General features: G+C 40.5%; 1 protein-coding gene, 3 long non-coding RNA genes and 1 other non-coding gene across 17 annotated transcripts; all 5 read right to left on the bottom strand.

The window, feature by feature from the left end:
- Positions 1–3,339: 3,339 nt before the first annotated feature.
- LOC119262372 lies at positions 3,340–6,752 on the bottom strand. The gene is made up of 2 exons (XR_005129572.1): positions 6,713–6,752; positions 3,340–4,855 (listed from the first exon to the last, which is right to left on the bottom strand). It is a non-coding gene; the product is annotated as an uncharacterized LOC119262372 (long non-coding RNA).
- Positions 6,753–12,100: 5,348 nt separating this feature from the next.
- On the bottom strand, positions 12,101–239,252 carry LOC108411423 (nebulette-like). Of its 13 annotated transcripts, none has more exons than XM_037533854.1 (33): positions 239,080–239,252; positions 238,891–238,956; positions 238,207–238,332; positions 232,520–232,630; positions 231,840–231,950; positions 228,913–229,023; positions 228,644–228,754; positions 225,736–225,846; positions 225,056–225,166; positions 222,133–222,243; positions 221,864–221,974; positions 169,081–169,191; positions 168,841–168,951; positions 159,393–159,503; positions 159,061–159,171; positions 151,382–151,492; positions 150,054–150,164; positions 123,098–123,208; positions 119,881–119,979; positions 117,448–117,546; positions 88,904–88,999; positions 82,024–82,128; positions 81,066–81,173; positions 80,614–80,724; positions 65,300–65,410; positions 61,624–61,728; positions 61,353–61,457; positions 60,931–61,023; positions 41,502–41,604; positions 39,968–40,060; positions 39,664–39,801; positions 28,903–28,985; positions 12,101–14,567 (listed from the first exon to the last, which is right to left on the bottom strand). In XM_037533854.1, the coding sequence occupies exons 1-33, from the start codon at positions 239,152–239,154 to the stop codon at positions 14,391–14,393; spliced, it is 3,558 nt and encodes a 1,185-aa protein (XP_037389751.1). In that variant the 5' UTR covers positions 239,155–239,252; the 3' UTR covers positions 12,101–14,390. The 13 variants fall into 13 exon arrangements, with proteins under 13 accessions (XP_037389751.1, XP_037389752.1, XP_037389750.1 ...); XM_037533855.1 differs by having other exon boundaries at positions 28,903–28,970; positions 88,895–88,999; XM_037533853.1 differs by having other exon boundaries at positions 88,895–88,999.
- On the bottom strand, positions 64,316–64,446 carry LOC119262412. The gene has a single exon (XR_005129617.1). It is a non-coding gene; the product is annotated as a U6atac minor spliceosomal RNA (small nuclear RNA).
- LOC119262355 lies at positions 125,652–133,807 on the bottom strand. Its single transcript, XR_005129564.1, has 2 exons — positions 133,306–133,807; positions 125,652–126,211 (listed from the first exon to the last, which is right to left on the bottom strand). It is a non-coding gene; the product is annotated as an uncharacterized LOC119262355 (long non-coding RNA).
- On the bottom strand, positions 156,669–158,602 carry LOC108413187. Its single transcript, XR_001856742.2, has 2 exons — positions 157,940–158,602; positions 156,669–157,782 (listed from the first exon to the last, which is right to left on the bottom strand). It is a non-coding gene; the product is annotated as an uncharacterized LOC108413187 (long non-coding RNA).
- Positions 239,253–269,759: the final 30,507 nt, after the last annotated feature.

Here is a 269,759-nt window from a genome sequence, read left to right on the forward strand (position 1 = left end):
GGGTGGCTTCATTTAAAGCTGAATATTCATCAGGTCTAACCCATGTTTTCAGTGAGACAGAAAATGTAAAATTTATGATTGCTTATAATTTCATTTACGATGACTGCTTTTGAGTTTATTGATCTTGTATTGAGTAGCCCAAATTTTAGATCTAAGATGTTATCTAAGGTGCTATCATCTGAATACGGATATATATTGATTAGGTTGTTTAAATGGGCTGATTGAGTTTTTCTATGATTCAATTTAGTTTTAATTCAGGGCAAAGACACCGTCTCAAAGTTGAACCTGGGTGACGCCTCAAGGCGGTTCACAGACGGTCAGTTTAGCCTGTCTGTCTGCGGCCTGGTCCCGGCTCTGGACTGTCAGCAGCTATTTACACTACTCTGCCGACTAACTAAAAGACTATGAGCTATGCTGCAAGAAAGTAAGGCAGCACCCTCCCGCATGGGGTGGACACCATCCCTACCTATAAGACCAGGCTTGCCCTCGAAACGCAACCAATTATCTATAAAGCCCACTTGATTTTGGGATGGGGCCAGAGCAAATTTTGGCATCAGACATCGTCTGGGCCTGTTTAATCACCTCTCTAATATTACCGTTAGTTATCTCAGACAGCCGCAGATGAATATCGTTGGCCCCTACATGAATGACTATCCTCGATTATCTCTTAATAGCTAAAAGTCTAAGGTTGGCACTAATGTCCGGCACTCTGGCTCCCGATAAACATCTAACTGTAACTGCTGGCACCCCTAAAGGAGTAGCTAATTTCACGTGTCGGACAATCGAGTCTCCTATAACCAGAGCACTTTTAACAGGCTCCACAGTGGGTGTTTCACTGAGTGGGGCAAACCTGTTTGACTCCCTAGGGCACCCGGAGCTGCTAACACTGAATCTTGCAGTCTGTCCTTTAATAACCACCGGATGCACACCTCTAGCTGGTCCACCTTCTGCACCAGAGAGCTAACTAGCTGGCGGAAAAGGGGGTTAAACTAAACATGCCGCACTCTGAGCAGACAAAACAACCAGCGGAAGCCGTGATATTTCAGGTACTTACTCCGAAACTACATGAGCTTTTATCAGGTACGAGAGGCATCTGCAACTAAAGCCACGGCTCTTGGTGCCTCATATCTTTTATCCTGTATACAGGCATTGTGTGTTGGGTGGCAATTACTGTCAACCTTCTGAGAACAGAAGACCCTAGTTTGTCTATTAATGTCCCTTTCTTAGTGAGTCCCCTACCACTTGAGAGTCCGTTGTTGGAGTTCAATGTGCTGGAAGATCTAATTCAATGTGTTTTGATACCAACACTAGCCAACTTACTTAGTGGAGCTGTTTCAGTCACCAGTAGTGAAGGACTTTGGTGAATTTCATGCAGACCAGAAGGCCTGTCACCCCACACGCATACCTAAGTGTTGGTCAGCAGGATTTGTTTGTTCCGGTGGGACAAATGGCATGGGTGAAATGCAGTGTCCCACCAAGCATATACTCTACTGACTCCAAAGTGTTGTTTGAACCAGATGAGAGTAATGTGCAGCTGGACTCTCTGGATGTAGGAGAGGGTCTTTAGAGATCCAGAACCAGAAAAACCCACATGTAGTACTCCCATTGGGCAATCTCACTAAGCATGACATCACTTGAACACGGAAGTACATTATTGGTATTGTTCAGCCAATTGACAAGATTATCCAGACTAATTTACTGAAAGAGCAAGTGCCCAAAGTGGAGATTGTGTTAAAAATACACCTACGGCAGCCGAGAGAATCTTTAGTGATTTCATCCGTCAGTTTGGATACCCCTTCAAGTTACACCATGACCAAGGCCAGGAGTTTGAAAATCAGTTCTTTAAAAACCTGCGGTGGTTGTCAGGAATAGGTCACTCCAGAACATCCCCTTACCACTCCCAAAGTAATCCTGTCGAGAGATTCAACCAAACTCTACTACAGATGCTGTGCACACTGGGAGAAAAAGAGAAAGAATGATGTAAAGAACACCTGCCCCAGGGATTCATGCATATAATTGTACCTAACAGGAAGCCACCGGGTACTCCCCATACCTTTTACTGTACGGCCACCATCCTCGTCTACCTGTAGACTTGCTGTTCAGGCTAATTGGAGAGGAAGATGCTGTCACACCCAAGGGATATGCAGAGCAATGGTCTCGGAGGATGACTGAAGCATACAAAATTGCTGAAGAAAACAGCAAACAATCCAGTGTCCGAGGCAAGTCCTAGAGGACAAAGTGTGTCCTGCAAACAGGAGACTGGGTTCTGGTGAGAAACCTTGGTGAGCATGGAGGTCCTGGCTAACTAAGATCCTACTGGGAAAAATAACATGTGGTAAAAAGAACAAGTAGCAGACAGTCCAGTTTATGTGGTAGTCCCGGAGACAGGTGATTGGCACAGGACGAGGACCCTGCATCGCAATTTGTTGCTGCTTGGTAATGACCTGCCTGTCCTCACAACTGCAGGTCCTGACAAACCACCACCTAAGATGCCACCAAGACAGAGACAGTAGGAATTTGTAGGAACCCAAAAGAACAGGTTCCCACCAGTGATGCAACTGAATAACAGGAGGAACAAGGCTCAGCAGGTTACTGGTTGAGAATGCCAGTTAGGCAGGAATTAAGAGGGAAACATACCTACGATGAAATACCTACCTTGGTCCAGAGAAATCCAGCACAGAAAGATGAGAGTCCCACTTATGGGGAAGGCAGAAGAGTAGAACAGAGACAACACAAAATGTATATGGTGCATTATAAACCTCTGCTGAATCACCTCGAATCTTCTAGCTTGCTGTTACATAGAGTGGCCAGTAAGCAGCGTTGTGGCACTGGGCTCACGTTAGCTTCTGCAACTAGTGATGTTCGATACCAGCGATTTCCTTTCCGATCCAATACTGAGTAAAACTCAGGCTGGTATCGCCGATACCGATCCGATACCGATACCTTGTGCAACTACACTTAATGTGTCTCGTAAATCTAAAAAAAGTAGTGTATTTCAAGTCATAGCATCATAAAAAAAAAAAAAACAAGATGTAAGAGTTATTTATTTATTTTAAATAAAGTATATTGAGGTAGCAGCCTCATTTACAATATAACAGAACTAATTCAACAGAAAAAACAGAGAACCTTCACACAAATTGTTTTCAAACATGCAAAAAAAGATTAAATAAGTAAAATAATAAAACAATTAAAATAAATTAGTGTTTAATTATCTAGAACTCCTGAAATATTGCATTAACATGAACATACTGAATATCTAAATAACACTTAATTTACAGGTTTTTGTTGAGGAACAATATCATATTTACTGTTTTCCCCTTTAGTCTGTTCCGTTTTTTGCTCAGAACCTCTCCTGCCTTTGAAAAGACTCTCTCTGCTGGGACAGAAGTGGCAGTAATTCCCATGTATCTCACTGCTAGTTTGCTCAAGGCTGGGAAGGTTGGTTCATGTTCTTTCCACCAAACCAGTGCATCACTATTTCGGGGAATCACTTTCTCTTCTGAGTACCAACGTATTTCAATGAGTACATCACTGGCAGCTGACCTGTGATGTTGTCCTGACAAAACCTGCATGTCAAAATCAGTCCATATGCCTCCTTTTGATACAGCTGAACCTGAGGGGGCAGGACTCTGGTTTGGCTCTGAAGTAGAAGGCCCTGAAGTGGAAGTATATGGGGAAGAGCTAACAGTAGCTGTTGAGCTTGGGGCTAGAGTGAGAGCTGCCTGTCTTGTCTGATACACTTCCTGCATTGCTGAGAGGAGACGTTTTTTCATGACTTCCACATTGTCCTTGTCTCGAAATCCAAGATGTTTAAATCTAACATCCAGAAATGTACTGGCAGCTAGACAGTAAATGCTCTCAATACCCCTGAATCTGCGCTGACATTGCTGTGCCAGTTGTGCAGCAAGTGAGCTACCTTGACACTCACAGGCTGCTACAGCCCTGTGAATGAGTGATACAAGTGGAATAACTTTGGAGACTTAAATATACTTATCAGCCGAAACTTCCCGTGTCACTTCCTCAAATGGTCTTAATGCATCAACTGTTTGCTTGATGAGGGATAGTTCTCCCTGATTTAAGCACAGTGCATTCCTCCCTAAAAGGCAGAGGGCAGTGGTCACAGCTTCATTTTGTTCACATATCCTCTCCAGCATGTAAAAAACCCAGCGGGTATCTACTGACTGGATTAGCTTGTGCTCTGCCACTTTCAACTGTTGTTGAATACCCCTGAGCTTTTGTGTGGCCTGTGTGCTGTGGTGAAAAAAGGACACGATTGCACTGCATTTCTCCAGCACTTTCACCACTTCTGGGACAGTTTTTATACTGTCCTTTACAACTAAATTTAGTGTATGTGCAAAACATGGATGATGCCTCCATCCAGCCTTGTGCACTGCAGCTACCATATTTGCACCATTGTCTGTCACAACTGCAACAACCTTGTCAGTTATGCCCCATTCATCTGTGATTCGTTTAAGTGTTAAACAGATATTATCTGCTGTATGCTGCCCTTGGAAAGTGTGGGTTTCCAAAACAAATTCCCTCATTTGCCAGTTTTCAATTAGATGACATGTTACAGTTAAATATGCCTCTGTGGAAACTGAAGTCCACATATCAGTGGTTATTACAACACTAGAAGCATTTTGCAAAGACGCCCTTACTTTGCCTTTGCATTCATCGAACATATTAAGAAGATGAGTCTCTGTCAGTTTTTTTCTTCCTGGGAGATTATATTTAGGGTCAAGAGCTCTCACAAATGCTTGGAAACCTTGGTCTTCCACTATGGACAGAGGCTGGAGATCCTTCACAATCATCTGTCCCAGGCATCTTGTGAGTGTTGCTGCTCTTGGGGAATCATCTTCAAACAATATAAAATCACAGGGCAAAACAAATTAAATACTTGCTGTTTTATAATACTGGGTAACTGAAATTGAAATTGGCAGTAAAATATTTAGTTAAATAAATAAATGCCACAATAATTGCAGAAGGTTGACAATACCTACATTTTTATATGTTCATTTAACAGCAAATTAGCCTGACTGTACATAATAATAGATACATTTTATGAAATGTTCACTGAAAGTTCACCATGGCTGTTTTATCACAATTACTATAACTTAGTGACACCTAGTATATGTAATCTACTTTAAATAATTTACAGTTATCAATTATAAATACTTATCAATTCGTTAGCAAAACTTACCTGAATAAATCACCCAGTGATGCACATATTTTTTACTCTAAGCTTAACTTATGCAGCTTTTTGTTGAATCATGTATTTATTTCGTTATTTACTTCATAACCATATTTATGGTATTGATTTGAACAACTCTTAACAGTAACAGCGCTTAGTGCTGCTTAAGGCTTCACATTTTCTCCCTCTGTACCTGGGTAGTGTCTGCCTGCGGCACCGAAGCCGAAGGACTCCGCTAGAGATGTCTGTCTTGCCCTAGCATTAGCAGCATCTGACACAGTGCTCTCCTCTTCTGTCCGCCTAAGCATGAAAGCCTCATATTTGGTTTACCCTAAGGTGTTTAACAAGGTTTGTTGTGTTGCCACAACTCCTTATAGTTTTTTTACACAAATCACAAACAGCATCTTGGCTGTTTGTGGAGCTGAAATAGCTCCACACATGACTTCTCTTGCGTTCCGCCATAGCGTACGTACAGCGCCGTAGACTGAGTGAGCATCTGTGTGAGCGTGCCGCAGTACTTACGCATTATGCACTGACCCAGGCGGAAGAAAAAGTAGTTCCCACCAACCGCATATCATTTAGACAAGATCTCAATATTTTAGTTACTTCCACAGTGTTCCTGTTAGTGCTTTGCATTACCTCAAATGACTGAAGTATCAAAAGTATCGATATTTTGATTTGAAAATCGATTTTAGGACATAAAGACCTGGTATCGATGGAATCGATATTTCAGTTTCGATCCGCGCATCACTATCTGCAACCTTTTGCTCTGCCTCTCAACTAAAGCCCCGGCTCTTTGTGTCTCATATTTTTATCCTGTTTACAGATGAGAAATGTGATAAGAGAGCACAAATACTTATACTAACCTAGCTAGTAAATGGTATGGATGCATATTTTAATGTGTATGTTTCGGGTTGATTCAGCAGAAGTTTGTAATTACCGTTAAGAACGCACACATGTAGAAGCTGAGTCACAAAATGGCGGCTGTACTGATGTACATGTACAAGCAATGGCATTACTGAGCATGAACAGAACCCCCTTGGCATTGCATTTTCATGACATTGTTCATTCCAGCATTTCCTACATTTCAGTCCTTCAAGATTATTGTGTAGTAGATTGTATTTTTCACATGATGACTGTTTTAAAGAGAGGTTAAGTATCAGTTGAACTGTTAGTCAAGTTAAATTCTATCATGAAAATACTGTCCTCTAATGCATTTCTTTGCGCTTATATGGTGGCAAAACGTAAAAGGGTGGTTGTTTTGGAAGTGGATATTCTTCCCTCTATACAAAAAAAAAAAAGCTACCTGTAATTGAATGCAACATGAGACAAGAATGAGTACTGGAGAAAGTGTGCGCATATTTCTGTGTGAGTGGTTAAAGGGATTATTTATATAGTGCGTGTGTGTGTGTATGTGTGTGGGTGTGTATGTATGTATATATATATATATATATATATATATATATATATATATATATAAAAAATATGGCGGCACGGTGGCGTGGTGGGTAGCGCTGTCACCTCACAGCAAAGAGGGCCTGGGTGACCGGTGTCCTCTCTGTGTGGACTTTGCATGTTCTCCCCGTGGGTTTCCTCCGGTTTCCTCCCACAGTCCAAAGCCAGGTCAGGTCGATTGGACATGCTAAATTACCCCTGGGTGGGTGAGTGACTGTCTGTCTGTCTGCCCTGCGATGGACTGCCGACCTGTCCAGGGTGTATCCTGCCTTCTGCCCGAAGACTGCTGTGATAGGCTCCAGCACCCCCCCGTGACCCTGACGGAGAAGCGGATTAGAGGATGGATGGATATATATATATATATATATATATATATATATATATATATATATATATATATATATATGCATGCTTGTGTGCTAAATAATATTGTATATTATACATTCAGTTGTCAGTACATAGCTATGTCAACAAAGAATGAGACCGAGATTCTGTTAAGAGGATGGTTTAATATAGCAGATTCGAGAGGCATCTGCAACTAAAGCCACGGCACTTCATGTCTCATATATTTCATCCCGTTTACAGGTAAGATAATCTGGATGCACTGGCCCTGAGCTCTGGGGGAGTAACACCTGTTTTCACTGGGGGAAAAAAATTGACTAAAAACACCAGGAAAAAAAAATATTTTGCACCCTTCATTTGTGGGCATGCACAGGTGATAGATTTAAAAGGCACAAGCAACAGCACTTATACTTAAATCAGGGTTAACAGTTAAACAAAAGACAATTGGAAAAAATGCTCCTCTTGAAAACATAAGGATCACATCCAACATATGTTGTAATTTTCTCATGTAATAAAGTTGGAACTAGATTGGAACTAGTATGGGCTTGCCTCCATCTTGTTTTATTTTTTTTTCTAATTGAATGGAAAATTAATAAATACAAGGTACTGTGTGTGTGTGTGTGTAAAAAAACTAATCACAATGTTGTACTGCACATTTCAGTTTTGTGTGTATTTTCTTTAACACACTGACTTTCATTTTATCTGTGTTATAGGCAAGTACTGTGTATTTATGTAAGACAATTTAAACAATTGTTGTCTAATGATTTCTAGTGTTGTCATTGAAATTCATGCCTGCATACAGATGAAAACAGGTGAGCTTTAAAAATTTGTTACTTTACAAGGCATGATACGATGCATACTAGCTGATGAACAGATGATGATACACATTAAAACTGTAGCAGACTATTGACTGTTCAGTTGTGTTCACCTCTGCTGTATTGTATTCACTGGGGATTGGGGCAAATTTGTTTTCTTTTTATTGTTGGCCTGTTATGCTATTTTGGAAGAAATATGAATTTTAGTCTAGATCTGAGCAAATGCTATGCTTTTGACTGAGGTACATAGAAGTAAATTAATTGTGTATATTTTGCTAGCTGGGAGTGTTAATATTAAGGTGTACCTGGATGTAAGCCGAGTATTTATGCCAGAACTGGGCCAAGATTCAAACCAAATCTTGGCGTGCAAATCTTGGGCCTAGATGTGTCCCAACAGATTTTTTGCTATCTGGGAGATTCATTGTTGAAAGGTAAGACATTGAAACAACATTGCAGTATCAACATTGAGCCACCTTTCATAATTGAAACATAATTCAACATTGATATATGACATTGATTCAACTGTGAATTAACGTTGAAATGCCTGCTGGGAAAGTTATAATGCAGAATTGGACTAATATTATAATATAATAACAGGGACAACAATTAGTCAACATAATCAAAAGTGAGACCGAACCTTTCAAAAGTATGGAACACTTCAGCAAAAATAAACAAATGAAACAAGTCGAATGCAGACATTGTAAAGCAGAACTGTCATTTCACAGCAGCATAAACAAATATACCGTGCACTTTCATATTTATATTTTTGTTGAGCAGGGTGACTGATGTGGCCATTTACCTATCTGGAAACAGGGACATCTGTATACCCAGCAAACACACAATGTTGTCACAACTTTGTCTACTTTCTTACAACGTTGTTACAATTGGCAACTTGGCAAAAGTCCATGGAGTTCCATTCACAAGAAAGCCCCTTTTTTCACAGTTGCTCCTGTGATTTTATTTCCATCGGAAGCAACCCTGTCTGTGCTTTTCTTCCTTATCTTCTGATAAAATTACAGGCCGAATTGTCTACTGTTTTTCAATTAACTCAGCGTTGCTCTGATCATTTTAGGCCCATCTGCGTTTTTACAGGCAGACATCAGTGGTTTTTAGAAGTGTTTCTGAGCCCATGCAGTGATTTTCACTACAGAATCATGTCTGTTTTTAATGCAGTACCACCTGAGGGCCCAAAGATCACAGTCAGTAAATACTGGTTTTTGGCCTTGGCCCTTACATACGGAGATTTCTCCAGATTCTCTGAATACTTTAATGTTTTTATGTACCGTAGATGTTGAAAAGCATACGTTTTTGCTATTTTATGTTGAGAAATATTATTCTTGAATTGTTGCACTATTTGATTGTGCAGTCTTTCACAGAGTGGTGAACCCCTCCTCATATTTATTTCTAAAAGACTCAGCCTTTCTGAGATGCTGTTTTTATACCCAATCATGTTACTGACCTGTTGCCAACAAGCCACTACGTGCTTTTTTAGCATTACACAACTTTACCAGCCTTTTGTTGCATTTGTCCCAACTTTTTTGGAATGTGCCGTGGCATAAAATTCAAAATGGGCATACAGTGAGGAAAATAAGTATGTGAACACCCTGTGACTTTGCAAGTTCTCCCACTTAGAAATAATGGAGGGGTCTGAAATGTTCATCTTGGGTGCATGTCCACTGTGAGAGACATAATCTAAAAAAAGAAATCCGGAAATCACAATGTATGATTTTTAAATAATTTATTTGTGTGTTACTGCTGCAAATAAGTATTTGAACACCTGTCAATCAGCAAAAATTCTGGCCTTCAAAGACCTGTTAGTCTGCCTCTAAAAAGTCCACCTCCACTCCACTTATTGTTTTAAATTAGAAGCACCTGTTTGAGGTCGTTAGCTGCATAAAGACACCTGTCCACCCCACACAATCAGTAAGACTCCAACTACTAACATGGCTGAGACCAAAGAGCTGCCCAAAGACACCAGAGACAAAATTGTAGACCTCCACAAGGCTGGAAAGGGCTACGTGGCAATTGCCAAGCAGCTTGGTGAAAAAAGATCAACTGTTGGAGCAATTATTAGAAAATGGAAGAAGCTAAACATGACTGTCAATCTCCCTCGGACTGGGGCTCCATGCAAGATCTCACCTCGTGGCGTATCAATGATCCTAAGAAAGGTGAGGAATCAGCCCAAAACTACACGGGAGGAGCTGGTTAATGACCTGAAGAGAGCTGGCACCACTGTTTCCAAGGTTACTGTGGGTAATACACTAAGACGTCATAGTTTAAAGTCATGCATGGCACAGAAGGTTCATCTGCTTAAATCAGCACACATCCAGGCCCGTCTTAAGATTGCCCATGACCATTTTGATGATCCAGAGGAGTCATGGGAGAAAGTTCTGTGGTCAGATAAGACCAAAATAGAACTTTTTGGTCTTAATTCCACTGGCCATGATTGGAGGACGAAGAATGATGAGTACCAACCCAAAAACACCATCCCTACTGTGAATCATGGGGGTGGAAGCATCATGCTTTGGGGGTGACAGGACGAATGCACTGTATTAAGGAGAGGATGACCGGGGCCATGTATTGCGAGATTTTGGGGAACAACCTCCTTCCCTCAGTTAGAGCATTGAAGATGGGTCGTGGCTGGGTCTTCCAACATGACAATGACCCAAAGCACACAGCCAGGATAACCAAGGAGTGGCTCTGTAAGAAGCATATCACGGTTCTGGAGTGGCCTAGCCAGTCTCCAGACCTAAACCCTATAGAAAATCTTTGGAGGGAGCTCAAACTCTGTGTTTCTCAGCGACAGCCCAGAAACCTGGCTGATCTGAGAAGATCTGTGTGGAGGAATGGGCCAAAATCCCTGCTGCAGTGTGTGCAAACCTGGTGAAAAACTACAGGAAACATTTGACCTCTGTAATTGCAAACAAAGGCTACTGTAATATAAATATTAACATTGATTTTCACAGGTGTTCAAATACTTATTTGCAGCAGTAACACACAAATAAATTATTAAAAAATCATGCAGAGCTGCAGTAACTACAGAGGTATACAGTTGATGAGCCACACCATGAAGGTATGGGAAAGAGTTGTTGAAGCAAGGCTAAGGCGAGAGGTCCAGCTCCGTGAGCAGCAGTTTGGTTTCATGCCCAGAAAGAGTACCACATGCAATTTTTGCATTGAGAGTGTTGGTAGAGAACTACAGAGAAGGGCAGATTGAACTGCCCACTAGCCTAGCTTAGACTAGCCGCCAGTCTCGTATGATAACTAGCTAATATTGGACTTCTGCTCAACCAAGCCTTCTACTGTCCAACCAAGTTAATTGTAGACCTCGCTCGACGCTGAGCCAGAATGTAATGTGATGCAGAAGGAGACACCAGAACGTGCAGATTTACCACTTTCTACCTAGACATGGTTCGGCACAGAAAGCTTACAACTTGTCCTCAGTAGTTCCCTCAGCTTGTATATACCTGTATATATATCAGTGTATATACCTGTATATATATATCAGTGTATATAGCTGTGGTCCAGCTAGGCGACCGTCTGCCATGATACCAGTAAACCGAATTGCCGTGCTGTGTAACGGTGGCTCCAACGTTCACGGCACGCCTTTCGATCTTGGCCACGCCTCTTTCCCCGCCCCCACACAGATGGTAAAACCGGAGCAAAGAAAAGAGAGAAGGGCGAAAAAAACATGAGGAACGTAAAATGCGAGACGCAAAGAAAAGCAGTGTGACGCGCAAACAAAAGAAATAAACGCAAAAGGGAGAAAGTATTGCAAAAAAAAAGCAGCAACATAAAATGTGAAACGCAAACAAAAGAAAGAAACGCAAAAGAGGGAAAGTATTGCAAAAACAAAACAGGAACGTAAAATGCAAAATGCTAATCTTATATTTGCGATATATTTTTTTTCTCGTCACCATTAAAGACCCTAATTTGACTCCATAAGCCATCACCAGTTAGTGGTTTGGGTAACCGGAAAGCCAAACGTCCACTGGTACCGTGGGAGTCTGCACTGTTAGCCGACTAGCCTAGCCTACTCCGAGCCCTGCGAGCCCCTGCCAGGGAGAGAGAGACGGAGGGAGTTTGTTGGTTCTCTCTCAGCAACGCAGTGAGTTACTATTTAACTATCTTGTTGGCTTGTTTTTTGTGAATTTACCCTTTCATTTTCTTGCAAGTGTTTATATTGCTTTTTGTTGCGGTCTATGCAATATTAATTTATTATTGCTCAAACCTTTAGATGAGGGAGTGAGGTAACCTGGATTTAGAGTAAGAGGGAGAGAGACGCTCGCACCAAGGATGCTTTGATAAAAGTTTATTGGCTAAATATTAAACTACCTTGGACTACATTCAGTGATGGATGAAAGAAAATAGAACAAAGCACAACAAAAAGGACAAAGGTTAAAAGGACAACATAGCTCGCGTGAAGTGGTTCAGTTAAATGATATGAGGCAGGGTGGTTCTCGGGAAGACGCGGGAAATTTAAACTTGAAAGAGTCTCTGTAAAGAGCTAACCTAAGTATGGACAGGAGTAACTACCTATGCCTGAGTTAGATGTACCTGTCAAACTGACTGTCAATTGATGGAACGTGGGAATCAGCTGACTTCCAAAGGGCCGTCTTTGAGGCTGGAGCTCACGCGTTGCTTTGTCTCCTCGCTGGTTGCAGATGCTGTGTCGCCGTGCGGGCACACGCCTTACCGTCAGTGATTGGTGAAGGCGTCTCGTGGCCGTCTCAGGGTGGCGTCTTGTGGCTGTCTGAGGGTGGCGTCTTGCAGCCTTTCGCTGGTTAATCTGCTCACAAATTAGTGCGTGGCTCTCGGTGTGCTGCTGGGTCTCCGTGGCGTCCGAACCGCTTGTTCTTTTCCTGTGTTTGGTTTGATTGCAGTCAAATTTCCGAGGCCCGAGTTCCGAACTTAACTAACTACCTCTCTTTAGCAGACAAGAAACATCTATCTTCCTTCTCTGAGGGTGATCTAAACTGAAGGTCTGTCGATGGACTATCTAAGCAGATCTGATCTTGGAGCGTTCTGGCCTGTCTCTCTGACTGAGGCCGGCACAAACTTAGGAGTTCAGCTATCTTCTGGTTGACAAAGCTGACTCCTGCTCACTCTGTCTCTCTGTTCTGTCTCGTCTCTTTCTCCCTTTCTCCCCCAAAAGTTCTGTAACCTGGGGTTTTGCTCCAACTGCTGACCCTTCCCCTTGGGGTGGAACCAGAGTGCTGATAGGTTTTCCTGACCCAACACTTAATTAACTTCATTGTTTCCAACCCTGATTGGTTGTGCATAATTTTAGGAACACCTTCCCCAGAATCGCTGCCTTCTTTGTTTGAGTTAGTTTAAACAAAGGAACATTCTTATATCATCAACTTGGTTAAACTTTCAGAATCAATGGATGAACAGAATATTCAGATATGTTTATAAGGGACAGTTTAACCCTCGGTACCTGATACACAACACATGCTAAAGAACATGGGTAATGCTTTTCCTATACTATAGACTGTATAAATGTTGAAGAACTAAAATTGACCACAAAAGGAAAGGACCAAAGGAAATAAAAGAAAACCACATTCACGATACATATTGGTCACTCCGTATTTCTAGACATAATACTAAAAACAAAATCTCTGGACTTCTTGAATGGTGGAAATTGGAAAAGGGGGTTGTAGGTCTCCCACTGTGTCCGTATTTTCAAGATAACCTCCTTTGAGTCATAAAACTTGTAGGCACCCTAATCCTGTTTGGATGACATCTGCTTGACCTTTGAAAAAGTCCTGAGCTCAGGAATGTGAAGTCCTCCCTAGCAGTGTGATTCTGGTTTGCCTAGATTGGGGTGTCCGCTACACTTTTTTGTGGTAAATTAAATCCAACAACTATATACATCCTACATTTAAGTATTTTAAGTGCTGTTTATTTTATCAGAGGAGGGTACTAGCATAGTTCCTGTCCCCTTAATTTACTGGAGGCACCGCCAACGTATACTTTTTGCAGTCATTAAGCTGGAAACAATCCTCAAATAAGCAATAAATTAGTTCAAAGCTACTAAACCAAGTTAATAGAACCCAGGGCGCCCTAACACTTTGCCAAGTTCATATATTTACTATGACCCGGTTTTTTATTTGTGTTTGGCTTTGGAACTGGATGTGCCTTAAGCAGTGAATGGACAGCTTGCAAATATGATTGCAGATATACAATTTTGATTGGCTACAATATAATGACTACTCACTAAATACCACTGTAAAAATGCAGCTTAATTCAGAGAACCTGGAGAAATCTCTGCATGCAATGGACAAGGCCATGGGCTCAGAAAAAAATTCTGAGAAACACTGACTATGAAAAGTTTGGCGCTTCATCCACAAAGGCTAATTAAACCTTTTTGAAAAAGGTGCTATACACAGTAGCAAAAAGAATTCTGCCATTGTTATGTAACAGTAGAAGAACCCTTTCTATTGCTATGTAGAACCTTGCACAAAATGTGTTGTCCTTAACTAGGCATATATGTGTTGTGTTGTTTTTAAAATAATAGTTAGAGTATAATTTAAGCACTAATGCTGAAACAGGCTTGCTGATGTGAAGTACTCTGAGAGTCAACTTTAGCTGAAACACTCCACGTAATTAGCAGGGAGCATGCCAGACTTCCTTGTTCTCCGGACAGTGCCATACATCCAACCCTCATCGATTAGCTGTACGTTGATGATGACATCACCACCCCGAAAGGAGACTTCGTCATGATCTTGGGCTGCATAATCATACACAGCGCGATAAATACTCTGTTGTACAAACAGACAAAAATGACATGTTAATTCTCTCTATGTATACTATAGACTCATCATAAGGTATTCTTCAGAATAAAATGTAGAGGCTAAAACACAAGCTCTATTTTACAAATTTAATTGTAAAACTGTTATAACACATTATGTGGTGCATTTACTACACTAATAATGTTAAGATACTTAATACATTGTCACAAAAGTATTATTGCAACACCAAGAAGTCCTGATAAATGGTAATAACAAAAACCATTCTCTGAAAAAACACTTTGGAAGTATGCAGATGTTTGATGACAGTTCTGTTTTGAATGGCTTATACATTAAAAAAAACATTTTAAGAATATATACTTTATAGTTTGGAAAGCCTTATACCAGTGGTCTTAAAATCTCAACCTTGAACCTAATTTCTGATCCAGGATTTTGTAATTACCTGTAATTAACTGTTGATGTAACTGATTGGCCACCTGTCATACCAGTTTGGATTTAAAGACCTGTACTTTTGTCTGAATGTTTAACTACCAAAAGTATTAAAAGAAGATTGGAAAAATATTAAATAGCTGAAATTAAATGATCCTTATTTATCATTCTCTCTCTGGGTAAACAATGCTAGAGCTGAATAACAGATAGTTTCTGCTGTACTTTTCTGCTGTTATTATGTTACTGACACAATTAGCATAATTCTTCTGTTAGATTATTATCATTTTATACATATCTATATGATATCAGCGCTTAATTTTTTGTTGGATCCTGCCAGAACAATATCCTCTCTATTTGCACCTTACTATTTATTGTTACTTTTGCGAGTTAACTGGGACCTTGAGTACACCGTTTCGTTCCACCTCATGTACCATGTGTGATGTGAATGACAATAAAGCCTTATCTTATCTACTTAAAATCTTATTACCCAAAATAATTTCCTAGTACTTTGGAGTTTCTACCTCACACTAACCTTGGTAATACCTAGAACCTGAGAGACATTTCATAGAAATTATTTTACACTATCCTGTTACTTACCATCTTATTACTTAAAATAGTACCCAATACTACGGAATTTATACCTTACCTTTAGCTGGGTAATACCTAGAAGAGACATTTCAGTATAATTAGTTTTGACTATCCTAGTACTAACCATCTTGTCACCTAAAATAATTACCTAATACTTTTGAGTTTGTACCCCACACCTACCTGGTTAATACCTAGAACTTAGGGGACTGTAAAAGAAAGGGTTATCATTTACCATATAGAGCATTCTGTTGTTCAGAGTCCAGTTATTTTTTTATGCTGTGTTGTGAATGTCCTAGAGCCTTGTCAGACTAAGTCAGTTAAGCTGTGTCAATTTATTTTAAAGGTTTTTTTAATGTAAATAAAATGCATTACATGGCACAATAATTAGTCTTTGTTATTATTTTAGACTACTTATCTAAGTACACCCAGGATTTTATTTTCCACTGTAGATAATAATGTCTGGTTAAGCCAAAGTCCCTCTTGTTTACAAGAACTCCCCATAAAAACATAATTGCTTTGGCTCCACATAAAAACATAATTGCTTTGGCTCCACAAAGTTTCAGCTAAAAGCCATAAACAGAGATTAGAATGTCCAGAGATTTTATAGCTTTAAGTAACAGCTGTCCTGGTACTAAGCTAGACAATAAAAAGCTCTTGCTGGAGACCACAGAATAACTTGATTAAAAACACTCTAAGCAACAGAAAACCACATTTCTAAAGTGTGTATCAAATCCAAAATGCTTCAAGAAGACTGTTTCAAGAATACTGGAGACACTAAAAACGAAGTGGTTATGAGAATTTATAATACAGTTAGCACTTTTTGGAGTTTATTTATAATTTAGATATGGAGCCACAGCACCACCAAGTGGTGAGAATGAGACACACCTCACTACTGTAAAGTCATTTGCTTACAAAAGGAAAAGGACCAAAGAAACTTGTTGACGTTGTCCACGCGACATCCAATGCTCATGTGGTTTGTAAGCAATATTACTTTTAAATGTTTTGTAATCAATTACCTAAAATATGTATCTTCTTCGATTTTTATGTTAGGCATATCACTTTGGTAATTTACAGATGTGGCGATTTGAATGTAGTGGATTTAGAACACTGATAAATATATATCCAGAATGTGTTTCTTTTTTTCTTGTTTTTCTTTTACTTGGTTTCATTCTTTTAGTTGACAACCATATTGTGTTAAAATTTACTCCTAACAAAACAATCCCAAGAGATTACATACAGTGTTTACTTATGTCTTTTTAACGTGTTGCTTTTCAGGTAACGTGGGTTAGAATAGTCTATTATAAAACACAGATGTTCTTTTCTTTTTGGATTTTGAAGGTTTAAAGGAATAACCTAAACCATTTTATATTAGAATTATTTTTGTCATTTTTCCTTTGTTTTAAGATTTAATTAAAACAAAAGAGGCACTCAAATTATACCCCAATCAGAATTGGAAACAACGAATAGCTAATTAACCCTGACTGCAACCCAAGCCTTCGCAGTGGAGTCAGCAGGTCTGACACCACAAAAGACTTTTCATTCGCTACAGACCTCCAAACTTCATGTGGCCTTCAGATTACATCAGGAACAGTATAGAGAGCTTCATGGAATGGGTTTCCATGGCTGAGCAGCTGCATCCAAGCCTTACATCACCAAGCACAATGCAAAGCGTTGAATGCAGTGGTGTAAAACGCCAACACCGGACTCTAGAGCAGTGGAGACAAGTTCTCTGGAGTGACAAATCATGCTTCTCTGCCTGGCAGTCTGATGGACGAATCTGGATTTGGCAATTGCCAGGGGAACAGTACTTGTCTGAATGCATCATTTCAATTCATTCCATCCTCATCCACCTTAAAGACTCTGCTTTATTTCTAACACACAAAGGATAAACAGTAATGTTACGCATAATTTTGTACAAAATGCACTCAGAAAAAGGGATCCCACGCAATTTGTTAAGCAGCTAATATGCATTTTATTTTATGCGTTCTCATATATGAGCTCCTAGTCTGAAATTGAGCTGTCAACAATCAGTGCTGGTGCTTTCCCCCAAAATACGCTATGCAAGTCAGCTGCTTTCGGTCATTCAGCACAGTTTTCTCCAGGACAGCGCCTCTCCTTCGCTGTAATGTTAGTTCCTAAAGACAGAAAAAAATCCCTAAGCACTGACTCTAAACGAAACTAAACACTACTTAACAGTGAACAGCCAGTATTTTAGACCGGATTCTCTCGTTTTGAAGAGCCAGCGCATTTACACAGTTAGCCTGCTAGCTAAGCTAACTAAGGCTGGTTTTATCTAGTTAGTGAACGAGTTACAAACGCAGCCTGTCAGTTTGCCTTAGGCTGCCAGAATTTGACGAGAGGAACAATTTCTAGAGATCTACAAACACAAATATGTTCAATACTTTACACAAATACAACAATTAATCGCAACAGTAAAGACAGAACTGAAGAAATAACTTACATTTGTAAACCCCTTAGCTGCAAAAAACGGCCGCTTCGTCCGCCATGTTTATCAGACTGGATATATATGGATATATAGACTAATATACTTAACCCAATACATATATAATGTATTCAGCATTTATAATAACCCGTGTGTGTGTGTGTGTGTGCATATATATATATATATATATATATATATATATATATATATATGTATATATATATATATATATATATACACAGTAAATGAAACTTTACAATGATACATTTTGCATTGTTTAAAAAAAACATCACAAGCATCACAACCTGACATAAAATAGCACGTTTTTCAAAGACCAGCATCTTCTTCTTTCGGGTGCTCCCTTTAGGGGTCGCCACAGCGGATCATCTGCCTCCATCTTGCCCTATCCATTGCCTCCTCTACACTTTCACACCAACCATCTTCATGTCCACCTTCACTACATCCATAAACCTTCTCTGAGGTCTACCTCTTCTTCTACCCGGCAGCTCCATCTCCAACATTCTTTGCCCAATATATCCACTATTCCTCCTCAACACATGTCCAAACCATCTCAACCTGGCCTCTCTGGCTTTATCTCCAAACTGCTCCACCTTCACTGTCCCTCTGATCTGCTCATTTCTAATCTTGTCAATCATTGTCACTCCCAACGAAAATCTCAGCATCTTCATCACCACCACCTCCAGCTCAGCCTCCTGTCTTTTAGACAGAGCCACAGGCTCCAAAAAATACATCATAGCAGGACGCACTACTATCTTGTAAACCTTCCCTTTCACTCTTGCTGCTATCCTTCTGTCACACATCAGCCCTGACATCCGTGTCCACCCACTCCATCCTGCCTGCACCCTATTCCTCACCTCTTTTTTGCACTGTCCATTGCTCTGGATGGTTGACCCAAGATATTTGAAGTCATCCACCTTTATGACCTCTACTCCTTGCATCTTCACCTTTCCACCTGCCTCCCTCTCATTCACACACATGTTTTCCGTTTTATCTCTACTGACCTTCATTCCTCTCCTCTCCAGTGCAAACCTCCACCTCTCCAGATTCTCTTCCACCTGCTCTCTACTCTCACCACAGATTACAATGTCATCTGCAAACATCATGGTCCATGGAGCCTCCTGCCTGACCTCATCTGTCAACCTGTCCATCACCATTGCAAACAAGAAGGGGCTCAAAGCTGATCACTGATGTAGCCCTACCTTCACCTTGAAACCATTTGTCACTCCAACTGCACACCTCACCACTGTCTCACTATCCTCATACATGTCCTGCACCACCCTAACATACGTTTCAGCTACACCTGACATCCTCATACAGTACCACAGTTCCTGTCTTGGCACCCTATCATATGCCTTCTCTAGATCCACAAAGACACAATGTAGCTCCTTCTGACCTTCTCTGTACTTCTCTACCAACACTCTCAATGCAAAAATCACTGATCTGGACCTCTCACCTTAGCCCTGCTTCAACTCTTTCCCATACCTTCATGGTGTGGCTCATCAACTTTATACCTCTGTAGTTACTGCAGCTCTGCACATCACCCTTGTTCTTAAAAATGGGTACCAGTACACTGCTTCTCCACTCATCAGGCATCCTCTCACTCTCCAGGATTTTGTTAAACAACCTGGTTAAAAAGTCCACTGCCTTCTCTCCTAAACATCTCCATACCTCCACAGGTATGTCATCTGGACAAACTGCCTTTCCATTCTTCATCCTTTTTAAAGCTGCCCTCACTTCCACCTTACTAATTCTCTGCACTTCCTGATCCACTATCTCTCCCCCTGTTGTCCTTCTCTCTCTCTTGTTTTCCTCATTCATTAGTTCTTCAAAGTACTCCTTCCATCTACTCAACATTCTATTCACTCACTAGTACATTCCCCTCTCTATCCTTTATCAGCCTAACCTGCTGTACATCCTTTCCAGCTCTATCTCTCTGTTTAGCCAAACGATACAAGTCCTTTGCTCCTTCTTTACTGTCCAGCCTCTCATACAGCTCATCATACGCCTGAGCCTTTGCCACCATTCTTTTTGCTATGCGACTAGCCTCACAGTACTCCTGCCTAGTTCCTTCATCTCTCTGGTTATCCCACTTTCTTAGCTGCCTTCTTCTTCTGAATACTCTCCTGGACTTCCTCATTCCACCACCAACTTTCCTTGTCTTCTTTCCTCTGACCAGACGAAACACCCAACACATTTTTGCCAGTTTCTCTCACCACCTTAGCTGTATTTTCCCAGTCCTCAGGTAGCTCCTCACTGCCCCCAAGGGCCTGTTGCAATTTTTCCCTGAACTGCCTGCAACCATCCTCCTCCTTCAGCTTCCACCATCTAATCTTTGGCTCTGTCTTCACTCTCTTCCTCTTCTTTGTTTCTAATCTCATTCTACAGACAACCACCCTATGCTGCCTTGGTACACTTTCCCCTGGCACCACTTTACAATCTCCAATCTCCTTTAGGTGGCATGTCCTGCTAAGAATATAATCCACCTGTGTGCACTTCCCTCCACTCTTGTATGTCACCCTGTGTTCTTCCCTCTTCTGAAAATACGTGTTCACCACAGCCATTTCCATTCTCTTTGCAAAATCTACAACCATCTGACCTTCCGCATTTCTGTCTTTCACGCCATACATACCCAGCACCTTTTCATCCCCTCTGTTCCCTTCACCAACATGTCCATTGAAGTCTGCACCAATCTCTCCTCTCTAGGGACACCATCTACCACTTCATCCAACTTACTCCAAAATTCCTCTTTCTCCTCTAACTGACAACCAACCTGTGGTGCATATGAACTGACCACATTCAAAATCACACCAACTTCAGGCTCATGATCCTGTCTGACACTCTCTTTACATCCAGAACACTTTTCACAAGCTGTTCCTTTAGGATTATCCCTACTCCATTTCTCTTCCTCTCTACACTATGATAGAACAGTTTGAATCCACCTCCAATGTTCCTGGCCTTGCTTCCTTTCCATCTGGTCTCCTGAACACACAGAATATCTACCTTCCTTCTCTCCATCATGTCTGCAAGCTCTCTGCCTTTACCAGTCATTGTCCCTATGTTCAGAGTCCCTACTCTAGGGATGCCCTTCCTGACGCAACCCTCACCATTTATCCGGGCTTGGGACCGGCACCAGAAGTACACTTCAGTTCTGTCTTTTTCAAAGACCAGCATCACTTTAACTTAAATGGCTTACTGTTTCTTGCAATTTTGTGCGATATTTCTAGGCTGGTCCTGACTGCTGCTGCCCTGGATGAGTGGAGCTTTGTAAAAAAACCTTGCTGCCTTGCAGTTTCGCTAGCAGATCTTCAGATGGCCGTGCCCGCTCTGCATCAGCCGAAGTCTTGCGTTTCTCCGCAGGCTTACTCTCGTAATGGCGATTCAGTCTGTAATCCTTAAACACATCTGTTCCTCACAAACCAAGCACAAAGCTTTACGTTTGACTTCAGTAAATAAATATTTAGAAGTCCATGTCTTGTTAAAAACTCTGCATTCAGCGTCAATATTTTTTTTTAACGTTGGTCGACATATTTAAGGGCTAAGAGTGAGCGTTAAAGCTGTCCAACACATTTTCTGACACATTTGAGTGAAGCGCACTGACTGTGCAGACGCAAAAAAAACAAAAGAAAACCAAAAGGATAGCGTTCAAAATAAAAGTGTTGTAGTTGCCTTTCATGCACCTATCACAGTGTAATAGGTGTCGTTGTTACAAATTTACTTTTCACTTCTAATTTACCAACGATCTCACGCGGGCCAGTCAGAGATGGTCAGAGAGCCGGTTATGGCCTGCGGGCCGTACAATGCCCAGGTCTGGGTCAAAGTAAGGCACCTTAGAAGGAAGCTGCCTTATGCTGCCTTCCGGATGGGATAGCACTAATTGTCTCACCTGTACATACCCGTTAGCCTGTGTGTTGACCTTACCCAAGTTTGTCCCTTTATTAAACATTTTAACCAACAGTCAACTCTTCTTACATCTGATCCATCCAGATATCTCACAGAACCCTTGAAAAACATCTTTTCTGTAAGTGTACATTTGTATCCATGTGTGGTGGTGGAGAGATCGAGTTGCCGTGACCACTCCCCACACAGGTGCGAGCTGCTTCTCAGCATGCACACCTTTTAAAAACGAGTTCTCTCTGGTGAGTAGCAGAGAGAGGACATTGGCCCCTACCCCGGCGGAGCTACGCTATGCTATAGCAAACCAAATACATTAGATGCCAGTGTGCGAAGTAGCATGCCTTGAGAGCATCAACTCGTTTGAGACATCATGCCAAATTAACATGCAAACTGCATTGCAGTTTTTTTTTTTTTTGTTTTTTTTTAAATTGAAAGTGTTCTTTGTGTGGTGGGGGGCTCAATAATTGTATTTGCACTGGGCCCAGAAGAACCTAGTTATGCCACTGGTCCATAATAGTCTTTTTGTCACTTCAAACGGACGGGGGGGGGTGGGGGGGGGGGCACTGGAGCCTATCCCAGCAGTCTTCGGGCGGAAGGCAGGATACACCCTGGACAGGTCGCCAGTCCATCGCAGGGCAGACAGACAGACACAGACAGTCACTCACACCCAGGGGCAATTTAGCATGTCCAATTGGCCTGACTGCATGTCTTAGGACTGTGGGAGGAAACCGATGCAGACACGGGGAGAACATGCAAACTCCACACAGAGAGGACCCTGGTCGCCCAGCCGGGGAATCGAACCCAGGCCCTCCTTTCTGTGAGGCGACAGCGTTACCCACCACGTCACCGTGCCGCCTATTACAAATATTTTTCAAATTCAAATGCAAATTCAAATTGGACTTCCCATACAGATGTGCATTATTTAAGACGCAATTCAAGTTCAAATGCATATGAAAATGGAGTAACATTCCCTGATTTGCAATTGCATTTCCTCACATGTGTTCTACAATCAGAGTGTATTTGTATTTGCAACCCTGTTTGCAATTGCATTTTCACTGTCAATGAGGCACTCCTTTCAATTAAATGCTGTAGAAGGTATATGGGGAGGGACTTTAGGTGCAGGTGTGTTTTAGTAGGAACACCAATGTTAGTAATATTGTGGTTGGCTTCAGGCAGAAGCTTGCAGGACTGTACAGTCCCTGACAGAAGTTCTGTTGCTTATCCATGTTGTGGAAACAAAACTTATAACCTGACTTTAAATTCATCCATTGGTTTTAGAAATGACTCCTATGAAAGCTGAAACCCTCCCAAATGAGGTTTCTTCTTCTTTTTTCGGCTGCTCCCTTTAGGGGTCGCCACAGTGGATCATCTGCCTCCATCTTGCCCTATCCATTGCCTCCTCTACTTTCACACCAACCATCTCCATGTCCACCTTAACTACATCCATAAACCTTCTCTGAGGTCTACCTCTTCTCCTTCTACCCAGCAGCTCCATCTCCAACATTCTTTGCCCAATATATCCACTATTCCTCCTCAACACATGTCCAAACCATCTCAACCTGGCCTCTCTGGCTTTATCTCCATGAGATTTAATTTACAAAAATAAATTTGCTTCACTGCAGAAATATTGATCATTTAATGAACACAGAAAGGTCAGATGTTGGCAAGACAAAAGTTTTGTCGCCAACAGAAAGTAATGTGAAAATCAAACAAATAATGTACCTCAAAGGAGCACCTTGATCTTCTTTGCCTTGAGGAACTTTGATGTAGAGATGGATGTATGAGATGGAGCACCATCCTGCTGCAAAATTGACCCCTTTTATGATTGGGAATGTAAGAGGTAGCTAATAATTCTTGATATTTTAGGCTATTGATATTGCCTTCCACCTTGCAAATGTTTCACACACACCCATACTGAATGTAACCCTAGACCATGATCTTTCCACCACCAAACTTAACTGTTTTCTGGGTGAATCTTGGATCCATACGGGCTCCAGTAGGTCTCCTGCAGTATTTGCAGTGGCTGTGGTGCCACTTTTCCAGCGTCCATCCGTTTAGCAGGCTGTGGGCCTTGGCAAATGCCACACGGTTTTTTAATTGCCTTTTGTTTAGTGCTGGCTTCTGGGCACTGATTTGACCATGGAGGCCATTTCGAGAGAGAATCCTACAAACTGTTCTAGTTGACACAGGGACTTGAGGTGACCAGGCTGAGAGGGGCTGGCTTTGGATTTTCTAACCAACAAACGTTCCTCCTGAGCAGTTGTCTTGTGGGGTCTGCCGGACCTGGGCTTGTCAAAAACATCTCCAGTCTCTTCAAATATTTTTTTCATTCTTTGTACTTGGCGCTGAGACACATTAAAGGTGCAAGCCACCTCTGCAGTGGATCTGGTCTTCAGCCTCTTATAATCAATGCTTTGGTCGCAGGGTGGATTTTTGGCATGTTGTCAGAGGTCAAGCTGCAGTTCAAGTAAAGGTCTGGGGTGCTGGGGTTCTTTTTATACACACCCACTAATTAACCGATCAATTAGTGAGCACAGATGAGGCTGTAAGCTAGGATTGGATGCATTATATGACAAGGCGACAACTTTTGTCTTGCCAAAATCTGACCTTTCTGTGTTCATTAAATGATCAGTATTTCTGCAGTGAGGCAAATTTATTTTCGTAAATGAAACCTCATTTGGGAGGGCTTCAGCTTTCATGGGAGTCATTTCTAAAACCAATGAATGAATTTAAAGTCAGGTTATAAGCTTTTGTTTCCACAACATGGATAAGCGACAGAACTTCTGTCAGGGACTGTAGTAGGAACACTGATCCTGGAGGAAAACTGCCATACATTTTAGTGCTTTCCATGCTTTAACATGCTCATTACAAATAGTCAGTGAACAAGGTGCTGTTTTGGGTGGTACTGATTCTTGACCGACTATGATAGCGTATAGCTGTCACAGGCAGCAATGTTAGTGACATTGTGAGCATGGGCTCACAGGGTGATGCACTGCCCTGATTTTGATGTTTTCACTGCTTTAACATGCCTGTTACAGTCAGAGTTGGCTTGCCTGGTTATCCAAAATCATCTTACTGTTAATTTTCCAGGACCAGGTTTGGGAAACACTGTGCTTACTCACAGTGACCCTGCACTGAAACAACTAAGTTTATGGCTCCAGAATTCACTGAGGTCTCTCTTTCCCGCTTTTATCTGCATACACAAATCTAACATTTCTCACTACTCACAGCATCATTGTGTAAGAAAAAGAGGCCTCAAAGACACAGATAGAATACAACATTGACTGCATAGACTGAGTTAGAATGTTAATGCACCACCTCAAAAAATTCCTTTTCAAACATTCTACGAAGCCATCCATCTCTTTCCCTCTCTCTCCACGACCTACCCCCCACCCCCCCATTTGCATGACAAGTTCATTCCCAGAGGTCATACAATCTTTCAAGATCTGTCAGACACTGACTCTTAAAAATCCTGTAAGTTTCACTGCACTTCTGTAAACTCCATTATTCCACATACATACAGACTGAAGAAGTGCTGCACCTTCTAAATTCCTTGAATCACTCACTCTTAAATGTCCTTCATATATGCCACCAACAATGTTTGCTGAGAGATGGAGTTCATATGACTCATGAATTTACATTCACTAAAAATTGTTAAAATGTCTAGTCCGTATACATTATATATATATATATATATATATATATATATATATATATATATATAAAATTTCTTTTTTTGTTAATTTTGTGATTTCATTTGGTGAATCACAAAGTTCATATTTCTATTGTTCAATTATGTTGTAACCTCATATATTTTCTTTTCTTTTAAAGGAAATTAATGTTATTAAATAATTGAGTAAGTAAATGGGTATTGAACTATGTGTAACTACTCTCATGAAAATACAATGTCATGCTTAATAGAGGTACTGCCATACATTTTCACTGGAAACATTAATATTAATTAGATAAATTTATACTTGGTGTTTCTTTTACTCTACTCTACATAACCGTGCTCAGAAATCATAATGTATGTGAAGTTACATTGTGGTGAATTTGAGCAGATACTGTGACCAAACAAATAATTTGAAAATTTGTTAGGAAACTGGGTATGAACACCTTTTCCCAAACCTTTCACCTTTTACATAACACACAGACGGAGAAGTGGAAAGAGGAACAAACATAACAGAAGTCCAAAATAGGAGCTCATACGTGGCACTTCCTGGCCTTGCCATAGCAGAAGGGCCTGTGTGGTCTAGCGAGGCTTCTGGCATGTCAGGCTCCATTTCCCTGATGGAGATCACTGAGGTAGTTGGCAAGCTCCTTATTGCCAAGGCACCAGTGGTGGATGATATTCACCCAGAAATGTTTAAGACTCTGGATGTTGTGGGGCTGTCATGGCTGACATGCCTCTGCAATATTGCATGGACTTTGGGAACAGTACCCTTGGACTGGCAGACCAGGGTGGTGGTCCCTATATTTAAGAAAAGGTACTAGGGGGTGTGTGCCAAATACCAGGGTATCACATTGCTCAGCCTCTCGAACATTTATGCCAAGGTGCTGCAATGGAGACTCTAGCTAATAGTCGAACCTCAGATTGAGGAGGAACATTGCGGATTCCATCCTGGACGAAAACAATGGACCATCTTTTCACACTCTCACAGCTTGTTGAGGGGGCATAGGACTTTGCCAACCCAGTCTACATGTGTTTCGTGGATTTGGAGAAGGCTTACGACCATGTTTCCTGAGATATTTTGTGGCTGGTCCTCTGGGGGTATGGGGTGCCAGGGCCACTACTCTGGGCCAATCAATCTCTGTGCTCCTGGAGTGAGAACTGTCTGTATACTCTGCACTAAGTCAATCTCATTCAGTGGTAGTGTTGGAATTCGCCAGGGTTGATTCCTATTTGTGATATTCATGGACAGGGTGTCAAGGCATAGTCAAGGTCAGGAGGGCATTATGTGTGAATGCCGAAGGGTGGCCTTTCTGCTATTTGCAAATGATTGTTGCAAATGTTGGATGTGTGTGTGTGTAGTGGTTGGTATGTGGATCAGCACCTCCAAGTCCATGGCCCTAGCCTGGAGAAGGATGGCATGCCCAGTCTAGGTAAGGGGAAAGGACCTGGCCCAGGTGGAGGAGTTCAGGGTCTTGTTCTCAAGTCATGGGAAAAGGGATCGTGAGATCGGCTGCAGGCGGCAGCAGTAATGTAGTCACTGTACTGGACTGTAGTGGTGAAGAGGGAGCTGAGCCATAAGGCAAAGCTCTCTGTTTACTTGTCAGTCTATGTCCTGACTCTCACCAATGGTCATGAGCTGTGGATTGATTGCAAATACAAGTGGTGAACTACATTCTACTTGATAGGGTGAGGAGCTCAGTCATCCAGGATGAACTCAGAGTAGGGCCACTACTTCTCCTCATTGACAGGAGCAAGTTGAGGTGGTTCGGGTATCTGATCAGCATGCCCCCTGGACTCCTCTTAGTGGGGATTTACCAGGCCTGCTAAGATGAGACCCCGGGGTAGTTCTAGGACCTGCTGGAGGGATTATATCTCCAAGTTGGCCTGGAAGTGGCCCAGGGTCCACCCAGAATAATAAATCTGCAGATTTAATTTTTATTTTTGTGTTTCAGTTTATTGTTCAGTTTTGTTTCATTCTTTATGTTAACAGTAACATGAAAGACAGAGTGGTGTAAATTATTCAACCTTATGTTGCTCCCTGCACTTAAACAGCCTAGCTGAACTGCATCTGTTTTCAAGTTTCATCAATTCAATGTGTAGTTTTTAATGGCCAGTGACAGTTCATTGCAAGATGTCCTAAGAGCATATTCTTGGAATTATGGACAGAAATAAGCCAACACATAACACATAAGTTTGCTTCAGTAGCCATTGTTATACCATGGCTTGCTGTCCCCAGCCACTGCAGTAGAATCTTCAAGAGAGACTGACCAACTAGCAAGCACATTCAGGCCCTAAGCTGACGTGCATTTGGGTTTAATTCTCTGAAGGCCCCGCTGTAAGCAGGGACCCAGGTCATCAGCATACAGAGATCAGCAGCTCTCCCTCTAAGCTTCAAGACAGTAGGGTACCATCACGTACCATCACTTATCATTACACTACCTTCTATATTGATATTGATATCTATTGATACTGCTCAATTTCCCACAGTATTTTCATTAGGTGAATGTTGTGTCTGATTTCTCTATGCACACTTATTAATCTTTTCCATTATCTAATGTCATATTAACCTTATCATTTGCTCATTCATACTGCTGACAAGAAAGAAGGGCCTATATCATCTACATATGAAAGAGAAAAATCAATACTGTTAGACTGCAGCTTGTTTGTGTGTATGTAGAGAACAACAGAGGGGGCAAAATATAGACTTGAGGTAAAACAGTATTCAGAACAAACCAACCACAAAAGACACTGTTAATGCAAACTGTCTGGGACTTCCTTCAAAAACTCTTTAATCCAAAAGACCAAAGGACCACTAACATTCATGCTAAATAACCACTCTAAAATTGGCATTTGAATATGAAAAAAGTAGAGATGCAAGGATTAATTGGGCGTGTATCATATCAAATTTCATCCCAAATATGCGAGCAGCCAGTATCTCTCTAACTTAACCTATCCTGAGAGCCAATCAGTGACTTAAAAGATATAAGCCATATTGCACCTGAGGCGAAACTGAGAAAACCTTGTCTTATCTATTTCACTAAAGAAATTTTTCCTGAAGAATATTTCATATTTGGCACCTATTTTGCTGTAAACTCACTGCGTGACCATACAGAGCTGTAATTAATGCAGTGTGTTGTTAAAACTGCTAGGATTCGTTTCTGTTACCATGTTAGCACCCAAGCACTAATTTTTGCTTTTACTGTACGGAATATGCTGCCATAATCTAAAGTAATCAGAATTTAGCTGACTGACGGTATGTGAGTCTTGTTAGGGAAAGACATTTAAAAATGAGAACTTACCATAGTGGCACAGTGAGGAGAAGCCTTTATGTTGGTCTGGTGAATGTGGACACTTGGCTGGTTATCACCTGAAGAAGCAGAAGCTAGAGTCCAAATTCACATGAAAGGACCAAAAGACATGAAAAATTAAATGTGCATAACTATTAGATACTGCACAAATGTGTTTTTCCTGCTGTCTGCTGCAACCCTGGCAAATTCATACCTAGAGCCACAGTGCTGTCTGGTAAATTTTAGTTTTATGAAGTATTTCTACACTTCTGTCAAAATAATGAATTATTTTTTGCTGTATGGCCTTACCACTTGCCATGTGTTCAAAAATATTTCTGACAAATTACATCTTCCAGTGAATTGATCTAATGTTACTCTAAAGCTGTGTTTCGAATAGTTCACTATTCACCTTGTAGAATTTGCTATGAAATGACCTGAACACAGAACACTAGGGGCGACTTGGAACGGTTGCAACACTTATTCATTTCTCTAGTTCAGTTTATTGGAGACTTGGATTAGGCCAACCAGATTTTTATATGTTTATATATATATATATTTATTTATAAACATACATCTGTCTAATAAGCATCTGTTAAATCTACAATTCACAATATTTATTATATATTATATGCTATGTTTATTTATTATATATGTTGCAACATAGATTAGGCACAATTTTCAAAATATGTTACATTTCATTAATTAACGTTTGCTTTTTGTTTCAATAAGTACAATATTCTGAAAATATACATTGTTTTACAGTCATATTTTTTGTACACAAATATTAGTGTTATTTATTTATTTGGTAATATTTATCACTGCCCTGACAGTTCTGCCCTCATACCTGCTTATACAGAAAGCAAACAAAATACAACTTCTACTTTTAGACAATTTATTCGAAGTATTACACACACACACACACACACACAAGAAAATACAAGCAAGTTATTTTGAGAATTATTTATTATTAATTATTTATTAATTATTTATTTGACCATCAGCCTCTCGTGGTCCTTTAATATATTTGCCTGTTCTGTTCATTATAACAACTAAAATAGAAAGATTGTACCTATGTTGAAATAAAATGTTGAAAAATACAGTTGTGTGAACTTGCAATCATCATCTCCATCCTGTCACCCATGACAAAACATCATAAGCCAGCTAGAGATACAGACCCAGAGGCATGCAAAGCATGCCACTTACAAGTCAACAAAACAATGGCCCTCACAAACATCTTCCTTTCAGTTTCAGTTTTTTCTTAAATTTGTTCAAAAGAAGTGCCCTCCTCTTATTTGGAAACTCCACCAAGAGGGCATTGCAGTAATCTAACTGTGAGGTCACAAATGCATGTATCAGCTTCTCAGCATCACCATGTGTCACTAAGTCCCTGAGTTTGGAAATATTCCGTAGGTGGTAAAAACAGGTTTTGGTAAAAGAAGCAATATATTAATCAAATGATAATGTAGGGTCAAACACAACCTCAATATTCCCCACACATGATGACAATGATAATAAGTGACCTTTTTACAACACTGTCAATTACAGCCATACATACTTCCAACTGTGAATATCCTCCAAACACCTAGTTGCCTGAGATGAGGCAGACTGTGAGCTTGGTTGTGTTTGAAAGTAAACTTGTGTTTCATCAGCAAAGCAGTGAAAAGAAATATGCTTACTCTTGAATGACCCCTGGGAGACACCTGAAGTAATAACCTTAAAAGGTGAGGAATGCCCATCTCAAGGTTACACATTCCTGTGTACCATATATTTTTAACTACACAGGTAAATCATCTGCAAACACTAGCCTAGTCTGCTAACTAGCTGGTTAGCTAGTAATAAACTTACTAACGCTAGTTATAGCCGGTAACGTTATGTTAGCTGTTGACTGCAAACTATATATTATTGAAACCAATTTTGATGCAGTACAACTAGAACCTATTATTTAGTTTTAACCTGGAAAAGAGCATATCTGTCTTCAGCATTTGTTTGATCCGTGAGAAAGCTATGTCTGTAAAAAGCCAGTTCAACTTTGTGTGTGTAAACGTCAGACCTTGTTTTAATGTATAAATGTCCACAGTGTGGGGTCACTGTTTAGAGAGTAGGGTACAGTTGCGAACCTCTGCCAGTATAATATATTTTTAAGCTATTTTAATTTTATTCACTTCTGTTTCTTGGTCATACATTTTCCAATGTTAAAAGAATGTTTTAGCAAAATACACACACACACACACACACACTTTCTAAGCCACTTCTCCCTCAGTTTCTCTGGGGAGGTGCTGCAGCCTATCCCAGCAGTCATCGGGTGAAGGTTTAGCAAAATAAACAAAAATAATTTTAATGGCCAGATTTATATCTTCCAAAATATGTTTGTTGTCTAGATTTTCCTTCTTTAGCTGTAAACTGGAGCAGAGAGATTGGAAGTCAATAATCATGCAAATCCATTCTGTAATACATCGCTAAAACATCATCAAACCATATCCAACTCATTAAATGAGACCTATTAATGAGTTTAGGGTAAGTAGAAATTGTGATAATTATATTTGTTGCTGAACCATTCCTTCAAGAGAATGTATTCTTATTGTGTAGCCTACACTTATTTTAATGTTCATGTTTTTTGTAGGTGGTACTGCAAGCAGTTAGAAAGCCTGTGGGGCTAAAAGGCTTCTGCTGTTAATGTGCTGCTGGAAAGGCTTTGTGTAACCATGTATTTGCACTGCTTTTTCAAACTGCACAGTACACTGCAATTGGATTAAAGACAGTGGCACCACCAGTGTTCTTCAAACATGGCACAGACCAAAGGACCCATCTAAGATATTTCACCAAATTTTGCATGATAGTTTAAAATTTGTAGGTTCACATTTTTGATATACACTTAATATACAGCTCTGACCACTGTATCAATACTCCTCCACACTCTATTCATACTAATACTCACATAGTACTGTGTGTGAATCTGGCATGATTGATTCAGGCATAGCTTACTGTCCACCTTTTTACAGGAACAGCATTATATCTAATACACCGATTTTTACGTTCCTAAATATTCTTCGTAAATCAAGCCCTCGGGCATGCATGTACACGGAACAGAAATCAACACCAAGCAACACTGGAACTGCAGAAAGTGAAAAAAAGTTCAAGAAAGGCTGCAAAGACAAAAGGTTGACACAATCAATAACAGTAATCAATAATAACAATGGCCATTTCACGTTAACCTTTAATGAAACTTTGTGGCATGCCGTTGATTTCTGTTCAGTGAGTGTGCACGCCTGAGCGTTTGATTTATGAAGGGAAATGTGAATTGAATGCAACACCAGCAGCTATATGGAATACTTGAAAGACTGGTCCTTCAGGTTACCCACTCATATGTTGAATATTATCAACAAATGTGCTAATCATAACATCTTACAAAGTACAAATTACAAAGTAAGCTTAGATCAACTGGATTATATACAATTGTTAAAGACATCTGGCATATCACAACTTTGTGAGGTGATGCTGGGGGTATTTTGTGTGGTTATCTCCTTGCTCTAGGCTCCTGTGTTTTCATATTTATGAGTGCAGCAGGAGTAGGCCGTCATCAGGGGCCAGTAACGTTGGTTAAATGATTTGCTTACGTATGATAACACGTTATCCACGCCTATAGTAGAGTTGAACCAGAGGGGCTCTGCAGAGTCAGACCTGACCATGATAAAAATGTTATTTTTACAGTTTGAAAAGATGTGTTCACATTTCAAGAAAGGCTTGTATATTTTATTATTACTGAACAAAATATTTCAGATGTTAATGGAAAAAAGGTCTTCGGGTGTAGTTACTCTTTAAGGGGGTGCAGCAAACATCTTCCACAAAGAGGGGTAGTGACCTTGAGTCAGATGTGTTTCAGGAATACAGTGACCTGTAAAATGTCACCTTCTGTTTTTTTTTTGCTTTTTTTTTGTTATACACCCTGATGCGCTTTACCTTGGTGCCAGCCCTGATGCTAAGGTACACGATCCTGGTCAAATCCTCCCTTTGGGCTGTTGTTGAACATGTAACAGAGGCTGCGCACATCAAGTGGTCAGGCTAAACTACAAGTAAACACAAGTACTTTTGGCAAGTCCAAGACCAGATGGCCAAAACTGGTTTCCCTTGTGGGATTGATCATGAAATTTACAGAGAATGTAAAGGACAACAAACATTTTAAAATTATGTCAGAAACTGAAAAACTACAAAAATGGAGAAACAAGGTTTTGTTCTGACAGCAGTGAGATATGGATATGTACCTGAATATGAAATAATTAGTGCTACTTTTTTACTTAATAAAGTTCTACAGGTTTCTGCTATTGTGATGTTGCAATTGAAGAAAGCTTTTTGGTGCTATGTAGAACTCTTCTTCTTCTTTCAGCTGCTCCCTTTAGGGGTCGCCACAGCCGATCATCTGCCTCCATTTTGCCCTATCCACTGCCTCCGCTACTTTTACACCAACCATCTCCATGTCCACCTTCACTACATCCATAAACCTTCTCTGAGGTCTACCTCTTCTCCTTCTACCCGGCAGCTCCATCTCCAACATTCTTTGACCAATATATCCACTATTCCTCCTCAACACATGTCCAAACCATCTCAACCTGGCCTCTCTGGCTTTATCTCCAAACTGCTCAGCATCTTCATCTCCGCCACCTCCAGCTCAGCCTCTGGTCTTTTAGACAGAGCCACAGTCTCCAAACCATACATCATAGCAGGACACACTACTGTCTTGTAAACCTTCCCTTTCACTCTTGCTGCTATCCTTCTGTCACACATCAGCCCTGACACCCGTCTCCTCCCACTCCATCCTGCCTGCACCATCTTCTTCACCTCTTTTCTACACTGTCCATTGCTTTGGATGGTTGACCCAAGATATTTGAAGTCATCCACCTTTACGACCTCTACTCCTTGCATCTTCACCTTTCCACCTGCCGCCCTCTCATTCACACACATGTATTCTGTCTTGTCTCTATTGACCTTCATTCCTCTCCTCTCCAGTGCAAACAATGTCATCTGCAAACATCATGGTCCATGGAGCCTCCTGCCTGACCTCATCTGTCAACCTGTCCATCACCATTGCAAACAAGAAGGGGCTCAAAGCTGATCCCTGATCCTTGAAACAATTTGTCACTCCAGCTGCACACCTCACCACACCTGTCTCACTATCTTCATACATGTCCTGCACCACCCTAACATACTTTTCAGCTACACCTGACTTCCTCATACAGTACCACAGTTCCTGTCTTGGCACCCTATCATATGCCTTCTCTAGATCCACAAAGACACAATGTAGCTCCTTCTGACCTTCTCTGTACTTCTCTACCAACACTCTCAATGCAAAAATTGCATCTGTGGTACTCTTTCTGGGCATGAAACCAAACTGCTGCTCACTGATCTGGACCTCTCACCTTAGCCCTGCTTCAACAACTCTTTCCCATACCTTCATGGTGTGGCTCATCAACCTTATACCTCTGTAGTTACTGCAGCTCTGCACATCACCCTTGTTCTTAAAAATGGGGACCAGTACACTGCTTCTCCACTCATCAGGCATCCTCTCACTCTCCAGGATTTTGTTAAACAACCTTGTTAAAAAGTCCACTGCCTTCTCTCCTAAACATCTCCATACCTCCACAGGTATGTCATCTGGACCAACTGCCTTTCCATTCTTCATCCTTTTTAAAGCAGCCCTCACTTCCACCTTACTAATTCTCTGCACTTCCTGATCCACTATCTCTCCCTCTTTGGTGCTATGTAGAACCATTTTCAAAAAAGGTTCTATATAGAACCATATGACATACTCCATCCATCTAAAGAACTATTTTACAATGCAAAGAAGTATTTACTCATGCAAACGGATCCTTGAGTTTTAGTCCTATACAGAACCACTGTCTTTATTAAAGAACACTTGAAGAACTATCTTTAAGAGTGTATCTATAGAGCCATTTTGCTTCTTTTGCATGGTAAAATGGTTGTTCAGATGGCCTGAGAATGTAATGTATATGGTTCTATATAGAGCCTTTTTGGAAATGGGTCTATATAGCACCAAAAGGGTTCAGCTATTGTTATGATATCAAGCTTGTTACAACAGAACTCTTTTTGGTGCTATATAGAACAATTTTCAAAAAGGTTCGATACAGAACCATAAACATATTCTCCATCAGTCTGAAAAAACATTTCCCCATGCAAAGAATAATTTATGCATGAAATAGTTCTATATAGAACTCATGTTTCTAAACAGAACTATTCCCTTTAATAAAGAACCCTTTGAAGCACCATCTTTAAGTGTGAGTTTTGGTCCATTGTATTATGAAATTTCTAGACAATGTAACAGGGCAGCTTGCTATTATAGAGATGACTCCTCAGACCCTGATAACAAAACTCTCCTCACTTGGACTGAGCTCTTCCATGTGCAACTGGGTCCTAGACTTCCTGACCAACAGGCCGCAGTCTGTGAGGATCCACAACATCTCCTCCTCCACCATAACCCTCAGCACTGGCTCCCCTCAGGTCTGTGTGTTGAGCCCCCTCCTGTTTACACTGCTTACATATGACTGCTCACCTATCCATCCAGGCTGTCATATTGTGAAGTTTGCGGACGACACAGCAGTGGTTGGATGCATCACAAACAGGGATGAGTCCAACTACAGGCAGGAGGTGGAACACCTGGAGGGTTGGTGCAGAGAAAACAACCTCTGCATCAACGTAAAGAAGACGAAGGAGATGATTGTGGACTTCAGAAGGGGCCATCATGACCACCTCCCTCTGCACATTGGAGGTTCTGAGGTGGAAGTGGTCGACAGCTACAGGTACTTGGGTGTGCACCTGAGCAGCAACCTCACCTGGAGCAACAACACTTCCACTCTGGTCAGGAAGGCACATCAGCGGCTCTACTTCCTCAGTAGGCTGAGACGAGCTGGACTCGGGAGGGCAGTCCTCACCTCCTTCTACAGATGTGTGGTGGAGAGCGTTGTGTGCTCCAGCATCAACGTGTGGCCTGGAAGCTGCTCTGCTGCAGATAAGAAAGCACTGCAGAGGGTGGTGAAGGCTGCACAGAGGATTGTTGGAGTCAGCCTCCCCAGCACCACGGACATTTACACCTCCAGATGCAGGAAAAGGGCTACCTGCATCAGGAAGGATCCCACCCACCCAGCACACGCACTTTTTGTCCCGCTCCCCTCAGGCAGGAGGCTGCGGAGCATCAAGTGCAAAACAACCAGACTCAGAAACAGCTTCATACCAGAAGCTGTAAGGCTCTTAAATTCCAACTGAACACACTGCACTGACACTTACAAGAACAAGTACTGTTACAAACACTGTCACTTTAAACCGCACTGAGACACTTTATCTAGACACTTTATCCACTGCTCTAATTCAATATCATGCTGCTATAGCAACTTGCACTCTGGACTTCATATTGCTGCTAACTGCCTACTCTCCTACTCTCCCTCTCTTGTGTACTTTTCTATTTTGTGTTTTTTTGTATCTATTGCTCATATTTATCTATTTTAATAACAGCTCTTGGGTGTAAACTGGACCATGAGATCTAAATTTCGTTCCACCTCATGTACCATGTGATGCGAATGACAATAAAATCTCCTTGAATCCTTGAATCCTTGAATATAAGTGTCCTACAGTATGCTCTTAAGTTCCCTAATGGTGGTTCTCAAACCTGGTCCTGGGTGCCTCCATCTTGCACATTGTAGTGTGTCCTCTGCTCCCAACACACCTGGTCTGAATCCGTTTATTAACAAGCACTTTCTTGGATGAAATGTTGTTGTGTTACAGTAGGATAGACACTAAAATGTGCAGACCAAGAAGTACTCCATATGTTTGGAACATGTGATCTTATGTATTATCAGTAGTTCTGTTAACTTTGGTACCTATGTTATTGTACTATGTATATGTATTGCTCCTCTTTCTTTAAAATATGCTGTCTTAGGAATTACATGTTTTACTTAATGAAATAAATAAATAAAATAAATTTAAATAACACTCAGTATTAAAAGTAAAAACAATGAAGTGTGTCTGTTTCTTTCAGTGTTACAAGAATAATTCAAACAGGTACGTCAGAGAAATGGTTGTATCCAAGATGTTGTATTCCTTGACCCTGCTGATAGCTCTCTCCACCAGGATTCTGAGACATGCTATGGCTTGTGTTTGCTCTGTTTCCTCTTTGCTTAAGTGGGTACCTTAATTAAAGGGGGGATGATTCAAGATTCAAGAGTTTTATTGTCATGTGCACAGCAGAACAGACAGTTGCACAGTACAATGAAATTCTTACTTTGCTGTTCCTCCATTCACCATATATACTCTTAAGAGAATAAAAAAGAAAATATAAGAATAACTCTAAAAAACTGTAGTAAAAGGTAAGAGCAAAAAAGTGTACAGTATGTGCAAAGTTGAAATAAAATTAAAGTTACACGTGCGTATGTACAAATAAGTGGAGCAGCTGTTCCTAAAGTGCATCAAGTGACAGATGAAAACAGATGTAAACAGTAAACAATATTACTCTGTGCAAGTAATAGATGTAAACAGTATTGTTCTAACAGCAGCAGTATAGGTGCAGTTGTTGAGTGGAAGGTTAAATCGGTTTAGATTGGGAGGGGGGAAGAGGTAGTTAGTGAGGTGTTCACCAGCCTGATGGCCTGTGAATAGAAACTGTTGGTCAGTCTAGTTGTCCTGGACTTTACACTCCTGTAACATCTGCCTGAAGGTAGGAGTGTGAAGAGTCTGTACTGGGGGTGTGTACTGTCCCTGATGATGTTTTGTGCCCTTCTGATGACCCTGGTGTGATAAATGTCCTGTAGTGAGGGGAAGGCTGCTCCTGTGATGGACTGGGCAGTTTTAATTACATGCTGGAGAGCCTTCCTGTCCTGAGCAGTGCAGTTTCCATACCAGACTGTGATGGAGCTGGTAAGAACACTCTCGATCGTACTCCTGCAGAAGGTGCTGAGAATTTTGGCTGGCATGCCTCAGCCTTCTCAGAAACTACAGTCACTGCTGGGACTTCCTGATGATGAGGTGTGTATTGTGAGACCAGGTGAGATCCTCACTGATGTGGATGCCGAGGAATTTGAAGGTTTGTCAATCATTTCCTTGGTCTTGTCTGCATTCATGGAGAGATTGTTGTTATTGATGTTGTCTCGTCCCCACCAGTGATCAGTCCAATGACTGTAGTATCATCAGCGAACTTGATGATGCTGGTGTTGTTCTGGGACGACACGCAGTCATACGTGAAGAGTGTGTGCAGAAGGGGGCTCAGCACACAGCACTGTGGGACCCCTGTGCTGACTGTTCTTGTGCTTGATGTGCGGCTGCCGACTCTGACTGACTGGGGTCTATCTGATAGAAAGCTCAGCACCCAGTTGCAGAGGGCAGGTGTCAGTCCGAGGGTGAGGAGCTTTTCTGAGAGTTTGTGTGGGATGACCGTGTTAAATGCTGAGCTGTAGTCAATGAAGAGCATTCTGACATACGTGTCCTTGCCCTCCAGGTGTGTGAGGGCTGTGTGAAGGGCTGTGTTCACTGCGTCGTCTATGGACCTGTTCCGTCGGTATGCAAACTGAAGAGGGTCTGTAGTGTTTGGAATGGTCTCTTGGATGTGACTCACATGATCTGACTGCTGGGCTTATTACCCAGAATGCTCTTGAGTTTGCTTTAAAAAGGGGATGTTATTGGATGGCTGTTTCTTTGGTTCGCATCCTTGGTTTCTTTAAACTTTGCTTTCTGACATCTGACCTATGTTTTTCGTTTCAGTTTCCTTCTAAATCTCTTCAAACACGAAGTAGTTACATGAAGTGCCCTCTAATTTTGATTGTATGGAAACATAACTCCAAATGTTTATGAGTTCTTTACCTATCTTCTCTTCCATCTTTTCTTCTTTACAGCATGGAATTATTGACGTTCGATTAACATAATAGTTGCATGAATTCTGACCTGGCTCTTCAGACTGAGTCCCATTGCTGCATATCTGATTTCAGTACCACATATAAAAGTGTTCCAAATCAGAATTGAAAATGTCAGATTCAGGGCATTTTTTGCTGTTCATACTGCCTCACAGAGAGCACATCTATGTCACATAAGGAGAAAAAGTTTGGTGTGTACTTGTATCTGTATCTCCCTCTTTCAATCACGTAATGTAAATAGGAAGCACAAATATCATCAAGCCAACTATTGGATATCATGATTAATTTCCAACAATATTTTATTAATTACTATTGTTGTTAATAATATCGATTAGTTGTTGCAGCCCTAATATGCATACACAGTTTAGTGTAACTGGTGCACTGAGAATAGTCCACCAACCAAAAACATCCAGCCAACAGCACCATGTGACCACTGATGACAGACTATAGGATGACCAACACAAACTGTGCAGCAAGCTACCATTTATAAATTTAAATCTACAAGGTGGACCAGCAAGGCAGGATTGTCTAATAGAGTGGACAGTGAGTGGACAAGGTGTTTAAAAACTTAACATACCACTTACATCATGTGTCACTGCCGTTCTGAGAATGGTCCACTAAATAGTACCTGCTCTATGGTGGGGCTATAAAGTATACAGTGTAACACATATTACAGTTGGTATTTGTAGAACTACAAAGTGCACCTCTGTGGTAAGTGGAGCTAATAAAATGCAAAGTGAGTGTAAAATAAGGTAGATGTTCCTAATAAAGTGGTCAGTAAGTGTATGTTTTACCATGTCTTCATCTTGAAATCAAATACATTTACACATGCATGCTAGCAGAAGCGTCCACACACGCATTTTCTTACCTGCACTAGCTGTATCCTGTGTGCTGCTGTAGACACTTTCATCACCCAATGGCTCAGACATCAAAGAGGTGCACACAGACTGCATACAGGAAGGTATGAAATGCGCAGACTGCTGCCAAATCACATAGGCACCTTGCTCTAATGCAGACAAAATATAAATATACACACACACACACACACACACACACACACACACACACACACACACACACATATATATATATATATATATATATATATATATATATATATATATTGTGTGTGTGAGATGGTTGGAAATGTGTGAAGAAGGGTGCAGCAGTACCACACATTCTGTGCAGGCTTTTAGACTGAATATTGTCCTCCACAGGGTCAAAATCAAATATGGAGTCTGGATCCATCCGCCACACCTTTTGGCCTTTGACAAAAATATTTAAAAATTTTCAGTTAGTTACTTTATACAAACAGCACTGACAACAAAAATTATAGAATTAAATTCCTAATTTGCTAATTTTACAGTGCATTAGATGATCACTGAGCAATTATTAATTAATCCTAAATGACAAACCAATTCAAACAATTACACACTAGGTTTTTTAAGACACTTTTTATGGGCTCAGTTATATACAGTGCCCTGCAAAAATAATTCTACCCCTGGTAAAAATGAGCAAAACAGGCTGCAAGAAACATTCTGATCCTTTTGATTTTTCATTCAAAATATTAACAAAAATCTGAAATACAATGATTAAACAAAAACATCTTAACAGGAAAGAATTTTTTTTTTTCAAATCTGTGTGTGACACAATTATGGCATCCCTGAATGCTCAGCATGTTAAACCATAAAACACGATTAAATTAACAATTCTGTTAGACTTTTAATTACTCTGTATAGATTTTATGATGTAATATACATTAGGAATGTACTATAAATGTTTATTAGACCAAAAAACTGTACATTTTGTGGGAATTCATATTACTGAATATGAACTGAATATGTTCGTTTTAAGTGCTAGGTCTGTTTACCTACTAGTGCACATGCGCAGTGTTCCCCTCAAGACGGATTTGCATAAGTTTGTGCAGCCTCCCGCTTCAAAGAACACAAACAATTACAAACAATCTGAGACCATTCCTCCATAGAGAACCTCTCCAGATGCTTCAGATTCTACACTATAGGCTTTCCACTTTAGCACATCCCACAGGTTTTCTAAAGGGTTTAGGTCAAGGCTGATTATAGCAAAATCTTACAACCCCATTTCTAAAAAATCTTAATTACTGTGAATTTTCTATAGAATTTTCAAATATTTTGCTATTTTATGTAGCCATTTCCTTATTTGTGCAGCTCAACAACCTTTTGCTGAGCATAAGTGCTATTTTCTCTGGCCTTTCTCATATGGTGGATGCATTTCTAAGGGTGCCAATAATTGTGACACTCATAGATTTAAGAAAAATATTTTCTAGATAGACAAGATTACTATAACTTAAACAAAGGTTATATGTTTGCTAACAGTTTAATTAAAGTACTTTTTATTTATTTTTATTTATAAAATTATTTATTTTAATTTAAATATTTTTAAAGCTCATTTTGCTCATGAATACCAGGTTGTAAACGTTTTTAGAAGGCACTGTATGCACAAATTCTTGAACACAATTATTCTGGGTGCCTTAAGAGTAACTCTGAGTCCATACTGAACATACTGAACATACATGTGTCATGTGTCACTCTGTTCAATATGCAGTGCCTGTGTTATACTTCCAGATCCAGGTGCAACATAAGTATGTCTAAAAGGATAAACTGAGCCGAGTTTGTTTTAATACTGCAGTTAACAAACATAAAATGATTTACTGAGTGACACCAATACCTGCTTTTCCATCTATTTCCAATGCATGTCCCATGTTTTGGTTTTCTAGTGCAGCAGTACAGTCCCTCCCACGCATCCGATCTAAGTCCTCATGGTACTTTGCCTGAAGGAAGAGAATTTTTAAATTTCAAAATGACAATCGTTTTAGTATACAACCCCAATTCCAATGAAGTTGGGACATTGTGTAAAACATAAATAAAAACAGAATATGATGATTTGCAAATCTTTTTTCAACCTATATTCAATTGAATACACTACAAAGACAAGATATTTAATGTTCAAACGATACACTTTATTGTTTTTTGCAAATATTCACTCATTTTGAATTTGATGCCTGCAACACATTCCAAAGAAGTTGGGACAGGGGCATGTTTACCACTGTGTATGCGACAAATACATTATTCAACACCCAATAAAATGTCCACAAACCCAATAGATCATCGACTAAAGATCATTAAATTCAGCTGCAGAATTATGGAGATAATCTGGTTTTATTTTGTACTTCACTGTACACACTTAGTATACATAGCAGACACCACTTTATACTTCACTTTCACTTTTAAAGTGGCCAAGAGACACAATATCTTAACACAAAAAACAAAGGGTACGAGACACAGAAATAAGGGTACCTTTTATCAAAATGTTTTGACAGATCCACCTGACAAATCAGTAAATGTTGTGTCATCAACCCATGCCCCAAAATGTTCCATAATGCCTGCCCTTTTATCAGATCAGAAATGTGCGATTACAGGAAGTCCTGCTCCTTTAAACAGTCTGAAGTGTGTGGTAGTTGAAAGTCCTGCCCTGGATGTCCCACCCCAGGATGTACAACCTTCCCACTCCTCAACCATTTTTCCTGGAATCCCTGTCAGCCATTTTCATTAAACTCGCAAATGTTCAACGGCTTATTATCCTCAAGTTTTAAATGGATAACCACCTACTCAACCACATTCTCAATTTCAATCAATCAATCAATTAACCAATCAGCCTTTATTTAATCTCTGAGAATATTGAGGATGACCCTCATTTACAATGTTGCTGACATACAGAGCAAGAGATTGACAATCTGTAAAAACATATCAAATAATACAAGTAAATTTAATAAATAAAAAAAATCAGACAAAAACAGCAAAACATAATAAATATGTTTATAAATAAATTAAAAATACATAAAAATACAATACAGATATAAAACAATAATTAAAACATAGCTAAAATGTAAAGATTGATCAAATCAGATCAAATCAAAATAAAAAAGTATATAAGTAATAAAATTAAAAAGACAAATAATAACATAATCATAATTAAAATAAGAATGTTAATAATAATAAATAACCTAACAAATAAATAATAAAATGAAAATAAGATAATAAGGGTAAAAAAATCAGGTAAAACAGTTGCAGGCAGAGTGTAGGTGGTTAGTAAGAGTTTAAAATGACTGAGTGACACCAGCTGAGCTTTAATGTTTTCTGTAGTGAGTTCCAGCTCACTGGTGCACTGTAACTAAAAGAAGATTTTCCCAGTTTAGTAAAAACCCTCGGTACTTGGCATATGATCTAGCCACTGGACTAAGTCTGATAATTACCATTATTTACAGACATCATTTAAGTAATATATTCTGGCATATGGCTGGAGAGTGTTTTATGAATAAAAATAAACCAATGTGTTTCCCATCATGCTGCTAGTGATGGCCAACCAACTTTTTCATGCAGTGATAAGTGTTATAAGGGGCTCCCATAATGAATCTCAGTGCAGAGTGATGGACTGAGTCCAGTGGTTTGAGGGAACTGGCAGATGCATGTTTGTAAATTACATCACTGTAGTCCATGACAGACAGCAAGATTGCGATTCTTTTTCTAGCATACATGGGGAAACAGGATTTATTTCTATATAGTTAACCAAGCTTATGTCTACACTTGCCAACCAATTTATTAATATGGGGTTTAAAAGTGAGTTTATGATCCAGCCATATGTCAAGGTATTTATACTCTGTGACTCTTTCGAGCTTGGTTCCCATCAGGGTAGTGATATTTACAGTATTAAAATCAATTTTAGTAGATCTGGAAAACAACATGAACTTAAAAAAAACCAGAGCATTAAATGAGAATTGTAGTTTTCTTATTGCAGCTGAACAGTATAAAACCTTTTCATCAGCATACAGTTGTACTTTGCAGTCTGACGCAGAGGCAGCAAGTTCATTAATATATATACATTGAATAAACCTGGGCACAAAATTGAACCTTGTGCTACTCATTTGGATGTAGTCAAAAAATCTGACTTGTAGTTACTCAGTGCTTCACATTGTCTGTCTGAAAGGTAATTTTGGGTCCATTTTAGTGCTTTTATATCAAAGCCTATCTTTTGTTAGTTCCTTAAAAGAAGCGTGTGATCAACTATAAAAAGCTTTTGAAAAATCAATAAAAATGGCAGCACAATGGTTCTTCCTGTCTATCACCATATAGAACATTTAAAACTATTTAATTATTTAAGCTGACTGTTTACAAGAAGTCCTAAAAATTTTAGCTAAACAGGACAATTTTGAGATTGCTCTGTAGTTATTTACATCTGCTGCTTCACTTTATTTATGCAGCAGAGTTAGATGAGCTATTTTCCAGATCCTGGGAATTCTGCACAATAAAACAGAGATTAAAAATATATGTTACGTATTCTAAAATAATTGGGGCTGCTAGACACAGGAAGTAAGGGTCCAGCCCATCCTCACCAGTAGTTTTTTGTGGATTAATAGTAGTAAGAGATTTAGCTACTATGATTGGAGAGACACAAGGATGTTCATAAGTGTACATGGTACCAGAGCTCCTTGGGTCAAAGGTCAGTGATCGACTTTGTTGTCATTTCATCTGACTTGGGACCATATGTTCTGGACACTAGGGTGAAGAGAGGTGCTGAGCTGTCAACTGATCACCATCTGGTGGTGAGTTAGATCAGATGGCAGGGAAGACTGATGGTCAGACCCGGTAGGCCCAAGCGAATAGTGAGGGTGTGCTGGGAACGACTTTCAGAGGCCCCTGTTCGGAATGATTTCAACTCCCACCTCCGGGAGAGCTTTTCTCACGTCACGGAGGAGGTAGGGGACATGGAGTCTGAATGGACCCTGTTCAAAACCTCCATTGTGGAAGCTGCCAGGCGTAGCTGTGGCCAAAAGCTTGTGGGTGCCTGTCGGGGCGGTAACCCAAGAACCTCCTGGTGGACACCGGTGGTGAGGGAGGCCGTCAAGCTGAAGAAAGAGGCCTTTAGGGACTGGTTTGCCCGAAGGACTCCCGATTCAGCAGATAGGTACCGACCAAAAAAGGTGGCAGCTGCAACGGTGGCAGAAGCAAAATCCAGGGCATGGGAGGAGTTTGGTGAGGCCTTGGAAAAAGACTTTCATTCGGCCTCAAAGAGGTTCTGGACAACTGTCCGGCGACTCAGGAGGGGTCGGGGTGGCTGCGCCCAAGCTGTATTCGGCAAGGGTGGAGAAACTCTGAGTTCAAATGAGGATATTGTCGGTCGGTGGAAGGAGCACTTTGAGGAACTTCTTAATCCGGGAGACATGCCTCCCTCACGGGAGTCAGGGCTAGAGGCTTCTGGGGTGTCAAGTTCCATTTCCCTGGTGGAGGTCACTGAGGTAGTTGGTAAGCTCCTCAGTGGTAAGGCACCGGGGGTGGATGAGATTCGTCCAGAAATGCTTAAGGCTCTGGATATTGTGGGGCTGTCATGGCTAACACGCCTTTGCAATATTGCATGGACCTCAGGAACAGTACCCTTGGACTGGCAGACTGGGGTGGTGGTCCCTATTTTTAAAAAGGGGGTGTGCCAAAGAGGGTGTGTGCCAATTATCGGGGTATCACACTGCTCAGCCTCCCTGGGAAAGTCTATGCAAAGGTGCTGGAAAGGAGACTCCGACCGATAGTTGAACCTCAGATTGAGGAGGAACAATGTGGATTCCGTCCCGGCTGTGGAACAATGGATCAGCTTTTCACCCTCTCACAGATTGTTGAGGGGGCATGGGAGTTTGCCAACCCAGTCTACATGTGTTTTGTGGACTTGGAGAAGGCTTATGACCGTGTTCCTCGAGATATCTTGTGGGAGGTCCTCCGGGAGTATGGGGTGCCGGGGCTACTACTCTGGGCTATCCAATCTCTGTACTCCAGGAGTGAGAGCTGTGTCTGTATACTCGGCATTAAGTCAGACTCCTTCAGGGTTAGCGTTGGACTTCGCCAGGGTTGGGCTCTGTCTCCACTCTTGTTCGTGATATTCATGGACAGAGTGTCCGGGCGTAGCCGGGGTCAGGAGGGCATTATGTGTGGAAGCCGGATGGTGGCGTCTCTGCTATTTGCAGATGATGTTGTTCTTTTGGCAGAATCACATGGATGCCTCCAACGCTCGCTGGAGCGGTTTGCAGCTGAGTGTGAAGCGGTTGGTATGCGGATCAGCACCTCCAAGTCTGAGTCCATGGTCTTGGCCCGGAAAAGGATGGCATGCCCACTCCAGGTAAGGGGAAAGGACCTGCCCCAGGTGGAGGAGTTTAAGTACCTTGTGGACTTGTTCACGAGTGATGGGAAGAGGGATCGTGAGATCGGCCGTAGGCTGGGACAGGCGGCAGCAGTAATGCGGTCACTGTACCAGACTGTAGTGGTGAAGAGGGAGTTGAGCCAAAAGGCGAAGCTCACTGTTTACCGGTCGATCTAGATCCCAACCCTCACCTATGGTCATGAGCTGTGGGTAATGACCGAAAGAACGAGATCGCGAATACAAGCGGCGGAAATGAGCTTTCTTCGTCGGGTGGCGGGCTACACGCTCTGCGATAGAGTGAGGAGCTCGGTCATCCGGAAGGAGCTCAGAGTAGAGCCGCTACTCCACCGCATTGAGAGGAGCCAGCTGAGGTGGTTCGGGCATCTGATCCGGATGCTCCCTGGACGCCTCGCGGTGGGGGTGTTCCAGGCACGGCCTACCGGGACAAGACCCTGGGGTCGCCGTAGGACACGCTGGAGGGATTATGTCTCCAAGTTGGCCTGGGAGCGGCTTGGGGTCCCCGGGAATGAGCTGGAGGAAGTTGCGGGGGACAGGGTCATCTGGGATTCTCTGCTCTCCCAACTGCTACCTGTTTGGACTAGCAGGCAACGATGATGGATGATTGGAGAGAAGAGCTGGAGTGTAAAGAGACCATGGATCTGGGTAGGAGTAGAGTTGTTGTCAATTTCACCTAACAGCAGATTTGAGTCTGTATTTTCAAAAATGTGCCCAGTTGCAGCAAAATGTGTGGTAAAAGCTCTACAAATTTTCTTCTGATCAGATATCAGCTGATCATCAACTATAATGCTGGTTAGAAGGCTAGAGGAATTGTTTTTAAGATATTTTACAGTTTTCCAAAACTTTTGAGTGCTTGTAGAGCTGGTAAACAGGCTAAGATAATAATCTGATTTGGCCTTTCTAACTGCAGTGGTACATCTATTTCTCAATTGTCTGAACTTAAGCTAGTGGTCTCTCTCCCCCATGGGTCTGGCAGTGGACCATGCTTTATTTCTGGCTTTAAACAATGATGAAACTTCACTAATGAACCAGGGACTTGATCTGTCTCTTATTCTTTGCTTTTTCTTACTAATGTAAGAAATGATTTGCTAAAGTGGTTTAGTGCCAAGTCAACATCTGGAATTTTTAATGTAAGGTGGATTTCACTCAAGTCAGATAGAAAATTCTTCATTAAAGTTGTTCATTAAAATGCTTAAAATTTCTTCTAACCACCATCCGAGAGCCTGTTTTGTTCTTGCAACTGTTTCTAATGCATCCAGTGGGGCAGTGGTCACTAATTCCAAGGTCAAAGACTGCTGAGGCAGTAATTCTGTCAATTTTATTGGACAGGATTAAGTCTAGCAGGGTAGATTTGGTGGGATCCTTTAAATTTGGATGTGTTGGTTCCATGGCAAATTGGATGAGGGTAATTTTCACATAATTTCTTTTAAGTAATCGGATGCATTAGAAAGCCAGTTAAGATTAAAATCCCAGAGGACCAGCATTTCAGAAGCGGTATATTGTGATTAAAGAGTATCAATTTCATCAGGAGTTATTTTTCCCAAGAAACACTTTCAGAGCTATGAACTCGACATATTTTTCTTTGGAGACTGCAGTTAATAAGGTGGCTTGTAAAGTTACTCTTACTACTGTTATTAAAATATATGTATCTGCAATCAGGATATTAAGTTGATCCATTTTATCCTTCTGAAGTAGGCTTCTAATGTTAAGATGCCTAAATCTTTTCTGTTTTTAAAACTCAAGATCTGTTATAGCATTTACTGCAGAGTGTTTTTGTGAGTAATTGGAGATGGACCAATAAAAATCAGATTATCTGGATTAATAAAACCATTAAAATCTTTTGCTTCTTTGTTATTTCTTTTTGATGAAGAGCTGGTCCTAGGTCTTCTACCCAAAACTACAGAAATACTTGAGTTTGAGGTATGTAATAGTCATCTGGAGTTAAAAAAAGAGTAAAATCCACTATATTGCCAAAAGTATTCACTCATCTGCCTTCACATGCATATGAATTTGAGTGACATCCCATTTCTAATCCATAGGGTTTAATATGATGTTGGCCCACCCTTTGCAGCTATAACAGCTTCAACTCTTCTGGGAAGGCTTTACACAAGGGTTAGGAGTGTGTTTATGGGAATTTTTGACCATTCTTCCAGAAGCGCATTTGTGAGGTCACATACTGATGTTGGACAAGAAGGCCTGGCTCTCAGTCTCCACTCTAATTCATCCCAAAGGTGTTCTATCGGGTTGAGGTCAGGACTCTGCGCAGGGCAGTCAAGTTCTTCCACACCTGACTCGCTCAACTTGACTGGACCTTCCTTTGTGGACTGGTGCGCAGTCATGTTGGAACAGGAAGGGGCCAAGGGGCCATCCCCAAACTGTTCCCACAAAGTTGGGAGCCTGAAACTGTCCAAAATCTCTTGGTCTGCTGAAGCATTAAGAGTCCCTTTCACTGGAACTAAGGAGCTGAGCCCAACTCCTGAAAAACAACCCCACACCGTAACCCCCCCTCCACCAAACTTTACACTTGGAACAATGCAGTCAGACAAGTCCATCGGATTACCAGAAGGACAAGCGTGATTAGTCACTCCAGAGAACAAGTCTCCACTGTTCTGGAGCCCAGACAAGTCCATTGGTGCTTTACACCACTGCATTCGATGCTTTGCATTGTGCTTTGTGATGTAAGGATTGGATGCAGCTGCTTGGCCATGAAAACCCATTCCATGAAGTTATCTATGCACTGTTCTTGAGCTAATCTGAAGGTCATATGAAGTTGGGAGGTCTCAATCCCAATCCCCACTTTGTTATAATACCACTGACAGTTGACTGTGGAATAATTACTAATGAGGAAATTTCATGACTGGACTTGTTGCACAGGTGGCATCCTATCACAGTACCATGCTGGAATTCACTGAGCTCCTGAGAGCAACCCATTCTTTCACAAATGTTTGTAGAAGCAGCCTGCATGCCTAGGTGCTTGGTTTTATACACCTGTGGCCATGGAAGTGATTGGAACACCTGAATTCAATGATTTGGATGGATGAGTGAAAACTTTTGGCAATATAGTGTATATTGTGGCCTAAAATCTGTGAACCCAGCCTATTGGAATGAATTCCATCAACTCTGCAAAAAGAAGGGCGGTTCCAGAAAAGGTTCAAATTGTCAATAAAAGTTAAGTCTTTGCAGAGGCAGTTTTTTTGGAGCCAGGTGTAAAAGTATAAAATGCGGCTAAAATGTCCTGAACCTCTTCCCAGTGACAGAATTGGTCCAGCCGTAGCAGCTGATTAAGGAAGCCCGATGCTGATCGTCTGCGTTGTAGCCAGCAAGGATTCGAGGAGATCCTCATTGTCTTTGATCTGGTAGAGCAAAGAGATTTTTCCTTTGAGTTCACTAATCATCTGGCTCAGCTGCACACAGCCATCACATCCAGCTGGAGAGCTGAGGGGAAGTATGGCCTCAAAACAACTCATAGATTTAAACTAAATAAAACAAGCAATCTGTAGTCAATGCAGGGGCTCAGACAGATAAAATGTGGCAGTTAAAACAAGGCTTAAAAAGGTATAAAAAAAAGAAAAAGAATAAAAAGGAATAAGAAAAAGATTTAAAAAAAAAAGGCTGGGTTGCCCAGTTGGGCTAAAAAAGCTAAAAGCTAGGCTAAAAACAAGACAGCTTAGCAGTTTTTTCTAACTGTGCCTGACGCTCTGCGCTGACACTGTGTTAACTGCACAGATTGTATATGAAGCATTTGCACAGTGACAATTTTGGTATATTTGTACTCTGTACTCTGTACTGTAGTTACTCAGATGCAACATACTGAAAGACAACATACATGCTTTGACTAAAGAACTTGAGTTCTCCCACAGAACTGTACAAAATAACACAGCTAGATTTGAATCACAGCAAGCCATGGAGTAATAAATAATAGGTTAATGATCTTCAACATCGGTTTGACAAATTTCATGCTAAAACAATCCAAATAGAGGACTGCAGCAAGAAAATCTCATTTTCGGCCTGAAGGAAGGCACAGAAGGCTCTGACGCTATCAGATTCCTCAGAATAATGCTGCCAAAATGGATTCCCTTACTGGGAGAACAGACCAATCAAATCAAGAGGTCAGACTGACTCTATGTGGGAAAAGAAAGGAACGCCAAACACCCACACGGTCTCATCTTCAAACTGCTGGATTACTCTGACTGCCACAGCGTTCTAAATGTAGACAGAGCCCAGACAACACGATGGCCAACATTTACTTTTCTTTCCAGAGTACAGCAAAAGCAACAATCAAAAGAATGGATTTTGCTGTAGTTTGCAAAAGGAGGACTTCTCTTGGGCTCCAAAAATTTTTGATCCATCCAGCTCAGTTCAAAGTCACATACCAAGGCGCCATACCATTAGCCCTTCACTTAAAAGAAAGTCTAAAACATCATATGGTGATGTTTAGCATATGGTGAAGTTGCTACTAAATCTGCTATAATCAATAATGTTTATGTAAAATCTTTTTATGGTAGCCTTTACTCCTCAGAATGCTCTGTAGAAAGAACAAAGTGCATGTCTTTTATTCAAGCCTACACTGGACCAAACAGAAATAGTTAATTTAGAGAGCCCCATATCATTAAAGGAGCATTATGAAAAAATCATCTTGTTTACTACTTGAATTCTATATGTCATTTTGGGATCAGGTCTTTAATAATAGAGTCTATAAACTTTGCAATTAGATATAAGTAATTTTATAGAGATCAAAGAAAAGGACTTGTAAGCATTTTACTTAAAAAAACTCACTACAATGTTCCAACAACTGTCCAATATCACTAATTTGTGGATACCTCAATTTTTGCCAAGGTACAGGCAAGGTACAGTCATAGGAAAACTTGGACATTTTAATTGAACAGAATTGATCAAAGGTAGAATCGTATCTGTCAATGTCAGAAAGATTTTACATATTATTGAGCTTGCCAGTACGCTTCCATATGGCTGCACTGTCCTTTCTAAAGTTGCTGAAAACATACCAACATTTGACAGGTTGGAATGGAGTTATTTATAGCTGGTTTTGAAAAGATTTGGATTTGGGCATAAATTCATGTCATTGATAAAAACACTGTATGGCAATGCTACATAAAAATACATCCAGAGCTCCACAAGACAGTTCAACATAACCTTGTGAGGTGTGAGTCTCAGACTGCCACAGGCTGGGTGACCAGGCTTCTGTCTATAGTCAGACCCAGTGACACCACTAGAGAGAGGCAGAGAGCTGCCACACCAAATGCGCTCATGTGGAGTGGTGCGCAGTCATGTTGGAACAGGAAGGGGCCATCCCCAAACTGTTCTCACAAAGTTGGGAGCATGAAAATGTCCAAAATCTCTTGTTATGCTGAAGCATTAAGAGTTCATTTCACTGGAACTAAGGGGCCAAGCTCAACTCCTGAAGAACAACCCCATACCATAATCCCCATTCGACACTTTGCATTGCGCACTCTACGCACTGTTCTTGAGCTAATCTGAAGGCCTACCAGTTTATGGCTGAGTTGCTGTCATTCCCAATCACTTCCACTTTGTTATAATACCACTGAGAATTGACTGTGGAATATTTAGTAGTGAGGAAATTTTATGACTGGACTTGTTAAACAGGTGGCATCCTATCACGGTACTGGCCTATCTATTAAAATTATCATAAGCACAAAACACTGAAGGCAAATTTCCATTTGGTAGAACCAAAGTTTCAGTTTAAGATTTATTTGCAACTTAGTTACAAGTTTAATTTTAATGAAAAACTTTAAACACAGGTTCACCAAATGAGGTTTCCTTTACTATATTGCATCTCTAGGTCTCTGTTCATAAACATAAACTGGCAAAAACAAATTTACTATAAAATGAAAGTGTTTGTATAAATTAAGAAAAAAGACACATGCCTGTCACAACAGTACATATGTACATATTTCTATATTGTGGTCTATTTACACGAAGTTCGGGTAGTTGCATCACTTATGTTGGAATAGGCGTTCCCAAAATTTTACACTTCACTGAGATTGAACCGTATGATTGCATTGGGTTAGTATGTCCAACAGGTCAAAACAAGCTCAAAACAAAGTGTGTGCTGTTCCCTGATTGGTGCAATTGCTTTATGTTTCTTTTGTTTTGATATGTATTTTTTAATGCACACATAAGACAAAAGGAATGACAGATTTTGCATAATGTAGTGAAGTAAGAAATAAGAGATTTGACTTTGAAATATAGTGGAGTGAAAATAAAAAGTTGCCCAAAATGGAAATACTTCAGTAAAGTACAGAGCCACGAAAAACTACTGAAGTACAGTAATGAATTACATTTACTTATTTACTTCCCACCACTGTTAACTGGTCATTGTCTTCTGAGCATGTTCCCTTGGTGTACAAAATTGCTAGTTACTCTAAACCTAAAAAAGCCCTGGCTTTGACTGATCTTTAGCTGTAATAACATTCCATCTCAAATCTTTTGTTCTTTTCAAAAGTCCTCGAGCATTTTGTCGCAGTACAGCTCAAAGATTACTTGTAAACAAATAATCTTCTAGATCCTTTCCAGTCTTTCATCATAGCGCTGAAAGAGCTCTGTTCAAGGTTGTTAATGATCTACTTTACTTAAATATTTCCATTGTGGGCGACTTTTTACTTTCACTCCACTGCATTTAAAGTCAAATATCTTACTTTTTACTCCACTATACTTGAGAAATCTGTTGTTCCTTTTGGTTTTTGTGTGTATAAAAACATATCATGTCAAAATAAAAGAAGTGCAAAGCAAGAACACCAATCAGGGCACAGTGGTCACTTTGTTCTGAGCTTGTTTTGACCTGTTGGTCATACCAACCCAGTGCAAACACACGGTTCAACGTCAGCGCAGCAGCATGAAAATTTGGGATCACATACGTCTACCTAATGATGGAACTAATCTAACTTTGTGTAAACAGACCACAATATAGAAATATGTACACATATGCAGTCGTGACTGGCACATTTCTTTTTTTCTGAATGTATACAAACACTTTCATTTTATAGTAAATTATTTTTCGGTTAGTTTATGTTTATGAACAGAGACCTACAGATCAATATAGTAAAGGAAATCTTATTTGTGAACCTGTGTTTAAAGCAAGTTTTTATTTCAGCTTGTAACTAATTTACAAAGTAATCTTAAACTGAAACTATGCTTGTTTGTAAAAGTGATTTCAGAGCCACTTGGTTCTACCTGATGGAAACTGTTTGCCTTCTGTGTTTTGTGCTTATGACAATCTATTAAAAGACTGGTTTACCAAGAGAGACACTGGAGCATTTTCACCTAAAATGAGTTCATGAAGCAAGTCTTGTTACAAAAATGATAACAGGACATAAGAGCTGTTATTAATCTTTAAGTACTTTTACTTTTGATACTTAAGTACATTTGAAGGCAAATACTTTTGCACTTTTACTCAAGTTGAGGTCTAGAGTAAGGACTTCTACTTTTACTCAAGTAATATTTTACCTTGGGTATCTCTACTTTAACTCAAGTACATGATTTGCGTACTTCATCCACCTCTGTAGGTTTCACTTCCTTCTAACAGATCACAAACAGTTTGTTACTCTCTCTGTGCATGATTCCTCAACTTCCACTGTCACCCAAGGGTTCCCGTAAGGTTCATTATTATTCCTTATCTACATGCTCCCTCTTGGCAAGATTATTCAACATTTTAACCTTGTCATTTATTGCTAGTCAGATGACACTCAGATTCATCTTCATACATTTGCATATTAACCCCCCTCTTGGCAATTTGGAATTGTGCATAATTCTCTAATGCTAAACAGTGTTTTAATGTAAACATGTAAACATTCGTTTTAAATCTGCACTCAATAAAACTGGCGCCTCACTCTCTCAATTGATGATGTTGTTTTGTCTCCCTCCTCTGTGGTCCCTACTCTGAGTGTCACCCTCAATGCCTCACTTAAACTCAACTTTCATGTCAGCTCCCTTGTTAAAAACTCTTACTTTAACTTATGCAATACAACAAAATTCCAACCACCTCTCTACCAGTCAGCTGCTGAAACTTTCAGTCATGCTTTCATTTCTAGCCATCTAGATTATTACAATTCTCTTTTTGCAGGCATCAGCTCCTCATCACTTCGTAAACTCCAGACAGTTAAAAACTCTGCTGCTCATCTCCTCACTTACAGCAGATCACCACTTTACACCTTTTCTTCAAAACCTCCACTGGCTGTTTCAGTTTCAGTTCAAGATCCTTCTTCTCACTTACAAAGCTCTCAACAATCTTGCTCTTTCCTATCTCTCTGATCTTCTCCAACCCTACAAGTCTGCTTACCGTTACCTCCTCTAAAGTCCATAGCTTTGGTGCATTTTCCAGAGTAGCCCCTCACCTCAAGAACTCTCGCCCTTCTCATATTCAGCAGTCTAATTCTCAGTCCTCATTTAAATCTAACCTTAAAACACATTTGTTTTGTCTTGCATGCAATCTTCCCATATCCTAAACTATTAAAGCTCATGTCAGGTCATCATCTGTGCTGTGAACATGTATCTCTGTCTTTGCTGTGTCATTTGTTTGCATATATTGTTATGTATTTGTTTCTTGTACCACTAATATGTTTGTGTTACTAAACTGCAATCTCTATGCGTCTTTTGACATGTATTACTATTGCTATTATGAATGATCATTTGTTGCCTCACATTAATCTTTTTTTATTGACTTTTAACTCCATCACCTAAATTATTTATAGAAATCCACTCTTTGTAGTGTTTGGAAAGGAAAATGGGCAAGACTAAAACTAATGTCACGGTTGGCTCCTCCCAGTCCTGTCCATGTGCTCATGTTTTGGTTTTGTAACTCCGCCCCTGATTGTTATCACCTGTCCCTCATTGTTCCGTGTATTTAAGCCCTGTGTTTGCCCCTTCCGTTTGCCAGTCTTTGTACCTTTGTACCTTTGTATCGTGTCTTTGTACCTGGTCTTCGTTTGTGTTGATTCTGGTCATGTCTTACCCTCGATCTGTCCGTGTCGGCTCATTGACCCTGGACTGTTCTGACTACGACCCTGGATTTGCCCGTAATAAATCTCGCTTATCTCAGCGTATGCGTCCGCCTCCTCGCTCCCCGTTACAGAAAGACTGGCCTCCACAGGACGCAGCAGGTAAGCGAGACTCCGGCATGTGGTTGTTCCGTTGGGACGAAACTCCGGCTGTTTTAAAGCAGCCCGAGTTCGCCGTGTCCCAACGCCACCAAGCCGGAGATAGCAAATCCCCTGGCGCTGAGGGAACACGAGCGTCTCGTCGGTCCCGCAAGAAAGCGGAGGACCTTCCCGCCTTGTGTCCGGGAGGCGAGAGCTCAGGTAAGCGCCTTGGGTCTGCCCGTCTTGAGCGCCACTGCAGGGAGGAGCGACCTGCAGTGCAAGACGGTGTCAGACAGAAGGAGCATTCAGATGACCCGTTTTTTGGTACTCGGCTCGTTCGCAAGCGTCACTGCGAGCTGCCAATCGCTCGAGTGAGCTTTGGGAACGGCCGAGTGGGTCCAGTATCTGTGTGTTCCTCCAGGTTGGAGCAGAGGTCCCCAGCCCGAAAGCCCGATCCCGTGGCCGCACCCCGCGGCACTTCTGATCCCGTGGCCGCACCCCGCGGCACTTCTGATCCCGTGGCCGCACCCCGCGGCACGCCTGCGCCTCCGGACCCGCCGCCAGTCGCCGCGCCTCCGGACCCGCCGCCTGCCTCCGTGGACGTCGCAGCAGGCCCCGCGCCTGCCTCCGTGGACGTCGCAGCAGGCCCCGCGCCTGCCTCCGTGGACGTCGCAGCAGGCCCCGCGCCTGCCTCCGTGGACGTCGCAGCAGGCCCCGCGCCTGCCTCCGTGGACGTCGCAGCAGGCCCCGCGCCTGCCTCCGTGGACGTTACATCCCCTTTGTTCCCTCCCATCCCGCCCTCGTCAGTGTCTGTTCCCCCTGGGGATCCCGTTTCTGTCCCTGTTCCCTGTGGTCCTTCTGTGCCTCCTGTGTCTGTTTCCGTTCCTTTGTTTCTGCCTTGTTCAGTCCCTGGTTTTGTCCTGTTCCCTACTGTTGTGTCTGTCTCGGTTCCCATTCCTGTTGTGGTTCCCGTTCCTGTGTCTCCTTTTGTTTCTGTTCCTGTTTCTGTTTCCGTGCCCGTTTCCGTTCCTGTGTCTGTCCTGGTGCCTGTTCCCCTGTCTTTTGCGTGGTCTGTTGTTCGTTCTTGTTTTCCTCGTCCTGTGTCTCCGGTCGTCTCTCGGTCGGCGTCGTTTTTTGGTGTGCCTCCTCGTCCTCCCTCCGTTTTTTGTCCTCGTTCTGTTTCGTCTGTTCCTGTGCCTTGTGTGTCTCCGTCTGTGTCTGTTCCTGTGCCTTGTGGTTCTGTTCCTGCCTCTTGTGGTTCTGTTCCTGCCTCTTGTGGTTCTGTTCCTGCCTCTTGTGGTTCCGTTTCTGCCTCTGTGCCCGTTTCTGCCTCTGTGCCCGTTTCTGCCTCTGCTCTGGCTTCGGTGTCTGTGCCTGTTTAGTTTAGTTTTGTCTTTCTCTGGGTTTCGCTTTTTTGTTGGGTTGTTTTGTTCTGTGTGGCACGCCCGGTGTGCGTGCCTTTGGGGGGGGGTTCTGTCACGGTTGGCTCCTCCCAGTCCTGTCCATGTGCTCATGTTTTGGTTTTGTAACTCCGCCCCTGATTGTTATCACCTGTCCCTCATTGTTCCGTGTATTTAAGCCCTGTGTTTGCCCCTTCCGTTTGCCAGTCTTTGTATCTTTGTATCTTTGTATCATTGTACCTTTGTACCTTTGTATCGTGTCTTTGTACCTGGTCTTCGTTTGTGTTGATTCTGGTCATGTCTTACCCTCGATCTGTCCGTGTCGGCTCATTGACCCTGGACTGTTCTGACTACGACCCTGGATTTGCCCGTAATAAATCTCGCTTATCTCAGCGTATGCGTCCGCCTCCTCGCTCCCCGTTACAACTAATCACATACAAAGATGCAAACTTACAATCTTACAAACTTACGATTGTTCTATTGGGAGTGGAAAAATACAGAACAGAGAACTTTATAGTCTATGCCTGAAACCAAATGGGAAAACTATATAGACAAACATGAACTTCTTCTTCTTCTTCTTTCGGCTGCTCCCTTTAGGGGTTGACACAGTGGATCATCTGCCTCCATCTTGCCCTATCCACTGCCTCCTCTACTTTTACACCAACCATCTCCATGTCCACCTTCACTACATCCATAAACCTTCTCTGAGGTCTACCTCTTCTCCTTCTACCCGGCAGCTCCATCTCCAACATTCTTTGCCCAATATATCCACTATTCCTCCTCAACACATGTCCAAACCATCTCAACCTGGCCTCTCTGGCTTTATCTCCAAACTGCTCCACCTTCACTGTCCCTCTGATCTGCTCATTTCTAATCTTGTCCATCCTTGTCACTCCCAACGAAAATCTCAGCATCTTCATCTCCGCCACCTCCTCCTCTTCCTATATAGACAAACATGAACACCTCCTCCAAAAATTCGCACATCAGTTTATTCATTATAAGATGATTCACCTATTATACAACACTCCCAAAATATTTTGAGATGACACTACTACTACTATATTGCCTCCCTCGACTGCTGGCTTGGGCAGAGACTGAGAAAATAAATTTTTCTATAAAATTCTCTTTCTGGTGTATTTTTTATGGTTATGCTTTCATCTTTAATCCTTGCTGACTTACACTGACTAAGCACTTTATTAAGAATATTTATACACATATTCATTAATGCAATTATCTAATCAGCCAATTGTGTGGCAGCAGTGCAGTCCATAAAATCATGTAGTTAGTAGTGGGTCAGCAGCTTTAGGTAATCTTCACATCATCCATCAAAAGGGGGGATTTTCATTTTTAAATCCAGTGCTGAAAAACGGCAAATGGTTTGATTCTCGTTTCTGGTTCTGTTACTGTCAGTGGAAACTAATCATAAAATATAAACAAGCAACAATGGAACAAAGGGTCATATTCTAATGATCTATTTTAATTAAAATAATAAATTTAGATTTTCCCATCAGTATGTGGACTGTCCCACCAGAGAGGAAAGAACACTGGACCTGCCACGACCCAGTGACGCCAAGGACTACAGGCCAGTGGCACTGACGTCTCATGTCATGAAGACCATGGAGAGGCTCGTCTTGGATCAGCTCCGACCCATAGTCCAGCCTTTTCTAGATCCCCTCCAGTTTTTCCTATCAGCCCCACCTGGGAGTTGAAGACGCCATCATCTACCTGCTCAACCGAGTTTATGCTCACCTGGATAAGCCAGCCAGCTCTGTGAGGGTCATATTTTTTGACTCCTCCAACGCATTTAACACCGTCTGGCCCGCTCATCTGGGTGATAAGCTCACAGTGATGCAGGTAGATGCCCCCCTTGTGGCCTGGATTGTTGACTACCTGACTGGCAGACCACAGTACGTACGCATGCAGCACTGTGTGTCGGACAGAGTGGTCAGCAACACTGGAGTCCCACAAGGTACTGTCCTCTCTCCCTTCCTCTTCACCCTCTACACCATGGATTTCAGCTACTGCACAGAGACTTGCCACCTTCAGAAGTTTTCTGATGACTCTGCAATAGTTGGATGTATCAGCAAGGGTGAAGAGGATGAGTACAGGGCGACGGTGAAGGACTTTGTCGCATGGTGCGAGCGGAACCACCTGCAGCTCAATGTGACAAAGACAAAGGAACTGGTGGTGGACCTGAAGAGGGACAAGGCATCGGTGATCACTGTGTCCATCAGCGGGGTCAGTGTGGACACTGTGGATGATTACAAATATCTGGGTGTCTATATTGACAATAAACTGGACTGGGCTAAGAACACTGACGCCCTCTACAGGAAGGGCCAAAGCCGTCTCTATTTTCTGAGGCGCCTGAGGTCCTTTAACATCTGCTGGACTATGCTCAGGATCTTCTATGAGTCTGTGGTGGCGAGTGCTATCCTCTATGCTGTTGCATGCTGGGGAAGCAGGCTGAGGGTGGCAGATGCCAAAAGACTCAACAAATTGATCCGCAAGGCCGGCGATGTTGTGGGTGTGGAGCTGGACTCGCTGAAGGCAGTGTTGGAGAGGAGGACGCTGTCTAAACTGCGGGCCATTATGAACAATGGCTCCCACCCACTCTACGACACGGTAATGAGACACAAGAGCTCATTCAGCTCAAGACTCACTCTACCAAAATGCACCACAGAGCGCCGCAGGAAGTCATTCTTACCTGTGGCCATCAAACTCTATAACTCCTCCCTCAGTGTGTGATTCACAAACTCAATACGAAACTGTTCATATGTGCAATAATAACAATTGTGTGTGCAGTAACTCAGAGGGACACTAACTTAATTTAAATAATTTAAATAATTGTAACTGCTTTATACCTGATGTTTCATATTACTGTCACAATCACCGCCACCTTACTATATTCTTAAGTACTTAAATCTGGTGTACATACTGTAAATTCTCTATATCGTCTTAAATTATTAGTAAAGTGTTTATTTTTACATAAATGGCTGCAACTGTAACAACTGCAATTTCCCCCTGGGATCAATAAAGGAATCTGAATCTGAATAAATGAAAATAAATGTGCCAACCAAACTTATAGAAGCTCCAGTAGTAGTCACACAACACAGGACAGTTATAATAATAAGGGTGATACAATATAAAAAGAAAAATATATAAAATCTACAGGCATATATAAAACTAAAAACATATTTGCAACAAATATGTAATAGATCTATCCTGATATAAAAAGGCAGTGTGCAGGGAATGACAATACTGCATAAATATGTGCATATATTGGTACTGAAATAAAGTGACTAGGTGTGGAGTAATGTCCAGATATGCAAAATGTGCTATAAGGTGTAAAAAAAACCTGTAATTTAGGATGAGAGATTCCATCCTAATCTATTCTCTTCCCTCCCCTCTTCTGGCCCCACTGGGAAAAGCTGAAGAGCCTAATGGCTCTAGGGATAAAAGATCTCTTGTGTCTGTATTACTATTTGTATAAGCGTTTATATATTTGACATGTACAAATTATATGAAAAAGAAATGATATAGGGAAAAAACTGAACTCCCACTGCTTTGTGTTCCCCAGATCAGCTGCAGATGCACTCAAGTTCAAGATGTATTCTGTCAGTACTCTGCCAAATTCTCCTACGCGTGCACATGCATCATACAGACATTCTGTCTTTCAGTCATAATGACCAGTAGTGTAGCCTCTTGGTGAAGAAGGAGGCTCAGCAGAGTCTGTCATTCTGCTATGAGAAGTGCTTTTTATTGACACCAGCAGAAAAGACGCACACAGGGCAGCCCCTAATGAAGGCCACCTCCGCTTCATGGTAGACACTTAACCTATCTAACTAAACACACACCCAGGTGTGCGCCAGCGGCTGCTGGAGGGTACTGAAGGGCCCTTGAAAATCATTCAGCACCCAAGTTATCACCCCTGAAAATGTTGAATTCCCTCGATTGATTCAGACCGTCACAAAAAATGCTCACGAAAGCCAACAGAACACAGAGAGCCGCAGCTGTAACATGCCTCTAAAACTCCTTTAACCCAAAACTGGAGCCAGCACTGCCTCCACTTTATTATAAGAACAATATGAATACAGGACAGCACACATGGCGGTAGTCGTGTGGTGTATCAGCACATTTCTTTGCTAATATATGTCAATAAACACATATAAAACGTTATATAGCTTTCCATAATGCCAGATCTAGGCTGACCTTCTCAACAATCATGTTTGATCTTTCCTGTCCCAAGTCTAACTTAGCCAACAAATGCTAACATTAAATGATGTGTAGCCTTTTAGCTTTTATGATTATTTATTATTAAGTAAATAAAAATTATTATTAAGTGAAGTTTAATCAAGATGTGTATTTAGCTGGAGTGGTTATGCATACTGAGCTGATGTTCCTCTGGTTCCTCTGCACTCTTTCCATTTCAGGAGTGCAGTTCACTGAAGTCCCACTGCCAACCTTCTTTTTGTACTCAACCTACAGTAACACACGTGTCCAAACACCATGAAATACATATGTTGGATTAACATACACAGTCAAATCATTTAAAAGGTCCATTATTCAACTTTATGTAGTAGTCCCTTGACATGTACCAGGAACTTTGTATATGACTCTTAGACTGCTTGTCTAAACCTCACTGTCCTCTGCTACCCAGAAGAGAATGGGATGTCTTAAACCTTGGTTGTCCTCATCACTGTTACTCTTCACATGTACATTAGTCCTAAGGCTTGGCCTGTGATAAAGGCCAAAGGCCATAAACTTTATAAAAATATAACTTCTGATGTTTGAGTGGAAAACATACTTACATTGCTAATCTTCTTGGTATTCTCTTTAGCCAAGACAATCTCTGGAGTCTCAGTGACTGATGACATCAGTCCCTTCATCAATTTTGCATTCCAAGTGTTCCTTACCTACATATATGGACATATACATATTTGTGCACATAAACGCAGACTACATTAAATGTTATGATATAAAACCAACTGTGAGATTTTTCATTCAGAAGACTTAAATCTCCACAATACTGTGTTGTGGCAGTACAAAACTGAAAACAAATTGAACTGAAGTGTGACTGACTGAACTGATGTTGCGCTGGTTGGTCTTGACTCTCTCTATGTCAGGTGTGTCTGGCACCACAGCATACAAACACTTCAGGTTCTCTGCATTACTCTTATACTTCTTCTGTACACACATATGCATACACAACAAAAAAGAAACACACCACAAATGTATGATATTTTTACACCAATGAGACTTCACCAACATGTTTTTTCATGTTTTAAAATATAAATATTGAACAAAAACATGAACAACTTATCTCAAAAACACAGTCAATTATGTCAACCAGACTGAGTAATCATATTTTTCTGTAAACATATTTTTTCTCTACAGTCTTATGCCAATTTTAAAAATACCTAAAAAAACTAAATACTAAAAAAAACTAAAAACTATTTTAACTAAATATTAAAGATATATGTGCCTTGATCAGTCACACTTAATATGAGCAGGGACATGAATTAATGTACACATGGCTAATTTTGCTTTCAGGTAGTTTAAGAAATGTTTTTTTAATAGCAATACTGTGTGATTAAACATGTATAATATGTACAATAACACGATCATTAAAAAAATAAAGATAAAAACTCTCCACATAATGATGTTCACCTGATGTATAATTATCATATAGAATTATGTATAGTTAGGCTATGGGAGCTACACATAACTTCTTATTTGTAGCTCCCATGGCCTAATTATACATAGTTCTATATGATAATTATACATAAGGGGATACTTATGACTATGGAAGCCTTACAAGGCCATGTATTTACATACAATGTGCATACACTAATCAGTGTTTTATTTGTTACTTTCATGACAAACAATATTTTTCTGAGATAAAGGAATAATGAAGCTCGTTTTGAGATTTTAAAAAAATGATTCGTTTGAGATCTCATGATTGTTGTTAGAAAATGGGGCGAGCATTTTTTTTATTAGAACTTGATATAAGTATCAAACCATAATCTAAATAATAATCTAAGATTATCTAAAATCTGTGCATGTCTGTATGTACATCAGTTATTTCTGTGCTCGTGTTGTAAAATTGCAGTTTGTTTTCAACTCTTCAGCATATCATAGAGCCCTGAACCTGTGATCATTACAGTATGCTGCAAACTTTGCACACTGCATATTGTCCCCAGCTTTCGTTTAGCACAGCTAAACAGAATGAGAATTCCATTCAAGAGAAACTGCATGTTTGTTGTGTTTACTTAGCTGTTGGGTGCTCTGGCTTTCATTATCTTGTTTATAACGTATATTAGCTGGTGCTGCATCATGTATGTATATACGTTGGCTTGCTGCAAACATCTGACATTTCTTTTTCCAAACATCTGCACAAATATCCTGCCAAAATTGAAAATGAAATGAAAAGCCTTCATTGGCAATTTCATTTTTCACATGAGCATGAGCCATTTGTGCCAAAAACTAAAATAAATTGAAAATACCTATTTGTCATTTCATTTTAGTCGTTATTCTGTTTTTTCACGGCCAAATCTAGAATGAAAACGCTAACAGACAAAAGACAACACAAACTTCACTTTGGCTTTGGCTTTTCTTCATGAAACGCAGAATACGTGTCAAAACTAAAATCAAAATGCAAAGTTTACTTTCTTATTTCTTTTTCATAGCAATCGGCTGCAAATCTGACAAAATGAAAATGAAAATGCAAAATGGTTAATTCAACAGAAAAGTGACAGTTGAGTGATTCCGTTTTGAGCACTGACGCACTTTGACTGTCAGAATCAAAAGGAAAATTAAAACGAACTTCAGCGCCACCTGCTGGAGATTCACTTTTCATTTTCCAGTTTCTTATTTCTTTTACTAACTGACCAACATGAAAATATATGTTAATTAGCACTAGGCAGGGCTACGGGGTACATTTTAGGACAGCCCCAGCCATTCGTGGAAAAACACGTCATGTCTCAGATCTGGTGACCAAATGGCCCCAGAGAAAAGGTATCAGACCAAACGGACTCAGAAAAAACTGTGAAAATGTTACACTGCCATTTATATCAAGGTATACCATAGTTTTCTAAGTCATACGAACCAGTCTATGCTCGTGCTTGTGTTTGGTCTGATAACTTTTCTGTGAGGCTGTTTGGTCTGACACCTTTTCTCTGAGGCCATTTAGTCTGACAGCATTTGGTTTGATGTTCAGTTTCACCAGATCTGAGTCATGATGGTGGTTTTTCTGGAGACCCGAAGTCTTTTATCTTGAGGAATGATGGCGATTCTGATGCAGATGGCTGAGGTTGTCCTAAAATTTACCCCATAGCCCCACCTAGTACTAATTAACATGTATTTGCATGTTGGTCAGTTAGAAAAAGAAATAGAAAACTGGAAAATGAAAAGTGAATCTCCAGCAGGTGGTGCTGATGTTCGTTTTCATTTTCCTTTTCATTCTGACAGTTAAGTTATACTTTTTTTAATCCCACACACTAGTGAATACACACAAACTAGGGGGCAGTGAGCACACTTGCCTGGAGCGGTGGACAGCCCTATCGACAGCACCCGGGAAGCAATTTCGTGTTAGGTGTCTTGCTCAAGGACACCTCAGTCATGGACTGTCGGCACTGGGGATCGAACGGGCAACCTTCCGGTCACAGGGCCAGTTCCCTAACCTCCAGCCCATGACTGCCCCAAAACATGGTTAAAGATCAAATCAAATCAAATCAAATTTATTTATATAGCGCTTTTTACAACTGATGTTGTCACAAAGCAGCTTTACAAAAAATGCCACGAAGTAGGTGGCAGTGCCTTAACCATGTATGTGTTGTAAGGCCACTAGGACCTCTTCCATCCTTGTCAAGGGGAGTGCTAACCTTATCTCCTTTCATGCAACACAAAAGCGCATCCACCTTGAAAACGGAATCACATTTCATCAAAGCCAAAGTGCAGTTTGTGTGTTCTTTTGTCTGTTCACATTTTCATTTTAGATTTGGCCATGAAAAACCAGAATAACGACTAAAATGAAATGAAAAATAGGCGTTTTCAATTTATTTCATTTTTGTCACAAACAGCTCGTGCTCATGTGGAAAATTAAATTGCAAATGAAGGCATTTCATTTCATTTTCAATTTTGGCAGGATATTTGCGCATATGTTTGGTCAAAGAATGTTGGAGATGGAGCTGCCGGGTAGAAGGAGAAGAGAACCTCAGAGAAGGTTTATGGATGTAGTGAAGGTGGACATGGAGATGGTTGGTATAAAAGTAGAGGAGGCAGTGGATAGGGCAAGATGGAGGCAGATGATCCACTGTGGCGACCCCTAAAGGGAGCAGCCGAAAGAAGAAGAAGATTTGCGCATATGTTTGGAAAAAGAAATGTCAAAAAGAGGTTTGCATTTACATTTTGTTTTCATTGTCATTTCCTTTTTGGCAGGATTTGCCTACCATGCATCAAGGAGCTGAACCCTGTGTTTGCAGCAAGCCAACTTTCTGTGATGTCATGTTTATTTGTTTTGAGATTTACATTTATGACCACACATCCCAGCAAAGGGAACAACTTCAAGTATCACATGGACAAGGCTTTGATTTCATAAGTTCTCAAATTAATTATGTTGTTATTCAGAGATAAAATGTAGCTTTCTCAATATCTCCAGAAAAGAATGCCATTATAAAACAACATTAATGATAATAACAAGGTAATGACATAAATAGCTCAGGATCAGAGGCCTGAGCCTGTTTATGTTCTGCTTTACCTGGCTGATCAATTCTGAAGCCTTCTTAGCCCTCTGCATCTCCATTGTATCACTGCTGATATCCATGCCCTTTCCTATGATCTTCTTTTTCAAATCCTTACGATACTCTTTCTATCAGAACATGAAATGAAGATATGAAGAAACCAATTAGCATCTTTTGTCAAACAATTACAATAATAAATATAGCCGCAAACGGCAATGAGCAGTTTCAAGAACACCACAGCAATATGGGCCATTCTGCAGGTTTAGTCCATTTGGGTTAAAAAGGCCTCAAGCTGTTTAGGCCTTATTTACAGGCAGAGTAAACAGAACTGAAAGGAAGTTAGTTCATCAAGAGGTATGGCTCCACATCAATGTCAAATCTAGGAGGTGGAAAAACACAAGATGAAAAATATAAACTTGCAAGTTTTAATAATTCGCATGTGTAAATATCCCTCTCGTAAATGTGAGTGTGAAACTGGTGAGCACAGAAAGAAGTCTTGCATGTGTTTTTATCATTATATCGCGTTCAAACTGCCTTTTTTTCCCCATTCTCAAATGTATTTTTCCTTCTCGATTTGATAGTTGTCCTCTCTCACCATATGAATTAGCTTCGACTGTTTTCTGTGCTTGAGTGATTTTTTGTGCTAGAGTATTGGATTGTGGTGGTTTTGACAGTTTGGGGGCAGGCTCATGGCCATTTCTGTCAGCGAATTCTACTGGTGTTGTGGCCGACCGCACAGTACAAAAAGCCCTTCTCCAGAAGACAAACATGGCGGATGAAGACGAACGTCGGCAGGTGAGTAAGGTTAAAAGCACTAAACTGTGGTTTATCTTAATTATAAGAATAACTTAATAGTCATGCTTAAAATCGTTTACTTTTTAGTATCATGGTGGTAGTGCTTATTTATTTAGTTTAAACTTAATCTGTACGAAGTGTAATGTTAGTTTAACTATAGCTACCGTTAAGTGGAATTAGCAACGAAATATCAGCAAGTTAAATTATGTAAAAGGCCTTTTTTTTCCGAAATAAATGAATGTGACAGACAATAAAATTTCATATCTTTAATATTCTTGTAATTAGCTTCAGTGTATAGTTCGGGGGTGTCCAGTCTTGTCCACAAAGAGCCGGTGTGGGTGCAGGTTTTCGTTTCACTCCAGCAGAACACACCTGACTCCACTCTTAAAACAATCTTAAAAATGTCCTTTTAGACAATTTAAGTTGCCGATATTTCATTGTTAATTCCACTTAAAGGTAGCTAGTAGCTAAACTAACTATTACACTTCATACAGATTAAGTTTAAACTAAATGGATAAACAGAATAATTACAATAAAAATAATAAGAATTCTATAGAATAGAATAAAGCAAGGATTACAGGGAAGCAAGAATTTTGACTGTAGGCCCCACGGTTCAGGACATATGAGCCAAAATGTAAAATGTTGCCCTATAGCGCCACCATCAGGCCAACTGGGGTCATTTCAGTTCCCTAAGTTGTTGGGGAATTCTACACCTACCCTCCAAGTTTGGTCTTTGAAAGACTTACAGTGTCTTCTCCACAAACCGTTCTAGGGCAGGAAAAGAATAATAATAAGAATAATACAGCTACAAGCGGCAAAGAGCAGTTTGAAGAACGCAACAGTAGTATGGGCCCTTCTGCAGGTTTAGCCCATTAGGCTTAAAAAGACCTCGAGCTGTTTGGGGTCGTAATGAGAGGCAGAGTGGATAGAAATGAAAGAATGTCAGGTCATCAAAAGGCCTTCAGTTGCCATTAACAATTAGCACATTTTAGACACATAGGTTTCCATTCATATGTACTGATCTACACTGGTTTGTAGAACAACCAAGAGGTTGTCAGCTTAGATGTCACAATTACATGACTAATGTTAACATTTCTCACATTGTAGCACTTGCATAGTGGACTGGTTCTATATTTAACCCATTGATTTGATGTAGGCCATAGTGAGGCCTAATGCACTCAAAAGGGGCACTTTTGGTGTAAAAAGCTCAGTGAAAGTGGGTCAGAATTTGTCAAAAGGCCTCAATTTGGTAAGATTATTGATCAGGGACCATTTCCAAAGATGTTTACCCAGTTTTGGTCAGACTGACGTTTTGACCTTTGTATAATAAGTCTTGTCATAATGCAGTCCTTGAATTAATAAGCCAAAATACCAGACAAGCAATACAATTATTGACATAACATGTAATTTGAAAGTTGTTCATGTGAGTGACCTGAGTCACAATGCATGATTTGTTTATCTGTCAGCCTTGTAATAACATTGTAATAGCATTTTTAAGTGTTTTTTTTTTGCTAAAGCGCCCTCTAAAGGCCTATCTTGACCAACACTGGCTTACGCCATTAGAGTCTCAATATGTACAAAGAATTAGTTTGGAGATGATCTGACCAATGATGAGTTACAGCAAATCAAGCTAGCAACGCAATGGCCGCAGTAATTAATTGATTGTTCCACAACTCACTGAGTAAAAAACTCAAATTTACCTTGAGAGGCCTCAGAGTATGTCTAGACCAATTTTGAAAAGTTTGGATTACAATCCACAGACTAGCTTGAAAAGTAGTTTGTTCAAACAGTTAACAATTTTTAATAACAAGTTTTTTTTTGAGCATTTTGCATTAAAAAGTGTATTAATTTAGTAATTACATGTAATAACACATTTATTTTTATGAATAGCACCCTCCAGTGGTCAAAGTTTTTGACATTTGAACAGTTGTTAGAAAGTGGCTACATATAGATACCATCCAAGTTTCATGATGATTGGTCAATGTTAAGCCTGTCAAAAAGCCTGCTAAAAGCTAATTGTCCAATGTCGGCTGCAAATATTGAGATATCAAACTGTCCTTGTATGCACACTTGCAAAAATATGCTGCATGCAAAGTTGCAGCTTGATCGAATGCATGGATGCTGAGAAAATGTTATATTTCTGTTGCTCCGCCCCCTAATTATGTATGTGCACAAAAATCGAAGAGCATGCTTAGAATATCGTACTGACAAGGCTTGTCAAGTCTGAATTCTTTTGACTGAAGGGTTCTTGAGTTACAGAATTTTAAATTAATTTTTAATTTTCTTTTCTGAATTTTTTGACACCAAATACATGAGAATCATCTAAAAATTGCAGGACTAGTTCTCAAAAGTAGGTTTGGCATATTTTGCAATATTGCGAAAAAATCTTAGTGGGCGGGGGTTAACGAACCAAATTGCAAAGTTGTTTGACCCATAGAATCAGGAAAAAATTGTGTCATGTGCCCCCTTAGGTCCGACAGGGCTAATTTCTTGCGCCTGAGAAGCGGGAGGGACTACTACCTATTGACCAAGTTTTAAGTCTCTAAAACGTACGGTTTGGGCTGTGCGTTCCGTTTCAGGGAAGAAAAATAATAAGTGTCGAACTCCCTTCAAGACTGCATTTCCCAGCATGCTCTTGGCGATCATGTGACTGCTCCGCCACAACCGTAGTCCAGTTCAGACTCCATTTCCCAGGAGTCTCCCGAAGATCATGTGACTCCTGATCTTGACTCGCGCTACTGTCTGCGCTCACAATCTTCGGAATTTTAGCCTGTTGCACCTGTGTTGAATGTCATATGACTAATTAGATTTAGTATAAAAGCCCGGGCTTAGTTTAGCGAGGTTACGAAGTACTGTATCTCTGCGATCTTACTGAGCGTTTGTTATGGTTGCCTTCTCGTGGTTTGTGGTCACAGAAAAGAAAAAGGTTATATTAGAAATCTTTTTCTGGGAAGTTCCTAGGTGGAAGCTGAGTGCTTGCTTTCTGGGTCAGTAGCATTACTGGGCTAAGTGTAAATGGTGAGTCTACATCTGTGAAAACAGGAACAAGCAATCTTAAGTTAATGATAGCTGATACTTCTGCCATAAACATGCACTGCACTTTGTGGGTCAGTGTAAAATCCAAAACTCTGCGCTAACCATCTGTTCCCATACTCCTCCCATGTGTGCAGAATGTGGTGGATTAAAGATCCAAGTACAGCCTTGAGTGTTGACATATCTCTGCACTGTCTATTTATTTGCCACTTTTGAAACTCAAACTCATTGCAGGCTCCAGTGAAAGTAGTTTCACAATCAGAATGAAACCGCTCAGTTGAACTATAAATTGCAAAGAATCTCATCGTCTTAATGCAACTAAAGGTGCCTATCGACTCAATGACCTTAAATTGCTCATAAAATTAAAAAATCACTGTCCAGCACTTCGTGAAAACCTGGCTTTCTTTTTAAGCAGTGTGCAGTAACAATCCAAGGGCCGAATACCTCCAGGCCAGTGTTTGTGAATGGCAGTGACATAGTCCGTCGCTCTTCAGGCAGATCCTCAGTGATTCAGGCCTTGATGCTCAGCTTTTACATTTATGCATCTGTAAATAGTGTACAACACACTTTTGCTCCTGTTCTTTACAGTACTTTGTACTGTTGAAATTGAAGGCTTTCCCTCTGGGATTAATAAAGTGATCTATCTGTCTATGTATGAAATCTTTTTTTAGAGGGAGGCTGGTCCTACAAATCATGTGGTTTTGACTAGATGAGATGCCTGAAAAGACCTTGAGACATGATCAGCAGGACTGTGCTCTGTGAGCACATAATGCCACTGCTCTGGTCGTGTGCACTCTGATTCTTGCACTCTGTTATGGACAGGTACGTGGAAGTGTCTTAGCTCATCAATCTCTTGTATTATGAGCTCTGCTTCTACAAACATTTCTGAAAGAATGAGTCGCTCTCATGAGCTCAGTGAATTCCAGCATGCCGTGATGGGATGGCACCTGTGCAACAAGTCCAGTGGTGAAATTTTCTCACTAGAAAATATTCCAGTCAACTGTCAGTGGTATTATAACAAAGTGGAAGCGATTGGGAACCTCAGCAACTCAGCCATGAACTGGTAGGCCATGGATGCTGAGGCACATAGTGTGCAGAGTTCGCCAACTTTTTGCAGAGTCAATCACTACAGACCTCCAAACTTCACGTGGCCTTCAGATTAGCTCAAGAACAACGTAGAGTGTTTCATGGAATGGAATTCCATGGCCAAGCAGCTGCATCCAAAGCCTTACATCACCAAGTGCAATGCAAAGTGTCGAATGCAGTGGTGTAAAACATGGCACCACTGGACTCCAGAGCAGTGGAGACGTGTTCTCTGGAGTGACGAATCACGCTTCTCCGTCTGGCAAACCAATGGATGACTTTGCGTTTGGCCAGGAGAACGGTACTTGTCTGACTGCATTGTGCCAAGTGTAAAGTTTGTTGGAGGGGGGGGATTATGGTGTGGGTTTGTTTTTCAGTTGGGCTCGGCCCCTTAGCTCCAGTGAAAGGAACACTTAATACTTCAGCAGACCAAGACCTTTTGGACAATTTCATGCTCCCAACTTTGTGGGAACAGTTTGGGGATGGCCCCTTCCTATTTCAACTTGACTGCACACCAGAGCACAAATCAATGTCCATAAAGACATGGATGAGTGAGTAAGGTGTGGAAGAACTTGACCTGCCTACACAGAGTCCTGACCATACCCGATAGAACACCTTTGGGATGAATTAGAGTGGAAACTGTGAGCCAGGCCTTCTTGGCCAATCAGTGTCTGACCTCACAAATGTGCTTCTGGAAGAATGGTCGAAAATTCCCATAAACCCACTCTTAAACCTTGTGGAAAGCCTTCTCAGAAGAGTTGAAGCTGTTATGGCTGCAAAGGGTGGGCCGACATCAGAGTAAACCCTATGGATTAAGAATGAGATCTCATTCAATTTCATATGCATGTCAAGGCAGACAAGTGAATTCTTTTGTCAATATAGTGTAGCTCTAACCTGGGAATCAGGAGCTGCAATGCCAAGGGAACCAGGAGCCACAATGCCAAGGGAATTGAAGAGAATGACGACAGTGGATAGGACTCCACATTGTGTAAAGGGTTTTTCACTGACCGACACTTGGAAAGTGAATGTATCAGCTGCTACTTCCCATATTTAACCAAGGCTATGCTGTGCATGAGCAACTTCTCTAAGTCTTGGAGTCTTTGGGAGTCTAAGGAATGCTTGTGTTGTCCTGAGCACACTGACAGTTTCCTTTTTTGTTTGCAACGAAACATGTCCAACATTCACATAGAACTGGCGCTCCATGAACCGCCTACTGTTGGGGCCATACTGATGTTCACCTTTTTGTGCTGCTCTCCTCAGGCTGTTTAGAAAAGGTCCTTATCATGGAACCAAAAGAAGCACAATAATCCTGATGGTCTCCCCACTCATTAAAACAATGAAACATCTGTTCTATGTCTGCTGTCCTGGCCACACTTTTCTGAAGCAGATTTTGACACCCAGGAGCCCATTACTGAAGTCTGGCTCAATATGAAGGACACTGTTTAGGGAGATGCCATTGTACTGTGCACTAGAGTCATATACAACTCTGATTTGATCTGGCTTCTTGAATGATAAACAGCAAATGCTGGCAAATACCAGCATACTTTTCCCTCTCTCAGTGGAGGTGCAGGCTCAGCATGATTACTGTCATGTATCTTCTGCATTAAATATTTTTTCAGGGTGCGCCTCAGAGATAAGAAGTAAATTAAGGCTTATACTCTATTGTTAGAAAGAGGCTCTCTGGTGCTCCTGAAAGGAAGAGGGGCCACTCAGCTGTTTGAATTGTCTTGGTAGACATCTTCATCCATGTGTTAAAAAGACTTTATCTTTGATATGAAGAGTGAGCTGGTCATTGTTGCGTGTTGTTTTGAAGGCAGTAAGCCCAAGTCCATCACCTGATTTGTTTCCCCAGTGAACATTGCACTTGTGCACTAGTCAAAAATCACCTAGGAGAACCAACCCAAGATCTATTTTTGAGCAAATCGTGCATTGTGAGGTCCATTGATCTGTCATCTCACTTTATTATTTCATATGATACCCATCCATGAAGTATGATGGTGTGAGGGACTGAAAATCTTAATAAAGATGCATTAATACCTCTATACAATTTTTTTGATACTCATATTGGGTTGTTAAAACAATGACAATTTCTTTTTGTGATCTTTTGTTTCATTCTTTTCTTTGGTTCGGAATCTCTTAATTAACTTCATGCCTTTTAAAAGCAGATCAGCTTAAAGACAGAGTACTAACTGAGTAACAGCACTAGACCAGCAGGGGACACTCCTTACTCAGAGGACGGCTGGTGTGCATAAAACTGGTGGCGACGAAGTCATGCTTCGAACGCCAGAGCTGTGCATATCATAACTTCTGTGTCTGTTCTCTGTTTTATTAAGGTATAGAAATGTTGTATTATCTATGACTGCCTTGGTTTGGCTGGTCTTAGAATGTATTTAATATGTTGTATGCAATTTTATGCAATAGAGCTGCGATAGTACCACACTGCTAGTATTACCTATAGCATCAGCCTAAGCTGCTACAGTATTTTACATGGGTTATATGTGAATGAAGGCTATGCCATTGTGCAGGTGGTTGTGTTCTGGTGCGGCTTTAAGTGAAAACGCTTTCGTGATTGAATTATTGGTTAATGCCTATGATTTGGTTTGAAAAGCACTTTAATTGCATTTCCACTTTAACTGGTTTTAGTATTCCCTCTTATACTGAAGCTGTGAAGTTTACTATTGTTTACATGTGTGTTTAGGGTTTTATCACATTGGTTTTGTCTATTGATTTAGTTTTCATTTCTTCTTTTTCTCTATCTTCCTTTCTTATATTTACAAGCTTGGATCAAGCAAGGTTGGTGTATGTAATTTTTTTCTATTCTTTTTCTCACTGTTCAGTCATGAGTTGAGGTATTTCAAATTGATTTGTTACCTTAAGCTTACTTAATTGAGAACATTTATTTACTATTTCATTAGTGATTAATTGGACTGTTTTGTGAATTTGTGGTCTTTTATTTCTAATTCTGTTTCTATTGCTTTGAGTCTATGCAATTAAAATGTATATTCAAGCATTTAAAGTGCTGTTATTTCTTCTGTATTTTTGTATTAATAAATTGAATGTCAGAGCTGTGTCTCCATAATTTTTGTGTCTGGTCTCTCTTTTATTAAGGGAAGCAGGCTTTGAATCACACCCAGGTTTCCCCTAGCACCATAATCAGTTTATATAAAACATTTTAGTGTAAATAATCTCATTGGTCAACTTTAGTAGTTTTTCTTTATGCTCTCTATTTTGAAAAGACAAATAAGAAATGGTCCGACCTCGAATCACTGCCTTTAAAGCTTCTCAAGAAAGAAAAGAAAAAACACATTTCCCCGAACACAAACAAATTTCCAAGTAGAGATAGTATGTAAATAATGTATGTAATAGACAATAACACAGATACAAGTAGTGAACACTAATATTTAACACTAGATATAAAAGAATACTGTTTCAAAGATAAGTGAGTGTCCACCCATATATGAGTTGTTTTAAAAAATAAAAATAAAAAACAATAATAATAATAATAATAATAAAAACAATAATAATAATGATGAAATAAGAATGGACTTCCTTTGGACTAGATCCGAGTAAAAAAATTCATCCATACTATATACTACTGCGGCTGCATTTTACTCTATAAAATAGAGGATGAGTCCGAAAAGATTAAGACAAGAAACTCTTACCTTTGAATGAAACTGACAGATTACACAGTTACACAGAGGGATCAGGCGCTGCTTGCAAGTTAGGAAGGACTGAGTCACTGAAAAATGAAGATACCTCAATGGCAGAGTCGAATTTGTGTGTGGAACCGCCAAAGGAGAAAACCAGATGAGTTGGATACTGCATGCAGAATTTCAAACCAGCCTCATGTGGTTTGACTTTAATGGACTTGAAATCATTCCAACGACTCTGTAAATCTGCCAAAAGATCCGGGAAAATGTGCATCTTGGAGTTCCTGTACAGTAACTGGCCTTGCTGCCAGGACAGCTGAAGAATCTCCTCTTTGGTTGAAAAGTGAAGGAAACGAACCTGCATTGACCTGGGTTGAGCACCTGGGACTTTGGCATCAGGGCTTGGTGAGTTAGATCGATTTCAGGCACATGGGGGAGCTTTTGCACGCCGAATAGCTCTGTGAAAAAGACGCCATGAACCAGGTAGGTTGAGAACCTTCCATCCCTTCAGGAATGCTGATAATACGGAGAATGTTAGGCTACGTTTACATAGTAGGTTAAAGTGGCCCAAATCCGATTTTTTGTTTGGCTGTTCACACTATCTTTTAAATGTGATCTGTATGTGACATCAGTCTGAACAGAACACGCTCCCAAACCCACACGCATGCACAAAAGAATGCTTTCAGGGGTAAACAGTCATGATGGCCAGAGAACGCCTGTCACTCCCGGAGCTTCAGTTTCATCTTCATCAGCATCACGGGAGCGATTAAAGTTCACAGTGTGTTCGAGTTCGCCGTAAAAAGGGCACGTTATTCGCCCACGGCCACTTCTTTGGTTCGTATCCTCTTTAAACAGTTCTCTGGCGCTGCAGCCTTGGGCTCCTCCGGCCCCGCTCACCCGTTTCTTTCGAAACCTTTTTAAACTCGGAGCGGCTGCGATGAGCCTACGGTTGCTATGATCAGCACAGTATCGAAATACTTGCCCTCAGAAGATATGTCTTTGATGACTATGACTGTCCTCATTAAATATCTAAGTGTAATGTATGTAATCTAAGTATGTAATCTAAGTGTGCAAATGTTTTTGATTTTTTTAGGAGGCTGGAATAACAATCCCACTGCAGGGCAGTTCCAGGGCTGACTAAGTGCGTCAGGCAACGTGGCAGCACAAGATGAGACTGTATCACTATCAGCTGCAGACATGCACTCTGCTTTAATGGTAGAAGAAGAGCTCCCGTCACCATATGCAAACATTTCCGCAGTCATATGTGACCACAGTTACCTGCCCACCCACTTTGATGGTCTTGTGGACAATGCCCTGGTCTACATTTCAGGGTTTGTTCTGAAAAAAACTGTCCTGTGAGGTGTGCCGTGCAAGCCTTGTCAAAGCTGCTGTACCCTCATCCTTTGACCAGAGCTACCACCTGCTTCAACTTAAAAACAATGGTGGTCTGATGATCCCCTCAGATGGAACAGTGAAGGTGGTCAGAGCAGCAGAGCGTGTGATTCGCCAAAAATCAACAGGTGTCAGTATGTCCTCTGTCAACCAGTTCATTCGGACTGCGATTGGTTCTGAAGATGTGCTTTTACTCGGGGAGCACATTGCAGAAACCCAATTCGGAATCGAGAACCATAATTTCATGCTCCTGTCATTTGTTGTCTCTGTATTTCACAAACTAAGGCTGCACCACATCGCAAAATTAACTACCCTGGAGTTACAGAGTGCCAGCACATGCAAGAAACTGTGCAAAACAGTTATTTTTCAAGGGTTTTAGATCCTCCGCCCCATATATGAGTATATAATACACGTGTGTGTGTGTGTGTGTGTGTGTGTGTGTGTGTGTGTGTGTGAAATAATTTCAAATGAACAATAAAATATTCATTAAAGTATAAAATGAATTAATTTATACACTTATTAATATACCATATCATATGTCTGTCTTTGTTAAAGAGCATTATATTTCAGCATGAAAGCACGTATTTAATGTGTATGTAATGTGTGACAGCATCCTGTGTCATAACTACATCTCTGCTGTTTGTAACAAACCAAACTGTGAAAATCGGGTAAAAATTTGCAGAGTTGTGATTATTATAGTTATATTATACTCCTTCCTCAGTACAAATAAATGCACTTGGAGCGCAGGGGAGATTCATCCAATATGGTGGCCGTCTGTTATGTCGGCGCCAATAGGCGGTGTCAGTCCATGAGGCGTCTGTGTATATGTCTATGGTTCAGACTGAGTCGTATGGTTCATATGAAAGTGGCTGAAATCGGAATTGAACATGTCAGATTCAATGCGTTTTTTGCTGTTCACACAGCCATGCAAATGATAAATCTGTGTCACATATGAGGAAAAAGCTTGGATTTGGGCCACTTTTACCTGCTGTGTAAACGCAGCCGTTGTCGATTTTGAAATGATAATCAAATGAACAGAAGGTTCACGGACATCTGTGTATTTTTTGGTCAATCGATTTTCATTTAAAATCCAGTATTAAGAAATGGGGGGAAAGGGACATGCCTGGTCTGCATGTCTTCTGTTGATTTGGAGTTTCATCCCAACGGTACAACCACAAGCCAGTATGTCGCTTACCTACTGCGTCCTGTGGTGGCTGGTCTTTATGTGACGGGGAGCGAGGTAGCGGACGCATGTGCGGAGGTAAGCGACTTTTATTGAGGGCAAATCCAAAATCAGGGTCATAATGGTCCAGGGTCAAGGAGCCAATACGTACAGATCGTGGGGTAGACATGACAAACCAGAAACAAACAACAACAGGTATTCAAACAAAGCAAACATCCAACAGAGCAATGACAAAGACCAGCAAAGACAAAGTGCAAACACAGGGCTTAAGTAACAAAGGGTAATGAGGGACAGGTGAACACAATCAGGGGCGGAGTAACCAAACAGGGGGCAGGACTTAAACCAAAACAAAAAGGCACATGGAGTGGAAGGACCCAATCGTGACAAATACAATGATTTGCAAATCCTTTTCAACCTATATTCAATTGAATACACTACAAAGACAAGATATTTAATGTTCAAACGGATGAACTTTATTGTTTTTCGCAAATATTCACTCATTTTGAGTTTGATGCCTGCAACATGTTCCAAAGAAGTTGAGACAGGGGCAACAAAAGACTGGAAAAGTTGAGGAATGCTCAAAAAACACCTGTTTGGAACATTCCACAGGTGAACAGGTTAATTGGAAACAGGTGAGTGTCATGATTGGTTATAAAGGGAACATCCCTGAAAGGCTCAGTTGTTCACAAGCAAGGATGGGGCGAGGTTCATCACTTTGTGAACAACTGCATGAGCAGATAGTCCAACAGTTTAAGAACAATGTTTTTCAACGTACAATTGCAAGGAATTTAGTTATTTCTTCATCTACAGTCCATAATATCATCAAAAGATTCAGAGAATCTGGAGAAATCTCTGCAAGTAAGCGGCAAGGCAGAAAACCAACATTGCATGCCCATGACCTTCGATCCCTCAGGCGGCACTGCATTAAAAACTGACATCATTCTGTAACGGATATTACCACATGGGCTCAGGAACACTTTAAAAAACCATTATCAGTGAACACGCTCCATCTACAAGTGCAAGTTAAAACGAAAATGAAAGGCATATATCAACAACACCCAGAAACATGGGTGTTGTTTCCCTGGGAGATGGACTCACACAAAGTGGAAAAATGTCCTGCCGTCTGATGAGTCCACATTTCAAATTGTTTTTGTAAATCATGGACGTCGTGTCCTCCAGGCCAAAGAGGATTGTTATCAGCGCAAAGTTCAAAAGCCAGCATCTCTGATGGTATGGGGGTGTGTTACTGCCCATGGCATGGGTAACTTGCACATCTGTGAAGGCACCATTAATGCGGAAAGGTACATACAGGTTTTGGAGCAACATATGTCTTTTTTGGAGCAAGCAATGTCTTTTTCAGGGACGTCCCTGCTTATTTCAGGAAGACAATGCCAAGCTACATTCTGCACGTGTTACAACAGTGTGGCTTCGTAGTAAAAGAGTACATGTACTACACTGGCCTGCCTGCAGTCCAGAACTGTCTCCCATTGAAAATGTGTGATGCATTATGAAGCGCAAAATACGAGAACGGAGACCCCGGACTGTTGAGCTACTGAAGTTGTACATCAAGCAAGAATGGGAAAGAATTCCACCTACAAAGCTTCAATAATGAGTGTCCTCAGTTCCAAAATGCTTATTGAGTGTTGTTAAAAGGAAAGGTGATGTAACACAGTGGTAAACATGCCCCTGCGCTAACTTCTTTGGAACGTGTTGCAGGCATCAAATTCAAAATGAGTGAATATTTGCAAAAAACAATAAAGTTTATCTGTTTGAACATTAAATATCTTGTCTTTGTAGTGTATTCAATTGAATATAGGTTGAAAAGGATTTGCAGATCATTGTATTCTATTTTTATTTATGTTTTACACAACGTCCCAACTTCATTGGAATTGGGGTTGTACCAACATCCCTACATGGTCAATAACATAATACTTGTATATTAGTCCAACACAAAACATACTGGCTCAACCCTTTCTTTATACAGCATTGGCAAAAGACAACACCTTCTTTTTATACTTTCTGACCATATAATCTGTAAATAACAGTCAGTAACATTAACTTTATAAAACAAAATTGAAGGTGTCTACGTTTGTCTTTCATGACTTACGTTTGTCCGAGATGGCTAGTGACAATAGCTAAAGGAGCACCATTTTAGACACCAGAGGTACAATGTTCTGAATGTAATAAACCCACAAATATTACACATTACTTGCCAAAACTTGCCAAAAGAGATTTAACAGGTATGTTTAAATGGTTTTAGATTTGTTAGAATGATACTCCCTTCTTCTTTTTTTATTTGGGGGTGGGGGGGTCTTTGTTTTTAATTGTTGTTTAACAGTTTGGCATTCAACCAATGTACCACACAAGTAAATAAAAACATTCAACCAATGTACCACACAAGCAGACGTGATTTCAGTGAATTCTGAGCTTCAGCGACCACATGTGCACACTTATTTTTGGTTAAGGTGATTTTTTTTATTTGCATCTGTAAAATACAAGCCTTTATTCCATAGTTGTTTGACTTTATGATTAAACTGTAAAACTAAGCTATTTCTTGATTTTTGCACTGACAATAACAGAACCTAAACAAGAATTTACCCATTTCCCAGCTTTTCAATATTGACTTGAAATTAAAAAGACTAGTTGTGTGAGATCAAGGGGGCAGAGGGTGGGGAGGTTTTTCACATATTAATAGATGTGGTTGTGCTGTGCTCTAGTTTAGTTAATCTTTTGCACAACTAACAATTCAGACTAGGGTTAGGAAAAATCTCCCAGTTCTTCTGATGGGCAGTTGGAGGGGCCCAATAAAAAAATGTGAGGCTAGTCGCCACAGGCACCCCCGTCGCTGTGTGCCCCAGTATGACTGCCCACCTTGCCCCTCCTTTAGTCATGTCACTGTTCCACAGCAGAGAAGACAGAAAACTTATGTGACATATTTCAGTTTCAGGGTTTATTTCTATGTTTTAAATTTTTTAAAAATTACCTGCAGACTAAAAAATGTTTTGGTACATGTTTATCATGTAGTAATCTAGAAAATGCTGATTTTTTTTTGCAAAGCACTATATATTTAGAATAGACAAATCAGCATATCCAAATCATAAACAGTACCTTTAAGGAGTCCCTGTGAACCTCATTTAGAATTTAGAATATTTCTGTTTGTTAAATGATGAGAGAAATCATTCCAACTACGCCACAAGGAACAAGGGGAAATGAAACATAAGGGGAAACATGATTGATAAGGCTCTTGATGTTGTATGGACTACAGAGAAAGCTTTATGGCAACAGTTTACCTATTGACTCCAGTGGCAGTTCTCACATGAGTTCAATACCTAATGTCCACTCCCCTGCAAGGTTTACTGCAAGTAGTGTGCCATTTCCACATTACGGACTCTGACAGCCAACACAATCACCCATAAAACAATGTCCTGGACAGAGTAATACTTAACATGGATGCCTTCCCCAGTGTGTGACCTCTCTCTTGTGTGATGCTGTAAGTTTACAATCAAGTAGCTGAATGCAGAGACACACAGCATACAATGGAGAAAAAAGCATCACAATTTCACAGAAAGAGCACATTAGCTACATTGAAATGAACATTTCAGAGTATATTCATAACATCCTATGACATGTCATATGTTGTTTGTACATCATGTTGTATGAATGTGTAATTCATTCTTTATTCTGAAGTGTATGTAAAATATACAACCATGTTTCATTTCAAATTAAATGCAAAATCATGCTTGAACCATTGAATGAATATGATGTATATCAGTATGAATTTCAAATTTGTATGATACACCAGTTGCATAATATAAACACAATGTGAATTCCATGTAATTTTTTTATGTCCATCCAATCAGAGAACCAATCAGCATTAAGGACCAGACATGACAGAGACGTTCTCTTCTGAGTTGCAAACTGGGGGTACCACCCCCTCCACTTGCCTGTCATATGGTAATGTCTGGATACACAAATCTGATCAGATCATTTGCAAGTAATAGTGTGGACAGATATTTCAAATAATCTAATTCGAGAAACAAATTCGATTTGTCTGTAGCCTGAACATAGATTTCATAGCTTTATTTTTGCAGTTGGAGCTGTTGCTAAAGTTTTGAGAGCAGCAGCTTTTTCCAAGGTGGCAGGGGTACCATTATGTTCTCAAACCTCGCACAGCAAGTTTTATTTAAAGCTGTACCTCACTGAGGACCTGTCCAGCATTCTTGACTCGCAGGAGATCTGGTGTCTCTTCTACACTAGTCAGGCCTTTTCCCTTTACCTCCAGCTCCAGATCCTTTCTGTAGTTCTTCTGTAGAACACAACAGACACACACTGGAAATGGCTCTTGTACAAGTAATCAGTTCATATAGGGGATGTGGACAATACTACATTTAGCAATATGTTGACATTCTTGTAAAGGACTCGGTATCAAATCTGAGAATACTTGCCTTAAAAGTTTATTTGCATTACAGACTGCAAGTTAATCAAGTACTATGAGAGAGGCTGCTGGCATTGCCATACAACTGGTACTGACTAATTTTTGCTTTTAAGATCTATTATAATAGTCTTGTTAAATTCCTGATATTAAACACAACATTGAATAATTATATGAAATATTTAAACAAAACAAAAAATAAAAGTGGGCATCACCTCACTCTGCATTTTCTGAGCCTCCTTGGACACTCTGTAGAACTGTGTATCAACAAACTCCATCTTCAGTTTACCTTTGTTCTTCTCATACTCATGCTTATACTTGACCTACTTCCACAGTCACCATTTACAAAAATTAAACAAAAAGATCAAATGACATTAGCAAACAAAACACAGATGTGATCATGAAAACGTACTGAAAAATGTTTTTTGCTAGCAATGAGAAGACATCATCATCACCCTTTTAAGGGGGGTTTCCTGTACAGTATCAGTGAAAAACCTGTATTCTGCCAAGTGTCAAGACATATTAAAATACTTAAAGTGACTGCTATCTTTTGGTAGATAAATATTGTGAATTTGAATTCTGTAAAAGATGCCTAAAAGGTGTGCAGTCACCTCATAAGGACACGCTGTGGCCATGTTGCAAACAAGTGTAAAGGCTTTAAACCTTCATTTGGTTTTATTGTATATTGCTACAAACTAAAAATACCTCATGCAGTTTGCACTGAAGTCCATGTTGTCACTGAATGATAAGCCTGGCATTTCAAGGGGCTTAAACTGTGGCAACTATGCCTGTCTAACTGTCACACCTTCACATTAGTAGAATTTCCCAGATGATGGAACACAAATACATATCAATTCTTGATCATTTTTTCTCTACATTAATTCAAATTACAGATTTCCAGTTTCATTAATTATCTCATTTAAATAGTTAATCATATGTAACTGCAATGAGATGCTTTCCCATCTTTTCACTCATCTTTTTATATTTTTGTTTATCTTTTGGTAACTAAAACAGAAACCAGATCAAATTGTAAATAAAGGGCATGTACTTCAGACATTTTAATACTATGAGTATATGTGAGGGAGAGTGAAATGATCATGGGACACCAAATCATCCTTAATTTCAGCAACTTCAATAAAAACATCCTTGAGTTCAGCAACCTCAATATATTACCTGACTGTGCAGAACTGTATTTTCTTTATGGTGGATCTGTTCTGCTGTGTCCAGGGTGAAGTGGTAATGTCCTTTAACCTGTTCATACTTCTTCCGGTACTGCACCTGATGGAAAGAGTTTTCAAATGAAAAGGGGCCTCAAATTGATCCAAATAACACCTGGCATTTTAGCTTTGAAAACACTGAAGGCACTGAAACCCTATTCTTTTGTTAGGCCACTGCTTTGTGGATAGTGTGGGCATGTTATACGTTTAGAGAATTCCTGAGCCTTAACCAACATTTGGGAATCTTTACAATGGCCCACATGCAAATATAACTACACTGCTCAAAAAAATAAAGGGAACACTTAAATAACACATCCTAGATCTGAATGAATGAAATATTCTCATTGAATACTTTGTTCTGTACAAAGCTGAATGTGCTGACAACAAAATTACATAAAAATCATCAATGGAAATCAAATGTATTAACCAATGGAGGCCTGGATTTGGAGTCACACACAAAATTAAAGTGGAAAAACACACTACAGGCTGATCCAACTTTGATGTGATGTCCTTAAAACAAGTCAAAATGAGGCTCAGTATTGTGTGTGGCCTCCACGTGCCTGTATGACCTCACTACAATGCCTGGGCATGCTTCTGATGAGGTGGCAGATGGTCTCCTGAGGGATCTCCTCCCAGACCTGGACTAAAGCATCCGCCAACTCCTGGACAGTCTGTGGTGCAACGTGACGTTGGTGGATGGAGCGAGACATGATGTCACAGATGTGCTCAATCGGATTCAGGTCTGGGGAACGGGTGGGCCAGTCCATAGCTTCAATGCCTTCATCTTGCAGGAACTGCTGACACGCTCCAGCCACATGAGGTCTAGCATTGTCCTGCATTAGGAGGAACCCAGGGCCAACCACACCAGCATATGGTCTCACAAGGGGTCTGAGGATCTCATCTCGGTACCTAATGGCAGTCAGGCTACCTCTGGCGAGCACATGGAGGGCTGTGCGGCCCTCCAAAGAAATGCCACCCCACACCATTACTGACCCACTGCCAAACCGGTCATGCTGAAGGATGTTGCAGGCAGCAGATCGCTCTCCACAGCGTCTCCAGACTCTGTCACGTCTGTCACATGTGCTCAGTGTGAACCTGCTTTCATCTGTGAAGAGCACAGTGCGCCAGTGGCGAATTTGCCAATCCTGGTGTTCTCTGGCAAATGCCAAGCGTCCTGCACGGTGTTGGGCTGTGAGCACAACCCCCATCTGTGGACGTCGGACCCTCATACCATCCTCATGGAGTCGGTTTCTAACCATTTGTGCAGACACATGCACATTTGTGGCCTGCTGGAGGTCATTTTCCAGGGCTCTGGCAGTGCTCCTCCTGTTCCTCCTTGCACAAAGGTGGAGGTAGCGGTCCTGCTGCTGGGTTGTTGCCCTCCTACGGCCTCCTCCATGTCTCCTGGTGTACTGGCCTGTCTCCTCGTAGTGCCTCCAGCCTCCAGCCTCTGCACACTATGCTGACAGACACAGCAAACCTTCTTGCCACAGCTCTGGCTTTGAATAAATTGCTCCCATTAAAGAGTGTGGCCTTTTCATGACACTGAATCAATAAACTGTGTGTCTCACTGTACTTTCTGCATTTTCTTAGAACTTTGTCTTTAGGCTGTTTGACTAGGCTATATGAAATTCCTTTCTCTGTAACCTCAACAAAATCATTTAAGCCTATGTTCATGTTTTGCATGAGATATTGTTCTATGCATTTTAGCAAGCGTGACCATGGTTGGAAAAAACATGCTGCCTTATGCTAGCTCTAGCTCATGTGCCTCTGTTTTCTCAGTGTTGCTCTAAGTGTGCTGATGTATGGTGGTTGACTGCAAGCATAAACAGTTTACACAGACACCTGGAGCTTCCTGTTAAAGTTTTAAGCAGGTCTTGTGCTATTTGACGAGGCCTTGTCTTGTCCTTCAAGCTATCCTATCCTTACATACAATTCCTTTTTCTATGCTTTCAATTTATTTTAGATAAAATAAAAACATGTGAGTAATGAGTTGTCTTTTTGCATATACACTGTAAAATGCATACAATGTTTGTTATACATTTTTTACATGCTTGCTTTAACAAATGTGGTGGTATATTTAAAAACTGTGATTATAAGAATACAGAAGAGATTCTATACATTGCTCTGAATTCTGCTGACATGCAGATTATGGGCCAGATGGAGTAGGTTAGGCAAGTCAGTAGCTGGTTTGTGGATTTGTTTCTGACTGCCTTTGTACTTAACTTGAAATAGAAACATGCAAAGATAACATCCATCCATCCATCCATCCATCCATCATCTTCCGCTTGTCCGGGGTTCGGGTCGCGGGGGTAGCATCCTAAGCAATGAAGCCCAGACCTCCCTTTCCCCAGCCACTTCCACCAGCTCTCCAAGGGGGATTCCGAGGCGCTCCCAGGCCAGCTGGGCGATATACTCGCGCCAGCGTGTCCTGGGTCTTCCCCGGGGTCTCCTCCCAGGTAGACTCGCCTGTGACACCTCCCGAGGGAGGCGTCCAGGAGGCATCCTAACCAGATGCCCGAACCACCTCAGCTGGCTCCTCTCGACGTGAAGAAGCAGCGGCTCTACTCCGAGTCCCTCCCGGATGACTGAACTTCTCACCCTATCTCTAAGGGAGAGTCCAGACACCCTGCGGAGGAAACTCATTTCGGCCGCTTTTATTCGCGATCTTATTCTTTCGGTCATTACCCAAAGCTCATGACCATAGGTGAGGGTGGGAACGTAGATCGACCGGTAAATCGAGAGCCTTGCCTTATGGCTCAGCTCTTTCTTTACCACAACAGACCGGTAAAGAGCCCGCATCACCAATCCGCCTGTCAATCTCCCGCTCCCTTGTACCATCACTCGTGAACAAGACCCCGAGATACTTGAACTCCTCCACTTGAGGCAAGAGCCTATCCCCGACCCAGAGAGGGCTCTCCACCCTTTTCTGCCTGAGAACCATGGTCTCGGATTTAGAGGTACTGATTCTCATCCCAGCCGCTTCACACTCGGCTGCAAACCGATCCAGCGAAAGCTGAAGTTCGCGGCCTGATGTCCCCAATAGGACCACATCATCTGCAAACAGCAGTGATGTGACCCTGAGGTCACCAAACTGGACACCCTCCATCCCTTGACTGCGCCTAGAAATTCTATCCATAAAAATTATGAATAGAATCGGTGACAAAGGGCAGCCCTGACGGAGTCCAACTCTCACTGGGAAAAAGTCTGACTTACTGCCGGCCATGCGAACCAAACTCCAGCTTTGTTTGTACAGGGCCAGAATGGCTCGTAGCAAAGAGCCATGTACCCCGTACTCCCGAAGCACCTCCCACAGAATACCCCGGGGAACACAGTCGAATGCCTTCTCCAGATCCACAAAGCACATGTGGACTGGTTGGGCAAACTCCCATGAACCCTCCAGAATCCTGGAGAGGGTGAAGAGTTGGTCCAATGTTCCACGACCAGGGCGGAACCCGCATTGTTCCTCCTGGATCCGAGGTTCGACTATAAGCCGGACTCTCTTCTCCAGTACCCCTGCATAGACCTTGCCAGGGAGGCTGAGGAGTGTGATTCCCCTGTAGTTGGAACACACCCTCCGGTCCCCCTTTTTAAAAAGAGGCACCACCACCCCAGTCTTCCAATCCAGTGGCACCGCCCCCGATGTCCACGCAATGTTGAAAAGGCGTGTCAGCCAAGACAGCCCCACAACATCCAGAGCCTTGAGGAACTCAGGGCGGATCTCATCCACCCCTGGAGCCTTGCCACCAAGGAGCTTCTTAACTACCTTAGCGACTTCGGCCTCAGTAATGGACAAGCCTATTCCCATGTCCCCAGACTCAGCCTCCTCACTGGAGAACGTGTCGGTGGGATTGAGAAGGTCCTCAAAGTATTCCTTCCACCGCCCAATGACGTCTTCAGTCGAAGTCAGCAGCACACCATCTCCACTATATACAGTGCTAGTGGCACACTGCTTTCCCCTTCTGAGTCGCCTGACGGTTTGCCAGAATCTTTTCGGAGCCGACTTAAAGTCACTTTCCAAGGCCTCACCAAACTCCTCCCATACACGGGTTTTTGCCTTGGCAACAACTGAAGCCGCAGATCGCTTGGCATGTCGATACCTGCCAGCTGCCTCTGGTGTCCCACAGGCCAACCATGCCCAGTAGGACTCCTTCTTCAGCTTGACGGCATCTCTCACCTGGGGTGTCCACCACCGGGTTCGAGGATTACCGCCCCGACAGGCACCAACTACCTTACGGCCACAGCTACAGTCAGCCGCTTCAGCAATGGAGGAACGGAACATGGCCCATTCTGAGTCAATGTCCCCCACCTCCCCCGACATCTGGTCAAAGTTCTGACGGAGGTGCGAGTTGAAGATCAATCTGACAGGTTCTTCTGCTAGACGTTCCCAGCAAACCCTCACTATGCGTTTGGGCTTGCCTGGTCTGACCGGCATCTTCCCCCACCACCTGATCCAACTCACCACCAGGTGGTGATCAGTTGACAGCTCAGCTCCTCTCTTTACCCGAGTGTCCAAAACACATGGCCGCAAGTCCGATGACACGACTACAAAGTCAATCATTGAACTGCGGCCTAGGGTGTCCTGGTGCCATGTGCACTTATGGACATCCTTGTGTTCAAACATGGTGTTCGTTATGGACAAACTGTGGTTTGCACAGAAGTCCAAAAACTGAACACCACTCGGGTTCAGATCAGAGAGGCCATTCCTCCCAATCACACCCCTCCAGGTCTCACTGTCATTGCCCACGTGAGCGTTGAAGTCCCCCAGTAGGACAACAGAGTCTCCAGGAGGAGCACTTTCAAGCACCCTTCCCAAGGACTCTAAGAAGGCTGGGTATTCTGAACTGCTGTTCGGTGCATAAGCACAGACAACAGTCAGGACCCGTTCCCCAACCCGAAGGCGTAGGGAAGCTACCCTCTCGTCCACCGGAGAAAACCCCAACATACATGCACCGAGTCGAGGGGCTATGAGAAAGCCCACACCTGCCCGCCGCCTCTCGCCATGGGGAACTCCAGAAAAGAATAAAGTCCAGCCCCTCTCAAGGAGATTGGACCCAGAGCCCAAGCTGTGTGTTGAGGTGAGCCCGACTATATCTAGCCGGTATCTCTCAACCTCGCGCACCAACTCAGGCTCCTTCCCCGCCAGTGAGGTAACGTTCCAAGTTCCAAAAGCCAGTTTCAGCAACCGAGGATCAGAACGCCAAGGCCCACGCCTTCGGACACTGCCCGATCCACAACGCACCAAACCCCTACTACTGCCCCTCCCATTGGTGGTGGGTCGATGGGAGGGGGGACTCATGTAACTCCTTCGGGCTGGGCCCGGCCGGGCACCATGAGTAAATGCCCGGCCACCAGACGCTCGCTGGCGAGCCCCTCCCCCAGGCCTGGCTCCAGGGTGGGGCCCCGGTAACCCTGTTCCGGGCAGGGTACACAAGTCCTGTTTTTGTGTCTTCATAGGGGTTATTATGGATCACACTTTGTCTGACCTGTCACCTAGGACCAGTTTGCCATGGGAGACCCTACCAGGAGCTTTTGCTCCAGACAACATAGCTCCTAAGATCATTCAAGCACGCAAACCCCTCCACCACGATAAGGTGGTGATCCAAGGAGAGGGCAAAGATAACAGTTTTAAAATAATGATTATAATCACACATACCTTTAAAAGGCAATAAATGATTACTACAATTAAAGTAATATCTCCTACAAACATATTACATCAAAGTTTGTATTTCATCCAATACCTCATCAAATTCATCACAGTATCTCACACACACACACTTCAGCAAAAAACAACCTTCAAAAAATAATAATAAAAAATAAATAAATAAATAAATAAAAAGTTTCTTTTTAAAAAGTAACAAGCTTTTGAAATCAAGATGTGTAAATGATAACCTCTACAAGGAGGTGAGCTTGCTCGCTGAGATATGAGGAATTATTGCAGAGTGCTTACCAGACCATTAGGCAAAAAGGTCAAAAAACATTATTACACAATTGTTCTGAAATTCCTCCAAGCAACATCTAATTAACCCTTTAAATGGCCAGGGCATTTTTTTATTACACACTTCTATAATCTACGAATAGCTCAGCCAATTCTCACTGTAGTCCCTGTAGTTACTGAATAATAGCCCTTAGTATGTAGTAAGCCTGGGATTTAGGGGGTTAACATGTATTACCATTTTTATTGGGAATACAATTTCAGGAACAGCTGAATATTTAGGAACTCATCTGTGACTTCCTGGTTCACTTGGGTATGACATGAAGCAGGTCAAACATCATTTATCATCCAGCAATATGTTGACAATTGTTGGACATAGGTGTTCAATAACACCAACAAATACTATAAAATAGTCATGCAGTAACCTTCCACTGTGTAGGAATAATTAAAACATTAGACACTAATAGTGAGTAGCACAGATTTTTCACCAGGACAATGATCCAAATTCATAACAAAATAGTTCACTGCCCACAGCATTAACAGTTTCCTTAACACCACTGAAACTCTTAAACACTAGATGAGCTGAAAAGGACAATTCATTAAGGATCTGGATTTTTAAGGAAGAATAGTCTCAGATCCCTATATATGTAAACAAGATTCACAAGGTACCAGTCATTCTGGGGGGGAAATAGTTTTTATATAATTAATTTAAAGGGACTTGCATGATGGAGAACCAAGTGCAGTGAACAAGCAGGCTAATTAGGCTGCGTGTTCCATATATGTGCAGCTTCTAACAGCTTTTGACTGTCTTTTTTCTGTAGGCCATGGAGAGACACAACCAAGCACAGCGGAATCCCCATTCTTAAGAATGAAAATAATTTTTTAATGTTACCTGACTCACAATCGCTGAGGCAGCTTGTGAATGTTTAAATGACACACAGTCCTTTGGATTGTACTGCGGCTTCTGGGCTTTCGTGAACTTCTGCTTGTAGTATACCTACATAAACAAAGAACATTCTTATTAGGAAACAGAGTCAGAGAGGAAATGAAACAATAAGGAAGCAAATTATGTCACCTGGTGGACAGTCAGCAGAGGACTATATAAGGAAGATTTGCAAACAATTGCCAACACAGAATAAATTTGCAAACACAGAATAAATGTTAGGAGGCAAAATATAAAGGAGACAAACCAAAAAAAAAAAAGCAAAAAAAAAAAAAAAAACAAACAGAGATGGTCACATGAATTGGGTTTAAATTAAAAAGGTATTACTGAGCAACTAGATAAAGGTATAAAAAGGATAAAAGTAGCAAGCAAAGGCTCACCACTTTGTGCCAAACTACACGAGAGAATTATTATATAGTTTGTAAGATATTGGTAAATGAGGCCCATGTTCTTAAATCCTCCTCCCCCCCAAAAAAACTTAAGTTTTCAAATATTCTCCTAAGATAATCTTTACTATTTCCTTAAAATGTTCTTAATAAAATCTTCATTGTTTTCATATTTAGGCTATGCTGCATTTTACAGTCTACCATAAATTATGGAAGATACATTCTGAATTTTTAATCACTGTTATTTTCAGTTTCAATCCATTCAGAGTAACATCAAACAAAGTGTTTTAAAAAAAGCAAATAAGGCCTAGAGGTGATGATGGGAGAAATTGCCAACAGAGAAAAAATAATTTTATAAAACATAAAAGCTATGAGACGACAGTGGAAAGCAAGAGACCATGATGGGCAAGAGTAGCAGAGGTAGAGTCCAATATAAATTGAGTTGCTCATCTTGTCAACTCTTAAAGCCTAAGACAAGTGTGAGGGTTAATAATCCTTTATTAGTCCCACTATGGGGAAATTCTCAGTGCTACAGCAACAAAGGAGACGAAGTAACAAGAAGAGAATTAATAAGCAAGTAATTAACTTTGTTTAGTACTTCACAAACTTAAAGGTTTTATGGTTTGTTACTTGTTACTATACAGACAATGTATATCAGAACTAAAAAAGAAAAAAAAGAAAAAATATTCCTCTTTCCTTCACAAAAAATGAAGATTATTTATAAATCTTTAATAGATTTATTATAAATAAATAAAAAAGCTAAGACATTTACACTTTAAGGATATTTTGCCTGAAATTCACATGGAATATTGCACATGAGGTACTGTTTTATATTACACATGGGATAGTGAGGACTTAACAATATAAACAGTTATGAAAAGAAAGCTCAAGAGTATTTACACTATAGAGATATTAATGATATATTGCACATGGAGTGTTGATTATATTACACACAGGAAAAGGTGATAAAAAAAACCCACAGTATGTTCCGTAGGCGTGTGAGGTCCAGCAGGGGGTGGAGGGGTTATACTGGGAGCAGTGCTGGTTGTACTCATGAATGGGGTGGGAGCTGTTCTCCAGCAGGGATGCTAGTTTAGCTAACATCCTCCTGTCTCCCACCATTTGCACTGGGTCTATGGGGCTACCCAGGACAGAGCTGGCCCTCTTAAGAAGTCTGTCAAGTCTCTTCCTGTCTGCAGTTGCTGCTGCCCCAGCAGACCACTCCAAAGAAGATGGCCACAACGGTGTAGTTGTGTTTTCTGACCAGTCCAGTCTATTGTTAAGATGAAAAACCCAGAAAAAAAAATTTATTTGGGATTTGTTCTTAGGTAAGAACAGAATCTACAAACACTCAGGAGCACAAAGGTGTGAACATTTCTGCGATTTAAGAACCTGTCATGAATCTGACATAGACTTTTTCCTAAGGACAAACTATCTGACCGGCAGACCACAGTATGTACGCCTGCAGCACTGTGTGTCAGACAGAGTGGTCAGCAACACTGGAGTTCCACAAGGTACTGTCCTCTCTCCCTTCCTCTTCACCCTCTACACCACGGACTTCAGCTACTGCACAGAGACTTGCCACCTTCAGAAGTTTTCTGATGACTCTGCAATAGTTGGATGTATCAGCAAGGGTGAAGAGGATGAGTACAGGGCAACGGTGAAGGACTTTGTCGCATGGTGCGAGCGGAACCACCTGCAGCTCAATGTGACAAAGACAAAGGAACTGGTGGTGGACCTGAGGAGGGACAAGGTACCGGTGACCCCAGTGTGGACACTGTGGAGGATTACAAATATCTGGGTGTGTATATTGACAATAAACTGGACTGGGCTAAGAACACTGACGCCCTCTACAGGAAGGGCCAAAGCCGTCTCTATTTTCTGAGGCGCCTGGGTCCTTCAACATCTGCCGGACTATGCTCAGGATCTTCTATGAGTCTGTGGTGGCGAGTGCTATCCTCTATGCTGTTGCATGCTGGGGAAGCAGGCTTAGGGTGGCAGATGCCAACAGACTCAACAAATTGATCCGCAAGGCCGGTGATGTTGTGGGTGTGGAGCTGGACTCGCTGACGGCAGTGTCGGAGAGGAGGACGCTGTCTAAGCTGCGGGCCATTATGAACAATGGCTCCCACCCACTCTACGATACGGTGATGAGACACAAGAGCTCATTCAGCTCAAGACTCATCATACCAAAATGCACCACAGAGCGCCACAGGAAGTCATTCTTACCTGTGGCCATCAAACTCCATAACTCCTCCCTCAGTGTGTGATTCAAAAAACTGTTCATATGTGCAATAACAACAATTGTGTGTGTAGAGTACTTAAATCTGGTGCACATACATACTGTAAATTCTATATATTGTTTTAAATTATACATACTGTAAATTCTATATATTGTTTTAAATTATTAGTAAAGTGTTTATTTTTACATAAATGGCTGCAACTGTAACAACTGCAATTTCCCCCTGGGATCAATAAAGGAATCTGAATCTGAAACTTAGAAAGATATTGTTTAAAGAAGCCCATTCTTTAGTCTCACTCCATCTGCCCCTTCCCCAGATGATGCCTGCCTTATGGGCCTTCAGTATGGCTTCTCCAGGTCTGACATTAGTTTATTTTATGCAGATCAATCAAACTACCTGTTGTGGTGACTAGAGCATCAGCCAGTTGCCGCCAGCTCTCAACACAACCATCACTCCCATATGCAGCATTGACAAGGCAACTGATATCACTCTGTCATGCTGATTAAAATAGAAGTGCAGACTGGTTGTTTAGAATCATTGTCCTCTTCTGTTAACCATGGGAACAACCAAGGAGACATGAACAGTCATCATTGCTTTGCAATCATGATCAAGAACTTCAAGGAGAAAGTTCAACTGCTGTGAAAAAAGGCTTCACTGCTCCCAAGAAAGTCCAGCATCTCCTACAATGGACTCAGCTTCAGGATCAGGTCAGCAACAGAGCTTGCTCAGGAAAGGCAGCAGGCAGATGTGAGGGCATCTCACGCACAGTAAGGTGAATGCTTTTGTAGAATGGCCTGTTGTCAAGAATGGCAGCAAAGAAGCTACTTCTTTCCAAGAAAAACATCAAGAACAGATTGACATTCTGCAGGAAATACAGGGATTGGACTGCAGAGGACTGGGGCAAAGTTATTTTCTATTTCCTTCAGACAGTTTGGGCCATCTGGAAAAATGATTGTCCGGAGAAGAAAAGGTGTGGCCTACCATGAGTCCTGTGTCCTTTATGTAAAGATTAAAAAGCTCATTCATGTTTGGCCTAGGGCTGCTTCTCATTCAAGGGAGTGGGCTCAATCACAATTTTGCCTAAGAACACTGCCATGAATAAAGAATGGTATCAAAACATCCTCCCAACAGACCAGGAGCAATTTGGTGATAAATGATGCTTTTTCCAGCATGATGGAGCACCAAGTCATAAGGCAGAAGTGATAACCAAGTGACTCGGTGAACAAAACGTTACAATTTTGGGCCCATGGCCAAGAAACTCTTCAGATCTCAATCCCATGAAGAACCTGTAGTAAATCCTCAAAAAGCGGGTGGACAAACAAAAACACAGAAATTGTGATAAACTCCAAACACTGATTAGGCAAGAATGGGTTGTCATCAGACAGGATTTGGCCCAGAATCTGATGTCTAGCATGCTGAGGAGAACTGCAGAAGTCTTGTAAAAAAGAAGAATCAACATTGTAAATATTGAGTCTTTGCTTAAACGTGAAGTGTTTGTCAATAAAAGTTTAAATAAAACACTTATGAAATGCTCATAATTGTACTTCAGTATACAATAGAAACATTTGATAAAAATATCTAAAAACACTGAAGCAGCAAACATTGAGAGAGCCAAAATTTGTGTCATTCTCAACTTTTGGCCATGACTGTATGACATCATTGTTTATAAAAGTTTATGTATATGTAACAGGGAGCGAGGAGGCGGACGCATATGCGGTGATAAGCGACGTTTATTATGGGCAAATCCAGGGTCATTGTCTAAACCGTCCAGGGTCATAGATCCAACACGGATTGATCGGGGGGAAGACAGAAAGACCAGCGACCAGACAGAGGAAAACACAGGCTTTAAATACATGAGGAACAGATGCGAACACAGGTGGAAACAATCAGGGGTGGAGTCATGAAACGAGGGGGCTGGACTAAAAAACCAAAACAAAGAACATGCGGGCTAAACCAAAACACAACACAAACAAAACCAAATGGACATAAGGGACCAAAAACAGAACCAAACTAGACAGGGACAGGACACGGGACAGGCACAGACACAGAAGCCGGAACAGGAGCAGGAGAACGCAGAACTGGAACGATGGGCACAGAAGCAGGAGCAGAAATGGGCACAGGAGCAGGAACGCGGGAACAAGGGACAGAAGACAGAACGAGAGAACAAGGAACAGAAGACAAAGGCACAGAAGTGGGCACAGAAGCGGAAGACATAACACCAGACACAAGAACAGACAAAACAGGAACAGAACGAGGATGAGGAGGCACACCACAAAACGACGCCGAATGAGAGACGACCGGAGGAACAACAGGACGAGGAAAACGCAAAAGACAGGGGAACAGAAACCAAAACAGACAGGCAAAGAAACGGACACAGACAGAAACCGGGATAGAAACGAAAGGAGACACAGGAACAGGAACCACAACAGGAACAGGAATGGGCATAGACACAACAAGACAAAACCAGTTACAGAGCAGGGCAAAAACAAAGGAATGGAAACAGGAGACACAGAAGCAGGCACAGGAGGAACGGGAGACCCATGGAAAACAGACACGGGAGGAATGGGAGGCCAATGGGGAACAGCAGAAATGGGAGGCCCACAGGGAACAGCAGACACAGACACAGGCGAGGGCGGGATGGGTGGGAACAAAGGGGCTGCAATGTCCATGGAGGCAGGCGAGCCTGCAGCGACATCTATGAGGGCAGGCGAGCATGCAGCAATGTTCACGGGGGCAGGCAATCCTACAGCAATGTCTACGTGGGCAGGCGAGCCTGCAGTGACATCCATGGAGGCAGGCGGCAGGTCCGGAGGCACGGCGACTGGTGGCGGGTCCGGAGGCACGGTGACTGGCGGCGGGTTCAGGCTTGCCGTGGGGTGCGGCCACAGGAATGCTTGCTGCAGGGTGTGGCCACGGGATCAGGAACTTGGGCTGGGGACCGCTGCTCCAACCTGGAGGAACAGGCAGAAACAGAATCCACTCGGCCGTTCCCAAGGCTCACTCGAACTATAGGTAGCTCGCAGTGGCGCTTGCAAACAAGCCGAGTACCATAGTAAGGATTTTATGCATGTTCCTTGCATCCAGCTTCGTCTTGCGCTGCAGGTAGCTCCTCCCTCTAGGTGGCTGGTCTTTCTGTAATGGGGAGCGAGGACGCGGATGCATATGTGGACATAAGCAACGTTTATTATGGGCAAATCCAGGGTCATCGTCTAAATGGTCCAGGGTCATAGATCCAACACGGATTGATTGGTGGGGCAGACATGACAGAAACCAGAATCAAACAGAACAAACAAAACAGAACAAACAGAACAGTACAAACAGAACAGTACAAACAGAACAAACAACAGTATATAGACCAGTACAAAGACCAGTGACCAGACAGGGGAAAAAACAGGCTTTAAATGCATGAGGAACAGGCAGGAACACAGGTGGAAACAATCGGGTGGAGTCACGAAACGAGGGGGCTGGACTAAAAAACCAAATCAAAGAACAAGCAGGCTAAACCAAAACACAACACAAACACATGGACAGACTGGGAGGGGCCAATCGTGACAGTATACAAATTTTTTCATTATGATTTTGAAATACTTAGGAAACTGAATACACACATTACTTCAAGTAGTAATTCATAATTCATAAATTATTAGCTACAGCTTATATCATAACTATAAACTAAATAATTACTAATAAAATATTATTAGTGATATGTCTATAATCCTAAGAAAATAGTTAATAATGCCTGTGGTATAAATAAATAATTATAAAAAAATATGAATAAACTAGATGATTTACTATGTATAATATTACATACACAATGTTTTACATAAAAAAGACTTGTTTATTGAATTGAGGGCTTCACTGAATGAACATGTATGATAGAATGCAGCCTAATGTAACATTTGACAGCAATATAATGTAGTCTACTTACTTATATTTATGACATATTATAAGCCCAAGTTAATAAAAGTATGTGGCTTGACCAGGGCTGGCTTGAAGTACATAAGCATAGTTAAAAAGTTTTCAGCTTGTTACAGGACTAACTACATAAGCTACCCAATAGCTAACTAAAACACTTTGTAGGCTATAGCTTAAGGTAACACTCAACAGAAGCAACATTCTTAGCACTCTGTCAGGTTGCTAAATGTCCTAGTTGTGACAATGTTGTAAACTACATTTAGGATAGTTTAATCTCTGCGATAGTGCTCCCAGTTAGAATCAAGGAGTCCCCTCCATCAGCTCCACCCTCAGGAATTACGAGTCAACTCCAACTCCAGAAAACCCTGAATTGTGCATCAATAGGTAGAGCTACCGGAGCAAGTTGTAGTTTTGCAACCTCATAAATGCAATTTATAAACAGTGCTCAATTTGAATGAAAAACCCACCTATTTAAAAATCAAGTGTTTATTGTTAATCAAATTTACTTATTAAGCAAAAGCACTGGACAAACGTTTATGCATTTGTCTAATACAAGTTAATCAGTTAATCTTTAACATCTCTATTCCGGTTACCCTGCAAATTTTCTGGGATCTTCAGAGCTAAGTCATTGGGAGCAATATGCTCCTGGTAGGGCTCCCAGGGCGAACAGGTCTGGAGTAAAGACCCAAGCAAACTCTGTCCAAAAACCCTCCATGACAAATGGACATGTACACTCATGTACCCTGCCCGGGAAAGGATCATCGAGACCTAAACCTGGAGCCACGCCTGGCAGTAGCATCCCTCAGCGAGTGCCAGGTGGCCGGGCACCCCACATAACCTGACAGGGCTCAGCCCAAAGAGGTAATGTAGGGAGACCATGTTGCCACACCACCCTCAATTTCTAGCATGCGGGAGCAGTGAAATGCCATATAGGCAATGGGAGATGGCAGGGAGTCCCTGGTTGGCGGCCATGCAGTTGGAGTTGCAGAGGGTCGCCTCAGTGTGAATCAAAATCGCAGAGAGGAAAACTCTTGACTGTTGTGTTTGCAGATGCACCAAACAACAGGTTGGATTATTTGGCCTTCTTGGAGCAAGTGGGCAGGGTTCTGGGCTACAGATCCTACAGTGTTACTGGGAGACTTCAATGCTCAAGTTGGCAATGACTGGGAGACTTGGAGAGGCGTGACTGGGAAGAATGGCCTGCCTGATCTAAACATGAAAGGTGAATTGTTATTGGACTTCTGTGCCAGGCATGGATTGTCCATAGCGAACACCAAGTTTGAACACAAGGATGTTCATAAGTGTACATGATACCAGAGCTCCTTGCATCAAATGTCAATGATTGACTTTATTGCTGTTTCATCTGACTTGGGAACATATGTTCTCTGGACACTCAGGTGAAGAGAGGTGCTGAGCTGTAAACTGATCTGGTGGTGAGTTGGATCAGATGGCAGGAAAGACTGATGGTCAGACCTGGTAGGCCCAAGTGAATGGTGAGAGTGTGCTTGGAATGACTGTCGGAGTCCCCTGTTTGGAATGATTTTAACTCCCACCTCCAGGAGAGCTTCTCCGATGCCCCAGAAGAGGTAGGGGACATGGAGTCAGAATGGATCCCGTTTAAATTATCCAATGTGGAAGCTGCCAGGCACAGCTGTGGCCAAAAGCTTGTGGGTGCCTGTCAGGGCGGTAACCCAAGAACCCCACGGTGGACACTGGTGGTGAGGGAGGCTGTCAAGCTGAAGAAAGTGGCCTTTAGTGGCTGGATGGCCAAAGGACTCCTGACTCAGCAGATAGGGACCAAAAGGCAAAAAAGTTGGCAGCAGCAATGGTGACAGAAGGAAAATCCAGGATGGGCAAGGAGGTGAAGCCATGGAAAAAGACTTTCAATCGGCCTTGAGGATGTTCTGGACAACTGTCCAGCGGACTCAGGAGTGGTCAGGGTGGCTTCACCCAAGCTGTATTCAGCAGGGGTGGAGAAACTTTAAATGAGGATATTATCGTTAGTGGAAGGAGCACTTTGAGGAACTCCTTAATCTAGGGGACATGCCTTCCCCACGGGAGTCAGGGCCAGAGGCTTCTGGCATGTTAAGCTTCATTTCCCTGGTGGAGGTCACTGAGGTAGTTGGCAAGCTCTTCAGTGGCAAGGCACTAGGGGTGGATGAGATTCGTCCGGAGATGCTTAAAGCTTTGGATATTGTGGGGCTGTCGTGGCTGACACACCTCTGCAATATTGCATGGACCTCAGGAACAGTACCCTTGGAGTCCCTATTTTTAAGAAAGGGGGTCAGAGGGTGTATGCCAACTACCATGGTATCACATTGCTCAGTCTCCCTGGGAAAGTCTATGCCAGGGTGCTGGAAAGGAGACTTAGTTGACCGGTGGTTGAACCCTAGATTGAGGAGGAACAATGTGGATTCTGTCCTGGCCATGGAACAATGGAAAAGCCATTGAAATTTGCCAACCCAGGGCATGGGAGTTTGCCAACCCAGTCTAAATGTGTTTTGTGGACTTGGAGAAGGCTAATGACCATGTTCCCCAACATATCTTGTGGGAGGTCTTCCGGGAGTATGGGGTGCCGGGGTTACTACCCCATGCCATTTAAAGTCTGTACTCCCGGAGTGAGAGCTATGTTTGTATACTGCATTAAGTCAGACTCTTTCAGTGTTAGTGCTGGACTCCATGGTTGTGCCTTGTCTCCACTCCTGTTTGTGATATTCATGGACAAGGTGTCAAGGCATAGCCAAGTTCAGGAGGCCATTATGTGTGGAGGGTGGAGTCTCTGCTATTGGCAGATGTTATTCTTTTGGCTGGATCGCATGGGTGCCTCCAGCCCCGGCTCAATGGAGCGCGTTGCAGCTGAGAGTGAAGCACCTCCGCTTCTGAGACCATGGTCCTGGCCCAGAAAAATATGGCATGCCTACTCCAGGTAAGGGGAAAAGTCTTGCCCCAGGTGGAAGAGTTTAAGTATCTCTCTTGTTCACAAGTGTTGGGAAGAGGAGTCGTGAGATCAGCCACAGTCTGGGACAGGCGGCAGCAGTCACTGTAATGGACTGTAGTGGTGAGAAGGGAGCAGAGCGATAAGGCGAAGCTCTCTGTTTACTGGTCAGTCTACATCCTGACTTTCACCTGTCGTCATGAATTTTGGGTAATGACCGAGAGAATGAGATTGTGAATATAAGCGGTTGAAATTAGCTTTCTTCGCAGGGTGGTGAGCTACACTCTGCTTGATAGGGTGAAGAGCTTGGTCATCTGGGAGGAGCTCGGAGTAGACCTGCTACTCCTCCGCATTGAAAGCAGCCAGCTGAGGTAGTTTGGACATCTGATCTGGATGCCCCCTGGATGCCTCCCGGTGGGGATGTACAGGGTATGGACTACCGGGACAAGACCACAGGGTTGTCCTAGGACCCACTGGAGGGATTATATTTGCAAGTTGGCCTGGGAGTGGCTTGGAGTCCCCAGGAATGAGCTGGAGGAAGTTGCGTGGGACAGGGTCATCTGGGATTGTCTGCTCTCCCAACTGCTACCACGACCCTATCTGGACTAAGCGGCTAACGATGATGATGATGATGATGACGATGATAACAATGTTATCTGCAAAGGTCTGGCTTGGCTGCAAAACAGAGGCATGCATGAGTTACCCACAGCAGTGGGAATGGCCAGGTTTCTTACAGAAAAGTCCTACTTCTGTTTCTCAGCTTAGTCATGTCCCTACAGCTTGTTTTGCTCAATCAGTACCCAAAAACACATATTGAACATCATGTTCTTCATGCTGAGCCATTCCCTGCATAGTTATGTTTGTGGTTTCTCTTCAGCCTGTCTTATCCAAGTACTCAAATAATACTCTGTAATAGGGGTGCAATGAATATTCGACTTAGTCTCGACTTTGGCGACATCATGAGAGAAAATATTCTCAATATTTGAATTGTTTCCCCTTATGTTATATTACGTTATGTTCATGGTAGAGTTTAAGCAAATGACAGAAAGGTGAAACTGGTCGCACTTTCACCTTGCCTGATCACTTTTGTTCATATTGAAATGACCCTTTGTCTCACAAACTCAAGGTAATAACAATCACCCCCCCTATCTCTACTCCTTACATCTCTACTCATATTCTCCTTCTACAACCCCTCCTTATCCCTCCTCAAACTCCTTTTCCTCCTCCTTCCTCCCCCTTAGTTTTCAATGTATGTAAGGTCCTTCCAAAATATTCTTGTTAGACTGGACTGCTGACCAGACTAGAATGGACTGCTGACCAAACTAGACTAGTGACACACTGATGACCAAGCTGTGCCTGTGCATGATCATCTGCATGCACGTGAATAAGACTAGACTACTGATCCTGCTGACTGATTGTTGAACGACTGCGCTATACCCATGCTCTGCATGTGGAAATAAACTCCAGTCAACGCTGAAGCTCCAGTCTCCTGACTCTTCTTGTCGAATTTCTAACAATCATTATGCGTCTTTCTCACGCTCACTAGGAACATTTTGTACAGGAACAGCACGATAACAGCCCCAAGAACAATATCCTCAAAAGTGTGGGAGAATTTCATGCTAAAGTCAGAAAAAAATGTGGTCAGCAGTGCTATTTGTAGTGCTATATAGGCCATACTGGAATATCTGAGAGGAGACGTCGACTCACTGGAAGAAGAACTTTCATCTCGGTAAGGTATGTCATGTCCCAAACTGCATACTAGCTCACTGAATGGTGTGAAAAATATTGCATATACCATTAGAAGCGCACTCATTAGTGTAGTGAGTGAAGTGCAGAAGTGTGTGGTTTGGGACACCACGATAGTTGTGCTAGCGAGCTAGTTGACTAATGTTAGTGTTAAATTCCATCGTATTTCATGTTCTATGCTGATCTGTAACACTCCTGTTTCAAAATGCAGGTTCTCTTGAATCATTAATGGAGATGGAACAGAGAAGCAGGTACTCTCATTTACAATAACCTTGTTTACTTTCATGATAACATTTACACTTGTAAACACTGCAACACTGTCTATACAAATATCTGCTTTCTGCAAGACTCACAGGAGCACAGAGAGATGCTGACTTTCTTCCGTTTCAATAAAGAGCTGTAATTGTAAAATTTTGTTGCAGCAAAGTGTAGATAGACAGCGGAAGACACAGAGCATAGACTGCAAGGTTTACATTTTACATTTAAATAGATTTTTCTATTTACTCGATAAAGAAAAGGACAACTGATTTATCCATCCATCCATCATCTTCCGCTTCTCCGGGGTTCGGGTCGCGGGGGCAGCATCCTGAGCAATGAAGCCCAGACCTCCCTTTCCCCAGCCACTTCCACTAGCTCCCTGGGAGGGATTCCGAGGCGCTCCCAGGCCAGCTGGGCGATATAGTCACGCCAGCGTGTCCTGGGTCTTCCCCGGGGTCTCCTCCCCGGTGGACTTGCCTGTGACATCTCCCAAGGGAGGCGTCCAGGAGGCATCCTAACAAGATGCCCGAACCACCTCAACTGGCTCCTCTCGACGTGAAGAAGCAGCGGCTCTACTCCGAGTCCCTCCCGGATGACCGAACTTCTCACCCTATCTCTAAGGGAGAGTCCAGCCACCCTGCGGAGGAAACTCATTTCGGCTGCTTGTATTCGTGATCTCGTTCTTTCGGTCATTACCCAAAGCTCATGACCATAGGTGAGGGTGGGAATGTAGATCGACCAGTAAATCGAGAGCCTTGCCTTATGGCTCAGCTCTTTCTTTACCACAACAGACCGGTAAAGAGCCCGCATCACTGCTGACCCAGCACCAATCCGCCTGTCAATCTCCCGCTCCCTTGTACCATCACTCATGAACAAGACCCCGAGATACTTAAACTCCTCCACTTGAGGCAAGAGCTCATCCCCGACCCAGAGAGGGCTCTCCACCCTTTCCCGCGTGAGAACCATGGCCTCGGATTTGGAGGTACTGATCCTCATCCCGGCCGCTTCACACTCGGCTGCAAACCGATCCAGTGAAAGCTGAAGTTCACGGCCTGATGTCCCCAATAGGACCACATCATCTGCAAACAGCAGAGATGTGACCCTGAGGTCACCAAACCGGACACCCTCCATCCCCTGACTGCGCCTAGAAATTCTATCCATAAAAATTATGAATAGAATCGGTGACAAAGGGCAGCCCTGACGGAGTCCAACTCTCACTGGGAAAAAGTCTGACTTACTGCCGGCCATGCGAACCAAACTCCTGCTTTGTTTGTACAGGGCCTGAATGGCTCGTAGCAAAGAGCCATGTACCCTGTACTCCCGAAGCACCTCCCACAGAATACCCCGGGGAACACAGTCGAATGCCTTCTCCAAATCCACAAAGCACATGTGGACTGGTTGGGCAAACTCCCATGAACCCTCCAGAATCCTGGAGAGGGTAAAGAGTTGGTCCAGTGTTCCACGACCAGGGCGGAACCCGCACTGCTCCTCCTGAATCCGAGGTTCGACTATAAGCCGGACTCTCTTCTCCAGTACCCTTGCATAGACCTTACCAGGGAGGCTGAGGAGTGTGATTCCCCTGTAGTTGGAACACACCCTCCGGTCCCCCTTTTTAAAAAGAGGCACCACCACCCCAGTCTGCCAATCCAGTGGCACCACCCCCGATGTCCACGCAATGTTGAAAAGGCGTGTCAGCCAAGACAGCCCCACAACATCCAGAGCCTTGAGGAACTCAGGACGGATCTCATCCACCCCTGCAGCCCTGCCGCCAAGGAGCTTTTTAACTACCTTAGCGACTTCGGCCTCAGTAATGGACAAGCCTATGCCCGTGTCCCCAGACTCTGCCTCCTCACTGGAGAACGTGTTGGTGGGATTGAGAAGGTCCTCAAAGTATTCCTTCCACCGCCCAATGACGTCTTCAGTCGAAGTCAGCAGCACACCATCTCCACTATATACAGTGCTAGTGGCACACTGCTTTCCCCTTCTGAGTCGCCTGACGGTTTGCCAGAATCTTTTCGGAGCCGACTTAAAGTCACTTTCCAAGGCCTCACCGAACTCTTCCCACACCCGGGTTTTTGCCTTGGCAACGACTGAAGCCGCAGATCGCTTGGCCTGTCGATACCTGCCAGCTGCCTCTGGTGTCCTACAGGCCAACCATGTCCGGTAGGACTCCTTCTTCAGCTTGACGGCATCTCTCACCTGGGGTGTCCACCACCGGGTTCGAGGATTACCGCCCCAACAGGCACCAACTACCTTGCGACCACAGCTACAGTCAGCCGCTTCAACAATGGAGGAGCGGAACATGGCCCATTCTGAGTCAATGTCCCCCACCTCCCCCGAAATCTGGTCGAAGTTCTGACGGAGGTGTGAGTTGAAGATCAATCTGACAGGTTCTTCTGCCAGACGTTCCCAGCAAACCCTCACTATACGTTTGGGTTTGCCTGGTCTGACTGGCATCTTCCCCCACCACCTGATCCAACTCACCACCAGGTGGTGATCAGTTGACAGCTCAGCTCCTCTCTTTACCCGAGTGTCCAGTACACATGGCCGCATGTCCGCTGACACGACAACAAAGTCAATCATTGAACTGCGGCCTAGGGTGTCCTGGTGCCATGTGCACTTATGGACATCCTTGTGTTCAAACATGGTGTTCGTTATGGACAAACTGTGGTTTGCACAGAAGTCCAAAAACTGAACACCACTCGGGTTCAGATCAGAGAGGCCATTCCTCCCAATCACACCCCTCCAGGTCTTACTGTCATTGCCCACGTGAGCGTTGAAGTCCCCCAGTAGGACAATCGAGTCTCCAGGAGGAGCACTTTCAAGCACCCCTTCCAAGGACTCTATGAAGGCTGGGTATTCTGAACTGCTGTTCGGTGCATAAGCACAGACAACAGTCAGGACCCGTTCCCCAACCCGAAGGCGTAGGGAAGCTACCCTCTCGTCCACCGGGGAAAACCCCAACATACAGGCGCCGAGTCGAGGGGCTATGAGAAAGCCCACACCTGCTCGCCGCCTCTCACCATGGGCAACTCCAGAAAAGAATAAAGTCCAGCCCCTCTCAAGGAGATTGGACCCAGAGCCCAAGCTGTGTGTTGAGGTGAGCCCGACTATATCTAGCAATATATCTCTCAACCTCGCGCACCAACTCAGGCTCCTTCCCCGCCAGTGAGGTAACGTTCCAAGTTCCAAAAGCCAGTTTCAGCAACCGAGGATCAGAACGCCAAGGCCCACGCCTTCGGACACTGCCCAATCCACAATGCACCGCACCCCTACTACTGCCCCTCTCATCGGTGGTGGGTCGATGGGAGGGACAACTGATTTAGTTTTGTTTTATTTTTTGCTAATAGTTTGCCCATCCTTGGTTTTAAGTTTTGACAAGAAAAATATATTGGAGTTTTGTTTATCTTTTGTATAAGCAGGAAAGTTCATTAAAACAGTTGTTTCGTATTGCAGTGATGTATAATCAGAATAATGAACTATTCGTTTCAGTAAACGACAGATTATTCAACTATCAAATTAGTGGTTTGTTGCAGCCCTACTCTGTAAGCTGTAACGCTGTTAGAACTGACCTGAATATGGTACTGTCATACCTCGTAGATGAGTATAAGTTAGGTAGGATATTTGGTATCACACCATGCACAAATTATAATACACTGCTCAAAAAAATGAAGGGAACACTTAAACAACACAATATAACTCCAAGTAAATCAAACTTCTGTGAAATCAAACTGTCCACTTAGGAAGCAACACTGATTGACAATCAGAAGTGGCTCAGGTATTGCAGCTCATCCAGGATGGCACATCAATGCGAGCTGTGGCAAGAAGGTTTGCTGTGTCTGTCAGCGTAGTGTCCAGAGGCTGGAGGCGCTACCAGGAGACAGGCCAGTACACCAGGAGACGTGGAGGAGGCCGTAGGAGGGCAACAACCTAGCAGCAGGACCGCTACCTCTGCCTTTGTGCAAGGAGGAACAGGAGGAGCACTGCCAGAGCCCTGCAAAATGACCTCCAGCAGGCCACAAATGTGCATGTGTCTGCACAAACGGTTAGAAACCAACTCCATGAGGATGGTATGAGGGCCCGACATCCACAGATGGGGGTTGTGCTCACAGCCCAACACCATGCAGGTCGTACAGGCATGTGGAGGCCACACACAATACTGAGCCTCATTTTGACTTGTTTTAAGGACATTACATCAAAGTTGGATCAGCCTGTAGTGTGTTTTTCCACTTTAATATTGTGTGTTACCAATAACTAGAAGAAACAACAGACTCTTATTTAAAGAGTGGCAGACTATAGGAGAAGCCAAATATGCAGTCAATACATTACAGCATTTTTAAGCAAATGGCAACCAAAGGTACCAAAACAGTTCATTTATCCCAATCATGATCCAAAAACGATCCAGAAAAGCTTGTCAGTCTTCTCTGGGCCAAAGCTCATATAAAATGGACTGAGGCAAAATGGAATAGTCGTGGATGCTGTGTCCTGTGGACTCGAGAGGGACTTGTTATCAGCACACAGTTCAAAACCCTGCATCTCTGATTGCCTAGGATTGCATTAGTCCCTATGGTGTGGGCAGCTTACGCATCTGGAAAGGCTCTATCAATGCTGTACAGTATATAGTGGTTTTAAAGACATCTCTTTCAGGGAAGGCCTTGCATATTTCAGCAAGACCGTGCTAACCTACATACTGCATCCATCACAACAGCATGGCTTTGCAGAAAAAGAGTCCGGGCTTGAATTGGCCTGCCTGCAGTCTAGTCCTTTCACCAACAGAAAACATTTGGCCCATCATGAATCGAAACATCCAGCAAAGAACACCCATTGCTGAGCAACTACAATCCTACATCAGACAAGAATGGGACAATATTCCTCTCCCAAAAAGCCAGCAATTGGTCTCCTCACTTCCCAGACTTTTACAGGCTGTTGTTAAAAGAAGAGCTGATGCTACTGTGGCAGAGCGGAGGGGTAAATTAAGTAGCACGACTACGCCACCTAGGGGAATTTCACCCCTAGGAAATATACCTGGGACATAAGCCCAAGGCAGAAGGACACGCTGGTTCGACACACTTGGACAGAGACGTAATGCCAATGTTCTTTCAAAGTTTATTAAGGATTATTTAAAATCTCCCTCCCAAGACAGGTCAGGACACAAGCCCCCTACTGGACCCTGGCACAATAAAAAGACACAAATACAATTAATTTTAATATCCTATGGATCCATATACAATTTCGTAAAATTCTGGTGGCAAACGGAACAGGACTAGGGGGCTCACCACAGCAGAAGAAAGTATGAGAGTAGAGGGGGGGAACACCTACACTACACACCACAGGTGATCACACTACACACCTCAACGCCACACAAAGTGCTCTATACTACAGAGAAGGTGAAAAAGGGACTCTGCCACCCAGATCAGTCTGCCTCCCACTTTGGCCCACTGCTCCTGTCCAACCAGAAGAAAAAAACAAAAATATTTACACCAGGGTTTGAGGAGGAAGGCTAACAGCATTGGCTAATAAGTGCCACTGTCCTTACCCCCTCATACAACACTGTCCAATAACCCTCATAAAACACACACACACACACACACACACGCAAAAGCAATTATAACAAGTCAACACTACAGCCCAAGAGCCAAATTAGAACAAAGTAAAAATCACAAAAAAACAAATAAACAGACAGAGAAACAAATTAGAAAAGGACAATATTACTAAGCAAACATAAAATAAACCAAAATTAAAGAAACAAAAACAGTCCTAAGCCAACCCATGGCAATACAGCAGGAATCTGAATCCCAAACGTAAACTCCAGACAAAACAGCAGCACCACAGAGAGCTGGAGACACCAGCAAACAGTTCTGGCCAGAAGACCTGCAAAACACACAACAGCAGCTAAAATGGTCAACGCAAAATACTGTCCAGCTTACAAATTAACAGGGCGTATACCTACCAGCATACAGCACAACAGTCTCCCCCGCAGGAAGGATAGGAACACAGGCCCCCCAGCCACAGCAAGTAGTAGCCACAGCAAGTAGTAGCCACAGCGGCGCAGCACAGCCCTTATTCTTACTTAACTGCAAGTGGAACTGTGCCGGCAAAGCCGCAGAGCACCAACACCGGCAAGAACACCGCAAGCCAACGGCACTATAACAAACCGCGGAAGCGGATTAATGATTAAAACCCGCATTGGAAGCTTTCCATACAAAAACCCAAAAATACGGGTACCTTATACTCGTTGAAGAGTGAGCCAGAAAGGAGAATCAAATGTGTCCACGCCAAACACCGCCACGCCGGATGCCGTAGACCCGGAAGTAAAATGCCCCGAAAGGGAGAGGGGGGGGAACAACAGGTAGCGCACCTACAGGCAGCGTTCTCCTGCCCAGATATAGTGTGCCAAGGACCCGCCCAACAATTTAAAGTGGGTGTTTGTTAAACAGGAGGTGTAACAATTTAACCACCTCCTGCTACAATCTACCCCACCATCTTGCATCGTCGCCCCGACGATGAATTAACCTAATGAAACTAGCACCAAGGTCTAAACAATACTGACTGTGCACTTAACACAGACTCTTGTAGTGCCTCTGCCCTATTGGCCTCAGTACGTACTGTACACGGAAGACGATGAATATTAGAGTGCTGACCCGCTGTAGGGCGCGCAGTACGGCGCAACGTCAGACTAGAACAAGGCTGGGACAAGGGAGAATCTAAGGGCTGAGGCCCCTCCTGCACAGCTGATGCCCCTAAAACCTGCTCCCCCCCTACCGGTGACACTGTATAAAGCCCTGCAGAACTATTCGGAACAGTTACAACAGGTGGTATAGTCTCCGATACCAACAGCCATAGGTCACCATCACCGGAGGTGTCTGCTGCTGCTATCGGTACTGGTGGCGGGGAAGCCCTAGGAAGAGTAGTAGAAACCCCTTTCTGAATTTGAGGCTTCAGCATGTTACGGTGAACATGCTTTACCTTACACAGATCATTAATGGGGGCAACCATATAAACAGCTCCTTCACCAGAAGGGGCTCTTAGCACCTGATGCACAACAGAACTCCACACATCCTGAATCTTATGGCGCCCCCGGGCACTATGGTCCCGGAGATAAACCAACTGACCCTCATATAAGGGCACGTCCCGAATACGCTGGTCATACCTTTCCTTCCGGCGACCAGCCGCTACCAACAACCGCTCACGAGCCCCTTCGAATGCCAACTTAAGTCTGGCCTGATGCTCCAACACCCAATCCTGAATCCCCCCAGGCATAGGATCCTGCACCTGACCCAATAAAAAGTCTACAGGGAGCCTAGGTTCCTGGCCAAACATCAAAAAGTAAGGAGACTCGCCCGTACCCTGATGAGGGGTAGTATTGTAGCAGAAAACTACTTGTGGCAGGTGGGAAGCCCAGTCCTGCTTCCGAGAGGTTGGTAGGGTACGCAAAAGGTTATGCAGGGTTCTGTTAAAACGCTCGCACTGCCCATTACCCGCAGGATGGTATGGGGTCGTCCGAGACCTTTCTACCCCATATAAACAACAGAGCTGATAAATTAAAGCGCTTTCAAAGCTTCTACCTTGATCGGAATGAATCCGACTTGGGACACCAAACTTATAAAACCATTCCATCAGCAGGACCTGTGCCACAGTGGAAGCTCGCTGATCACGAGTGGGGACTGCTACTGTGTATTTACTAAATACATCAGTCATTACCAGGACATTTTCCATCCCATTCCGTGATGGCTCCAACATGGTGAAATCTATGGCCAAGATTTCATTTGGCCTGGATGCCAACAAATGCCCCATAAAACTATGGGGTACCTGCCCTGAATCTTTAGCAACTTGGCACCGTTCACACTCTTGGCACCACTGTTTGATGTCCGTAAACATCCCAGGCCAGTAACACCGCTGCCTTACCAACTCTGTAGTCCGCTCAATACCCTGGTGGCCGTGTTCCTGATGCAGGTGTTTCAATACCTCCTGCTTAAGAACCGCAGGCAAGATAAGTTGAAGATACTCCTCTCCTCCATCGGGACGAAACACCCGACGATACAACACCCCCTCTCTCTCCACCAACCGGCCCCACTGGCGCAACAGCGCCATTGCTGGTCTAGATACCTTACGCCTCTCGGTGGAGGAGGGCTGGACCTGCTTCCTCCAAAACACCAGAACCTCTTTAAGAAGAGGATCTGCGTCCTGCAAGGAACAAATGTCCTGGGAAGAACTACCTGGTAGCGCAGAGACCAAAGCCTGAGTTGCCACCACCTCTGAATCCACCTGGGAGGCCTGTTGGACTAATAACGGGACGGAGGTACCTGGAAGGACATGTTCTGCCAAACTGGGGCCTGACAGATACTGACGGGACAGTGCATCTGCATTTTTATTACTACGGCCTGAACGATACTTGATCTCAAAGTCAAAAACCGCAAGCTGCGCTGCCCATCGATGCTCTGTGGCTCCCAGTTTGGCGGACTGAAGGTAACTCAATGGGTTGTTGTCAGTGTATACCACACACTTCTGCCCCAAAAGGTACTCGCGAAATTTCTCTGTCATGGCCCACTTTAGCGCAAGAAATTCCAACTTCATAGAACTATAATTAACCATATTGCGCTCTGGGGGCCGAAGACCTCGGCTGGCATAAGCTACTGGACGAACCTGCCCTTCCTGCTCTTGGGAGAGCACAGCGCCAAGGCCACTATGGCTGGCATCAATTTCTAAAATAAAGGGCAATGAAAAGTCTGCAAAGGCCAACACAGGAGAGGAAACCAACTTTGCCTTCAAGGCCTCAAAACTTTGCTCGCACTGGGAAGTCCAGGCTGCTCCCAGACCCTGTCTGGAACCCTTCTTAGACTCTGTACTCAGGAGTGCAGCCACCAGCTTATGCAGAGGGCCGGCCAATTGAGCAAATCCCTCCACAAAGCGCCTATAGTAGCTGGCGAACCCTAGAAAAGAACGCAGCTCTGACACATTCCGAGGACGCTGCCACTGTGCTACCGCCTCAACCTTAGCAGGGTCCGTAGAAACTCCTCTACTAGAAATGACATGTCCCAAATAACCAACTTCCTGTTGGAAAAAGACACACTTCCCCAATTTTGCCTTTAAGCCTTCCTTTTGGAGGCGCCCCAGTACAACCTCCAATCGCTGCACATGTTGGGAAACAGAGGAAGAAAACACAATAATATCATCAAGGTAGAGAAGCCAGGACTGATACTGCTGGTCCCCAAACATCCGTTGCATCAACCGTTGGAAAGTGCTTGGAGCATTACACAGCCCAAACGCCATCCGGTTCCACTCAAATAAGCCAAAAGGTGTACAAAAAGCGGTCTTAGGCTTATCCTGTTCTGCCACTGGAACCTGATTATACCCACTGGCCAGATCTAAAGTAGAAAACCAGCGGGCTCCGGCAAGTGCATCCAGGCTCTCCTCAATGCGCGGCAAAGGAAAAGCATCCTTACGTGTCTTGCTATTAAGCAGTCGATAATCCACGCACATGCGCAAACTTCCATCCTTCTTTTTAACTAGGACAATGGGGGAAGCATAGGGACTACTGCTCTCCCTCACTACCCGAGCCTCAAGAAGCTGATCAATATGGGCCTTCACCAACTCATACTCTGACGGGGGAATGCGTCTATACCGCTGCCGCACTGGAACATCATCTAGCAGAGGAATCTCATGTTCAATGAGGTTCGTACACCCCAAGTCACCCTCATGAGCTGAAAAAACTGAGTGGTACTTCTGTAAGAGAGACCGAACCTCCTTTTGTTCTAGCTCGGTCAAAGCCGACAGATCTACTGCCGCCATTCCATTCTGTACAGAACTAGCAACTGTTTGGGAAGACACTGTGGCAGTCAGGGGCCGGACCTCAGTAACACCAGAAGGTAGACTGACAACCTGAACACTGCTTAAAGAGCCAAGGCGAGTATGCGGGTACAGCAGGACTTCAGTGGTCCCTACATTAACTACCGGAACATAAACTGTGCCCCTGACAACATGGACAAGACAGGGAGAAGCCAACAGACCTGCAGGCAAGCCAACCTCAGAAGGCTCAAAGAGCGCAGAACGGCCAACCGATAGCTCTGGACAAGTGCTGGCAACCAACTTCATTACCCCACCAGGTATGAGCAACGCCCGGCTCCCCCGCACCTTTACATGCCCCATGGGGTCTCTGGGCACCTGGGCTGCAGACTGGTGGCAATGCTGTAAGGCCTGAATAACCGGAACAGGAGCCTGCACCACTGAGGGCACATTAAAAAAGGAAGGGCCATGTGACCCAAACAGCTCCTGATAACACCGGCTAATAATATTCATCCCCAAAACACCTGGGACTACAGTAGAAGCACCAGGAGGATCTTTCACTACCAGGATCCCACAACGAGACATCACCTTACCACACAGCATTACATCCAGTTCTAAATAACCTATATAGGGGATATCAAGCCCATTAGCGACCCGAAGCTGTAACCAGTGACAGGACTGTAAATGGTCCTGACCCCAAGGTTCAAACTGCTGTATGAAGAAGCTCTCGGTTACTGTAGATACCATAGAACCAGTATCCAGTAAGCAAGAAACCACAACCCCACCAATTAACACATCAACAACTGGACAGGAAGACATCAGCCTAGATACAGTACCCACCGTTGAGCCTAAAGTCACCCCCTCTGAGCTGTGGCTCTGCAACTCAGCGGGCTTCAGTTTTCCATTTGCCGAGAAAAACGAGGTGGTCTAACCACATTCTGAGGCGGAGGCCTAGATGGAGGAAGAACACGTTCCCCATCACACTCCCGTGCAAAGTGACCCGGCTGTTGGCATCTCCGACATATTACACGCTCCCGATGAAAAGGGTAGCTAGACCGAGAGGACGTCTGCAAAGCCGCAACAGTGCTAGTTAACCGATTGAGCTGTTCTTGCTGCTGCTTCAAAAGATCCTTCAACTCTCCCAATTCTGATGGCTGAGAAGCAGTTAGAGGAGCTGGGCGGGAACCTCCCTGCACACTATACTGCAAACCATAAGCTGATGGTAGGGAAAAACTACGTCCCCTAGCACCCCCCGGCAGCCCCTCCCTCTCCCACCGGATGGCTTCCCCACGGACCTCTAACAGCGTAGCATTAGGCCTCTGGCGGACAAACTGCTTTAACTCTCTACGAAGAGCACCATCTAAAACATGTTCCACAAACTGGTCTCGAAGCAAAACCCCTACATTAAGCAGTCCCTCCGGGGCATGCTGCTTTACTGGTTCCATTAAAGCCAGTAAAGCTAAAGAAAACTCCTGCAAGGTTTCCCCTTCCTGCTGGTTGCGTGAAAAAAATGCCTGCTGTAACGTCACATAAGACTGGGAACAACCATAGAGATTTTTTAAAATGGCTAAAATTTTAACTGGGTCCCCTCTCTCCACACTCGAGCGAAACTTTATTTCTTCCCTCGCTTCCCCTTCTAAATGGTCAAAAATAAAGAAAGCCTGATCCAATACAGAAAGATGACGGGCCCGCATACACACTTGTATCTCCTCAATCCATTCCACTACACTTATCCCAGACTTACCATTGAATAAAGGGCACTTCCGATCACGAGGCACTACCACAAGACGCTCTGTGACAGTACTAACACCAGCAGGCGGAGCATTACTTGCCGCGACAGGGGAAGCTGGGGTAGCCACACCAGACCCAGTCAGAACGGCAGCCCTTTCCTGAAGTAGCCTCTCATTATCGGCCTTAAGCTGCAACACTAAGTCTCTAAGCTGCTGTATCTCCTCCTCCATCTCCGGGGGTGCTACACCAAACTCAACCAACCAATAAGGTTAAGAACCTATCCAATCCCTCAAGTAAATGCTGCTGTTTTGTCTCTAATATACCTAATACACAGTTTAATATTTAAACTAAAACACCACAAACACACATTGGACCTTACGTCTCTGATTCGCAAGTGAATCCTGCCGACTACGCCAAAATGTGGCAGAGCGGAGGGGTAAATTAAGTAGCACGACTACGCCACATAGGGGAATTTCACCCCTAGGAAATATACCTGGGACATAAGCCCAAGGCAGAAGGACACGCTGGTTCGACACACTTGGACAGAGACGTAATGCCAATGTTCTTTCAAAGTTTATTAAGGATTATTTAAAATCTCCCTCCCAAGACAGGTCAGGACACAAGCCCCCTACTGGACCCTGGCACAATAAAAAGACACAAATACAATTAATTTTAATATCCTATGGATCCATATACAATTTCGTAAAATTCTGGTGGCAAACGGAACAGAACTAAGGGGCTCACCACAGCAGAAGAAAGTATGAGAGTAGAGGGGGGGAACACCTACACTACACACCACAGGTGATCACACTACACACCTCAACGCCACACAAAGTGCTCTATACTACAGAGAAGGTGAAAAAGGGACTCCGCCACCCAGATCAGTCTGCCTCCCACTTTGGCCCACTGCTCCTGTCCAACCAGAAGAAAAAAACAAAAATATTTACACCAGGGTTTGAGGAGGAAGGCTAACAGCATTGGCTAATAAGTGCCACTGTCCTTACCCCCTCATACAACACTGTCCAATAACCCTCATAAAACACACACACACACACACACACACACACACACACACACAAAAGCAATTATAACAAGTCAACACTACAGCCCAAGAGCCAAATTAGAACAAAGTAAAAATCACAAAAAAACAAATAAACAGACAGAGAAACAAATTAGAAAAGGACAATATTACTAAGCAAACATAAAATAAACCAAAATTAAAGAAACAAAAACAGTCCTAAGCCAACCCATGGCAATACAGCAGGAATCTGAATCCCAAACGTAAACTCCAGACAAAACAGCAGCACCACAGAGAGCTGGAGACACCAGCAAACAGTTCTGGCCAGAAGACCTGCAAAACACACAACAGCAGCTAAAATGGTCAACGCAAAATACTGTCCAGCTTACAAATTAACAGGGCGTATACCTACCAGCATACAGCACAACAGTCTCCCCCGCAGGAAGGATAGGAACACAGGCCCCCCAGCCACAGCAAGTAGTAGCCACAGCAAGTAGTAGCCACAGCGGCGCAGCACAGCCCTTATTCTTACTTAACTGCAAGTGAAACTGTGCCGGCAAAGCCGCAGAGCACCAACACCGGCAAGAACACCGCAAGCCAACGGCACTATAACAAACCGCGGAAGCGGATTAATGATTAAAACCCGCATTGGAAGCCTTCCATACAAAAACCCAAAAATACGGGTACCTTATACTCGTTGAAGAGTGAGCCAGAAAGGAGAATCAAATGCGTCCACGCCAAACACCGCCACGCCGGATGCCGTAGACCCGGAAGTAAAATGCCCCGAAAGGGAGAGGGGGGGGAACAACAGGTAGCGCACCTACAGGCAGCGTTCTCCTGCCCAGATATAGTGTGCCAAGGACCCGCCCAACAATTTAAAGTGGGTGTTTGTTAAACAGGAGGTGTAACAATTTAACCACCTCCTGCTACACTACACAATGGTATACCTGTCCCTGTCCCAACTTTTTTGAGATGCGTTACTGCAAAAAAAGTTAGTGTTAATATTTTTTATGAAATAGTAAAATGTCTCCCTTTCAACATCTGATATGTGTTCTGTGTTCTATTGTGAGCAAAATATGGATCTTGAGATTTGCAAATCACTGTATTCTGTTTTTATTTACATTTTACACAGTGTCCCAACATTTTTGGAATTGGGGTTGTATAAACAAAGTCATACTTTTTCCTTTATGGCTGCAAACAACATTTATCTTTTTCAGGTAAAGAACCAAACTTACTTAATTGTTACGTAACTAGCCTCGTCTGCTTTAGCTATCGTTACATGTGAATTTAAACTCACCAAACTGTCTTCCTTTTAACTTGTTAAATTATTCAGCTGCTGTTTGCTGGTTTAAATAATCACATGGACTACACTTTTCTTATAATAAAATTTGATTCAGCTCATTCAATATTTTTCTACACTCTCTTCTTTCCTCTGCTTTCCTTTCTGCAGTTTAGCGGTCAGCTTCCTGTGCAGCTACAATCATCACACAAGAGGTTCTTAAAGGAACAGGTACCATTTTAGGAACAAAACGTTATTAATTGAATTTACAACCATTTGTCACTGTGTTTGTGTGGCAGTGTGATGTTACACTAGATTATTCACTTCAGGGATTTTATTTTGAAATCAGCAAGGGCTTTTAATTGTTGGAGCAATTCATTGAGGAGAGAAAGAGGGGACTATGAAATGTAAAATTCTATCTGTAAAATTCTTAGTTCAAATTACTTTATTGTTTATTTTGGCTACTGCTAATAATTTAGCTTGAGAAATATATAAAAGAGAAGTTTGATTTACTAGAGCAAGTTCAATATGGGCGGAGTTTTAGCAGCCTTTACCTAAGTGGAGTACGAAAGAAAGCTGTAGCCCCACCTTTCGTCCTCTTTGGAAAACACCTCTGTGAGAGAAGGTGTGTGCTGGCACAGCTCCGTTATTTTAAGTTAAAACACACTTTGTATTTTCCAGTTTGACATAAAATGAGTTAATTCAGTCAAAAAAACATTATAACACACACTTGTTGTGTAGTTAAAACGCGTTTATGGGGTTTTTATGTTTTTATTTGCTGTTGGCCATGAGTTCTGTTAAGGTGGAACATTAAGGTGGAATGCTAATTACGAAGTATGGATGCTAATTGTTCACAGTATATTTCTTCTTTTCTTTTGCTTAATATGACCAGATTAAACCAGCAGTGCATACATTTGTTTGTTTTTAAAGAAGGGGAATAACTTTTATTCACAGTTTTAGGCTTTGTATAGTTCATGTAGTGTATTCTGTGGTGAGAGTAGAGAGCAGGTGGAAGAGAATCTGGACAAGTGGAGGTTTGCACTGGAGAGGAGAGGAATGAAGGTCAGTAGAGACAAGACGGAATACATGTGTGTGAATGAGAGGGAGGCAGGTGGAAAAGTGAAGATGCAAGGAGTAGAGGTCGTAAAGGTGGATGACTTCAAATATCTTGGGTCAACCATCCAGAGCAATGGACAGTGTAGAAAAGAGGTGAAGAAGAGGGTGCAGGCAGGATGGAGTAGGTGGAGACGGGTGTCAGGGCTGATGTGTGACAGAAGGATAGCAGCAAGAGTGAAAGGGAAGGTTCACAAGACAGTAGTGCGTCCTGCTATGATGTATGGTTTGGAAACTGCGGCTCTGTCTAAAAGACAGGAGGCTGAGCTGGAGGTGGCGGAGATGAAAATGCTAAGATTTTCATTGGGAGTGACAAGGATGGACAAGATTAGAAATGAGCAAATCAGAGGGACAGTGAAGGTGGAGCAGTTTGGAGATAAAGCCAGAGAGGCCAGGTTGAGATGGTTTGGACATGTGTTGAGGAGGAATAGTGGATATATTGGGCAAAGAATGTTGGAGATGGAGCTGCCAGGTAGAAGGAGAAGAGGTAGACCTCAGAGAAGGTTTATGGATGTAGTGAAGGTGGACATGGAGATGGTTGGTGTAAAAGTAGAGGAGGCAGTGGATAGGGCAAGATGGAGGCAGATGATCTGCTGTGGCAACCCTTAAAGGGAGCAGCCGAAAGAAGAAGAAAGATAGTTCATGTAGTGTAGCAGCTTTGTTGTAATCTGAGTGCACAAGAGAGAGAAAAACTAATGAAGCCTGTTCATTCGCCTTTGGTAAACTGTGCAGGTATGTTGAGTTACATTGTCAAATATGTGTTAATTTTATATTGTTCAGCAAATAGGGAGTGTGTACAGCTTATAGTTCGCTTTATATGTATTTTTTTATTATTGTTATTTTCTTTTAATGTATGGCTGATAGCACGAGAGAGAAAAACTAATGAAGCCTGATATTCGCCTTTTGTAAACTGTCCAGGTGGAGAAAATAACTGCTCCCTCATGTTAAGCTGGTGTGCTGATGTCATCACTTCAACAATTCATCATTAAACCCTACACAACGCAGAAGTAAACCCGTTACATTTGCACACTGAAATTAGACCTCTGCGTTTAACCCATCTGTGCAGTGAAACACACACATACATGCACACTAGTGAACAAAAAATTGAAATAATATTGACATTTCAAAATTCAAGTGAGGCTGACAAACAGTACACAATAACATTAAAATTATGTTGACATGTTGGAATATCTGTTCGTTAGCCACTGTGTACTGCAATTCAAAACCATTAAGGGCCCAACATGGGCTAAATAATGTAGGCCTAATGTGGAGTGACCCACAGTGAGCCTGTATCAGGTCATCTGTGGGCAAGCCCAATAGTGTACTGCCCACCCAATTGAAATAAGACTCCACAGTGGGCTAGCTTACATGGGCCCAACTTAGTGGTGGGCTAACTTAGTGGTGTGACCCACAATAGGCCTGTGTCAGGTTATCTGTTGGCTAGCCTAATAGTGTACAACCCACGCAAATCCATTAAGATCCCACAGAGGACAAAATGATATGGTCTCGTCCAGTTGTGCATTGCACAAACAGGGACCTTTCAGGGCTCACTGTGGGCTGACTCACAGTGGGTCAATAGAGGGTTATCTGTTGGCTAGCCCTAGCCCACTCCACAGATAGGCCTCAGTGGGCCCACATGGCATGTTTGCAGGGGATTCGCTACTGTCTCTAACTTTATATCTACAAGGTGAAACAACAAGGTAGGAGTATCTAATAGAGTGGACAGTGAGTTGACACAGTATTCAAAAACTCCAGCAGTACTGCTGTGTCTGAGCCACTTGTTCCAGTGCAACGCATACAACACTCCACACGTCAGTGTCACTGCAATGGTGAGAATGATCCACTACCAAAATAATACTTGTTCTGTGGAGGTCCTGTAGTGGTCCTAACCACTCAAGAACAGGCTGAAAGGGGGCCAGCAAAGTATGCAGAGAAACAAATGGACTACAATCTATTGTAGAACTACAAAGTGAACCTATATGGTAAGTGGAGCTGTTAAAATAGACAGTGACTGTAGAAACAAAGTATGTGTATGTAATAAAGTGCTCAGTAAGTGTACACTGCGTACGCAATAGTGTTGAGTGAAACAACTTACATTGCTAGCTAGTTTTGTAGCCTTTATAGCACACAGGATGTCAGGTCTATCCGCCACCTCATGATACTTGCGCACCTCTTGACTCTTTCTATAGGTCACCTTGAGGAAAATGCAGAAATGCAGATGATGAAAACTCACAAACTTCTCACAATGTATGTATGTATGTATGACATATATCAATGGGTGTGTTTGCATCTCTCAGATGATTCCAATAGCTCTTTGCCATTGAACAGTGCAGTATAAAATAGTGCGGTCAGAAGTTTACGCATTTTGACATCATTTTCATTGCCGGGTGATCTGTACCATAAACAAGTGTCCATCCAGAATTTGATTATGCCTCTTGGTGGGATACATGTGTCCCAAACCAGGATGTATGGGTGGAAATAGGCCATTTGACTGGTGAAATGCAATCATCTGAAAATTGTCATGTCGCATCAACCAGGTTGGGACATTGCTATTTCTTTAAAATGATATCTTCAAATACAACTAAAAGGCAGTGGGGAACCAGGTCTCAACATTAAGCATTTTTGAGAAGAAAATGCACATTTCACTTGTCTGAAGGACAAAATCATATCTCACAGAGATGTCAGAGAGTTGATCTGGTACTTCACTTCAAAAACATTCTGACTGTTACAGTGTCTGCACTCTGAGGAGACTTTACTTGAAGCTTTATCTTCTCCCGAATTACTCTTATTTCTTTGTTCATTTTTGATAAGAAAAAACATAAGATAAGAATAAAACAGAGCTTTGGCAGCTATATGCTAGGGTTCTTTACTGAGTTACCACAAAACTACAACAAACAAGGTAAAAAATATGTTTATATCAAAGCTTAAACTACATATAAATGCTGTGGCAAGTGCTGGTGGAGATGGTTGGTGTAAAAGTAGAGGAGGCAGTGGATACTGCAAGATGGAGGCAGATGATCTGCTGTGGCAACCCCTAAAGGGAGCAGCCGAAAGAAGAAGAAAGATAGTTCATGTAGTGTAGCAGCTTTGTTGTAATCTGAGTGCACAAGAGAGAGAAAAACTAATGAAGCCTGTTCATTCGCCTTTGGTAAACTGTGCAGGTATGTTGAGTTACATTGTCAAATATGTGTTAATTTTATATTGTTCAGCAAATAGGGAGTGTGTACAGCTTATAGTTCGCTTTATATGTATTTTTTTATTATTGTTATTTTCTTTTAATGTATGGCTGATAGCACGAGAGAGAAAAACTAATGAAGCCTGATATTCGCCTTTTGTAAACTGTCCAGGTGGAGAAAATAACTGCTCCCTCATGTTAAGCTGGTGTGCTGATGTCATCACTTCAACAATTCATCATTAAACCCTACACAACGCAGAAGTAAACCCGTTACATTTGCACACTGAAATTAGACCTCTGCGTTTAACCCATCTGTGCAGTGAAACACACACATACATGCACACTAGTGAACATGTAAAAAATTGAAATAATATTGACATTTCAAAATTCAAGTGAGGCTGACAAACAGTACACAATAACATTAAAATTATGTTGACATGTTGGAATATCTGTTCGTTAGCCACTGTGTACTGCAATTCAAAACCATTAAGGGCCCAACATGGGCTAAATAATGTAGGCCTAATGTGGAGTGACCCACAGTGAGCCTGTATCAGGTCATCTGTGGGCAAGCCCAATAGTGTACTGCCCACCCAAATGAAATAAGACTCCACAGTGGGCTAGCTTACATGGGCCCAACTTAGTGGTGGGCTAACTTAGTGGTGTGACCCACAATGGGCCTGTGTCAGGTTATCTGTTGGCTAGCCTAATAGTGTACAACCCACGCAAATCCATTAAGATCCCACAGAGGGCAAAATGATATGGTCTCGTCCAGTTGTGCATTGCACAAACAGGGACCTTTCAGGGCTCACTGTGGGCTGACTCACAGTGGGTCAATAGAGGGTTATCTGTTGGCTAGCCCTAGCCCACTCCACAGATAGGCCTCAGTGGGCCCACATGGCATGTTTGCAGGGGATTCGCTACTGTCTCTAACTTTATATCTACAAGGTGAAACAACAAGGTAGGAGTATCTAATAGAGTGGACAGTGAGTTGACACAGTATTCAAAAACTCCAGCAGTACTGCTGTGTCTGAGCCACTTGTTCCAGTGCAACGCATACAACACTCCACACGTCAGTGTCACTGCAATGGTGAGAATGATCCACTACCAAAATAATACTTGTTCTGTGGAGGTCCTGTAGTGGTCCTAACCACTCAAGAACAGGCTGAAAGGGGGCCAGCAAAGTATGCAGAGAAACAAATGGACTACAATCTATTGTAGAACTACAAAGTGAACCTATATGGTAAGTGGAGCTGTTAAAATAGACAGTGACTGTAGAAACAAAGTATGTGTATGTAATAAAGTGCTCAGTAAGTGTACACTGCGTACGCAATAGTGTTGAGTGAAACAACTTACATTGCTAGCTAGTTTTGTAGCCTTTATAGCACACAGGATGTCAGGTCTATCCGCCACCTCATGATACTTGTGCACCTCTTGACTCTTTCTATAGGTCACCTTGAGTAAAATGCAGAAATGCAGATGATGAAAACTCACAAACTTCTCACAATGTATGTATGTATGACATATATCAATGGGTGTGTTTGCATCTCTCAGATGATTCCAATAGCTCTTTGCCATTGAACAGTGCAGTATAAAATAGTGCGGTCAGAAGTTTAAGCATTTTGTCATCATTTTCATTGCCGGGTGATCTGTACCATAAACAAGTGTCCATCCAGAATTTGATTATGCCTCTTGGTGGGATACATGTGTCCCAAACCAGGATGTATGGGTGGAAATAGGCCATTTGACTGGTGAAATGCAATCATCTGAAAATTGTCATGTCGCATCAACCAGGTTGGGACATTGCTATTTCTTTAAAATGATATCTTCAAATAAAACTAAAAGGCAGTGGGGAACCAGGTCTCAACATTAAGCATTTTTGAGAAGAAAATGCACATTTCACTTGTCTGAAGGACAAAATCATATCTCTCATGATTTTCTAAGCTAACAATAAGTATTCAGTGCCAGCATTTAATAAAAGTCAGAAAATTAATACATTAGTATTAACAGAGTCCTGCTTTTTACGATGGTTATTATGCAGGTAGCATAGCTATTTCTCAGCCAAACTTCAAAGCACGTAGAAGTAAACGTTTCTTCCTCCTCCAAGTGGGAATACATTTTTATGCTCATTTAGACATGTATATGTAGTGTTAGTTTATGGATAGACTTGTCAGAGATGTCAGAGAGTTGATCTGGTACTTCACTTCAAAAACATTCTGACTGTTACAGTGTCTGCCCTCTGAGGAGACTTTACTTGAAGCTTTATCTTCTCCCGCATTACTCTTATTTCTTTGTTGATTTTTTATAAGAAAAAACATAAGATAAGAATAAAACAGAACTTTGGCAGCTATATGCTAGGGTTCTTTACTGAGTTACCACAAAACTACAACAAACAAGGTACAAAATATGTTTATATCAAAGCTTAAACTACATATAAATGCTGCGGCAGGTGCTGCAATGAGCGCTGAGGGACAGGCACTTGAACAAAAACCCAGTGGCCAACACAAGCATTTGCAAGAGAGCAATGTCATATCTACCAACAGGAAGCAAGGACAATGCAGATACCAAGGGCTGCCACTCCTACAACCACTACTGAGAGCCGTGGAAAGAAACAAGTGCCTGGAAATCAACCAGTAAGCTCTGCCTTCTTGCATGGTCATTGAACTATGCCAGGCATATAACAAGTTGCCCGTGTTGTGGTCAAAGTTGGTATACTAATAGATACCATAAAAAGAGCTAGAAGAAATTTGCATTATCACAGAGGTGTTTTTTCCTGTTTTTCGTTTTGGCCTGAACTGAAATAATAGATGTTTACCACTGGTAGAAGTTAAAACTGAAGCCTTTCCATTATTGTTGCAGTTGTGTTATTTATTTATTTATTCTTAAAAACTGTTAAAACTCATGCTAAGTCCTGTCATCACTACATGACTGTCAGAGAACCCTACATACTGTCATTGACACCGATGTGTGATGGGAACGGTCACAGGTACTCGACTAGAGTGCAAATAGTTGTGGATTTGGATTGTTAACCGCACAATGCCATACTGTACAGCCTGGAAGAAAAATGTTATTAAATAAAAATGATAAAACTACAACCCCAATTCCAATTAAGTTGGGATGTTCTGAAAACATAAATAAAAACAGAATATGATGATCTGCAAATCCTTTTCAATCTATATTCAATTGAAAACACTACAAAGACAAGATATTTAATGTTCAAACGGATAATTTTTATTGTTTTTTGCAAATATTCACTCATTTTGAATTTGATGCCTGCAACACATTCCAAAGAAGTTGGGACAGGGCCATGTTTACCACTGTGTTACATCACCTTTCCTTTTAACAACACTCAATAAGCATTTGGGAACTGAGGACACTAATTGTTGAAGCTTTGTAGGTGGAATTCTTTCCCATTCTTGCTTGATGTACAACTTCAGTTGCTCAACAGTCTCCATTCTCGTATTTTGCGCTTCATAATGCACCACACATTTTCAGTGGGAGACAGGTCTGGACTGCAGGCAGGCCAGTCTAGCTTCCGCACTCTTTTACTATGAAGCCACACTGTTGTAACACGTGCAGAATGTGGCTTGGCATTGTCTTGCTGAAATAAGCAGGGACGTCCCTGAAAAAGATGTTGCTTGGATGGCAGCATATGTTGCTCCAAAACCTGTATGTACCTTTCAGCATTAATGGTGCTTCACAGATGTGCAAGTTACCCATGCCATGGGCACTAACACACCCCCATACCATCAGAGATGCTGGCTTTTGAACTTTGCGCTGATAACAATCTGGGCAGTCCTTTTCCTCTTTGGCCCGGAGGACACGACATCCATGATTTCCAAAAACAATTTGAAATGTGGACTCGTCAGACGGCAGAACACTTTTCCACTTTGCGTCAGTCCATCTCAGATGAGCTCGGGCCGCTGTGCATGCAATCGCTTTGCATGGCAGAGTTTTAACTTGCACTTGTAGATGGAGAGACAAACTGTGTTCACTGATAAAGGTTTTCTGAAGTGTTCCTAAGCCCATGTGGTAATATCCATTAAAGAATGATGTTGGTTTTTAATGCAGTGCTGCCTGAGGGATCAAAGGTCACAGGCATTCAATGTTGGTTTTCTGCCTTGTCGCTTACTTGCAGAGATTTCTCCAGATTCTCTGAATCTTTTGATATTATGGACTGTAGATGATGAAATCCCTAAATTCCAACTTCTTTGGAACGTGTTGCAGGCATCAAATTCAAAATGAGTGAATATTTGCAAAAAAGAATAAAGTTTATCTGTTAAATATTAAATATCTTGTCTTTGTAGTGTATTCAATTGGATATAGGTTGAAAATCATCGTATTCTGTTTTTATTTATCTTTTACACAATGCCCCAACTTCATTGGAATTGGGGTTGTATTCATCTCTGTACCCAAGGGAATAGAAAGATTATAATACATGCATCACACATTCATATCAAAACTACAGATTAGATTAGATTTTGATTATGCTATATTATAGAAATATAGCTCTGATGCCAGCTTATCACAGCAGTGCAGGAGAAGTCTTAAGTAATTGAAAAACTGCAATTACACTGCTCTGCTGCCTGTTGACCTCCATGGCGTGATCCACCTCTGGCAGTGTTTTCATGTAAGCGTAGACAGACTTCCCTTTCTCTGCACTGTAGTTTTCCTTGTACAGTTTCTAGAGCAAAGCATACACAGGCAAGAATATTGAAAGTATAGGCTTCTACATGTCATACTGCTGCACTCACTTTCACTTGAGGGAGTATGGTCTTGACATATTGCAATAGTAAAGATCAGCATTTTGCAATCTTTCTTTGCTTGCCACTTTAATAGGTAACACCTGCTTTCATGCATATAGAACATTCCAAATGTTATGTGACTGTAGTATGCCTGAATACAAGTATAAATCATTGACTTTTACCCAACTTTCTCCCCAATATAGCCATAGTGAAGTCCACCCATTAGCAAATTCTGTCCGTATCACACAGTCCTACCAAACTGGGAGGGTTAGGACTAGCATGTACTTCCTCCAAAACATGTGAAGTCATCCAATGCATTTTTTTCAAACTGCCACAAAGGAGAACATTAACTGCCAATTCTATCTAAGCAACAGGGGAGAGGAACTGCTGGATGTGGTGCTGAGAAAGCAATGTGGGCTTTGTTTGATAATTGGTCTATTTTTGAGGGCAAGCCTGATCTTATAAGTCAAGACGATATTTACATTTCGCAGGAGGATGTTGCATAGTCTCACAGACAGCCTGCAGTGTAGGACAGTCAGTTGCTGACAAACGAGGGCCAAGGCCAGGCAGTAGACAAATAGGTTAAACTGACCGTCTGCCAGCTGCTTTAATGAATGAATGAAGCCTTTATTGTCACATAGTCACCAAAGTAACCAGCGAAATTTTGATCAACCCGTCCGAGCACATACAATATGACAGGACAGGAAGACAGGAATAATGGAAAAACTACAGAGAAACAGAATACATTGGGTGAGGAAAAGGAGACTAAGGAAACTCAGTCTGGGAACAGAGAGAACACCTCAGCATTAGCACACAGTTCCACACACACAGAGGCCATGACTTGCAACGGGGATGGGGGCGGGGGGTGCGGACAAACCCAGCACAGACCCTTCATACCATGGGGGGGGGGTAAAAGCGGCGAAGGTGTTGGGAAGGGGGTGGGGTAGGAGGGAGGGGAGGGGAGGGGGGAATAAGGGCCTGAAGAAGGTGCCCTTACTCAAGTTTTGAAACAGGCAGTCAGACAATGAGAGTGAAAATGACACCAGACTAAACTAGAAGTACTCCAGTCCACCTGGAAAGAGAACCATATAAGCTATAGAAGGGCACTTACTGCAGCATGCTCAACCTATCTTCCCTCTTTGATTGAAAATAATAAGAATAATCATAAATTATTATTTGGCACAATTTCTAAATTGACTAAGAACCAACCAAACAGTTACTGAACCTGCTGATCCCATCAGCTTACAGCAGCAATGATTTTATGAATTTCTTTAAAAATAAAAATGAAATAATCAAGCAAAAAATTCAAACTGCACAGTTAACCTCTACAAACCTGCTGCCCTGCAAAGCTAATCCAAATCTTGAGTACATTGTAACTACTGCAGAGAGACTGGAATTGTTCACATTACTCAAGTCAAGTTTATTTATACAGTGCTTTTTACAACTGGTGTTGTCATAAAGCATCTTTACAGAAAAATCCAGGTCCAAGGAAAAACAAGGCAAGGAAGAAACCTTGGGAGGAACCAAGACTCAAAAGGAGAACCTGTCCTCTTCTGGTCAAGACTATTAAAATACAGAAATGGGGAAAAACAGGTGAAGCAATGGTCATAATTACATACAACCACATTTCCAAAAAAAAATTGAGACACAGAAAATAAATAATAAAAAAAATGCAATGATGTGCAAATTATTTAAACCCTATGTTTCATTGAAAATGCTTCAAAGACAACACATCGAATATTAAAACTCAGATTTTTTTTTTATGCCCATTTCGAATTTGATGCCAGCAACCCATTCCAAAAAAGTTGGGATGGGGCAACAAAAGGCTGGTAAAGTTGTGTAATGCTTAAAAAACACTTGGTGGTTAATAGGCAACAGGTCAGGATTGGGAATAAAATGAGCATGCCAGAGAGGCTGACTCTTGGGGAGGGGTTCACCAAGGGGTGCAGCAATTCAAGAATAACATTTCTCAACATAAAACAGCAAATAACTTTTGCTTTTCACCCTCTATGGTACATAATAACATTAAAAGATTAAGAGAATCTGAATCTCTATATGCAAAGGAAAAGACTGAAAACCAGTATTTGCTGGCCATGATCTTTGGGCCCTCAAGGCACTGCATTAAAAACTGCAATGATTCTCAGGTGGAAATCACTGCATGGGCTCAGAAAACACTTTCTAAGAAAACAGTTTGTCACTGCATCCACAAATGCTGCCACATTTTCAGGACTCAAACTCATTTAAAATGGACTGAGGGGAAGTGAAAAAGCGTTATGTGGTCCGACGATGTCTTTTTGGAAATCATGGACACTGTGTCCTCTGGACTAAATGTGACCCTTCCTATTGGGTGTTCGTCTGCCCTGGTCAGTGATGGACACCGGATTGGGATGATGCAGTTTTTATTAGCCTGTAATGAGTATGGCAACCACAGTATAAGTTTCTGTTCATACCTCGGTCAGCGTACAACACGGCAGCATGCAACCATTCTACTGCCTGAGACTACAGTAGTCTAGATACATCTCCACAATAAATCAATGACAAGACATATAATTCATGAAAATAATACAATTACCTTTACAAATTGCTACGATCGTATAGTGGTAGAAGTGCTTGTGTTTCCATATTATATTCAGTTTTTTAAAATATTTATACAAGTCTACATTTTACATTCACATCAGGGTCAATTGTCACAGTATCAATATGAACTATATTTTACAGCTACATCATCCCTTTTTAAATTAGAGCAACAAAAAGGTAAAATATGAAATAGTGCCATCTGGCGGCGAACACAAAATATGGCACCCAACCCACATGGTGAACTAAAAATAAGCTAGTTAAACCAGCTAGCATTGCTGTGCTCATTCATACCATGAAAATACATAAAACGAATAGAACATACCTGTAATGAGTATGGCAACCACAGTATAAGTTTCTGTTCATACCTTGGTCAGCGTACAACTAAGGAAACAGGCTATTGTTAGCACAGTTCAGTTCAGGTTTAGCTTCGAATTTATAACTCTTTAAATAAAGCATCTTGGAAGAGCCCAACTAAGTATACTGGTCTCTGTGACATGTATTTCAACACAATAGGGACAAAAGTCGAGCACTACAACGCTTTACATAGCTTTTGCAGTTTTGCTGAGCTGAACATACAAGGCTGTACTCACCACGGCAGCATGCAACCATTCTACTGACGAGACTGCACCGAATCACCTATATATACAGAAACTGTAATACGCTGACCAACCAGCAGGTGGTGCCAAAACCCATTTAGCAGGAATTTCATAACATAACATTAATACAACTATTGTACACCGTTACATACACCCCCCTGAAATTCTGCTAAAATGGGAAGGCAGTATGTAGTACAAGGAAGAAATAAGACATGAAATGGAAAAGAAAAAAAAAACGTGTCTAGAGCACTGGTGCGGAAACGTCAACAATAAATTATCTTCTCTAAGAAGTGTGTGAGCATGGGATGGTACCAGGTCCCACACTCATCACAGACAAAAAGAGATGCCATTTACACCTCACACAGACTCGCACTACTTTGCTCACCAGGCCATACTGGGAAAAAGAATAAACAAAAATTTAATTTACAAGGCCATAAGGTTCCAGTCCATAAACAAAGTACAGAAACTAAACCAAGCAAAAGAGCTAGATGACTAGGGCACGTCTAAAAAAACCAAGAACAGAGCCAATAACTGGTGAAGCATTATCCACAATTCTCTGGTCTGACATTTCACAGATAAGCCTTTGTGTTGGTCTGATGGTTCTCCCAAATCTAGAGGAAACTGAAATTGCTCGGCTGCTCTGAGGCTGTGTGCAAACCACTCCACCTGATCTATCTCTGACAGTGCCCATAGGCTCACTACATGCGACAGAGTGCGCAACACCTAAATGTGTGCTGTGAACTGGGCCCTGAGATGTGCCATTGTCTGACTGTGTACCGTTCTGATTTGCAGAGTCTTTATGACTATCAGTCGACACTTCCCCTGGCAGCAAGTTGTGTCCCAAGTCATCAAATGAGCCATCAACACAACCATCTGGAGTGTTGTCATTGTCCAGTTGGTCATTTTCAGGTGACTGCATGAGCCAAACCATGGTGCGGGCATGAGAGTCTTCTTTACTGCGCACTAGAACAGTGTCTGAAACACCGTCATCTGACTGTGAAACAACAGAGGAAAATTGGCTCCCATTCTGCTCATCTGGGATCAAAAAGTCAACAGGCAGCAACAAGTTCCTATGCACAACTTTCTCTCTGCCCGTATAGATGTCTTTGATTCGGTAGACATTGATTTTGGACCTTACTGACACAACATCAAACGGAGTCAAATCCCACTTGTCGGAGATCTTCTTCTTCCCTTTTTCGCCCCGATTAGCCAACAACACTCGGTCACCCACAGCCAAAGGTGAGCCCTTAATTTTGCGGTTGTAAAGTTTGGCATGGCGATCCTGTTCACCGAGAGCATGCTTCCGAGCGATTTGCGCAGCTTCTGACAAATCCCTCCTCAGATGCTGAACAAACTCATGGTGGCTCACAACACGATCATTTTCAAGAACATGTTGGAACATGACATCGATAGGTAGACGAGGAACTCGCCCAAACATCAGAAAAAAAGGAGCAAACCCTGTCGTCTCATGGACCGTGCAATTATAACAGAAAGTCAATGTTTGCAGCATCTGGGGCCATTTGGACTTGCATTTGGCAGGAAGCGCTCTTATCCTGCTTCCAAGAGTCCTGTTGAAGCGCTCAGTGATCCCATTGCCCATGGGGTGGTATGGAGTCGTGTGGGATTTATGCACACCTGCCATCTCAAGCAGATCCTTAATGAGCCTGCTCTCAAAATTGGCTCCTTGATCTGAATGGATCCTTTTGGGGAATCCATAAACACAGAAAAAGTCATTCCACAAGCGACGAGCAACTTGTTTGGCTGACTGGTTTCTACAAGGGAAAGCATGTGACATTTTCGAAAAATGATCAGTGACGACAAGAACATCGATGGTTTTTTTGTCACTCAACTCTGCAGTCCAAAAGTCGATGCATACCAGTTCCATTGGTTCTGAGGTATGAATGTTTTCAAGAGGGGCACGAGCATCTGGTTCAGGGGTCTTTCCCAATATGCATCTTTTACAGTGCTTCACATAATACATGACATCTGTATTCATGCCTGTCCAGAAGAACCTTTCACTGACAAGAGAGAGTGTTCTTGCACAACCCTGATGACCAGCTGCATCATGCACACCATGGAGAACTTGCTTTTTCAAGGACCCTGGGATGACAAATTGGAAGACCTTTCTGTTTAGACGATGATGCCTCTTTACTCTGTACAGTATGCCATTCCTGATCTTCAGTTTCTTCCAGTGCCTAAGAAGTCTAAGTACACAAGCAGATTCTGTCCCTCTCTCACGTGCAGTAGGTTTCCTGCGTCTCTGCACATAATATAGCACTCTGCTGACTGTAGCATCTTGCTCTTGCAAGCTCAACAATTGACTGTGTGGGATGACTATGGACGGATCTTCCTGGGGTAGCTGGAGTGACGCAGGACTAATACAGGACAGTTGGGAAACACCACCATTGCAATGAGCGTCCAGAACCGCTGATACCTCTTCAGCACTAATAGAGCCACCAGAAGGGTGGAGGGGATCTTGCACCAAGGCTGGATCACCCTCCGTTGTAGCTTGGCTCTCAACAACTAAGCAGTTGGTAGTGAGGCGGAAAGCATCTCGTACAGTACCTCTGCCAACTCCATTGACCTCATCCAAAAGAGATTTGTAGGGCTCTTTCCAGAGACGATGGCATATGCAGGACTGGACAAATGGCTCACGGCTTAAAGCATCAGCAACAGTATTTTTGGTCCCTGGAACATACTTCAAATCAAAATCATAAGCTGCGAGTTTGGCCACCCATCTTTGTTCACATGCGTCTAACTTGGGCTTTGTTAGAACATAAGTTAAAGGGTTGTTGTCAGACCATGCAATGAAATGCTTCCCTTTTAACCAGTGGCTGAATTTTTCACAAATAGCCCACTTCAAAGCTAAAAATTCTAGCTTGTGAGCTGGGTAGTTCAATTGGGACCTGGACAACGTTTTGCTGGCAAAAGCCACAGGTCTTGCAACTGTTTCACCAGGCGGAACCTGAGAAAGAACCGCACCAATCCCATCAAAGGATGCATCAACAGCCAGAATGAAAGGCTCGTTGAAATCAGGGTGGGCTAAGGTGACACTGTGCATGAGATCATGCTTCAGGGTGTCAAAAGCAATTTGAGTCATCCGGTGAAAGCTTTGCAGGAGCAACAGTCTTCCTCATGCGAAGTTTCTTCCCTCTATGGGCTATGCCCTGAATTTTCTGGTCTGAAGTCAGTTTGAAAAGGGGTTTGGCCTTGGCTGAGCAATCTTCAATGAAATGTTGGTAGTAAAGGACCATGCCCAAGAAGGACCTAATTTTCTTCTTTGATGGTGTAACACTGTCACTTTCCATCAGATCAGATTTCTGTACACGACCAATGGCTTCCACCTTCCCAGGATCTGTCTGAACGCCTGACTCACAAATGACATGGCCAAGAAATCTTACAGATTTCTTCAGAAAGTTGCACTTTTTTGGTGCCAACTTGAGGTTGTGGTTCTTGAGGCGAGAGAAGACCATCTCCAAACGCTCCAAAGCCAGGTGTTCCGTAGGTGCAAAAACCATCAGGTCATCCAAATAGCATAAAACACTGGTAAAATTCTTATCTCCAAAAATAGCTAACATCATTCTCATGAATGTCGCTGGGCTGTTCGACAGGCCCTGAGGCATCCGATTGTATTCATGGAGGCCAAAGGGTGAGGAGAAAGCTGTGTACTTCTTGTGCTTTTCATATAGTGGCACATTATAAAAACCAGAGGTCAAGTCCATAATGGAAAAGAAAACATTGCCTCCAAGAGCAGCAAGGGCATCTGCCTGGTGAGGCAGCGGATGTGCGTCTTTTACTGTCCTTGCGTTAAGCCACCTGAAGTCAGTACAAATGCGCAGATCACCGTTTTTCTTCCAAACAAGGACTAAAGGTGACGCGTACTCACTGTGAGATTTTCTAATGATGCCCTTCTCTTCCATCTCATTGAGAGCTGTTCTTAATTTCTCATACTGGCTTGGCGGCACTCTGCGATAGGGAAGGCGAAATGGCTTGTCATCTACGAGATGTATCTTATGCACAAAGTCAGTGGCTTCCCCACAGTCCATCTTGTGCCGTGAAAAGATTGACTCATACCTTTCAACGAGTTGCAGAAGTCGATCTTTCCATAGGTCAGACACTTCACAGGCATCCAGGTCCAACTCCTGCAGCCCAAGCGTCTCCAAGACCATTTTTACCTCTTCACCAGACCTTGCTAAAGGAGTGTCACGAAGAGACTGAGAGTGAGCCTGAATGCTAACAGGCTTAGACAGATCCTCCACAGCAATACAAGGAAATACATCCGCAAGTTTTGTATTTCTCTTCAGCGTCACAACTTTACTAGTAGGGTTGATAATTTTCATGGGTAGCCATCGGTCTCCCCACATGGGTGTGATGACCCTGCCAACCAAAACATTCTTTGGCCTACACCTCGATTGGGTTGGTTCAACAATCACAGTGCTGCCCACTGATATGGTTGTCGACTCCGGCAGTTTGCCCCAAACGAGATGTTCACATTGTGGCTGCAATGAGATGCACTGCTTTAAACTTAATGTCCCAATTTTGTCAGGTACAGTCTCACCTCTCCACCTTTCAGCATTAGAAATGAGAGAAAGGAATTGATGAACATTGTCATCTCCAGCACCACTGGGTTCTGACATTATCCGCCAGTAGCTATCTGACTTCTGCATAAACTGAATGAGTGCCTTAATGGCATTGCTGCCCAGTATCATGTCATCAGTTTGACCAGGGACTACAAGCACTGGGATGAGCATCCTGCAATCATATACAGTCAAATCCACATTGTACAGAGCTTTTGGAGCAACACTTTGTCCACCACATCCAATTATGATGATGTCATCAGCAGAATGTCTCTCCATATCAGGATTTTGCTTTAGAAGATGTGACTCAGCAGATTCACTCAATGTGCATGCCATGGAGCCACTGTCGATCATGGCTCTTAACAGGACACCTCCTGTTGCAGTGACTGTTGTATAGAACAAGCTGTCTGATTTCTGAATCCTGTGCAAACTTTGAAATATGACTGTTTTATCCAAGGGTGTAACAGAAGTAAAAGACCTGTAAACTGACTGAAAATCATCTGAAGCATCATTGGGAGGGTCAAAATCAGGATCTGCACCGTCCTCCCCTGGATGCAGATCTACTAGTTTTCCGACACATGGGAAGGAGTAGACTTTCTTCTCTCTGGACAGCTGTTCCTGGCGTGAGCAGGTGAATAACACTGAAAGCATAGCTTATGTTCTCGGCAATGAGAAAAGCCAGAATGTGTAGCTTCACCGCAGACTGTGCATGGCATGCTGTTTAAGCCAACAATTCTAGGCAGTTTTGATATATTCTTTTTGCTTATTTTGGACTGCACTGAATTTGACCTCTCCGACAGAATTCTCTCCAACATGCCAATGACACGTTCGAGAGCAGTGGATTCACTTGGTTTAGGTGGCTGGTGATCCTGGGTCTCCATTGGTGATGTTGTGGCTCGAGACAGTTCCACTTTGTTCACAGCTAATCTTTCATTAGGGGCTGCAACAGAAGCATTCAATTTCAAACACATCTCAGAATGGTATTCATCTAACACATCTTGAACCTCTTCGGCAGACCACTTGTCAATTGTCTTTGATTTGAAAGTCAAAGCAAGCTCTTTGGAGGGACAGTTTCTAATGAACATGCGTGTCACTTCTGTGCTCGGGCACTCAAATGACTTGCCCTGTTCTTTCAGCCGATCAACAGCAAGGTCTACAGCCTGATTGAGCCTGAGCCAGTAATCATATGCATCCTCATCAGCCTTGGGCAATGTGGAGTAAAAGTCTGCCAATGGGAGAGGTGAGCATGGGACAGAATCAAAGTGCTTGCGTAAAAGACCATAAATGGCCTCTGGATTCTTTATCATATCAATGCCGCAGTTTCTTGTCCCAAACTTGACAATGTCCTTCGCTCTCCCTCTAAGGTGTATGAGTATCTCTTCAGCTTGTTCCTCTGTCGCAATGTCCCCTTTCCTAATGTAGTTCCTCATAAGGTCTTCCCACTCACGCACTGTCACAGAATCTGAGCCATCACCCCTGAAGTTAGGTGGATCCTTTAATTTCCTGTGGGACACAAGCTGGACTTGCGACCTATCAAGACTTTGCGTATGAGTTACATTTGGAGTGCCATGTGCAGCAAATGTACCAGCAGCAACAGCATGTGGTGGGCTAAGGTGAGTAATGATGCTGTCTGCCAATTCCTGACCTATACGCTTAATTACATCACTCATTTGACTAAGCACATCACTGGACTGGAAGGCAGTGCTTGGGGTTGATGTGCTGTGTACCTGAGGACTAGGTGCGGCAGCAGTGAGTAGGTGCTGAGAGGGATTCCTACTCTCACTGTCTAAAGGAACCCCAACTGGAATGAGATCATCCCCCACAGCATGTGTGGCACCCCCTGGAACAGGACTGGCAAACTGCAACAACATAGGGGTCCCCAAAACTCCTCTGCCCCTTCCCACCCTTGTGCTTAAGGGAGTGTGTGAATGCTCACGAGTGAAACTCATCAGAACACCAAGTAAAAATACTGATTTAAAATGAGTGAGGGGAAAGAAAAAAAATGGGAAAAAAAATTTAAAAATTCAAATGCTAAATCAGTCCCTACGAAAACAGTGAATGTGTCAGTCCATCTACACTGTGCACCTGGCTCCACACAGACAGAGGGCAGCAGAACAGGTCCCGGTTCAGCATGAAGATCATCAAAGACGGGTTCACGGCACCAATGTGACCCTTCCTATTGGGTGTTCGTCTGCCCTGGTCAGTGATGGACACCGGATTGGGATGATGCAGTTTTTATTAGCCTGTAATGAGTATGGCAACCACAGTATAAGTTTCTGTTCATACCTCGGTCAGCGTACAACACGGCAGCATGCAACCATTCTACTGCCTGAGACTACAGTAGTCTAGATACATCTCCACAATAAATCAATGACAAGACATATAATTCATGAAAATAATACAATTACCTTTACAAATTGCTACGATCGTATAGTGGTAGAAGTGCTTGTGTTTCCATATTATATTCAGTTTTTTAAAATATTTATACAAGTCTACATTTTACATTCACATCAGGGTCAATTGTCACAGTATCAATATGAACTATATTTTACAGCTACATCATCCCTTTTTAAATTAGAGCAACAAAAAGGTAAAATATGAAATAGTGCCATCTGGCGGCGAACACAAAATATGGCACCCAACCCACATGGTGAACTAAAAATAAGCTAGTTAAACCAGCTAGCATTGCTGTGCTCATTCATACCATGAAAATACATAAAACGAATAGAACATACCTGTAATGAGTATGGCAACCACAGTATAAGTTTCTGTTCATACCTTGGTCAGCGTACAACTAAGGAAACAGGCTATTGTTAGCACAGTTCAGTTCAGGTTTAGCTTCGAATTTATAACTCTTTAAATAAAGCATCTTGGAAGAGCCCAACTAAGTATACTGGTCTCTGTGACATGTATTTCAACACAATAGGGACAAAAGTCGAGCACTACAACGCTTTACATAGCTTTTGCAGTTTTGCTGAGCTGAACATACAAGGCTCATTCACCACGGCAGCATGCAACCATTCTACTGCCAAGACTGCACCGAATCACCTATATATACAGAAACTGTAATATGCTGACCAACCAGCTGGTGGTGCCAAAACCCATTTAGCAGGAATTTCATAACATAACATTAATACAACTATTGTACACCGTTACATAAAGACAACTCAGCTTGTTATCAGTGAACAGTTCAAAAGTCAGCATTCATGAAGGTATAAGGGGGGCATTAGTGCGCATGGGTGACAGGAACATCTGTGAGAACACCATTGATGCTAAACGATATATATTTTTTGGCAAAATATGCTGCCATCCAGATTAGTATTCCAGATTGGCTCAGTATCAAAAGAGTTTAGGTGCTAAACTGGCCTGCCTGCCATCCAAACTTGTCACCACTGATAACATTTGACATATTATAAAATGAAAAATAGGACAAAGGAGATCCTGAACTGATCAGCAGCTGAAATCTTATGTTAAGCAAGAATGGGGAAAACATCACTTTCAAAACTACAGCAGTTGATCTCCTCAGTTCCCAAATGCTTACAGAGTGTTGTTAAAAGAAGAGGTGATGAAACACAGTGGTAAACAGGCCCCTGTCCCAACTTTTTTGAAATGTGTTATTGGCATCAAATTCAAAATGGTCATGTATTTTTCAAAAAACTATAACATTTCTCAGTTTTAACATTTGATTTGTTGTCTTTGTACTATTTTCAATAAAATACAGAGTTTAAAAGATTTGCACATCATTGAATTTTATTTTTATTTACATTTTGCACAGCATCCCAACTTTTAGCTGTAGTTCGTGTCTGTGCAGCAGCAACAGCAGCGGCAGTCAGTCTTAAATCTTCACTTTGCATCATAGATTTTGGAAAAAGCTGTGGCACAACAACCAAGTTCCTATTTGCATAGGAATCACATTGAGCATGTCAGAGAGCAAGCGACAGTGAGCATGTCAGAGAATGAGTGACAGCGAGCAGCCAAGCTTATTCTAAGCTAAACTTTTTTGTCTTGTTTTTAATGCTAGTGGTCTTCCACCATACCTATGCTTACCTCTCCGCACAGCTGTGAAAACTGTGCCTGTATATCCCGGAAGATAGCGGAGTTGGAGGTCAGAGTCTCGCAGCTGCACCAAATCAAGGAGGATCAGACCTGCTGGATTCTATGCTAGCAATAGTTTAGGCCCTGACCTTAGTAAAGAGGATATAAACAGCTGGAAGACCACTGGCATGTGCTGGGTGCAGGATCCAAGGGGGTAAGGTGGTCCAAGCTTTACCAGACGGAACCTGTGGGAGGTGCTTGGCCTGCCACCCTCTGCCTCAAGATACCCCCTTAACAACATATTGATCTCCCCTTTCGCCTCCTGTAAGTTTAGCGGTTCTATGTGCATGGTCACTGGGTTCACGCCAGGTGGAACTGGAGTGCCCTACTATAGCTGCTCTTGGGAGGCACCCGTGCTTATCACCAATGGGCTCCCTCAATGCAGCCTTGTCATCGGACACTGCCGATGGATGCCAGTGTGCAGCCTTCTCGCCGGACACTGCCATTGGATGCCGACATGACACATTCTCACTGAGCACCTGCGCTGGGGGCCGATGCATGGCATTCTCAGCAGAGTCTGCCACTGGACATCAACACGCAGCATTCTCACAGGACTCAAGACGTTATGCAGCAGCTACCTAGCCTTCTTGCTAAGCACTTTCAGAATGTGGTAAACATTCAGAATATTATTATTCAGGTTGGCTGTAACAACAGCAAAGACGAAAAAACTGAACTCATAAAGAAGGATTTTACACAGATATTTGACTCACTGTAAAACTGTGGCAAAATGTTTTTTTTACCACTGGACCAATGGCCCTCCAGCCAAGCCATGTTTTTACATTTTTAAGCCTTGTTTTAAGTACTACATTTAATTCTAATTTTATTTTATTCTATTTTAAGCTACAAGTTGTCTTTGGGCCATTCCTCTCCTCAGCTCTTCAGCTGGATATGGTGGCTTTGCGTGGCTGAGATTTGTGAGCTTGAAGAAAGAATTGCTCTACCAGATCAAAGATGATGAGCATCTGCCTTCGACTTCGTGCTGGCTACAACTCAGCCGATCAGCACAGGGAAGACGGCAGTCTTTTTTATTTTATTTTATTTTAATCTTTATAAAATGGACAAAGAATTAAAAGGCAGCAGAATAACTATTTATCTAAGAGTAAATATTCAAGCCACCTTATTAACTGCAGAAAAATACTTAAAATGTTAAGGATCCCACCAAATCTTCCTTGATAGACTTAAATCTATCCAATAAAATGGAAAAATTACTGCTGCAGCAGTCTTTGACCCTGACATTATTGACCACTGCCCTATCATATAAATAAAAAAACAGTTGCAAGAACAAAACAGGCTCTTGGATGGTGGTTAGAAGATTTTTTTTTAACATTTTAATGAACAAGCTTTCCTATCTGACTTAGCAATGTGTGAAATTCACCTTACACTAAAAATTTCTAAAGATGTTGACTTGGCATTAAACAATTTTAGCAAATAATTTCTAATAGAGGTAAACAAACATGCCCCCACAAAAAGTAAAGAATAAGAGACAGATCACGTTCCTGGTTTACAAGTGAAGTTTCTTCTTTTTTTAAAGATAGAAATAAAGCTTGGTCCATTGCCAGATGCACAGGGGAGAGAGAGACCACTGGATTATGTTCAGTCAACTGAAAAATAAATGTACCAAAATGTACTGCTATTACGTATCATCTCCATTGTTATCCAGAGCCATGGTCTGGAGGCATCTGTGCATGTGTAAGGAGACACTAATTTTAACTAAACAGGTCACACATTTTGCAAGTTTGTGTTTGCTCATTCACAGATTCTTATTTTTTTGTTCTTTCATCTTTAAAGTTAATTTGTTTAACTGAGTATTTATTTTGTAACTTGTTTATTTACCCTTACAGCATTTTTTTTGTTTACAGTTCTTAACTAACCTTTATTTATTATTTTATTGTTTGTATGGTGACAAAATGCCAGCCACCACTGAACGCGAGTTCTAGACACTGAGCATGGAGCTGCAGCAGCTGGATCAGCAGATCAGGGTTCTCTTGAAGCGACAGACCAAGCTCCACGAGTCGAAGCAGGTTTTGGAAGCAGCCCGGGATGCATTGTACATGGCTGTTTTAGGGTCAAGCCCAGTGCCAACTTCTACTCCACCTGATGGAGCTCTACTATCGGTTAACACTGGGATTGTCAATCTTCATGCTCTCACTGGAGCAGGTCTGGGAACGCCATCATGGTTGGGGAAGAGAAGGTTTTCACCTAATTGACATCTCATCCCATCAGAGCAAACTCCTCAAGAAGCATTTCAGATTACTTCTAGACACCATTAAGAAGAGAACCAAGGCCAGGATCGTCATTTTGGGACAGCTCCCCACCTACTGGAGAGGAAGCAATGTGTTCAGCAGGCTCTGTATGCTGCACTGCTGTCTCCAAGGCTAGTGTACGAACAATAGCATCAGCTATATGAGCAACTGGATTGTTTTTTGGGAGTGACCAGCATTTTACCGCAGGGACAGACTATGCATGTATACCATGGATGTACAGACTATGTACATCCATGGTGATTTATCTTAAAATAGACCTGATATGCCAGGCTATAGCTCAGCTGACTAAAACTACTACATCAGTAATGACATCTTTCTCTCTTATCATCATTTCATCTGTTATCATGAGCTTATAACTGTTGTAAACAAACCAAGTTTGTCCACATGTGATATTGACCCTGTTGCAACTTCAGTTCTTAAGATGGTTTTTGATTTTGTTCACAATATTTTAACTATTGTAAATTGTTCTCTGTCAACAAATGTTTTTCCAGATGCTTTTAAAACTGCCTTGGTGAAGCCTCTGCTGAAAAAGAGTAGCATGCATCCTTCTGGACTAAATAATTTTAGACCAATTTCAAACCTACCTTTTCTAACGAAAGTCTAAATATATCTACTATCAAACAATTTATATGATAAGTTTCTGTCCAATTTTCATTCTAACCATAGTACAGAGACAGCATTGATTTGCGTTACAAATTACCTCAGGCTAAGTGCTGATGTACAAAATCCTTCTACTCTGATTTTATTAGATGTTAGTGCAACTTGTGTCATGAATGCTGGGTCAGCCTCTCGGGCAGTTTTATAATGGCTTAAATCATATTTATGTAATAGGCATTTTTCCCTCAAGGTTCAGTCTTAGGGCCTTTGCTTTTCTCTTTGTACATGCTACTTCTAGGTGATGTCATTAGGAAGCATAGTATAACTTTTCATAGCTTTGCTGATGCCAATTATACATTTCCATTCCTTCTGAAGATCAAGGCTCTGTGGACAGACTAACTAGCTGTGTGTCAGATATTTTTCCCTAGATCTCACAAAATGATCTACAATTAAATCATGAAAAAACTGATATATTGATCATTGGTACAGAAACTTTGACTCTGAGCTCTGTTTCATGTCGCACGTAAACAGTCACTAAAGTAGCTTTTTATCATTTGAGAAATATCGCTAAAGTTCTGCCTTCTCTCTCTCAGAGCGACACAGAGAAACTTGTTCATGCATTTGGTATAAGCAGACTTGATTACTGTGCTCTTCTTACTGGACTGCCTAAAAAAAATAAAAAAGAGAGATCACATCACTCTGCACTGGCTGCCTGTATAATTCGAAATAGATTTTAAAGTTATGCTACTAGTTTTAAAGCTTTAAAATGACCTAATACCTACTTACATCAAAATTTTACTTTCAAACCACCTCCACTCTGCCTGCAACTGCTGCACTTGATTTTCACTATTATTGTCTTATTTTCATTACTTTAGTTATTTTATTTTTATTTTTTCAATTATTTAGTATTCATATTCTTATTTTAATTATGATTATTTTATTATTATTTCAATCATTTTAAGTAATTTTTGTTTCATTTTTTTAATCCTATTCTTCTTTTGTGTTATTTTGTGTTATCTTCTGAATTACCTTACATTTTAGTTACGCTTTAATCAATCGTTTACTGCTTATGTAGTTTTTATTAATGTTTCTTTTTTATACTCATCTGATTTGAGCCATTTTTATTATTAAATGTATTTTTATTATTTGGAATGTTCTTACACATTATCAGTCCCAGGGCAACACTGTAAATGAGAGTCACCCTCTATGTGCTACAAGATTAAATAAAGGATGATTGATTGATAAGCCATATTGGTTACCCCTCTGCCCCCAAAGTGTCTCACAGACCCCAAAACCTATATTTGCAACAAAATTATTTACAGATCCTATTAGTTTCAAACACAAAAAAAGGCCTAAGCATAATTCACTTGAGTGTCTGGAGCAAAAATACATCCACTACACTTCAGAAATCCCAGATAGTCATTTAGTGTTAGACCACTTCAGCAAAACTTTCCTGGCGGTGGTAAACAAGCATGCCCCTTTCAAAATTAGTGATAAATCATATCCCTGGTTCAATTCTAAAATATCTTCCTTGCTTAATACAAGAAATAAAGCATAGGACCTTGCAGGAAGAAATGGTGACAGAGACAAATGGCTTACTATCTGGCAGCTAAGGAATAAATGTACTTCCTGCTTTAAAAAAGCTAAAGCTGAATGGACGACAGATAAATTCACAGATAAGTGCACTTTTAAATACCATATTTATATGCACATGTGTAAACTGAGGCAAACAATTTGGTTTCATGTATCGAAAAAAAAATATGTTTCCCAATTGAAGCAACACTTGTCTGCCCACGATTATGGTGATGTAATACACAGAAATGCATCTAGAGTGCACTCTGTAGACAACTCTGCTTTAAGAGTCATCACTGGAGACCCATCGCTGCATACTATGTAAAAAGGTTGGCTGGTCATCTCTGTCTGTGCATCAGGAGACACGCTGGCTTCTTTTTATGTATAAAGCCATGTGCCATCACACATCACAGAGACACCCAAAGTAATCAGTGCATTCAACCAAACTCATTCCAGTGATTAGCTTACCCTTCAGGTGTCACAAACTTTCTTAACTGGGAAAATCTGCTTGTGTGCCAGTGAGCTGGAAATTTTTACAGGATTTTCTAAAGCTTCTCTCAGTAGTGTCACATGAACATTTTAAACTTTTAGTCTCCAACCACCTCCAATCAACTGTTTCACTTGATTTCAGTCATTTTTAAATGTAATTTATGGTATGTTTTTAGTTATTGTCTATTATCCATCCATCCATCCATCCATCCATCCATTTTCTAAGCCGCTTCTCCGTCAGGGTCGAGGGGTATTTTTTTCTTATTTCTTTTAATAATGTCAAGGTATTATTTTACATCTTTTCCTTCTTTATTTAATTATGTAACGGGGAACAATAAGGAGGGGGATGCATATTCAGAGAAAAGCAAGATTTCTTGCAGGGAAAACCAGGGTCATGGTCACAACAGTCCAAGGTCAACAAGCCAAGACGAAGAGAATGGTGGGCAGACATAACGCAAAGAAAACGCAAGGTAAACAAACAACGGAGAGCAGAAAATACAACAGAGACCAGCAGAGGTAACACCAAACACAATGCAAACAATACAAAGACAAAACAAACAACTAGGAAAAACACAGGGCGGAATCTGAAAACCATCAGGCCGGACTGGGAAGAAATTAAAATAAAAGCACATGGACAGGACTAAAAGGTAAACAAAAGCACATGGAGGAGTGGGAGAGGCCAATCATGACATTTAATTATATAGAGTTTTTTATGTTTATTTTATTATCTTTATTAAGTTAATATATTGTAATTTCCATAGTTTATTGGTTTAATTTTTTTTATTTACTACTACAAGAATAATGACTTTTTGGCATTTGTTATGTTTTTCCTATTTAACTTCTCAGTCCCTGATCTCCATATTGGTTCAACTACATTGTAAAGAAGGGGTCTCCCTCAATGTACTCCAAGTTTAAATAAAGGCTGATTGATGGATTGATGCCCTGCGACTGGTCCTGGCAACCTGTCCAGAGTTTTGCTGCCTTCTACACAGTGATTGCTGGGATAGGCTTCAGCACCCCCCAGCGACCCAGAAGGATAAGTAGTTTAGGAAATGTGTGTGTTTGTGTGTGTGTGTGTTGGATTGATTTACTGACATACATTTAGGCCTCATCATAGTACTGAGACGACATTATTGACCAAAGAAATATATCTTTGTTGGTTCTGTTTGATTTGAGTTTTTTTTTTTTGAGATTTTGATTTGATATCTTACTAGATAGGCTAGAAAACATAGTAGTACAAGTAACAGGAAGAACTCTTTCCTGGTTCAGTTCTTACCGGACTGATCATTATCAGTTTGTAAATGTAAACAACAAATTATCTGTTTGTACAAAAATATGGTGTTCCACAAGGCTCTGTTTTAGGACATCTATTATTCACATTATATATTTTACCACTGCGTTCCATTATCCGTAAACATGGCCATTTCTACTGCTACGCTGATGACACAGAATTGTATATACTGACTAAACTAGATGAACTTCATCTTAAGATTGAGGACTGTGTAAAGGACATAAAAGACTGGATGTCAAGTAAATTCCTCCTACTCTACAGTAAATTTCATAGTTTCCCAGTTGCATCGGTACATCTATAAAAACCTTTGGTCATGACTGATCCCGATCAGTCCATCAATGCATGTATAACCAATATTACTAGAATAGCTTCCCTTCATCTTCGTAATATTTCCAAATTAAGAAATGCACAGCCTCTACAGGATCCAGAGAAGCTAGTTTCTGCATTTATTACCTTAAAGCTGGATTACAGTGATGCTTTGCTGGCTGAATATTCCAGCAAAAGCCTTAACAAGTTTCAGAACAAGTTATTCCAATATGCTCAGAGTCCTCAAAAGAACTAGAAATTTTGTCCTTATCAGCCCAGTTTTATCAAACCTACACCAGTTGACAGATAAATCCTGCATATATTACAAAATTGTTTCACTGACATATAAAGCTCTAAATGGCCTTGACCTCAGTACCTGAGTGAACTTCTCTTATTATGAACCATCACATCTATTTAGGTGATAAGGTGCTGGTTACTATTAGTACCTAGAATTAAAGTGTTAGTTAAAGGGTTAGAGCCTTTTCAAACAATGCCCCCCAGCTTTGAAATTACCTTCCAGCCAGTGTTTGGGTCTTTAGGTCTAGGCTAAAAACCTACTTGTGTAGCCTTTGGTAATTACTTTTTCCCATTATATGAAAGGAGCAGATCTGGGGTTGTTGGACATAAAGTATTATGGTAACTGGGAGTGTTGTTGCTGTTGTCCCACTGCTATCATGCATTCACACAAGTTTGTTGACGGTGGAACGGAGGGGTGGTAACACCTCAGGGAACCCTCATGTTTTTTTTCCTTCTTGCTCTCCTGTTTAGTTAGGCTGTAATAGTTAGACCAACTGTAGCCTAGGCTGCACTCAGTTACACTGTATACTGTAATCAGTCTCTCGTAACAGAACTAATGCTCTGTTTGTTTCTTTGCCAAGCTGAACAACTGACCGCCCTATGTGATCTGATGCTGTGGTTTCATCTGCCTTGATCATGTGTCCACTTCTGGACCAGTTTAATTACCATGGAGTTTCCTGCTGTATAACATTGCTTTTCTCCTTTTCTGTATTTTAATATACTGATGGTAAAATCTTATTCTCTGTTCATACTGCTTATGTTATTGTTTTGTTATTTGGTGCCACCCAGAGGAGGATGGGTTCCCCTTTTGAGTCTGGATTCATCTCAAGGTTTCTTCCTCTTGCTCTTAAGTAATTTTACCTTGCCACTGTTGCCACTGGCTTGCTCAAGGGGGCTTGTACCAGGATTTTCTGTAAAGCTGTTTTGTGAATAAATAAATAAACACTGACTTGACTTGAGGATGGGCAAAAGAAAGTAAGGCCAATTATTGTCTCTTGGAACTCACAATCTCACAACAGTGTTTCTAGCATCAGCTAGCAATGGTCAAAACAAATTACCTTTGTGACTTTGAATGTGGCATGATACACCATCTGTCCTAAAGTATCCAGACACTGTAATTAGTGTATGCAGCCCAAAGTAATAATATATCAGTTATACTATCATATCTGGACTGCTATTTGACATGCCAGTGATGTTAGTGAATGTTTACTGTCCCAACTGGGCTGATGTACGGTTTGTGTACAAACTTCTTTCCACACTAAGAAATCTGAACTCGCACCACTTTGGAGGGGTGACCCTAATTTTATATGAACCCCTAATTTTACATTTATGAACCCAGTTTTAGGTCACTCTAGTTTCAAATCACAGAAACCTTCTAAAATGGCCACAGAACTGTCAGCATTCATGAATCAAGCAGGATGTATAGATCCTTAGAATTTTTTAAAGCCTCATAGCGAAGCTTATTTCTTTTTTCACATGTTCACCACTGTTATTCTAGAATAGATTACTTTTTCTGAAAAAAAGCCTTACTAAAACCTGGCAAAGATAATAAATGTAAACTAAATGTAATTCATTCTGCCCTATTTCTGTGTTAAATGTGGATGTTAAAATTTTGTCCAGATTATTAGCTACCCAATTGGAGTTTCTTTTGGATATAAAAAAGGGTCATATTTTAAAATATTCACTGTGTTCTTAATGTCCTTTATACCCAGAGGTGACAGTTGTGTCATTAGACACAGAGAAGGCTTTTGACCACATTGAATGGGATTACCTTTTTTGCTATGAGGAAATTTTGTCTTGACAATTTTATTGCATGGGTATGTCTCCTATACTCTTCCCCTAAAGCTTTACTAATAAGATGCAGTCACAGAGTTTCAACCTATCAAGGGGCACAAGGCAAGGCTGTCCCCTAAGTCCTCTTCTGTTCACTCTTTCAATAGAACCTAAATGCTCGAAGCAACCCCTACATTCCTACAGTCAAGACAAAATTTTCCTAACAGTGGTAAACAAACATGCCCCATTCAAAAAGTCAAGAATCAGAGACAGATCAAGTCCCTGGTTTACGGGTGAAGTTTCCTCATTGTTTAAGGCCAGAAATAAAGCTTGGTCAACTGCTAGATGCTCAGGGGAGAGAGATCCCCTGGCTTGCCTTTAGAGAGCTGAGAAATAAATGTACTTCTGCTGTTAGAAAAGCTAAATCAGAATATTACTTTAGCTTAATCACCAGCACTAGAAACCCTCAAAACTTCTGGAAAATAGTAAATTCTCTAAAAAATAATTCCCCCCTTTTTCCAACAAGCGTTTTAGTTGACGATCAGCTGATTTCTGCCCAGAAGGAAATATGTCAAGCCTATAACTCACATTTTGCTGCAGCTGGCCACATCTTTGATAAGAATAGCACAAACCTATTGAATAAAACTGATCTCAGCTCTACTATCACTTTTTCTTTTATTTCACTGCTCTTTAGTTGGAAATCACCAACTCCTCCAAAAGCAGCACAAGGATTAAAATATCTCATTTTGTTCACACATATGGAAAAGACCAAATACACAATTAGGGGATATTTTATTATATTTGGGAGCAATTGCTTATCTATTGCTTAGACATTCAATCACTTCCTACAGAATAATATATTCTTTTTAGTGTAAAAGCATAAAAGAAGGGGGAAAAAAACTGTCCAGCTGTTCCATTCACACTAATATAATCTTACCTACCATAAGGAGTTCATTGAAAAAAAAAAAAAAAAAAAACAGGGACAGAGCAAATAATGATGCCATACAATGTCTAAATGTGTTTTTAATGTAAGCAGAGTTTAAAAGGTAAATTCAGAATCTTAGCAAATGATTTGGTGGCACCCCTAGACTGCTGTCATGGCACCCACTTTGGGAAAGTCTGCACTAGAGAGCCAGAGTTGGGATAGCTACTGAAAAATGAGTAGTTAGCTACTTTGTAGCTACTTTCCCCAAATTTGCAGCTAGTTACAATTTAGCTATTTTTCCAGAAAGAGTAGTGGCTATTTTTTCTATTTTTTGCTACTTTTTGAAAAGTAGTGCACTACTTTTTAGCTACTTTGAAAGCATGATTGTCAGAACATTTGTGAATCTCCAACTGACACACCAAACAAGCCCGACTGATAGTGTGAACAACAAGCTGTTTAATTCTGTGCCAGAAAGAAACATACAATTGAAAAGCTGCAAATATAGAAAAGATCACCAAAAAATGTAACCAACAATCAAACTTACACACCCAAATGCATGATATTCAACAAAAAGTAAGACTAAATGAAAAGTCAATCATTCCAGGTTTTTCCTAACAAAAAAAACAAAAACAAAATACAAACCACAGAATTTTGTGCAAAGCGTTGACAACTATTGAAATTAAACTGCTCCAATTTAAAAATTTCAGCCAGCAATCATACACCAATCAGGCATAACGTTATGACCACTCCTTGTTTTGATGCTCATTGTCCATTTTATCAGCTCCACTTATTATATAGGTGCACTTTATAGTTCTACAATTACAGACTGTAGTCCATCTGTTTCTCTGCATACTTTGTTAGCCCCCTTTTACTCTGTTCTTTAGTGGTCAGGACCACCATGGAGAGCAGGTACTATCTGGGTGGTGGATCATTCTTAGCACTGCAGTAACACTGATGTGGTGGTGGTGTGTGTTGCGTTGGTCTGAGTGCATCAGACACAGCAGTGCTGCTGGAGTTTCTGAACACCTCAGTGACACTGCTGGACTGAGAATAGTCCACCAACCAAAAATATCCAGCCAACAGTGTCCTGTGGCCACTGATGAAGGACTAGATGATTAGCTCATACTGGACAGCAAGAGATGAGCTGTCATCTCTGGCTTTACATCTTCAAGGTGAATAGAGTGGACAGTGAGTGGACACCATGTTTAAAACTCCAGCAGCACTGCTGTGTCTGATCCACTCATACCAGCACAACACACAATAACACCACCACCACGTCAGTGTTACTGCAGTGCTGAGAATAGTGTGGACATAACATGTCGTGCCTCCCAAGGTGGTTTGATTTTTGCTGAAAGGACAAAACAGCTCTTAACATTTTGGTTGTGACCTCTGAGTTAAGTCTACTAGTAAGGGCTGATCAGCACATGGGGCGAACGCGTGCACGTTTGCTCGAACTGTCTGTGGCTCAGTCAGGTTTGCCCAATCGCCACCAGCCCAGTGAATGTTCTGTGGTTCATTTTTCCTGTATTCCCTGAAGCCTGTAGAGAAATTGTAGCAAAAATTTGCACTATAGCTACACAAAGATTTGTAGGCGCTACAGCTACATTTCATAAAACTGTAGCGGCTACAGGTACTAGCTACTAAATTTTGTAGCTAACTACAAAAAAGTAGCGCGCCACTTAGCTGCTCCCCCATCCCTCTAGAGAGCACATTGTAGGAAAGACTGTAGAACACTGCATCTTATTTTCTTCACTTGGATTTTCTTTTGTTCACTGCAAGGACACTTCATTGTGTTCTCACTTTGAAGAATATCTATGAGGGCATCTTTTAGGGAATGCCAAGTTTATCCCATTGTGAGGGCACCTATATAGCACTACATCACATTTTTTCCACTGCAGGTAAATCCATTAGGGACATCCTTTATAGCATGACATCATATTTTATATACTGTAGGGGCATTACAGGAGCTTAAAGTGCACCTAATTAAGGAGTAACCTATGCAGCACCACATTTTGCCCACTGTGACGGGGAGCGAGGAGGCAGACGCATGTACGACTTATCATGGGCAAATCCAGGGTCACGGTCAAAATGGTCCAGGGTCAATGAGCCAACACGGATAGATTGGGGACCAGACATGACAAACCAATCAAACAAACACCAGTACAACCAACAACACAGACAGAGATTCAAACAAAGCAAACAAAGACCAGCACTAGACCAATGAAAACACAGGGTTTAATACAAGAGGGCAAACGAGGGTTCACAAAACACAGGTGGAAACACAGGTAAGAATAATCAAGGGAGGAGTCACCAAAACAAGGGGCCGGACTAGGAAACAAACAAATGCACATGGAAGATCAAAACACAACATGAACACATGGACAGGACTGGGAGGGGTCAATTATGACAGTACCCTCCCCAAAAGGTGCACACACTGAGGCGCACCAAACAAAAACACAACAGAACAAAACCAAACAGACAGGGACCAAAAACAGAACCAAACTAGACAGGGACAAGAGCTGGGACAGGACACGGGACAGGCACAGACACAGAAGCCGGAGCAGGAGAAGGCGGAACAGGAACCATGGGCACAGAAGCAGAAATGCAAACAGACACAGAAGCAGAGGCAGAAATGGGCACAGGAGCGGGAACACGGGAACAAGGAACAGAAGACAAGGGCACAAACACAGAAACAGGAGACAAAACAGGAGCAGAGACACAAGAACGTGGAACAGGAGCAGACACAGATGGAGAAACACGGAGGGAGGACGAGGAGGCACACTACAAAATGACGCAGAACGAGAGATGAATGCAGGAACAACAGGACGAGGAAAAATCGAAACAGGAACAGAAACCGACACACAGACAGAAACCTGCACAGAAACAAAAGGAGACCCAGGAACGGGAACCACCACAGGAACAGGAATGGACACCGACATGACAGAAGGGAACAAAACAAAACCAGGAACAGATGAAGGCAAAAACAAAGGAACTGAAACAGGAGACCCAGAAGCAGACACAGAAGGAACGGGAGGCCAACGGGGAACAGTAGACATGGGAACAGGAGGCCCACGGGAAACAGAGACAGGAGAAACAGGAGGCCCACAGGAAACAGACAGGAGAAACAGGAGGACCACGGGAAACAGCAGAAACAGGAAAAGGAGGCCCATGGGAAACAGACACAGGCAAGGGCGGGAACAAAGGAGATGTATTGTTCATGGGGGCAGATGGACCTGCTACAACGTCCACGGGGGCAGGCGGGCCTGCTACGATGTCCACGGGGGGCAGGCGGGCCTGCTACGACGTCCACGGGGGGCAGGCGGGCCTGCTATGATGTCCACGGAGGGCAGGCGACAGGTCTGGTACGACGTCCACGGGGTCAGGCGGCGGGTCCGGAGAAAATTGAATTTTCTTTTGTAGAGGGCATTCCATCATAATTTATTACACAAAGGGGCACCTTAAAGGGCACGTGATCATTTTTTACAACTCAGATGACAGAAAACAGGACACATCTTGTTTTTGATACCCTAGAAAGCACTTTCTTTCCACTGATGAACATCCCTACTCTTTGTCCACCAGTGTTAGTGGGCTTTCTTCCACACTTCAGGTCCTGCCATTCCAAGGATTGAAATTTCCTTTGCTTCAACCATTCTTTCCCTGACTGAAATCACAGCAATAATCTATGAGAGGCCATGTGTTAATGTTTTATCATGGGTAAGGGTTTCTTAGGTATGATGTGAAGCAGGTAAATGGCAGCCAAATAAAGTATGGTGAAAATACACATTTTAGAAAATTATTTATGTTGTTATTAATCACAACCAATATAAACAATATAAAATATTTTACCAAGAAAAATAGTTCCTTAAGAGTTTGATATTGTTGCCAAGCAACCATGGACCACTAAATGAGGATAAGAACATTCCATCACTGTATACTGCGGTTATTTCTTGAACTTTTTAACTTTCTGTCGTATAACAGTTAACATCCCATATCATGGCACAATGTATTGCATAGACTTTCACTTTATAAGCACTTTTTGGTCATCAAATTACCACTGCAAATCATATACAGCACCAATATTACAGCATCCCTCTTTCCATGCTGAGTCTGAATCTTGAATGGCTCCGTACTCTCTACGTATTGCACAGCTTAGAAATTGAAAAACTGCATCCAGTGGGTAATATCACACAAAAAAAAATTAGTCATCTGAGATTTAGTCACATCTATCCTCAACAAATGTGCACTATTTGGCAACAGAAGCTAGGAAATTCAAAACCTACATAGCACACTATTTAGCTTGTGAGTACAGAGCTGCATGAGATTCAGCTTGGGTTTAATGCTACTTCTGAATGAAACAGACAATTGAAGCGTGTATGCCATTCAAGGGACATTTTGTAGACTTTTATATTCCTGTTTTACAGTAAATCATAAGGTAAGTATATTAATTATTTAATGTTGGAGTTGTTTAGCATATTTTACCCTGTTAGGTAGCTAACTAGCCAAGTTTTAGTTAAGAAAATACATTGTCAGCATTGACCCTATCATCAGGAGATTGCGAGTTTGATCCCTCGTGATGCTACAGTCGTCCGTAGCCGGGAGTCCAAGAGAGCACAATTTGCCTCGCTCTCTCTGGGTGGGTAGGGGTTCTCCCCCATCACTCAACGGCATGCTAGTCAGCACAGATGTCTATTAGCTGACGTAACAGATCTGGCAGTTGGCGCTTCCCTCCGAGCGTGTTCAGCTGTCCAGTGACGTTGCGTGAGCAGCAGTTTGAAAAGAAGCAGTGGCTGGTTTCACAGGTCTCGGGGGAAGCCTGTGCTAACCTTCACCCTCCTAGCGTTGACAGCATTCTGTGATTGGGAGAGTCCTAAGTAGCAGGTGGAATTGGAAATTACTAAAATTGGGGAGAAAATTGGGTGAATAAGAAATAAACTGTGCAAGGATTGTTCATGACACAGTAATACATACTTCAGTTTTTGTGAGGAGGTGCATATATAGTGGATTTTATGACAGTTTTTAATATGGCTCTGCCAATCAGATTTTAGGACCTGAACTATCAGTTTTATAATGGTATGTTTAAGGCTCACTGTCTTTCACAGTTCACAGGTCCTCAGAAATCTCTAACCTAATTGTCCTCCAATTGATTGAACCTTCGGACTCCAATCCCATATATTGAACTGATTATTCTAGAGGTTCATATACTTTATCCAACAAAGACATTTAATGTTGAATAATTTAGTTCAACAAATGAATGAAAAATATGTATTTTTGTGTTATTTGTTTCAAAGAGTAAGACGAAGATCTGATTACACTATTTTAGGTCAAATGTATATTTAGAATGCTGAGAATTCTAAAAGGTTGATAAACTTTCTAGCACCGCTATCTGCCTTGATGTGATTCAGATTATAATAGAATAAATGCTTACGTTGCTCTGATTTTTGGTCACTTCCTCAGCAAACACTGTCTCAACAGTCTGTGGCATCTTGGCATAAAGACATGCTTTTGTATTTTCCTTCTCTCTTTCTTCATAGCTTTTCTGTTTCATAACAAAAGTAAAAATATAGAAGACAAAGATAAAAAAAGAAAAGAAAAAAGATTTCTTTAAAATAATTCAATCAGAAATTGCTAATTAAATTACTAAGACTAATCTCTCAGTGACATTTATTACAACTCCAAAAACATTTTAGGCAACAGAATATAATCAGCTGTCTGAGACACCAAAAAGTTTGAGACACAAACTATAGCCCATCTTTTGTCTTCCACAATTTGTCACCCACATTTTGTCAAATTCATAGCACAGGACTGATGTCGACCAGATACATTTTCTTCACAACAGTGGCACTTAACAGTGGGTATAACGCTGGTTATGGCTGGGACCACTTACTGACATTCCTTTTATTGTAACGGCCAATAACCGCCACTAAATCAATACACAGAAGTTTTTTTTCTTCCTGTCTATTTTGTACACTCTGGTCCATTTTACAAAACTTCAGGCCGACATGAGTGAACGTCACACTAGCATGCTAATTTAATGGAAAAACACCATCAAAAGCAACATTCTTCATGTTTATGTTAAGTTTGTTGATCAAGAGGTCTTCTCACAGTCATTTTTTAAAGGCGGAACGCTCTGGAAGTCTGATGCACTTTTTAATTGAACACTGAGAGCATTGGATGAACATGCAGAGGACGAAGCATGAGATTTATTGAGTAGAAACAGCAAAGAAGTTATTTTTCCTTTAGCCAGTGCGAATCAGATGCTCAGAGGAGCTGAAACTCTATCATGGCCAACTCAGGACTGAGCTTGAATGTGTGGCGGAGTCTGAGGCTCTGTTTCAGCTTGATTCGAGCATTAAAACTAGCAAGTAAACTACAAGAAAAACCACAAGCTCTCGTAAAAGACTGCATGAGTGTTTAATGCTTTTTTTGTCAAGAAAGGTTCTGTAGTTAAAATTAAACTGACCATTAAGCAAACTGACCACTGATGAAGGGTTAATGGATGGCTAACACAAATTGACAACAGATATAGTCTATAGTCTAACTACACACCAATAAGGTGCACAAACAAGGAATTTATTTTAATGAAACAGCCACTACGTGTATGTCAAACAGCCAGATAATGAAGAGAAAAAGACAAGGGAAATATCCATCCCTAACCATAGCAAAGACAGTATAGCCTAACTCATGGTTAATACTCTTTGGTTATCAAAGACAATGTGAGTACATGTGTGTGTGGTTGTGTGTTTATGTATTTACCTTGCTGTAGAGCTGAGAAAGCTCCTTGGCATGCTGTGTCTCTCTGGTTTTAGGCAGGAGAGCATAGAGGCAGTTGACAAGCTCCTTTTTCCCTTCCTGTTTATACGTATACTGGTTTACAACAGAAACAATAAATTACTCACCCCATTTCTTCTAAATGCATTATACACTGAAATGAAATAAAATAAAATGAAAAAAAAACCTTGCCAAAATAATATTATTTGGCAAAGAAAAGAAAATTGATGTTGGGAAATCAACAAAGGCTAAATAAATAAATAAACAAACACAATAAAATAAGTAGTAAATCAGATAATAAAAACGAAAGCTAAAATGTTTGCCAAGGATCACATCTAAAAAACGGGCTTCAGGCTCAAGCTAAAACAGTAGACAATGCGCACACGTAAAAAACACTACCATTGAGGCTGAATTTTAAAAGCTGAATTTTAAAATGATTTGCTTGTTGGTTTCAGATGAAACTAATAATATACCATAAGCCAGATTCACTAAGTATTTGCGGAAACATTCATTTTATGCTTTTGCCACAAGTGAACTGCAGGTTTTGCGCTTCATAAACATGCATTTTTAGCGCAGGACACTGTTTATGCACAAAAAAGGGGAGGCAAATAAATATCCTTTGCAAATAAATATCCTTTACAATTTACTATAGCAAAATGGCCACAAACAGATAAGTCTTCTTGTGTCTTCGCTTAAGAAAAATTATAATTCTGCTAATTTCGTAGGGGTACCATGTCTGTCCACTTTGCAATTTTCTCCTTTTGTTTTTCTCCACTCTTTCTTCAGGCTGAGCATTGCCTCTTCCCATACCATTACTGCAATATTGCTATTAGTGATTAGATGAGAAAATAAAGCTGTAATGTTACTGTGTTACTTGCACATAAAATAATACAGCCACATGAGTAAGTATACTGTTAACCAGTATAGTGATGGTATAGTGTCAAGTACCTAACATTATTACGAAATCAGACAGACGTTTATAACATATGTTTAATGTGTGCTGAGAGAGAGAGAGAGAGAGAGAGAGAGAGAGGGAGAGAGAGAGACAGAGAGAGAAAGATTATGGAGTAATGCATTAACAATGGTTAACTAATGTTAAGTAAACATGTAACAAATGCATTAGTTAGTGTTTTCATATGAAGTGTTGACTCATTAAGTAATGCATTCATTAACATGAACAACAACTGAGCTTCTACATTGATAATGGTTAACTAATGTTAAGCTACATTCTGATGTATGTTAGATATGCTTCTGAGTTTATTGCAAGAAGGACTTATACATACCATTCTCTCACCCAATTTCACTTCCTTTTTCCTAAATTTATCATGCATGTGTGAGTGTGAATGGATGCAGTTTTAGGAAGTCAGCATACATTTAGAAATTGTAAATATAAGCATGATTGTATAAACAGACATTTTTCTCAAAGGAAACTCAGATACTCAGAGAACATAACATGCTTTATGTTAAAACCAGTGTTAAAATGTGTTACTAACATCTACTAAACATTACTAAAGGTATATAAGGTCATGCTCAAGTGAATTCAACATACCTGATGTAAAGGGAAAACAAATAATGCCTTAGTAATGCATTACAAACATCTATTAAACTTCACTAAACGTTAATAAGGTTTTGTTCTGTGAATTCAATGTACCTGATATAAAAAGAAAGAGTAGTACTATATTAGTAAAGTACTAGACACTTTAATGCTTTAATCTGAAAGCATTACACAATGTTAAACAATAAACAATGTGTACCTACACATTCAGCTTCCCAGTAGGAATAGAAAAAAAACAGATACATTTTTTTCTGTATTAGTCCAACATTCAGTTCATAACATTATTAAATTAACACAAAAATGACATGCTGCAACTGAAAAAGAGGTTCAGCACAGAGCTGGTGGTATGTCTCTGGTGTAGCAAGGGAAAGCTCTGCAATGGAGTAAAGTCTGTGCAGTTGTGCTGCGGTCTAGCCCGTTTTTTTGGAAAGATTTGGCCATTATGTTTCTTCTTTCTTTCTTTTGATTTCATCCTCCTCATTCTCTTCCTTGAGCTTGTTGTCTAAAAACATCAACAACAAGAAATGAGTAAACATGAACAGTTTTACATTTTCATCTCTGGTATAACTAGTCATAACTTGTCAAAACCAATATAAACAGAAAAGTCAAGTGTTACAGTGTATGTGAATACATTTGAATGTTGACTACTAACACACTGTAGAGATATATAGGATGCAATACATTTGATTATCGAACAAAAACACAACTTTTTCAAATATTAATTAAAGAGTTTCAGCTTTACAAACCATTTAAACTGAACATACATCAAAAGGTTAGTTGCAAAAATACCTGTCTGTGGCTTGACCTAAGAACAACACCGGGATGGAAAGTTCGGTTCATTTTACTGAACCGGTTCTTTCGAACTTATGAATCGAGCGTCATATTCAACTGATTGAATAATTTTGTGTCAAGATTTTATAATGTTCACTTGTATATTTGAAATTATAAGACTGTATATGCGATTAAGCATATATACGCTGAGTGCATACGTTACAAAGAAAAGTTTTGTTCGTCCGAATGTCAGAACCGGTTCCAATGATTCTTTGAAGCGAAAAGAATCGGTTGGTGGAATGAATCGGACTTCCCATCACAACACCATTAGCTGAACATCGATAAACTACTTACCTCAGCTGGCTGGAGCAGGTCTGTTATTACCACCTGTTTCCTCGGCAACTGCCTGAATCCTTGTATTTTTCTTGGTCCGTCAGCGAGTATCTAGTGCACTTTGCATGGTAACAGCACCGTGAACATTCAGAACATCCTAGTGGAAATCCATATGCGCGCGCAGGATGCAGGAGCAGTTTCACCTGTGATTGGCAGGTGAAGAGAACTGGTTTAAACCGATTGGATGGAAGAGCTTTTTTGAGCTTTTGAGCTTCAGCACAGACGGTCTCGGCGCATGTACTCCAGTAAGATAGCAGCAATGGCAATCAAAACAAAGGTGCTTAGATTACTCCAGCGGAAGAAAACCGAAAAAATCTTTCCAAAAGTACAGGCACAGCAGAGATATACCACCAGCTCTGTGATGAACTTCTTTTTCAGTTGCAGCATCTAATTTTTGTGTTAATTTAATAATGCTATGAACTGAATGTTGGGCATATCCAGAAAAAAATGTATGTTTTTTTTTCTATTTCTACTGGGAAGCTGAATGTGTAGGTACACATTGTTTATTGTTTAACAATAAACTAATAAATTAATAAACTAAAATAAAATAATGCTTTCAGATTATAGCATTAAAGTATCTAGTACTTTAATAATACAGTACTACTCTTTCTTTTTATATCAGGTACATTGAATTCACAGAACAAAACCTTATAAACCTTTAGTAATGTTTAATAGATGTTAGTAACACATTTTAAGACATTACTGGTTTTAAGCATGTTATGCTCTCTGAGTATGTTTAATTTTAGGAAAATGTCTGTTTATACAATCATGTTTATATTTACAATTTCTAAATGTATGGTGACTTCCTAAAACTGCCCCATTCACACTCACACATCCATCCATCCATCCATTATCTAAGCCGCTTCTCCGTCAGGGTCGCGGGGGGGTGCTGGAGCCTATCCCAGCAGTCTTCGGGCGGAAGGCAGGATACACCCTGGACAGGTCGCCAATCCATCGCAGGGCAGACAGACAGACACAGACAGTCACTCACACACTCACACCTAGGGGCAATTTAGCATGTCCAATTGGCCTGACTGCATGTCTTTGGACTGTGGGAGGAAACCGGAGAACCCGGAGGAAACCCACGCAGACACGGGGAGAACATGCACACTCCACGCAGAGAGGGCCGCCCGGCCGGGGAATTGAACCCAGGCCCTCCTTGCTGTGAGGCAACAGCGCTACCCACCACGCCACCATGCCGCCCCACACTCACACATGCATGATAAAATTAGGAAAAAGGAAGCAAAATTGGGTGAGAGAATGGTATGTATCCTTCTTGCAATAAACACAGAAGCATATCTAACATACATCAGAATGTAGCATATTAATATAAGCTTTATAAAATAATATTACCTTGTGCTCATTTACATACATAAGTAATGAGCAACTTGGAAAGGTCCAGTCAAGCTCAGTACATCCATAATCTCTCAGCATAGGAACTGAAGACTATATTCTTAGCTTTTTATTCCCTTTTGCTTCTAAAATAAAATATTAAAGTTCAAAAGTGAGAGATGTGAGCAACAAAGAGGTAAAACAGATTAACCAACCTCAACAAGATGATACAATGAAACCCCAACAAGCATCTAAACCTTAATTACTGAAATGGAACTGAGGGAAAAGCAGGGAGAAGTAAAAGTGTTATCATCTAAAAATACAGTACAAAGTACAAAATACTACATCAGTAAATGGAGGTAAGCAAATAAAACAAGTTAGTCGCTACCATTTGTAAAGCATAATTTCAGCCAATTAAATTATTACTTAACATTGCTTTTTCATATGCTTTTTCATATAACTGCAGTACATAAGCAAAACACTAGAACAAAAACTAATGAAGTTGTAACATGTTTACTTAACATTAGGTAACCATTATCAATGTAGAAGCTCAGTTGCTGTTCATGTTAATAAACACATTACTTAATGTGAATGAGTCAACACTTCATATGAAAAAAACATCAACTAATGCAGTTGTAACATGTTTACTTAACATTAGGTAACCATTGTTAATGCATTACTTCATGTCTTGTTCATGTTAACTAATGCATTACTGCATGTTAGTTAGTCAACACTTAATGTAAAGTGTTACCGAAAGAAAGAAAGAGCTAAATGAAGCAAAATCAATTTGAAACCATCACGGTTGGTGTAACACTCATATTAGTGAGCTTAGTTAGATTTGGACCACGGTTCACCAGTTGACGCACCCTGCTGTATAGCATTTCATGGCCGATCTTGTTTGCCAGATTGTATTCTATTAATTTCTGGCTAGATCCAGTCTTCTTCAGAATTTGATGTAAGCCTGCTATCAAACATCTTCTTCTTTAGTATACTTTAGCAAACTTCTTTAGAATCTGACAAAACTGCCTGCAGGTCAACATTACCTTGTAGAAATTGTCTAATGTGCATTTTCTGGTTTTGAATGTGCTAAATTCAAAACTTAGTAATGGTTATCTGCAGCATAAAGTGAGACATGCTTAGCTGAATGACAGAGTTAGTGTGCTTTCCTTGCTTTCCAGCAAGAACCAATGACTGTGAAAAGGAGTCAATAAACACTACATGTAGGAAGGTCCTTTTTTTATTGGCAAGACCAAAGAACAGGCACTTAAACACTGAAACTCAAATCAGGAAACTACAAACTCTTCTGAACATGAAACTACAAAATACAGATGTGTTTTTTTTGTCCCTTCTCCAAAAATGTAAGTGAGGAAGAACATCACTAAAATAAAACCTCCAAAGTAATTGGGATAACAGTGTTAGCATTCACCTCAAGAACGTTAAACTTAGTTTACATAACATTTTCCACAACTATGTCCAGACTGTTGAATTAACAGTGCATTTTTAGAGTATAATTAGGGTAAAAAGTAGAAAGAATAGCACAGTGCAGATGTGACCCGAGGGCTACCTTATTCGATTGTTATTCGGTAGCCAACCCAAAGAATTACCTAAATAAGGCACGCAGAGACGTTAAGAGGCTGGTATATTAACAGGTTTATTAAGGATAGAAGATTTGACAGATGCACACATCATAGCGATATCAGACCCACTTCTAAAATCACGTCACCCTAGCACAATCTGGGCCTTGATGGATTATTAACTACTAATGGTAGAATAACCACGCAGAAAAAGGAACCACAATACCAGCCTGGGTTCAACCCCCCATACTAAATTACACACTGCAATTAAATTAATTCAGTAGACGATGAAAAAAAAAAAAAAAATCACATAAATATACTTCCAATCACCCACACTAATCAAATCGAAATAAACCAAACGTGACACTGCAACCTTCAATATAGGTGGCACAGAAACCCGGCTTAAATGGGCTGAATATCCTCTACCTTTCAGCGTGCTCTTCCTAACCGTCCTTCCTAAATTAAAAAGGCACCAGATTAACCAGGGGTAGAATATATTAAGGGCTGCCCTGGGTCAAAAAGCCTCCCAATAATATACTAAAATATTCCTTTATTAACTATTTAAAATGATGTAATGCAGAGATATAAAAAAAGGGGAAGAAAAAAAAACAGTGGCTATTGTTGCTGGCCGTACAGACCGGTTAACTGTAGCAGGTGGGATGCACAGCGCAACTTCACTTTGTAGTACTTCCAGATATCCCCAAGGGCTCACACAATATCTGCCACGCCACACTGCTGATTCAGAAAGCCCCCCACTCTCCCTTTAAAATAAATAAACAAACCATCGTTAATGCATTAAACTGGGACCTCCTGTGGTTACTGTTAATAAAAACCACCAATACCTGACAATACTACGACAGTAATACATACCATAACTGCCGGCATTTACAGAGCATTTAAACGGAAAACCAACCGTACCTGTGTAAATGTGGGCTTCTCGCACACACACGGCGCCAGCAGGCTCAGTCACGTTCCTATGGTCTTCCCCAAAAGTTTAAAATGCAAGTTAGCAACATACAGCTTCACGGACCTTCCCGACGCCGAGCTCAAACGATGCTTCCTTCTCCCTGCGCGAGACTATATGGCGGGTCAAACCGAGATCAATCAAAACGCAAGTGTCAAAATAAAAGCCCCCTCTTGCCGGTACAGAGCCACTAGCGGACAAGGACGCTATAAGGACGTTATATTTAAGCGACCATTTTCAACCTAACGGTCTCACCTTTTGCCCTATGCTTCTACCCATCACACAGAATACAGATGCTTGAGAAAAAAAAAAGTTAAAAGTCTAGGCAAAAAGTGTGAAAGCACTTTCTGTCCAAAGGGATAAAGCCAGGTCATTTTTATGCTAGCAGTCCAGAAATGAGGAGTTCCACTGAAAATAATAAAGTTATTCAAAATAAAAAATTAGTACTTTTATTTTGAAAAACATCTTTTGGTAAAATGATATTGTAGTCCATATTAATATCATGTAAAACATGCATAATTTACAAATCTTGATTTAAGCATTCATGAACATGTTATGAAGTGTTTATGTAAGGTGATATGAATGTGTTATGTAGACACCCTTCAAATAAAGTGTTACAGTTGTTCCTCCATTCACCAAATCTTAATTTAATCTTAGAATAAAAAAATAGAACATCTAAGAATAACACTAAAAACAATAGTAAAATAATAAAAAATAGTAAAATATTTGAATATTTGACTACTTAAATATATGATTATTGAGACAAAATGAAGCAGAACAGCAAAACAAATGACCCCTAAATTACTCCTAAAGTAGTGCACTCAACTTTTCAAATCCTAACAAAATTCTAAAACATCACAAACTTAATGTCAGTTTTTCTGGTCACTTCTCATGTAATACAAACAAAGCTAAATTGGACTGGACCCTGTTTGTGCTTTCATACATGGCATGTTAAAAAAGCTCAAAAGGAAGGCTAAAGATCGACTCGTTTGCTCTCTCATGTTACCAGAACATCTGTGCAGCTTTATGCATCATGCAAAGAACACAGGTGGTAAAAGGTCACTGTAATACCCACCTCACTCAGTGCAGATGCCAACTCTTTAGCGAACTGAGTCTGAAGTGTCTCGGCCAGCTGAGCATAGAGGCAGTTAGAGTGTTCCAACTGAGTTTCTCTTTTGTACTTATTCTAGGAGAAAAGATTAAGTGCTGGAAAAATATTGTGTACATTTTTTATTGTATTTTCAAGAAATCATTGTGATAAGAATGCATGTTTGATAGAACATACAAAAAAGCAACATGCATAGATCTGAGACATTCGTCTTGTGACTCACCCCACCCCAACTCACCCCACCCCAAATCAACCACCCAACATACAATACACAAACACATATGCGTCTGATCATGTACCTCACTCTGCAGCTTGGCCATCTCTTTGGCAAATTGTATATCACACGTTTGGGGCAGATGGGAGAAGATGCTAGTGGAAAGCTCCTCCTTTCCTTTCTGCTTGTATTTGGTCTGAAATGTCAAGGGTCAACATGGTTAAAGCAACACTACTAAATGAATTCAAAGACACTTCTATATTCAGGTCAAAGCTTGCACAAATTACACATTGTGTAAGGATTATTATAGCTAGCTAACAAGCCACTACTGCTTGTTAACAGTATTTTGCTAAATTCTTTAGTGAGCAAGTTATATTATATTTTGGGATAATGTAGTGGTTAACACCTCTGCCTTCTACACTGTAGACTGACGTTCAATCCTCACCTGGGCAAACACCCTACACTATACCAATAAGAGTCCTTGGGCAAGACTCCTAACACCGCCTTGGCCTACCTATGTAAAATGATCAAATTGTAAGTCGCTCTGGATAAGAGCATTAGCCAAATGCCACAAATGTAAATGTAAATATTTATCACCAACAAATACATTTCAAGCAAAATCACATCACCTGGCATAACAATCAAATGGCCTTTTTTTACTTACTGCCAGCAGAAGTGTTATTAAATTGAATGAAGTGTCAGAGCAGCATAGTGACTCCAACAAGCAAGCATCTGTTGTTGTGGAGAAGTCCCTGCTGTTCAACTTACATAGTCCTTTGTTTGAGAAATTTCACCTCTCTTTTCATTCAGTAAGTGTTGAATGCTTTTTTTTTTTTAACTTAAATGTGTTGAGGATTGGTTGGGGCTTATGCTGAAGCTAAGATTTATATTAGCAGGCCATATTTTCACTTTTCAGCTGTAAATTTTTAAATGCCTGTGTTTGCAGAAGGTTTTACTTAAAACCACCACATTTCAACCACAGCATTTCAGAGTTCAATATGAGACTGTAGGCCCTGTCTCTTATGGCCACATAGCGAGTAGTTAGATCCCACTGAGGTAAATGTGTACCAAAGTCTAAATACAATTTGTTAAAAACTGCCACTACCATAACATATTTTCTGCAAGTAAACTTTGTGTGTTTTAATGAAAAACATTTTGTGTGTACAACTGTTCAAAGCATGTGTTGCTAGTCATGTACAGGATATTTTTTAAAATGTGCTCAATATTAGCTACAATTATCATTAACAAAGCATTCAGGAAAGTTTTGGCTATGTTATGACTGTAGTGCTAAAACAGAAGATTCAATCATTTGTTTTAATAAAATAAACATTTTGTGTGTTGCGCTGGTCTGAGTGGATCAGACACAGCATTGCTGTTGGAGTTTTTAAACATGGTGTCCACTCTATTAGACACTCCTATCTTGTCAGTTCACCTTGTACATGTCAAGTCAGAGATAATTGCTCATCCGCTGCTGCACAGTTTGTGTTGGTCATCAGTGGTCACAGGACACTGCCCACAGGATGTTGTTGGATAGATATTTGTGGGTGGTGGACTATTCTCAGTCCAGCAGTAATGCTGAGGTGTTTAAAAACTCCAGCAGCACTACTATGTCTGATCCACTCAGACCAGTGCCACACACACTACCACCATGTCAATGTTACTGAGGTGCTGAGAATGATCCACTACCCAAATAGTACCTGCTCTGTGAGGGTCCATGGGGGTCCTGACCACTGAAGAACAGGTAAAAGGGGGCTAACAAAACATGCAGAGAAACAGATGGACTACAGTCTGTAACTGTAGAACTACAAAGTGCACCTATATAGTGGAGCTGATAAAATGGACAATGATCATAGAAACAAGGAGGTGGTCTTAATGTTATGCCTGATCATGTATATGTATATATTTGTGTGTGTGTGTGTATGTGTGTGTGTGTTTGTGTGTGTACATATATATGTGTTGTTTGTTAAAATGCAAAAAAAATGCATATACACACATATGCATATACACACACACACACACACACACTGCATACATACATACATACATACATACATATTTATATAATATTCATAGATATATTTGTAATTGTCTATATATTGTTCATATATTTATATATTTTATAGCACATTTGCACTGCCTGTTTTACACTATTGCTACTATTTGCACTTCTGGTAGATGCTAACTGCATGTTGTTGCCTTGTTGACTTATACTGAGCAATCACAGAGTTGAATCCATCCATCCAGAGAAAAAAAATCCCAGACAACAACATGAGATGCAGTGCCCTCTGAGGCAGACATTACGCAAAGTGGGTGCCATGACACTCTATGGGAGCCACCAAATCCATTTAAATGATTTTAAGTTTACCTCTAAAACCGTGCTTACATTCAAAACACACTGCATGGCTGCTAACAAATGTTTTCTGCATTCTTGTAAGGGACCAGTAAGTTAGCTAGCATTTTGATGTAATCTCATATGCACAGTCCCTGTTTTTTTAATTTTTCAATGTACTCTATAGGTTATGTTAAATTATGTAAGTTTTTATTGTCCTTGCCCTGCAAACTGCCCTCCACCACTGTGGCCAGACTTTGGTTGACAACAGAAGTCACAAGCTAACAAGGAATCTTCAAAACAAAACAAATCACAGACAAACCACAAGCAACATAAAAAACACGAACAAAAACGTGATAAACGTGCACACAGCGTTCTTACATCACTACATAGCCTTATGGAAGAAAGAGATGAAGAAAGCTTCTTTTTGATACAGTAAGCTAATACATAAACTGTGAACTTTACTGAAAGATGTGAAGGTACTCAGGATGGCAGCACACTAAAACTGCTGTATTCATGATAAAAAGTAAGGAATATTTGTCTTTTTGAACACCTAATACACTGATCAAAAATATAAACTCAACACTTTTGTTTTTGCTCCCAGTGAGCACTTCTCCTTTGCAGAGCTAATCCATCCACCTCACAGGTGTAGTATATCAAGATGCTGATTAGACAGCATGATTATTGCACAGGTGTGCCTTAGGCTGGCCACAATAAAAGTCCATTCTAAAATGTGCAGTTTTACTGTATTGGGGGGTCTCCGGGGGGGTCAGAAAACCAGTCAGTATCTGGTGTCGCCATCATTTGTCTCACGCAGTGCAATACATCTCCTTCACATAGAGTTGATCAGGTTGTTGATTGTGGCCTGTGGAATGTTGGTTCACTCCTCTTCGCCGGCGAAGTTGCTGGATATTGGCAGGAACTGGAACACGCTGTCGTATACGCCGATCCAGAGCATCCCACACATGCTCAATGAGTGACATGTCCGGTGAGTATGCTGGCCATGCAAGAACTGGGATGTTTTCAGCTTCCAAGAATTGGGTACAGATCCTTGCAACATGGGGCCGTGCATTATCATGCTGCCATATGAGGTGATGGTCATGGATGAATGGCACAACAATGGGCTTCAGGATCTCGTCACGGTATCTATGTGCATTCAAAATGCCATCAAAAAAATGCACCTGTGTTCGTTGTCCATGACATACAGTACACCTGCCCATACCACAACCCCACCGCCACCATACACGCACTTGATTCACAAGGCTGACATCAGCAAACCGCTCACCCACACAACGCCATACACGCAGTCTGCCATCTGCCTTGTACAGTGAAAACCAGGATTCATCTGTGAAGAGAACACCTCTCCAATGTGCCAGGCACTACTGAATGTGAGCATTTGCCCACTCAAGTCGGTTACAATGATGAACTGCAATCAGGTGTAGACCCCGATGAGTGGGTGGCTGGTCTCAGATGATCTTGGAGGTGAAAATGCTGGATGTGGAGGTCCTGGGTGTGTGGTGTGGTCTGCAGATGTGAGGCCAGTTGTATGTACTGCCAAATTCTCTGAAACGCATTTGGAGACGGCTTATGGTACAGAAATGAACATTCATTTCACGGGCAACAGCTCTACTGCAGTCAGCATGCCAACTGCATGCTCCCTCAAAATGTCCGACATCTGTGGCATTGTGATAAAACTGCACATTTTAGAGTGGCCTTTTATTGTGGCCAGCTCAAAGCACATCTGTGCAATAATCATACTGTCTAATCAGCATTTTGATATGCCACACCTGTGAGGTGGATGAATTATCTTGGCAAAGGAGAAGTGCTCACTAACACAGATTTAGACACATTTGTGAACAATATTTGAGAGAAAAAGGCCTTTTGTGTACATAGAAAAAGTCTTAGATCTTCAGCTCATGAAAAATGGGAGCAAAAACAAAAGTGTTGCATTTATTTTTTTGTTCAGTGTAATTTTGTTTACAGTGACAGCCAGATACAACCAGCAGTGTAGTAGTCAGTAGTACATAGGAATGTTATACATAAAAACCTTGTAATTGGTCATGTTGACCATGTTATGTTAATATGTCATTTGCCAAGGAAATTCACAGCCATTAGCATCACAGCTGTTTATGTTCCCCTGAGTGCTAGCACAAAAGATGCACTATCCACACTGTACCAGTCTGTATGCACAATGCAAAATGTCAACCCGGACTGTGTTTATATTATCATTGGAGACAGGCCAACCTGAGGTAAGTACTACCAAATTACTACATGTGGACTTTACAACCAGGGGGAGAAAACACACTAGATGGGGTTCACACAAATATCAAACAAGTATTCAGGGCAAATGCCCACCCCAACCTTGGATCATCTCTGTTATGCTTATTACAGCATACAGGCCACTGTTAACCAGAAACAAGCCAATATGTCAATCTGGGGGAGCATGCTGAGTCTTTGACAGGATTCATGTCCAAGTGTGTGGAAGATGTGTCCGTCATCAAAAATATCACCACACGTGCCAACCAGAAACACTGGCTCACCAGAGATACAACCCCAATTCCAATGAAGTTGGGACGTTGTGTATAACATAAATAAAAACAGAATACGATGATTTGCAAATCCTTTTCAACTTATATTCAACGGAATACACTACAAAGACAAGATATTTAATGTTCAAATGGATAAACTTTATTGTTTTTTGCAAATATTCACTAATTTTGAATTTGACACCTGCAACACATTCCAAAGAAGTTGGGACAGGGGCAACAAAAGACTGGGAAAGTTGAGGAAAGCTCAAAAAACACCTGTTTAGAACATTCCACAGGTGAACAGGTTAATTGGAAACAGCTGAGTGTCATAACTGGGTATAAAGGGAGCATCCCTGAAAGGCTCAGTTGTTCACAAGCAAGGATGGGGTGAGGTTCACCACTTTGTGAACAACTGCGTGAGCAAATGGTCCAACAGTTTAAGAACAACGTTTCTCAAAGTACAATTTCAAGGAATTTAGGGATTTAATCATCTACAGTCCATAATTTTGCGAAAAGATTAAGAGAATCTGGAGAAATCTCTGCAAGTAAGCGTCAAGGCAGAAAACCAACATTGCATGCCCATGACCTTCGATTCCTCAGGAGGCACTGCATTAAAAACCAACATCATTCTCTAATGGATATCACCACATGGGCTCAGGAACACTTCAGAATATCAAAAAGTGGAAAAGTGTCCCGTGTTCTGATGAATCCACATTTCAAATTGTTTTTGGAAATCATGGACGTCGTGTCCTCTGGGCCAAAGAGGAAAAGGACTGTCTGGACTGTTATCTCTGATGGTATGGGGGTGTGTTAGTGCCCATGGCATGGGTAACTTGCACATCTGTGAAGGCACCATTAATGCTGAAAGATACATACAGGTTTTGGAGCAACATATGCTGCCATCCAAGCAACGTCTTTTTCAGGGACGTCCCTACTTATTTCTGCAAGACAATGCCAAGCCACATTCTGCATGTGTTATAACAGCGTGGCTTCGTTGTAAAAGAGTGCGGGTACTAGACTGGCCTGCCTGCAGTCCAGACCTGTCTCCAATTGAAAATGTGTGGCGCATTATGAAGCACAAAATACGACAATGGAGACCCTGGACTGTTGACATTATGAAGCGCAAAATATGACAGAGACCCTGGACTGTTGAGCGACTGAAGTTGTACATCAAGCAAGAATGGGAAAAAATTCCACCTACAAAGCTTCAACAATTAGTGTCCTCAGTTCCCAATCGCTTATTGAGTGTTGTTAAAAGGAAAGGTGATGTAACACAGTGGTAAACATGCCCCTGTCTCAACTTCTTTGGAACGTGTTGCAGGCATCAAATTCAAAATGAGTGAATATTTGCACAAAATGTTTGAACATTAAATATCTTGTCTTTGTAGTGTATTCGATTGAATATGGGTTGAAAAGGATTTGCAAATCATCATATTGTGTTTTTTTATGTTTTACACAACGTCCCAACTTCATTGGAATTGGGGTTGTACATGTGCTTCTGAGAGCACTTAATGCTGCCTTCAAGTCGGGGAACAAAGAAGTTCCTAGATCTGATAGAGTCAACTTGAACACAAGTGTGAGAGCAGCAAAGCATGCTTATGGTTAGAAAATCCAGTCACTTCACTGTGGCAAAGTATCCAGTCCATCACAGACTACAGATCTCCCCCACCACCACCTTGTGATGACAACTCTGACTTCCTCAACACACTCAATACCTACTTCAGCTAGTTTGAGGAAAAGAACACTACCACAGAAACAAAAGCCCCTGGATGATGAAGCATTCTGTCTCGACATCTGTAACTTCCCTGAGCCAAGCCATCATTCCCTCATGCCAAAGAAGTCACCAGCATCAATACTCAATGGCTATGTTTACATGCAAAGATTTTTGCCAGTCCGATTGAATACAATCGGATTACAGATTCAGACTGAGTTATTTATATGCACAATCTATTCAATGATCTGATGAAAATCTTCGTTTACATGCTCACTACAAGTAATCCGATGCAAAATGCATGGAGTAGCGCTTAGAGTAAACGTTACCATGACAGCGAGCATGCCGGCGTGAGATGAGTTTCCAGTTGACGCGCCTGTGTTTTTAATGCCTTTAAACTGATGTCAGACTCAGAAAAATGTCCTTCTCATGTATTTATAAAGGAAGCGGCAAAAGGAAGACGTCGTGCTCTGAGACACATAAGCTGGATGTCCGTCCCACCGCCGTCTTTTAAAGCTCAGAGCATAAACTTTGTCTCCTCTGCAGACCAGTTTCTGTTCCGCCATGCTGCACGGTATAAACCTTTCGCTAGGACGTGACGCGCATGCGCAGAACGTACTTACACGTTCCCGATTGGAGTATAATCAGATTCAAGGGTTTACATGGCTATTATTCTTCTATTTAACGGGTTATTTAGAGGTTTACCCACCTCATTCAATCGGATAGAAATTGTATTCTGAATGGTTTACATGGATGTATTCTATTCCGATTGAGCTATTAGTCGGATTATTAACGGATTATCAGGCACACAATGAATGTGTGGCGATGGTCTGAAGCTGCAGCTCACAAGAAAGCCCGCAAACGGCTTGCTGAAGACAAGCAGTCCAAGAACCTGGATTACTGGAACCATGTCCTGCGGTCTGAAGAGACCAAGATAAACTTGTTTGCCTCAGATGGTGTCCAGCATGTGTGGTGGCAACTTGGTGAGGAGTGCCAAGACAACTGTATCTTGCCTACAGCAAAGCATGGTGGTTGTTGCATTATGGTCTGGAGCTGCATGAGTGCTGCCGGCATTGGGGAGCTGCAGTTAATTGACGGAAACATGAATTCCAACATGTACTGTGTCATTCTGAAGCAGAGCATGATACCCTCCCTTCAGAAACTGTGACCATGGCAGTTTTCCAACTCAATAAATGACCCCAAACACACCTCCAAGATGAACTGCTTTGCTGAAGGTAAAGGTGATGGACTGGCCCAGTATGTCTCCAGACCTAAACCCAACTGAGCACCTGTGGGAAATCCTCAAGCGGAAGGAGGAGGAGTGCAAGGTGTCTAACATCCACCAGCTCCGTGATGTCATCATGGAGGAGTGAAAGACGATTCCAGTAGCAACCCGTGCAGCTCTGGTGAATTCCATGCCCAAGAGGGTTAAGGCAGTGCTAGATTATAATGGCAGACACACGAAATATTGACACTTTGAGCACAATTTGGACATATTCACTGTGAGGTGTACTCACTTGTGTTGCCAGCTATTTAGACATTAATGGCTGTGTGTTGAGTTATTTTCAGAGGACAGTAAATCTATACTCTTATACAATTATATTATACAATGTTGTCGCATGAAAAGATATAACAAAATATTTGCAGCAATGTGAGGGGTGTGAGATACTGTATATATATACATATATATATATATATATATATATATATATGACCAAACTCACTCATTCACGTCTTTATGGACCATGCTTTGTGCACTGGTGCGCAGTCATGTTGGAACAGGAAGGGGCCATCCCTAAACTGTTCCCACAAAAAAGGGAGCATGAAATTGTCCAAAATTTCTTGGTCTGCTGAAGCATTAAGTATTCCTTTCACAGGAACTAAGGAGCTGAGCCCAACTCCTGGAAAACAACCCCATGCCATAATCCCCCCTCCACCAAACTTTACACTTGGAACAATGCAGTCAGACAAGTACCGTTCTCCTGGCAACCGCCAAACCAGAGCCATCCATCAGACTGTCAGATGGAGAAGCGTGATGAATCACTCCAGAGAACACTTTACACCACTGTATTCGAAGCTTTGCATTGCGCTTGGTGATGTAAGGCTTGGATGCAGCTGCTTGGCCTTGGAAATTCATTCTATGAGAATGCACTGATCTTAAGCTAATCTGAAGGTCACATGAAGTTTGGAGGTCTGTAGCGATTGACTCAGCAGAAAGTTGGTGTCCTCTGCACACTATGAGCGACTCATTCTTTCATAAATGCTTGTAGAAGTAGTCTGCATGCCTAGGTGCTTGGTCTTATACACCTGAGGTCATGGACATGTGTAGCACGGCATGTGCTAATGCAATGAAGAGCAAATCATTTTAACTCTGTATTTAAGTTGGTTCAAGGAGGCTCAAGCAGGACGTTGGAGACAGGATTTAAGGTTGCAGCAGCCATGTTTCTTTATTTTCCCACAAAGTATACAACAAACAAAACCAACCAACACTAAGCTGGCCACTTTTCAGTGGCTCAAGCTGGCTAGACTTTTCAGTCTCTTCCTTGAGCTTTTCAGCTCTTCAGTCTTGCTTTGGCTGCTGCTCGTCCCTCTCTCGCCCTGTTCCCTATATGTATATGTATGTATATATATATATATATATATATATATATATATATATATATATATATATATATATATATATATATAACATTTAGGTGACTTACCCCACCCATCATGCTTAGCAGTAGGTTTTATAAGTTTTACAAAGATTAATTTTAGCTTAACTGTCGCAGTGAGTTTATTCTGCAGGAATGTGCTAAATACATTTTACATTTATTTTAGTTTCTATATTACCTGTTTGTATAATTTTGTTTCTGCTGTAAACAGAATATTTATACTGGGATCTCAATTGAATAATGATGAAACAAACAAACTCATAAAAAAGTACCAGCAGTGTAATTATATTTGCTCATAATGAACCCACCTCACTTTGTAGTTCAGACATAGCTTTGGCAAACTGAGTTTCTGTAGTTTCTGGCAGCAGGGAGTACAGGCAATTTGACATCCCTGTCTCACTTTTCTCCTTGTATTTATTCTAGGAATAAAACTTTTAATCATTATTTTCACACTGGACAGAATATACCAATTAAATTGTATTACAGAGTACATTAGAGCGAATGTACATTGGTGTTCACATAAGTACACACAAGGATGGCTACTGTACCTTGCTCAGAAGCGGAGAGAGTTCTTTAGCATGCTGTGTCTCTCGTGTTTCTGGTAAAAGAAAGTAGGCAGCAGAAGATAGTGCCTTTTTACCAGACTGCTTGTACTTTGCCTGAAACAGACAAAACAAAAAAACACTTTCATTTGTTAATTTTCAGTGCAGAAGGTAACTGTCATGGCCATTGTGTCTTCAGCCACTGGAGCTTGAGGATGGCACCCAGTGAACAAGTGTGGGAAAAAGTATAGAGAACCTTATATGATTTCTGTGTCAAAATCATAATTCGACAATTAAACACATTTGAGTATATAAAAGCACAAAGTAAATGTCTAGAAAAAGAAGATGCATTTTTAACATTAAATTAGGCAGTAACACATGAGACAGAATGTTATACCATGAGATGCTCTACTGTGGCACTGACATGCTATGGTTGCCATAATAACTGATTGACAAGAACATTTATTTATGCTCTGTGCAGAAACCAGCTTGGGTCTGCTATGCCAGCGCTGCTGCATACAAACGGTGTTAAATTAAATATCTCATCCAGAGGTGGATCTATAAAGTGCTAAAGGGTTGCATCTGGCACCTCTTTCATAGTGCTTACCAACCAAATTCTAAAACTTTGTGCAAATTTGTAATAAGCACAAAATGCCAGATGTATATGAGATCATAGCTGAAGTGCAGAGTGAGCTTTGATGCGACCGCATACGGAATCACAATGTACCTGAATTTAACATTTGATTTACTAAGGCATCAGCGCATCATGCAAATTGCATGCAGAACAATACAATACAGGACATCACAAATGATTGAAGCTTAAATCCTATGTTAAGCAACAATGGGGAAAATATTCACTTTCAAAACTACAGCAATTGGTCTCCTCCTCAGTCTCCACAGTGCGGCTGTCACAACTTTTTAAAAACATGTTGCTATCATCAAATTCAACTCTGGCATATATTTTTCAACTTATGTTTTCAACATATATTACATAGTCTTTGTACTTTTTTGCATTTTCAAATAAATACAGAGTTAAAATGATTTGCTCTTCATTGTATTCTGTTTTTATTCACATTTTTCACAGTATGCCAACTTTTTTAAACCCATTTTCCTACCTTTCATGTAGATGTGTTTAATGGGACTTCTGGCATTTTTTGTTTTCCACAATTCATTTCAAATCTGGCTTGTATTCAGTTGGTGCTACTCGAAGCAGTTCTTTCACATGTGTATCAGTAAGAACAGAGTGATGCTTTGATTTCACGTTTCATGGTGGAAAATACTGATTCACAAACATAGGTTGAGCCGAACATTGACAGGAGCTTCAGTGCAGCTTGTTTTACATTGGGATACTTCTCCACAGGCACGATTTTCCAGAATTCCAGGGTTCCCTCACTCAGAACAGATCTGAGTCTGTTGTCTTCAAAAAGTTCAACCATCTCCATTTGAGATGTAGCTTCATCTATCACCAATGGGGCTTTCAAACACTCTGAATCAGCAGAAAAAGGGTTAACAAGGAATGTAATTTGTGGCCTTTTCAGCTGTAGATCATGGAATCTGTCCTCAAAGTTCTGTTGCAGACTTTCAAGAAGTGTTGCATAGTGTGCAGTTCTCCCTTTTAGGACCTTAGCTGCTTGGGTACTTGCATTTGACACAGACTGGAAATGTGTTAGTTGTCCCTTTTTAAGATGAGTTTTAAACAGCATGAGTTTGTTAACAAATGCAAATACTGATTTCACTAGATCAGGTATCGTCTTTAATTTCCCCTGGAGATCAAGGTTCAGTCTGTTCAAGTGGTGCAGTGTGTCCACTACGTTGGCGTGCAGTGAGGTAAAGAGGCACTGATGATTGGAAGCTTTAAAATTGGATAACAACGTTTAGCATATCAAACAGAAAGGCTTCCCTTTCCGCTCAATAAAAAAAATGCAAATCCTCCCACTCTGGTAAGAAGGTTTTGTGTTCATCTTCATATTTTCATTTGGCTTTACATTTCCCCGATGCTGCCATGTTTCGGAGGTTGGATAGCTAGTAGCCAGCTTAGCGAGTGGTTCTGCTGCGACGTTCTCCATGCAGGGGGAGGGGCGTGGGTGTAGCATCACCGAGGCAACAAACTTTGGCTTTTTCCAGTGCGTAAAATATGCCAGCGTATGCTACAAGCGTGCAAAAAATTATATATATATACATGTGCAGGCAAAGAGCCGCATGTGGCTCGCAAGCCATGGGTTGGCCACCCCTGGTCTAGACTTAAAATTTGAGGCTGTGTCTGAGTCCCAAACACTGACTGGAAGACTATTCCAAAGTTGGCTTTTTAGGAAAGGCTCTCTCCCTGATGTAACAAATTCTAAGCACTAATAGTAAGCAAGCACTTAGCAATCTAAGTAGGTATGACAATTAACAATAAAACATTTTGAAGTACACTCAGGTATTGTGGGGTGAAGTCATTTAGAGCTTTATATATCAGTAGAAGAATTTTATACTCAGTGCAGAATACTGGTACCAAAACTGGGATGATATGTTTCAATTTTGTAGTACTTATGAGGACTCCGGCTGCAGCATTCTTGACTACCTACTAAGCTTGTTAAAGCTTTTGCTGGAACATCCAGACAGCTGGCAATTACAGCAAACCTCAAGGTAATAAAGGCATGAACTGGCTTTTCCATGTCTTTTTATTTGTCAATATTGCAAAAGCAATCAAGAAGCTGTTATATGTGAACATATCTAGTGCAACTGATGCAACTGTAAGAAACCATAATCCCAGTCTGTCCTTTGATGCACATATAAGCAGTATTACTGGAATAGGTTTCCTTCATCTTCACAACATTGCCAAATTAAGATACACTGTATTTCCAAAAGTATTCACTCACCCATCCAAATCATTGAATTCAGGTGTTTCAATTACTTCCATGGCCACAGGTCTATAAAACCAAGCACCTAGGCATGCAGACTGCTTCTACAAACATTTATGAAAGAATGGGTCGCTCTCAGGAGCTCAGTGAATTCCAGCATGGTATCGTGATAGGACGCCACCTGTGCACCTGTCCACCAAGTCCAGTCGTGACATTTCCTTGCTACTAAATATTCCACAGTCTACTGTCAGAGGTATTCTAACAAAGTGGAAGCGATTGGGAACCACAGCACCTCAGCCACGAAGTGGTAGGCCACGAAAAATGACAGAGTGGGGTCAGTGGATGCTGAGGTGCATAGTGTGCAGATGTAGCCTGTGAAGCCCATGCCTGGCTACGAGTGTGTTGCGAGTCTTGAAAGCAACCGTAGTCAAGGTGATGCGTTGTTTCCTCCTCCCGCCCTTTACGGAAGCGCCAGGTGGATACAATTAGGTGTGAGCATTAGCTTTAGCATATATATACGTATGATGGTACTGGGTGTAGGCATATCCTCACTTTGCTGCAGTTTGTTGTGACTTGGCTGATGGTCATCGAACGGTAGGTTGCTCCTAAAGGTGGCGTTACTTTGGCTTGCGGTTTAACATTAATGGGTAATGTCCCTGTGCAGGTGTGCTGGTCTAGGCAAGCTTCTCTCCCCATTCTGTGTCAACCGTGCGTTGGCGCAGAGCTCTCAGAAACAGCTTAAACGCTGTAGCCGTTTGTTGTGGCTTCACTGCATTTTATCACTCCTGTAAGCTGGTTGTGCTGGAGCAGCACCTATCCGTAGGTAGGTACACGGAATTCCGCATAGTTTGGTGGGTACTGGTAGCTTATACAGCTAATGTCTGTTCATTGTAGGTGTAATGTGGATTGGGGCAACAGCTAACAGGGTGTGAGCTGTGTATAGCAACAGCCGAAGGTCCTGTGTGAGCGTCGCCAGTGACCAGTCCGGGTGGCGCCTGGCGATTGGAACGAAGAAATATTTTAATACCTACATAGTGAAATTGGAGCCGCTGCTGTTTTGCTGTGTCTGTTTTGCTGTGTCTGTTTTGCTGTGTCTGTTGTGCTGCGTCTGTTTTGCGGCGTTCCCTATTTTTATCTTTATTTACTTTTGCTTGTTTTGTTTAATTTGCTTCTTGGTTGTTTTGTTCTAGTTGAACAGATTATATTTTGCTTTTGGTTATCAATTGATGATGGCCTTATGTCGTGTCTTTCTATTTAATTGACTTACTGTTTTATTTACTTTGGCAGCAGTGTTTGGTTTAGTGTGGGATTGTTTTTAAAGTATTATTATTTGTTATTTTTGGGAAAACATTGTTGGCTGTGGGGTGTCCTGTGGGTCTAGTGGTTGGAGCAATTGTAAAATTCTAATTGTGTCTCTTCTTCTTGTAGAACATCTGGATGCCCCCCTTTCTGTCTGTTCACTCGTGGTTTGGCACCTTACTTGCTGTGGTGTGAGTTCACGGGCACTGCACTTTTGCTTGTGTGTGTGTGGGTGTGTGTATTGGAGACTTTAGAATACAGACAGGGCTAGGCCACCTGTAATTGGACACCCCCGGCCAGTATCCCAGTTCTTTGGAGCTCTCATATTTCTTTATTATATTGTGTATGTTTTCTTCTGTACTGTGTCTTCGCTAAATTTTTAAATAATACTAATAAACGAGTGATTTTATAGGTGGGTTGCGAATAAACCTTTCTGATTACCTCAATCCACATCTCTGGATATTTATTCAGGTTTACCTGTGTGTCTAGGTGCCTTTATTGGCTTAGATTGACAGATGTCCTGGGGTGAAATCCCCCAGGTGGCGTAGTCGGGTTTGCTATATTACTACGGGCCACACAGAGATCGGCAACTATCTGCAGAGTCAATCGCTACAGACCTCCAAACTTCACGTGGCCTTCAGATTAGCTCAAGAAAAGCGTAGAGAGGTTCATGGAATGGGTTTCCATGGCCGAGCAGCTGCATCCAAGCCTTACATCACCAAGCACAATACAAAGCTTCGAATGCAGTGGTGTAAAACACTGCCACTGGACTCCAGAGCACTGGAGATGTGTTCTCTGGAGTGACGAATCACGCTTCTCCATCTGGCAATCCGATGGACAAGTCTGAGTTTGGTGTATTCCAGGAGAATGATATTTGTCTGACTGCAATGTTCCAAGTGTAAAGTTTGGTGTAAAGTTTGTTTTTCAGGATTTGGGCTGGGCCCCTTAGTTCCAGTGAAAGGGACTCTTAATGCTTCAGCACCAAGAGATTTTGGACAATTTCAGGCTCCCAACTTTGTGGGAACAGTTTGGGGATGGCCCCTTCCTGTTCCAACATGACTGCACACCAGTGCACAAAGCAACGTCCATTAAGACATGGATGTGCGAGTTTGGTGTGGAAGCACTTGAATGGCATGCTCAACGTAATAGAACACCTTTGGGACAAATTAGAGCAGAGACTGAGAGCCAGGCATTCTCGTCCAGTGTCTGATCTCACAAATGCGCTTCTGGAAAAATGGTCAAAAATCCCCATAAACCCACTCCTAAACCTTATGGAAAGCCTTCCCAAAAGAGCTGAAGCTGCTATCGCTGCAACGGGTGGGCTGACATCATATTAAACCCTATGGATTAGGAATGGAATGTCACTCAAGGTTATATGCGTGTGAAGGCAGACAAGTGTATACTTTTGGCAATATATATGTATATATGTATAATTGACAATTTTGCACACTATTGTATATATGCTATTTACAATTTATTTTGCAGTTGAATACTTTGAATTTTGAGCTAGTTTCAGCTTCTGGTGGCAAGATTTTAAGTACACTTTGGGCTGGAGAGTTTTGCTGGCCCTGGCAAACCTGGTTAATCCCTCAATGTCATAGTGCATCTGTTAAGTTGATTTATCAAACAATATCTAACGTTACTTAGTTTTTTAGTGGTCACTGTTGAATTACCCTTCCTGGATCGGGGTCTTGTCGTGGCGGAAGGGCTTGTGTGGTCTAGGGATCTTCAGAGCTAAGTCGTCGGGAGCAATATGCTCCTGGTAGGGTCTCCCAGGGCGAACAGGTCTGGAGTGAAGACCCAGACTAACACGATCCAAAGTTTATTCTCCATGCATATTGTACATAAAAAATCATGTACCCTGCCCAGGAAAGGGTCACCGGGACCTAACCCTGGAGCCAGGCCTGGGGGTAGTGTTCCACGGCGAGCGCCTGGTGGCCGGGCAGCCCACGTAATCCGTCCGGGCTCAGCCTGAAGAGGCAACGTGGGGAGGCCATGTGGGCCCACCACCCGCAAGGTCCAGCATGGGGGAGCGGTGCAGTGCCATATTGGCAGTGGGAGATTGCGGGGAGGCCCTAGTTGGCCTAGGCCCCTGCAGCAGAAACTAGCTCTTGGTACATGGAATGTAACCTCACTGGGGGGGAAGGAGCCGGAACTTGTGCAGGAGGTTGAGAGGTACCAACTAGATATAGTTGGGCTCACCTCCACGCACAGTGTCGGCTCTGGAACCAAACTCCTGGATAGGGATTGGTCTGTCTCTTTGCAAGGGTGGTTCAAATGAGGATATTGTCAGTCGGTGGAAGGAGCACTTTGAGGAACTTCTTAATCCGGGAGACGTGCCTCCCTCACGGGAGTCAGGGCCAGAGGCTTCTGGGGTGTCAAGTTCCATTTCCCTGGTGGAGGTCACTGAGGTAGTTGGTAAGCTCCTCAGTGGTAAGGCACCGGGGGTGGATGAGATTCGTCCAGAAATGCTTAAGGCTCTGGATATTGTGGGGCTGTCATGGCTAACACGCCTTTGCAATATTGCATGGACCTCGGGAACAGTACCCTTGGACTGGCAGACTGGGGTGGTGGTCCCTATTTTTAAAATAGGTTGTGTAGGTAAAATAGGTTTTTTGGTTGTGTGCCAATTATCGGGGTATCACACTGCTCAGCCTCTCTGGGAAAGTCTATGCAAAGGTGATGGAAAGGAGACTCTGACCGACAGTTGAACGTCAGATTGAGGAGGAACAATGTGGATTCCGTCCCGGCCGTGGAACAATGGATCAGCTTTTCACCCTCTCACAGATTGTTGAGGGGGCATGGGAGTTTGCCAACCCAGTCTACATGTGTTTTGTGGACTTGGAGAAGGCTTATGACCATGTTCCTCAAGATATCTTGTGGGAGGTCCTCCGGGAGTATGGGGTGCCGGGGCTACTACTCCGGGCTATCCAATCTCTGTACTCCCGGAGTGAGAGCTGTGTCCGTATACTCGGCATTAAGTCAGACTCTTTCAGGGTTAGCGTTGGACTTCGCCAGGGTTGTGCTCTGTCTCCACTCTTGTTCATGATATTCATGGACAGAGTGTTAGGGCGTAGCCAGGGTCAGGAGGGCATTATGTGTGGAGGCCGGAGGGTGGCGTCTCTGCTATTTGCAGGTGATGTTGTTCTTTTGGCAGAATCACATGGATGCCTCCAACGCTCGCTGGAGCAGTTTGCAGCTGAGTGTGAAGCGGTTGGTATGCGGATCAGCACCTCCACATCTGAGTCCATGGTCTTGGGCCGGAAAAGGATGGCATGCCCACTCCAGGTAAGGGGAAAGGACCTGCCCCAGGTGGAGGAGTTTAAGTACCTTGTGGTCTTGTTCACGAGTGACGGGAAGAGGGATCGTGAGATCGGCCGTAGGCTGGGACAGGCGGCAGTAGTAATGCGGTCACTGTACCAGACTGTAGTGGTGAAGAGGGAGTTGAGCCAAAAGGCGAAGCTCTCTGTTTACCGGTCGATCTACATCCCAACCCTCACCTATGGTCATGAGCTGTGGGTAATGACCGAAAGAACGAGATCGCGAATACAAGCGGCGGAAATGAGCTTTCTTCGTCGGGTGGCGGGCTACACGCTCTGCGATAGAGTGAGGAGCTCGGTCATCTGGAAGGAGCTCAGAGTAGAGCCGCTACTCCTCCGCATTGAGAGGAGCCAGCTGAGGGGGTTCGGGCATCTGATCTGACCCGCTGGAGGGATTATGTCTCCAAGTTGGCCTGGGAGCGGCTTGGGGTCCCCGGGAATGAGCTGGAGGAAGTTGCGGGGGACAGGGTCATCTGGGATTCTCTGCTCTCCCAACTGCTACCGCGACCCTGTTTGGACTAGCGGGCATCGATGATGATGTTGTATTACTGAGCTTCTTTAATGCGCCAACCTGGCAGTAACAGTAAAGGTGAAAGATTTTGACATCTGTGAAGAGCTACAATCTTTCACTGCATGTGATTATTGTTATAAAGCTGACTTGCAGTAATGAAAACCCATTGAAAATGTTTGGGATTTCTACTTAAACAGTAGCTATAATTTTACTTTACTCTTTTCCTTGATACGTCAGACAACCTTCAGAGCTTCATTGGGAACACAGACGTGTTCAAGAGATTCCTACAAACAAAAGGACATGACCATGTTGTATATAAGTAGAGTGTATACTCCAGCTCATATACATACATACACACACACACAATATATATATATATATATATATATATATATATATATATATATATATATATAACTGCCTGTGGATGAGTTTGACCAATGTATGTGCTGTATATGTGATAACCAAAAAATAGGATTCTTGCTCACTCAGCCAGCACCTCAAGCTACTGAAAGTGGACCATATATATATATATATATATATATATATATATATATATATATATATATACTGCTCAAAAAAAATAAAGTACATCCTAGATCTGAATGAATGAAATATTCTCATTGAATACTTTGTTCTGTACAAAGTTGAATGTGCTGACAACAAAATCACACAAAAATCATCAATGGAAATTAAATTTATTAACCAATGGAGGCCTGGATTTGGAGTCACACACAAAATTAAAGTGGAAAAACACACTACAGGCTGATCCAACTTTGATGTAATGTCCTTAAAACAAGTCAAAATGAGGCTCAGTATTGTGTGTGGCCTCCATGTGCCTGTATGACCTCCCTACAATGCCTGTGCATGCTCCTGATGAGGTGGCGGATGGTCTCCTGAGGGATCTCCTCCCAGACCTGGACTACAGCATCCGCCAACTCCTGAACAGTCTGTGGTGCAATGTGGTGTTGGTGGATGGAGCAAGACATGATGTCCCAGATGTGCTCAATCGGATTCAGGTCTGGGGAACGGGCGGGCCGGTCCATAGCTTCAGTCCCTTCATCTTGCAGGAACTGCGGACACACTCCGCCTACATGAGGTCTAGCATTGTCCTGCATTAGGAGGAACCCAGGGCCGACCGCACCAGCATATGGTCTCACAAGGGGTCTGAGGATCTCATCTCGGTACCTAATGGCAGTCAGGCTACCTCTGGCGAGCACAAGGAGGGCTGTGCGGCCCTCCAAAGAAATGCCACCCACACCATTACTGACCCACTGCCAAATTGGTCATGCTGAAGGATGTTGCAGGCAGCAAATCGCTCTCCACAGCGTCTCTAGACTCTGTCACGTCTGTCACGTGCTCAGTGTGAACCTGCTTACATCTGTGAAGAGCACAGGGAGCCAGTGGCGAATTTGCCCATCCTGGTGTTCTCTGGCAAATGCCAAGCATCCGGCACGGTGTTGGGCTGTGAGCACAACCCCCATCTGTGGACGTCGGGCCCTCATACCATACTCATGGAGTCGGTTTCTAACCGTTTGTGCAGACACATGCACATTTGTGGCCTGCTGGAGGTCATTTTGCAGGGCTCTGGCAGTGCTCCTCCTGTTCCTCCTTGCACAAAGGCAGAGGTAGCGGTCCTGCTGCTGGGTTGTTGCCCTCTTACGGCCTCCTCAACGTCTCCTGGTGTACTGGCCTGTCTCCTGGTAGCGCCTCCAGCCTCTGGACACTACGCTGACAGACACAGCAAACCTTCTTGCAACAGCTCGCATTGATGTGCCATCCTGGATGAGCTGCACTACCTGAGCCACTTGTGTGGGTTGTAGAGTCCGTCTCATGCTACCACGAGTGTGAAAGCACCACAGACATTCAAAAGTGACCAAAACATCAGCCAGAAAGCATAGGCACTGAGAAGTGGTCTGTGGTCCCCACCTGCAGAACCACTCCTTTATTGAGTGTGTCTTGCTAAATGCCAATAATTTCCACCTGTTGTCTATTCCATTTGCACAACAACATGTGAAATTGATCGTCAATCACTGTTGCTTCCTAAGTGGACACTTTGATTTCACAGAAGTTTGATTTACTTGGAGTTATATTGTGTTGTTTAAGTGTTCCCTTTATTTTGAGCAGTGTATATATATATATGTACATCGTGGGAACAGGCAGGCACAAATGATAATTATAGCAAAAATGGGGGAGAAGAAAGAAAGAAAAGAAAAAAAACAATAACAATAATAAAGTGGGGGGGGGATCTGGGGGGGGGATCTACATCTGGTCAGGGATTAGTCCTTATGTTGAGTCTTTTGTTTTACTATTAAGAAAATTGTCCCATTTACTCCAAAGTTTAGAAGACCTTTCCTTCTGTAGCCTCAAAGATAGGGTTATGCGTTCCATGTGCTGAATTTCTTTGAATATGTCTATCCATTGCTCAAGAGTTGGCGGTGATGTTTGCAGCCATTTCCTTGTAATGGCTTTTTTGCTGGCTGCTGTAAGGATTCGGAATAAATACTTGTCCTTCTCCCTCCAGTCTCCAGGCATGAGCCCCAAGTACAAAGTGGTACAGTTATATGGTTCCACTCTCTAAGATTACAGATATTGTATCTCTTACTTCTTCCCAGTAAAAAAGTAGTACAGGACAAGACCAGAAGATATGAGTATGATCTGCAACCTTTTCACCACAATTTCTCCAACAGCAGCTGCTTTGTTTTAGATGCTTTACACTTTGTTTGGGGGAGACAAAGAAGCGACTAATTGACTTCCAGCAAAATTCCCTCCAAGATCTGGCTAATGTGGTTCTGGGTTGGGAGCTACAGATTCTATCCCATTCCTCATCTGTGATAGTGACTTCAAGTTCCTTTTCCCATCTATTTTTAATATAGCTGGTTGAGATCTTCATAGAAAATGAGAGAGATTCGTATAATTTAGAAACTGTTCTATTAACCATTCCTTTTTTATAGGCATCTACAAAAATCTCTACTATTGGGATTGAAATATCCACATTTAGAACTTCTGCTCTAAAGTAATTTCTAATCTGGAGATACCTATAAAAATCTTGATTCTCCAGATTAAATTCCCATTTTAAATTTTCAAATGATTTTATGTTGTTATTCTGCAACATAACACAGAGTGGGGAGATACCTTTAGCAGCCCATTGTTTAAATCTATCATCATAACGGGCAGGTTCAAAGTGAATGTCATATCCTGGCCATGAAAGAAGCTTAACGTCTCTATGTAAGTTAAATTTATCTATTATATCTGACCAGATCTTCAATGGCACACGAACCCACTGACACTGCTGTACTCCTGCAGATTTAATCATTTCTACACTACTTAAGGCTGCTTGGAGGGGAAACCTGAGCAAATTGGTTTCAATATTTTTCCATTTGTATTGGTAATTAGGATTACATCAACATAATATTGGTCTCAACTAGGCAGCAATGAAATAATTCTTCAATATAGGTAGTGCCATACCTCCCTTTTTCTTAGAAAGCTGTAATGTTGTGAATTTTACCCTGGGATGTTTCGCACTCCATATAAATCTAGAGATTAGTTTATCCCAGCTTCTAAACTGTTGATCTGGTATTTCTACAGACAGGGACTGAAATAAATAGAGTAACCTTGGTAGGATGATCATTTTAATGGCTTCTATTCTGTTGCTAAAGTCTACTGGTAGCAGGGACCATCTGTTCAAATCTTCCTTCATTTTGGCATTGATGGGGGAATAATTCAATTGCTATAGATTTCTTAAGTCTTTTGGTAAATTAGTCCCGAGATACTTAATCTGTAAGAAAGACCATCCAAAATTAAATTTGGTTTGAAATTCTTGTGTAAGGTTGCAATTATATAATAGGATTTGTGTTTTGTGTATGTTGAGGACATATCCGGAGAAGGACCCAAACATCTTAAGAAAATCCATCAATACTGGTATGCCCACTTCTGGATCTTGTAGAAACAATAGCACATCATCTGCGTACAGACATATTTTATGTTCTACTCTCCCTATTTGTATACCTCTCAAGCCTGTATTCTGCCTTATACCCTGAGCCAGAGGCTCAATATACAGTGCAAATAAGGAGGGAGATAAGACACACCCTTGGTGTGTTCCTCTTTCTAGTTTAATTCGATCTGACAGGGAACCATTTATCTTAACTATCGCAGTAGGTGAGGAATACAAGGTCCGAATGGAATTTATACTTGATTCACTAAATCCAAATTTCCTCAATACTTCATAAAGGTAACCCCACCCAACTGAGTCAAAGGCCTTTTCAGCATCAAGACTAATTACTACCGCTTTTAAATTCCTCTGGTTGATATGATCTAGGATGTGTAGCGTCCTTCTGATGTTGTCTTGCGCTTGTCTATTTTGTATGAAGCCCGATTGGTCGTTATCTATTAAATCTGGTATTATCTTTTGTAGTCTTTTAGCTAATATAGAAGCATATAATTTATAATCTATATTCAGGACTGCAATTGGCCTATAATTACTTACATCCATTTTATCTTTACCTTCCTTCGGTATTACTGATATAATCGCTTCATTCCATGAGGGGGGGACCTCTCCTTTTGATAAAACCCAATTAAAACAACGAAGTAAAAGAGGGGTTAGCTGTTCTTTAAATATTTTATACCATTCTGAGGGGTACCCGTCTGTATCGGGAGATTTGTTCCCTTTCAGTCTGCCTATAGCTGAATTAAGTTCTTCTAACGAGATTTCTGAATTTAAAAAATTGTTCTGTTCTTGACCAATAGTGGGGAGATTCAATGAATCAAGGAAATTTTTTATCGACACCATCCCTGCATTTTCAGGTTGTGTGTATAACTTCTGATAATAGGTCTCAAATGCCTTTAAGATCTCTTCAGGTTTAGAGGTTACTTTCTTAGTTACTGGATCCTTTATCTCTGACATATTATTTACTGATTGTTGTTTTCTGAGTCTCCAGGCTAATAATTTAGTAGCTTTTGGTCCCTGCTCGTAGTATCTCTGCTTTAGGAATCTATGTCTTTTCTCAATCTCCCCATCATAAATTCCATTAATTTCTTGTCTTATTTTACGTAATTTGGGCAATAATTCTGAATCTTTAGTTAGGCTATGTTCCTTTTCTATGTCCTTTAGTGTAGTTTGTAATTCGTTTATTTTTGCCATTCTCATTTTTTTTATTGATGACATTCTTGATATTATTTGACCTCGGAGCACTGCTTTTGCAGCATCCCATAGTATTGAGGGAGAAATGTTGTCTGTATCGTTCTGCTCCAGGTACGCCCCCAACCCATTTTTGATAAATACTATAAATGATGGTTCGTTTAATATCCCTACATTGAGTCTCCATAAATGCTTTTTAATTAGGCTATCCAAGGAGAGGGTAAGGTAAATTGCGCAGTGATCTGATAAGTCCTTCTGACCTATAGTACAATCCTTAACCCTCCATCTATCAGAGCCAAATATAACTTTCCTGATCTTCATATTAAATGGGCTTCTCCTCTGTTGGTTGGTACTGTCGAGTTTTGGATTTAATATTAAATTAAAATCCCCAGCACATACCAATATTCCTGATGTCTCAGTAGCAACTAAGTTGAATATTTTGTCAAACAGGGTCCACCGCTCTCCAGGTGGAGCATATACGTTACAAAATGTAACCTCATTGTTGTCAATTTTACCTTTAACAAAAATATACTGTCCTTCTTTATCCTTAATTTCTGAGGTGCACTCAAAATAAACAGAGTTAGAAAACAGAATTGCAACACCCCGTCTGCCTTGTTTGAAGGATGAAAAAAAGGTATTTCTATATCCAAACTTTTTAAGTTTTTCATGTTCGTCATTACCTAGGTGTGTCTCCTGCAACATAACTACATCTATCTTCACTTTCCTCATTTTTGACAATATCTTTGCTCTTTTAATGGGACTATTTAAACCATTAACATTTAGGGATATTATGTTAAGATGGCGATGCATAACCATTGAAAGATAAAATTATATACAGAAGCTTGAATTGCATTTAAAGCAATATTACAATCTTAGTCGGAAAAATTGTAATTACATATTTTCGCCAAATCGTTCAGCCCTTGCTACAGCTTGCACATATTATGATTATTTTTTTTCACGTTTAGAAATTTGTCATAAAGACTATATAATCAGACTACAGCTTATTTTACCTGACTATCAGACAACAAAGTCTTAAAGGTTAGAGGTACAATGACATAGGAGCAGAGAAAAGGGGCAAATCAGTCATCAAAATCAGTAACTTTCAGTTGATCAGCTAATTCAGTTATTAATACTACAATTACTAATGGTAACAATAACAACTACAGTAATCATGATTTCAGATTGCATTTTATACTACAATGATATGCATGCTAAATTGTTTTAAAAGTGCATTGGATGTGTCAGGTTAAAGGCTAAAACAGATAAATGTTTAATTTTCTTTTTTCACAGGTGAGGCAGTGGTCACTGCTTTAATGGTAGCTAACAAGGTCATTGAGAGCCTGCAGTTAGGGAATTGTCTTTCTTATGGATGCCTCCTAAAATGAGTGCCATCTTTCTCAGAGTTGAGGTTAAAACTTATGTATTGACAGTTAAGAGTGAGTGGATAGAGACTGAAGAAAACAAAATAATAATGATAATGAACAGTGACATTCTATGAGATATTTGATGTGAGCACTGCATATATCCATCCATCCATCCATCCATCCATCCATCCATCCATCCATCCATCCATCCATCCATGGATCCATCCTCTTCTGCTTCTCCAGGGTTCGGGTTGCAGGGGCAGCATCCTAAGCAATGAGGCCCAGACCTCCCTTTCCCCAGCCACTTCCACTAGCTCTCCAGGGGGGATTCCGAGGCACTCCCAGGCCAGCTGGGCAGTATAGTCATGCCAGCGTGTCCTGGGTCTTCCCCGGGGTCTCCTCCCTGGTGGACTTGCCTGTGACACCTCCCGAGGGAGGCATCCAGGAGGCCTCCTAACCAGATGCCCGAACCACCTCAGCTGACTCCTCTCGACATGGAGAAGTAGCGGCTCTACTCCGAGTCCCTCGCAGATGACGGAACTTCTCACCCTATCTCTAAGGGAGAGTCCAGACACCCTGCAGAGGAAACTCATTGCGGCCGCTTGTATTCACAATCTTATTCTTTCTGTCATTACCCAAAGCTCATGACCATAGGTGAGGGTGAGAATGTAGATCGACCGGTAAATCGAGAGCTTTGCCTTGTGGCTCAGCTCTTTCTTTACCACAACCCAGAGAGGGCTCTCCATCCTTTTCCGCCTGAGAACCATGGTCTCAGATTTAGAGGTACTGATTCTCATCCCGGCCGCTTCACACTTGGCTGCAAACCGATCCAGCGAAAGCTGAAGTTCATGGCCTGATATCCCCAATAGGACCATATCATCTGCAAACAGCAGTGATGTGACCTTGAGGTCACCAAACTGGACACCCTCCGTCCCCTGACTGCGCCTAGAAATTCTATCCATAAAAATTATTAATAGAATCGGTGACAAAGGGCAGCCCTGACGAGGCCAACTCTCACTGGGAACGAGTCTGACTTACTGCCGGCCATGCGAACCAAGCTCCTGCTTTGTTTGTACAGGGCCTGAATGGCTCGTAGCAAAGAGCCATGTACCCCGTACTCCTGAAGCACCTCCCACAGAATACCCCGGGGAACACAGTCGAATGCCTTCTCCAGATCCACAAAGCACATGTGGACTGGTTGAGCAAACTCCCATAAGCCCTCTAGGACTCTCTTCTCCAGTACCCCCGCATAGAGCTTACCAGGGAGGCTGAGGAGTGTGATTGGAACACACCCTCCGGTCCCCTTTTTTAAAAAGTGGCACCACCACCCCAGTCTGCCAATCCAGTGGCACCGCCCCTGATGTCCACGCAATGTTGAAAAGGTGTGTCAGCCAAGACAGCCCCACAACATCCAGAGCCCTGAGGAACTCGGGACGGATCTCATCCACCCCTGGAGCCTTGCCACCAAGGAGCTTTTTAACTACCTTAATGACTTTGGCCTCAGTAATGGACGAGCCTATTCCCATGTCTCCAGACTCTGCCTCCTCACTGGAGAACGTGTCGGTGGGATTGAGAAGGTCCTCAAAGTATTCCTTCCATTGCCAATGATGTCTTCAGTCGAAGTCAGCAGCACACCCTCTCCACTATATACAGTGCTAGTGGCACACTGCTTTCCCCTTCTGAGTCACCTGATGGTTTGCCAGAATCTTTTCAGAGCCGACTGTCCACCACCGGGTTCGAGGATTACCGCCCCGACAGGCACCAACTACCTTATGGCCACAGCTACAGTCAGCTGCTTCAACAATGGAGGAATGGCACATCGTCCATTCTGAGTCAACGTCCCCCACCTCCCCCGATATCTAGTCAAAGTTCTGACGGAGGTGTGAGTTGAAGATCAATCTGACAGGTTCTTCTGCCAGACGTTCCCAGCAAATCCTCACTAAACGTTTGGGTTTGCCTGGTCTGACCGGCATCTTGCCCCACCACCTGATCCAACTGACCATCAGGTGGTGATCAGTTGACAGCTCAGCTCCTCTCTTTACCCGAGTGTCCAAAACACATGGTCGCAGGTCCAATGACACGAATACAAGGTCAATCATTAAACTGCGGCCTAGGGTGTCCTGGTGCCACTTATGGACATTCTTGTGTTCAAACATGGTGTTCGTGATGGACAAACTGTGGTTTGCACAGAAGTCCAAAAACTGAACACCACTCGGGTTCAGATCAGAGAGGCCATTCCTCCCAATCACACCCCTCCAGGTCACACTGTCATTGCCCACGTGAGCATTGAAGTCCCCCAGTAGGACAATAGAGTCTCCAGGAGGAGCACTTTCAAGCGTCCTTCCCAAGGACTCTAAGAAGGCTGGGTACTCTGAACTGCTGTTCGGTGCATAAGCACAGACAGCAGTCAGGACCCGTTCCCCAACCCGAAGGCGTAAGGAAGCGGAGAAAACCCCAACATACAGGTGCCGAGTCGAGGGGCTATGAGAAAGCCCACAACTGCCCGCCGCCTCTCACTATGGGCAACACCAGAAAAGAATAAAGTCCAGCCCCTCTCAAGGAGATTGGACCCAAGCTGTGTGTTGAGGTGAGCCCGACTATATCTAGCTGGTATCTCTCAACCTCACGCACCAACTCAGGCTCCTTCCCTGCCATTAAGGTAAAATTCCAAGTTCCAAAAGCCAGTTTCAGCAACCGAGGATCAGAACGCCAAAGCCCACGCCTTCGGACACTGCCCGATCCACAAAGCACCGAACCCCTACTACTGCCCTTCCCATTGGTGGTGGGTCGATGGGAGGGCGGACTCATGTAACCCTTTTGGGCTGGGCCCGGCCAGGCACCATGAGTAAATGCCCGGCCACCAGACACTCGCTGGCGAGCCCCTCCCCCAGGCCTGGCTCCAGGGATCCTGGGGTAACCCAAGAAGTCCTGTTTTTTATTATTTTTCATAGGGGGGAATTTTGGATCACACTTTGTCTGACTTGTCAACTAGGACCAGTTTGCCATGGGAGACCCTACCAGGAGCTTTTGCTCCAGACAACATAGCTCCTAGGATCATTCAAGCACGCAAACCCCTCCACCACGATAAGGTGGTGATCCATGGAGAGAGCACTGCATATAATTAGTCCTAATCTTTAAAATGCAAACTCCATTTCCAGAAAAGTTGGGACGTTTTGTAAAATGGGATAAAAAACAAGAATCTATGATTTGTTAATTCTCAAGTCTATATGAACTGACAAAAGTTTAGGGTCCATGGGAAAAAAGTCACCAACAGCAAAAATCTTGTGCAAAACTACAACCAATGAGAGAGAAAAAAAAGACAAAACAGATCCCAGGTAGAAACTGCCCACACTCATTCACCACACCAGTATTCTCTCTCTTTTTGCCTCTGTCCTCTGATTGGCCAATTGTCCCATGACATAGTGAGTATAACAGGGTACATGAGTTCATAAAAAAAAGTTCAGAATCACCCTCTTTTCCACAGGCAATTCATTATTAATGCTCTTATCTGTATAACAAAACACAAATTTAAATGTGCATTTAATGTGCTTGTCACAGCATAGTCCTTCAAGTTGCTGGTTTTGATCTGAGCATGTGTAAATGAAATCAAAAAGTTCTCATGCAATTCCAATTTGAATCTTTTAAGTGCATACTGTTAGATGGTGATACCCCTAATTGGAGGATTTCAGTTTTACATAGACTTTGTGGTTTCGGTCTGTGTGGGTGGGCCAGCGATTAAATTTCCTTCGGGATCAATAAAGTATCTATCTATCTATCTATCTATCTATCTATCTATCTATCTATCTATCTATCTATCTATCTATCTATCTATCTATCTATTACAGTTATTACAGTCCTTAAGATAAGCTTACACGCAGTTGTTGAAGGTTATTTTAACAATGAGAGTGAGACAGAAACTGTGATCACAATATAATCGCCAAAAAAATTGGGACATTTTGTAAAATGCAATACAAAAAAATCATCTGTGATTTGTTCATTGTCTGGATGACTCCAAATAGGTGCAAGAAGTGAGTTTATTAAACGACAGGAAACTAAAAAACAATAAATAAATATACATAAATAAAATAAAATAATAATAAAAATATAAATCATCTACATTAATATTGGGCTAATTACATGTAATGTTATATTGTATTTCTGTAACCAGTGGAATCCAAAGCTGCAACAGCAGCATCTTATGGATATGGTACACTGTATTGTTGGTAGGCAGATCAACCAACATACAGTAGGGCAAAAAAGTATTTAGTCAGCCACTGATTGTGTAAGTTCTCCTACTTAGAAAGATGAGAAAGGTCTGTGTAATTAAGTAAAATGTTTTGTTTGCTTTTCTAGCTCATGAAAGCTCATGATGGTGGAAAAAGTGAGAGTGGAACCAACTGAACCAAATTAAAAACACATACAGTCACACTCACGGTAACCACAACTATGGTTTGAACTTCAGTAAATGAATAAGGTGTGAAAATAGCCTTAATACAGAATCTTCAACCCTGAATTCAGCATGCAGCTAACTGCCCTCTCCACCCCAGATCACATATTGCCAACATCACAACCATAGGTATAACACCCCTTCACATGATTCAGCAGTCCTGTAGCACCAAACCAGGTATATACCAAGTATACAAACACCTACACAAAACAAAGTCTACCAATATTTCTTGATTTTTCCATCACCAAAAACGAGAATCAACCCAATTTTTAATTTTTCAGTACTGAATTTTGAAAAGAAAATCAAATGAACATAAAAGTACACAGACCACACACAAATCTACATGGACCATACAAGTAAGGCTCTGTTATCAGATTTCCTGCCTGCACCATACTAAGGTGCCTACATCTTACATTTCTGTTAGTCAACATGGTTTTGCATTTCAAGTATGCTGTTAACACAAAGCTTAGGTCAGCATCTAAATCGCCAAATTCTTGTTCAAATTTTCTATTTCCACTACAAGTGGTGCAGCAAGTGTTAGAATAATTGCTGTGGCGTTTAAAAACTGAAACAAGAAGCTGGTGAATAGGAAGCAAACTTCAGCCTTATATTATTAACTGTGAATTTATACCTCCAAAATTATCTGAATAGGAGCTGGATGAATATTATACTGGGACATTATCTGACTTATATATAATTATATCACTTTTTTAAAGTGCAGGTGCCCACAGAAAACAAGAGAAAGATTGTTAGGAGTCTCGGTTAATGGTTACCTAATGCCAGTTAATGTTAATGTAAGGTTAACAAGATAAATTAGATTTAAAAATTAGCTAGCTAGCTACTGTTAGCTTGCACATTTTCTTATGCTCCCAGCAAAAACAGCATTGTCACAACGTTGTCTACTTCCTACTTCTTTTGCTGCAAAGATGCCAAAAGGTAGTGCTGTTTACATTGTCTGAACAAGGTTGTCACAACAATAGACACACACACACACACACACACACACGCACACATTTTCTAAGCCACTTCTCCCTCAGGGTCGCAGTGGGGTGCTGGAGCCTATCCCAGCAGTCATTGGGCGGGGGCAGGATACAACCTGGACAGGTCAGCAGTCCATCGCAGGGCAGTCACAACAATAACAATGTGTAATTAAATCACACTGTCATATGTTATTGTGACTATATTGCAAGCATTTTAGGAGATTCTGACAACATTGCTGCAACGTTGTCACAACATAAGTGTGTTTGCTAAGTTCCCATCACTAGATACACTATTGAATGTATCTGTCAAATGTGCCATCCTATCATTCACATTACCTCCAGTGAGCATCCGGAAAGCTGTTTGTTAGAGCTGTCAGTCAGCTGGCAAATACAGAGCTGAACGGAGCCCAAATTTGAAATGAGTACAAAATGAATGCTTGCTAGAAATTTTTGTACTGGGCGTCACTTTAATACCAGAAAAGAATCGATTTTGATTTGGTCATGTTATGTAAATGATCATTCTCCTTCTTGCATCAAAAAACTGAGTATTTGTTTTTTTTTTGCTTGTATTTGTTTTTTTTCATCTGCTTGTAGCTATAAATAACATTACTGAAGTAAAGTGATGGGGGAGCATGTGAAGTGTGGGAAGGTCAGCTGATTTCACAGTTCATTAACATACAATGTAAGGTAGCTTATGATACACTGTGGGTCAATCATAGATCACATCAAACAAAGTGGAATTCCTAAAAAGTGATTAGAGGACAGTGTACAAAACTATTAAAAACCTTGTTAATTTTATGCATTTTATGTGTCAAATAAATGTTGGACTGAGGCAGAAGTATTAAGATAATCATATACTTCCTGCTAATATAACATTTTTGAGTAAGGAGGAAAAATACTATGCAGGGCCTTTAAGGTTACACTTTAAAAACCCCTCAGTAATGTGTCCTGTGATGGTTTTATTTATCTTTGTTACCTATGTTAAGGTTAACACTGAGAATGCTCAAGGCTTATTTAGAGGGTTACACTGAGACAAGACTAACAATTAGCTAATGTTAAAAGCACTTCTAATGGTTGGGTACTATTTTTTTTTTTTTTTTTTTATAAAATTCTATTTAAAGTATGCAGTATAATACTATATGCAGTAAGTAGTTTGGGACACTGCCAACCATCCCTAACGTGTTTTTTAATAAATTGATCATAGTTAGCTAACCCAAGCACGCCTAGTGCCTGAGAGTAAATTTTTTCAACATATTTTATTCCCCTTTATACACTGCTCAAAAAAATAAAGGGAACACTTAAATAACACATCCTAGATCTGAATGGATGAACTATTCTCATTGAATACTTTGTTCTGTACAAAGTTGAATGTGCTGACAACAAAATCACACAAAAATCATCAATGGAAATCAAATTTATTAACCAATGGAGGCCTGGATTTGGAGTGACACAAAATTAAAGTGGAAAAACACACTACAGGCTGATCCAACTTTGATGTAATGTCCTTAAAACAAGTCTAAATGAGGCTCAGTATTGTGTGTGGCCTCCACGTGCCTGTATGACCTCCCTACAATGCCTGGGCATGCTCCTGATGAGGTGGTGGATGGTCTCCTGAGGGATCTCCTCCCAGACCTGGACTAAAGCATCCACCAACTCCTGGACAGTCTGTGGTGCAACTGTGGAGCGAGACATGATGTCCCAGATGTGCTCAATCGGATTCAGGTCTGGGGAACGGGCGGGCCGGTCCATAGCTTCAATGCCTTCATCTTGCAGGAACTGCTGACACACTCCAGCCACATGAGGTCTAGCATTGTCCTGCATTAGGAGGAACCCAGGGCGAACCGCACCAGCATATGGTCTCACAAGGGGTCTGAGGATCTCATCTCAGTACCTAATGGCAGTCAGGCTACCTCTAGCGAGCACATGGAGGGCTGGGCTGCCCTCCAAAGAAATGCCACCCCACACCATTACTGACCCACTGCCAAACCGGTCATGCTGAAGGATGTTGCAGGCAGCAGATCACTCTCCACGACGTCTCCAGACTCTGTCACGTCTGTCACATGTGCTCAGTGTAAACCTGCTTTCCTCTGTGAAGAGCACAGGGCGCCAGTGGCCCTCATACAATCCTCATGGAGTCAGTTTCTAACCGTTTGTGAAGACACATGCACATTTGTGGCCTGCTAGAGGTCATTTTGCAGGGCTCTGGCAGTGCTGCTCCTGTTCCTCCTTGTACAAAGGAGGAGGTAGCGTTCCTGCTGCTGGGTTGTTGCCCTCTTATGGCCTCCTCCACGTCTCCTGGTGTACTGGCCTGTGTCCTGGTAGTGCCTCCAGCCTCTGGACACTACACTGACAGACACAGCAAACCTTCTTGCCACAGCTCGCATTGATGTGCCATCCTGGATGAGCTGCACTACCTGAGCCATTTGTGTGGGTTGTAGAGTCCGTCTCATGCTACCACGAGTGTGAAAGCACCACCGACATTCAAAAGTGACCAAAACATCAGCCAGAAAGCATAGGTACTAAGAAGTGGTCTGTGGTCCCCACCTGCAGAACCACTCTATTATTGAGTGTGTCTTGCTAATTGCCAATAATTTCCACCTGTTTTCTATTCCATTTGCATAGCAGCATGTGAAATTGATTGTCAATCAGTCTTGCTTCCTCAGTGGACAGTTTGATTTCACAGAAGTTTGATTTACTTGGAGTTATATTGTGTTGTTTAAGTGTTCCCTTTATTTTTTTGAGCAGTGTATGCTATTTTCTTATGGCTTTAACCATGTTTTAGCAAAGGGGCTTTTGTTGCAGAAAATTGATAATAATCACCAGCTCTTTGTAGAGAAGTGATAACTGTCACACTCTCACCTTGCCCCTCACTTGTTTGTTTGTATTAAAATTACCCTTCATATCATAACCTTAAGGTCATAACAACCCCCTTATCTCAACCCCCTACATCTACTGTATATCCCTTTCTACATCCCCCTCCTTACCCCTCCTCAAACACCTTTTCGTCCTCCTCCCTCCCACATAGTTTTAAATGTATACAAAGTCCTTCCAAAATATTTATTGTTGGCGACAGACTGATGACCAAGCTGTGCCCATGCATAATTCTCTGCATGCATATGAATAAACTAAAAATAACTAAAAAAATAACTAAAAATCTGAAAATCCAGCCTCCTGACTCTTTCTGCCTAATTTCTAACTTGGTGCCATGACCTGGATGGCAGAATGAAACCTAAGTGATGAGAAAAAAAACACAATTGTCGAACCAATAAGAAACTCTGGCTTTATAAGACAGAGGAGACAGGAAAGGTTAGAGTCTCTGAAACTGGGTTTAGTCATTATCACTGGTAAAAAGCCTAGTGTTTTTGTGACTGTTACCCCCGTAGGACTAAGGGAAGTTTACTTATTGTCTGTTATTGTCACTGGTAAAAGTGTGGCGCTTTTGTGACTGTCACTGAAAAAAACCTGCCGTTTTTTGGTAACGGTTACTGTCAATGATAAAAGCCTTGCAATTTTGTGACTGTTATTGTCACTGGTAAAAGTCTGGCTTTTTCTGTGACTGTTACTGTCACTGGTAAAAGCCTGGTGCTTTTATGACTGTTATTGTCAACAGAATAAGCCTGGCGTTTATGTGACTGTTATTGTCACTGGTAAAAGCCTGGCGTTTATGTGACTGTTATTTTCACTGGTAAAAGCCTGGCGTTTATGTGACTGTTATTGTCACTGGTAAAAGCCTGGCGATAATGTGACAGTTATTGTCACTGGTAAAAGCAGGCTGTTTTTGACTGTTATTGTCACTGGTAAAAGCCTGGCATTTTTTACGACTGTTATTGTCACTGGAAAATCGTGGTGTTTATGTAACTATTGTTGTCACTGGTAAAATCGTGGTGTTTATGTAACTGTTATTGTCACTGGTAAAAGCCTGGTGTTTTTGTCACTGTTATTGTCATTGGTAAAAGCATGGTGTTCATGTGACTGTTATTGGCACTGGTAAAAGCATTGCGTTTTTGTGACTGTTATCTCCGTCGGACTGAGGGAAGTTTACTTATTGTCACTGGTAAAAGCGTGGTGTTCATGTGACTATTATTGTCACTGGTAAAACTCTGGCATTTTTGTGACTGTTATTGTCACTGGTAAAAGCCTGGCATTGTTATGACTGTTATTGTCACTGATAAAAACCTGGCGTTTTTGTGACTGTTATTGTCACTGGTAGAAGCCTAGCATTTTTGTGACTATTATTGTCATTGGTAAAAGCCTGGTGTTTTGTGAATATTATTGTCACTGGTAAAAGCGTGGTATTTATGTCACTGTTATTGTTACAGGCAAAACCCTGCCATTTTTGAGACTGTTATTGTCACTGGTAAAACCGTGGTGTTTATTTGACTGTTATTATCACTGGTAAAAGCCTAGCGTTTATGTGACGGTTATTGTCACTGGTAAAAGCCTGAATTTTTTTGACTGGTATTGTCAGTGATAAAAGGCTGGTGTTTATGTGGATGTTATTGCCATTGGTAAAAGGCTGGCGTTTATGTGACTGTTATTGTTACTGGTAAAAGTCTGACGTTTATGTGACTGTTATTGTCACTGGTAAAAGCCTGGTGTTTATGTGAATATAATTGTCACTGGTAAAAGCCTGGGGTTAATGTGACGGGTATTGTCACTGGTAAAAGCCTAGCTGTTTTTGACTGTTATTGTCAGTGGTAAAAGCCTGTCATTTTTTAGGACTGTTACTGTCACTGGAAAATTGTGGTGTTTATGTAACTGTTAAAGTCACTGATAAAAGCCTGGCTCATTTGAGAATGTTATTGTCAGTGGTAAAAGCCTGGCATTTTGTGACTGTTATTGTCACTGGTTAAATCATGGTGTTTATGTGACTGTTATTGTCACTGGTAAAAGCCTGGGATTTATAACTGTTATTGTCACTGGTAAAAGCCTGGTGGTTTTTTTGACTATTATTGTCACTGGTAAAAGCCTGGCGATTTTGAGACAGTTATTGTCACTGATAAAATCGTGGTGTTTATGTGACTATGTTACTGGGAACAGCTTGGGATTTTTAACTGTTACTGTCACTGATAAAAGCCTGGCTATTTTGACACTGTTGTTGTCACTGGTAAAGGCCTGGTGTTTTGTGACTTTTATTGTCACTGGTAAAATTGTGGTGTTTTTGTGACTGTTATTGTCACTGGTAAAAACCGGCATTTTTATAACTGTTATTGTCACTGGCAAAAGCCTGTCGTTGTTGATATTATACTTGTCACTGGAAAAAGCCTGCAGTTTTTGTAACTGTCATTGTCACTGGTAAATGCCTGGTGTTTTGTGACGGTTATTGTCATTGGTAAAATCATGGTGCTTATGTGACTGTTATTGTCACTGGTAAAAGCCTAGCGTTTATGTGACGGTTATTGTCACTGGTAAATGCCTGGATTTTTTTGACTGGTAATTTCAGTGGTAAAAGGCTGGCGTTTATGTGGATGTTATTGCCATTGGTAAAAGGCTGGCGTTTATGTGACTGTTATTGTTACTGGTAAAAGCCTGACGTTTATGTGACTGTTATTGTCACTGGTAAAAGCCTGGTGTTTATGTGAATATTATTGTCACTGGTAAAAGCCTGGCGTTTTTTCATGACTGTTATTGTCACTGGTAAAAGCCTGGCGTTAATGTGACGGGTATTGTCACTGGTAAAAGCCAAGCTGTTTTTGACTGTTATTGTCACTGGTAAAAGCCTGGCCTTTTTTACAACTGTTATTGTCACTGGAAAATTGTGGTGTTTATGTGACTGTTATTGTCACTGGTAAAAGCCTGGGATTTTTAACTGTTATTGTCACTGGTAAAAGCCTGGTGTTTTTTTGAATGTTACTGTCAGTGATAAAAGCCTGGCGATTTTGAGACTGTTATTGTCACTGGTAAAATCTTGGTGTTTTGTGACTGTTATTGTCACTGGTAAAATTGTGGTGTTTTTGTGACTGCTATTGGCATTGTTAAAAACCTGGCATTTTTTTATGACGGTAATTGTCACTGGGAAAAGCCTGCCGTTTTTGATATTGTAATTGTCACTGCTAAAAGCCTGGCCTTTTTTCACTGTCATTGCCACTGGTAAAGTCATGGTGTTTCTGTGACTGTTACTGTAACTGGTAAGAGCCTGGCGTTTTTGTGACTATTTTCCCCGTTGGACTGAGGGAAGTATACTCATTGTCACTGGTAAATGCGTGGTGTTTATGTGACTGTTATTGTCACTGGTAAAAGCGTGGTGTTTATGTGACTGTTATTGTCACTGGTAAAAGCCTGGCGTTTATGTGACTGTTACTGTCACTGGTAAAAGCCTGGCATTTATGTGACTGTTATTGTCACTGGTAAAAGCCTGGCGATAATGTGACAGTTATTGTCACTGGTAAAAGCAGGCTGTTTTTGACTGTTATTGTCACTGGTAAAAGCCTGGCATTTTTTACGACTGTTATTGTCACTGGAAAATCGTGGTGTTTATGTAACTATTGTTGTCACTGGTAAAATCGTGGTGTTTATGTAACTGTTATTGTCACTGGTAAAAGCCTGGTGTTTTTGTCACTGTTATTGTCATTGGTAAAAGCATGGTGTTCATGTGACTGTTATTGGCACTGGTAAAAGCATTGCGTTTTTGTGACTGTTATCCCCGTCGGACTGAGGGAAGTTTACTTATTGTCACTGGTAAAAGCGTGGTGTTCATGTGACTATTATTGTCACTGATAAAAACCTGGCGTTTTTGTGACTGTTATTGTCACTGGTAGAAGCCTAGCATTTTTGTGACTATTATTGTCATTGGTAAAAGCCTGGTGTTTTGTGAATATTATTGTCACTGGTAAAAGCGTGGTGTTTATGTCACTGTTATTGTTACAGGCAAAACCCTGCCGTTTTTGAGACTGTTATTGTCACTGGTAAAACCGTGGTGTTTATTTGACTGTTATTGTCACTGGTAAAAGCCTGGTGCTTTTGTGACTGTTATTGTAACTGGTAAAATACTGGCATTTTTTTATGACGGTTGTTGTCACTGGTAAAAGCCTAGCGTTTATGTGACGGTTATTGTCACTGGTAAAAGCCTGAATTTTTTTGACTGGTATTGTCAGTGATAAAAGGCTGGTGTTTATGTGGATGTTATTGCCATTGGTAAAAGGCTGGCGTTTATGTGACTGTTATTGTTACTGGTAAAAGTCTGACGTTTATGTGACTGTCATTGTCACTGGTAAAAGCCTGGTGTTTATGTGAATATAATTGTCACTGGTAAAAGCCTGGGGTTAATGTGACGGGTATTGTCACTGGTAAAAGCCTAGCTGTTTTTGACTGTTATTGTCAGTGGTAAAAGCCTGTCATTTTTTAGGACTGTTACTGTCACTGGAAAATTGTGGTGTTTATGTAACTGCTAAAGTCACTGATAAAAGCCTGGCTCATTTGAGAATGTTATTGTCAGTGGTAAAAGCCTGGCGTTTTGTGACTGTTATTGTCACTGGTTAAATCATGGTGTTTATGTGACTGTTATTGTCACTGGTAAAAGCCTGGGATTTATAACTGTTATTGTCACTGGTAAAAGCCTGGTGGTTTTTTTGACTATTATTGTCACTGGTAAAAGCCTGGCGATTTTGAGACAGTTATTGTCACTGATAAAATCGTGGTGTTTATGTGACTATGTTACTGGGAACAGCTTGGGATTTTTAACTGTTACTGTCACTGATAAAAGCCTGGCTATTTTGACACTGTTGTTGTCACTGGTAAAGGCCTGGTGTTTTGTGACTTTTATTGTCACTGGTAAAATTGTGGTGTTTTTTTGACTGTTATTGTCACTGGTAAAAACCAGCATTTTTATAACTGTTATTGTCACTGGCAAAAGCCTGTCGTTGTTGATATTATACTTGTTACTGGAAAAAGCCTGCAGTTTTTGTAACTGTCATTGTCACTGGTAAATGCCTGGTGTTTTGTGACGGTTATTGTCATTGGTAAAATCATGGTGCTTATGTGACTGTTATTGTCACTGGTAAAAGCCTAGCGTTTATGTGACGGTTATTGTCACTGGTAAATGCCTGGATTTTTTTGACTGGTAATTTCAGTGGTAAAAGGCTGGCGTTTATGTGGATGTTATTGCCATTGGTAAAAGGCTGGCGTTTATGTGACTGTTATTGTTACTGGTAAAAGCCTGACGTTTATGTGACTGTTATTGTCACTGGTAAAAGCCTGGTGTTTATGTGAATATTATTGTCACTGGTAAAAGCCTGGCGTTTTTTCATGACTGTTATTGTCACTGGTAAAAGCCTGGCGTTAATGTGACGGGTATTGTCACTGGTAAAAGCCAAGCTGTTTTTGACTGTTATTGTCACTGGTAAAAGCCTGGCCTTTTTTACAACTGTTATTGTCACTGGAAAATTGTGGTGTTTATGTGACTGTTATTGTCACTGGTAAAAGCCTGGGATTTTTAACTGTTATTGTCACTGGTAAAAGCCTGGTGTTTTTTTGAATGTTACTGTCAGTGATAAAAGCCTGGCGATTTTGAGACTGTTATTGTCACTGGTAAAATCTTGGTGTTTTGTGACTGTTATTGTCACTGGTAAAATTGTGGTGTTTTTGTGACTGCTATTGTCATTGTTAAAAACCTGGCATTTTTTATGACGGTAATTGTCACTGGGAAAAGCCTGCCGTTTTTGATATTGTAATTGTCACTGCTAAAAGCCTGGCCTTTTTTCACTGTCATTGCCACTGGTAAAGTCATGGTGTTTCTGTGACTGTTACTGTAACTGGTAAGAGCCTGGCGTTTTTGTGACTATTTTCCCCGTTGGACTGAGGGAAGTATACTCATTGTCACTGGTAAATGCGTGGTGTTTATGTGACTGTTATTGTCACTGGTAAAAGCGTGGTGTTTATGTGACTGTTATTGTCACTGGTAAAAGCCTGGCGTTTATGTGACTGTTACTGTCACTGGTAAAAGCCTGGCATTTATGTGACTGTTATTGTCACTGGTAAAAGCCTGGCGATAATGTGACAGTTATTGTCACTGGTAAAAGCAGGCTGTTTTTGACTGTTATTGTCACTGGTAAAAGCCTGGCATTTTTTACGACTGTTATTGTCACTGGAAAATCGTGGTGTTTATGTAACTATTGTTGTCACTGGTAAAATCGTGGTGTTTATGTAACTGTTATTGTCACTGGTAAAAGCCTGGTGTTTTTGTCACTGTTATTGTCATTGGTAAAAGCATGGTGTTCATGTGACTGTTATTGGCACTGGTAAAAGCATTGCGTATTTGTGACTGTTATCTCCGTCGGACTGAGGGAAGTTTACTTATTGTCACTGGTAAAAGCGTGGTGTTCATGTGACTATTATTGTCACTGGTAAAACTCTGGCATTTTTGTGACTGTTATTGTCACTGGTAAAAGCCTGGCATTTATGTGACTGTTATTGTCACTGGTAAAAGCCTGGCGATAATGTGACAGTTATTGTCACTGGTAAAAGCAGGCTGTTTTTGACTGTTATTGTCACTGGTAAAAGCCTGGCATTTTTTACGACTGTTATTGTCACTGGAAAATCGTGGTGTTTATGTAACTATTGTTGTCACTGGTAAAATCGTGGTGTTTATGTAACTGTTATTGTCACTGGTAAAAGCCTGGTGTTTTTGTCACTGTTATTGTCATTGGTAAAAGCATGGTGTTCATGTGACTGTTATTGGCACTGGTAAAAGCATTGCGTTTTTGTGACTGTTATCCCCGTCGGACTGAGGGAAGTTTACTTATTGTCACTGGTAAAAGCGTGGTGTTCATGTGACTATTATTGTCACTGATAAAAACCTGGCGTTTTTGTGACTGTTATTGTCACTGGTAGAAGCCTAGCATTTTTGTGACTATTATTGTCATTGGTAAAAGCCTGGTGTTTTGTGAATATTATTGTCACTGGTAAAAGCGTGGTGTTTATGTCACTGTTATTGTTACAGGCAAAACCCTGCCGTTTTTGAGACTGTTATTGTCACTGGTAAAACCGTGGTGTTTATTTGACTGTTATTGTCACTGGTAAAAGCCTGGTGCTTTTGTGACTGTTATTGTAACTGGTAAAATACTGGCATTTTTTTATGACGGTTGTTGTCACTGGTAAAAGCCTAGCGTTTATGTGACGGTTATTGTCACTGGTAAAAGCCTGAATTTTTTTGACTGGTATTGTCAGTGATAAAAGGCTGGTGTTTATGTGGATGTTATTGCCATTGGTAAAAGGCTGGCGTTTATGTGACTGTTATTGTTACTGGTAAAAGTCTGACGTTTATGTGACTGTCATTGTCACTGGTAAAAGCCTGGTGTTTATGTGAATATAATTGTCACTGGTAAAAGCCTGGGGTTAATGTGACGGGTATTGTCACTGGTAAAAGCCTAGCTGTTTTTGACTGTTATTGTCAGTGGTAAAAGCCTGTCATTTTTTAGGACTGTTACTGTCACTGGAAAATTGTGGTGTTTATGTAACTGCTAAAGTCACTGATAAAAGCCTGGCTCATTTGAGAATGTTATTGTCAGTGGTAAAAGCCTGGCGTTTTGTGACTGTTATTGTCACTGGTTAAATCATGGTGTTTATGTGACTGTTATTGTCACTGGTAAAAGCCTGGGATTTATAACTGTTATTGTCACTGGTAAAAGCCTGGTGGTTTTTTTGACTATTATTGTCACTGGTAAAAGCCTGGCGATTTTGAGACAGTTATTGTCACTGATAAAATCGTGGTGTTTATGTGACTATGTTACTGGGAACAGCTTGGGATTTTTAACTGTTACTGTCACTGATAAAAGCCTGGCTATTTTGACACTGTTGTTGTCACTGGTAAAGGCCTGGTGTTTTGTGACTTTTATTGTCACTGGTAAAATTGTGGTGTTTTTTTGACTGTTATTGTCACTGGTAAAAACCGGCATTTTTATAACTGTTATTGTCCCTGGCAAAAGCCTGTCGTTGTTGATATTATACTTGTTACTGGAAAAAGCCTGCAGTTTTTGTAACTGTCATTGTCACTGGTAAATGCCTGGTGTTTTGTGACGGTTATTGTCATTGGTAAAATCATGGTGCTTATGTGACTGTTATTGTCACTGGTAAAAGCCTAGCGTTTATGTGACGGTTATTGTCACTGGTAAATGCCTGGATTTTTTTGACTGGTAATTTCAGTGGTAAAAGGCTGGCGTTTATGTGGATGTTATTGCCATTGGTAAAAGGCTGGCGTTTATGTGACTGTTATTGTTACTGGTAAAAGCCTGACGTTTATGTGACTGTTATTGTCACTGGTAAAAGCCTGGTGTTTATGTGAATATTATTGTCACTTGTAAAAGCCTGGCGTTTTTTCATGACTGTTATTGTCACTGGTAAAAGCCTGGCGTTAATGTGACGGGTATTGTCACTGGTAAAAGCCAAGCTGTTTTTGACTGTTATTGTCACTGGTAAAAGCCTGGCCTTTTTTACAACTGTTATTGTCACTGGAAAATTGTGGTGTTTATGTGACTGTTATTGTCACTGGTAAAAGCCTGGGATTTTTAACTGTTATTGTCACTGGTAAAAGCCTGGTGTTTTTTTGAATGTTACTGTCAGTGATAAAAGCCTGGCGATTTTGAGACTGTTATTGTCACTGGTAAAATCTTGGTGTTTTGTGACTGTTATTGTCACTGGTAAAATTGTGGTGTTTTTGTGACTGCTATTGTCATTGTTAAAAACCTGGCATTTTTTATGACGGTAATTGTCACTGGGAAAAGCCTGCCGTTTTTGATATTGTAATTGTCACTGCTAAAAGCCTGGCCTTTTTTCACTGTCATTGCCACTGGTAAAGTCATGGTGTTTCTGTGACTGTTACTGTAACTGGTAAGAGCCTGGCGTTTTTGTGACTATTTTCCCCGTTGGACTGAGGGAAGTATACTCATTGTCACTGGTAAATGCGTGGTGTTTATGTGACTGTTATTGTCACTGGTAAAAGCGTGGTGTTTATGTGACTGTTATTGTCACTGGTAAAAGCCTGGCGTTTATGTGACTGTTACTGTCACTGGTAAAAGCCTGGCATTTATGTGACTGTTATTGTCACTGGTAAAAGCCTGGCGATAATGTGACAGTTATTGTCACTGGTAAAAGCAGGCTGTTTTTGACTGTTATTGTCACTGGTAAAAGCCTGGCATTTTTTACGACTGTTATTGTCACTGGAAAATCGTGGTGTTTATGTAACTATTGTTGTCACTGGTAAAATCGTGGTGTTTATGTAACTGTTATTGTCACTGGTAAAAGCCTGGTGTTTTTGTCACTGTTATTGTCATTGGTAAAAGCATGGTGTTCATGTGACTGTTATTGGCACTGGTAAAAGCATTGCGTATTTGTGACTGTTATCTCCGTCGGACTGAGGGAAGTTTACTTATTGTCACTGGTAAAAGCGTGGTGTTCATGTGACTATTATTGTCACTGGTAAAACTCTGGCATTTTTGTGACTGTTATTGTCACTGGTAAAAGCCTGGCATTGTTATGACTGTTATTGTCACTGATAAAAACCTGGCGTTTTTGTGACTGTTATTGTCACTGGTAGAAGCCTAGCATTTTTGTGACTATTATTGTCATTGGTAAAAGCCTGGTGTTTTGTGAATATTATTGTCACTGGTAAAAGCGTGGTGTTTATGTCACTGTTATTGTTACAGGCAAAACCCTGCCGTTTTTGAGACTGTTATTGTCACTGGTAAAACCGTGGTGTTTATTTGACTGTTATTATCACTGGTAAAAGCCTGGTGCTTTTGTGACTGTTATTGTAACTGGTAAAATACTGGAATTTTTTTATGACGGTTGTTGTCACTGGTAAAAGCCTAGCGTTTATGTGACGGTTATTGTCACTGGTAAAAGCCTGAATTTTTTTGACTGGTATTGTCAGTGATAAAAGGCTGGCGTTTATGTGACTGTTATTGTTACTGGTAAAAGCCTGACGTTTATGTGACTGTTATTGTCACTGGTAAAAGCCTGGTGTTTATGTGAATATTATTGTCACTGGTAAAAGCCTGGCGTTTTTTCATGACTGTTATTGTCACTGGTAAAAGCCTGGCGTTAATGTGACGGGTATTGTCACTGGTAAAAGCCAAGCTGTTTTTGACTGTTATTGTCACTGGTAAAAGCCTGGCCTTTTTTACAACTGTTATTGTCACTGGAAAATTGTGGTGTTTATGTGACTGTTATTGTCACTGGTAAAAGCCTGGGATTTTTAACTGTTATTGTCACTGGTAAAAGCCTGGTGTTTTTTTGAATGTTACTGTCAGTGATAAAAGCCTGGCGATTTTGAGACTGTTATTGTCACTGGTAAAATCTTGGTGTTTTGTGACTGTTATTGTCACTGGTAAAATTGTGGTGTTTTTGTGACTGCTATTGTCATTGTTAAAAACCTGGCATTTTTTATGACGGTAATTGTCACTGGGAAAAGCCTGCCGTTTTTGATATTGTAATTGTCACTGCTAAAAGCCTGGCCTTTTTTCACTGTCATTGCCACTGGTAAAGTCATGGTGTTTCTGTGACTGTTACTGTAACTGGTAAGAGCCTGGCGTTTTTGTGACTATTTTCCCCGTTGGACTGAGGGAAGTATACTCATTGTCACTGGTAAATGCGTGGTGTTTATGTGACTGTTATTGTCACTGGTAAAAGCGTGGTGTTTATGTGACTGTTATTGTCACTGGTAAAAGCCTGGCGTTTATGTGACTGTTACTGTCACTGGTAAAAGCCTGGCATTTATGTGACTGTTATTGTCACTGGTAAAAGCCTGGCGATAATGTGACAGTTATTGTCACTGGTAAAAGCAGGCTGTTTTTGACTGTTATTGTCACTGGTAAAAGCCTGGCATTTTTTACGACTGTTATTGTCACTGGAAAATCGTGGTGTTTATGTAACTATTGTTGTCACTGGTAAAATCGTGGTGTTTATGTAACTGTTATTGTCACTGGTAAAAGCCTGGTGTTTTTGTCACTGTTATTGTCATTGGTAAAAGCATGGTGTTCATGTGACTGTTATTGGCACTGGTAAAAGCATTGCGTTTTTGTGACTGTTATCCCCGTCGGACTGAGGGAAGTTTACTTATTGTCACTGGTAAAAGCGTGGTGTTCATGTGACTATTATTGTCACTGGTAAAACTCTGGCATTTTTGTGACTGTTATTGTCACTGGTAAAAGCCTGGCATTGTTATGACTGTTATTGTCACTGATAAAAACCTGGCGTTTTTGTGACTGTTATTGTCACTGGTAGAAGCCTAGCATTTTTGTGACTATTATTGTCATTGGTAAAAGCCTGGTGTTTTGTGAATATTATTGTCACTGGTAAAAGCGTGGTGTTTATGTCACTGTTATTGTTACAGGCAAAACCCTGCCGTTTTTGAGACTGTTATTGTCACTGGTAAAACCGTGGTGTTTATTTGACTGTTATTATCACTGGTAAAAGCCTGGTGCTTTTGTGACTGTTATTGTAACTGGTAAAATACTGGCATTTTTTTATGACGGTTGTTGTCACTGGTAAAAGCCTAGCGTTTATGTGACGGTTATTGTCACTGGTAAAAGCCTGAATTTTTTTGACTGGTATTGTCAGTGATAAAAGGCTGGTGTTTATGTGGATGTTATTGCCATTGGTAAAAGGCTGGCGTTTATGTGACTGTTATTGTTACTGGTAAAAGTCTGACGTTTATGTGACTGTCATTGTCACTGGTAAAAGCCTGGTGTTTATGTGAATATAATTGTCACTGGTAAAAGCCTGGGGTTAATGTGACGGGTATTGTCACTGGTAAAAGCCTAGCTGTTTTTGACTGTTATTGTCAGTGGTAAAAGCCTGTCATTTTTTAGGACTGTTACTGTCACTGGAAAATTGTGGTGTTTATGTAACTGCTAAAGTCACTGATAAAAGCCTGGCTCATTTGAGAATGTTATTGTCAGTGGTAAAAGCCTGGCGTTTTGTGACTGTTATTGTCACTGGTTAAATCATGGTGTTTATGTGACTGTTATTGTCACTGGTAAAAGCCTGGGATTTATAACTGTTATTGTCACTGGTAAAAGCCTGGTGGTTTTTTTGACTATTATTGTCACTGGTAAAAGCCTGGCGATTTTGAGACAGTTATTGTCACTGGTAAAAGCCTGGCATTTTGTGACTGTTATTGTCACTGGTAAAATCGTGGTGTTTATGTGACTATGTTACTGGGAACAGCTTGGGATTTTTAACTGTTACTGTCACTGATAAAAGCCTGGCTATTTTGACACTGTTGTTGTCACTGGCAAAGGCCTGGTGTTTTGTGACTTTTATTGTCACTGGTAAAATTGTGGTGTTTTTGTGACTGATATTGTCACTGGTAAAAAACGGCATTTTTATAACTGTTATTGTCACTGGCAAAAGCCTGTCGTTGTTGATATTATACTTGTCACTGGAAAAAGCCTGCCGTTTTTGTAACTGTCATTGTCACTGGTAAAAGCCTGGTGTTTTGTGACGGTTATTGTCATTGGTAAAATCATGGTGCTTATGTGACTATTATTGTCACTGGTAAATGCCTGGATTTTTTTGACTGGTAATTTCAGTGGTAAAAGGCTGGCATTTATGTGGATGTTATTGCCATTGGTAAAAGGCTGGCGTTTATGTGACTGTTATTGTTACTGGTAAAAGCCTGACGTTTATGTGACTGTTATTGTCACTGGTAAAAGCCTGGTGTTTATGTGAATATTATTGTCACTGGTAAAAGCCTGGCGTTTTTTCATGACTGTTATTGTCACTGGTAAAAGCCTGGCGTTAATGTGACGGGTATTGTCACTGGTAAAAGCCAAGCTGTTTTTGACTGTTATTGTCACTGGTAAAAGCCTGGCCTTTTTTACAACTGTTATTGTCACTGGAAAATTGTGGTGTTTATGTGACTGTTATTGTCACTGGTAAAAGCCTGGGATTTTTAACTGTTATTGTCACTGGTAAAAGCCTGGTGTTTTTTTGAATGTTACTGTCAGTGATAAAAGCCTGGCGATTTTGAGACTGTTATTGTCACTGGTAAAATCTTGGTGTTTTGTGACTGTTTTTGTCACTGGTAAAATTGTGGTGTTTTTGTGACTGCTATTGTCATTGTTAAAAACCTGGCATTTTTTATGACTGTAATTGTCACTGGGAAAAGCCTGCCGTTTTTGATATTGTAATTGTCACTGCTAAAAGCCTGGCCTTTTTTCACTGTCATTGCCACTGGTAAAGTCATGGTGTTTCTGTGACTGTTACTGTAACTGGTAAGAGCCTGGCGTTTTTGTGACTATTTTCCCCGTTGGACTGAGGGAAGTATACTCATTGTAACTGGTAAAAGCGTGGTGTTTATGTGACTGTTATTGTCCCTGGCAAATACTTGGAGTTTTTGTGACTGTTATTGTGACTGGCAAAATCCTGGCATTTTTGAGATTGTAATTGTCACTGGTAAAAGCCTACCGTTTTTGTAAGAATCACCAACACTGGTAAAAGCTTGGCGTTTTTGTGCCTGTTATCTTCACTGTTAAAAGCCTGGGATTTTTTACTTTTATTGTCACTGGTAAAAGCCTGGTGTTTTGTGACTGTTATTTTCACTGGAAAAAGCCTGCCGTTTTTGTAACTGTCACTGTCACCGGTAAAAGCCTGGAGTTTTGTGACGGTTATTGTCACTGGTAAAATCATGGTGCTTATGTGACTACTATTGTCACTGGGGAAAGCCTCAAGTTGTTTGTGACTGTTATTGTGACTGGTAAAAGCCTGGGAATTTTGTGACTGTTATTGTCACTGGTAAAACCCTGGTGCTTTTGTGACTATTATTTTCACTGGTAAAAGCGTCATGTTTATGTGACTGTTATTGTCACTGGTAAAAGCGTCATGTTTATGTGAATGTTATTGTCACTGGTAAAGGCTGGTGCTGTTGTGACTATTATTGTCACTGGTAAAAGCGTTGTGTTTATGTGACTGTTATTGTCACAGGGGAAAGCCTCAAGTTGTTCGTGACTGTTATTGTGACTGGTAAAAGCCTGGCAATTTTGTGACTGTTATTGTCACTGGTAAAACCCTGGTGTTTTTGTGACTATTATTTTCACTGGTAAAAGCGTCATGTTTATGTGACTGTTATTGTCACTGGTAGAAGCCTGGCATTTTTGTGACTGTTATTTTCATCGGTAAAAGCCTGGCGTTGTTGTGACTGTTATTGTCACTGGTAGAAGCCTGTGATTTTTGTGACTGTTATAGGCATTGGTAAAAGCCTGGTGTTTTGTGAATATTATTGTCACTGGTAAAAGCGTGGTTTTTATGTCACTGTTATTGTCACAGGCAAAACCCTGGCGTTTTTGAGACTGTTATTGTCACTGGTAAAAGCCTGGCAATTTTGTGACTGATATTGTCACTGGTAAAATCATGGTGTTTCTGTGACTGTTATTGTCACTGCTAAAACCCTGCTGCTTTTGTGACTGTTATTTTCACTGGTAAAAGTGTCATATTTATGTGACTGTTATTGTCACTGGTAGAAGCCTTGCATTTTTGTGACTGTTATTTTCATTGGTAAAACCCTGGCGTTGTTGTGACTGTTATTGTCACTGGTAGAAGCCTGTGATTTTTGTGACTGTTATAGACATTGGTAAAAGCCTGGTGTTTTGGGAATATTATTGTCACTGGTAAAAGCGTGGTGTTTATGTCACTGTTATTGTCACAGGCAAAACCCTGGCGTTTTTGAGACTGTTATTGTCACTGGTAAAAGCCTGGCAATTTTGTGACTGATATTGTCACTGGTAAAATCGTGGTGTTTCTGTGACTGTTATTGTCACTGCTAAAACCCTGCTGCTTTTGTGACTGTTATTTTCACTGGTAAAAGCGTCATATTTATGTGACTGTTATTGTCACTGGTAGAAGCCTGGCATTTTTGTGACTGTTATTTTCATTGGTAAAACCCTGGCGTTGTTGTGACTGTTATTGTCACTGGTAGAAGCCTGTGATTTTTGTGACTGTTATAGACATTGGTAAAAGCCTGGTGTTTTGGGAATATTATTGTCACTGGTAAAAGACTGGTGTTTATGTCACTGTTATTGTCACAGGCAAAACCCTGGCGTTTTTGAGACTGGTATTGTCACTGGTAAAACCCTGGTGCTTTTGTGACTATTATTTTTACTGGTAAAAGCGTCATGTTTATGTGACTGTTATTGTCACTGGTAAAAGCCTGGTGCTGTTGTGACTATTATTGTCACTGGTAAAAGCGTTGTGTTTATGTGACTGTTATTGTCACAGGGGAAAGCCTCAAGTGGTTTGTGACTGTTATTGTGACTGGTAAAAGCCTGGCAATTTTGTGACTGTCATTGTCACTGGTAAAACCCTGGTGCTTTTGTGACTATTATTTTCACTGGTAAAAGCGTCATGTTTATGTGACTGTTATTGTCAGTGGTAGAAGCCTGGCATTTTTGTGACTGTTATTTTCATTGGTAAAAGCCTGGCGTTGTTGTGACTGTTATTGTCACTGGTAAAAGCCTGGTGTTTATGTGAATATTATTGTCACTGGTAAAAGCCTGGCGTTTTTTCATGACTGTTATTGTCACTGGTAAAAGCCTGGCGTTAATGTGACGGGTATTGTCACTGGTAAAAGCCAAGCTGTTTTTGACTGTTATTGTCACTGGTAAAAGCCTGGCCTTTTTTACAACTGTTATTGTCACTGGAAAATTGTGGTGTTTATGTGACTGTTATTGTCACTGGTAAAAGCCTGGGATTTTTAACTGTTATTGTCACTGGTAAAAGCCTGGTGTTTTTTTGAATGTTACTGTCAGTGATAAAAGCCTGGCGATTTTGAGACTGTTATTGTCACTGGTAAAATCTTGGTGTTTTGTGACTGTTTTTGTCACTGGTAAAATTGTGGTGTTTTTGTGACTGCTATTGTCATTGTTAAAAACCTGGCATTTTTTATGACTGTAATTGTCACTGGGAAAAGCCTGCCGTTTTTGATATTGTAATTGTCACTGCTAAAAGCCTGGCCTTTTTTCACTGTCATTGCCACTGGTAAAGTCATGGTGTTTCTGTGACTGTTACTGTAACTGGTAAGAGCCTGGCGTTTTTGTGACTATTTTCCCCGTTGGACTGAGGGAAGTATACTCATTGTAACTGGTAAAAGCGTGGTGTTTATGTGACTGTTATTGTCCCTGGCAAATACTTGGAGTTTTTGTGACTGTTATTGTGACTGGCAAAATCCTGGCATTTTTGAGATTGTAATTGTCACTGGTAAAAGCCTACCGTTTTTGTAAGAATCACCAACACTGGTAAAAGCTTGGCGTTTTTGTGCCTGTTATCTTCACTGTTAAAAGCCTGGGATTTTTTACTTTTATTGTCACTGGTAAAAGCCTGGTGTTTTGTGACTGTTATTTTCACTGGAAAAAGCCTGCCGTTTTTGTAACTGTCACTGTCACCGGTAAAAGCCTGGAGTTTTGTGACGGTTATTGTCACTGGTAAAATCATGGTGCTTATGTGACTACTATTGTCACTGGGGAAAGCCTCAAGTTGTTTGTGACTGTTATTGTGACTGGTAAAAGCCTGGGAATTTTGTGACTGTTATTGTCACTGGTAAAACCCTGGTGCTTTTGTGACTATTATTTTCACTGGTAAAAGCGTCATGTTTATGTGACTGTTATTGTCACTGGTAAAAGCGTCATGTTTATGTGAATGTTATTGTCACTGGTAAAGGCTGGTGCTGTTGTGACTATTATTGTCACTGGTAAAAGCGTTGTGTTTATGTGACTGTTATTGTCACAGGGGAAAGCCTCAAGTTGTTCGTGACTGTTATTGTGACTGGTAAAAGCCTGGCAATTTTGTGACTGTTATTGTCACTGGTAAAACCCTGGTGTTTTTGTGACTATTATTTTCACTGGTAAAAGCGTCATGTTTATGTGACTGTTATTGTCACTGGTAGAAGCCTGGCATTTTTGTGACTGTTATTTTCATCGGTAAAACCCTGGCGTTGTTGTGACTGTTATTGTCACTGGTAGAAGCCTGTGATTTTTGTGACTGTTATAGACATTGGTAAAAGCCTGGTGTTTTGGGAATATTATTGTCACTGGTAAAAGCGTGGTGTTTATGTCACTGTTATTGTCACAGGCAAAACCCTGGCGTTTTTGAGACTGTTATTGTCACTGGTAAAAGCCTGGCAATTTTGTGACTGATATTGTCACTGGTAAAATCGTGGTGTTTCTGTGACTGTTATTGTCACTGCTAAAACCCTGCTGCTTTTGTGACTGTTATTTTCACTGGTAAAACCCTGGCGTTGTTGTGACTGTTATTGTCACTGGTAGAAGCCTGTGATTTTTGTGACTGTTATAGACATTGGTAAAAGCCTGGTGTTTTGGGAATATTATTGTCACTGGTAAAAGACTGGTGTTTATGTCACTGTTATTGTCACAGGCAAAACCCTGGCGTTTTTGAGACTGGTATTGTCACTGGTAAAACCCTGGTGCTTTTGTGACTATTATTTTTACTGGTAAAAGCGTCATGTTTATGTGACTGTTATTGTCACTGGTAAAAGCCTGGTGCTGTTGTGACTATTATTGTCACTGGTAAAAGCGTTGTGTTTATGTGACTGTTATTGTCACAGGGGAAAGCCTCAAGTGGTTTGTGACTGTTATTGTGACTGGTAAAAGCCTGGCAATTTTGTGACTGTCATTGTCACTGGTAAAACCCTGGTGCTTTTGTGACTATTATTTTCACTGGTAAAAGCGTCATGTTTATGTGACTGTTATTGTCAGTGGTAGAAGCCTGGCATTTTTGTGACTGTTATTTTCATTGGTAAAAGCCTGGCGTTGTTGTGACTGTTATTGTCACTGGTAAAAGCGTGGTGTTTATGTCACTGTTATTGTCACAGGCAAAACCATGGTGTTTTTGAGACTGGTATTGTCACTGATAAATTCATGGTGTTTATGTGACTGTTATTGTCACTGCTAAAAGTCTGGCATTTTTATGAATGTTATTGCCACTGGTAAAAGCCTAGAGTTTTTGAGATTGTAATTGTCACTGGTAAAAGTCTGCCATTTTTGTAACTGTCATTGTCACTGGTAAAAGCCTACCGTTTTTGTGACTGTTATTGTCAGTAGTTGAAGCCTGGCATTTTTGTGACTGCTATTGTCATTGGTAAAAGCGTTCTGTTTATGTGACTGTTACTGTCACTGGTAAAAGCCTGGCAATTTTGTGACTGATATTGTCACTGGTAAAATCGTGGTGTTTATGTGACTGTTATTGTAACTGCTAAAACCCTGGTGCTTTTGTGACTGTTATTTTCACATGTAAAAGCGTCATGTTTATGTGACTGTTATTATCACTGGGAAAAGCCTCGCGTTTTATGTGGATGTTATTGTCACTGGTAAAAGCCTGCCGTTTTTGTGACTGTCATTATCACTGGCCAAAGCCTGGCATTTTTGAGATTGTAATTGTTACAGGTAAAAGCCTGCCGTTTTTGTAACTGTCATTGTCACTGGTAAAAGCGTGGCTTTTTTCTGACTCGTTGTCACTGGTAAAAGCCTGGCGTTTTTGTGACTGTTATTGTCACTGGGAAAAGTGTGGTGTTTATGTCACTGTTATTGTCACTGGTAAAAGCCTGGCTTTTTTCTGACTCATTGTCACTGGTAAAAGCCTGGCATTTTGTGACTGTTATTGTCACTGGTAAAAGCCTGCCGTTTTTGTGACTTTTATTGTCACTGGCAAAAACCTGGCTTTTTTTGTGACTGTTATTGTCACTAGATGCAGCCTGGCAATTTTGTGACTGTTATTTTCATTGGTAAAAGTCTGGCGTTGTGACTGTTATTGTCACTGGTAGAAGCCTGTGATTTTTGTGACCGTTGTAGACATTGGTAAAACCCTGATGTTTTTGAGACTAATATATTCACTGGTAAAATCGTGGTGTTTATGTGACTGTTATTGTCACTGGTAAAAGCCTGGCAATTTTGTGACTGATATTGTCACCTGTAAAATCGTGGTGTTTATGTGATTGTTATTGTCACTGCTAAAACCCTGGTGCTTTTGTGACTGTTATTTTCACTGGTAAAAGCGTCATGTTTATGGGACTGTTATTGTCACTGGGAAAAGCCTAACGTTTTATGTGGATGTTATTGTCACTGGTAAAAGCCAGGCATTTTTGTGACTGTTATTGTCACTGATAAAAGCCTGCCGTTTTTGTAACTGTCATTGTCACTGGTAAAAGCCTGGCTTTTTTCTGACTCGTTGTCACTGGTAAAAGCCTGGCGTTTTTTTGACTGTTATTGTCACTGATAAAAGCCTGCCATTTTTGTGACTGTTATTGTTACTGGCAAAAGCCTGGCGTTTTTTTGACTGTTATTGTCACTGGGAAAAGTGTGGTGTTTATGTCACTATTATTGTCACTGGTAAAAGCCTGGCATTTTGTGACTGTTATTGTCAGTGGTAAAAGACTGGTGTTTTGTGACTGTTATTAATACTGATAAAATCGTGGTGTTTTTGTGACTGTTATTGTCACTGGTAAAAGCCTTGCATTTTTTTTTACTCTTACTGTCACTGGTAAAAGCCTGGTGTTTTTTGTGACTGTTACTGTCACTGGTAAAAGCCTGGTGTTTTTTGTGACTGTTATTGTCAGTAGTTGAAGCCTGGCATTTTTGTGACTGTTATTGTCATTGGTAAAACCCTGGCGTTGTTGTGACTGTTATAGACATTGGTAAAAGCCTGGTGTTTTGTGAATATTATTGTCACTGGTAAAAGTGTGGTGTTTATGTCACTGTTATTGTCATAGGCAAAACCCTGGCGTTTTTGAGACTGGTATTGTCACTGGTAAAATCGTGGTGTTTATGTGACTGTTATTGTCACTGGTAAAAGCCTGGCAATTTTGTGGCTGATATTGTCATTGGTAAAATCGTGGTGTTTCTGTGACTATTATTGTCACTGCTAAAACCCTGGTGCATTTGTGACTGTTATTTTCAATGGTAAAAGCATGATGTTTATGTGACTGTTATTGTCACTGGGAAAAGCCTGCCATTTTTCTGACTCATTGTCACTGGTAAAAGCCTGGCGTTTTTGTGACTTTTATTGTCACTGGTAAAAGCCTGGCATTTTTGTGACTGTTATTGTCACTGGTAAAAGCCTGGCATTTTTGTGACTGTTATTGTCACTGGCAAAAGCCTGGCGTTGTTGTGACTGTTATTGTCACTGGTAGAAGCCTGTGATTTTTGTGACTATTATAGACATTGGTAAAAGCCTGGTGTTTTGTGAATATTATTGTCACTGGTAAAAGCGTGGTGTTTATGTCACTGTTATTGGCACAGGCAAAACCCTGGCGTTTTTGAGAGTGGTATTGTCACTGGTAAAAGTGTGGTGTTTATGTCACTGTTATTGTCACTGGTAAAAGCCTGGCATTTTGTGACTGTTATTGTCATTGGTAAAAACCTCGCTTTTTTATGACTGTTATTGTCACTGGTACAATCGTCGTGTTTATGTGAATGTTATTGTCACTGGTACAAGCCTTGCATTTTTTGTGACTGTCACTGTCACTGGTAAAAGCCTGGTTTTTTATGACTGTTATTGTCACTTGTAGAAGCCTGGCATTTTTGTGACTGTTATTTTCATTGGTAAAAGCCTGGTGCTTTTTTGACTGTTATTGTCACTGGTACAAGCCTTGCATTTTTTGTGACTGTCACTGTCACTGGTAAAAGCCAGGTTTTTTTATGACTGTTATTGTCACTTGTAGAAGCCTGGCATTTTTGTGACTGTTATTTTCATTGGTAAAAGCCTGGCGTTGTTGTGACTGTTATTGTCACTGGTAGAAGCCTGTGATTTTTGTGATTATTATAGACATTGGTAAAAGCCTGGTGTTTTGTGAATATTATTGTCACTGGTAAAATCGTGGTGTTTATGTGACTGTTATCGTCACTACTAAAACCCTGGTGCTTTTGTGACTGTTATTTTCACTGGTAAAAGCGTCATGTTTATGTGACTGTTATTGTCACTGGGAAAAGCCTCACGTTTTATGTGGATGTTATTGTCACTGGTAAAAGCCAGGTATTTGTGACTGACATTGTCAATGTTAAAAGCCTGCCGTTTTTGTAACTGTCATTGTCACTGGTAAAAGCCTGCCATTTTTGTGACTGTTATAGTCAGTGGTAAAAGCCTGGAGTTTTTTTTGACTATTATTGTCACTGGTAAAAGCCTGGTGCTTTTTTCACTGTTATTGTCAGTAGTTCAAGCCTGGCATTTTTGTGACTGTTATTGTCATTGGTAAAAGCCTGGGGTTGTTGTGACTGTTGTTGTCACTGGTAAAAGCCTGGCATTTTGTGACTGTTATTGTCAGTGGTAAAATCATGGTGTTTTTGCGACTGTTATTGTCACTGGTAAAAGCCTTGCATTTTTTTTACTCTTACTGTCACTGGTAAAAGCCTGGTGTTTTTTGTGACTGTTATTGTCATTGGTAAAAGCCTGGGGTTGTTGTGTCTGTTATTGTCATTGGTAGAAGCCTGGCTTTTTTGTGACTGTTATTGTCATTGGTAAAAGCCTGGTGTTTTTGTGAATATTATTGTCACTGGTAAAAGCATGGTGTTTATGTCACTGTTATAGTCATGGGCAAAACCCTGGCGTTTTTGAGACTGTTATTATCACTGGTAAATTCGTGGTGTTTATGTGACTGGCAATTTTGGCGACCCTGGCGATTTTGAGACTGTTATTTTCACTGCGAAAAGCCTGGCGATTTTGAGACTTTTTTGTCACTGGTAAAAGACTGGTGTTTTGTGACTGTTATTATCACGGGTAAAAACTGGCATTTTTATGACTGTTATTGTCACTGTGAAAGCCTGCTGTTTTTGATATTGTAATTGTCACTGGAAAAAGCCAGCCGTTTTTGTAAGTGTCATTGTCACTGGTAAAAGCCTGGTGCTTTTTTCACTGTTATTGTCAGTAGTTCAAGCCTGGCATTTTTGTGACTGTTATTGTCTTTGGTAAAAGCCTGGGGTTGTTGTGACTGTTATTGTCACTGGTTGAAGCCTGGCATTTTTGTGACTGTTATTGTCATTGATAAAAGCCTGGTGTTTTGTGAATATTATTGTCACTGGTAAAAGCATGGTGTTTATGTCACTGTTATTGTCACGGGCAAAACCCTAGCGTTTTTGAGACTGTTATTGTCACTGGTAAATTCATGGTATTTATGTGACTGTTATTGTCACTGCTAAAAGTCTGGCATTTTTATGAATGTTAAAACCCTGGTGCTTTTGTGACTGTTATTTTCACTGGTAAAAGCGTCATGTTTATGTGACTGTTATTGTCACTGGGAAAAGCCTCACGTTTTATGTGGATGTTATTGTCACTGGTAAAAGCCAGGCATTTTTGTGACTGTCATTGTCACTGGTAAAAGCATGGCATTTTTATGACTGTCATTGTCACTGGCCAAAGCCTGGCATTTTTGAGATTGTAATTGTTACTGGTAAAAGCCTGCCGTTTTTGTAACTGTCATTGTCACTGGTAAAAGCCTGGCTTTTTTCTGACTCGTTGTCACTGGTAAAAGCCTGGCGTTTTTGTGACTGTTATTGTCACTGGTAAAAGCCTGCCATTTTTGTGACTTTTATTGTCACTGGCAAAAACCTGGCTTTTTTTGTGACTGTTATTGTCACTAGATGCAGCCTGGCATTTTTGTGACTGTTTTTTTCATTGGTAAAAGCCTGGCGTTGTTGTGACTGTTATTGTCACTGGTAGAAGCCTGTGATTTTTGTGACTGTTATAGACATTGGTAAAACGCTGGCGTTTTTGAGACGAGTATTGTCACTGGTAAAATCGTGGTGTTTATGTGACTGTTATTGTCACTGGTAAAAGCCTGCCAATTTTGTGACTGATATTGTCACTGGTAAAATCGTGGTGTTTATGTGACTGTTATCGTCACTGCTAAAACCCTGGTGCTTTTGTGACTGTTATTTTCACTGTTAAAAGCGTCGTGTTTATGTGACTGTTATTGTCACTGGGAAAAGCGTCACGTTTTATGTGGATGTCATTGTCACTGGTAAAAGCCTGGCTTGTTTCTGACTCGTTGTCACTGGTAAAAGCCTGGCGTTTTTGTGACTGTTATTGTCACTGGTAAAAGCCTGCCATTTTTGTGACTGTTATTGTCACTGGCAAAAGCCTGGCGTTTTGTGACTGTTATTGTCAGTGGTAAAAGACTGGTGTTTTGTGACTGTTATTAATACTGGTAAAACCGTGGTGTTTTTGTGACGGTTATTGTCACTGGTAAAAGCCTTGCATTTTTTTTTACTCTTACTGTCACTGGTAAAAGCCTGGTGTTTTTTGTGAGTGTTCTTGTCAGTAGTTGAAGCCTGGCATTTTTGTGACTGTTATTGTCATTGGTAAAAGCCTGGGGTTGTTGTGACTGTTATTGTCATTGGTAGAAGCCTGGCATTTTTGTGACTGTTATTGTCACTGGTAGAAGCCTGTGATTTTTGTGACTGTTATAGACATTGGTAAAAGCCTGGTGTTTTGTGAATAATATTGTCACTGGTAAAAGCGTGGTGTTTATGTCACTGTTATTGGCACAGGCAAAACCCTGGCGTTTTTGAGAGCGGTATTGTCACTGGTAAAAGCCTGGCATTTTGTCACTATTATTGTCATTGGTAAAAACCTCGCTTTTTTATGACTGTTATTGTCACTGGTACAATCGTGGTGTTTATGTGAATGTTATTGTCACTGGTAAAAGCCTGGTGCTTTTTTGACTGTTATTGTCACTGTTACAAACCTTGCATTTTTTGTGACTGTCACTGTCACTGGTAAAAGCCTGTTTTTTTGTGACTGTTATTGTCACTGGTAGAAGCCTGGCATTTTTGTGACTGTTATTTTCATTGGTAAAAGCCTGGCGTTGTTGTGACTGTTATTGTCACTGGTAGAAGCCTGTGATTTTTGTGATTATTATAGACATTGGTAAAAGCCTGGTGTTTTGTGAATATTATTGTCACTGGTAAAATCGTGGTGTTTATGTCACTGTTATCGTCACTGCTAAAACCCTGGTGCTTTTGTGACTGTTATTTTCACTGGGAAAAGCCTCACGTTTTATGTGGATGTTATTGTCACTGGTAAAAGCCAGGTATTTGTGACTGATATTGTCACTGGTAAAAGCCTGCCGTTTTTGTAACTGTTATAGTCAGTGGTAAAAGCCTGGAGTTTTTTTTGACTATTATTGTCACTGGGAAAAGCCTCACGTTTTATGTGGATGTTATTGTCACTGGTAAAAGCCAGGTATTTGTGACTGATATTGTCACTGGTAAAAGCCTGGCATTTTGTGACTGTTATTGTCAGTGGTAAAAGACTGGTGTTTTTTGACTGTTATTAATACTGGTAAAATCATGGTGTTTTTGCGACTGTTATTGTCATTGGTAAAAGCCTGGGGTTGTTGTGTCTGTTATTGTCATTGGTAGAAGCCTGGCTTTTTTGTGACTGTTATTGTCATTGATAAAAGCCTGGTGTTTTGTGAATATTATTGTCACTGGTAAAAGCATGGTGTTTATGTCACTGTTATTGTCACGGGCAAAACCCTGGCGTTTTTGAGACTGTTATTGTCACTGGTAAATTCATGGTATTTATGTGACTGTTATTGTCACTGCTAAAAGTCTGGCATTTTTATGAATGTTTTATGAATGTTAAAACCCTGGTGCTTTTGTGACTGTTATTTTCACTGGTAAAAGCGTCATGTTTATGTGACTGTTATTGTCACTGGGAAAAGCCTCACGTTTTATGTGGATGTTATTGTCACTGGTAAAAGCCAGGCATTTTTGTGACTGTTATTGTCACTGGTAAAAGCCTGCCATTTTTGTGACTGTTATTGTCACTGGCAAAAGCCTGGCGTTTTGTGAATGTTATTGTCAGTGGTAAAAGACTGGTGTTTTGTGACTGTTATTAATACTGGTAAAACCGTGGTGTTTTTGTGACGGTTATTGTCACTGGTAAAAGCCTTGCATTTTTTTTTACTCTTACTGTCACTGGTAAAAGCCTGGTGTTTTTTGTGACTGTTATTGTCAGTAGTTGAAGCCTGGCATTTTTGTCACTGTTATTGTCATTGGTAAAAGCCTGGGGTTGTTGTGACTGTTATTGTCATTGGTAGAAGCCTGGCATTTTTGTGACTGTTATTGTCATTGGTAAAAGCCTGGTTTGTGAGTATTATTGTCACTGGTAAAAGCATGGTGTTTATGTCACTGTTATTGTCACGGGCAAAACTCTGGCGTTTTTGAGACTGTTATTGTCACTGGTAAATTCGTGGTGTTTATGTGACTGTTATTGTCACTGCTAAAAGTCTGGCATTTTTATGACTTATTGCCACTGGTAAAAGCCTAGCGTTTTTGAGATTGTAATTGTCACTGGTAAAAGCCTAGCGTTTTTTTGACTGTTATTGTCACTGGTAAAAGCCTCGGATTTTTGACTGTTATTGTCATTGGTAAAAGCCTGCTGTTTTTTTCACTGTTATTGTCACTGCGAAAAGCCTGGCGGTTTTGAGGCTTTTTTCTCACTGGTAAAAGACTGGTGTTTTGTGACTGTTATTATCACTGGTAAAACCTGGCATTTTTATGACTGTTATTGTCACTGTCAAAGCCTGCTGTTTTTGATATTGTAATTGTCACTGAAAAAGCCTGCCGTTTTTGTAACTGTCATTGTCACTGGTAAAAGCCTGGCTTTTTTCTGACTCGTTGTCACTGGTAAAAGCCTGGCGTTTTTGTGACTGTTTTTGTCACTGGTAAAAGCCTGGCGTTTTTTTGACTGTTATTGTCACTGGGAAAAGCCTGGCGATTTTGAGACTTTTTTGTTACTTGTGAGACTTGTTCTGTTATTGTCACTGGTAAAATCATGGTGTTTATGTCACTGTTATTGTCACTGGTAAAAGCCTGGTGCTTTTTTGACTGTTATTGTCCCTGGTAAAAGCCTGGCATTTTTGAGACTATTATTTTCACTAGTAAAAGCGTCGTGTTTATGTGACTGTTATTGTCACTGGTAAAAGCCTGGCATTTTTGTGACTGTTTTTGTCACTGGTAAAAGCCTGGCGTTCTTGTGACTGTTATTGTCACTGCGAAAAGTGTGGTGTTTTTTTCACTGTTATTGTCACTGGTAAAAGCCTGGTGCTTTTGTGACTTTTATTGTCACTGGTAAAAGCCTGGTGTTTTTTTTATTATTATTGTCAATGATAAAAGCCTGGCGTTTTGTGACTGTTATTGTCACTGGTACAATCGTGGTTTTTATGTGACTATGTCACTGGGAAAAGCCTGGGATTTTTAACTTTTATTGTCACTGGTAAAAGCCTGATGTTTTTTTGAATGTTACTGTCACTGATAAAAGCCTGGTGTTTTGTGACTGTTATTGTCACTGGTAAAATTGTGGTGTTTTTGTGACTGTTATTGTCACTGGTAAAAACCTGGCATTTTTATGACTGTTATTGTCACTGTCAAAAGCCTTGCGTTTTACGTGAATGTTATTCTCACTGGTAAAAGCCAGGCATTTTTGTGACTGTTACTGTGACTGCCCAAAGCCTGGTATTTTTGAGATTGTAATTGTCACTGGTAAAAGCCTGCCGTTCATGTGACTGTTGTTGTCACTGGAAAAGCATGGCGTTTGTTACGATGTGACTGAATAACAAATCCACACAACCAGCAAAAGTACCAAAACACGATTCTAAACGGTCAAAATCACGTTGAGACAAGCAATAACAAGAAGAATATGCTCAGTAAGTTTTAGAGAAAACCATACCTCGCACTGACTGATTGTCAGAGCCAGGCTTAAAAGCTCTGCTCAAATGAGGCACAGGTGACATTCATCAAAAGTCTGGGGATTGTGAGCAGGTAGGTGCATGTGCCTGAGTCCGGAGTCACATGATCTCCCAGGGTGTTCTGGGAGTTGGAGTTCCCTCGACGAGCTGAATGCGTGACACTGTTATTGTCACTGGTAAAAGCCTTGCATTTTTTGTGACTGTTACTGTCACTGGTAAAAGCCTGGTGTTTTTTGTGACTGTTATTGTCACTGGTAAAAGCCTTGCATTTTTTGTGACTCTTACTGTCACTGGTAAAAGGCTGGCGTTTTTTGTGACTGTTATTGTCACTGGTAAAAGCCTTGTGTTTTTGTGACTTGTGACCCTTCTCTGGATTCAGGGACAGTTTTTTGTTTGTTGTTAATAAGGACTAGTGTATTTGTAAATGCTGTCCCCTCAGGTAATATGGCAAGACTGCTATTTTAGAAGCTAAGTGGTTTTGTTATTCCCAAATATAGTGATGGAACAGTGGTATTTTTTTCCTCTGATCTCCTCAGGTAGCAAGAAAAGACTGGTATTTGAGAAGGCCAGAGGTTTATTATCTGTTATCTTTTCATATAGTGATGAACGACTGGTATTTTGTTACTGTGAGCTCAGGTAGCAAGAAAATACTGGTATTTGGGAAGGCCAGCGATTTTGTAAAAATGCATACTTAAAGCATTCTATGCAAGGTAAAATGGTTCCTCAGACTCATGAAGAATGTGTTGTATATTTTTTAATATGATTCTTTATGTCACCAAAAAGGCTTCTTCTATTGTTATGATGTCAAGCTTGAAACAATAGAAGAACCCTTTTGGTGCTATATAGAACTCTTTCCAAAAAGATTCTAAACAGCCATATTCAACCAGAGGTGACAGAAGTCCCTTACTTAAGTAAAAGTATTAGGAATCTACTAAAAAACATAAAAGTATAAATGTACTTAAAGTTAAAAAGTACAAGTATGTTTTTTTTAAACAATTGCTAATTAAAATCTTTTAAAAGAATATCTTGATTGAGAGTTAGAGGCTTGTCTAGAGCACCCAAACCTGTTTACATGTTTGAGTTCCTTTACAAGAATTTGAGACAGACACTGCATTTGTTTTGCAGTTAATACTGAACACCAGATCAGATCACTCATTTATTTAAGACCAGGGACAGAGTCGGATTTGTTTTCAGACCAGGAGTTACAAGGTGTAAACCAGATTCACCCAGACCACACAAACACACACACACACACACACACACACACACACACACACACACACACAAAACACACTAATGTCCTGCAATATCATTAAATGAGGCTATAGGCTGTAATTGCTTTAAATATTCCAGCATCTCCACCCTGATACAAAACAAAGCAACCAATCAGAAAGCTGGATTCACACAAACACAGCCAACACTGCAGCACCTTCACTATAAAGCATGCTCATCACAGACACAACTTCTGCCCACAAAAGACGAAATGTTCTAGTCAGACAGTTAAACCTTTAAAGTTACAGATGTACAAACTTCAAACCTAATAATTAGCGAAGTCAAAACCACAGGTTACTGCCACAATGGTCAGACTTGATGAAGACAACCTGAACGTTACAAAATAACAGAATTAAATATGAATATTAAATTAAAAAGCTGTATAAAGACAAATAAATAAAACGGCAATCTTAAACACCTAAACCTAATAATTGTAGGCAAAAGCATATTGCCATGGTGGATATGAAACATGTTCATGGTCTATTTAGAGTCTTACCTCTGAGGGCTTAATGCACTGAAGTAATGTTGGATGTTTGCTTTGACTTTTTCACAAAGACTGCACACTTCTTTTGTTTTGACATGTTTTGTTTTTTTTTGCACACATAAGCAACTGATTTAGCTAAATGTAGTGGAGTGGCTAACTTTAACTTCTCCATAAGCTCATCCTAATTGCACTACTGTTTATAATTGCACTATTTATACCCACACACCTTAATCTATATGTGCCTTATGCCACTTCTTTATGGACCTTCCTATATTATTATTATTATTATTATTATTGTTATTACTACATTTTTCTATAATTAGTATTCATTTTTACAATTAGTGTTTATTTAGTGTCAATTTAAATTCACACTTTTCCTGTTTACTGTCTATATAATGTAATCACTACACCATGTGGTCTGAGAGAAACGCAATTTCAATACTCTGTATATCCTGTACATATTGTAGTATTGACAATGAAAGCTGACTTGACATGAGTGAAAGTAAGGAGTGGCTCAAAATGGAAATACTTTAGTAAAGTACAGATACATGAAAAAAAACTACTTAAACAGTATAGCATAGTAACAAAAGCTGAAAGTTGTGGGGTCGTATTTACTCTTTCAGAAGACCCATGTACACAGGTTTCACTGAAATTCTGACATTCATCAACACCTTCTTATTTTTGAAATTTTTTCTTAACTAAGAAGAAAATTACACAAAAAAACAAAAATGTGAAACATTTCTTCAGTTTAAGAACAAATTCTAATTTTAGAAGTTATAAATCGTATTTTTTTTTTTTTTTCGTAGGACCTTTCTCAAAAACACATTAGAGAAAAAACAGGGTTCAGGTTTATTCTACCCTAATGAGCTAAAAGTTTGTTAAATCTAAATTTACATTTATGGCATTTGGTTGACGCTCTTATCCAGAGCGACTTACAATTAGAACATTTTTTACACAGGAAGGCGAAGGTGGTGTTAGGAGTCTTGCCCAAGGACTCTTATTGGTATAGTGTAGGGTACTTGCCCTGCTGGGGGATTGAAACCCAGTCTACAGCGTAGAAGGCAAAGGTGTTAACCACTACACTAACCAACCACGAAATTTATGCTAAATCTAGTGTCAATCAAAAAAATCTATATCTCTTGCTCATATTAAAATCGATGAAAAGAATAACAGTTTCAAATAACGCATTTCATTTGGATTAAAACTTAAAAATTTGTGTCTAAATTGCACAAGCAACCAGGCAGCTCAATTTCAATCTGTGTTAATTGCATTAGAATGAAAAGTAATACCAGACAAAAGAACAGTTGGGTACTTTATGGTAGACAAAGTTATTTTAAAGGATAATTCCTTTCGCATTTGACCCACTGTTTTGCCCACCCACTGTACTTATGCGCATGTGACTCAAGTCAGGTTTCAACCCAAAGTCATATTAATGAGTCTTACCTGACTCTGCATATAAGATAACATTTTGACAAACTGAGTCTCTGTAGTCTCTGGCAGCTGAGAATAGATACTAGAAGAGATGCTCTTCTTCCCTTCCTCTTTATACTTAGTCTGGAAAATGTAAAACAAAATCACGTGATAATCACTTTATTGCTTATCATATCACACTATTTTGTTGAGTCCACAAAATCCAACAGCATCCCACATAGTCAGAAACCAGGTTTTAAACAGAATATACAGGTTTTATCTTAAGAAGTCTCTTAAAGTACCTTGCTGAGTAGGCCTGAGATCTTGGCAGCAAATTGGGTCTCTGTGGTATATGGGAGCTGGGAGTAGAGGCTGGAGGTAAGGCTCTGTTTATCCCTCTCTCTATACTTGTTCTGTCAAAGAAAGGACATGACTACAATGAAGAGCTTAGAAGCCTAATCTTAGAAGCTTATCAACAAATTTCACCATAAATGCTAGAAGAAAGAATCTTCTTCCTGTTCTCTTTATACTTGATCTAAGGAAAATAAAAAAAAAAAAAAATACTCAAAAGAGAAAGATGAATTATACAGTTATGAACAGAACAATCTGCAGTCAACCTATGTATCCTGTATTCAAATAGCCCTACAGCAACAAAGCAATAAATTGTGCTGCAGTAACATGCAACTGCTGCACTAATTAAGGTGGACTCTACAGAGCCCCACTGTTATGTGTGAGCGCATTGTGCATGTTTGTTTGTTTTCTTTCTCTCTCTCTCTCTCTCTCTCTCTCTCTCTCTCGTTTTCTCTCCTCTTTTTTGCAAGGTCGGTCTATCTTTCACCTTATAGGTGGATCGGGGTGTAATTCATCATCCTACGATGCCCGTCACTTACTGGCTAATCAGAGGGCACGTCCAGACCAAGAGAGGGGCGGGACTTCGAGTTCAAAAGCTGCGCGGCGGCACTTGCGTGGAAGTCTTCGGCTCGCTTGTTGTTTTGTTCACGGTGCGCTGCTCGTTTAGATATCGCTGTTTGTGTCTCAGTGTAACTCTTTGCTGTTATGCGTACATGCTGTTATCCTTATATGTATTGCTGTTGTCATTGTTAACCGTTGTTATTGGTTGTTGTTACTGTCTCCCCTTTCTCCCCGCTGTGTTTGAGCTGGTTTCCGCTGGAAGGAAGAACAGTCTAGAACATGAGCGCACTTACACTGCCACACCCAGGGAATCTGAGTGTCTAGACACACTAGTTTAGAGGCGGGTACCACCCCCTGTACTTTTGGTCTAGTTTAGTTTAGAGTAGCAGTCAGCTCTTTTATTTATGCTAGTTAGACAAGATAGGAAAATACAAGCTAGTGTGGTTCTTTTATTTTCCTTTCTTTGGTGCCGCCTGCGTTCTCCCCCAGGCTGCTCCAGTTCTTCAGCGTCCTAGTTTGTTGTCTTGAGGTGTTTTGTAATCATTTATGCCCATTGTATACTGTTGTGTATAAACGTGGATGTCCTTGGATTATGTCTGTTTTCTGTATACTCCGGTTTCCTCACTGGTTGGCCATCTCCACCCACTCACACTGGCACATGTTACTGTCCCCACACTCCCCCCTGGACTTTAGCCTTTTGTGTGAATGTAACACCCACTGATGACAACCTGTATAAATAAAAATAAGGCGTGGCAACACCTTATTAAAGCATGGGAACAAGATCCTAATGCGTGGCTATGACTTAGTAAGGTGTGGAAACCGCTTACTAAGTCGTGGCCACACATTAGGATCTCGTTCCCATGCCTTACTAAGTCATGGCCATGCGTTATATTTATTTATACAGGATGTCACCAGCAGGGCTCTGTAGGAATGAAACCAGAAGCTAACTGTAGCTTCTTACTAAGAGGTGGATCCAAGGAGTCATTTGTGAGTCGGGCATCCAACTAATGCACTTCTTCATGTGTACTTTCAGGTTCATATGGCTGAGGCTAATTTGTGCAGACAAATCTGGTCTGCAAATTCATCATCAGACATTGTATTGATTTTCTGAATACAGTCACTTAGCTTCTCTATTTGGGTTACCCTGTATTGTAAATTCCCTCAGTTTTTGGTAGTCTTGTGCAGAATCATACCAAATTGTGCTCAGGATTCCAGCTATCATATATGGCCAACCCTTCTTTTAGCTGCACAGGTTTTTGTTTTAATAGTTCACGGTAAGTAATTCCTGGATGCTGTTTGAGCAGGTTGATAGAAATTTTGGTCAATATTTGTGGAAACTTTGGGAGACGATAGACGTCCCACATTTATTAGCCGTATTACCTTCATAGCTCCGGTTCTAACTAAAAAAGAAATTTTGACATCAAACATCTGATCACCTGCATCTAGTTTAAGTGGTAAATCATGTAAGCTGTTCCTTTAAAAGTAAATAGGCTGTTTTTGTTGCTGTGCCTTTAAGGCTGAAACATGTAAATGAGCTCTGTTCTGATTGTCCTATATTGTGCCTATTCCAGCAATCTGGACTGAAACTGGACTTATAAATTCAATGTCAATGGGAATGGCTAAACTTCTGTAGGCTATAACCGGTGGATACATGTTGACACTTCTTTGTGGACCTATTTAATGTTTTTTTTTTCCCCCAGCAAAAGGGCCATTTTGACCATTTTACGCAACCTTAATCTTGGTCCATCCCTAATATATATGATGAAGCAAAACCTCATATCTCTAAAAAAAAACTACACAAACAGAAAAATGTAACTCTTAATTTAAGGTAATATAACAAGAGGCTGGCATTTTTAAATTATGAAATAATGAGATACAAAGCTTTCACAACAGTCACGAATGGCAGTGGTGTTAGTGGATGTTGTGCTGGTAAGAGTGGATCAGTGTGTCTGTTTATGTGTACACACACACTCACACCTCAGAGTGTCTGATCCACTCTTACCAGCACAACATCCACTAACAGCACTGCCATGTCTGTGTCACTAAAGTACTGTGAATGACCCACCACCCAAATAATCCCTGCTCTGTGGTGGTCCTTTAGGGGCTCTGAACATTGAAAATTAGGGTGAAAGGGTGCTGACCTTATTATAGAGAACAACAGATGGACTACATTATGTAATTGTAGAACTACAAAGTGCACCTATATGGCAAATGCACCTGAAAAAATATACTAAGAGAGTAGATGCAAGGTCAGTGTCCTTAATGGCCAGTGGATGTATAATCAGAATTTTTAGTGTGTTGCTATATCCTTACGTCACTTTGAAGCATGGAAATTTCTTTGGCGTGCTGAGTCTCAACAGTCTCAGGTAGTAGAGAGTAGAGAGAGGTGGTTGTACCCTTTTTCCTTGCTTCCTTGTACTTTACCTAAATAATACACGAATACACATGAACACAAGGTGCCATATTATTGTAAAGATAATGACACAAACCATAAACAGTTATTTGCTGTGTGCCAAATAACTCATTTCTTTTGTTATTTAATTTCCCCCTAAATACAGTGTCCAACAGTAAATGTATGACAAGCTGGATTCTGACTCCCACAGTGTTCAGGCTCTAAACCTGCCTGCTCCCACTGGAGACACCCTATCGAGGCATATTTATTTGTTCATCGGTCGTTTCTTTGCTTGTTTGTTTGTTCGTTCCTCCTTTCCTTCTGTTCATCTAGCCATGTTTATGATACTTAATTGTTTTGCAATTCGAGGACATTGCTGCTGTAAATTATATCTATTTAGATTTATGCGAACTCACAACTTCTCATAAATCTAAGCAGCTAAGATTTATTGTCAACATTACAGAATGCATTTATATTTTAGGTCTACTCAAATGTTTAGAAAGGTTTCATGAATACTGTCACTGTTACAAAAAATATGTATGAAATTAAAAAATGTGTGTTTACTCATACAAGCATTTGTAAGAGAGTTATTCACACTCACATCACTCTGGAGCTGATAGACATCTTTAGCATGCCGGGTCTCCAACGTCTCAGGCATCAGAGAATAGAGGCTGCAGGACATTTCATTCTTTCCGTCCTGTTTATACTTAGTCTGTAACACAAAATTTTAATTTGAGATGGACATTCAAAGAACAGCCTTCCCCTCAGTTAATTCTCTTTTTTCATGAAGGGAAGATAAAGGGTAACACTGGTAACATTGACCTTCCCCTAGCATAGGGGTGTATAATCCTATCTGCAAAGGGCAAAACCATAGATAAATTCTACTCTTCATAACTTCTGAATGGTTTAAGTTGTGGCTTAATGGCATGATGTCAGCATCAATGAGTTAGGCCTGAAACATAGTCCAAACAAAGGACACGCAGACGGGGTTTCACTCGTAGTTGTGTTCAAAAATGTGTCACGACATTTCATAATGCAAGCGCAAGCTGCATTCTGAGTGTCACAGCAAAGAGCGCTATAATGACAGCCAAGCCTCACCAATCGGTCTTGTGCCGCCAGCGTGCTCTCTCAGCTGTCATAGCAGATGACCACTCATGCAAAGATGGCTTAAACATATAATTAACTATCGCATTTCCAATCCAAGAGCTAAAGCAGCTTACTCTCGTCTACTGTCCATCTTTAGCCATTGAGGCTGCTGGAATAACAGTAGATCTCTCTCCTTGATCCACATCAGTTTTCCTACAAAGGAAACAGGTCCACAGAAGATGCCATCACCACTGCTCTTCACACAGCACTCACACACCTGGAGTATCAGGGGAGCTATGTGAGGATGCGTTTCGTAGCCTTCAGCTCAGCTTTTAACACAGTAATCCCCCCACAGATTGGTGACCTTACTTGGGACTTTCACAACCCACCTGCCTCTGCATCAAAGACTTTCTGACAGACCGCACCCAGTCTGAAGACTGGGTCTCCATCATTCCTCAGTCTGTAAGACTGTGTCCCCACCCCAGACATCCCAAGTTGCAAAAACTCATTTCAGGGAGGTACCCCTGAACCCGGACCCGGACCCCAACCCCATTACCCACCCACCCCCGAAAAAAAAAAACCCAAAAAAATAAAAAACCTCTCGCACACACCAAAGGATATGGATGATAACAGAACTTTTTGATACAGGACTGTACATAACAACTTTTTAAAGCTTGGACTATAGCATAGGCTAAATTGGCCTATTCTGGGGTCTTCTGCAAGCCTTCATTGTACTTCGTCACTGCTTGCTTTGCACGAGGGGAGCGAGATACCACAAGGTAGGTTATCACAGCATATACGGCCTTTCTCTCCCTCTTTCCCACACACGATCGGGAAAAAAAGTCTTTGTCGCCTGCCTGTGTGTTTGTGTGCCCTCTTAGCCACTCCTTCTAGATTCTGGGAGATTTTATCTGACTTGTGGGCATCAGAGAGCCACAACATATGTCATTTAATATGCGGGAGACTTGGGATGTCAGCCACCCACTCCTCCAACACCATAGTAAGGTTTGCAAATGACACGACAGTGGTTGGACTTATCTCTGGAGAAGATGAGACCTACAGGTATGAGTTGCAGGGACTGACTGAGTGGTGTTCAGGGAATAATCTCACCCTGAACTCCTCAAAACCAAAAGAACTCATTATAGACTTCCGGCGCAAAGGAACTGTCCCCGCACCATTGTACATCACTGGGGACTGTGTTGAAAGAGTCCCTTCCTTCATATTTCTGGGCACACACATCTCTGAAGATCTCTCCTGGACCACCAACACCATGGCAGTGGTCAAGAAGGCGCAGCCGAGGCTTCCTGAGAATTCTCAGAAAAAAACAACCTTCAGGAGAAGCTGCTGGTGTCCTACTACCACTCCGCCATTGAGAGTGTGCTGACATACTGCATCTCAATGTGGTACAGTAGCTGCTCAGTGGCAGAAAGATGAACAATGCAGGGAGTCATAAACATGGCATAGAAGATCATTGGCTGCCCTCTTCCCTGCCTGGAGGACCTGTTCAGCTGTCTCAGCAGGGCAGCCAACATCCTGAAGGACACATTTCACCCGGGACATCATTTGTTCGATCTGCTGCCCTCTGGTTAATGCTTTAGGTCTATCCCATCCCAGAAAAACAGACTTAAAAACAGTCTTTTTTAGAACTGAACACTTCCAAACTGACAAGGACTTTTTATAGAACACTGTGCTCAGTAGAAAAGTAAGAAGTTGCTCAAAATGGAAATACTTTAGTAAAGTACAGACACATGAAAAACTACTTATATAGTATAGCATAGTAACAAAAGCTAAACGTTGTGGGGTTGTAGTTACTCTTTCAGAAAACATTTCTTATTAAAACCCATGTACACAGTTATCATAGAAATTCTGACATTCATCAACGCTTTCTTATTTTTGAAATTTTTTCTTAATTAAGAACAAAAAAACACAAAAATGTGAAAAAAAATTTCGGTTTAAGAACATGTTATAAATCTGATGATTTTTTTTTTGTAGGACCTTTCTCAAAAACACATTTGAGAAAAAACAGGGTTCAGGTTTATTCTACCCTAATGAGCTAAAAGTTTATAAATCTAAATTTATGCTAAATCTAGCATCAATCAGAAAAATCTATATCTCTTGCTCATATTAAAATTGATGAAAAGAATAACAGTTTCAAATAACGCATTTCATTTGGATTAAAACTTAAAAATATGTACGTTTCTAAATTGCACAAGCAACTAGGCAGCTCAATTTCAATCTGTGTTAATTGCATTAGAATGGACAGTAATACCAGACAAAAGAACAGTTGGGTACTTTATGGTAGACAAAGTTATTTTAAAGGATAATTCCTTTCGCATTTGACCCACTGTTTTGCCCACCCACTGTACTTATGCGCATGTGACTCAAGTCAAGTTTCAACCCAAAGTCATATTAATGAGTCTTACCTGACTCTGCATATAAGATAACATTTTGACAAACTGAGTCTCTGTAGTCTCTGGCAGCTGAGAATAGATACTAGAAGAGATGCTCTTCTTCCCTTCCTCTTTATACTTAGTCTGGAAAATGTAAAACAAAATCACGTGATAATCACTTTATTGCTTATCATATCACACTATTTTGTTGAGTCCACAAAATCCAACAGCATCCCACATAGTCAGAAACAAGGTTTTAAACAGAATATACAGGTTTTATCTTAAGAAGTCTCTTAAAGTACCTTGCTGAGTAGGCCTGAGATCTTTGCAGCAAATTGGGTCTCTGTGGTATATGGGAGCTGGGAGTAGAGGCTGGAGGTAAGGCTCTGTTTATCCCTCTCTCTATACTTGTTCTGTCAAAGAAAGGACATGACTACAATGAAGAGCTTAGAAGCCTAATCTTAGAAGCTTATCAACAAATTTCACCATAAATGCTAGAAGAAAGAATCTTCTTCCTGTTCTCTTTATACTTGATCTAAGGAAAATAAAACAAAAACAAAAATACTCAAAAGAGAAAGATGAATTATACAGTTATGAACAGAACAATCTGCAGTCAACCCATGTATCCTGTATTCAAATAGCCTTACAGCAACAAAGCAATAAATTGTGCTGCAGTAACATGCAACTGCTGCACTAATTAAGGTGGACTCTACAGAGCCCCACTGTTACGTGTGAGCGCATTGTGCATGTTTGTTTGTTTTCTCTCTCTCTCTCTCTCTCTCTCTCTCTCTCTCTCTCTCGTTTTCTCTCCTCTTTTCTGCACGGTCGGTCTATCTTTCACCTTATAGGTGGATCGGGGTGTAATTCATCATCCTACGATGCCCGTCACTTACTGGCTAATCAGAGGGCACGTCCAGACCAAGAGAGGGGCGGGACTTCGAGTTCAAAAGCTGCGCGGCGGCACTTGCGTGGAAGTCTTCGGCTCGCTTGTTGTTTTGTTCACGGTGCGCTGCTCGTTTAGATATCGCTGTTTGTGTCTCAGTGTAACTCTTTGCTGTTATGCGTACATGCTGTTATCCTTATATGTATTGCTGTTGTCATTGTTAACCGTTTGTTATTGGTTGTTGTTACTGTCTCCCCTTTCTCCCCGCTGTGTTTGAGCTGGTTTCCGCTGGAAGGAAGAACAGTCTAGAACATGAGCGCACTTACACTGCCACACCCAGGGAATCTGAGTGTCTAGACACACTAATTTAGAGGCGGGTACCACCCCCTGTACTTTTGGTCTAGTTTAGTTTAGAGTAGCAGTCAGCTCTTTTATTTATGCTAGTTAGACAAGATAGGAAAATACAAGCTAGTGTAGTTCTTTTATTTTCCTTTCTTTGGTGCCGCCTGCGTTCTCCCCCAGGCTGCTCCAGTTCTTCAGCGTCCTAGTTTGTTGTCTTGAGGTGTTTTGTAATCATTTATGCCCATTGTATACTGTTGTGTATAAACGTGGATGTCCTTGGATTATGTCTGTTTTCTGTATACTCCGGTTTCCTCACTGGTTGGCCATCTCCACCCACTCACACTGGCACATGTTACTGTCCCCACACTCCCCCCTGGACTTTAGCCTTTTGTGTGAATGTAACACCCACTGATGACAACCTGTATAAATAAAAATAAGGCGTGGCAACACCTTATTAAAGCATGGGAACAAGATCCTAATGCGTGGCTATGACTTAGTAAGGTGTGGAAACCGCTTACTAAGTCGTGGCCACACATTAGGATCTCGTTCCCATGCCTTACTAAGTCATGGCCATGCGTTATATTTATTTATACAGGATGTCACCAGCAGGGCTCTGTAGGAATGAAACCAGAAGCTAACTGTAGCTTCTTACTAAGAGGTGGATCCAAGGAGTCATTTGTGAGTCGGGCATCCAACTAATGCACTTCTTCATGTGTACTTTCAGGTTCATATGGCTGAGGCTAATTTGTGCAGACAAATCTGGTCTGCAAATTCATCATCAGACATTGTATTGATTTTCTGAATACAGTCACTTAGCTTCTCTATTTGGGTTACCCTGTATTGTAAATTCCCTCAGTTTTTGGTAGTCTTGTGCAGAATCATACCAAATTGTGCTCAGGATTCCAGCTATCATATATGGCCAACCCTTCTTTTAGCTGCACAGGTTTTTGTTTTAATAGTTCACGGTAAGTAATTCCTGGATGCTGTTTGAGCAGGTTGATAGAAATTTTGGTCAATATTTGTGGAAACTTTGGGAGACGATAGACGTTCCACATTTATTAGCCGTATTACCTTCATAGCTCCGGTTCTAACTAAAAAAGAAATTTTGACATCAAACATCTGATCACCTGCATCTAGTTTAAGTGGTAAATCATGTAAGCTGTTCCTTTAAAAGTAAATAGGCTGTTTTTGTTGCTGTGCCTTTAAGGCTGAAACATGTAAATGAGCTCTGTTCTGATTGTCCTATATTGTGCCTATTCCAGCAATCTGGACTGAAACTGGACTTATAAATTCAATGTCAATGGGAATGGCTAAACTTCTGTAGGCTATAACCGGTGGATACATGTTGACACTTCTTTGTGGACCTATTTAATGTTTTTTTTTTCCCCCAGCAAAAGGGCCATTTTGACCATTTTACGCAACCTTAATCTTGGTCCATCCCTAATATATATGATGAAGCAAAACCTCATATCTCTAAAAAAAAACTACACAAACAGAAAAATGTAACTCTTAATTTAAGGTAATATAACAAGAGGCTGGCATTTTTAAATTATGAAATAATGAGATACAAAGCTTTCACAACAGTCACGAATGGCAGTGGTGTTAGTGGATGTTGTGCTGGTAAGAGTGGATCAGTGTGTCTGTTTATGTGTACACACACACTCACACCTCAGAGTGTCTGATCCACTCTTACCAGCACAACATCCACTAACAGCACTGCCATGTCTGTGTCACTAAAGTACTGTGAATGACCCACCACCCAAATAATCCCTGCTCTGTGGTGGTCCTTTAGGGGCTCTGAACATTGAAAATTAGGGTGAAAGGGTGCTGACCTTATTATAGAGAACAACAGATGGACTACATTATGTAATTGTAGAACTACAAAGTGCACCTATATGGCAAATGCACCTGAAAAAATATACTAAGAGAGTAGATGCAAGGTCAGTGTCCTTAATGGCCAGTGGATGTATAATCAGAATTTTTAGTGTGTTGCTATATCCTTACGTCACTTTGAAGCATGGAAATTTCTTTGGCGTGCTGAGTCTCAACAGTCTCAGGTAGTAGAGAGTAGAGAGAGGTGGTTGTACCCTTTTTCCTTGCTTCCTTGTACTTTACCTAAATAATACACGAATACACATGAACACAAGGTGCCATATTATTGTAAAGATAATGACACAAACCATAAACAGTTATTTGCTGTGTGCCAAATAACTCATTTCTTTTGTTATTTAATTTCCCCCTAAATACAGTGTCCAACAGTAAATGTATGACAAGCTGGATTCTGACTCCCACAGTGTTCAGGCTCTAAACCTGCCTGCTCCCACTGGAGACACCCTATCGAGGCATATTTATTTGTTCATCGGTCGTTTCTTTGCTTGTTTGTTTGTTCGTTCCTCCTTTCCTTCTGTTCATCTAGCCATGTTTATGATACTTAATTGTTTTGCAATTCGAGGACATTGCTGCTGTAAATTATATCTATTTAGATTTATGCGAACTCACAACTTCTCATAAATCTAAGCAGCTAAGATTTATTGTCAACATTACAGAATGCATTTATATTTTAGGTCTACTCAAATGTTTAGAAAGGTTTCATGAATACTGTCACTGTTACAAAAAATATGTATGAAATTAAAAAATGTGTGTTTACTCATACAAGCATTTGTAAGAGAGTTATTCACACTCACATCACTCTGGAGCTGATAGACATCTTTAGCATGCCGGGTCTCCAACGTCTCAGGCATCAGAGAATAGAGGCTGCAGGACATTTCATTCTTTCCGTCCTGTTTATACTTAGTCTGTAACACAAAATTTTAATTTGAGATGGACATTCAAAGAACAGCCTTCCCCTCAGTTAATTCTCTTTTTTCATGAAGGGAAGATAAAGGGTAACACTGGTAACATTGACCTTCCCCTAGCATAGGGGTGTATAATCCTATCTGCAAAGGGCAAAACCATAGATAAATTCTACTCTTCATAACTTCTGAATGGTTTAAGTTGTGGCTTAATGGCATGATGTCAGCATCAATGAGTTAGGCCTGAAACATAGTCCAAACAAAGGACACGCAGACGGGGTTTCACTCGTAGTTGTGTTCAAAAATGTGTCACGACATTTCATAATGCAAGCGCAAGCTGCATTCTGAGTGTCACAGCAAAGAGCGCTATAATGACAGCCAAGCCTCACCAATAGGTCTTGTGCCGCCAGCGTGCTCTCTCAGCTGTCATAGCAGATGACCACTCATGCAAAGATGGCTTAAACATATAATTAACTATCGCATTTCCAATTCCAAGAGCTAAAGCAGCTTACTCTCCTCTACTGTCCTGGAGTATCAGGGGAGATACCTAATGATGCATTTTGTAGACTTCAGCTCAGCTTTTAACACAGTAATCCCCCCACAGACTGGTGACCTTACTTGGGACTTTCACAACCCACCTGCCTCTGCATCAAAGACTTTCTGACAGACCGCACCCAGTCTCCATCATTCCTCCACCTTTAAATTCAGCACCTGGAGCAAAAACTCATTTCAGGGAGGTACCCCTGAACCCGGACCCCTACCCCAACCCCATTACTCACCCCTGAAAAAAAAAAAACCCAAAAACTAAAAAAAACTCTTGCACACACCAAAGGATATGGATGATAACAGAACCTAAATTGGCCTATTCTGCAAGCCTTCATTGTACTTCGTCACTGCTTGCTTTGCACGAGGGGAGCGAGATACCACAAGGTAGGTTATCACAGCAAGTATGGCCTACATTTCTACCAAAACTATGAACTACTAATTTCTGGGAACCAAAAGGAAATATCCAGAAATATTCCAGAGTGAGATAAAGCCCACATTGGTCACTGTTAAAATGTGTTGTGTTCTGGGTCCAGTAAATGTTTGTTGATGTTTGATAAGCATTTTAACGCACATTTTAAGTCACACACTAACATAATCACACATAATACACTGAAAGACCCTCACAAAACCCTTGATTTGTTTTAAAAATTTTTTAAAGAGCAAAGTAATCATTTTTAATGATCATTTTTAGTTCAGTTCTTGACTTCTACACAGTGCAATAATGAAGCTGAATAATTAAAGCTGAAAACACCTGATAACTGCAGTGACCAGGGTCAGAGGTTGCTCAGGAGGCAAAAAGGCCTTTCTCAGACCTTCACCATCAACTAGTGTTAATCTTGTGGTAAATGATGTCATCTGTAGTAACAAAATCCTGTTTAAACAACAACTAGAGAATTAAAAGAGCATAAACGTTTCTTTTAACCGTGCAAATGAAGCACAAACCAGCACAAACGAATAAGACCCTTTTAGTGCGATTTGGACGTTGATGGGGGCCTGAGTGATGTCACAGGCAATAAAATGTTTAATTTCTTAAAAATGGTGTCAGCTCAAACAATGATTTCTACAGCACAAGCCAGCACAAATGTAGCACAAACAAACAGTAGCATTTTCATTCAATTTTTTACCATATGGGGGGCCAGCTTCACAGAGGTTGAATACTTTCCAAGAGTGCCTTGTTTCAGCCGAAGCTCTCGTCAGTGCGAACTTCAAGAGACTGTCCCAAGCCGAGGCTACCGCTGAGCGTTTGAACAAAGAAAACGCCACATTCCTAGATTGCCTGGATGACCTAAAAAGATCCAATCTTCGAATTCCTAATGACCAGAAGCTATGAAGAAGGGCAAGACTCAACTCAGTTTCTCTCAAATATGCTGGTTGAGGCAATGGGACAGAACACTTTCGTTAAGCCCCCAAAGCTGGAGAAAGCACATCACTCGCTTGGATTGAAACAGAAAGCAGACCGACCGACCAGACCTTTTGTGGTGTGCTTTCACAGATACAGGGGGAAAAAGAAGGTGCTTAGACGGGCAAGAGAACACAGTCTAACCTATAAAGGAAACAAGCTTGGAGTACCACAGTAGAGTTAGTTTTATTTTTGATATTCGTCTTTTCAGTGCTAATAACATTTGATCGGACTATGGTAGTCAGTAAAGACTTATATATTCATGACAGTACAACCACAGAGAGTGATGCAGACTTTTTCTTTTGCAGTGTGGGTGACATTTAACATACTACTCTTTTGTGTTAATACCATATAACCGAGACAAGTTTTTCAATCGGATGAAAAAGCATGCACTTCTAGACCACTCCTACATCTATGCACATGCATTTGTTTTCCAGTGCATTTTAATACATATTTTATTGTTCATGCTAACAATAGACACCGTCAGACAATGAAACGTCAATAGCTCCATAAAAACTGTCTACACACATCTAATTAATTGTGTTATTTGCTCTAAATTATGGTTAGAAATACACACCACTTTAATTTTGAAAAATTACTTTCAATTAGCCTGTAGCTCAAATGTACTTCCCAATACTTGTCCTAACAGTATTGAGCCTTACCTATAAAAAAGTGATGTTACCTGTATCCTAGTTAGCTTGATGACGGAGGTTCAGTAATTGTCAGACATTAGCAGTCATGAAGGTTCAATAGATCCTTAACCATTTAAAATGTTAGTTTGAAAAATGAGAGTGTAGAAAAGAAAATGTCTTATGTAAGTGAATCAAAATTCAACTCAAAAGTCTTTTAAATCGATCAGTGACTCATCAGTGCATCAGATATACGTTATTTTTCCATTTTGAATTTGAACATTTTAGACATTCAACGTTTAAATCAGCAGTGTTTGGTGCAGATAAGTTTCACTAATGACACACAATCTAGATTTTACTCAAGGATGCAATGTAGCTAAAATACTACTTAGATTCAAAATTCAACATTCACTATAATTAATGCAGCTGAAATGCTTTTGAAGATAAATACATAAATTTTAATATAATGAAATTATTGCAGTACATTAAAAATTCAAAAGTTGTGTATGATTGCTGAAACTAAAGTACACCATACACAACTGTTTGTAGTGTTGCATGTAATACAGCTGAAATGCTATTGAAATTCAAAATTTATAAAAGTTAATAAAAAGTAGTTACACCATTATGTCCAGGAGCTAAAGGCTGAAATATCCCTGCACCATACACAGCTGTTTATAATATTGTATATAATGCAGCAGAAATATTATGGAAATTCAAAATACATACAAATTAATAAAAAGTAGTAACAGCAATACAGGTCCTTCTCAAAAAATTAGCATATTGTGATAAAGTTCATTATTTTCTGTAATGTACTGATAAACATTAGACTTTCATATATTTTAGATTCATTACACACAAGTGAAGTTGTTCAAGCCTTTTATTTTTTTTAATATTGATGATTTTGGCAAAAAAGTAAAGAAAAAACAAAAATCCCTCAATCTCAAAAAATTAGCATATTTCATCCGACCAATAAAAGTGTTTTTAATACAAAAAAAGTCAACCTTCAAATAATTATGTTCAGTTATGCACTCAATACTTGGTTGGGAATCCTTTTGCAGAAATGACTGCTTCAATGCGGCGTGGCATGGAGGCAATCAGCCTGTGGCACTGCTGAGGTGTTATGGAGGCCCAGGATGCTTCGATAGCGGCCTTAAGCTCATCCAGAGTGTTGGGTCTTGCGTCTCTCAACTTTCTCTTCACAATATCCCACAGATTCTCTATGGGGTTCAGGTCAGGAGAGTTGGCAGGCCAATTGAGCACAGTAATACCATGGTCAGTAAACCATTTACCAGTAGTTTTGGCACTGTGAGCAGGTGCCAGGTCGTGCTGAAAAATGAAATCTTCATCTCCATAAAGCTTTTCAGCAGATGGAAGCATGAAGTGCTCCAAAATCTCCTGATAGCTAGCTGCATTGACCCTGGCCTTGATAAAACACAGTGGACTAACACCAGCAGCTGACATGGCACCCCAAACCATCACTGACTGTGGGTACTTGACACTGGACTTCAGGCATTTTGGCATTTCCTTCTCCATAGTCTTCCTCCAGACTCTGGCACCTTGATTTCCGAATGACATGCAAAATTTGCTTTCATCCGAAAAAAGTACTTTGGACCACTGAGCAACAGTCCAGTGCTGCTTCTCTGGTCAGGCGCTTCTGCCGCTGTTTCTGGTTCAAAAGTGGCTTGACCTGGGGAATGCGGCACCTGTTTCTACTCCAGACTCAGTCCACTGCTTCCGCAGGTCCCCCAAGGTCTGGAATCGGCCCTTCTCCACAATCTTCCTCAGGGACCGGTCACCTCATCTCGTTGTGCAGCGTTTTCTGCCACACTTTTTCCTTCCCACAGACTTCCCACTGAGGTGCCTTGATACAGCACTCTAGGAACAGCCTATTCGTTCAGAAATTTCTTTCTGTGTCTTACCCTCTTGCTTGAGGGTGTCAATGATGGCCTTCTGGACAGCAGTCAGGTCGGCAGTCTTACCCATGATTGCGGTTTTGAGTAATGAACCAGGCTGGGAGTTTTTAAAAGCCTCAGGAATCTTTTGCAGGTGTTTAGAGTTAATTTGTTGATTCAGATGATTAAGTTAATAGCTCGTTTAGAGAACCTTTTCATGATTTGCTAATTTTGTGAGATTTTTGTGAGATTTTCATGAGCTGTATGCCAAAATCATTAGTATTAAAACAATAAAAGACCAGAAATATTTCAGTTGGTGTGCAATGAATCTAAAATATATGGAAGTTTAATTTTTATCTTTACAGTATGGAAAAGAATGAACTTTATCACAATATGCTAATTTTTTGAGAAGGACCTGTATAACTGCTGCACCATTGCAGGTGTAACAGAAAATTCAAATTGCTGCTGAACAGGAGGCCAACTTCAGCCAACAATGAGCACTTTTGTAAGATTCACTTCTTTGCAGTGTCATCCCTAAAATGTTCTTGGTACTGATGTAGATTTTAGAATATCACCACACCTCATCACATACAGAAACATTGCACAGTAAGCTTTCTGAACATCTCTCTTGTTAGTTTATGGTTTGGTGTCAAAAGTTACAGTTTGCATGTGTCTGCATTAGTAGGAAAACAATGGTAACATACCAGACTAGCGATAGATGTTCTGTTTTTGCAAAATGGAACACAACACCTAATTTTCATAGGTCTATTTGTATTTGCAACTTCTAACTCTCTTACAGTAAGCAAGTATTAGAAAAAACTGGACTCCAAAAAAATGGCATCGCTGATCAACTGCATTTGAGGTAAGTAGATAATCTTGTAAATTTGATTTTTGCTGAGCTGTTAAATGAAGTAAGTTTGACAGTAAAACATATGACAGAAAAAGGGGTGTAGAATCTACTACAAGATATCTACTGGTTAGAATAGGGAACAAAGTGGAATGGAGAGAGATACCGTATATATTTTAAAAAGTGGATATATTGTGCATTATTAAACTGGCTACTTTGAACTATACATAGACTATATTAGAGCCTGGAATGAAAGTGTGTAGTACCTCATTCATTAGCTGGGGGTGACCTTCCTGGGCCTGTATATTTTTAGCAGTATTTTGGATCTCTGCAGTCTCTTGTAAGATAGTGTTCAGAATGTTTGGCACTGACTCTTGTCCTTCCTCTTTGTCCTTGGTCAAGAACATGAACAAATATTTATATTGAATGACCATGGAAAAAAAATATTTGAAATAGCAAACAGATTATGATTGGTTTCCCATGAAACACATTATTGTTTATTGTTAAGGAAAACTGCCAGTGGCATTCGAGTTTTTTATAAAGCAACCATTTAGTGCATCCTTCGTTCAAGAAATAATGTATGGAGACATAAAATAGCATAGAGACACAAGAGAGTGAGAACTTGGCTTTAAGTTGTTTAAGTTTAAAGTTAACTCATTGCAACAGTACTGTTAAATGCTAGTGTAAATCACACATTCTAAGTATGCTCTAGTCTGTATACAGTGCAATTTACCAACCAGTAAATATAAAACTGCCTGCTGTATATTAATTTCCACTGTTCCATCTGAGTGTGCTAATCACAGAGTAGGAAGCAATATAAAGTGTATGTAGTGAACTATATGCTATGAATTTTGGCTTTTCACTTCCATGTCCCTATCTATGGTGACAACAACAGTGTAATTTCATTTTTATTAATTTATTCAGGTTCAATGGAAAATTATAATACTCACAACACTTATTAGCATGTTGCATTTTTGAGTCATTTTGGCATCCTCCAAGACCATTGCTGGAGATGCCTGAAAGGAAAAAAGAAGGACAAAACAGCAATACTTATCTAGGTCTAGAGATCTAGGTCTTAAAAAATATTTTATTGCTTCAAGTTCATCAGAAAAGTCATATGAAAGATAAGGGGCTCTCACCTTCACAAGAATGCTGGATTCATGGGTGACACCCTTGTCTGTCTTGGTAACCTCTTCAGCATCTGCAGTGGACATTTTTGCAAAACAAATGCAAAACTGTGAGAAGCAAAATGAAAGAATGTTCTGGTAACCTCTCTGGCCTTGGACACAGTTCTGTTGTTCTGTTCCCTCTGCCTCTGCAGCATGGGCTACTTATCAAAGCCTAGCCTTCCAGATTTAGATACCACTTGAGTGTTATCGTGGCAGTGCAATTGCTGTGAATCATGAGATTGATAGTGTTGTCACAAATAGAAAGGAATGTTCCAGTTTAACCCTGTCTATATGTTAATATCTTTGTCACCAATAGGGGAGCACAGGATTTTTTGTTACAATTTGAATTTAATTCAGAATTTGTTAAGGAGTCTTTTGAATAATACTATTGGTAGAAGATTTTGAAAGATAGTCTCAGAATCTGAAAGTGTTCTGAATGTTGAGTCCAAGTAATAATTCGCTGCTGTCAGTGAATTATTGTATCTCCAAAATGACAAGTTTTTGCGGGCCTTACTGCTACAGCGTATGATTGATTGGCGAGCAGAGCAGCTCATTGGATGTTCGCGCATACTGATGTCATGGACCTACATGAGGCGCTGTTTTAAACTAATATAGCTCAAGTTTAAAAGGTCTTAAAAATAAAACAACCATGTTAAAATGTTTTATTATATTCATTGTTCAGGAAATGATTGCATTCTTTTACATTAAAATTGTTTAAGCATTTATAAACTATGATTTTGCACAAATGCTCCATATCAACCCATTCATTTTAGACTCGCTCGGGAGCTCCCTCTAGTGTTTGAGAAAACCGGAAGACATTGTAGAGTGGGAACTCTTGTAGAGCATCAAGCATATTTTCCAATATTTCCCTATAGCTATTAGGAGTATTTTACTTAATTACCAATGCTCTCTGATGCAAAAAAGCACTGTTTAACATTATTATAAAGATGAAACACTTTCACATTACTACTATGCACAGATATAATACTCTGCATATTTACAATTGATTGAAATATTCGTTTTTGTTTAGTTATATGCCTACTTCCAACTTAAAAAAATGCTTTTGAGAAAATAGGCTTACTTCAATTTAATTGATTATGCAGGAATTGGCTGCTTAACATTTCTATCATACCACATTACTTGCTGTTTGTTTGAATCATTGCTTTGCATCATTTCTTTTTCTCTGATAGTGTGAACAAGACAATGCATGTAATGATGTGCTAGAAAGAAACACACAATTCAAAAGCTGCAAATATAAAAAAGATCACCAAAAAGTGTAACCAACAATCAAACTTACACACCCAACAAAAAGTAAGTCTAAAGGCAAAGTCAGTCATTCCAGGCTTTTCCTAACAAAAATAAAAAAGAACTGAATACAAAAAAGAGAATTTTGTCCAAAGCATTGTCAACTGTTGAAATAAACATTTAAAATTTAAATTTAAACATTTCAGCAAGATACACCGACCAATCATAAATTTTTGACCACATGCTTGTTTTGACTCTCATTGTCCATTTTATCAGCTCCACTTACTATATAGGTGCACTTTGTAGTTCTACAATTACAGACTGTAGTCCATCTGTTTCTCTGCATACTTTGTTAGCCCCCTTTTACCTTGTTCTTCAGTGGTCAGGACCACCATGGAGAGCAGGTACTATTTGGGTAGTGAATCATTCTCAGCACTGCAGTAACACTTATCTAACATTGAACTAGTGGTGGTGTGTTAGTGTGTGTTGGGCTGGTCTGAGAAGATCAGACACATCAGTGCTGCTGGAGTTTTTACATACCTCAGTGTCACTGCTGGACTGAGAAAAGTCCACCAATCAAAAATACCCAGCCAACAGTTTGCTGTGGGCAGCATCCTGTGACCATTGATGAAGGACTAGACAATGATCAGCTTATACTGTACAGCAAGAGATGAGCTGTTGTCTCTGGCTTTTCTGGGTGAACCGACAGCGCAGGTGCATCTAATAGAGTGGACAGTGAGTGGACACAGTGTTTAAAACTCGAGCAGCACTCCTGTGTCCGATCCACTCATACCAGCACAACATACACTAACACACCACGGCCATGTCAGTGTTGCTGCAGTGCTGAGAATGATCCACCACCCAAATAGTACCTGCTCTCTGAGGGTCCATGGGGCTCCTGACCACTGAAGAACAGGGTAAAAGGGGGCTAACAAAGTATGCAGAGAAACAGATGGACTACAGTCTGTGATTGTAGAACTACAAAGTGCACCTATATAGTAAGTGGATCTGATGAAGTGGACAATGAGCGTAGAAACCAAGAGATGCTCATAATGTTACTAACAGTACAATGTAAATGTATGTCTGATCGCTGTATGAACAGACATTCACATTCAGAGTTTTTATTAAACTTCAGTAACACTTTAGCCTCAAAATCCTCATCATTTACTCTGACTCTGTTTGGGGTGAGAATCAGGCCTGAATAATCTCTCCACTGTTGCTGTTGCAGCTCCACAGCAGAACTAGATTTCTAAATAAAATAACATAGTAATCCTCCTTTTCTGTAAAATCGTTCTAACACACAGTTCTAACACGGTTTTCACAATAAATGGTCTTAAACGCTGGAGTTAACGCATAACTGCTAATTCACCGAAATTTAATGCAGAAGATTGATGCGCAGACTGTTGGACACACAACAATGCATAGAACGAAAATTAAGTCAGCAGCTCTTTCTCCTACTTCTTGTTCGAATTCTCCTGTTCCACCTTAAATGGCGCTGCAGGACAACCTGGCTCCTCAGGCATCATTTAAGGTGGAACAGGAGAATTCGAACGAGAAGGTAAAGAACGACAAGCGACTTCAACCTCATAAAAAGTCAAACACAGAGAGACATTTTACAAGAAACTTGTGGAGAAGTTTCGGTAACACTTTACTGTAGGGCACGGTAATGAAGGCTACATGACACCTACATAAGCACTTCATGACAACCGACACAAACATACCTAAACATTTATAAACACTTATTCAATAAGTCGTCAGTTGTCATAAAGACTGCTTTTGTCAACTTTGATGTCAAGCTGACATAACAACTATGTCAAGAGACAGATTTTTGGTGATATTAGGTTGTGTCATGACATTTTCTGAGGTGAAATGACATAGCATGTTATGACAGCTGACTTAGTGGCTTTGTGATTGGTATGTCAGGGTGACAGAGTGTTGATGATGTGATACAGCTTTACAAAATGAGGCAGTTGGTTAAACTGAACAAAAGTGTTAATTTCAAGGCCTACACAAGCGCAGTAGTGAGTTTGGGCACTGATTTGGGGCGAATAAGTCTGGCGTTCATCAAAGAAAACAGACTACACAGAAAGGGAAGTAAGTCTATGAAATTCTTTGTGCAATTTTATTTCATCGTGTGCAAATTCTGTAACCCTTTACTCATTCTTCATTAAAGAGAAAACAATGGTGCAGGATGCAAGTTTCAGTACTTTTCAGTGACTCCTCTGTTGAGATCCTGTTGAGGGAAGAAGATACAACTCTTTAGTTCTTACCTTCCAAGCACACTGGCTTAGGTCTTCCACCTCTCTCTTGAAATGTCCTTCCATAAAATACAAGCTTGCCTCTCAGGTTACTGCTTCAGTGTCTTGGCCCCTCAGTGGTAGAACACACTTCTCCTTAAACTCTGCACTGCACCATCTCTCAGCTCCTTCTGTCATTGACTGAAGAACCGCACACTCTTAACTCAATCTGTAGACTTGTGTTATAAATATGTATTTTACTATATTTAACTATAAGGTATGACTTGTCTTTTAGGATATAGATTCCTGCTGTCTCAATCTATAATATTCTGTTTTGATTTTGTTTCCACTATTTGCACATTTTGTGCAGGTTAAGAGAATCTGCTAAATGACAAAATAATGTGGGTTATGAAAAATCATTTTCATGAATCCTTAATCAAATACTATGACACTGTATTGACATTCTTATGTATGTTTTCTCTGGCCCCTAAGTGAGTTCCATTTTACAGTTTATGATATTTTTATGAATCCTTATTCAAGTGCCATGACGCTCTTATGTATGTTTTCTCTGGCCCTTAAGTAGAGTGAGTTCCATTTTACAATTTATAATATTTTTATGAATCCTTATTCAAGTGCCATGACGCTCTTATGTATGTTTTCTCTGGCCCTTAAGTAAAGTGAGTTCCATTTTACAGTTTATAATATTTTAATGAATCCTTATTCAAGTGCCATGACGCTCTTATGTATGTTTTCTCTGGCCCTTAAGTAAAGTGAGTTCCATTTTACAGTTTATAATATTTTTATGAATCCTTATTCAAGTGCCATGGCGCTCTTATGTATGTTTTCTCTGGCCCTTAAGTAAAGTGAGTTCCATATCTTTACATATAATTTCTTAAATAAACTTTAGTCTCAACTTGTTTTATGTGAGTTTCATTTAACAATTTCTAATGTGCTGTTTGACATGCTACCTAATAAACAAATATTTGTAAATTAGTATGAAAATTGTTACTGTTAATATCTAATGGCAGCAGTAAATCAAAATGTGGAAACAAATTTACATTAAACACCTTTACTGAGAAAAAGAAAATGCCTTCAGTATACAAACTTGTTTTTTTTCCAATATTTGTTATTAATAGGCAGGTTGTTCCATTACCTAATCACTCAAAAGTTAAATGCACGGACATATTAACAAGCTCGTACTACAAACTGACTGTAGTGAATATAAATGAAACTTGCATTGTAACAATCATGTTAACAATACCAAGATATACCAAGATGACGCATTCATAAGCACTGAGTAATTTGTTTATGAAGCACTACTTGAACATTTATTAAGTGCTTATGTCGGTTCTCGCAACCTGACATAAGATGTTTTATGAAATAAATGATATTGTACTGACATAATAAGAATAAACGTGGAACATATTTACAGCACTAAACATATTTAAACCCTATACATAATTGCATCAATCATCTTATCCATGCCATGGAGTGAAGAGGGGGTAGTTTCCAGGCATATTTAACCTGATATCAGTACAATTTCGTCTTAAGAATGCTGACAAATAGTTATGTATAGTGTTTTAAATATGTTTAGTGCTGTAAATACGTTCAACGTTTATTCTTATTATGTCAGTACAATGTCATTTATTTCATAAAACATCTTATGTCAGGTTGCGAGAACCGAAATAAGCACTTAATAAATGTTCAAGTAGTGCTTCATAAACACATTATTCAGTGCTTATGAATGCGTCATGAAGTCCTTATGTAGGTAGCCTTCAAATAAAGTGTTACCCAAAATTCTAAGACATCCTATTTAAACACAGCCTTTAATTATTTAACATTTCCTACACCCGCCCGGGATAGGCTCCAGCTTCCCCCCACGACCCTGACGGAGAAGCGGCTTAGAAAATGGATGGATGGATGGATGGATTTCCTACAAAAGAATTTTTTTCAGTACAAAAGAAAATGACCACAAACCTAAATGAAGTTTACATATTCAGATGCATTTGTATCACAAATATTCTATCAACTTAACTTTTATGTGAGCTTATACACAATTGGTAGAAGGAGGTCTTTCTTTTTCATTTATAGAATTTGCTGAGCCATGTCACTAGTAATTGCTTGCCTACAACGTTCAGCATAAGCTGACATCTTCTCAACAGTGTCATTCCATTCTGGCAAAGCAGCAAAGACATCTGGAAATGCTATGTAAAGATCTGCAATTGGAGCAGTTAGCGCAATCGTGTTTCTGTTGACGTTTTGCTTTTCAAGCCACATCTTCTGTACGACTTCAGTGCCAGCTTATAGCGTTTTATGACCCCTTCAATCGTCTTCACTGCAAAAAAAAAAAAAAAAAGGCATGAAAAGTCATAATCCTCAAATCCTCAAATACTGTTCAATAATCATATGCATGAATATATAAAACTACAGTCTTGTATCTTTGGAAAACCTGACTAAGAATGCTGGGAAAATCAAACATGTTTTTAAATTTTTAATTACTTAAATAAATTGTGCTGTACAGTTAAAATGCCAACAACAACATAAATACTGTATTTCTATGTAACCTGGCCAGCATGAAAATGTCTAATTACTTCAGTGGTTGGTAATATCACTAAAGTTAAAATTTCCTATGTCCAAGACACAAAGCGAATCTTAATGATCAACACATTTTGCAGCTATGGCAACGTCTAGGCCTGCAACTATTGAAAATTGTTTTGAAAAATCCATCTTACAAAAGTAAGAAAAGCTCAAGACATGTTTCACTTTAAAGATTAATTGAAAAACATGATGTTTAACTAATTGCTGGAATTTTTATTTATTATGCTCTTTATTTACAGTATTTTACAAAAGTTTGAATAGCCCTCCTCAAGTCAGACTTGTTGATTATGTAAGTGTAAATAAATGAACACATCCACTCTAACAAACAACTTAAATATGGCATATATGTGGCCATTTCTAGCAATTTGCTAAATTTAACACATTTGAAAAAATTACATTTACATATATTTTAACTTTTGTAACATAACATATATAAAGTCTGCACACGGCACATTTTTTGAAAAATTTCCAATCTGTCAGTGTCAGCAAATAACAATGATAGCAAATTTTTTTTTTTTATTCCTTTGACCAGGGGTGTCCACACTGTCCCATATGGCTCTTTGCTCTTTAAATAAACGTTTTAATAAAAAAGTTTATTATGTAACACAGCAAAGTAATGAGAAAACATAACTGATAAACAATTATTGTTGTTGTGGGTAGCATATAGTGCTAATCCAAGTAAACCTGTTCAGTCCAGTAAATCTGAGCATGCTCTTGGTGTTCGACAGGCTCAGTAAAGACTGGTGCAGGAGACCCAGTCTGGTCTTAATTTCCTTTTTCCTCCAGCTAATTGACTAATTAATGTAGAGCAACAGGAAACCTCTGTCCTGCCTCTGACTACAGCCAAGAAGTGTTTGCTTTGACAGAAAACAAGGCCAACCAAAAAGTGTTTTTTTTTGGGGTTTTTTTTACCTGTGAGCAGGTACTTTGCTAACTTTAGACATGCTACTTTTTGCAACAGGTTACTTGCTAGTGTTCAACAGTTTCCAATCAGAATACAAAAACACTCAGCACAGAAGCACATGGTAAAAGCCACTACAAATTTTCTGGCAAGATTTTTTAAAATATCTTCTAATGGTGCTGTACACTATTCTCAATTATGAAGACTTTGTATTAAATCACAAAGAACTTTGTATTGATCTAATTCATTTATTAAATTACTTTTGAACGCATATTTTTTTTTCAGAACTGTGATTTTTTTTCCACAGTTTTCTCCAATATTGCTCTTCCATTACGTTCGTATTGTATTTCATTACATAAGACAATCATTAAAATGACCACTGCAGTAATACGTCTAATAAATCACAGAACTGATAAAGACAAAGTCAACAGGAAAAATCAGTAATAAGGTGGAGTGAGAAAATGAACCAGGAAGGGAGTGAGCAGAAGAGTGTGCTTATTCACTTACTACGGGTCCTGCTGTTGCCTAGTTGAAGACTCTTGTTATCACATCCACGAGAAGACTTTTTCTTCTTTTTCTTTTTTGGCACCTCCTCTGAAGAACTGGACATGTATGATGATGTGCTCGATTCATCATCTGATGAAGTCTGAATGGTTTGCCTCTCTGGGTATACAATAATGAAATAAATAAGGGAGGAAGAAAACAAGAAAAATGCTGTTTTAAAGAATATGGATTAGGTTTAAGTCTGTTGTCATGTATGTATTATGTTATATGTATTAATTTACCACATGTGTTGCAATACATTGTTGCTGTTTTTTAATACATACTCAGCTGAGGAGCCTATGATTTTATCAGGCTGAGCAAAAATTCTTTGTCATCCTTTAGATCCGAATTCACTTGTTCCAGCATTTTGATCTTTTGTTCCATCAGCTCAACTTTGCCCCTCAACTTTTGAAGCTCCAAAGCAACTGTGGGAGACCTCCCTACCATGAAAAAGGTAATCGTTTCAAAAAATTACAAGACATCTGAGACAAAAGAATAGACCTAATGGATCGAGTTTATCCATAAGCTAAGATAATATATTGCAGACACTGACTTTCCAGTCTGTCTTCAGACCTAATAAAAGATTCTGGGCCCTATTTAAAATGTATAGTATATAACTAAATGGAAACAGGCAGATCATATTTAGGGCTATGTGGTACAAAAAGTTAGCGGAAGGCATTTTAAAAATGCATTTGCAATGCAATGTAATGCAAAAAAAAAAAAAATACCCAAATTCAACACTAGTCATGGCACAATTAGAAAGAGAATGAACATAACGTATCTTGAAAGTACCTCTCAGAAGGCAATATGATTTCTGTCTTGTTGTGTGAAATCTGTTACGCTGAAATACCTCACATTACTAGCCTAATGCTTTCTTTCACCTGGAAGTTGTTTTCTTGTGTGTAATGTGTGTAATCTTAATCTTAACGCCAATGTGAATATACGGCTGTGAGGTTTTGATATAGGCAATCTGAGATAAATTGGTGGAATTTACATAGCTGGTCATTCTAATTCCTTACAAATTGCAATACCAGACCTCCTCTAGGAAAACAAATCCAGCTCAAATAGAGAGAAAGCTAGTCCTGAGCTCAGGTACTGCTAGAAAGAAAAAGTCACTGTTGATAGGGCTTCATAAAGTTTAGTTATATAGTTTACACCACTATGAAAAAATTATTTTGTATAATAACCTTTTTTCAGGGGGCTTGCCATCTGCAGCTTTCTCTTTTTAGGAAGTGAGGTGGATGCCTTTTCTGGGCTGGAGTCCAAAGCCAATGTCCTCTCATCTGTTTTATAGAAAAATAAAAAGAACAGACAAGCATTAAGAGAGAAATTAAATGAAAAAGAAAAACAAGATAAAAGGAGAGAATTTATGCTTTCAAATATTGTCTATGCTTGCATGTGAAATGTTCAAACAATATACATAAAGATAGATAGAAAGAAAATTATAAACAGCTACTATTAGAACACTCAGAATACTGTTAATATTCAACAATAAATGTTTAAGTCTTAGTTTTCAGCCTAACTTTGAGTGGAATTGTAAAAGCTGTCAGAAATCTACCAAGCTTGACAACCTAGACCTAGTTAAATGAAATGTAGGATATGTTTACTGTAGTTTGGAGTTATTTCATTCACATAGAGGCAATTTGTGGCTGAAAGGATCCTGTATTAATGAGATCAGTTCCCTTCCTTTCAACAAACGCACATTAAATCTACTTCTTGGGTGCTAACAGCTCCCTCTTACAAAGAATTTTTACCCTGATTTTGGTTTTGACCTGGCTTTGTCCTTTTACCTGACTCTAATATGGATATCTTAAATGATAAATGTTTATGCAATAAATAAGTACAGATAACAAGCGTATAATAGTAAGAGACATATTATGCTTTTTAAAAAAAAGACCTATTATGCTTTTTGTGCATATAAATGGTCTCCAAAGTCACGAATTCTGTCAAATCGAAGTTCAGATGGAGAATATCTCTCCCACAGAAACCACTTTTCTCGGCTGCTCAAATACCTTGTTGGTACTGCAGCCTTTTCTCTGTTACAAAGTGATGCCATCCCGTACCACAATTCTTACTGCCTGCCTACCGGCAAGCTTAGCATGCTAATACAACATGGTAAAATGTTTTAGTAAAAGCGACGCATGTAAATCTATTCTAGTAGACCTCAAAAATAAAATCAGGAAAATGAGCATAAAAGGCCCCCTTTCACAGAACAATAATCTGTGGTTTATATCTTATTTTAAGTTTAATAATTTCAAACTTGTAAAGATCCCTTTTGCTTACTTTACACTGCATGTGTTGCAAATAATTAAATAATACAAGTTTAATTTTAGCTTAAAAGTAAGCAACCTACCTACTTTGTAACATTTATTTCATTTAAAATGAACCATGAGTAACCATAGTTTTAATCTCTTACACTAAAAATGTAAACTATTTATATATTAAGTACAAAAAGCTGTCAGTGAAACATCTTCATAAAATACCACTCTGTGAAACAACTATAACTGTAAATATGTTGATTTTAACATTTACATAACATTTTTAACATTAACAAATATGAAAGATGAAATATAGAAGATGTTTTGCTATGCAGACACATTTCATGTGTATTACTAAACTCAGTTGTAAGGTGATGGTAGTTTGCCTGTTTTACATGAGGATTTTTAATGCGATTCTATTTATACTTTATAATTCTAATTTTATTTAGAAAGCTTTTGTACTTCACTATATTGCATATTACATACACTTCATCTCCAAATTGCTGTACACACACTAAGATACAGAATGAAAGACCTTCATAAATTCATATTGTTCTGTACAAAATTGCTATTCAAAGAATTATAAATGAGAATCATGATTTCAGTTTTAAGTCAAAAATCATAAGTAAAATTTAATGAAAAATCGTGCAGCCCCATTTAAGTAGCCCACATAACCACATATAACCACATACATGTTAGTTAGTTAGTTTACGGTCTAATTTATCTAGCTACTGACCTTTCTTGATGGATAATGACTGGGGTCATGACAGCAGTTTCTTTTGCCATGCTGTGGACTGGAACATGAACTCTCGCCCGTGATTATTTCCACATCTGTTTTTGAGAAATAAAGTTACTTTACTTTATTTAGCCTTAAACCAGCCAGCTGGCCAAATACGTTGAGTAACTGTTACACACCGTGCTTTTGTGGTGGAAGAGATGTTCCTGGTTCCCCCTTTGGCTCCTTTTCAACTTGTTCTTTTGACTTAGCGCGTGTAGTTATACGATTCTGTTTCTCATAATCAGACATGAAAGAAAATAAGATCACAGAAACATTTTGTTTTTGTTTTGGCAATCCCACAGCCCAAACACACTCAGGCTCATGTTACCACTTGCTAGCTAACATTTTGGTAGCCACACCTAGCAAGCTGGCTACCACTGTGTTAAGCAAGGCTATCTAGGAACTCAAATTGTTCACAAGACACTGCACATTGGGACTAACCCTAAGAATACGACAACGCTGTATCTATAGTAATAAACCATTATATGCGACCCTAAAGTATTACTTACCATGATTTTCCTTTGCTGCAGACTAAGCGATAAAAACATGAAACGGGAAATAATCGCATGCAACTAACATTACCGCACAACACAAAACTACCGCGACACATGTGGTACGAATTTCATTTCCCGGCATTCCGTTATGCTTAGACATCTAGAGCGCGTCCTTCTGCCTAGTATGGCTCGTTTAAGTGAAGATATTCTTAAACTTGTACATCAAATGCACACACTTAACAACAGGAGAAGAACTGTGAGGTGGATGCAGCGCTGGGGAATACTGAAATGATCAATACGGTGCTGCATTTGCACACGTCGTATGCGACTGAGAGAAAGCCCGCGCAGTGATGGTTTTACCTGGTAAGTGGCCTGACTGCACTTTTGCTAATTGTTAGATTTCATAAACCATAACATTGCCTAGACTCATTTTGGCTCACAACACAGTGAAAATAATAAACTGATTGAACTTTTAATGTTTGCCTTAAGGGTTTGCGGAACAAACCACAAAGCAAAGAAAACATCAGTACGTTATGGATCTGTGATGTACAAATCTCGCAAATCCCTGGTGAGATGGCTGATGTTCATTTACAGGTAGCTAGTTACACTTATTTCTCAGCGCTTCTCTAGAGCTCGACGAAATTATCGTTAGCGTTACTCATGACTTGTTATTTATGCACGGGCTGGCTTTTAGAGGATGTCATTGGCCCATATACTTGTTTTTACAGTGTAGTAGGAAAGGAGAAAGCAATAACTGTTGACTGTCATTGCCACCTATCCAAAGTAACATTAACATTAGGTTGCTTTATTTACCAAAAGCCAGTGGCATTTGCTTTAGTCACAAACAGAATTAACTTTAGCTACCTTTCTGATTACCATAATCACCCCTGATTGAACTTTACCTCCGTATTTCGATATCTTGATATCAATTCAAGGTTTGACCTCTGCCTGAAAATTAAAGTTTAAAAAGAAACAAAAATACAAAAAAATGCTTGCTGGCTTGCGTTTGTTTACATTTGTATGATTACAGTTACATATATACACAGTCCTGAGCAGATAGAAATGGAGTTTAGTTATAGTTTAAGTTTATTTAATATTTTCCAAGTTTGACTTTGGCTAATGATCATCCAGTCACATAAGTTCAGAATTACTGAGATAAAGTTTTATTGTAACAGTCCATTGTCCAGCCCCTTTAGCTAAAGTTTTAATAATCTTAACTTGCCACTGTAATTATTTAATGGGGCATTTATTTAATTCACAGTTTTTCCAGAACAGGCCCCACAAGTACTATCCTGAAACAACTCGGCCTCTCCCTTCACTAAAATCTGTACAAAACCACTGTGCCTATTAATATTATTAATCTGAAATAAATTGAATTAAAAATTGCAGACTGATGAGTAATTGTATTTATTTTATTGTTTCATCCCACTGTGGTCGACTGTGTTATGGTGGTGGGCTTTACTTTTAATGGGGTGGAACATTGAAAGAAAGAAAGAAACATCCCCATCTCAAATGTAGACATTTATAAGTTATGTGTATAAACTTGTAGGTTATTTGAACTAATTAAGTTTTACCGTCTTACATCTAATGTAGATTTTCTCAAGGTCTGCAGCTAACACAACTTGACATGCTTGAAGATGGGATTGCTGGCAGTTCAAGAACGCTGACCAAATTGGCACATACAGTAAGAAAGGTCTGGTTATGACTGCTTCATTATATATAGATCCCTATCAAATAAATAGGTAAATCAAATTTGACAGGTATTGTTTGTGCGTTTTACAAACAACTCATTGGTGATTTAGGTGAATCGGGTTGTGACCCAGCCAGAAGTTGGGTTATATGTGGTCCATCACTCCCTGAATTAAAGCTGGGAGGCAGGGACAGATACAGTATTTAGCCTATACAGTGAAAAGAAACAGGTACTTCTTAAACATGTCAAGTGGATAATAAATAAAATACATTACACAAGCACAATTTTGTTTGTATTTTTTAGGTTTTTTTAGGTTTATTTGTTTTGTGTTAATGCAACATATTTTAGTCATTTGCAACCAATGGACTCACCTAAATCAAGCAAATACAAAGCATAATTTTTAAATTGTATTTTTTAAATTTTGCAAGGGCTTAGAAATGGGAAATGGAAGTATATTCCAGCTACAATATTTTTACAATATGTGGTTTTGTAATGTACTTCTCTATGATTAGCAGGTGTGCATGAAAGCTGTTTCCCGTCTTAAAAGCAAAGGCATGAAGGTTGGAGGTCGACATCACTTTGTTGTTCTAGATGAAAGCAAATTCTCTCACAAAAGGAAGGTAATGTATTATTTTACTAGATGTGTGATTAAGGTAATAGAGTTTTTTCACATCAAATGCTGTTTGATTAGTGTTTTGTGATCTGGAAGAAAAAGGATTCACAATTAAAATCAGTGTTCGTAAGGTTCCTGCAGAACTTATGATGGTAATGTAAAATAAATACACCAATCCAAATCCCATACTGACTTATTTTTGAAAAATATTAAAATTGAAAAAATGTGCTTAAGCTTGGGTTATGAAAAACATTGCCGTTTTTCTGTAATCATTTTTATTTTATGAAATACATTCATGCGTGTTAGTACATGATGTGAAACATTATCATTCTCTAGCAGGATGGTAACCCTATGCTATAAACAATAACCTTACCTAAGGGTCTTTATACACCAAATGCAATTTCAGACAGTGAAAATGTACTCTTTTTAAACGTTTTCCATCAAAAGTCACTCTCTAACCAATCACAGTCATCTCTGCTGTTGGCATGGTGACACACCAGAGGATGAATTGTTTTTCAGCAACTGGAACATTTAACAAGTGCCAAAAGGATCAGAAACTCCAAATGCAGCTCAAACTGGGTTACGAACATCTTATATGTGGATGCATCATATGTATTTTGGCAAGAATGCTGCGCATTTTATTTAAGTGCTTCACTTGTCACATTCTAATAATGTAAATTTAAAGTGACATTTTTTCAGCGAATGATAGTTTACATTTGTGTAAGATCCTATGAAATAAACTCCCAGAATCCCCAAAAATATTTACACTATTTCAAATTATTCAGCAATAACACAAAATATGGTAAATTTAGTGAAAAAAATTTTAAAAGGAATATAAATTTTAAAGACTTTGGGCATAAATAAAAATGCAATATACTCTGACTAGCCACTTAATCATTAGGTATACCTACCTTGTATCGGTGCTTGTCCATTTGATCAGCTTCACTGAAGATCTATGTGCGCTTTGTAGTTCTACAGTTACAGACTGTAGTCCATCTGTTTCTCTGCCCCTTTACCCCCTTGCATCAGTGGTCAGGACCCCTACAGAGCAGATACTATTTGGGTGGTGGATCATTCTCAGCACTGCAGTTACATTAACGTGGTGGTGGAGTGTTCGTGCATGTATGCTGTGCATATTTGATCAGACACAGCAGTGCTGCTGGAGTTTTTAAATACGAGTTAACAATGTCCTGTGTCCTGAAACTGAGCCCCAATGAAAGACTAGAGGATGACCAACACAATCTTTGCTGCTTCAGATAAATTATAATCAAAAGCTTTCCATCTCCAAGGTGGTCCAATAGGTTAGATGTGTCTAATGAAGTAGACAGTGAGTGGACACTCACAAACTGTATGATCCACTCGTACCAGCACAGCACAACACACACTAAAATACAACTACCACATCAGTGTTACTGTAGTGCTGTGAATGATCCACCACCCAAATAATACTTGCTCTGTGGGGCTCCTGACTACTGAAGAACAGGGTAACAAAGTATGCAGAGAAACAGATGGACTACAGTCTATAAGTGTAGAACTACAGAGTGAAACTATATGGTCAGTTGATCTGATAAAGTGGACAGTGAAAATACTAGATAGGTGGACCTAATGAAGTGGCTTATAGACATATAGGAGGTGGAGTCAGTGAATCAGTAAGTTGGCAAACATTATTATAGTTATCAGTACAATTGCGTAATCTATGTTTTCATGACTTGTATTTAATATTGAGGCTGTCTGGGTATCAAGCTGACCTATACCTCACCAGTGAGCTTATGTCAGTTGCAAATGTCAGTTTTATTTTGTGTACTCTTGCTGTTCTTTTTAGCTGTAAAAACATGTCTGGTATTGCTACAGGTATGCATGAACACAGGCATTGATATTGCCTGGTCAGGAAAAATGCAGAGCCTGTGAACTATTGGCTTTGACCTTGGATTTTTTTCTTGTTTTTTTTTTTCATTTTCATTTCATTCTTTTTAAAAACACCAGATCAGCAGTATTTTTACAAATTCACAAATATTTACCATTAATTAAAAAAATGTTTTATCCCTGAGCAGTATCTAATAATTAATTACCAGTAATTTTTGAATAATGTTTTTGTTAAGCACACACAAGCCCTGCAAGCTATATGTGCTTTAGCTGATTCAGTGAAAATGTATATTAAATAACATAAGTAACTCAACATCCTTTTAGAATATACTGCTTCACCTAATGGCTCTCTGCTCGCATAATGGACACAAGTGAATGTGTGTTGATGTAAATTTACTAAATATTTTCATTTCAAAGCAGCACCTGACAATTAATTTGGTAGTGAAGCATTACTTGGGAATTGTAAATGTAATAAATATACAATTAAAGTATTTCTATAAACATGGCCCACAATGACTTAATTTTGACTACCAGCTACATTGAGGGCCCAATGGCCCAAAGTGAATTTCTTATTATCTGTCTGACTCTGTAGGAAAGTACTGTGTGTTTAAAATAGTTACTGTGGCTTCAATGCTATAGAAATATAGTAAGATAACAGTTAAATGTCTTACAGTCCATTGCTGTATATTTATTTACAGATCTTTGCTTACAACTAAGCTATTATTAATTTACTGTAAATAGATTTTTTTTACAGTGCACTACCTCTAAACAGACTTTTTCCTCCTCTAGTACAATCGAGGACGATTTGGCAACAGCTGGCGTCGCAAACGGCAGTGGGTCTTCAGTATGCTGGAGGTCGGGATAACTACTAGAAGACCAATCCTCAAACTTGTGAAGACACGCTCACGCCGTGTTCTTCTTCGTGTGATCAGACGCCAGGTCAAACGAGGAAGTTACATAATGAGTGACGAATGGCGTGCGTATAGGGGTCAGCTCAGTCAGTATGGATATCAACATTTCTCTGTATGCCACAAAGACAATTTTGTTGATGCCAGGACATGCAGCCACACTCACCATATTGAACGTGCTTGGCAGACATACAAGGTGGACATACCTTGTACCTTGTATATCACACATCCAGACTGCTTAAGTACCACCTTAGGTTGATTGAATGGCGGTACTGGCTTGGATAGGATGATTTGTTCATTTGTATCGCTATTTGGATACTAACACTCCTGTTTGTTTTCTCAGTAAAGTCAGTTTTGCGACAGGTAACAATTGTAGAATGGACAATTCTACTCAAAGTGATTGTTATTGCAGATTTAAAGATGGAATGATGTTAATTAAAATTTTTTTCAGCATAAAATGAGTACATAGCGAATTACTAATTAATTGAATGTTATTGAAATGTAATTTCAGTCAAGTTACTATTCTAAGTATCAGATGTATCTGGGGAAAGAAATTTCTAAATTGATACTAGTTTGGAAATTATATATATGTAGCATATCTCATATGTAGCATTCTGTGTAAAAAGTGTTTTAGCCATAAGTTCCAAATAATGTCTTATATTAAAGCTCAAGTACCTTTTGTACATATGATTGTCTTTACATTAAATATTAAATGGTACTCACTTAGTTGCGGAAGAAAACATACTTGAAGATATTAGAAATCATGTTATTTGAATAAGGATTTATAAAAATATTAACTGTGAAATGGAACTCACTTTACTTAAGGGCCAGAGAAAACATACATAAGAGCATCATGGCACTTGAATAAGGATTCATAAAAATATTATAAACTGTAAAATGGAACTCACTTTACTTAAGGGCCAGAGAAAACATACATAAGAGCGTCATGGCACTTGAATAATGATTCATAAAAATATTATAAACTGTAAAATGGAACTCACTGTACTTAAGGGCCAGAGAAAACATACATAAGAGCGTCATGGCACTTGAATAAGGATTCATAAAAATATTATAAACTGGAAAATGGAACTCACTGTACTTAAGGGCCAGAGAAAACATACATAAGAGCGTCATGGCACTTGAATAAGGATTCATTAAAATATTATAAACTGTAAAATGGAACTCACTTTACTTAAGGGCCAGAGAAAACATACATAAAAGCGTCATGGCACTTGAATATGGATTCATAAAAATATCATAAACTGTAAAATGGAACTCACTTAGGGGCCAGAGAAAACATACATAAGAATGTCAATACAGTGTCATAGTATTTGATTAAGGATTCATGAAAATGATTTTTCATAACCCACATTATTTTGTCATTTAGCAGATTCTCTTAACCTGCACAAAATGTGCAAACAGTGGAAGCAAAATCAAAACAGAATATTATAGATTGAGACAGCAGGAATCTATATCCTAAATGACAAGTCATACCTTTTAGTTAAATGTAGTAAAATACATATTTATAACACAAGTCTACAGATTGAGTTAAGAGTGTGCGGTTCTTCAGTCGATGACAGAAGGAGCTGAGAGATGGTGCAGTGCAGAGTTTAGGGAGAAGTGTGTTCTACCACTGAGGGGCCAAGACACTGAAGCAGTATCCTGAGAGGCAAGCTTGTATTTTATGGAAGAACATTTCAAGAGAGAAGTGGAAGACCTAAGCCAGTGTGCTTGGAAGGTAAGAACTACAGAGTTGTATCTTCTTCCCTCAACAGGATCTCAACAGAGGAGTCACTGAAAAGTACTGAAACTTGCATCCTGCACCATTGTTTTCTCTTTAATGAAGAATGAGTAAAGGGTTACAGAATTTGCACACAATGATATAAAATTGTACAAAGAATTTCATAGACTTACCTCCCTTTCTGTGTAGTCTGTTTTCTTTGATGAACGCCAGGCTTATTCGCCAAAAATCAGTGCCCAAACTCACTACTGCTCTTGTGTAGGCCTTGAAATGAACACTTTTGTTCAGTTTAACCAACTGCCTCATTTTGTAAAGCTGTATCACATCATCAACACTCTGTCACCCTGACATACCAAACACAAAGCCACTAAGTCAGCTGTCATAACATGCTATGTCATTTCACCTCAGAAAATGTCATGACACAACCTAATATCACCAAAAATCTGTCTCTTGACATAGTTGTTATGTCAACTTGACATCAAAGTTGACAAAAGCAGTCTTTATGACAACTGACGACTTATGGAATAAGTGTTTATAAATGTTTATGTATGTTTGTGTCGGTTGTCATGAAGTGCTTATGTAGGTGTCATGTAGCCTTCATTACCGTGCCCTACAGTAAAGTGTTACCGAAGTTTCCTGAGAAGCGAGAAAAGAGACTACAGCTGAGCTAAAGGTTAAAGCAGAGCAAAGTAGACCTGCATTTGGGTTTATATTTTCAGCATGTATGTCAGCACATACTTACAGCCAAGATGGTAAAACGGACAGAAAATGTCATGCCTCCCAAGGTGGTTTGATTTTTGTTGAAAGAACAAAACAGCTTTTCTTAACATTTTGGTTGCGACCTCTGCGTTAAGTCTAAAAGTAAGGGGTGATCAGTGCGTGGCTCAGTCAGGATTGGACAGTCGCCACCAGCTAAGTGAACGGCTGCACTATATGGTTTATTTTTCCCGTATTGCCTGAAGCTTGTAGCGAAGGTTTTCGCTATAGCTACACAAACAATTGTAAGCGCTACACCTAGCTTCATTTCACACAACTGCAGTGACTTCAGCTACTAGCTACTAATATTTGTAGTTAACTACAAAAAAGTAGCACACTACTTAGCTACTCCCCCATCATGCAGACACAACAACAAATATAAAAGAATTATTACTATTATTAGTGGCTTATCTGTTTGTCATATTTCTATTATCTCTCATTTCTCCTATAGACTCCCAATTATTTTCACTCCAGCCATATTATTTCCATAGCCTGACAGCCCCCAAACCGAATGTACTCATTTAGAGCAGGTTCCCAAGCTCTAATTGTGTAATAATAATAATAATAATAATAATAATAATAATAATCATCATCATTATCATCATCATCACCACCAGTAGTAGTAGTAGTAGTGGATTGTGGTGAGAGAAGACTTGCTAATACGCACTGACCAAGATGCATTTAAATGAATGCATATTTGAAGTATTTGGATGAAAAATACAGAATGTTTTACCTACATTTTTCTACCTGGCCTTTTGGGAGAAGACCACCTGACATTTGGCCCACGAAAAATTTGAATTTAGGACCCTATATTTATATTTTATTAAGTCTAATTGATCTTTCCATGGGCAGATGGGAATGTTTTCATTTAATAATAAAAATGGATGTATGTTGTTTGGGTTATATTTAGTTAATACCTTATGTAGTGATTCTGAATAGATTTTAGAGAAGAAGGGACAGGGAATAATCTACCATCAAAGTTACAATGCAGAATTGGATGAATATTATAATAAAATAATATTTCACAATATTTTCAATCTACATATTTAATATATAGTTTTACAAAATATGTTATGAATATAACTGTCATCTATATGAAGGTATAATGAATGATAAGGAACCTTTTTAGTGGTTTCAGTGGTTTCCATCCTCAACAGCTTATCCGAGTCTGGGTAGTGGGGGCAGCGGCCTAAGCAAAGAGGCCCAGGCCTCCCTCTCCCCCATCACCTCCTCCAGCTCTTCTGGAGGAATACCGAGGTGTTCCCAAGACAGTCGAGAGATATGATCCCTCCAACGTGTCCTTGGTCTTTCTCGGGGTCTCCTCCCCATCAGACATGTCTGGAACACCTCCCTAGGGAGGCGTCAAGAGGCCATCCTTACCAGATGCCCAACCCACCTCAAATGGCTTCTCTCAATGTGGAGGAGCAGCGGCTCTACTCCGAGCCTCTCCCGAATCGCCAATCTTCTCACCCTATCTCTAAGGGAGAGCACGGCGACCCTGCGGAGAAAGCTCATTTCGGCCCCTTGAATCCACAATCTCGTTCTTTCTATCTTTAATGAAGGCATAATTTGATCAACTTTTAAAATATTAATAAGAAGAAGGAGAACAATAATAATAATAATAATAAGAAGAAGAAGAAGAAGAAGAAGAACACATAAATTACAGTAATGTAATTTAAAGGGATATGGAAAAGAACTATTTTACAGTTTTATATTTGTTTGTTAATCTGTTAAAAATGTAGAATACTTCTACTTTCAAATATTTAACTCTGCAATCCAAAGTGTAGCGCATGAAAAAGCACCCACGTAGCTTTACAGATTACAGTTATTTATTGTTTTTACAACTGTGTATATGCATAGTACAATAGCATCATCACACATAATATGTTCTACAGACAAGGAAAAACATGTTAACTGACTTTGTGTAGAAATTTGAAATATACTTCAATAAATACACAGTTCCACAAACCAATGAATCTGTTTTTAAGGTCTGCTGTTATTCCGTATATAAGTTAGGCTAAAGTTATTAGCAGTATAGTACTATGAACAATTAGGAATGAAGGGAAACATTTTTAAGACAATTTCATATGGACAAAAAAGAGAAACTGACCAACAGAGTAATACAGAGGTCTGAACCCCAGCAGCACTCCTAACATACCTGAGCCAGATAACGATCAGCTGTCAAACATTTAAAACCAGACTCAGATATGCTGGGAGCTGGAATAGAGCCAAGCTATGGACATTTTATGTGGACATACATGGACACAGGAAACAGGTAACAGATAACTCAATGTGCATGTGTCCACGTCATATTACCTGAACAATAACATTAATGATATCACAATGCTAATGCTGTTACCGATCTCTCCTTTTAGAGTTATATCCGTGATGAGTGAGAGAACTGTCAGATTCACAGCCCATCGCTTCTTCCTCTGTTTTTTTCTCAGTGTGAGTCTTCTTTGTCAGAGATATGAGGAAAATGCATCTGTTGAAAAATCTATTTTAAGAGAATAAATTTGAAGTTACCTTTGGATAGACAAACAGGCTAAATTTAAAGGGGACCTATTATGCTAATTTCCAATGTTCATAATTCTATTATGCTAATTTCCAGTGTTCATAATTTTGTTTTTGGAGGCTACTATATTTATAAGTGTTCCAGAAACACATTTTTCTCATACTGCAAATCTCTATTCACTCTATCTGAAACGCTCTGTTAGAGCTCCTGTGTCTTTCAGACGCTCCTTCCTGATGAGCCCAGAACACGCTGATTAGTCAGCTCACTCACTTGGTTCTGACTGGTCAAGCGCCAGAGTGGTTCCGCCAATACACAGCCTCCAGTAGATGCGATATGATGCGTTGTGTTGTGTTGCGTTGTGTGAGGGCATGCTGAGCTCACTGGTAGGTGGGCAAGAAGGATTGTGTTATGGGATTACATCATCTTACAACAAAGGAAAAGGACTGGGGAACTCTAGCCCTCAGGCAGCTGAGAAAAGTGGTTTCTGTGGGAGAGAGTTTCTCCCTCTGGCATATACTTTCAGCTTTGTATCTTACACGCACAAAAATCTACATGTTCCTTCGGAAGGATTGAAAACAACAAAGGTGATTGGATAATTCACAATTCTATTGTTTTCATCCTCTAACATGCCTCAGTCAACACGTGACAGAAATGATCATTTGCTGTTGTGGCAGGTATGAGCTTTGTACTGATATCTGCATCTGTTAAAAGCTGTGTTAAAGGAGAATTCCACTATTGGAATATTGTAGCACTCTGAGAAGCAGCATTACACATTAAGGCACTGTGAAGAAGTAAATTCATAAATATTGATACAATGTTGTTGATATTGCCATATCAATATATTGAACACAGCTGTAATGGCAAATAATATAATAAATTGAATGAATAAAGTGCAGATATTTGAGTACAGTTACCCAGGTTTACCTACACATTCTGCTTTTCTGTATTACCGTTAATAGTTTATGAAATATATTTGTTTGAAATACCTGCCAAATCTAAACATCTGTCTGGCATTCATATAGTTTTATTAAAAAAATTAAAACTTGAGTCTCACCAGTTGAAACAAAACAGACACTTGAGGTAAATACAGCAAAACAAAAATAACAGCAAAACATAACAATTAACTTAAACACAAAACAAACTGGTCATTATATATTACTGACTAAAATGTAGCCGAATAAAACATAGATTATTAATATAAAGCACAAATAATAAGTAACACGCTATATGAACACTGATATATATAGAATGAACACCAATATATAAGGAATGAACGTTGATATATATGGAATGAACATTGATATATATGGAATGAACACTGATATATATAGAATGAACACTGATATATATATAGAATGAACATTGATATATATGGAATGAATGTTGATATATATAGAATGAACGTTGATATATATAGAATGAACGTTGATATATATGGAATGAACATTGATGTATATGGAATGAACATTGATATATATAGAATGAATGTTGATATATATGGAATGAACACCGATATATATAGAATGAACGTTGATATATATGGAATGAACATTGATATATATGGAATGAACACCGATATATATAGAATGAACATTGATATATATGGAATGAACACTGATATATATAGAATGAACATTGATATATATAAAATGAACACCGATATATATAGAATGAAGGTTGATATATATGGAATGAACACCGATATATATAGAATGAACATTGATATATATAAAATGAACACCGATATATATATAGAATGAACATTGATATATATGGAATGAACACCGATATATATAGAATGAACACCGATATATATAGAATGAACATTGATATATATGGAATGAACACTGATATATATAGAATGAACATTGATATATATGGAATGAACATTGATATATATAAAATGAACACCGATATATATAGAATGAAAGTTGATATATATGGAATGAACATTGATATATATGGAATGAACATTGATATATATAGAATGAACACCGATATATATAGAATGAACATTGATATATATGGAATGAACATTGATATATATGGAATGAACATTGATATATATAGAATGAACACCGATATATATGGAATGAACATTGATATATATGGAATGAACATTGATATATATAGAATGAACACCGATAAATATAGAATGAACATTGATATATATGGAATGAACACTGATATATATAGAATATATAAAACGAACACCGATATATATATATATATATAGAATGAACATTGATATATATGGAATGAACACCGATATATATATATAGAATGAACACCGATATATATAGAATGAACATTGATATATATATGGAATGAACACTGATATATATAGAATGAACATTGATATATATGGAATGAACATTGATATATATAAAATGAACATCGATATATATAGAATGAACATTGATATATATGGAATGAACACCGATATATATATATATAGAATGAACACCGATATATATAGAATGAACATTGATATATATATGGAATGAACACTGATATATATAGAATGAACATTGATATATATGGAATGAACATTGATATATATAAAATGAACACCGATATATATAGAATGAACGTTGATATATATGGCATGAACACTGATATATATGGAATGAACATTGATGTATATGGAATGAACATTGGTGTAATGTGGCTGAGACGAAGCCAACGCTTGCAGATATTATAAGAAAGTAAAATTTAATATCGTTTGGGGATTCCAAGACCGTGGTCACAAAAACAATGATCACCTTCACCTTCTACATGGTCAAATGACGGCTGGGTGCTAGGAGCACTACTACTACAAGCATTTGCTATAGTGTCTATGAGCCTTTTGTCGTTGAGAAGAGATGCAACCAACTCCCGAGCTGTTTCAGCCATGGCTTGTTAAGGATTCTCCCTCCCACAACCGTGCGAGCAAATTCACGCGTTTCAGCAGAGGACCCAACAATGTTGACCAAAGCAGTGCCTAGTGTAAAATTTAATTTAATTTATTTCCAGTAACTATTAGCGCTGAAAACTGTGAGAATTGACTTTATGAATAAATATAAATTATGCGATGCACATACACATGAGAAGATAATTTTATGATTAATTCCATAGATATGTCAGCATTCATTGTATATATAAATGTGCCTTTCATGTTAATATTTATAATGTTACTATTTGATATGTTCATTCTACATATATCATTGTTCATTCCATATATATCAACGTTCATTCCATATATATATCAGTGTTCATTCCATATATATCAGTGTTCATTCCATATATATCAACGTTCATTCTATATATATCGGTGTTCATTCCATATATATCAATGTTCATTCCATATATATCGGTGTTCATTCCATATATATCAATGTTCATTCTATATATATCAATGTTCATTCTACATATATCATTGTTCATTCCATATATATCAACGTTCATTCCATATATATATCAGTGTTCATTCCATATATATCAGTGTTCATTCCATATATATCAACGTTCATTCTATATATATCGGTGTTCATTCCATATATATCAATGTTCATTCCATATATATCGGTGTTCATTCCATATATATCAATGTTCATTCTATATATATCAGTGTTCATTCCATATATATCACTGTTCATTCCATATATATATCAGTGTTCATTCCATATATATCAACGTTCATTCCATATATATCAGTGTTCATTCCATATATATCAATTGTGATTCCATATATATTAACGTTCATTCTATATATATCTGTGTTCATTCCATATATATCAACATTCATTCTATATATATATATATATATATATATATATATCAGTGTTCATTCCATATATATCAACGTTCATTCTATATATATATATATCGGTGTTCATTCCATATATATCAATGTTCATTAAATATTTCCTGTTTGGCTTGCCATATTATATATATATATATATATATATATATATATATATATATATATATATATATGTGTATATATATATAAAAGAAATGATCAATTAGTCCAGATGAGATTAGTTCAAAATGTTTAGTAGCTAAAGATTTTTTTTTACAATCATTTTTTCACAATTTCCTTGTTTTTGCTAACTTTTCATTCTTACTGTTATTGTTATGTTTTTTATTCTCTTTTATTATATCTATTCTTGTTGTTTTTTCCCTTTAATTACTGTTGATTTTGAACATTGTTGAAATTCCCTTTTAAAGGCCCATTGTAATGAGAAACCATCATGTTTCACAGCTTCACATGTAAAATATTATGATACATGTATGTAACTCTCAAAATGGTTGCGACTGAAAGTAAAGTGCAGCAAGTACAGCACATATAAATCCACTGAACTGAAGAAAATGGGAAGAAAAGATTCCATGTTTTTATGTGAGGATATGTTCGGCTGTCTGTTATTTGGATTCCATTATAATGCATATTATTTTTATAATGCACTTTTTGGGAGACTACTTCAGAAAAACGGTGAACCCATGCTAGATGAGATGATTTCGCAAGCACAGATATATTGCATCATAATATTAACCTCGTCTTAGACTTTTCCTGCTGTAACCAAGCCGTATGCCTACCAATTTTTTTTTCTTTTTTCTTTTTCATTTATTAAAGGAAAAACTGTTAGAAGTGGGCCAGGGAATTGATAAAGGCTGGGAAATGGCTAAAATTGCATAAATTAACGATTTGATCTTTGGTGATCTGCCAGACGTGGGACCAATATAATAACTTAAAACTAAGATTATTCTGCCATCTAGTGGGCAACTGTGGTTAAGAACAAAAACTGCCAAATCAAGGACAATGTATGAAGGTGACTGTAGTCAGTAATGTACTAGTATATAGTTTGAGAGGAATTAATTACAGAAAAATAAATCACAAAAAATTCTTACATTTCTTAAATGACATCAATAATAATACAAACTTACTTAATAATCTACGCTGTTACACACTAAAACACTTGTTACACACATAATATAGAATTATAATTAGGTTGCCATAATAAAAATACAAATATATTGTCTGACATTTAAATAGCAACTGTCTTCAAATAACTACATGTCTACATGACAATCAACAAACACGAAACCATGTTTGTTTACCCTTCTTACTACCAAAGTAGACTAGCCTTTTTAGTGATCGGTTTTATTTATCCGTGAATATAGATGACAGACACGTCAAATGTCATTGATATTTTTAGAAAATAGATTTTTTATAAGTGTACCAGCTTATCTCCGATTAAAAATAGAACCGTAAGACTTTTTTTGTTGTTTTTATTGACGTCTCTTGATTATGTAAAAATAAAACTTCCCATCATACACTGCTGCATAATCCGCGTTACAAAAATCTATATCTTTTACAATGACGAAATGCTATTAACAACATTTATGCTGTAAATACATTAATTTATTGCGATAAAGACATAAACAAATTATTGTATTAACCTACCATCATCTAATTACACATCAATTTTTCTCTATTTAAATACGCTCCCGTGAGAAGCGTATGTCGGCTGGTCCGAAGGCAGTGGGTATTTACAAGATTGCTACAGTCAGTTTCAGAATCCTTGTTTCTTCTCTCCCCTCTCCCATTGTCGAACTTGACCAGCTTTTTGTTAGAAAACGTTTTACATCAGGATGTTGCGTGAATCCACCAAAGACGCACCATTCACATACTTATCCTGTTATGTTGGTAGCAGGATAGTTCAAAGACCGGTTAGCAATGTAAGTGCGAACTCTTCTTCGTAATGTGTATTGTAGACTGAAAAAAGAGATGTTTACCGCCACCTACCGTTTTGGATTCAAATAGCGTTATGAAACAGAAGGCTATCATTGCATTGAAAGTGGTCTGTAATCTGTATTAAAATACTGAAGCAGTATTTTATGGATTCAAGCTTGTAATGCAGCAACTTTATTGTTTTTGTTACGAATGATTTCGTCCTTGATCTTGCAATCATGTAATCAAAGTGGCTATTTACACCAAATCTGTTATTGAAGTAAAAACGTTCTCATTATCCAAAAAAATGTTTTGAGTTCTTAGCCCTAAAAGTGTGCATAGGACACAACAGTTTCATGGTAGCTGGGATCTATAGACCTGCTTCCACACCCTCTCACACAGTTTGTGACATAGCTGAGTTTTTAAATCCACACATCAACTCAGAAATGCTAATCCTAGGTAATTGTAACTTACCTATTGGTTAACTAATGCATCCGACCACCTAAAGGAAGCGTGTGGAAATCTATATCTAACGCAACTAATTACAGAACCAACACGACCTCCCATGTTCCCAACAAGTCAACACTAATAGGCTTAACTTTATCTAACAGATCTGGAAAAAATGCTTCTATAGGTGTCTTTGACCCCAGTTTTAGTGACCACTGCCCTATGCAGATGCATTAGAAGCACCAGTTCAATAAAGTCAGGCTCACGGATTGTGGTTATAAGAAATTTGAAACATTTTAATGATCAAGTCTTTTTAAATGATCTGGTGCTCAGCGACATCCACTACACTTCTGAAATCCCGGATATAGATTTAGCACTAAACCATTATTGCAAAATTTTCTGTCAGTGGTAAATAAGCATGCCCCCTGTATAAACATGAGAATCAGAGAATAGATTCAGAAATATCTTCCTTGCTCAATGCAGGAAGTAAGGCATGGGCTAATGGTGGCTGAGACCATTGGCTTACCATCAAGCAGCTAAGAAATAAATGTACTTCTCACATCAGAAAACCTAAAACAGAATTCTATCTCCAGATATTTATAAGCTCAGTTACAAATTCCTCTAAATTCTGGAACACAATTAATTTGCTCAAAAATAAATAAAAGCCCATTTGAAATCATATTGTATTTAATGATCAACAGTTTACAGATCAGAGAGAGATTTGACAAGTGCTTAATACTCATGTTGCAGCCACTGGACATTTATTTGATAATATTAACATGGAAGCACATCTCAATGAAATAGATAGACAATCTGACATTGTCTCTTACAATGGATCCTTTTTGTCCTCCCTTAGTGGCCAAAGTAGTTAACACCATCAATACTAAAAAAAGCACAGGAGAGGACAATCTGGACCCCTTTTTCTATGGCTTGCGACCCTGATTATTTTAGAACACACACACATTTTCTAAGCCACTTCTCCCTCAGGGTTGCGGGGGTTGCTGGAGCCTGTCCCAGCTGTCATCTTGCAAAAGGCTGAACACACCAGGTTGCCAGTCCGTCGCAGGGCAGACCTAGGGGCAATTTAGCATGTCCAATTGGGCCCTTCTCGCTGTGAGGCGTTACCCTGCATTACCCACCGCGCAACCCTATTTTAGAACATATTACATATATTTTTAATCTTGATTTTATCAAACAGAATTTCCGGTATCTGGTAAACAGCACATATAACTCCACTTCACAAAGGAGGTGATGCCACTGATCTTAATAACTATAGACTCATCTCAAAATTGTCATGCTTAGCCAAGATCTTAGAAACCTTTGTAAATGATCAACTCAAGGCATTTCTGCATAGAAATTCAATCTTATCAGCGCACCAATATGGTTTTAGAGAAAAGCACAGCATGATCTCAAGGCTACTAATTGGATTAGAAACAATCTCTCCAATAGACAGCAAAGTGTGGCCCTAGGATAGAATTAATTATAGCTACTTCCAATAAAAAGGGGGTTCCTCAAGGTTCGATCTTTGGATCCGTGTTATTTAATATTTACATAAATGACATTGCCAACTCAATTATTGACTGCAAAGTATGACACTATCTTGTACTGGTCGACTGACTAAAGTGGTACTGCAGTAGATAAACTACAGTATTCTTTTAATGTCCTACATTTGGCTTTTTACAACCTTAAACTAGTTTTAAATCTTGAGAAAAATAAATATATGCTGTTTTCTAGAGCTTCTAACATTGATTTTAGCACCTTTAAAATCACAACCCTGAAGGGATCTGACATTGAAACAGCCACAAACTTGTTAACAAACTTACCTGTAAACTGATACAAAAACTTGGCTCCCTATATCGTAACAAAGGATGTTTCCCAAAGCACACAAGGAAAAAGACCATTGAAGCAACATTATTGCCTGTTGTGGATCATTGTGATGTGTACAAATATGCACCTGTAACTACTTTGAAATCTCTAGACTCTGTATATCACGCTGCCTTAAGATTCATTAATGGTGACCCGTACAACACCCATCATTGTATACTATATGAGTTTATGATGTTTAGCTATGTCTTAGCTGTTGTTTTTAACTTTTACTTTTGTACTTTTATACTTTTATCTCTTTACTTTTTATCATTCTTTTTATTTTTTATTACTATTCTTTTTTAATTGTCAGTTTATTGGCTTACATCTATTTCTTTTATTTAATTTGTTTTTATTTATTTTATCTTTATCTGTTCTGTTACTTTAAGAGTGGTTATATTGTAATTTTAATTGTTTATTGATTTCAGTTTATTGGTACCTTCTTATTATTACATTTTACTTTTATGATTTTTTGTTATGTAATTATAGCATTTGGTTTATTTTTTACTGTACAACTTCTCAATCCCTGATTCCTGTATTACTCAGCTACATTGTAAATGAGGGTCTCCCTTAACTGAGTTTAAAGGTTGAATGATTAATTGATATATGGCCTTTCAGTCAGTATGCAGTCAGCCAAACAACCACCAGAGCACAACTAAGCAAATCAAGAACTCTTTAATAGCAGTCCTCAACCAATTTGTCTAGCCAATATGATAAAATCCAGCAGTTTAGAACCTCAAGCGTAAATAAATGTAATTCATACCTGTTAGCTTTTTGTAGAGGAGCTATAAAAAGTCCATATTGTGAATTAAATATCCAAAGGGACTACATTAAATTCCAAATGAAAAAGTCAAGGCAAAGACTGAATTACTTGAACATGAGTTAAAAGTGGATGATTTGAGTGCCTTAAGGTGGTTGACGCATGATAAAGCAATAGTAATACAAGAAATAAGTACTGATTTAGAATCATATAAGAAAATGACACTGATCAAATTAAAATACTTGCACATACGCAGGTGTAACTAATTTTCTTTCAACTTTGCACATAAAACTAATTTTTCACTAGTTTTTAGTGTTATACTTATATTTTTTCTATTCTTTTCTAAGATTATACTTAGAAATAGGAACAGCAAAGTAAGAATTTCATTGTATAGTGTAACAATGTGTTACAGTGTGTTCTGCTGTGCATATGCCAATAAAACTCTTGAATCTAAAAGATCAATATCAAGAGATTTTTTTTTTATTGAGGGAATGAGCCAAGACATCAGGAAAAAAAAAGAAACAGGACAAATCCAATGAAGGAAAAAAAGGCCTAAACAGTATCTGGTGTTTGGTCACAAATATGACAAGAAAAAAAGAAGAAAAAAAAACACAAATAAATGAATGAATAAAAGGACCCAATTGGATTATAATGTTTTCCTTTTTCCAGGGATAAATTGGATCCCTAATCATCACTGCTACAGCTCCAGAGTTGACTGTTGAATGAA

The sequence above is a fragment of the Pygocentrus nattereri genome, chromosome 24 (assembly GCF_015220715.1).
Source record: "Pygocentrus nattereri isolate fPygNat1 chromosome 24, fPygNat1.pri, whole genome shotgun sequence".
NCBI lineage: Eukaryota > Metazoa > Chordata > Actinopteri > Characiformes > Serrasalmidae > Pygocentrus > Pygocentrus nattereri.

Coding starts and splice junctions, on each gene's coding strand:
- LOC108411423 (XM_037533853.1), bottom strand. CDS start 239,154: ATGTCCACTGCAGATGCTGAAGAGGTTACCAAGACAGACAAGGGTGTC. Junction 151,493..159,060: donor TGGCATCTGCACTGAGTGAG/GTGGGTATTACA, acceptor GTTGTAAACCAG/TATACGTATAAACAGGAAGG. Junction 28,986..39,663: donor ACAGGATACAGCTAGTGCAG/GTAAGAAAATGC, acceptor TTTGGACTCTAG/CTTCTGCTTCTTCAGGTGAT.